This window comes from Falco cherrug, chromosome 3, assembly GCF_023634085.1.
Source record: "Falco cherrug isolate bFalChe1 chromosome 3, bFalChe1.pri, whole genome shotgun sequence".
Lineage (NCBI taxonomy): Eukaryota > Metazoa > Chordata > Aves > Falconiformes > Falconidae > Falco > Falco cherrug.
In genome coordinates, this window is record NC_073699.1 from 18,110,118 (window position 1) to 18,398,475 (window position 288,358).

General features: G+C 41.5%; 5 protein-coding genes and 1 long non-coding RNA gene across 12 annotated transcripts; 3 read left to right on the top strand and 3 right to left on the bottom strand.

The window, feature by feature from the left end:
- Positions 1-21,324: 21,324 nt before the first annotated feature.
- Positions 21,325-24,034, top strand: LOC114015956 (uncharacterized). Its single transcript, XR_003560160.2, has 2 exons — positions 21,325-22,624; positions 23,573-24,034. It is a non-coding gene; the product is annotated as an uncharacterized LOC114015956 (long non-coding RNA).
- A 1,344-nt stretch (positions 24,035-25,378) lies between these two features.
- Positions 25,379-31,280, bottom strand: TRIB1 (tribbles pseudokinase 1). The gene is made up of 3 exons (XM_005439549.3): positions 30,851-31,280; positions 29,657-29,949; positions 25,379-27,630 (listed from the first exon to the last, which is right to left on the bottom strand). Exons 1-3 carry the CDS (start codon positions 31,151-31,153, stop codon positions 27,162-27,164), a joined length of 1,065 nt encoding a protein of 354 aa, XP_005439606.2. The 5' UTR covers positions 31,154-31,280; the 3' UTR covers positions 25,379-27,161.
- Positions 31,281-31,405: 125 nt separating this feature from the next.
- LOC129735525 (uncharacterized) lies at positions 31,406-44,575 on the top strand. Of its 3 annotated transcripts, none has more exons than XR_008731207.1 (6): positions 31,406-32,276; positions 32,933-33,076; positions 36,331-36,432; positions 38,128-38,467; positions 41,794-42,009; positions 42,631-44,575. XR_008731207.1 is itself a non-coding variant. In XM_055703845.1 (6 exons), exons 2-6 carry the CDS (start codon positions 33,033-33,035, stop codon positions 41,894-41,896), a joined length of 423 nt encoding a protein of 140 aa, XP_055559820.1. In that variant the 5' UTR covers positions 31,406-32,276; positions 32,933-33,032; the 3' UTR covers positions 41,897-44,575. The 3 variants fall into 3 exon arrangements, 1 of the variants encoding a protein (XP_055559820.1); XR_008731208.1 differs by having other exon boundaries at positions 38,128-38,228; XM_055703845.1 differs by having other exon boundaries at positions 38,128-38,228; positions 38,395-38,467; positions 41,794-44,575.
- NSMCE2 (NSE2 (MMS21) homolog, SMC5-SMC6 complex SUMO ligase) lies at positions 41,268-177,400 on the bottom strand. 4 transcript variants are annotated; one of them, XM_055703843.1, is made up of 9 exons: positions 177,265-177,363; positions 176,483-176,732; positions 174,113-174,260; positions 163,714-163,764; positions 146,930-147,036; positions 113,491-113,644; positions 45,309-45,409; positions 44,881-44,987; positions 41,268-41,651 (listed from the first exon to the last, which is right to left on the bottom strand). In XM_055703843.1, exons 3-9 carry the CDS (start codon positions 174,243-174,245, stop codon positions 41,492-41,494), a joined length of 813 nt encoding a protein of 270 aa, XP_055559818.1. In that variant the 5' UTR covers positions 174,246-174,260; positions 176,483-176,732; positions 177,265-177,363; the 3' UTR covers positions 41,268-41,491. The 4 variants fall into 4 exon arrangements, with proteins under 4 accessions (XP_055559818.1, XP_055559816.1, XP_027661686.1 ...); XM_055703841.1 differs by lacking the exon at positions 176,483-176,732 and having other exon boundaries at positions 177,265-177,400; XM_027805885.2 differs by lacking the exons at positions 176,483-176,732; positions 177,265-177,363 and adding an exon at positions 176,225-176,435.
- Positions 177,401-177,402: 2 nt separating this feature from the next.
- On the top strand, positions 177,403-206,102 carry WASHC5 (WASH complex subunit 5). The gene is made up of 29 exons (XM_055703840.1): positions 177,403-177,544; positions 178,454-178,751; positions 180,963-181,108; positions 182,195-182,279; positions 182,544-182,644; positions 183,582-183,774; positions 185,725-185,877; positions 188,411-188,524; positions 189,648-189,819; positions 191,022-191,149; positions 192,019-192,148; positions 193,154-193,266; positions 193,917-194,083; positions 194,715-194,790; positions 195,462-195,572; positions 195,686-195,826; positions 197,186-197,266; positions 197,921-198,022; positions 198,885-199,064; positions 199,765-199,889; positions 200,355-200,517; positions 201,263-201,365; positions 201,477-201,556; positions 202,503-202,606; positions 203,078-203,207; positions 203,329-203,425; positions 203,850-204,003; positions 204,289-204,376; positions 205,675-206,102. The coding sequence occupies exons 2-29, from the start codon at positions 178,566-178,568 to the stop codon at positions 205,729-205,731; spliced, it is 3,480 nt and encodes a 1,159-aa protein (XP_055559815.1). The 5' UTR covers positions 177,403-177,544; positions 178,454-178,565; the 3' UTR covers positions 205,732-206,102.
- An 11,954-nt stretch (positions 206,103-218,056) lies between these two features.
- On the bottom strand, positions 218,057-235,670 carry SQLE (squalene epoxidase). Of its 2 annotated transcripts, none has more exons than XM_055705846.1 (12): positions 235,453-235,670; positions 234,584-234,993; positions 232,225-232,477; positions 231,767-231,947; positions 229,169-229,265; positions 225,832-225,945; positions 224,086-224,257; positions 223,707-223,802; positions 222,984-223,126; positions 221,814-221,910; positions 221,193-221,280; positions 218,057-219,900 (listed from the first exon to the last, which is right to left on the bottom strand). In XM_055705846.1, the coding sequence occupies exons 2-12, from the start codon at positions 234,869-234,871 to the stop codon at positions 219,708-219,710; spliced, it is 1,722 nt and encodes a 573-aa protein (XP_055561821.1). In that variant the 5' UTR covers positions 234,872-234,993; positions 235,453-235,670; the 3' UTR covers positions 218,057-219,707. The 2 variants fall into 2 exon arrangements, with proteins under 2 accessions (XP_055561821.1, XP_055561822.1); XM_055705847.1 differs by having other exon boundaries at positions 235,158-235,670.
- Between the last annotated feature and the right edge of the window lie 52,688 nt (positions 235,671-288,358).

Genomic DNA, 288,358 nt, shown 5'->3' on the forward strand with positions numbered 1-288,358 from the left:
AGATAACAGATAGTGAAGTGGGCTGACAACTGGCTAAATTGCCGAGTTTAAAAGGTTGTGGTCACTGACACAAATCCAGCTGGAGGCCAGTCATTTAGTGGTCTACCCCAGGGCTTGATAATGGGGCCAATACTCCAAGATCTTCACTGATGACCTGGATGATGGACTGTCATCAAGAGTTGATCCTACCCCACTGTTCAACCCTAGTGAGACATATCTGGAACATTATGCCCAGTGTTGGGTGCACTAGCCATACTGAAGTGAATCCAGAGACAGGTCATGAGGTTGACTAAGGGATTGGAGCATCTGTCATATGAGGAGAGGCTGAGAGAACTGGGATTGTTCAGCCTGGAGAAGAGAAGGCTCAGGGGCACCTCATCCATGTGAATAACCACCTGATGGGGGAGTTAAGAAGATGGAGCCAAACTTTTCTCAGTGGCACTCAGTGACATAACAGGAGGCAGTGGGCACAAATTAAAATGCAGCAAATTCCATTAAATTAAAAAAATATGAATATGAGGGTGGTCAAACACTGGAGCAGGTTGCACAGAGACATTGTGAAGTCTAAATCCCTGGAGATATTTAAAACATGACTGGACATGGCACTGAGCCACCACCTCTAGTTGCTCCCACTTTGAGCAGTGGGCTGAGCTAGGCCATCTCTAGAGGCGCCCTCCAACCTCAGCTACGATGTGATGCTGTGATACAGCGTTACCTAAAATATGCTGTCCAACTTCTCAAGTAAACTGAAGGGGAAGAATCTCTAATCGTCCTTCTTTTTTCCAAACAAGATCCTTTAATAACAATGAACTATACCTATGTAATTCCTGTTATGTTTGCCTAGCTTGTCCTTCAAGCTCTGCTATTGATTCTAGTTTTTCATTATCTTTGATTATTAAGGTGGTTGGTTTTGGGTTTGTTTTTTTTCCAGTGGCTAATCTGAATCTTCTCTAATGCAATTTAAGCCACTCTTACAGTGCACTATACATTTAAAAAAGATTAAGTACTCTTTTGTACTTGGAGAATGCTGTTGTGTTCTCCTACAGTTTTCTCTAAGCTGACCGCAATTTCTTCTGTCTCACCATGACAAAGTAACTCTTTCCAGAACTCTGATCATTCCTGTTTCCCCCCTCTGGGCTCTCCCCAGTTGACCCACATCTTTACTGAAGTGCCCCAGACTCAACATAATAACCCAGCCAAGGCCTTCCCAATGATAAGTAGAGCAGAAGGATGACTTCATCTGTCTCACAAGCTGCATTCCTCTTACCAGAACCCAATACAATGTCTGTCTTTTTTGCAATCCCATGACACAGCTGATTCATGTTCAGCATGTGATCTACTATAACCCTAGAGTCTTCTCGAAAGAGAACTGCCAGCTAAACAATTGCTCCCTGTCCCAAACTGGTCTAGTTACTCTATTCCTGCTCTCATGTAGCATTTTGCACCTGCACCACTGAACTTTTCCTTTTTCAGCCCATTTCTGCAACTTGACCCTAAATTTTTTAATTCTGACCATGGTTTCTAGCATACATACAGCTTTGTCATCACCCAGGTTGTTACAGAAGAGGGTGACCCAGGGAAGACCCTTACAGAACTCCACCAGCTACAGTTTTCCATACTGATGGTGATTAACTCGTAGTTAAACTAACTGTGCTTTCCAAACACAAGCCATTTTTCTAGCCATTACATAGTGATTTATTCTACAGTGTGTTTGCCTGTCATGTGGGACTACATCAAGATAAACATCAAGATGGAAGACTCTTACCTTGTCCCCATCTGCTAAACCTTTTACCCTACTATAAAAGGAAAGATCTGTTTTATATTACTTGCTTTTAAGAAATCCATGTTGACTGCTGCCCATCTCTTGGGCTTGCAAGCAGTTTGTTTGATACTTTTTCCAGAGTTTTCCAGGATTTGGAGAGTTGCCATCCTTCCACCTCTTCCTTCTCCTCTCCTCTGTTCCCCATTTTATAGCCAATCTTAATATTGGCCTAGGGATGCCTACTTCATGGAAGAGTCTAGAGGGAAATGATGCAGGGGGATGTGTCAGAGCTTCGAACTGGAACCTCAGGACTGGCCAGGCCTGTGAGACTTTCGTCGCAGCTCCAAGTCTCTGATGCACGGGTTGGTTTTCCTGTCTGGCAGAAGACAGGGGACATAGACCTACTAATGCACAGGCAAATTTGACTAACATTTTCAAAATGTTCTACTTAAAGTGTCAGCAATTGGAAAATTATGTCTGACTAGCAGAAATTGACGGCTCCTGTTCCAAAACCTGGCAAGACCAAGAAGTTTAATATGCAGGTATCTTAGACTTCCATTACTGGAGAGTAATTGGTTTCAGTATAATATATCTACATCCTGGCATTTTGTTATGAATCTTTTCCTGATTACCGCTCTGCTTTATGGCTTTCTTGAGATAAACTGGTATATTATATCATGACTTTCATTTATCAGATGTAGTTTTAAAAGTAAATTGTGCATGCTCTTGCAGAACGTGTACTTCCAGGCCAGACTGCCTTGAGCAGTCAAATCAAATCAAACTGCTCCAGGCTTTGTGCTGTAAAGGATCTAATCAGTCACAGAAAAGGGCAAAATGTCCCACTAAACCTTTTCCCTCTCTCACCTTTCCCCTGACTGGCAGGTTTTCCCTCCAGTATTACACTAGCTGGCTCCCTGTCAGGCTTTATTTTCCAGCAGTCCGTCTGTCACCAGTCCTGTTTTCCCAGAGATAACATTTCTGTACATCAATGTTCACTATCTATCCATGGCATATTTAGCTTTAATCCTTTCTTAGACTTTTGTGCGAGGCCTTTGCAGTCAGTACCTGTTGCAATGGAGGTCTTGTAACATTTGCTTGCAAACTTAGTTAGGCAACCTGATTGTGTTTGATGGAAGTATCTTGAGTAAACAGCTTGTTATGTACATGGCCACTTGCTCAAGAGGTTGAACGTTGCATTACTCATTTACACATGGGATGTTTTGAAAATAAAACCCAAAACACTGCCTTCTTATCTGATAGTGTTTGCAAAGGATGATTCTGAAATCCCCTTTCTATAGTTCCTTTCCTCTTATGACTGTTTATAAAAGGTGACCAAGCTTATGACTACCTCAGGGAGGTAGCTGTAATTAATCAAAGCACAAATAAGGTACTTACATCACGCCTATCTGAAATCTCCCTCTAGTTTCAATTGAACAAGGCTTTCCTTTCCACTTCCTAGCCTAAATTGTTGTTCTGGAATGTTAAATATTTGCCACAGATCGTTCCAAAGCTGGCTGTACTTCAGCAGGAGATAAAGTGACCTCTGCGAACTATTTGTGACATTTTCAAGAGGTTCTGAAATCCTACAAGGAGGGAATAAAAGGATCTATGTACAGAATAAAATTCTTTTCCAGGATTAATTAACTAGCATTATATTCACTTTGCAAACAAATAAACTGGATCAGAAAACCCTCAACCTCATCTGCACACCTAAACTAGAGCCAACTGGAACTAAAAATTGTATTCTAACGCTGTGATTCCCAATAGGAGGGCTCAAAGGCCCAACTGGAATGTCTGCATCTACAAGCAGGGTCACGAGTCTGACAGAAACTCACTGTAATCCAGGATTTATCCTAGTCCTGGGATTGTGCTGAATGACCAGCACAGCAGGAAAGAGTTTGAGGAATGCAGTCCCCAAGTAACCAGGCTGATCAAGAGACAACATGTTAAAACACATCAAGTTGCATTTGAAATATTCCTTGCTATTAAACTAATATGAATTAAAGGGCAGTAAGTAATGTAAAAAGCTGTAGAAATATGAAAAATATGTATTTTCATAATAGAAAAACATTCTATTTTGATCCTCAGTGGAAAAGAACTAAGTTTCTAATTAACACTATTTAAATAATCAGTTTAAATCACTTGCTGCCATGATTCTAGTGCTGTGGACCAGCTCTCCAGCAGCCAGAGCTCATGATGCTCCCATAGCCCCAGGCTTCCATTTTTAACTATTCCTGTTCTTTTTCCCTCCTGGACTCTCAAGGATTCCACTTTCTAGCTTGGCAATTTTTTCTCTGAAAAATGTTGAGTAGCCAGTTTTCTTTACTCTCACATCCATCTGGCCAGCCACAATAAGCCACAAATTTCAGAAACTACAATAAAGATAAACCAAACAAACAAAAAGCCCCAACCCAAACTGCCATGGAAATGGCAAACTCAACTCCTTACTCCTATTGAATTCTGCCAGCCTTACACAGACCCCTGGAGCCAGGTTTTCAAGTGTTTATTACACACAATTACTGCTTCTTGGTTTTGTTTTTTTTTTTTTAAAAAAAGGTGCACATTGGGTGCTGAGCACCCATCCTCTTTTAAAGATCTGGCATACAAAATCCAAGCAACAATTGTGCAATCCTAATTACCTGTTTACACACACTTAAATAAGTGGTCACAACCAAAGGCTATGTCTGTACTGGTAAAATAAATGTGCTTGGGACTATTTCTGGCCCTGAGGCCAACTGGCATGGAACAGCATGACCGTACAGTTAAATTCCCTCACCCATCAAAACAGGGTAGCCATATCCAACCTGCTCATTGGCAGCTGAATACCCTGTATTGACTCCCAAACAACAGTGCCTGGGAATTGTTTGGAAGCCTGCTAGTTAACACCAGCCAGCACTGCATAATGGAACGTTTTAACTATTCAATAGCACAGATGATTGTGTATCAGGGCCCAGGAATGCGTGCTGCTTAATATACTAATATGGACATAGCCTGAGAGTCAACTATGACCTGAAAACTTTTTGTTAGAGGGTAACTATTTTTTTTGTTCAGAACAAAAATAAATGTCCCACTGTAAAACCAGTGAAGGCTGTCTATGCCTCTCTATGGACTTCATTCAGTTTTGGCTCAGCTGCTAGAAAATATATATTTATAGTGCATATTGTTAGTATTTACGTTGTAGTATTGCCAAGGAATGCCTGTCAAGGACAGGGACTCTTGCACAAGCTGCAAACACAAAACAAGATGTGTCTACTTCAAAGGTTTTGGGAGATAAGGGTTCTGGCAAATCCAGGATATATTATCAACATCTACAGGACTGACTGCATTGGCTGTTGCAGATAGATAGGAGTTTTCTCTGCCCATGCTAATCCCAGGGTTGGACGAGTGGGAAGCACGGTGCTGAGAGATTCATTCGAGCTGGCCAGGAGCCAGCTCGAGTCCAGATGTAGTCTAGACAAATGAGGCTATAGCTGCCAAGAGCCAGGGCTTGGGAGCTCGTAGGCAGCACTGTGTAAATACAGCCTGGCTTCTCCAACCTGGAGCTAGCCAGACCCTTGCTGTGCTCCAGGGGTGCTCCAGCTGGGTCTCAGCTACTTCAGGCAGCCCCATGCCAAACCTGGTTCATGGTGTAGATGTGCTTTTGTCCCACACCGATCTCCTGGTGCAGCTCCAGGCCACTGCGGTCTGAATATGTCCATGTTAGAGTGACTGGGTCAGTGTGAGACCACCTGCCTTCAGCCTGATCTCGGTGCAGGCTGCAAAACTTGCCTGTGGAGCTCTCCCAGCTATTTCTGTGCTATGGGCAGCACCACCAGACTGACCACAGCGTGGAGGCATGTGTCACTATTGGGGAGAGCCCATAGTTAATGCATGTGTCTGAGGCAGTGAGTGACAAGTTTGCAGCTGCACAAACCTAAATTAATGTTGCCGCTTGGCCATAAGTGAGGTTGAATTGTGCCTGACCCATGAATGAATGAGAATGATATTTTGCCATAAGCATTAGATTTCTTTTAATATTGCAAAATATATATTTTATACAAAAATAGGGAGGGTCTTTGCCCTTTTTCATGCCCTATGAAAATAATTGTTGGGGTCTTTTTCTCTCAGTGATAAACAAAAAAAGCAGCACCAAAAATTACACATCCTGGTCGCAGCAGAAACGGAGCCTCCTGCATTCAGCATCACAGCCTTAAGCTGTTGCTGGCCTACTCACAGCTTCACAGGGCACTGATTACATCCTCAGTATCAATTAATGGATTTCATGGGTGTACTGCTCCTCACAAATGCCTGATCTCATATATCAGCTGTGGAGCCCACATCCACACAAGCCCTATGGCTGCAGCCGGTGGGGCTGCTGTTGGCCCCAGGGCAGCATATCCCACAGCCTCCCCAGCAGCCTCTGCTTCATGGGAAAAAGCCTTTACATCTTAACTCCTCAGCTGAGCTCAGAACTGAGCCTTTTGATGTCCTCCCCTACTGCTGAGGAGTTTTAGGGAGGTCTGAGCCCTGGTGAGGGCTGCCAGTTCTGCCCCACCAGCGCGGCTGCATTTCATCTTTGGGGCTTTGCAGCACCACTGCAGCTGCTGAGTTTTCTGTGCTCAGTAACACCGTCTGATTAACCCAGACTTGCAACACCTCAGAACAAGAGCTTTGGAGTTTTCTCATTATTCCTTCTAATTCCAGTGCTTCTGAAGGAGCTCAGAGTAATTAGTATTATTTACAAATATGTCAGGAGATGTCTTAGCATGCAGCGTACTGGGGTGTCTGTGCACCAGATGGAGACAGGGAAATGCCGCCGCTCCAGGACTCTCCCATGAGTCTTGAAATTTGTGTTGAGCTCTGCCTAGAGGAAAAATATTGGAGTCAGGACCCCCTACCCACTCCCCCAGTGAATTATCTCAATAAGCAGCCAGCCCTCAGACACACATTGATTTTGTTTAAATTTCATTTCAGCTACAGTAACGTGCCAGGGGCTATAGCGCAGTGCTTCCAGGAAAAGGCGATTCCCACTGAAACTCGTACCTGAGAGGAGGGAGGAGGAGTGGCTGTCAGTTTGTGAAGGGCAGTATGTGAGCGCTCATCCGACAGTGACAAAGCCGAGCCCCGAGGAGGTGAAGAGGGGCTTAATTCAACCAAGAGCTATCAGCCCATCCCCTGGAAAAGGAAGAAATCAAGTAGTTTCTGGGAAAACAGGTGAATGCTGCCACGCCTTCTTAGTAGATATCCAGGGGCAGGCAGGCTCTGAAACTACCCCAATCCACCCGGGAGGCAGATGTTCTTTCCAGGGTGCCCCAGGGGTGTAAGAGCCATGGAAGGATGGCAGCCTCTGCACGTCCCCATCAGGAGAGGCAGCGCACATTGGTGATGTCCAGGGCAACTTCTGCAGCTTCATCCTGATGTAAGCAGATAAGGACTGGGGGTCTCCACCTCCACCCTTTAGAAATGAGTCCCAGTAATTTTTTTTCCACTGTGCATCGCTGCTTTTGTCTGCGTCTCATGTCAGACTGGCTGGCATTGCAGGTGATTTTGAGATACTGGGAACAATAAGGCTTTCCTCACCCAAGGGTATGGTGAGTGAACAAACAGGGGTATTAGGACACCTCAGCCAGCACCCTGGTCCCCAACAGACTACCAGCAAGGCCTCCTTGCCCAGCCATCCCACCTCCACAGAAGTGTCTCCGATGACCAGGGGAAGAGTCTCACCATGCTGCAGCTGTGCCCGAGCCCTGAGGCTCCCCCCAGGAGGCTCTCCCAGCCTTGCCACGGCTCTTGTGGTTATTACCAAGACTGTGCTCTCAGCCTTCACTGACAGGATCTGGTCAGGTGCATGTCAGGGTCTCCAGAAAAAGATAGTCATTGCTACGCTGATGAGATGGAGGGGGGTTCAGTCCTGTGTGGGGACTTCAGGAGGTGGCAGCAGGGTGTGCCAGCTGCATACCTGGGTTTTGTTGCACTTGTACCGCTGGAGGGGTTAGAGTTCCTGCTGATTTTCCTGTGTGATTGGCTGTAATTACAGCATGGAGAGTGCCGTTACTGATAAAAACAACTGCCAGGACATATTGTTACAGGGCTGCAGCCAGGCAGGGCTTGCTGGTTGCCCTCTGAGCTCAGCACCCCAGCTGCCACGCAGGCAAATGCTGAGTTTCAGCTCCCCTGCCCTTGGGGACCCCTGCACCCAGAGGGGATTTCTAGCCACGTCTTAACTGCCACTGCTCCTGCCACTGTCCCCAATGCCATCGGTAACTGCCCTGGCCTCAAAGGGACCTGCCTTCCTCAGGGGTGGGAAACGACTTATTCAGGGGGCAGGGGCAGGAGCACCCCTCAGAGCACCCCCAGTATGATGCTTTCTACCCTGTGTTTTGCTTATTAATCATAGAGGGGAGTTGTTGTTTGGGTGGTTTTTTTTCATGAAAGGCCCAAACGGGTCCAGCTGTCGGTTATTCCTGCTCTCTGGGTTGTCAATCCTAGGGGTAGATGTCATAGCTGGCAGCTCTCCTATGTCAAGCAGAGGCACTGCAGAGGAAGTAAAATGAATCTTGCTGGTTTCCAACAGATAATAAAATATTTGCAAGCCAGTTATTTTACCTCATTTCCAACTTCTGGGTTTTTACAGACTATTTCGCCCTTACCTTCAGAGCAGCTATTGCTTCTCTCCCTGCCACGCACAAGCCTGGCAGGGAGCAGCACTTGGAGGGAGGGTGCAGGGCAGCTCTGCTGTAAGCGCCGCATCCCCAGGGGGTTTCCCATTCTCCAGCCTTCCCAGGACAGAACACGGCTCCACTTGCAGCCTCGCTGCCAGCCTCCAGCATTAAACCAGGTACCAGCTGCTGCTGACGGGATACTGGCAAACTTTGAGACACAAGCTCTTCTCTCTTCCAGCTGTGGAAACAAAAAATGAATGCACATACTAAAGTGTACCTTACCTGGCTTCTTCCTACAACCGTGTTTAAGAGTCACGTCAGCCTATGGGGTACCCTGCAAGCTGACATTTCCTGTGAATAGTCAAGTTGTCAGGGGAGACAACAAAGCAAGTGAAGTGATAAATTAGGAACTAATACTTGATGAGCACATCAGTGTACAAGAACTTGTTTCTTTAATCTTCTATCAAACATTTAGTAATGGAGAAGGGCCAGGGTGGGGGTGGGGTGGAGTGGTGGGGTGGTGATGTTTTAAATGAAGTGCTGCTCCAGTTATTTGATGGTGGAAGTTGATGCGTGTGCTGGGAAGAGAGCAAACAGTCAGTGTTGGCCAGCGGGAGAAGATCTTTTGGGCTCTGCTGATGTCAATGCCTGCTCCTTGCATGGAAAAGATGCAACATGTGTAAGATAAGTGAGTCATCTTGGGCCAGGCCCAGAGCCAGCAACTGCTGAGCTCTCTTCCCAACTCTGCTACTGATTTGCTTGATGGCCTTGGTGGGTTGGTCAGGCCAGAAATTTGATGCTGCCTGCCCAAACCGCCCCTTAAGAAAGTAGGTGGTTTCTCGGCATCCACTGTTTCTTACAGCTTCCTAAAATAGCAGCCCATCTCTGTTACCTCCTTGCTTTTCTACCTGGACAATGGAGGTAATTCCTCAGATGTATCATAGTGCTGTGCAAACAGACAAGATCTTGCCAAGACAAATGTGCAACTTTAGTCTCCCTAACCCTTTACTGGAGGATGGAGATGTTTGGTTACCCAGACTGAAGCTACAGAAACACTGAGGTCCTTGCGGTTGACTTTACCCCCTCAACCATCCCTAGCCCATTGCTTCCCCATTAGTTACCCATTAATAATTACTTTTTTAAATCTGTCACTCAGCCAACTTTTAATCCAGGTAGTGTGTGCCCTATTCATCCCATATAATTCGAGCTCGTTAATCAACCTGTCAGGTGGTGGAGCAAGCCAAGAATACTGTGTCAACCAGATCCCTAATCTTGTCTGAAGGAAAAGACAACAGGTTTCTTTGACAAGACTTACCTTCCACAAGACCCTGCTGATTAGCATGGGTTTTATTTTTAGCCTCTAATGCCTTGTTGTCAGAGGCCTGAATTAACTTTTGGTGGTTGTGTCGAGGGATGCTGTCCCACTACCTAGCCTATTGCTTCCCAGAGTGTCCCTTTTATGCCTATTAAGTCCAAGAGCTACCCTGGAAGTCTCCCATGTCTTTGGAATTTCCCCAGATTTGTAAATATATAACTTCACTGAGCGTTTTAGCTGGCTGCTCTAAGACACAAAGATATCCAGGCCAGATGATGTGAAAAATGTTTAATTTTAGCAGCTGCTGCCTCACATCCTCCGTTGTTCCAGATGGTAAATGCTGTACTCCATCCACAACATCATATGGGATGAATATCCCGCTCCTTCCCAAACTCAGAGCAGAAATAGCTATTGAACATTTCTGCCTTTTTTTTCTTTTTTTTTTTCACCACTGTTATGATTTTACCATCTGCATTTAGCAATTGATCTATACTGCCATGGGAATGGGTTTGAGAGAGGGTAACAATGTTCCCGACGATTTTTTAAATGTTTTCTGCAGTTTTTTCACTTTGCTGGCTGTGGTAGCCTATTAATCCTCTGGTTTCCTTTTATCAATCACTTACATTGTTTTAACTTGCAACTTATAATCACCGTCATTCTATTTCCTGCGGGGGTTTGCCTGCTTTATACATCATTTCTTCATGGTACATTGCTCTTTCTACATCCCTTTTTAAACAGGCTGTTTCTTACCCCACATATCTGTTTTCCATCCCCATGATATCATGGATTTTTGAACATCCAGTAGAATAGTCTTGGATAATTTCCAGTTTTCATTAACACTTCACATTTTACATTTACGTTCCCAGTCAACTGTGCCAGCAACTGCTTTTAATATGCGCAGACACACACACACACACACATATAAACACAGCACAACCTTGAAAACTGAGACACAAGGGGACCACAAAAAAAATGGTCCCGTTAGCAATAATTTGTATGAAGTGGGAACACCAAAGAACAGACTTGGCAATGTGTTATAATGACACCGAAGTGAGAGAGTGTGTTTAACCCACCTTGGATATGGTGAACAGGCCTTCAGTCATGTCATTACTAAAAAAAAGTCAGTGATCTTTGTCTCCAGGATGGTGCTCTCTGCTGCTCTGCAGAGATCTCAGTTCCATCAGTCACAGTGAAGTAATGTGATGTACCAGCCTGTGTCTCCAAGAAGTGACGAAGTTTGTCAGTGTGTGCTTGGGCTTCTGACAATGATACATGTTCTTCAGGTCTGCTGACTTCAGCAAGGGCACCAGCAACACTTGGATTTTCTCCTGAAGAGGCTACAGCTAGAAATTTGACCATAAGGTCACAAGGGCTTAACTTGCCCCATGGCTACTAGTGCTTCATTGGCAGAAACCCAATCTTTGTTACAATCTCCTCCAGTCGTACCAGGACATACACCCATTTATGGCTTAACTGTTGTTCCACCACCACCACAAGCTTTGCCAAATCCTCCACCTCCAAGATACCATCTTTATGAACAAGCCCAGATGTCTGAAGCATCAAAAGCCATTGATGAAGTGGAGATTGTCCAGCACTACAGATGTGGAGATCCTCCTCCCCACACAAGGCAGCAATAACCTTCACTTGAGTTTTGGGTTCAACCTTGTGTGTATTTCTGAATATAGAATCATATGGGTGTTTACATTCATAGATGTGCGTGCACACTGCATACGCAGGCTGATAATTAATGCTCTAATCCACTTGCATGAGATAAATCTAATTTGATTGTGATCTGTGGTACGAAAACAGCTTCTAATTTTTAGATTGAGTGATTAGTCCTTCCATTTCCATCAGAAGGAGGCTCTCTTTTGCATTAGCCAGAGCTGTCTGAAGTTTAAGAAATAAACCCCTAATTTTTTAAACTCTGGGGAAGTGCTGTTGGCTGGATGAAGTAACGCAACTAACAGTGCATTAAAATCCTGGTGGGGTTTCTTCCTCTGAGCTGTGAAGAGGTGACTGGAGGACTGAATGCCCTGTTCTCTTGTGCAGTGAGGTGGTCTTTTCACAGCCACCCATCAGTATCTCATTTCCAGTTTTATTAAGTAGAACTTCACTCCATAAATCACATTCACTACTTGCAGTACCAGAAGGCAGACATTTCCTGCTGGTACTGGGCACAAATGCCATGCAGGCTTTTAAAACTTGGCAGCTGTGCAGAGCCCAGTCCTCGTGCAGAAGCACAGAGGTCCTGGGTTTCCCAGGGCATCAGAAGGAGTCTGACCCTGCACGTCTGCATCCGATCTGAATAGAAAGCATGAGTCAGTCCGGATGCTGTTCAATTGACTCAAATCAAGAAGGTAGGGCAAGCTAATACCAGTACGAGAGGAGGACAAGCTTTTCTGACATGCCTCAGCTGTGCACTTGCCCCAGTGCCCAGAACACCTATGTACGGTTTGGGGTTGAGCTGCTGTACACTTTTCAGGTTGAACATTTACCTGTGCTTAGCAACCATGTAACAGTAGCTGCTGCATTCCCCAGTACAGTGTCCCAGGCAGCCCCCTCAACAGTACAGTAAACAGTTGCTTTGTCTTTTGTCTTTATTAGTCCCACAGGAGACAATATTGCCTTTGCTTATGACCCTGTGCTCTCGCTGGTACAGCTGTCTTCCTGCCAGAGCACGTATTAGTTCCTGAGCTCAGGGTGCGTACAATGTGTTTTGTTATGTGTTGACACAGACACACACACACACTGGTTTACCCTAATGACGCGGGTGTCTCTGAAAACTGAGAACTAAGTTCCAGGTGGCCATGGGGGTTATGCAGGATCCAAAATATTACAGGATGTCACCCTACATGTCAGAGCTGAATTTGGAGGGACAGGGAGGCCAGAGCAGGGACAATAAAGGAAAGGGGGGTGTGGGGGTTGGGGGGGGGGGGAGGGAGGGGGGAGATATACAGGCCTAAACAGTCTTCTGGCATTGGTGGTCATGATCGAGCTTTCCCTTCCCAAAGGATGGACTTTGCCTAACGGAGCTGCCCATCCTGAGAGCACGAGGGTATGTGAGCTGCTCTCGGATCCTGCTCCAAATCCCTGGGTCGCGGCAACACGACCCCTGCACTCCGCTAGCTTCAGTTTCGTCATTCCACACATCTCCTGGCGCAGGCAGGCATGGGCAAGCAATTCTTGGCAGCTGCCTCTGGAACCGCATTAGTACTGTAGTATAGGAGCTACTGCCATCGAGATGTCCTCGTCTTCATCTGGCCCTGCCAAAGGGCACTGCTGCCCTTCCTCCAGGGGGAACTGCGGCGCTGGGCGGGCAGCGCAGCAGGTATAGAAAGCGAAGCCTAGTATCCAAAGGGGTGATAGACATCTGCTTCAGCCGGGAAGCCTGGCTGCCTACAAAGCAGCTTAAAAGGTTATCCTAGGTAAAAGAAGGCAAACAAAGCAAACTTGTGGGCTTGTTTCCGTGGATACTTGCCTGGAAGTGGAGGCATCCTTCAGAAGTCTTCATAGCCTCAGTGCCACGGATTGTTATGAATCACTTGGGACAAATACATCCTCAAAGCAACAATGACTTTTTAGTCCATTGTAAGTAGCTCATGTGTTGATGTTTTAGAGAATAACATTGCTTAATGTGTTTATACTTTCTGAAGGGTGACGCAACAACATCTCTTTATAAGGTAACCAGCTCTTGTAGAAAGACCCATATGGCAGGTACAGCACCACCAGTACTATCATCCAGACCATACTGTTGTCATTTGCACAGTTTTTCTTTCGGGTCTTTGGACATACATTTTTCTGCCTGTTACTTTTTTTACTCCAGGAGACACGTGCATGGCACCCGTTTATAGCCCATCGCAATTTGCTTGCCGTAGGGGCAAAACTTTTTTCAGAACCTCCAAAAAAATTTAGTAAACTCCCTTATGTGTATTTATGTAGCCTTTCATCAAAGACTATAGAAAAGAGGCCATGTGGTCTTGTGGCTAGATCAAAGCTAGAAAGCTCCTGAGATCTAATCTGGGCTGAGCCAATGACTCACTGGGTGGTTTTGGCAGGTCACATGATCTCAGTTTGCTTAAGTCTATCCAGCTGAAAAAAGCAGGCGAGAAATACATGCTGAATCCAATCTGAGCTTTCCAGCACAGATGTATTTACAGGAAAGAATCTAAATTGATATACCACACATGCAGGCTTGAGTTAATACTCCGTAACAAAGATGCCAGGCTCTCGGTAATATGTATTGACTTTGAACCTGTGGCTCGCTCTTTGCATTTGCAGCTCTCCAGCAACCTCAACATATGCAGGATTACATGAACAAAAGGCTGTATATATGCATGAATCCCTGGGCTCTTCCTCTGTAGTCATGTTTTTCACTCCACTCTTTAACTCACCTCCAATGGTGGGTATGATATGTTGTTCGTTTTGCTGGCAAAGGAGTGTGTTCAGTTCTTTTTTCCATTATTTTATTGCCATTTTACCAGTCTCTGAGGATGCAGAGTGTGAGTGCACACGCAATTACCATCACGCATGCATGCAACGGCATTTTTGCTTTGCACGGGCCTGCAGCCCGTAACACTGCTCTCAGACTACCTCCGAGTGGGAAAAGCCCAACTCAGCAGCTGCCTGATCCCAATCTCCAGTTAGTATTTATCCAACAATTCCTCCTGGAGACATCCTCCACTGGTAAATAATTTCCCTCACGTGTTTTCCCCTTACACCTGTTTTGAGGCTGAGAATATTAGGAAGGCAATCCTGATCCTAATCTATATTGTAATCCTTTCAGCCAAGCATGGGATGGAGTGAGCAATCCATTTGCCTGACAGTCATAATATCTGGAGGATGATGGTGTGTCTGGAGTTACACAGCCGTGCGGCAACAACATTGAGTCACAGGCAGGGCAGCGGAGGGAAAGTAAAAGGCTAAAAGTAAAAAGTTCCTACACAAATCTGAGATTTTCACTATTACTAAAACCCTCCCATCCTCTGCTCACACTTGCAAGCCCAGCGAGTGAGTCGAAGGGCACTTCTTGGCTTTCAGTAGGCTGGGTGCAACCTTGGAGTCATCTGAACACGTGCCCCACCACTCCCTTTTCTCCCCTCCCCAGCCTGGAGGCTGAGCTGCAGCCTCTTACCGAGGCCAGGGACAGCGGGAACAAAGCAGCCAGTGGCCTGGCATTACCCACACAATTATAAAACACGACCAGCATCCCGTGCAATCCAGCATCACCTGCAAAATTCCTACCCTCAGTTGTTCCAGTCCCCAACCTCTCCTCCACATCCACACTCTTCCTCCCCCTGCCAAAGCACGGGTGGGCTCCTGCAGCATCGCTCCTGCTAACACACACACACACAAACACACACACGGTACGTTTCCAGAGCCAAAATTTCTCACAGTGCTGAGACTGCGTGTCCTCATGCCTCTTAAACTTCTGTGGGCTGGTTTTACTTCCAAAAAACATATTTTTTCTCTTATTTTCACAGTCCTTTGCAAGCGAAGCTGCAGCTGAAAAGCCCAGAGGGATGTCCCATAGCTGGAAGTGTTAAAAATCTGGAGCCAAGCTTTGAAGAGGTTTTTGGGGGCAAAAAGAGCCTCAGACCCTATGTCTAAATCTCAGAAACTGTTCTGAAGCAGTACAGAAATACGCAGATTTATCTGCAGTGAAGGGAAGGGAGTTTTGAACCAAAACTAAGCAAAGCACTTAAACATGGATTAAAACCCGCTCCAATTTAACACCCTGTGACTGGTCATCACACCAATTTTATTCTAAACCTGAAATAAATGATGCATGTATTTGCCCCAGGGGAAATAGAACCAGTTTTCCCTGAAAAGACATTTGGTTTTGCCTAACGGGCACAACAGGGCTGCGAGTGACTTCTAAGTGCTGGGCTTGTCCTTCCCATGGCAGCAGCTGCCACTGCAGCCGGTCACCCATCCCTGGCAGCTGCCTGCCCAGTGCAGGGTTGCAAGTCAGGATCTGAGGTGAAAAAAAATGTCAGCAGGCTCCAATGGTGTTGGCATCCCCTGCGCTCTATTAAGTATATTAACAAGTAGTGGCATAGTAAATTCCAAGATGCAGTGGAGTAATTAAAACAATAAAATCTTTAAGGCTGAAATGATGCCTTTTGTTGTGGGTGGAAGGTGAGCAAAAAATAAACAAAAAAAAAGGAGCTTTATATCTGCATCAGCTCTTTGAAAGAGATTCCTGAAAACAGCCTGGGAAGCAGTACCTTTTCCCTGCCCAGAAACAAGAAGGGACAGAGAGGTTGTGAGTCCCCAAAGTAAAGCGCACCCCTCTGCAAGGGCGTAAACATGTCCTGCTTCTTCCCTTCTTATTATCCCACCCCTCAGTCCCCGCCAAAGCCTCCCCAATAAACCTTCAACACTGGGGCTCAACAAATCTGAGCAATGAGCAGTCCTCGCATTTTGCACGTGGCTGAATATCACTCCAGTGAGTAACAGAAAAAAAAAAAAAAAAAAAAGCCCCAACAGCTGAATTTGGTAAAAGGAACTACCGCGATTTTGTGTCAAATATGGGACGAGTCACAACTTCTGCCCCAGGCTTATGCAGCTCTGCCCTGGATGGAGAGCCCAGAGCAGCGCTTTACTTTGCACAAAGTGCTGACACCAACAAATACCATAATAGTGGAAGTAACTTTAACAAAACACTGCTGGCTAGCACAGCACTTCTGAACCCCAGCCGCTTTTTTTTTTTTTTTTTTAAATGCTGTTTTGAAAGTTAATTGTTGAGCCTCACAAAAAAAAAAAAAAAAAAAAAAAAAAAAAAGTTGGAGTTGGGCAACTATTTATGCCAAGGTTAAATTGGGTCAAATCCTGAAATCTTGACTTCAGGCCAGACTCTACAGTTCCCATTGATTTACACAGGAATGTTGCATGCACTGGAGAATTTCTCCCTGGGTTGCTCCTCAGGCTTCGCTGGGTGAGCACTGAGTTAGGATCTCTAGGTTTGACCCAGCATGCAGCAAGCAGGATGGCAATACAGTGGACTGCTGGGCAGGCCAAGCCTGACTTTGCTCCAGATTACAGTGGTTGCACTATAATTTATGCCAGAGCAAAACTTCTGAGTATATTCTGAATATACTTGCATTAGAGTTCATGTCAGAGCAAAACTTCTGGACATACCCTTATGATCCAGCTGGGGATTTTCTGCATGTGGGATCTGTGGGACCAGATACCCCATGCATGGAAACTGGCTCATCCCTGCAGAAGACACGGTGGTGCTGCCAGGGTTTAATTGCAGCTCTCTGCTTGCTCAGAGGCATCTGGTTTGAGTGAAGCCTTTCTAAGTTGCAGCAATGGGGTAAGACCCACAAGGGCTCACAGCAGACAACTCAGCGACGTGCTGGTCATTCTCATCCTTGGTTGTCTTTGCCTCTGTAACTCTGTAACTGTGGGTTTTGACACTTTGCTAGCAGAAGAAGCACAACTGGGACATGAGATGGCTCCATTGATATCATGCTGTGTGTCCTTGTCACTGGGAGCATCTTCAGCTGGCCCATAAAGGAAGGCTCCAGCTCCCTTAGGCTGCCCAGCATAGCAAGCAGGTATGAGATGAGAAGCTTTTTCTTGCATGTTTTCACAGCATGCATCTTCTATACACACATAGAGTGATTTATTTCCCCTTACTTTGAACTGCAGCAGCAGCCTGCATCATGGCTGCATCCTTATCCACATACTTCTTTTGTTTTGGTTGATTGCTTCCTAAGTCAACTCCTAGTTATTAGGTCTTTAACCGAAGAACTTCTCCCTTTGCTTTTGAGGGCTGCACGCATCCTTTGGCAGTTGCAAACATACCTAAGGCAAGTGCATTATCCAGCACTCTGGTGCTTTACCCTGTTGGATGTTTATGTGATGGTCACTGGAAGAACCTCAGTGCTGAACTGTACTTTGTCTATGTTTGGCATGTGCTGAGAGACTAAATGATCCTGTTTGTTACAAAGTCACTCCTGCTAGTTGTTTCCAAATGAATCAATAACCCTTTTAAAGCCACAGCTGTGAGACCATGATCCATCTACCGCTGGCTTTTGAACTGCCTACAGTCATACCCGGCATTTGTTACTCTATGCAAGTCATCCCATTGACTCCGAGAAGGGCTGTGGATCTTCAGGGATTTAAGTGCCAAACCATGAACACACTTCTACTCACCCGGTGCTGGGAGTCCATCGCAGCTGGAGTGATTTCCAAAATGATTCATCCTGACCTTTCGTTCAGACACGCAACAGCTTCCTAGCAAAGACGAACCCAATTTCTGGAAGAATCACTCTAAGACCATAGTGGAAAATTTCCAGAAATATTAAATGCAATCATTTGCAGGGGTCAAAAGATCTGGACACCTGTTTCCTGGCAAGGCGTCGAGGGGCGGGGGGCAGCTATACTATCGCTCAGCTGTCCCAATGCCTAAGTGAGATTAGCACCTGGGTAAAGAGCAGCTGACAGGAGCTGAAGATAGCAAGACCAAGGTCAAGCCAATGGGAAGGAAGAAAAGAGGCAAAGAATGCATTGCTTTTCCAGAGGCCTCTGCCCAGCATAGAATCAGAGAACGATTTCGGTTGGAAGGGACTTTAAAAATCATCTCATTCCAACCCCCCTGCCATGGGCAGGGACACCTTCCACCAGACCAGGTTGCTCAGAGCCCCATCCAGCCTGGCCTTGAACACTGCCAGGGATGGGGCATCCACAGCTTCTCTGGGCAACCTCTACCAGTGTCTCACCACCCTCACAGTAAAGGCTTTCTTCCTAATATCTACTCTAAGTCTTCCCTCTTTCAGTTTAAAATCGATACCCCTTATCTTATCACTACACTCCCTGATAAAGAGTCCCTCCCCATCTTTCCTGTAAGGCCCCCTTTAGGTCCTGGAAGGCTGCTATGAGGTCTCCCTGGTGCCTTCTATCCTCCAGGCTGAACAACCCCAACTCTCCCAGCCTGTCCTCAGGAAAGGGGCTCCAGCCCCCTGAAGATCTTTGCAGCCCTCCTCTGGACTTGCTCCAACAGGTCCCTGTCCTTCTCATGTTGGGGGCCCCAGAGCTGGTCAAGGTACTCCAGATGTCATGAGAGCAAGTAGAAGGGGATGGATGTGGATCTGCTCAGCCTTGCTGTGCCTTCTCACTGCAGAAGACAGGCAGCAGCCTGGGCTGCAAGTGCTGGGATGCCCCAGCCAACTCCTTCATCTCTAAGGTATGCAGATGCCAAAAGGTAGGCTCTGAGCTGCCTCCACAAATCCATCCCGTAGCATTTGCCTTGAATCTCTGACAAAGTGGTGGGAGACCTCATTAGCTCCAAACCCCCTTCCCCACGCCGCAGGTGCAGGGACCTTGCCAAGGGAGGCTGTCAGCAGTAATAAGCAATGTCCTCCATCAGCACACAGCCTGAGCTCCCTGCGCCGCTCTGCCTGCCGCTGGGTGAGGCCTCTTCCTCTCGGGCTCTGACTCATGCCCACATGCGTGAGCAGGATGTGTATCACGGGCCAGCCCCGGGTCACCAGCTCAGCTCCCCAGCGCTCAGCGGGAGCAGCCCTGCCTGCATCCAGCAGCCAAAGCCCTGCCAGCAACACCGAGCCATACCCAGCACTGGGGACTGAAGCTAGATGTGACCCCAGCACCTTCCCTCCAGCACAGCAAGACGTCCCAGGATGGACCTTCTCCTGGCCATAGCTATTAATGGTGGTGCTTTCTCCAGCAAGCATGACTTGCCCAACAAGCCTGCAGGCAGGGGGATTCCTCATGGCTGGAGTCCAGGTCCCATCCTGATGTGCCAGAAACACTCTCCCTGCAAAACCGCTCTTGCCCCATGGTGGAGAGAGATTTCTCGGGGCTTTCGCTGCAGTTGGGACACACACAAGTGCCTGGGCCACAGCATGGCACAAAAAGGTGCTCCCCCTCCGGCCGAACCACAAATCCTGCTTTTTACCACAAGCAAGAGAAAAAGAAGAGGAGATTGAGAAAAATGTTACCAAGTCAGGAAATAATTCTGGAGGAGGGGGAGTAGTTCCTCTAACCTTGCACATGGGGAAAGAAAACTATTTGCTGACTTTGCCTTACTTTTTAATTTATTGTTTTGCCAGCTGCTTAGATAAAAGGACAAAGCTCTGCCTGCTGTAATGAGGCCGCCAGTCAAGCATGTCTTTGCAGCATGGAGCATCTGGTCGGGACACCAGTGACGAGTGGGGAACAGTCCAAAGAGTTCACAGGACACAACCTTTAAAATCCCTTTTTGCAACAGTGAGGACTGGACACTTGCTTGTTCTTCCTCACATGAAAGCTTGGAATTGCCTGGAGATCATTAACTTCAGCAGACAGGGCACTGACATATTAAGCATCACAAGACCCGTGATAAAAAAAATCTCATGAGTTCGCTGATTAAGCCTTTCTGCCCGCTGGGCTTGAGTCGCCATTGCCCTGGGTGCCACGGCTACCTCCGACGGCTACTGCCCTGCACAGAGCCTGGCTGCTCTACATCTCCTCTGGTCCCCACGAGGAGCAAGGGCAGCACAAAGTCACTCCAAAACTGGGCTAATCAGTCCTCTTCAGCGGTTCCAGTCACATTGTGTTTTGGAGCATATCCCCTTTTCAAGCAAGGTAATTTAATGGAGCAGCACCAAGCTATGCTTTGGAATTCACTGCCATGGGACTTTGAGACCCTCAAACTACACATAGGGTCAAAGGCAGCCAAGCACCTGATTGATGAGAAGATCCTTGGAGAATGGTTAACACGATGGTTAAAGGTGGGCATCAGTGGGCCACAGTGTCATAAAATCATAGAACAGTTTGTGTTGGAAGGGACCTTATAAATCATCTCATTCCAACCCCCCTCAGGGACACCTTCCACCAGACCAGGTTGCTCAGAGCCCCATCCAGCCTGGCCTTGAGCACTGCCAGGGATGGGGCATCCACAGCCTCTCTGGGCAACCTGGTCCTGTGCCTCACCACTCTGAGAGTAAAAACTTTCTTCCTGATATCTACTCCAGAACTACCCTCTTTCAGTTTAAAGCTGAAACCTGTCACCTTACCATGACACTCCCTGGTAAAGAGTCCTTCCCCATCTTTCCTGTGGGCCCCTTTAAGTACTGTGTCCCTGTGCTGCAGTGTTGGGACATCACAGGAGTAGCCCGACTGGCATCTGCCCTGCTCCCATGCACATCTGTAGGCATCTGCTGGTGCTTCTGCTGCGGCTGAGTGGACCTGTTGGCCTGACAGCATCCTGCTTTCTCCCAGATCCAGGCAGCTTGGGCACAGGTATGAGGGTGGGGAGGAGCAAGGTTCACCACCGTGCTTGTCAGCTGACAATTTCACACAAGCGCCGGGGTGGGTTTTACCCTTTCACCTGGGGTTTGAGGGCTGTTGCCCCCCTGCTTTGCAGTAAAGGCTGCTGGCTGAGATTTCTGAGCCTTATTCTGCCACCTTTACTCACCAGGGGAAACACTTACTCACACCAGGCGTCCCACTGCCCATCTGCAAAGCCATTGTCATCGGGCATGAGAGTCTTGCGCAGCCTCCTGCCGCAAATTATGTTGATACTTTGCCCCCGGTTGCTAGCATGGCAAAGAAAACTCGCAGTATTTGAACCTCAGCGAGACTATGAATCTGACAAGTCGGGACTTGACGGGGATGTTATCACAAGGCCCAACAATGGCTTTACACTCAATTACATTTATGGTTTCTCTGATTCATCTGAATGTTTATGGCTTTGTCACTACCTGGAAGCTAAGAAAAGAAAAAATAAAAATTTAAAAGGAAAAAAACCCCACCAAAACGCCCTGTAATGAACAATTTGCTGGTGCAAGATGCTGGGTGACACAGGAGACACTGAGCAACTACTTTAGGTGGTGGGGAAGAGTCATTTTCTGTGGTGACCAGAGCTATATTTGATTTCTTAGGCAATGTCAGCTTTTGCATGCTACATTCTTTGGCTAATCGCCAGCGTGATGTGTAATACTTTAGCCACACTGTTGTTACTTAATCCTTTCCTAATCTGCAATTTGCGCAAGAGGAGTAAAATCTAAGCAAAGCCACTGAGAACATCTCCACTAATAATTTATCAAACTCAACTTTTGTTGTTGGCAGGAGACGGTAGTCAGTGGAGGTGAATGTTTTCCCACAACAGCACTGTGTGATAAACACAGGGCAGCTGATTCATGCCGCACTTATTTTCTGTCATCCACCCTTCGTGTCACCCTGATATTTCTTCGAACGATAAGCCCATGTGTGCGCTCACAACACACCGCCGAGGTCCCAGTTTCATCTCTTTCTGCAAATTACACATTAATTAACCATTAATAACAGTGGGAGTTGCATGCAGAAATCCACGCCCGCCGTGATGAGACCGTGCCCTTGGTGAGCAAGTGCCTTATTAATCACCTGCATTTCAGCGCTGGAGCTGCCTCCGCAGCCCTGCGAGACAAACGTTTGTCCCTGGAGAGGGAAGTGCACGGGCACTCGCCAGCCCTAATCCTGCTGTAAAGAAAAGCGTTACCTCTTGCTCTATGAATTTTATTTATTTTGGTCCTCTGGGCAGTGCTTGCTGTTGTTAGAAACATGATTGCTTCATACAGTTATGTTAATGTTTGCATTTGACAGAATGTAATTGATACTTCGGCTGCTCCGGCTTCAAAGCCAAATTAGGAAATAAAGTGCTGCACATTAGCTTGTTTAGCTGGTTAAATACTGTAAATAAATACATACAGGGCAATGAAAACTAATGAGTTTTCTTTAAGGCATTTTCTAAATAGCTGGCTTCATAAAAAAAAAACAACAACCAAAAACCTATTCCTACTGTGAACTCATATCCTGAAGGATTTGTCATTTTGCTGCAACAAAATTTGATCCTGGCTGAAATCTGAACTCTGGATTTCACTTGGAGAACAGGATTTTGCAAGTTATGGAGGAATCACGGTAAGAACTGTTGCAAATTTCACAGTACTTTTACCAACAATAGTTCAGAGAGATGTTGCATTTAACAAAGCCACTTCTTGCAAGGGTTTAATTCAGACCGTGGTTACACGGCAAGCTATTCTTCTCAGCGCTCGCTAGGAAAACATTACATTTGTAAGAAGCATTTGCATAGGATATTTCTTCCTTTGTGCTGCTAAATCTGTGCAGTGCCATAATGCTAAACATTGGGGTTTTTTTTCCCCTGACAGAATGCAATAGCATGAAAAAAAGGAGAGGGGGGGGGAGGGGAAATCTGCTGTTGTATAAAGAGATAATCTGAAGAGATTTGCTTGACAGAATGCACTCAGCCCTAATAGAAAAAAATGTGTTTTTCAAGTTCTCTCTCAGGCCTACCCCCCGTGCATTAAAGCAGAGATAGAGAAGAGCATTGCACCAGCTTTGCCACCCAGCCAAGTGCAATAAATCTTCATCTTTTACATCTGTATAAAAAATTGTTCTTCCCACACCCCACCCCACCCCCCGTTCTTTCATAAATAATACATTGATGCAGAAGTGCCTTTGACTGACTGGAAGGTGTTCTAAAATCGGGGCACTTTTTAGCATAGGTAGAACTGAACCTCTACCAGTCCTTCTTAATTAACTGCAAATAACCTCAGCAGTATCACCTGCTTGGCAAAGAGATGTTGACCTTAAACTTGAGCTTGCTGAGCTGGCTGTTTTACCTGGCATTTTAAGTGGAAGCTGTTTTATAAATTCTGCTGTGCTACTTTAAAAGAGAATTACTGAACTGATGCCTAAAATGTAGCCAAAGTATCAAGAGGTAATAAAAAAAAATAATATATATATATATAGGATGTAAGATCTATCCTGACTAGGAGGCGGTTTGATGCCATTTTAGGATGGAGCTCAGGATGATGTGAAAAACCTCAAATTTTCTGGTGTTTTCAGCAGCAAACGGACGAGGACTGAAGGCTCCCAGCACTTTTCAGAGAGGCCAGCTATATCTTGCGACTTCAAGATGAAAATGGTGACCAGGTCTGAGAAATACATAAAAGATTCGTACAGTCCTATTCTAAAAGGACCATTTAAAAATAGACAAATTATGACTCTCTCGAAAAGAATTTATGTAAAAGAAATTATGCATTGCATAAATCAAAGTTCTCACACCCACCATCAAAGTTTAATCACTTAATATGCTGGTTCTTTCAACATGCTCTGAAACTTTGTATACAATAATACAAACGATGGGGTAACGAAGCAATAGCAATTTATTCTGCTGTACAAACGGATGTTGCATTATAATCCCTAAAGCAACACAGAGGCTGTTTGCAGATGTTACTACAATTTGACGTTTATTTTAATTGCTCTGCAGAGTAGCTCATGTGAAATAAAGTCATGGGATGACCTACACATTCACCTACTAAGGGTGACTTAACTGCAAGGGTAAAAAAAAAAAAAAAAAAAAAGGTGAAAAAAAAAGGTGTTTTGAAAGTTTTCAAGGTTCCATCAAAACACGTACCTCCTGCAGTTGTTTTAAAAGGATGCATCAGGGCTTCTGTCCAAGCCTGAAAGCACGGTAGGGCAGGGGGTAATTTAATCAGGCAGGCTATGTGGCGCATGTATTTTTACAGGTCTTGCAAGAATAACATCAGTAAAGTAACTTGAGATATTTCGGTGTCTGACATTCACTCAGCAAGTGCTAAGAAAATATGCTTACTGCACAGATTGCTGGTTTCTCAGAGTGGGAGTCAAGGTGCCTAATTAAAGTCAGTGCACTTTGCTTCATCACTGACCAGGTCCCTACTCCCTCCTTTTCTCTTTCCACTCGCCTTCTAAAAGCAAAATCCTGTTTTAAAGTTGCTCCTGCTCGAATAGCTGCCTGGCAGCAGTTGCTCCAGTGAACAGATTTCAAGCAAAAGGACAAAGTTAAACATGAGGCAAAGTATAAATAAAAATCAAGACTCTCTTCCTCCTCCTCTCTACTTGTGAGCGATGATCTCACCGCTCCGGGTGGATTGCAAGGGTGGCTTGATCTCTTTCAGGAAAGCACATTCTCTAACCTTGATACTGCTGCTATTTATACTCCTCTCTCCTCACCACAAAGAAAAGCAGCCCTAATAATCTTTCCCTTCGTTTTCAATGGGAGCACTGGGCGGCCTCTGCGCTGCCTCCGGGCAGCGGGGTCAACCCCTGCCCACTGGCTTCAGCTCCCCGTTTAAGCCAATGCTCTTGACTCCTGCCTCTGCTTCGGGCTTTTCTGGCTGCTCACTTTTAAACGCCTGAGATCTGACTTTCCACTGGCTTGAGCATCACATTGCCACGCACACAGGTGCAGGATGACAGCCTTGCGGTGCCATAGCATGCTCTGCTCACGGGGCGCAGATGGAAATGAATGCACGTGCTGAAAGGCAATAGGGCTTCTAAAGTTCAGAGCCAGAGCTGTAACTCCTCTCCCCCCTTGTTTATGAGATGAATAGGATACCCCATTTCACATGGCTCTGGGGACATCTCAGGCCCTTTCCAGCCTGCAAGAAGCAGGAGCCAGCCCGTCCCCCCTCATCTCCATGGGGACTCAACCCCAGGCAGAGCTGGGGGAGTCAGGGCTCAGACCCCCACGCCTTGGGCATGATGGAGCACGCACAGGGACCATCAACGAGCTGATTCTCTTTGAGGCCAAACCCCATTTTTTCGGATTAAACCAAATATACTCCAGCCGCATTCTCCTTGAGCCGCTTCAAGAAATGGGGACAAACATTATGAAACGAAGTTTATTAAAACTTTCTACAAGTCAGACTTTATCATCCAGGTTTCCACATACATATACATATTTACAAGTTGGACATAGTGTTTTTAGCTTTTCTGGCAGAGTTTTCTACCAATATATACAAAGGTACTGTTTTTCATAGAAGGGTTAAACTGTATCACAGATACAAATGTCAAGCAATCATGAGAGGTTTAGTGCAACGGAGAGCTGTAGCGCCCTGCTCTTAATGCTCATGATTCTGTCAAGTTAGTATTGCCAACAATAATTCACATTAAATTGCTCTTCGACACCTCTTATTAGGACAAAGTACAACAAAAAAAAAAAAACCAACAAACAACCCCGAACAGTAAGGTATGTACAAAGTACACAGTCCATGAGGTATACATGGTATTCTCGCAAAGCGTGGTGGGACTGCAGCTTGCTGGGGGTTAACCCTTAAATTGACTTCACTCGAACTGTGTCATGTCGGGGACACATGTTGCCCACCTCACGGCTGTTTCAGAAGCCGTGTTCTCGCCTGAAGCGAATGGACATCTCTTTGTATAAGCCACTGGACACAAATGTGAAACGAAGCAGAAATTTTAGGCAGGACTAAGCTTTACTTACCCCCCAACCCAGGAAGCTAATGATTTCGATATATCCATTATCCACGCACATTGGAAAGTCTATGAATAATCATGCAAAAGGAAAAAAAAAAATAAGGGGAAAAAAATGTAGCTGGAGGCAAACAACATACCTGAATGATCAACTAAGGGCGTATGGAGATTTTACTCTTAAGACTAATTTTTTAGGGAATGGAGGGGGGAAGAGGAGAAAGGATATGATGTTTTTAAGAGTTGAGCCTGTAGGAAAACACAACTGTGTTTACATGTACTGTACAAGATACCCCTTATCATTTTCCAAGGGAAGGCGCTCCAGCTGATAGTGTTACGGTTTGGTAAACGGATATGTTTTGGCACTCGGAGCTAACGAGACCTGCTACTTGACAAGCTCGCTGAGGGCATAAAGTTATATAGGCTACACCATGGTAACGCGAGGCTTGAGTCTATTTAAAATGCTTTCCTGGTCAGCGAATGGAATCGGAGGGGATCCAGCTGGGAGATCCACCGATTTCTGCTTCAGAAAGAGCCACAGCAGTGATTTGTCTTATGGGTGGATCTAAGAGCTTCGTGCCTCTGAAAGTAAGACCAGCTGGAGGAGCAGCAGCGAGCAGGCAGCTGGCCGTGGCAGGTGAAGACCTCCTTCCCTCATTAAAGTGTGCTTACAGTCAGAAAGCTACTTTGCAAGCCGGCCGGTGCGGCGCGCTGAGTTGATTCCCCTTTTTGCCATTTCTGTCAGATTTGCTCAGTTAGAAGCGTGCGTGGTGCTCCCCACCCACTCCGCATGGCGGCCGGGGCTCCGCACCCCCGTAGCCACCACGGGAAAGCAGAAGGGGCTGCCTCTTCACACCTTGCCAGCCGTAAGACTCTGCAGCCAAGACGCAACCGGTTACACCAGTGGAGGATGCGCAAGGTGGGAGAAAAGCCAGGCGGCTCTCGCAAAGCTGCACAGGTCCTCCAGGGCTGGCGGGATGGACCTGCCAGCAGAGCAAGAGGATGAAACTCTGAGTACGCTCAGGGAGAATAGATCTATGAGTTGGTGTTTACTTTAAAGAAGGTCACTTTTCTGACCATACTGGCACTTTAAGATGCTGTTGAGTTTGCAAACGTGGAAAAATGAAACCCTACGAAGATGCCGGAGGTGAGAACCGCCGAGGTTTTTGAGATTTCGGGGTTAACAGAAGAAGGAACTAATATCATCACTGTCTCCGTGGTATTCTGGAACAATCTGATCCGAAGTTCCCGTCTCCTGGTCTGTATATCCAGGCTCCAAGACCGCCTCGAACCAAGGGTGGAGCAAGATCTCCGGAGCAGTGAGTCTTTCAGAGGGCTCCCGCCGCAGGAGGCTGCGGATGAGGCATCGGGCTTTGGGGGAGACGTGGTCAGGAATGCAGAACTGTCCACGCCGGATTTTGGAAAACAGGGTGCTAGGATCCGAGTCATGGAAGGGATAGCGTCCCACCAGCAAGGTATAAAGCATCACTCCCAAACTCCACACGTCAGCCGATTTTCCAGAGTAAGTTCCAGTCGTGTTTAGGATCTCAGGGCTGACATACGCCGGGCAGCCGTGCTTGTCTGAGAGCGCATCGTCTTCGCCTTTGATGATGTGTGTATCTTCCAGGCTCTCCAGCCGCAGCTGAGTCCTAGGGAGGGCAGGAAAGGAAGCCAGGGTTAGAAATACCAACCCAGGCACAAGCGAGCCCAGCGAGCCCCCGACCATGGCAAACCCCCCTCCCCTTCTCACATCGGCATAAAGAAAAGGAGAGGAAATGCTTTTTAGTTTGCAGCAGACTTTGCCTGGACTCCTGGATCCGTGTAATAGCGGCTCAGCTACGTGCGTTGGGTAGGTGCTCGGCTATGCCTACTGATTTTATTTGCTGGGGATTTTAACACCAGAGAGGGCTCTCGAGGAACACCAGCAAGTCACCTTCGATCTACGCAGGTTGCACTGCTACTGCAGGGGCTTCATCAGCTACAACACATCACACGCACCGCTATTTGCGTCTCAAGGCTTTGAGCAAACAGCCTCCAGCTGCGTGATTTTGCCAAGTCCAGCTCCCTTCCACGCTTGCGGTTATCACCTGCTCTCCTGAGTTTTGTATTTTATTTTGTAATTTTTTTTTTCCTTTTTTGGCCTTTCCAGAGGGCACCACCACACCTGCCACCCTCCCAGTGGAGGTGGTCCACCCCGACATCCCGTTTTGGGGGGAAAGGGGAGCATTGCATCAGCAAGGAAGGCACCGGCTGGCCCTGGAAGGGCTCTGCACTGCCTGGCAGCCTGCTGGGGTGTAGATGCGTTGGCTGCAGCCTGTCCTCAGCGTGACCTCGCCAAATACCCAATGGTTCTGCAAACGGAAAATATGACTCAACGCCAACCGTGGGCCCAGGATTGGCTGCAGGAGCCCTGAAACTGCACCTGTGCTGGAGAGCCCGAGTCCGCCTGCCATTGCTTAACCCTCTTCTTGCCAAATGTGATGCACATGACACTCGCCTGTGCAACGCATTATTTCCAAATGAGCGAGACTGTGTGCAATGTAACATTTCAACAAATGTTTCATCTTCTTATGGGCGGGAAAAGCTGCAATAGTTTCCTTCAAAGGAATTACTTTATTTGTATGTCAACATATGGTTGTTTCTGTTTAAGAGGGGCAGTGCTGGTTAATTTTCTTATCACATTTATAAACAATATCCTGAAGAAACGTTAGCCCAGTTAAAAAAAATAAAAAAATCATGTTTTCTTCTGCTTCAGTAATATCTCCAGTTTCATCAGATTAAGCACAACTCCATTATGGATTTTACTTATTTTATTTTTTTTAGCTTTCTACAGGATAAGCAGCTAGTCGGAGTCAGTTATGCTGATTTAAAATGTATTTCTGGCTCTGCCATGTGCGGTGCAGCACTACAAGGGCAACAAACAATCCAGGGAAATAGTGAATTATTTCCCTAATCTAAATTTAACTACTGGATTCTGGATCTCCTCTCTATAAACCTAGGCTTTAGGCTAAGTTTTACTGAAGCGCTTTTCTTTGATGTAGGCTTCCCAAAGCAATATTTAACCACGTCCCACCTTCCCTGTACATCCACGGGCACAGGGGGCACAGAAAGCACCGCCACCGGTCGCAGAGGAGGGATCAAAGCCTCGAAGGACACAGCCGGTGTTTGGTTGGCAGCACAGCCCTGATCAGCAGGGGATTTCAGCAAGGAGACCCCTCCTGGGGATCGCTGCCCCTGCTCGCACGTCCCGGTCCCCCAACCCGGCCACTTCCCCTCCCCAGCACAACGCCTCAGCCTCCCTCCTCTCCTTCTCTCTGCTTTTATTCATTTTCCACTGAATGAGTGGCACACATGACATCTTCTGGCACTAGCGAGGAGCTGAACTATCATCCCTTTGTCTAACAGCGGGTTTCACTGAACTTCTGCTGAATGAGAGGAAGCTCCCAGCGAGTTTCCTCCCTTTCATCAGTCGAGATCTAACTAAGAGTACGTGTGTACCAGTAAGAGCCGTGACCTACTACACACATGTGACAGGGAGCTACTCGGATCGGTCACAGGTGCTGCCCAGCTGGCACGCCGTGCCAGCTCCCGCTCCCTGGGACGCTGTTTGCATCTCTAGATGTGGCACTCCTCCCTCGCCACTCACCCTAGGGCTGGCCGGTGACAACCACTTACCTCTCTTCATTCGAGAAGACAAATTTCCTGAGCTTGAGGTCACCAAGTACGATGGCCGACTGGTGGCAGTGAGCTACAGCAGAGACGATCTGCTTGAACAGCCGGGCAGCCTCCTCTTCCCTCAGCCTCTTGCAGCTCCTCACGTAGGAGTGCATGTCCCCAAAGTCCTTTTCAAAGAACACATAGGCCTTGGTGTCCCCGAGGATGACTTCAACGACCCCAGTGATGTTTCTGTGTGACGGCAGCTGAATGTAAGGCCGAATCTTGTCCTGGTAGTGTTTGAGGGGGAACACCTGTAAAGAGGAAATCAAAGCAAAATTCATTTTCGAGGGTGTTGAAAGCAGCCGCTCGCGTAGCAACTCTCCCCAAACAATGACGAGGGAGCTGGAGGGGAGCCAGGGCTCGGCAAGAGCGCAGTGCACAGCGCTTACCGAGACCCTTCCTGTCCGTTTGATAGTGAAAGCGGGGAGAAAGGGGGGAGAGGAATAGAACAAACCACCATCCGAGACCCTTCCTGTTCACTTGATATTGAAAGAGGGGAGAAAGGGGGGAGAGGAATAGAACAAACCACCATCCGAGACCCTTCCTGTTCACTTGATATTGAAAGAGGGGAGAAAGGGGGGAGAGGAATAGAACAAATCACCATCCGAGACCCTTCCTCTTCACTTGATATTGAAAGAGGGGAGAAGGGGGGGAGAGGAATAGAACAAATCACCATCCGAGACCCTTCCTGTTCACTTGATATTGAAAGAGGGGAGAAGGGGGGGAGAGGAATAAAACAAATCACCATCAGAGACCCTTCCTGTTCACTTGATATTGAAAGAGGGGAGAAGGGGGGGAGAGGAATAAAACAAATCACCATCCGAGACCCTTCCTGTTCACTTGATATTGAAGCAGGGGAGAAGGGGGGAGGGGGAGAGGAATAAAACAAATCACCATCCAAGACCCTTCCTGTTCACTTGATATTGAAAGAGGGGAGAAAGGGGGGAGAGGCATCCCCAAAGCCTTTTGGGGAAGGTACTCCGAGGCTAAGCCGGAGTTGCGGCTTACTCCCAGCGCGTGTAAAACCCCACCGGCGGCTGAGCGGGGAGCAGCCCGTTTGCCCAGGCTTCCCCCCCGGGTGGTGCGGGTCCACAAGCAGGGAGGGATCCCCCGCCCCGCTCCCCATCCGCGCCCGCGGAGCTCCGCGCTCACCTTGCAGCGCAGCTCCCGTCCGGAGCTGACGCTCAGCGCCCGGGACACCTGCTCCCGCTCGGCCAGCGGCAGCAGCAGGTAGGAGGCGATCAGGCTGGGACCCGCCGCCCCTCCGCCGGCGGGAGAAGCGGGGGAACAAGGAGACCCGGGTGCGCTGAGGCAGTCCGGGGGTCCGCAGTCAGCCAGGCGAGGGCACTTGGCGGCCGGAGCTTCTTCGGAGGGGCCGTCGTGGAGAGGCTGGAGCCGCTTGGCCGGAGCGCTGCGGCAGCGGGCGGCCGGCAGGAGGGACGCGGGGCGGCTCATGGAGGGGAGCGGGAGCGGGCGCGGAGCTAGAGGCGGGCGCTGCGCGCTTGGCGCATCCCTTCGTTCTCCCCGCCGAAACCTCGGGTCGTGTCCACCATCTGCTGCCGACTCCGCGCTAAAGTAGTTGGAGGCTTTTAAAAAAAAAAAAAAAAAAAAAAAAAAGTCGGGGAAAAAAAAAAAAAAAAAAAAAAAAGGGGCAATTCTCCTCCTCCCAGCCCTGACGCACGGGGAAATAGGAGGAGGAAGGTTTGGACACGCCTGCTCCGCTCCTCCCGCGGCTTTCCGCGTCCCCGGCTCCAGCGGGACACGCAGCCAGGCGGGGCGGCGGGGGGCCCGCCGCCCCGCCTGGCTGCGTGTCCCGCTGGAGCCGGGGACGCGCCGTGGACCCCCTCCCGTGGTCCCCCAGCCGGTGTGGAGCAAAGCCATCTCATGCCCAACCCAGCCTCCTGAGGATGGCAGCGCTCGGGGGTCACCCCTCGCTTTGAGGAGTCCCCCGCCCCCCCCCCCCCCCCGCCTTGGCTTTTAGGGTTCCCCCTGCCCGCAAAACCCTCACGCCTCTAGTGTCCCCTGGGTAAGCACAAAGGCTGGCAGCGTTTTCTAGCAAAAACTCGGGAATAAGAAGGTCACCGGCACCAAAGGATGAGCGGTTTCTTCTGCACAGGGCAGCCCTGGAAATGGCAGCAGCGGGTGGATTCACAACCGGCGTGTGCGGCTGGGAAACGGTGCCAGGAATCGCAAAGGCTGCTGGCGAGACGGCATCGCCTCCTGCGATGTCTGAAAAGTTAAGCCAGGCTTATTCTAGGGGGAAAGCGAGACTGTCTCCATCCTCGGGAGCTTCTCCTTTGGCTTCTCCCCAGCCCCACCTCTTGCTTTTCCCTACAGAACCATCCTTCCAAGGTTTGCACCAGGTTCGTGTCAGGCAGCTGCTGGGCGTTGACCACCGTTTGCTCACCACCACAGGCTTAACGTGCACCAGCAGAAATACTTGGCGCTGGGTGTTTCCCATGTCAACAAGTACCTGCTCCCCGAAAGCATCGGGGATAGCATCGGGCGCAAGCCGCAGCCAGCAGCAGCAGCAACCTGCGAGGAGCTGAGCCAGCTGAGTTCCGGAGGGCTCCAAAGTGTGGGTTTAGAGGAATAGTAAATAGATTTCCAGCCGGGGCTGTTAGTAAATGGAAGAAAAATGAGAGAAAACCAGGCAGCAAATGATCCCTGGAAAAAATGCAGATAGCTGTACTTTTGACGAGTGCTTCAGAAGGAAACTCTCCAGCTTTTCATTTACATATATGCAAATTTCCTGCAATTCAGTGCTGAGGCTTCCCTAATAACACAGGGAGCCTGCATTTTTTTATTCTGTAGGATCAGTTCCTATTCCATTTTGGTTTCCCCAACCCTGGTCTGTTTAAGCAGCAGAGAGGGCCCAGGTTGCCCCCCCCCCCCCCCCCAGCTCCGAAGCCTGTGATGCCACATGTGCAGGTATTTGCTCAGATTCCTGGTAGATAACTGCACGGCAAACCCATGCATGCCTTCAGCTACTTCTAGTGTATTTTAAGAAACACATGAAACTGTTGTGCAGGATGACTCATAGCATAGCAGTCCCATTAATGCATTTAAACATAAAATGCATATGCCATAAAGGGATATCCCAGGGCCTGCATTTTCCTTTTCTTCTTTTTTTTTTCTTCCCAGAAATACAGTTCCGTTAATGTCTGCAGATTGTTTCTGAGTGATTCACCACAAGTCTCAAAGCAACACTATTTTATTTCATTCCTCTCATAGGTAAAAGACATGCGGGTATCCATCAGACCTTTGTTTTACTTTTCCTTTCCTGGAAGTTTTATGATTGGGATGCCGCTGCCGGGTGAATTTAGCTGGTAGGATGCTGCATGTGTGGGCTGCTTCCTACATCCAAGATAGCACGAGGTGGGTGTGCGTCAGTGATTTTGGGGACAGGGGAAGGGTGTAGACACATCAAAACAACAATGAACCTCCATAAATGTACTGTATTATTAGTGTATAACAGCATCCCCCATAGCGCTCTCGCTACACTGAGTAGTGAGATGCAGAGTGAAGATGTTGGTGTGAAAACCAAGTGGAGCACCTGGGGTGAGTATGTGCCTTTAGTCCTCACCCTCTCAAAGATCTCCCTCCCTCAGCTTCTGTGCCAGCTCACTGTCCCTGTTGAGGAGAAGTGCCATATCGAGGATCCGTTTGCACTCTTTGTTGGAAGCCGCATCCTTCACCTTCCCAGCCTCCTGCCCATTTAAAGCCTCTTGGAGTCCACAGCTGGTCACCTCATGCTGGCTGTATGCCACCAGGACCAGCACAGGTGCTTGGCTCAGGCTACCAAATGGTAGATGGCACCCACTGGTCCTTCAGAAGGGCAAAAAAAGCCCCTCTTCATCATCCTATCCCCCCAAAAATCTATCTGGGGTGTGAGAAGAGAGCAGAGCACGGAAGTACACACAGCATTGCACCCCATGGTCCTGCCACAGGTTCCTGGTGCCTGGGCAGCCTCTCCTCACAGGGCTTCCCCAGATTTCACGCTCTGTGTGGGCATCCCTGCTAACTGGAGCACAGAAACTGGACGTGCAGTCCCCAGCGGCCAGGAAAAGATAACCCCTGGGCAATTCATCCCAGAATACAGGTGAGTGCCCTCTCCCAGCTGACTGTATAGACCAAACTTCAGTTGTCTGCATGTGGCTGGGATGAACGCAAGCTTAAATCTCCCAGGTGTCGGGTCTTTGCAAAATGGGAGCAGGAAATGACAGCAGGAAACCATCACTGCTTCTTTAAAATGCCTGGCATGCTTTTAGGTACTCAAAGCATTAATGTCATGAATGAATATGTAGTAGCAATTATTAACCAAATTAATAATGCTTACTGCCCTAGTCTCAGTCTTATGTTTTGGGTACAGGTCATAAGAAAAGGTCCACATCTAAACTCTCCATCCCCACTGAATTCATTTCAACATGCAGAGCAGAGAAGCAATTCCCACCTTGGCTTTTCTGTTTTTTCTAATTTTGGCTGATCCCCAAAATGCAAAAAAATCCATGAGGGATGCCAAGGATGGTGTCTGATGACCTGTATGGCACTCAGAGGGTTGAAACTTGTCTTCCTTACCCATCTCCAGCAGTGCTTGCATGCAAGCCTGGTTTGGTTATGAACCTGTGCAGAGAACAGGGGAAACTCCAGGGAGAGGTTTGTGAAGAACAGAACTGCTGCAGCATTTCAGTATTAGAAGATTTTTGCAGAATATGGGGCTACCACTTTTGCCATAGCAGTCTTTTGTTCAGTGTAAGTCACACTAGAGGTTTTTAAGCATCCAGGCAGATCTCCTGCATTAGTCTCCTTCTGAAATCTAAAGCCATTGGGGGTCTTGCTTCTATTTCCTGCACAAGCTTCCATCATTTCATCTCCCCCTCCCCCCCCAAGTTTTTTGGGGGGCTACCTGCTTAGCATACATGAGATGAACACTACAACGGCAATCCTCAGCTGTGCCTGTGCTGAATTTGAGTGAATGGCTTTACAGCCCTTCCAAACGGACAAGGCAGTGTTGCGCATCTCTGGTGGACGGCACTGTAAATCGTGGAGCACAGACCAGTGCAGAATTACTCTTACAGACCTAACTTCAGGGTAACACACTGACTCTGTGGGTGAGTCTTGCAACCCCAGCGGCAGAAAAATGAACCGCTGTCAGCCAGCAAGACTCCAAGGAACCAAACACCCAGCCCTGGATGCTCTGACAGGGGCCCGGTACCAGTGAGGTGGGGCAGGGATGGCCTTTGGGAGTACAGATCAGGAGTCTTTGTGCCTGGCAAAGAACCACAGTGTGCAACAGGCACCTTCCAAATGCTAAGCAAGTCTGAGATGCTCCCAGTCAAAGGACATGACAAAATCATTGCAAAGAGTAGATCCTGCCTTGGAAAAGGATGGTCATAGCAAGCAGGACTGCTTGGTGTTCCCTCTCTTCCAGAGGTCCCAGCTGCTAGGTGAGGACTGAAGCAGAAACAAGACGCTGTGGGATGTGTATCACACATCTGGCGCATCCCACCAGAGGGAAGGGTCTTGCCCAGCACAGATCTGCCTGAGCTGTGACAAGCTGAATGTCGCTCTTCATATATATTTTTTTCTTTTTTTTTTTTTTAAACAGACAAGCAGCACTATTGCATCTGCTAGATGAAGATTTAAGAATCCAGAATGTGTGGTGGTCAGTCATCGACATTCCCTTTTCCTGGCACGTTATTTTATTTAAGGGGATTTTTGCTACGTGGTATTCATGCATCTACCTGTCTCGCCCTCAGCCAGTGCCTACACTCACCTGATCAGCTGCTTTTCCTTAGATGCTCACAAAATTATCTCCGCTGCTCCAGTTCTCTGACCCTTTATCTTTTTAACTGGAACAGCCAGAGGCAATGAGAATTGTGTAACCATCTCCCCACTTCCCAAGTGCTTTGGACACATCTGGTAACTTTGATAATATGTCTCATGGGATACAGAGAGTAAATCTCTATTAGATTAGGCCACTTATAAATAAAGTGGCTGCTTGCTATAGGAAGAAATTAAAAAGTCATTATTTTAGTTATCGGACGAGAGAGGCATAACACAAATACTTCAGCTAACATTAAATTATCAGGCAAATGATGAAAAATCAATATCTTTATTTTGCAAGTTCTCTCAAGCCACGTGGTCAAACTTAAACTACTGCTAGATTGAAAGCCAGCAATTTTAAACCAGCAGGTTGGCCATAATCTACTAGTATACAGAATCACCCTGCACAGACAAGGGCTCAAAGAGTAGTTGTGTGGCGCTTAAAAGTTATGGGTTTTTATAGCAGGAATGGCATCTGTGATAAACCCACAACTGTCCTTAGACAGTGTGAACTCAGCAGCAGATCCACTGTTACTAAACACATGACAAGCATGTAGTGACATCAAAAGAAGTGCAATGTAATGGCCCCTCACATCCGCACAGAAGCTGCTCTGAGGGATGCTATTGCTAGGAACTCTAAATAATTCCCTTTTGATAAGCCAGTTGTTATCAAATCCAAGGAGTCTTATGAGCAGCACCTCCTGACTTTGTTCCTTTGCAGACTAAAGAGCATGAAGGCTTTTTCTGTTGCTTGAAAGACGTGTAGGGGTTCAGGTTTTAAACCTCAAATCCTGTTTCTACTTCAGAAGTGGATTGCACAAGCGGACAGTGAATGAGCGTCTCTCCATTTCCCTTGCGGTCAGAGAAGATCCTATTCATACTGAGCTTACAAGCAAACACTTCCTTTGGTAAGCTTCCCATGCAATTCAATTCATCTGCATGCTTTCAAGCTCTGTCTTCAGGTTTGACTAGCATCGGAATAAGCAAGTGAGGCAGGCTCTCCTCTCAGTCCACCACAGCATTTTCTGCAGCATTTTGAAATGATGAAACGCACTGTGTTTTCTGTACCTTGCTGCAGTCCTGTTAAGTCACTGAGATTACTCATGCATCAACAGGCTAAGCACACACATGGGTATCTACTGTACGATGTACACCCATCCCAGAATTTGACTTGCTTAACAATCAGTCTGATGATTTTACTTCTTATAGTTACTGGCTGGCAGCCTAGAATCTGCTGGCACCTACACGTAGGATTCTCCTCCGAGCATTGCTGTGACCACCTTGTGTGTCTGAAATAACATGTATTAACAGTAAGTACTTTAGGACCACATAATAAATCATTATTTATGAAAGACCCGGAATTTGCAGTCAGTACTAGTCTGTATTTGTAGTGAGGAGCCATCAGCCTAAGGCTTTGGCTGTAGCAAGAGAAAGGAAGACCTGTCGTTGGGATATTTTAACATTTTCCACTCCAGGAACCCCCTTTCCTAGGTGCAACTTCTTCACTGTATAACACAGCACTATCCACTATGAAAATGTTCAGTTAATGGACCACACAGTACCTCAGGGTCCATACGTGGAGATTTTTAGGGAAGGTAGAGATTAACATTCATTTGAAACAGCACTGGGAATTAATCAAGTGGCACAGTGAATTCTAAGCTAGTTTTGGCCAAAATACTAGAGCTATTCTTGAGAAAAACGTCATGAGGTACTTGTAACCACAGGTAGGTAAGACCTTTGTCATCAGCCACTCATGAGGAAACATGAGTATGGCAAAAAGGACATGGTCTAAAATAAGGCAGTGTGTTGGCCTTGGCTGTTGAGTCACTGGTATCACTTCCTGCAGCCCCTGCTCTTGCTTCGGGTATTTCTCAAGGGAGCACTGACTTAGCCTTGTCTTTTTGATTCTTCTAGAATGAATAAGATCACAGCTCCAGAGCAGTAATGATGAATATGTCCTTGATTCAGAGGAATGTGCACTCCTTTTAGCACAAGTGTTCTAAATCTTCCATGAGATGCCTGCCTGATTAGTTTTTATCTTTACAAGTCATGGCTCCACTGATTTGAAAATTTCAGAGTCTCTAGTTGTAAAATCGAGAATTCTGCATTATGGGGAGAATCTGTTCAAGTGAGAGCTGTGTTAATGGCTTGTGCCTCAGGGTACCACTGAAAGCTGCCGCATATGGATCTCTCTTGCCTTTTCTTTATTTTAATGTTTGATTAGACATTTCTTAATCCCTCAAAATACTATGTGGAACTTCAGTTCTCTGGCAGAGACAGATTCCCAGCAGGTTTCAGGGACAGACCCTGATCAGCTACGCCGAGGTTTGCTGCATTTGTGAAGCACACCTTAAGGAAAAGAAAAGAAAAAAAACCTCTTCGGCTCTTTCTTTCCTTAAATCTTGTTGCAAAATTTCTGACGTCAAACAATGAGACACAAATTACCCTGTGAACTGTTAACATATGCCTGTTTACATATGATATCTTATAGCCAAAACAGATTAAGTTTGAAGGTTTAACTGCTGTTGAGTTTCCACTTTGTGAATCATACAGATCAGCTTATGCATCACGGACACTTACTGTTATTCTTTAACTCTTTCCAGCTACCTCTGTCCAGAGCCAAGTTCACGGGGGACATGGGAACAGAGAGCTCACAACTGCATAACAAACCCCAGACTGCAAATGAAAGACCAAGGAGCTGCCGGTAACTACAGCCACCCCAATGAATCAGTAGCAGTTTATAACTCCCATCAGGTCAGCTGACAGGCACAGAACCTTCCCCAGCTGCCAAGGCTAGTCTGTCCTTCCACCTAGTAAAGTGCCAGCTGCAATTCATGCTGATGACCAAGCCTGTGACCTCTCCTTTTCAGAAGGAAAATTACTTGTAAGAACCAACAAGAGAGAACCAGCCATGAAAAATGAACATGATGGCTCAAATTCCAGGTTAGAAAAAAACCAAAAACCCACCACTTTTCATACTAGGATTCCTGCAATGTTATCATATAGTTTAAATTCAGAAATGCCAAACATTTTGGAGACACTGTCATTGATTTCAGTTAATACAGGTAGTTTTCTCTAGCAGGTGAATCTGTGCAGTGCATCACTGATTTTGATGGGACTCAAGTACTCTCATCAGCAATCCTGACATAAGTGCATGAGTATTTGTCTTTTTCTGGATAATATGGCTGTGGCCATAGTTGAAAAGAGGTAACGCTGACGATAAAAGAAAGAAGCCTACCTCTATTTAAATATACATGCCTCTTCACCTCATATGTGATTGTTATTAAAGCTAAGCAGGTAAGTGATGCCAAAAATCAGTCCATTTCTTTCAGCTGGAGACTGGGAAGGATTTCAGAATTTCGGGCTCTCTGAGTCACCGATGCTGCCTGGCTGAGGGTAGCAAAGGAGAGAAGGAAGATCATGTATTCTGAGGCAGGAATATGAAGGTTCAAAAATACCTTTCCACTTACAGTGGCAACAAGTGAGTGCTTGACTATGGGTTCTCTTCATTTAAAGCAGGGGTCCTCAAACTTTTTAACCAGGGGGCCGGCGAGCCGATGCAGTGGCAGGCAGCCATCTGCGGCTGCTTGGTTTCCCCCCCAAACCCCCGGCGCGGGGGGGGTCTGTAAATACCGGGGGCCGGATTGAGGACCCTGGGGGCCGTATCCAGCCCGCAGGCCGTAGTTTGAGGACCCCTGATTTAAAGTGTTGCTTCAGGTTTGTTTTTTCTCCCAGCTGGATCGGCTTAAGCAGGCAGCTCACATTATGACCAGGGGATTAGCTAACCCAGAGGACAGGCTGAGTGCAGCTTCTACTAGGGCCACCAGCACTGCTATGGGTCACTTTAACAAACAAAACCAAGGTGTAACCAAGACAACAATCTCCCTTACAGCACTACTCATCGGAACATGAGGGTTCCTTATCAGCTATCTTAGGCTATACTGGTACAAACACCACAGGTAGCAAACCAAACCTACTGCCACTGGTTTGTCGGTACGAATTAATCAGAGTGTAATTTAGCATTTACAATGTTATGTGCTATTGGAAGGCACACTCAAGCATCCGGACACCTACACGAACTAAGTTTGAGGTGCAACCCTACAGCCATGGAAAATGTATGTAGATCTTTGCATCGGAAAACTTGGGAGACTTTTTACCACCAGGGACTAATTTAGGACAACGTTAATGCACCCCTGTCAGAAACTGCAGAGACTGTTCAACCAACTGAAGTTTCTGTTTCTGAGTGTTCTGCTTGTAAATGGTGCTGGAGTAAATTTAACTACAAACTTAAAGATGAAACAAAAACTATGAACAATTTAGGTCATTCCCCCCAACCCCCCCTTTTTTTTTTCTTTTTTTTTTTGAGAAATGCTGTAGTTAACATCCTCCCTTGTGGTATTCAACTGAAAATCGGTGACCCATCTTAAAGAATGTAGGTTTGAGACCTGAGATGTCTTAAAAGGGATCTGATTTTTACACATAAAAATACAAACAAGTGTATACTGTTCAACCGCCCCCAGTCTCTCGGCTGTTTCAGCTGGGCTTCCACAGACAGAAGCACTCACGGTCACTGCTGAGTTTTAAAAAGATAGACCTTTGGGGTTTGACCACATTATGAAAATTACCCAGGTAATTCCCATGAAGTGTTTTGAACACAAAAGCACAGTGCCAATAATAACGATGCAGTTCCCTTTTTTAGCTATGAAATCAGCTTGCAGACTGATATCCTTCAACTACAAAATAACAATTTCAGTTTGAAGTGGTTTGCATTCCGAAGTGCAACTGGGGTTAATAACGTTCTACGAAAAAGGAAAGCTGTTAGCAAACACTAACCCAGAGTGAAAAGCTTAGCATTTAGGTATTCTAGCTACATTTTATACTAAATGTCAAATTGTAAATTCAGAAAAATTACTTAGGAAAATTCCGTCTAGCTCGCTAAGGATCCCAAAGTTCAAAGAAACCTCTATTTTCTGCTTCATATATGCCAAGAGATAATTGCCATCTGACCACCAAGGCAGCTCCTTTTACGAACGGCTATTTCTAATTCATATATGTATTGCCTTATCTTCTAGATGTGTGCAGATTAATTTAGGTAAGAAATATGGAGTGTCACAAAATTAAGTCCTTTTTTTGGCTCTGTGCCCAAATGCATAGGTATCTGAAGCTTACATAAAATGAGATTAACTGCTTTTCAATATGGTATATGGTTACAATATATTTGTATTATCTAGAAACTAGTTATTAGAAATTTTTCAAATATATTTTTAAATGTTTGTAAATTATTTTAGTCTCCTAACTTACAGTGTTAAGGTAAAGCCTACTGGGACCTTCAAACGCAAAAAGCGTGAAATAAAAGCTTCTGAATCTCAAAAGAAAAGCCTAAGTTAGGGCAGAGTGTTGAAAAATTATAAGAACAAGGCCACGATCCTCAAAGCTGCATGGTAATTTTGTGTGTCCACGCGCAAAGTCTAGATGTGCAGCACTTCCTGCAAATTAATCTGTTAAGGTTTCCTGAGGCTTGTATTAAAACACGGGGTTTTTTAAACCGTGTATTATTGTATTATTGTATTAAAACCCCAAGCAGGGTAAATCCCTGGTCAGAGTGCCCTACTCCAGGTGTTCCCAGTAGTTACAGAGGCAGTAACAGAAATATCGGCAATACTGACCAAAGCAGTCACTACTACATGCCTGCAGAATCTGCATCTCTAATATGCTGAAAAAATTAGCACACTGACAAGGAAGGTTAAATGCTGCAAAACATGTTTTATTTATCAAATGCAAGCTTTTAGAACTTCAGGAAGGTTAAAAAAAGACCAACCAAGTTAAAATGGAATTTCTCATATTTGGCAGTTTAAAAAACGCTTTCAGTTACAGCTGAGACCTTCAACTTTGCCTATAAATGAAACACTTTAAATAACAATCAGTTACACAACCTACTTACAATCAGCAGCTTATCTCACAAGCCCACTAACAACAAATTTCCTTTGTGGCAGCATCATATCCAGCTGACTTCTCCAGTGTTGACCAGCTTTGTTTATTCTGACTGTCAATCGCTCTTTTAAGTGCTTCATCTGGCACAAGATCTGATCCTTTTACATCAGCATGGCTACAGCCAATTTTAGGGCATCTGTTAAAAAGAAAAGAGAGACTCCATTAAATCGGAAGAATTGTATTTGTCAGATATTGGCTTTTACATAACATCTGCTAGTTTATTGTATTTATCTGGGATTCACTCTCCCTGTCAGTTCCTCATTACCTCTCTTCACCAGCTCTCTGTGGGGGGAAAATAAATCCATTTATCTAAACTGGGGGAAATCAACAGCTGAAGGAAAGAAGGAAGGAACACAGCAAGATATGGAACCTCTCACCTGAATATCACTAACTTGCTTCACATACACAAGCTGCCTGCATCAGTAATGACACTGGAATTGCATGGACACCTTTCTGTGCTGATTTCTCTCTTTACAGTCCTCGACAAACTGCAGGTAACTACCTCTTACCTTATTAATCTGCAGTGGAGAAGTATAATCGTAACTGACAGATAAATAGGGAAATTGATTTCTAGGGAAACAGATAGAATAAGACTTGCAAAGGCTGACTGGTGAATCAGTGGTCTATCTAGTCGGTGCAAAAATTTACCTGTCCTTTTACGAACTGAGAAAGCACAGAGAGATGGGGTCAAATTATACAGCCTCTAAATTATAATCAAATACAAAATGTCTTATAACTACTTGAAACAGCCAGATAGTGTCAGCAGGGTGAAAGATATTCAGGGACCAAAGGTCATTTTCCTTTGGCAGCGGCCCAAACCTGCACAGATGCTACCTGTAGTCAGAAATAATACTTTTCCTGATTTTTTTCACTCTATTAGGAATAACTTTTGTCTGAGGCACTGAACTTATTTACACTCAGTACTCATAGCTTTTGCTCCAGATTTGTCCACAGCTTACTTTGTTTGTCATGGATAAATCACTTAATTGCTCTGTGCCTAAGTTTTCCCATTTATCACCTTATTAGAGCAATAGCTTACCAGATTAATGAATAACAAGTGCTCAGAAAGCTTCCCATATTTCCTGTAAGCATAATGCATTAGTATGTCCTTCCAGGCAGTGGAAAACCGTAAGCAAGCTGAGACACGTAGGAGTTGCCTAAAGGAGCCCATGACAAGTCTATCAGCACAAAACTGGTGGCTGCGCGTACATCAGCGGCGGAGCTCACATCCAGCTACTGCGCTGCCAAGCGCACCAAAGGGATCCTGTGGATTCAAACTGGGAAGTACTCGGGATGAAACAGCCACTTCCGTAGCTCCAGAGCAAGCAACAGCTTTGATTTCAGAGTCAGGATGGAGGAGATACCCCTAACAGCAACTCTGCTCTATCAAGACACCTGCTTCCAGTTGAATATTGCTGCCAGGAGCACAGTGGAGCAGCACCACCATGAGAACGGGGTGCTCAAATGGGGAACTTGCTGCATCAGTTGGCCTGCCTTCCCACCACAGCAGACTACGGTTTTTCAAAACTGACTGCATTTTCATGAGAAAGGTTAAAATTACACCAAGTCAGTGAGACAGGAGAGAAAAAAACAAGTAGTCTTTCTTAATTTAATTACAGTACAACTGAGTTATTGCTCTGTGTGTTCTTCTGTAGCATACTGGAATAAATGCTGCAGAAATGGTAAGGTTGCAAGCTAAAAGCTCAAAATTAAGAACTGCCGGTATTCAGACTGCACAAAGAGCTTCAGTCTGGGTATGAGGTAGCTTTTAAAGCTGGGTGTTGTACAGCTCACATGATTTTTTTTCACTCCAGAATTTCTCCAAGTCTTTAATTTCTTAAAAGGTAAAATAAAATTCAATTATGTGATTCTATTAGCTTTTCAGCAGTGCTTAAGCTTTTGATCCACCACAGCAATCTCTATTACCATGACATTTTCCTGATGGATTTAACAGCACAGAGAAATATTTAGATATCAACATCCTAAATTCAGTTCTGTATCACAGAAGGTATTCTTGTTGTGGTTTTGGGCTGTTGAGCACATGCTGCCTAGCCTGTCCCTATCCTCCAGAACACTCACTTTCTTGTCTCCAACTGCGAGCTATTTCCCAACTCCCATTCATTTTTCCAGCCAAGTTTCTGTCCATCAGTGTTGCTGGTTTTGTTGTTATTCCTAGGATATTGCAACCACTCCACTTGCTCTCCCTAGACCTCATAACACAGCCAAGGTACTTCCAGCTTGTTCTTCAAGCTGTCTTGACACTAAGGTAGCGGCTGGACATCCCAACTGATACTTGATTTTATAGCAGTGCTTTCCTGTAGCCAAGAAGGAGCATGGAATAAAATGTTCTGCTCCACCTTTGTATCCCCTGTGGCAGAGTATGTAGAGTCTAACAGAAATGCAAGAGCAACGGACGGAGGAAGTAAGCCGCCTGTGGCATTATCTTTGGGGAAATCAGGTTGCTAGTCTCTGACACACCTTCCTGAGCATGTGCAAACTGCACATTTATTAAAAAGTCCACAACTGGTAAGTTTCCATGAGGTCACCAACCCCAAAGCATACATGGTGTAAAAACAAATGTGAAATTAACGATGAAATGGTATGTCCCCTAAACTTGCTCTAAAAAGTGTTTGAGCCCCTTTTCTTACATGTATATATATTAATCAAAACCATCCTAAATTTGAAACTTACTAGGGAGAATTTAATGTTTAAAAATTCAACTGTTACATCTTTTCATTCAGAAAAACATGTTCTGTGTGGAAAGTGGCGGGCTGCTTTGATGATCTAAAGTAAGAAATATTTAACTGCATTGTAGTAGGAACTGCACAATCTTGTCTGAACATTCTTAAAGCTCTGTCTGATCATTCTTAAACTCTGTAGTACCTAAAAAGTTGTGGTTTAATATTTCTCACTTTAACACTCATTTAGGTGTTTTAATATTTCTCAGTTGTCCTGGAATATAACTGCAAAAGAGGGTGCACAGAGGAGATGTTTATTTTTTTCATTAACTTCAAGACTTGCTAAATAGGCAGAGGGAATAAAATGAGCAACTAAATTTTAGGAAGCTGAAGTTTCTCTTTGTTGTTCATGGCTACATGAAATCTCTTTACTTCTGTTGTGCAGGTAGCACAAGTAGCTGTAACTTCCCCACACGCTTCCTGAATATTTCCTTACACATTGTTTTCATTAAGAAGAAAAGCTCCTTCATGTGCACGGTACTAATGAGGAGACTGTGACTTGGGCAGACACTGAGGTATTACTTCCTGCGTCCTTGCCAATCCAAATACATTTCCTAGAACAAGTGGAGTAAAATTCCACTTAGACAGCAAAGCAAATAGCTTTTCCACACATTCTTGTTAGCTTACCGGACTTTTTTCTTTTGCTGCTTTCGAGTCTGGATAATTTTCAGAATGGCGTCTTCTTCATAAGTATGTCCACAGACTTTGTTTCGAACTGGCCTCTTCATTTCCATCTGTAATCAATAAGGCTTGATTTAAAGGAACTGATAATGCTCATGGAAATGCTTCTTGCAAGATTTTATGTAAAACAGCGGGAAGTGTGTTTGCCATTCATACGAGGCATTCTACCCAAATTACAGGGTCAGGTCCTGCATGTTTACCATGCATTCCTACTTGCATGGGGTATCTTCCCAAGCACTGTTGCTCTTCTCTGATAACGTTTGTAATTTACACTGCCTGATTTTTAACAAGTATTGCAGATTTGTAAGAGACAACCCAATGAAGAATACGAAATAACTATTTCCCAATCGATTACAGTAGCTGTGATAGCATACCTGTGTAATGGGACAAATAAAGTTCATCTGACTCTGAGTCACAACTATATCTTCATCAATTTGTTCAATGGCCTCATTATCATCACCTGATTGATGACGAACTATAATGGGAAACAAGATAATTTTAATTTAATATTTAATATAGATCGCCATACTTAAAATAAGCAAATAGAACCCAGCATTAGCCAAGCATTATCTCACAGTGATATCTAAGATGCCACAACATATTTCTGTACAACTCCCTGAGCAAGATACTGCAAAAAATACTGTGCTACAGTCTCTGTTAAAAAATACGAATATTTAAATGGGAAATACTTCGTGTGTGTGTGTGTCTATTTATAGCCAATGCTAGAAAGGAGGGCTGGGAAGGAAAGCAAGCTGGCCTGAATATATGCAAAGCCTTTGGTATTCTCTGTTCAAGTTCACCAAAAAACAGTAACATGCAGAGGAGTCCCCAGATTCTAACAAAGGATGAGGTGGAGCTTTTGCAGATTTGGCAGTTCTACCCTCAGGATCAGTTTGTGTTTGAATGTCATAAATGGGCTTGCTCTATAGCCTGTATACACAGTATATACTTTAAAAGGAAATTGTACTATTTATCATAACACATGATTTGTGAAGTGATGCTGCTGTATATATAAATAGTGAAAAACAAAAGCCAAGAAAGTGTTGTTTGAGATGGGCAATAGAAACGTTACTGAAGTAACCTTAAGAAGGAGGGGTAGAATGAAATACTGAAATCTCCCAGAAAACACCTGATGGCCCAGTGTCAGGGAATGAGAGCCAGACAAACAAGAAATCCACCTGGAGCTAGAGAAGATGGAGGTCCCCGCCTTTACCAGAAGAAGAGGTAAGTTATAAGCAACTCTGCATACTCATGGCCACACCAGCCCAGGGTTCCATGCAGAAACTAATTGGCAAGAGTCAAAAGCAGAGACACAGGAGCAGCTAAGGCAGATATATATTGCTAAGTATAACCTCAATAAATGTTTATGTTTTATCTTTCCCTAACTTTGTTACTGTGAGTCTAGGCTTTCAGTTGAATAGATTTATCTTTAAATCTTATCCGGCAATAATAGTAAATTTAACACCTGCCATAATTTTCCATTCCTTTGGGGTAGTTCTGCAATGTCTTTGCAGCAGTGCCCTACGGTGTGCTCCTCAAGGTGTCCCAAGCTGAACAGAACATTTTTCTCTCCAGCTACACAACCTAGTTTGCAATGTAGCAACACAGGGTTCAGAGAGGACAAAAGCCTTCAGTGGCCTGCATTGGCTTTGACTGCCATGGGGGCAGTGAGAAACACAAGTGAACACAGAGGGTTTAAAGTTACTTCATGATTTGCCTTCTACAAAGTCTCAGCCTCGGTTCTCTTTGGTGCTATTGCACAGTATCAACCCATCTTTGCATCCCTGGTATTCAGTCTTCCACGTCTGTTAAGGACCAGTGTTTCCTAACTTACGGTCAGTCCTGCATGCCTGTATAACACCATCACCTTCTGGATGATAACAGCAATCACTCTTGGAGCAACCACAATCTCTCACACCCGGTCTAGACCGAGCACACTGCTATGTAAGCCAGCACATCTCTGGTTGAGGTACTCTTGGCATCGGTATTGCAGCCATCACTCCAGCACAGCACCTCTCATTATGCCAGTTTTATTTGCATATTTTTCCTTCCTCCTTAACAAAGCTTGCCCTTCTCTCCATTCCAATATACCAAGAGTTTTCCAAGTATTCAGGAATGTTTCTGACCCAGGTACTCCTGCAAATATTTAGGCAAGCATCAATGGTATTTCTGTTTCTGTTACTAAGGCCTCATTCAATCAGCAGGGTGTGGATGCAGGGGGAAAAGGAGCTCAAATGTCCACTGTCAATAATCTTAAGGCTTTTATCTCCAAGAATATTAACATACCTTTACCAGATACTGACCCCCTAACAAAAGTAAACACTTGCAAATCAGAAGAAAAAAGTGGGTGCAATTTAACTGTAAATATCAAAACTGCAATGGTATAGACATCAGAAAAAGACTTGCATCAGTTACCAGTTTTCAGAAAAGAAAACATGTCACATGTTATTCTTAGACTGCTTATATAGAGGGTTTATTCTGTCATAAACCCATAGTATTTTGAAGAAATCACAACTTTTTTTGTGAAAAAAGTGGTGGTGGTGGGGGGGGTTAATGAAGCTTTTGAAATACAAAGCAATGGGCAAAATCCCACTGAGACAGAAAAAACAATATTGCAGTTTTGGTAGGTGCCAGCTTTGGCATGGGCTGCTTTATTTAAATACCGTACTGATGTTTTTCCTATGAGTAATGCCAACAAAGAACAAGAGATTCATGCTTAAATTCATATATATGCAATTTTTGACAAACTGCAGCTCTAATCTTTCCTGCTGAAAACATCTGGAAACTCACATTTTCCTGTTTTACTTCATTTCAACACATGAACTTGGCATGTAGTTCCAGTGTACCAGCACATGACACCAGTCAATGGGAGTAAAACGCAGCAGTACTAGCAAGATCTAGGGCAGGTGATTGTTTACAAAGGAGGATTATTTTTGTAGTGATATGTAGAGGCCTAGGAAGGTCGGTAAAGTTCTAAAATTTGGGGCTTGTGCCTGTGATTTTACTTTGAATGCTCAGCACTCCAAGTTAGGCACGGAAGTGGCCTCTTCTGGAAAAGTGTTCACCTCACGCAGCACCTTCTGACTTTGTTAGGAGTCACCACTTCACTCATGACTTCTGTGTGTGCTTACTTTGGTACTGACAGAATAATTCAGGAGACTATGTTGAAGCATCCAAGTTTGAAAATAGGCGCTCAAGTTTGGGTACTGGTGCTTGAGTCTCCCCTGAAGGCCTCAGGTCTCTAAATTATGTGATCTAAATCACAGGCTGGGCTTACTTCTTTCTCATACTGGCTCTGGAGGTGTTTTAGATGCCTCATGTTTAATGGCTGAAATTCCACAAGCTGAGACCCACTCCTTGTAGGTGGTATATATCGGTCTTTCTGGATTCAAATCACCTTCTTGTTGCAAGCTTATCTTGAACGCTTCAGGTTGCACTTCATTTGCAATGATTTTGTATACGAGCTGCCAGAGTGGGGCCCTGGTTTCAAGAGGTTATCACTAACAAATGAATAATTATTTAAAATATTTCCTTTTAATAAGCAGCTAATATTTTTAATAATAAATATGCAAGACTGGGATGATGCAAGTGATACCTCAAACATGTCAAGTGCAAATTAGCATAAATCAAATAAACCACCCACAGATTTGTTGTTATAGCTCGATGTTGTAGATTACAAGAGGAGAGAAGAAAATAACCTTTTTCACATACAGTAAATTTTTCAGAGATTACACAAGACATACATACATCCCACACCGGTCAGTAAGATGCTCTAAACCGTAGAACTATACCTGTAAACTCACACTGGAATACTTTTTATTAAGGTCAAAGAGATCTTTTACCAAATGAAATGTATAAATGTTTGGAGGATCTAAATTGCAAGTCTGACTGTTCTATAGAAAGAAGAAATAAAAACTCCGGATCATGCATATTTCAGCTAAGTCGGGTTAGGTTTTTAGAAAATAGAGTTTTCCTTGCAAATGAAAACCAGGTGCAGAAAACACTAAGTTATTGTTCCTGAAATTTGGATGTTGCCTTAAGTAATAGAAGTACGTACACCTATTTTGGTAGTCTAAGAGATTACATTTTAAGAGCTTTAACAGTTTCTCGTTTTCCATTCCAGCCAACTGAAACCTGTTATGAGTATTAGTAACACATTTTCTATCTGGCTATCTCAGCAATGATGTTTACAGCTGATTAGTGCCCACTGTTGTAATAAAACTGTATTCTCATAATGGTATCTATTTTTGGTAACACATCATAATGAAATTTGCAACTGCCAACTGTTTTTTACTTATTTAATTTTAATTAAAAGCTGGTAGTACTTTATATCTCTATCACTTTCATCTCTTGATAAAAATGTGACTAATATGCCTTAGCTCAGTTTTCACCTACTCTGCTGAGACTGAGAACTTTTAAGCCAACTTTTAAAAATAAGAAAACCATAGTGCAGAGACAGTAACTGCTATATTAAGCACTGATAGTATACATACTAAAAAAAACATTAGAGGAAAGATTCTCTCCGTTGTCATTGTCACTCCTGTCTGCTTGCTGCTTCCAGCGCCAACAACGTCCTCTACCCAACGGTTTCTCTAACGTGGCCCTGAGTGAGTACATGTTGCCATGTAAACTTAATTGATTTCTTTCCTTTTATGCTGGGCTGTTCTGCCTTCTCACCTGCCATCAGTCAGACGCTAATCCCAGAAATCAAAGGGTAATGTTAAGCATGCAGGACTGAGTCTTTGTAAGCCTGAGCCACTAGACAGACAAGGTCTTGGCTCCCAAGAGGGTCTATTGTACTGCTGACTCTATAGAAATAACAGCAACTCATCCAGGCTGGGAAAAATCCTATCTGTGAGAGCTCCAAGAAAAACATGAATGTTATGAGGGCAAGTCAAATGCCAAGTGTTCCTGCCAGCAGGACAGAAAATAACGAAAGGTGGGGGTGGTGAAGGACACCGTCACATCCAAGAGTTGTATTCTAAGAGTCAGAAGGAGTCTGGGGCACTGCTAGCATGGCGTGCAGAAGCCCCAAGGACAAGTCTAAAGAACGGAATAAGCCCAGACGCTGTTTTCCATGAAACACACTGCTAAGACCACCATGGGCAATGCTTAAGAGTGGGTCAGCATGCCCATCAGTGCTCTGAATTTGGGTTAGACTTCAGATCCGGAGAAACAGACCAGAACAACTGTCCAGCATCCTGCCCCCAGGACGGATCCAGAGTAAATGCTGTAGGAGGAGTGAAAGAAGAGGGGAAGCAAAGAGTAATACCTTCCTGGAAAACTTGCCCAGTCTCTAGCAATTTGTGGCCAAGGACTTCCTGAGTCAGAGGTAATATCTTTGTACTTAATGAGCCCTGGAGTTTTCCTCCAATGAATTTGTCTAAACTTGGAGAGGGGAATTTGGGCCTCGACTCTTCGGCTTGATTAGAGACAGTTATCTTTGCTAGAAAGGTTAGCAACAGTTTAATTTTCCTTGAAACTTACCGCAGAGGCTGCAGGTTACAGTTTAATTTGATTTTTAAGAGGGAAAATAAGGTGTGCAAGCTACAGCTGCAGTCAAACAGTTCAAAGGCTTTTTGCTTTTGCCAGAGGCATGCGATAGTTTAATTTGCCAACCAAGCCAAACTAGGCTTTGCATTAAAGTACATTACAATTTGATTACTTGCTGGTGTTGCAATACACAAGTTGATCTAAGGAAGGTGGCCTCTAACATGCTGCTCCAGATTGCAATTGCAAATTTACTTGCTCCTGCCCAGGCCAAGCAATTTGCTGGTAATTTACTGGCAAGCCCCTTGCATGTGCTTTACACATACTTTTTATGTGTATTACACATAAATGTGTAATTATATGTTTTACACATACTTTTGTAAGAAGTATATAGACTTGCATTTGGTCAATCCAAAATAAAATTACAAACCTGTCAATATAAGCCATTCTGATTTTCCTGGAGTGTGAAAGAAATTCAATGAACAAATAGCAAATTGTTAGGTCCTTTACATAGTAAGCATAGGGAAGGAAAGGACAGTATTCTGTACAAAGCAGCAACCCTCTAAAAACTCCTTTAATGCCGTTAAATTCCCAGCACTTGCATATTTTACAATATTTTCTCCCACTAGGCTACAGGCCTTTTAAAATACACTATTCCAAATGGAAATACTGTTCCCATTTTATCCTTTCATTACAGCGTAGAGCTGTTCGATGCCAGTTTTCCAGAATGACCTTAAAATGAAGAGAGATTAAGATTTGATGGAAATTTTATGGGACACTCATTACAGAAACGTAAGTGAAGGAGACAGAAAGACACTTGAAGCTAGGTACAATTTGTTGTTTAATGTATTAATAAATAAAATGTGACTACAAATCCCACTTAGAAAAAAACCACACTCCAGAGGTGCCCTGTGAAACCCTCAACTCATATACTACTTGAAGTGAGAAGACATAATCTTTACTTCTAGATTTTGGGAAAGTCAGACTGTTGTGTAGTGGGAGCTGTATTCCTAGAAATGTGAACAGAAAGGGTATCTTTGATTATAAACTGCTCAACTCAAACAGCGTGGTAGGCAAACACACAGAGGCAACTTTCTTGCTCCCTCTGTGATTGCAAACAAACATGAGAAATCCACACTTCAAAGTCCGTGGATGATATTTCAAACAGCAGTTTCCTCATCACTGCAGTCTGGACTCAGCCTGAAGAAGCTCCTGGGGGAGATGAAGATTACCTAAAAAGATGTCATGAAGGCTCATCAGTCAGCTCAGAGGAGCCACTATTTCTAGAAAATCTAAGATCATATTCTTCCATCTTAACTACCATCACAATGGCAAGTAAACTTAATAAGCAAGTTAAACACCAAAGGCTGGCTGAAAATAAACCTAACTCATAAACAGGCTACTTAAATGATCAGGAAACTCCAGGTCTACATGAAAGTGTGCCAGGCATGTGACAATAGAGAAAAAGTGTTAGAGTTGCCACAGTACGAGCAGAGCAAGACAAAAAAAGTATCTTATAAGGAAAAAAACATATCAGGCACAAGCCATTAAATTGCAAATGTATGCAAATAACGTTTTTATTACTTGGGTTTTCTCCTGCTCTTCAGAAGAAAAAAGGCTGAACAATCACTGCTTCATACAGTATACTGTATGAAGGCAACTTCCATGGTTAGAGAGCATCAGTTCATATCAGAAATTAGAAAAGTATCACACACATTTACAAAACGAAGAAATTCACTCCAGACACATGAAAGAAAAAGTTGCAAAAGATGCAACCAGAAAAAAAAAAAAAAAAAAAAAAAGCCTACCAGCCTACCATTTCATTACAAGATGAACCACTTTCCATTACTAACATTGTGGTCAGAGTCTGGAATGTCACTGATGCAATGCTAACCATCAAATGACATGAACATGTAGGCCTTGCCTACACAGGGAAGCTGTTGCAAAATAAGTGAGGGTGTGAATGTAGAATGTATTAGCTACTTGGCATTAAACTCACTGTGTGGATGCTCTTATTCTGCTCTGGAGTGTCTTTTGACTGTTTAGCCTAATCCACTTCCACAGTGGACTTGAGAAAGGCACTGTTAATGCAGGACAGAAGTAGTGAGAGGAAAGATGTGGGTATTGAGAGCAGTTTGGCACTACATCCATTTATGAGTAAGTCTTTAGCGTCTTTGGATGGTCTGTTCTGTAAATTTAATTCAAGTTTTCTCATAACAATCCATGACAAGTATCTTCTACATACTCTCTCACAAGCAGAAACTACGTCTATGTCATCTCTGAACAAAAATTAATGTCATGTATCTTGTAACCTACATGGTTGGAGGTCACTTTGCCCATTTCAGTATGTCATTTGTGCACTCTTGTAGTCATTCACTTCTGAAAAGCTCAACTGGTGACATATCTTCAGGTGGAAACAAGCTTCTGCTAAAAACCACTCCTGGACAGAACTGCTCCAGGGTAACAGAGGGACAGAAAAGAAAAAGAGCAGGATCAGGCAAGCAGACCAGGTACCATAGCATCCTAGCAGTCCATCCAGCAGGCTGCTATGGAACCAGCGAGCAGAAAAGCCCCCAGCTAGCTCAAATGATCACACCCTTAGAAGATTATCGTTCCAATTATTGTTCCAATCTGCTTCTTCATTCTCTCCTCACAAAACTTTTTGACAAAGACCTCACTGTATTTCTATCATAAATAGCTCTGTTGAAAAACACATTTTAAAAGCCACCAAACTAACGCCCCCAGCCCTGGTGTCAGGACAGTGGTGAATACAGACAGACACACGTACTCTGTCATGTGTTGGGGCACAGGCAGGAATATTTCAGAGGTATACGGTGAGAGGGCAGGAAGCTATAATACCTGAACATTAACCTGTTGATTTTGTGATTGGCGAGGATGGCAGCAACTCAGCAGCTGTCTGAAACTGTGGGGAGAGCCCAGGAAAGGGCCATCTGTCACCTTTGGGAATCGGCAAGTTTGTAGTACAGGAACCCGGCTCTGCTGCCTCCTTCACCCGAAGGAAGCTGGAGAGACAGATCTGTCTCTATTTATCAGGAAAAGACAGATGTACTATACCACTTTTGAATAAAGACATGAGTACACAAAAGAAAAAGTGAAACTGAAATGGTGGGGACAAAATAGCCTTTTCTCCACTCCCTAAAGCCCACTGTTGAAATGCTTGAACAAAACTTTTAGGCAAGATACTTTATTCCAAAATTAAAATTAATGAAGAGAGCAACATTTGCAATTCTGTTCTTAGTGATGCATTTCAATCCTTCAGAGCGCTTTCTAAAACTCTTAATTACTTAAAAAATGAATTTACTTAATTTAGAAATATATAACATCAAGTGATTACAATTCAGTGTGCAGTGAAGCACTATATACATCCACATATTATTATGTGTTACATTATTAAGATGTCTAAAGACAGAATTTTGTTCATTTCCCAAGCTTTTGCAACAGAAAATAATTTCTTCTGTATTTTACATATAAATTTTACCACTCCAGTTATTCAGAATTCTGCAGTTTTGCACTGCCTGAAGTGCCTCTGCTGAAATGGCCTCTGGGATGGGCAAGAAGACTCAGCTGTCTGCATGTCATGTTCATTACTCCAGCACCATCTCGGACCTTGTCCCTTCCGCAGTCACTGCTCTGGGCACCTGCTCAGGGCTGCATCTCCTGCTCTGCTCCTGCCTTTGGTCACCAGCCCACGGCCCCAAAAATCTCCTCAGAACAGGAATTTTCCTAAAGCAATGAATCATTTGTGGAAGTAATAATACCCAATTCCTTCTTCTCTTGAATACAAAGCACTATCAAAAAGGTCAGTTTTACTACCATGACCATTTTGCTGGTGGAAAACTGAGGCAGAGGGCAGGAACACATCCAGAGCCACCAGCACATTTTCCGTGCTAGACTGCTGTCTTTCCCATTAGACCACACTGCTTTCCCCCGAGTAACTAAGGCTATGAACAGTTTCCAAATACATTCTTAGTGAATGCATCAGTTCTATGCTAAAAGCAAAAAAATACAATACACAAATCAGTATCTTCTAGTTATTGCACAATATCTGGTTGTTTATTTTGAGAAAACTAACACTTGTACTGAAGATCATTTTCTGGTAAGTCATATTTATAAAATAATGCTTCTTTGCTAAACTACATAAGGAAAAAAAATCAACATTTAATATCACATAAAAAAATTTATAAAGAAATAAAATTCACAGTTGTGTGGGTTTTTTTTAAGAGGAACTTACAGATTTGCCATTGCTCTATTGTAAAGCTGCAAGGTTTTCATTTAGGTTAAGGCAGAGCGACATACTGCATGTACGTATACTAAGACAATCTGCATAAACTACGCTGTGCCCACTGAACAGATCTTCACCGTAATAATCCTTGGTAAACTGCTCCCTACATGAAATAAAAAATGTTGCTAATCCCAATTTATACAGCATCCTCCAAAACAATGTCACAGTGGGCTTATGCAGCTAAACATAACACTATCATCAGTTAGGAACAGCTGAAGAGTTATTTTTCTCAACCTGTCCTGTGATGTAAGATTAGGCTTCTTGAATAGCAGTCAATAGAAAAAATCTATCGCTAAAGCCCTGAGCTATAAATACTCATAGATTATAACTGCAGCAGCCTAGTACTTCTGATGGTAATTAGTAGTTAATTTTAAATATGTTCGGTATTTATTTTAAATCTCTTTCTGCAGATTCTCATTCACCAGGAGTGTAGCTGGCAGAGTGCATCTTCATTAATGCTGCATGCATCAGAAAACCATTACCATTCTATAGGTGTCATTTATATGGCAATACACACATTTCAGACTTCACCTTGACATTTTTACACGGTGCAGATAATAGACAATCTGGAAATGACTGTGCTTTATGGCAAATGTGCTGGCAAGACTGTGAGGAGCTTAACGAAGGCCAAGCATGAGGCAAAGTCTTTTAAACCCTCAAGGTCTCTCTATGTCTACACTTTCCTCTCCAGATCAGGTTTAATCGGGTAGTGAAGTGGGCCAGAGAAAGGACTTGAACACCCTCAGCACAGGTGCACACAGCAGCAGGAACAAGAACAGCTAAGCAGGACAAGCAGAACAAGGGAAGGTAATGTTGCATTGATGGGACAGCAGTTGCAGTGTCACTTGCGCTTCATAATAAGGGTAACGAGCACATAGCTAAATCACATGACATTGTACACAGTCTTCACCTTTCTAGCAAAGCAGTTAACGTTATGCTCGCTATTTCAATCATATAATCATTACCAGAATGGAGTAACATAGTTGTCCTCTTAAAGCACTATTAACTTCCTTTGCACTCTTTGGCTGGCACATCAGCGCTTGCAGAAACACATACAATTCCTACATGTATGCTGAGAAAGATCAAGATTTTATATCTCAAAATAAATAGCTTAATAAAAGTGAAGCAATCGAACTGCACTAATTAAGGAAGGAAAAGAAAACTAACTATAACAGAGCTACACCAAGGAATCACCATTTCAAAACAATGAAGGTAAGGTACAGCTTGTTTTTGTTGAAATCAAGCACAGCCCTGCAATCCAGAATTTAGGTCAGTGTCACTGAGACTCTCCAGTTTGTACAGGTAATTAAGAGTCCTTCTTTTCTACACATTTGGCTATAGTTAGTAAAAAGATGTGAAAATTGGGTTCAGTGACTGGAAGGAGTAGAAAACCTTTAGGGACAGAATCAATATATAAAGTGGGATCATAAGAAAGACAGAGAGAGACTTTTTACCAGCGTCTGCAGTGATAGGACAAGGGGGGGATGGTTTTAAACTGAAAGAAGGTAGATTTAGATTGGGTGTGAGGAAGACATTCTTTACTATGAGGGTGGTGAGACACTGCAACAGTGAAGTTGAGGATGCTCCACCCCTGACAGTGTTCAAGGCCAGGCTGGTCGGGGCTTTGAGCAACCTGGTCTAGTGCAGATGTCCCTGCCCATGGCAGGGGGGTTGGATGAGATGATTTCTAAGGCTCCCTTGAACTCAAACCATTCTATAATATTTCCCTGATTCCAAGCTTTTATTTGCAGATACCAGCACTGGCAGTTGCAGCTCTTAGGGACCAACTACTACCTTGATATGGCATGCACACTAACACTAGAAGATGTAACACAGTTTAGGAAATTTTTAGATCAAGAAGGTGAAAAGCACTTTTAGTGAAGACCATAAAGGGACTCTATCCTTAAAAAAATGGAATAGAAAATGCTAATCACAGCAAATGACACAGTTAAGCTCTCCCCATGACAAAACACGCTCAGCCTTAGCTGAAAAACTACTGCAACCATACACTTCCTACAGGTGTCCTGTTAGTTTTTTTCATTGCAAAGCTGATCATGGTACAGCATTCCATTTCATATAAAGGAAAATGTATAAAATATCAAAAGGACCTTTCAGAGGGCATAATAATAATAAATAACAACAGATAATTCTGTCCAAGTGAATACAGGGGAATCTGGAAAACAGCAGCAAGTTGTTTGTCTATTTTGTAAACATAGGAAATGATCGCTTCAAAACTTTCAGCTGCTTGAGGTGCTGTCCACCCATATATGACAAACCTAACAGGGAAGAGTCACCGTGTTAGTGACACCCACAGGTATGTGGAAAGGGCAGTCATTTAGCAGTAAGCAGAGTTCCTTGGGAAGTGACAGTCTTTGCAATCATGCATTCCTGGGTTACTACATTTAGCCTCTGGCTTGTACAGCCCAGAGCTTGAAACCAGGAGCTCGATTATCACTGACAATGCTGATCTGGAATTTCAGGAATGGGTTGTAGTGGGTCCCGGGAAGCAAACAGCATTTATGAAGCAAAGAAGCACTCTATACCTTTGCCAACAGAGAATGTTATGTTGCTCCGAGATGTTGCAAGAGCATGCAAGCAGTGTGGGAAAAGTGCAAACAGAGCTGGTGCTGTAGGAACTACAAATGGCACCACATTATTTACCACGGGGGGCAGGAAGGTGTATGGAACTCCAGACCACTCAGCATCTGAAAATATCATCCAGTGAATTATTAAACAATTTGACTGTAAGCAGCTAAAGGATAACAAGGTAGTAAGAGGCAGTCAATATGTTTCTTGCCAGACCAAATCATGCCAAACCGATCTAACCTGCTTCTCTGATAGATTAACTGTCCATACTGGATGGCAGAATATAGTTAACACATATATGTTGATTTTAAATACAGCTTTTGATGTTCTGCAGATGACATTCTCCCAAGAAAACTAAAGAAATTAGTATAGATCTTCACCCAAATCTGAGAAACAACACACTAATTCAGCTTTCTTCTGATTACAGTTTCTTTTTTTCTAAAACACATCACTGGTGTAACAACCATTACAGTAATGCCTAAAAACTGTAATAGAGATCAAACAAGATTGTACAAGACACTATACACATTCATGAAAAGACAATTTCTGGCACTGCAGAGCTACAGTCTAACAATCAGGACAGACAAGGAACATATCTTACCAGCACTGTCAGAGTTGGGAAACTGAGGCAGAAAAAGATTAAGAGCCTGATTTTCAAATGAGCTCAGCATATGTATTGCTAAGCTCGCTTGAAATTCTGGCCATAATCAACATCATGGGAATCACTAGATATTGAGCTCCTTTGAAAATCAAACTTCAATATGAAAATTTGGCCCAGAGGTCTTTTGAAAATCTACATCAAGAGGCTTACCCAAGGTCACCCAGGAAGTTGGTGGCAGGGCTGGGAACTGAACTTACATCTTCTGACTCCCACTCTGGTGCATAACTAATGTCATTCTGTGTTCTGTTTTAATTAGCTATGGGGAGATCTCAAACCAGAGAATGCTTTTGAAATGAAAGAAAACCCTCGCAAGTGCTTTCAGTTCCTTTCAGAAGCATCAGCACAATGGGCTACCAGCGACTCACAAGCAGTAGAGATCTCTAGCTTCCTTAACAAGCTTCTGTTTTCCTTGGAGAACACAAATTGTTTGCTGTTTACTTCTCATATATAAAGGGATTCATTGGAGAACTGTTCATTTTTTCTCAAATAGTTTTGTTTTTTGACTTGCACTATGCCTCTGACCCATACAAATATTTTTCCAGTGACAAATGAGGATAGAAAAAGGAAGCCTGCAGAGCGCAAAGGCTCCTGAGGATTAGTAGACAACCTCTGGGGCAAGGAGTGGAGACTTATGCTATTGCTTATTATTACTACATTTTTCCCTAGGTAGAGAGAGTTGTTTGAAGTGGTTTCCTTGCTAATGCAGTAGCAGAGCAAACTATTTACTTTGCATGTATATGTGGTTGCTTCAGTACCTCTCTTGCTGTTCCTGTGGAACACCTAAGATGCACTGTTTTCAGTAGTCCACAAGTTCTTTCTGTAACATCTAGTTTCTCATATCTTCCCTGGCTTTGGCAGCATCCATAGGTCTCTAAGAATCTTCCCTGACAAGTCTTTGTTGGAGAACTACTGCAGCCGTCTCAAGAACAGCATAGAGAAAATTATAACGAAGGTGCAAAACAAGCCAAAGCTAGAGTAGGTGTCTGTAGCAGCTTCTTTTAGTCCAACACACTTTGCTAAATCCTAAATGTGGCATTATTTTGTCAAAGACAGAACAATGGGTTAGTATTTCTATTCATATTTTTGCCATCAAAAGCTTTAGCCTACCTTCTTGTAAAAGACTATGCAGGTTGATATATCGGAAGAGCTCTTCAAAAGGAGGAGCAGGTCATTTCCTCAGCTCTCTGACCCTGACACACTGTCTGTGATCACAGGTGACTTCTGAATTCACTTTGTTGTACACTGGGAATCTCACTGATAAAAGCCGATGAGAATTTTGCCCAGTGTTTCTCAGACAGAAAGCCACTTGGTGGATAGAAATGGAAATTCTGGCTCATGCCGATGGCTGGAGATTTCATAAAAGAGAAGCTGCTGGCTTCGTTATTCCCAGATTTCTGTCAAAAGTAGAAAAATTGCTTTCTTTACTCTTTCCAACTTTCAGTCTTCTTGTATGTCTTTAGTGTTATTTCCAAATCTGCTGCCTACTTTGGGGTATGTTTCTCTCGGGCTCAGAACAGTATCTCACTTTTCTGCCAAAAGCACCTTCCACTTTTCTCCTTCATCATTTTCACTGCTACGAGTCTATGTGTCCAGCTGCAAAGCTGCATAAGTTTAAATACAACTTTCTCTAAAAAAGCCAAGAACTGCTTCACTAAAGACAAAACAACAGGTATGTGAAGCAAACAGATGGTGGAGCGAGAGAGATGGAGTACAACAGCGCATTTGTTTCTGCAGATTAGCTGGGCATACAGTTTCTGCTTACAGAGCGTTTTCAGTTTCTTTTAATAAGTAAAAAGATATCATTAGCTTTAGTTTAGCACTTGTTCAGAGTTTACTAGTGTTTCTACAATGGAAGTCATTAAAAGGGGTGGGGGGTGTTTGAGGGAAGGCGAATTTATTTTAAAGGGCTCCTTTCCTTCTGGAGAGTGTTTCTTGTGTAAGGGCTGGCACAAGAGAAAGCAAAGGGATGCTGAGGGGAAAATAATCGAAGGTGACAATCAAGGTCAGCAGCACTGCTGAAGCAGAGGGGCAGCGGGTGCCTCCAAGTCACACAGTTCACATCCAGGTGTGGCAGGAGTCTGAAGGTCTGCATGGGTAAAGCATTCTCGGAGCCTGCTCCTGCAAGAGACCTATCTGTCTGGTTCTTTTTTTCCATCTTATCTGTCTCTTGTTTCACTCCACACCCTCCTTTTCTTGTATGGCTTTCTCACTGTCTTGTCTCACAGATCCTGGATCACAAGGGAATGCTTCTTTATATAGTAAAGGGGGAGTGCTTTTATGGCACTATACACATAATTAAAAATAATTTGTTCAGTATACAAAGTGAAACTTCTCAGGCAAGCATTAAAAATCAGTTGTCTTCTTAGAAGAGGGGATCTCTTCAGTTAATGAAATACATTACTGAAAAACTTGGGGTTAATTTTAAAGTGTATGCTTAAAACAAACCTCGACCACTGCTAAACACGCAGGTTGCACATGTTCTGGAATGCTGATTGAGCAGGCTTATGCAGGATCATCCAAAACCTTTGCAAGCTGATGAATCTGAATAATTAAGCTCTCCCTCATTACAGGTCTCCAAAGCACATTAATCAGGTCTCCACAAGACTAAAGTTCACTCCAGAGACAAGAATACGTCTTTGACTAACTGGGTGTTTTGATCAGCTGGATTTGGTAAACTGAGGCTGCATTTGAGATATCAGGATTGACAATATACAGAATTATATGCTGCCATGGAAGTTATGCATTCTGCTGTCTGCAGACTGACCCAGCAACAGATCTTACAATGTACATTATACTCCATCTCTTTTCATTTTTGACAAGAGTGAATATCTAAGGACTTTACAAAATACCTTCTTCTCTTCCAATAAAAAAACCCCCACAAATACAGTGGGTTTGTTTTGGTTTGTTTTTTTAACTAGAGAATTTGACTCTATATTATGATCCTGACCATGAAATACGCTCCACAAAGGCAGTACCAGCAGTCTTGTTAATTGTGTATAACAGTCATCTTGTCGTTCTTAAACTCCCTGATGGATGGAAATCCCCCTTTACATATGCTGCTGTGATGGCTAACATCCTGAGAAGAATTTTGTCTAGTCTGTTGATCACAGAAAATTTAGAATTTAAGTAACAATTTGACAAAGCATATCCATGCATGAAAAATCAAATACAATTACAAATATCAAATAATACAAAAATGCTTTTGAAGATGCAGGGCAAATTTTCTTTGGCAGAACGTAATTAGAATCCTGCTCACAATGATCTAACACCCTGAAAAAGGTACAGAAAACAGGCAGTGCTAACATACTAAAACTGGTATAAACCAGAAGTGTTAACACCACCCCACTACACTCTTGCTTTAATTCTGCAAACTTGTCTGGCACAGGTAGCCTCAGGCATCTTTTCTAATATACAACATCGTAAAGATCTAGTTATTGGGTGCTTGAACATTTGAAGTGGGTTGAGCATTATAATACTGTAAAAACAAGTTTCTAACTGAAATCTTGGTTAGCAGTACAACATCACACATTTCTTTCCAAAAGAAATTGAGATAATGCACAGCTCTAATGCTATATGTAAATTTTTTTTGAGATTAAGAACTTAGTATTAGCAGCTTACACTCAAATATGATATGAAATGATGAAAACTTCCTTATCAGAGGCCAACATCACATTTAATCTGTTGAGCAATACTTGTGATCAGTACACAAATAGATGGGTGGAAATGTGGAGAGTTATTAACATTTGTGAAATTAGGAAGCCTTATAAGCAAAAGATTACTTTACAAATTTATTTAAATACACAAGAGGAATATGTTTAGGCAGCTCTTCTATTGCAGACATTTTATTTCCCTTTGAAACTTAAAAAAAGAAGAACCAAAAGAAGACGACAGACATGTCAATGGCTGAATGGGTGGGTGGGTCTTTCCGTGAAATGAATCATACTTTTCATTCAGTTTTATGAAAGTCTTGCTTCAAGCATGCCTATAATTACTATTTGTTGCGATGGCACACCAGTCTGCCATGCAGCACAGTTTACAAGGTTTTGCTAGTTTTCTGAGGGTGTCAATTTATCTGGGGGACATAGATGACAATGTGGGTCCCTTCTTCAGCAGGCACACATGGGCTGGGGGAGCTGGTAAAGACATTTTGGTATAGGACGTTCAGGAAGGTTCCATGTTACAATAGGCCAAATCGCTAACTGAAGATGTATAGTAATCATCAGTATAGACTGAGATAACTACTTAAATCCTGTGGCCAAAGTTAGCTCTGCCTCAGATGCTGTTACTACCGGGACACACAAACCAACCCAGATTATGGCTCATCTTTGTCAGTCTTGATGTTTTATATAACTTTCTAATAATGCCTTGCTTGGGTACCTACTATGTAAAATTACAAGTGATTCTTTTACGAGTGATTCCTCCACTGTGTTGGCACCAAGTTAAGTGCTGAAGAGTCTTACATAGCACTTCAGGGAAGTCAGATAACTAGCAAAGGGATCTGCAACTACCACTGACCTTGAAACTGCTAAAGATGTCACACAGCATGTGCTGATGACAGCACTTCAGACCTCTCATATGTGGGAGTCTGGTGCTTTATTCTGCAAAAGCCGTCTACCACCAGAGACTTAAGTGTTCTAAGGATTTTCTGGATTTCCAAGTTCTTTCTTTCAAAACAACAGGAGACAATATTGTTTCTTTCAAAATGTCAAGGAGAGAAAGAAATAGCACCATTCTTTACCTTTCTTTCAATAACTAAGACAATAGGAAAAAGTTCAGTTATTCTTGGGTAGCTTGCAGCCCTACTAAGGAAAAAGTAGGGGCCCACTCTGACATCTTCTGCTGAAGCTGGACCCCTATGCAGGTGGAGCAACAGGTTGAAAACAAGAGCCAAGAATCCAGAGCGTGATTTTGCAGCTCCAGGAGCCTTAGGGCATTCAGCTGGGAGGGAGAAAGTTTTGAGCTTCTCCCTTAGTTCCATGGGTTATTTCTAGTATCTGCGCACATGCTGCCTGATGTAAAATGCAGTCCTCAGTATTTTGAGAGCAGTACCAGTGCCAACACCTAGATGTATGCCCCAACCACTAAAAAGGAAAACCTCTACTTTTTGTTTGGTCTCCTCCTGCCACCCCTGCTCTCCTTGAAGAGAAGAGGAAGACAGGGGTCTACACCCAAATAAAGATATGCAGCGTCTCAGTTCAGGCTTTTGGATTGCTCACTGGAGACGTGGAAGTGTCTCTCATGGGAAGAGTACACAGCACAACATCCTAGCTGCATCCCTGAACAAGGTACCTGTGTCTAAAGGACAGACACTGCTTCATCGCCATGTCCAGATCACCTAGGTGTTCTAAGTAAGTATTCTGCTGCTGAAACTTATTAAGTGTTGTAAATCATGTCCTTAAAGATCTGTTTCCTCGTACAGAACATGTAGGCACCTAACTCAGCATTAGGCATTCTGCTACATGACTTGGTCTTCTGATGCTGTTAAGAAACATGTATTTAAATATACAAGTGTCTCCCCAACTACTTTTTCTTTTTAGTCTGACTCTTTCAGGATCTAAATCCTTAATTGACTTCATGGAGTCTACCTCATATCTCTCTTTTAGCAGAGAATTGTGTATTCTATAGCAATCTCATTTGAAGTGCAGATTTCCAGTGCTCATTACAATGAAAAAACAGAATGAGGGGGAAAATAATAACAAAAACCCCCTTCCCATTCAAAACTATACTTGCTTAGAAAGTAGTTGTGGGAAATGCCCAACAGCTGAGCTATAGTGAACATTTTTTACTGTGTTGACCAATTCATTCAATTAGTTTTTTTCCCTTCTGCAACAACAAATACTGGAACATACTTATTAAAGAAGATGTTACCCTTTTCCAGGTTATCTGTTTTCCATATATTCAAAATATATAAGCCATTTAATGTAAAACTTTAATCACTGTCTCCTTTTAGGCTGCTTCACTAGTATGCACAAATGATAGACCCTTTAGAGGTAGCCTGAAAAAAAAACCCTAAACCTTTCATACACTGTATTTACAGAATTCTGCTAATTTAACATTTCTGTGTCATAGACACAATTCACATCCTTTATTTTGTCACTACACTTTTATTAGTGAATGACCTCAACCACTCACATAGCTTCAGCTACTATCTGCAGTTCATACATCTGTCTTTTCTAACCTCCCTTTTTTCTTTTGGTCCTGTATTTGGTATTTCAACCCATAGGAGCTGGGCAGACAACGGATTGACAGTAAACCTGAAGAGAAAGACTTGTGGGTGTTGGTGAATGAGAAGCTCAGCATGGCCAAGCAATGCGCACTTGCAGCCCAGAAAGCCAACCATAGCCTGGGCTGCAGCAAAACCAGCGTGGCCAGCAGGTCAAGGGACGTGATTCTGCCCCTCTGCTCCGGTCTGGTGAGACCCCACCTGGAGCACTGCGACCAGCTATGGGGTCCCCAACATAAGAAGGCCATGGATCTATTGGAACAAGTCCAGAGGAGGGCTGCAAAGATCTTCAGGGGGCTGGAGCACCTCTCCTATGAGGACATGCTGAGAGAGCTGGGGTTATTCAGCCTGGAGGACAGAAGGCTCCAGGGACACCTTATAGCAGCCTCCTAGGACCTAAAGAAGGCTTACAAGCAAGCTGGAGAGGGACTTTTTACAAGGGCATGTAATGACAGGACAAGAGGGAATGGCTTTAAGCTGAAAGGATAGATTTAGATTAAATGTTAGGAAGAAAGCCTTTACTGTGAGGGTGGGGAGACACTGGTAGAGGTTGCCCAGAGAAGTTGTGGATGCCCCAACCCTGGCAGTGTTCAAGGCCAGGCTGGATGGGGCTCTGAGCAACCTGGTCTGGTGGAAGGTGTCCCTGCCCATGGCAGGGGGGTTGGAATGGGATGATTTTTAAGGTTCATTCCAACCTAAACCATTCCACGATTCTTTCCCTTTCACATACCTCTGTCTGATCAGAGATCACTGAACTGTGAGGTCAACATAGAAAGGGCTGAAATACAATTTTTAGGCCAGAATCTACTGTTCAGACAGATGTGCACAATAGCCTATGAAATAAGGAATAAGAAAGTAAAAAATATCTAGGTTCTTGGGAGTTCAACAGCAAACGCAAATTACAGAAACCACCTTGTCTGTCTCATCTTGAAGAGGGCCACAGTGACAGTGATACCAAGGGGTTATTCTGGAGCCTGGTGATGACAAGAAGACAGGGGTGCCTTTCCAGTGATGGCCCCTTACTTCTAAGAAAGTCACAGATGCAAATGTTACACTCCTTAGAACTGGGAGTCTAGTGTGTGAATACTGGTTTTACACCACTAGAGAGAGAGATCATCCCTCGCATTTTCCTCTCAGATCCCTGTACTTCTTCCACTACTTGCCCCTAGTCACATCTACATTAGTGTTGACTTTGACAGCTGTTTTTCCATGGGCATATTAGCCTGAGCTGGGCTAAAAATTCTGTTACCAGTATTTGCACTACCCAGTTTAACAACCTGCTTCTGCCCCTTTTGTGATCACAGCATACACATACTTGCTCCCAAAAAGCCAGCATCTGCCTTTTTCAACTTTTTCTCTCAGCTGATGACAAAACTAATAGGAAAAGGGAAATCAAAGATGAGAGATACTATTCAACAAGCAATTATAGAACATAAACTCATTAAAGTCAGAAGATAAAGAAAAGCATATAAATAGAAAATCTGTAAGAAAAAGAAAAGCATCTGTATAAATAGAAAACCTATGGAAGAAAGACCAACACCTTGAAATTTGTCTAACACTTTATTTGCAAACTGATTTTTAGGCACCTGAACAAAAATTTCCTGATTCTTGAGGTGCTCATTATGTATAATTTCTTTCACTTGGACCTCAGTGTTTCCAAGAAATCAGGACACCTATTCACTTGTCTAAACACTGGGTCAGTTTATGCCAGTAAATGCCACAACAGTGAATCGACATCTATTCTAAGAAATGGTTTTGCTAGTTACTTTTGCACTGAATTAAACCTTATGTTAAAACTGGCCTTCAGATTAGAACACTAGTTATGTACAAGCTCAGAACTATCTACCCATACATTACTTTCCTGTCTTTACAGAAAATGTTCCAACAAAAGTAATTCTTTATCCACATATGAATGCAATTATTTGCACAGCTCCCTTCTGCAGGCTTCTGTTACTGAGAATAAAACAAAATCTTTAAAAGCAAACAGTTACAGTTACCTAAGTATTTTTGCAGGGCAAGAGCACATTAACAGAAACTACTGATCTCAGAGGGCTTAAAGTCATTCCTAAAGTTAAAGGGAAAACGGCAAAGTTAAGTATTCCTGGCATATTTCCAAAAGCACAGTTAAAAATGTTTGAACTTCTTCCTAGCTTTTAAATATTTTTGTTCACAACACAAAAATGAACTTTTCTCAGAGGATCTGCTCTCTGCATCCTGCCAATCGTTGCCAGTGGAGCTCTGCAAGGCCATAGAACAATCTTTCTTTGCCATGTGTGGAGGTCAGAAAAAGCCAAACAGGAGTTAAAGACAGTCTCAGTTTCCATACAGCATCCTGATCGGCTCCTTTGCCCAGTTACCACCATAAATTATATGAGAGAATTATGCTCTGGGGTGGACAATGTGAGAGAATGGGAGGAGGGAAGATTCACTATGTATTTTACCTGGTAGATACATAACGAAAGATTTTAAGTGCAGGAATAAAAGTGAATTAATTTGTCCTGCTTAGATTGTGAAAGGCCACTTTTCTATCATTCCAGCAAATACAAAGACCCTCTAAAACTCTCTGCCCGTCTAAACTCTCTGCCCTTCTAAAACTATTCAAGTAATATATGAATTTTTAAGGATTCCTGGACCTCCCTTAGACCACAATAACTTTCATGAATGATGCTTCATCTGAATTAATTAAACCTCACGTGATCACTGTAAATCAGCTACCTTTCTTCCTAATTTATGTTTTCAAAATTTCATACCTTTAATCCTTCACATCACTTCCCAGCAGACTCATAATGTGAATTTACTAACAGAAATTATGGGCAGAATTATGGCAATTTTCAGCAGATATAATCCTGTTACACTGTAAGGGTTCAAACAGAAATTTTCCAAGCCAGCTGCCCGACTCTGGCTGAGAAGTATGTTTTGATACCAAATCCAGCAAACAAGTGTGTTCTGAGATTAAATTAGACCAAGACACACAGGAAGAATTGCGAAGATTAGCAAAACTGTGTTGTAAATGATGACTTCCAAGAATCTCCAGTATCAGATATTTATCAATGAAAGACACACCATCATGCCATGGATTGGACGCTTGGCATCCCCACAAAAGTGGGATGTTAAAAGCTTGAGGAAAAAAAAATAATGAGCATATCTTACTATATTATTACTTTGGAAGTTGAAGTTTTCAAGGATTTCCTCACATGCTGGAGCTAAGGTGTAGAAGGTTCCACTTCAGAGATCATTAAAGAAATTCTGTTTCTGCAGGACTAAAGGAAGATGCTTTTACATACTGAAAGTTGGAGAAGAGTCAGCAGTAGGATCAGTGATCCCTTCTAGGGATCCCTGCTGGAATGAATTTTATTCAACGTTTTTGCTAATGACCCAGATAAATGAGAAGGTGGTAAAATCTCCAAGTGTGAGGATGCTATTAAACTCTTTCAGGTTGTCAAGTGCTGCTTTGATAATGAGGAACTACACTAAGACTCTACAGAAGTGGTCAAAAAGGTGACAGAAAATCTTAAATGTCGTCAAACGTAAGGTGATTGATTAATCTAGGGAAAATAAACTAAACCATATCTGCACAGTGTTGAACCCAAACCTTGTAGTTACAAATCATGGAAGAGATCTTGGAGTTGCCGCTGCCAATCCCAAAGCAGCTCAATGTGCAGGACAAGTCAAGGACACCAAGAAGCTGCTGGGCATCACCAGGAATGGCATTAAGAACATGACATGGAGTGCCCTCCTGCCGGTACACGAAACACTGGTGCACACATGTTTAGAGTACTATGTGCAGTTCTGGCTTTTTGCAACTCAAGGGCAGAGTGGAGTTACAAAAGGTATGGACAGGGGTAACCAGAATGATTAAGGAGAGCGACAAACTGCTTTACATGGAGAGACTAAAAATGCTGAAACTCTTCTGTAGCTGAATCTGAGTCTGCAGACTACTAATGAAAACAGATAACTAGGAACAGAAGAAGGAAGGGGAAGGGAGGCAGATTTGGGTAACAAGTAAGGTAAGTGGCAGGAATGCACAATGCGGATGAATTGGGCAAGAATTAGGATGGTAAGATGAAAAATATAGTAGCAGCTGCATTGCAGAAGAAGAGGAGGGAGTGACAGGCACAAGCAGGGGATGGGCTGAAGAATATCAGGAAAATCTGGAAAGGGCAGCAGGGAGACATTATCCAAGGCTGCAGTAAGGGTTTCTACAAATACAACGTTTTTCCCTTGAGTCTGAAAGTAAACTTGAAATTCCATAACCTCAGCACTGGGAAAATCTCTTACTAGTGGCTGGTCAGAAAACAGAACTATAAGCTGCTGCTCCTGCTGGTATTCCTTTGCCTTAGTGGCAGGGGATACCACATACCCACCCCAATGTTCCAAATCAGCTGATAACATGCAGCTCAATACAATTTTATCTTTTCATCTTTTCTGTATGGTTCCATGTGAACTAAATGGCCTGTAGTAACACAGTGAAAGGGCATTTCTTTGACAGTTCTTGATCCCCTCCCCAGCAGGTTTGGGTGCCATCTGCACCATTCTACATTATTGCTTATAATGGAATACAATTATTCAAACATTTCTGGCATTTCAGTTCATCCCCCCACCCCCGTGAAAATAAATCAAATTTGCTCGTTTTCATTCTGAGTCAGAATAAAATTTGGAGTTTTTTGCTCAATCAATTCTAATGTTAATATATCTGACATGAGATTAAAACCAACACACACACACAAAACCCCAACCAAAACCCCCAAACAATAAAAGCAAAAAAAGACCCAATTGAAAAACAAGGCTAGCTCTTGTATTTCCTAAGTTTAAGTGCTAAAATTTTCATCTTGCAAGTCTTGTAAGAGTTTTGTCATTTTCTGGCATGACAATACATATGAAGTGGGGTAGTGGGCTAGCAGAAGGTTGGTAGGTGGAAAAGAAGGGAAGAGTAAGGCATAACAATGAGACATATTTCTGAAGTTTTATAAGGCTATTTCTGTGACATTTCAATGAATCATTTTCCAGCATCAATAAAACTTACAAAATACTCAAGCCTGTTTATAAGCTGTTGCAATAATGGATAATAAACTAACAAGGGATTCCTTACATCCCTAAGAGGGAGTTGTCTAACTCCACATATGCTACTCAGTATAGTGTCTTCATGGAAACACAATAGCTTTTGTTTCATTTAAAAAAATTCAAATATTAAGATTAAAAAAAAAAAAAGAACCAAACCAAAAACCAAACCAAAATTCAAACAACTCTTTTTGGAAGTATCTCCTTTTTCCAGTTGAAATACTAGTACCATTTGTGGTAAGCACTCCTTAACCCCCGTAAAAAGTGGGAAGCTCTGTATAATTCTGATAAGATCAGTTTTACAGAAAAGTATGTCTAAACACTGCTTACATGAAAGATTTCAGTTTACAGGAAAGAAAGGGAAATCCCCGCTGAAGGAATTGCACAAGATATACCCATTACAAGGTATAACGTTATGACATAAGGATATGTTTTTGTTTTGGTTTCTGATGACCATATGAACCACAAAGACAAGACCTCAACAGGTTGCACTCTGCACATGCAACTGGTGTCAGGAGGCAATAAACTCACTACAGCCACCTTATACAGACAGGTATATTTAGCATTGGTATGAAAAATAATGGGTATTGAAAAAGAGGAGGAACACTAGTAAATATAAAATACAAACTACCAGACATATAATTACAGAATTGATCGCTTCTTTTCTCATCAGAAAAAAAGATGAAAACTGTGACAAATCTAGTTCTATGAGCTGCTCATGTACTCTTTAATAAAAAATATTCCTAAACAGAAAATAACACTTTTTCTATAACATATAGCTGAGAATTTCACTGAAAGCAAAATCAAAAAGGCATAGAAATTAAAAATGTTGAGCTATGTAAATATATTTGTGGTTTCTCTATGTATTTAGAATTTACCCTTTTGACTTGATGTCTAAGTAAATAAATGTCTTTATTCAACATATTATCAAACTAAAAATCTCCTAAGATGATTAGCCACATCCAAATATAATTCCATTCATATTTCTTCATATCTATAGTTTTGACTTGAACAATAAAATATTTCATAACAGCAAGTGTGATTAAATACTTCCATACTGAAGTGCTGGCATTGTGCAATATTCTTCTGAAACATCTTGCTAGAATACTCCTTGACGCCACTTGTGTCTTGTCCTTCACTTTAAATTGCAATTAAAGAATTATTCATATACAACTTCTTCGAGTCCTAAGTGCCTCTTATGTTCACGTAGAAAGACATTATCCACCCCAAGCAGCCAACATAAACTCCTTTCTGTATATATGTCTTGCAACATTATGATTCATTATACTGCCTATCTTTACATTGTGTTACATTTTTGTAAGTCTTGGAATCCAAGGAAGAAAGTAGGAGATATCATAGCAAGAACATCTGTCAACAGGATAACTGTCTAAAGTACCTCATTTCTTTGTTAACAGGGTTTCTACATATCATAAAACTCTCAGGCAGCAAGAGAAATCTATTCTGATGCTACAAAGAGAACTATAAACTCAATTAACTTTTTCTTCCTGTACTTTTAATGACTACTCATCTAAAATTCAGTGATGTAACTCATCAAATACATCTTAATAATAGCTGCACTGTATTCACTACATGAGAGTCCTCCAGTCCTCTGTTCCCATTACCGTCCAAATATTTCACAATCATTTTGAATACATGAATGGGAAGAGCTATCTAACTTTGACAAAGCTATCATCTCCTACCAGAATAGCTTAAGATCTCTTTAATAGTTTTGATGTCCTAAATGCCTTAGACATAACTTCATGCATCAGTTGTTTCACAACTATCCTCCCAGGTTTTGTTTTGGTTTGGCTTTTTCATATTAAAAGCTTCTATGTAAGCTTGTATTTTTTCTTAGTAAGTCAGTAATTTAACTTTTAGCCTCATTTTCTGCCTTATTTTAGCTTATTCCACTTATTTTAACCTTATTTTACATTTCTTATTTATATTTTCAGAAAAAAACTATTTGGGTTGTTCTTCCTGTAGTGCATATTTTTTCTCTTTCCTGCAGTGAGTTTTTTTGTAAAAATAAAGCACAACATTAGACTATTTCAACATGATAAAAAAAAGAAACTCATTTATTTATTTGCCGAATCTAAATTTGGGAGACTAGTACTCCTCCACAAATTCTCCAAGAAGTTATAAAAAGAAAGCTAAAGAATCTCTAATAGACATAATTTATGGTTTTGCTTTTAAAAATTAAGTGCATTTGACCTTTGAACTTGAAGCTAAATGATTTTTTAATATTTGTTCTACAAATTTTGAATTGGTTTACTTGCATCTTCTGAAGGATCACAGTGGAGCACATCAAGAGTTACACATCCATTTTTCTAAAGTATTTCAAAAACACCACTCTTCCCTGAAGATAAGCTGTCACATGCATTACAAAACAGTCCTTTAATTATATAGTTTCATACTTAAAAAAACCCAAATACATGAGGTCTGTGTTATTGACAGCACAAGATAGCTGCAGAGCAATAAATAGATCAGTCTTTAACATTTCATTCTATCATCGTGACTCAGTGTGTGGTTCAATGTCTCATTCACTAGAGGCATCAAAACCAGAAATATAGAAAGATCCATTTCTTCCTAGGCTTTTCCACACCATTCCCCTGTATTCCTGACGCTGCACTGATTTCTGAAGGGTGACCTTCAGAAAACCACTTTCCCTTTCAGTGTCTGAATTTCCTCATTTGAGATGCTTTTGTTGGTAAAACACATCAAGACTAGTGATTAAAAACAAGGTATATGTGCAGTAGTAATTAAGTAAAAGGCCATTATCTTGGACTTGCAGTGCACGGGCCTGTAAAGTCATCAGCACACCCACCAGTCTTGACAAAATGGTAGCCATGATAATGACTATTGTTATTGTTAATACATGAATATCAAAGAAACTATTTGCAGTATAGATGCTGACGAAGACTAGATTAGAGTGAGGAAATTCAACATCAGGTAAAGGAGGATACTAAAAGCAATGGACTTCTGCAGGGTCACTCATCATCTGTTATGTGCTCTCAGTGCATCTGCTGCCAAGGAAATAATTTTGCTCATTTTCGTCCAGTTTCCCGCCTTTTAAAGTAACTCCCAAATGTAATCAAATATACTTAATGAAGTTGTATGTACAATGAAAAGAAAAAAACCCACTAACAGTAGCAGTGAAAGAAAATAACCAAGTAATGGGGTTTATTGCTAGTTCTCCTGAAAAGCCCATCAGTGCATGGAATCTCATAGAGGCAATAGTGATGGATAAAGGTGCAAGACAGAATAGAAGAGCAGTAACTTGCCCTGTTGCCACCCAGGAAAGATTTTACAGATGCCATCCATTACACACCTATAAAAAATGATCTTTTTGCATTAAAATATGTTCTGTAATGCTAATACTTTCTGTACTGTAAATGACAAAATTGCTGCTAGAAAAAGGGACCGCTGGATACTTATGCATATCAAAGAGAGTTTATATTACAAAAGACTCAGGCTGTGAAACCTTACTTCCAAGTACTTACGAAATAAAGTACGCTTAATGAAACTTCTGCTGAAAATGAGTAAATAGCATGATTATGCTTTGCTTCTCTATTTTAATATAAACTGTGACCCGTAGTGTTCTGCCTTACAGTTTCTTACAGGGTACTTTTGCTTAGTTAATTTAGATTTGGACCTTCCATTCACCTTTGTCTACCTTGTTTTCAGAATATTACTTCCAAATAGGACTCAAAGTGTGTAATACTAACTACTTACAAAACCAAACAAATCCCCTTTTCATTGCCCTCTTCTCCACCAATCATTACAAAGTAATAATAATGAAGGAAAAAAAAAAACCCAATACCAAAACAAACAAAAAAAATATTAGTAGAGGCCGTCAATAATTCTCTCAAGAAACATCCCAAAGCAGGAGTCAGTCTTATTGCAAAGCAATAGCTCAGAACTCTGATCTACACATTATCACATTTAATCTCTGGGATTTTGCTTTTCAGAAATGAGGAATAGTACTGAATTTCTCACTGTCTCTCGTGCATCTAGACTATAATCTCTTCAGAGGAGGGATTATTTCTTATTATGCGTATGTGCAGCACCCAGTCTGATGGGATCCACATCTTAATTGAGATGAATAGAATTTATTCCTGTGAAAATTGTGTGTGCATACATAAATATGAACAGTACAGCTCTGGGAACAGATTGGTGGGTGGGGAGGAACTTGAAAATAGACGCAATAGGAACAACAAAGCAATCACTTGAGAAAATCCTCTAAACAATACTCAAGATTTGCCTAATAGCTATGCAGACTGCAAAACACAGGTAGGTGGCCTTAGCTTCCACAAAGTGGAAATACAAATACGCACGTGAAGTGCAGTACACAGTGCTACTGACATTGCTCGCAGTACTTCTACAGCACAAATGTATGCACTATTTGCAGATTTCACAGTAGAAATCAAGATATTGAATTATTTTCCCTTGGGTTTAATTTGTTACATCCAGTTTTTCAAAAGTACAGTGTTGGTTTTTTCTCTTTGTAACCCTCCAACGGCTCTTATTGCAGCAAACACCTACAAATGTCAGTTAAAAGGTTCACTTATTTCCTTGCTGATTTCCTGTAAAACTTGTGACTCAGCATGACATCGGAGCCTGTTACTCTGTGTACTGAGAGGACATCGAACACTTTTGCAACCACGCTCCAGCCACACACTTGCTACCTCCCTTTCTGTGAGCAATGCAGAAGTCATCACTGAACTTGGGGTGATCATTACCCTGATACTAACTTCAGCCCTGCATACACAAATGCGTGCACACACACCTTGCTAACTGTGCCGGGACTATTGGTCATCTTTATTGATGTGCAGATGAAAATACTCTTTTCTCTATCCATTACAGAAGAATACTTTTATTTATCTCAGTAGTTCTGATGTTAACTAGTTTTGAGTAATTCCCTTGCATCGCTGTCCTCCGGTAATTCTTTCTGAATGAGATCTACTGATAAAAATGTAGCTATTTTTCAAACTCAACCCAGAATCATTTATGTGTTCATTTTTAAGTATTTACTAGAAATATTTGTAAGACGCTCCTTTTCACATATTTATGATTAAGTCTTTCAGTCTGAATAGCTGGCTATTTAGCATCATAGACTTAGGACTAAAATCATTACGCCCTTAAAAAAAAACCCTTCTCACATGACTTCTCTCTAACTGGTCTTTGAATTTCTGTAAAGGTTTGGCTTCTGGATTTTCAGAATATCATTTGCTTCCTAATGTAACTACACCAGCTTCTGGAAGCTGCTTACAAAGGGTTTTTTTGGTTTTATTTGAGGAGGTATTCAAAATACATACTTTAATTATTTTTAAAAAAAGATTTAATTACTCTAAGCTTCTGCATTTAAAATGAAGAGTGCTTCGCTCTGCAGGTTTAAACAGAACCTACTTGAATAGCGTAAAGCGTATCTCTATCTGAAATAAGGAGTAAATTGTACTCTCTAATTTGTTTTCTTGGCATGAATCATCACTTTTTGGGCCTCTCTTCTGTCATTTCATTTCCAGTCTAGATTTCTTCATACAAGAAAGTTTTTTTTTGTGCCTCTAATAGTTTTTCCTGCCTCTCTCTGAACTTTACCTTAACTGCCTTCTCTTTGAAGATAAGATCCCTGCAGATGAATACAGCATTCACGGTGAGGATACATAATTTGTATACAATCTCTCAGCTTTCTCTGTTCATTTTTAATATGATCCTTTTCCTCTTGCTGTACTGTGATGGGCTGGTTTTGGGCACTCAGCAAAGAAAGCACACATTGTTTTGGGCCCTTCTTGTTGATTTGTTAGTAACAAAACAAGACAGCATCTAGCTGGAGAGGTTTAAGATGAAATTACTTCTGCTTTTAAAGAGCTTGGGAGGAAAAGCCTGTGATCAAGAAGGCTTTATACAAGGAAAATAGTGTGTGCTGGCATTAGTTCTTGGGAAAGTCAAAGCTCTCCTCCACAAAATTATTTTAGAATACACAAGTACAGAACAACAAAGTCATCTGACTGTAACATCTACTTGACCTCATGAGCTGAGTTTGTGTTTTGAAGTGTATTTTATACTGACTTAAATAAGAAAATCTCTTACAGAAAAGTACTTAATTTCTCCTTCTGAAATGCCTTGCTTTTCTGTATCAGGTCCTTTGGAAGAGAAGATTGCTGGCTGTCAAGCAGAAACACCTCATTCCACTCCTTGTGCTTGTGCCAAGCCGTGGGACCCGGGCTGACACTTCCCAGCTGTCCTTCGGGCAGACAGAAGGTTGTGAATCTAATCACACACATGCAGACTTGAAGTTCTCTTTTTCTTAGGCACTGTCCCTAAACTTATCTGTGCTAGCTTGAATTAATCCAAGGTAATGCTTACTACAGTTCACACAGTTTTTCTGGTCTGGTCTAAGTTAATTTTTTATTTTAAATTTACTCAATAACGTAAGTTATTGTATTACAATATTTTTTTTTCTGAATGGACCCCTAATGCACCTCAGATTGACTCTCCTTCATGACAAAATGTGCTACTTATTCCTGTTCTTTTATTTTATCCTCTGCTGGTCCATATTTAATTGCTTTTTGAAATAAAAGGCTTCTCGTATGCCATAGAAAGGGACTTAATTTTTCCAAATCTGATAAAGACTTTATTATCCACAACAATTTCAGATTTTGTGCCATGGGTCAGGAGACCAGACTAATACCATAGTTCAATAGTACTCTATTGAAATTATCCTCATGCTTAGAAAATTCAACAATGTTAACTTGTTCACCACCTGAACAGAAATACTTTAAAGGCTTTCTGAAAGCTTTATGGGTACTGGCATTCTAATTCTGAAAATTATGTCTTAGGGATAAGTTTAATTTGCACAGCTTTACTTTTCACAAGCAGGCATTTTGCTAGGGCTCCCTGTGGCTCAAGATACCATGCAGCAAGTACTCTCCAGGTATATGTTCTGCTTTAAGGTGTGTAACAGAGAGAGACTGACAGGGAAAATAGGAAAGATATGGTTGAGAAAGGAAGATCTGGAAGAAAAAGTATCAGTCTGTGACAGAAGTGGATTCAATACTCTGTTCTGATATACTTTCTGAAAGCTGCTGTACAAATCACTTCAACCCAGACCCACAAAGAGAACGACACACCTAACTTCCACTGAAACCTCAGAGAGTTAAAACCCCAAAAATATTTTTGTGGAAGTCAGTCTTGTTTTTCTGGGTCTCCAGTATCCATTCACAAAATAGGTATTACTGCAAAACAGCAGTAATTCCGAAAACAGCTTATATAGTCCCCATAAGTATCCACAGTATAGATGGATTTAGAGACAGTACTGGCTGTGTGGGATATTGCAGAAATAGACAGGAGAAAGAGAGACATAAAAAAATACATCTCAGTCCCAAAGCTGTACTCATCTTTCAAACAAACAGTCCCAGTGTCTCAGAGTCACAGTTTCTCTGACAGAAGTTGCTACACTAGGAAGATTCCAGAAAAGCAAAAACTTCAGTGGCTCTACTAGTATGGGGAAAAGAAAGATAAATCAGCATGGGTATAGCAACCTACCCTTCCTTTCAAAAATTAATAGAAAGAGGAAACATTTCTACATTTGAAACAGAATCAAAGATTATCTGCCAAAATATTGTTGTCATTAAGTTTCACGCATTTGATTTATTGCCATTTCCTGCTGTTCCTATTTAAACTCTCCTTTCCAGCAGGCATGTAATCAAAATCACATTAAGTGTTCCAACAGCTTGCTTGCAGTGTCTATTTATAGTAAATAATTACTGATAGATACTTTAAGAGAAAAATAAAGTCCTACACATGACAATTATTTGGAAAATACTGATCAAATCCAGTTGGGTAACACTTCACCATAGGATCTGAGGTTCAAGGTATAATTAAATTGAGTCACATTTTGCTTATTTTTAGCACCTATTTCATATTGCCTCACTATGAATCTACAGTGCAGTTGCATTCTAGCATGTCACACAGATGTGAAGCTAAGAGATATATTTTTGCTACATCGAGTTATTTCATTAGGTATGAAAAGTTTTGTCAGTATTCTCTCTCACATTGGTGAGAGCAATTGTCATTTGCTCAACTTATTTACGATCTATTATAATAAACAGTGTAGAATGGGTCTTGAGTTCAATCACAGCAAAAGGTTTTGAAAAACCATACTTTGGAGTTTGGAGAGTTTGGAAATTGTATGTCCTGCTAGAAAATAAAATATGTGTGTGTGTGTGTGTGTGTGTGGCTGCAGGACTGTAAATTAAAGAGCACCCAAGTAATTTTTCAAAGAAACACATTAATACAGCAAGATTGTGTCAGTGCCAAAGTCCCTTATTTTAGCGCTTTTCAGGACTTAACGCTTCACATTTCATGATTAAATTGTCAATTGAATTTATTTCATGATAACTGTCTCAATACACCAAAGTTGTGATCAAGCTGATGATTTAAGAAGGCACCACAACAGACTGCCTCCACAGATGAAGCTAACGAAGGTTTCATGTATTAGATAAACTAACGTGAGGGTAACAGATACCAGTACAAAGAGCTCAAAAGAAACAAATAATCTGCCAGAACCTGCTTCGTTAAAAAGAAACGGTACAACTTTGCAATTAATCTGTTACTCTGGTAACAGTTAGTATAGAGAATCCAATAACAAGTCATACATGTAAAGGTGCATGCAAACTGGTGAGCAGCTGTGTTGGTGAATCAACAGAAAAGCCCATCTGTGAGCATGATGCATACAGTATATGCTGCTATTCTGATAACAAATACAAGCAAAATAAACCACAGAAAGCACAAACTGGGTATTGAGAAAAAATACATCCTAACAATGCAACACAGAAGATTTTCTGTGAAAAGGGCATGGTCCTAAGAGACTTGTGAGATCTTTAGCTTGGCTTTGTTACTTGTGAACACATAGCCTGGATAAACAGGGAGACAAAGGTAGAATAAACCTCCTTATATCAATGACCTTTACTCAGCAGCAGCACTTGAGTTTTTTCAGGCTTTAACACAGCCAGCTGGCAATATCATCCAAGCATTACTTCACGAGAGATGCTGAACTTTCAAGTTCTTCTGAGTAGAGAGAGACACATCTGTATTTCACCAGCATACTGATGAGTCTCCTTGCTAAATTCTGAAGTGGTGCTCTACAAGACATCGTATTAAACTACCTGGGAGGCAGAATATGGCCTTAAGGGCTGCTGCATTTCAAAAGAGTTGATGATGACATACAGTTGTCTGCCAGTACCTGTTAAGCCCTTTCTCAGAAGTGCAGTGAACAGCAAGAAGAATAGCCTCCAACGTATCAGCAATGTCCCTCATTCACCAAAGCAATAAAACCACAATCAAACATTCTCTTAGACATTCAGCAAAAATGTGATGCTGAGGCAGTCTAGGTCTGAGTGAAGAAATTAACGCACAACCAACACACCTAGTACAAAACACAGTGGAAAGCCAAACTGGGTCCAGAACCTTTCCAAATGCCACTGACAGGCAAATGCAAACTGTTCGCTATGCTTTTTTTCCAAATGGATGAAACCTTGGGTGTTACTGAAGTCAAAAGCAAAACTTTCAGTTTAACAGTGCTGGTAATTCATCTGCAGGAAATTAACTGTCAGGCTTTTGAGCTTTTTTCCTCTTGGGTAATACCTGAAGCATTCATCAACTGTGTAGTAGGATCCCAGCATCTCTGTGTAGTTTTTCTCTTGGTAGATAAAGATTGCAGCAGTTTCCATGTTGCTGCATATCTACATTTTTAATAACAGAATAATAATCCTTCTACTTCGCCTATCAGAATGGCCTTTTTGCAGTCTGAGCCCTTCACATTTCCTCTTCTGCAGCTGTTAGTAAGGGAGAAGCCGCTTTGGACCGTTTGAGTGTTCTACCACTTTCTGCTTAAGAGATGTGATTCTAGGAACAGACAGGTCAGTTGTCAAAAGGATATTTCACAGATGCACTTGGCATCATGTGAAGCCATTTTCAGCTGGCAATAGCTTGAATAAACATGATTCCACCACTGAAAAAAGCAGGCTTAGGAAAAAGCAATGATGAAATCAAGAGTAAGCAACATGTGCTGCTGCTGAACTGTTCTTTGATGTTCAGCACATTCTTCCAGAACTCAACGCGTATCTCACTTCAGTTTAGCCCTACAAGTCTGCACTCCCTTTCATGGGGCACCAAGCACAAAGGCAAAAGGAGACTGAACAGATCAAGGCAGGGAATTACATAAGGGTATCAACAAGTGTGCAAGTGGCACAGTGAGCTATGTAGGTTTAGTGCCACGTATCACCTATCAAACTCCATGTTTTATAGTGCAATAAAAATATTTCCTTGATTACACCACAGATGGACATTCAGTTTTGCTGCTTACATCAGGAATATGCTTACACTCTGATTTCTGTTGTGTTAACAACTACCAGACTCACAAGCCTAGTAAATGTAGAGAACACAGACTATTTGATGTTGAACTGTCTATTATCCTGCCAACCACCGTCTACACTAAGATCAAGTTGAATTACAGACCGGTAACATTTCTCACAAGTATGTTTTATGCGCTGAAATATTTTCTGATCACTCTGTGTAGCTGGATGACAACAAGCAAGTTTATTATTTGTTACTTTCCAGGTTTAATTTTATTCAGGTAGCACCCAAACTGTGCAAGGTGTTTTCCCTGAAATTTTTCCTTCCATTCTCCCAAAGGAAACTCAATAGAAGAAAGATTCAGCTTACAGAAAATAGAAAATGCAATTAAGCAGTTTTGCTGCAAAGAAGGGGCTTATTCACAGTGCTGTAAGAAAAGACTGAAAATGCACACAACACTGTGGATACCGAATCCATAGCTAATCCTATATAAATGCACCAAAAAGAATATTCCAGAATTAACAAACAATGTGCATTTTCACTTGCAATCACATTCCATAAAGTATTTCTACTGTAAGATGCTTGGAGCATAGACCTGTCACTGTTAATTAGTCCATAAGAACTATGTACATTAGAGACCACACTTAAGATTTTTAATTATTTTCAAAGTTCCAATGAAATTGGAGGCTAAGGAAATGAAAGCAAAATCCCATTTATATAACTGCTGATTACCTGAGGTTTATTTTGATTATTAGGGGTTTTATTTGTTCATGACATACATTAATGTAAATGATAAGTCAGTAGGTTTTGGTGCTTGGGTTTAATTTTTAAACAGGTATGAACACCAAAAAACTCCAGCTTCCTCCAGCTAGACTACCTGCATAATACCTGGAAGAAACTCTGAGAATCACATGTTCAGAACACATCCTGAGCTGTATCTTACATTCACAATTTCCACAGTCATTAAGGGGTAAAACATCTCTTAGATAAAAAGACTTCATTAAATCAAATACTTGGTTGGGGACTACAGAAACAATAATTACTGGAAGTCCACATTCTGGTGAACTTTGGGCTATATATATTTTTTCCTTAGAAAGAGAAGACAATGTAAGTGCAAACTTCCTTAAAAGTTAGGAAGAGGAAGTTCAAATCTTCCAGATGCCCAGATTTATACCAACTTGAAAAATGATCGTTGAGAACAAATATAACAGTCATTAAAACATCAACAAAATCTTTTATGCCTTTATTGTCCCTCCCATACTGCTGACCACACTGACTTTTTCATTCTGCAACTCTGAAGGAGCCAATCCAAAAGGAAAATATTTCTGAAATGCACTTCAAAAAAAAAAAAAAAAAAAAAAGAGGAACCAGACAGGGCACACGTTTCAAAAAATCTGACCTTGCGTATAAGTTTTTGAACCAAAATCTGTTGTTCAATAGGTTTCACATTAGTTACTTCCATATCCAGAGTAGAAAACCCAACCAAAATGATCAAACTACAATGTGCTTCCCCCAGATATTTTCTTCTGAGATTGCTAAGAGGATAAATCAGCATGTACCAAATGCAGAGTTCACTGATGTATAGGTAAATCCATGTTTGCTTCTCTTATGAAATTAGACTCTCATGTAAATGTAAGTCTCTGTATGGACATAGTTACAGCAAATCAGACTGTTCTAATTTATGCAAAGAAAGTGTTCCCACTTCTGCAGCTTTAACCACACTCCCTTTACACTTTCCAATCCATTCCTTCTCAAGCAATTCCAGCAGTCATCTCTCCCCTCATACCATTTGTTTGCCAGAATTGCAGCATTTAAGATTCAAACCCAAACACTCCCCAAGAGACCTAAATACCCTTAATTCCTATGCATATATATAGTTATGAAACCTTTATCCAAAAGGTTTTGGGACAATACTATCATGAGCAAAGGCATTTTTTAAGAATGAGCTCAATTTGAGTGTTAAGCTAGAGTGTCGCTAAAGCTATTGCAAAAGCAAATATTTTGAACAATAGGTGTCTGTACGCTGGGAAGCTGACAACCAGACCTCAGGCAATTAGTAAGTACGGAATGTAACTTTCCTTTAAAAATCTCAAACTACTAATTTGGATATTTAATCTTAAATATAATGGTCTTTTTTTTTCTATTTCTCTGGTTATGCTGTGTAAAGCACTTGTGAATTTTAAAATTCTGAATGTTCCCTCTGTGGTTTAGTACCATTTATAATACAGGTCCTGAAAAGCCACTAACTATTGAGGTACTTTGTGCATCCACGCAATTTAAAAATATTTGAAAAATTACCACTTCTGCCTTGAAGGATTTGCAAGGTAAGGCTCCAGTCATTAATGAGCTTTAGGTCAACAGTTTTCTGTCTGTAGTCTGTGAGACTGTAGGGTTTAAGAGAAGCAAATTAATCTTCATAGGACTTAGGCTTGTCTTCTAAGAACCAACACTTTCATTGTGTGAAGTCAGCATTTGAAATTGGGAACTACTGCATTAGCAAGAGACAAATCACACTGAAGTAAGTAGGACCAGGATCTATAGACCAGCCCTCCCACTAACAGGAAACTGCTTATGAGATTCCAAGTGTCCTGGATTTCCCCTAATACTTTCTTCATTATTTAGTCCATACAATCTACTGGATTTGCCAAGTCATCACGTTGTCTTTGGGGATGGGTCTAGACTTCTGCTTGTCAAAAAATTTGACTACCTTCTCTTGTTCTGCTTCCAAAAATGGGAAAAGATCTCTGTTCTTACAGCTATCAGTCATCACTCTGAATTTGCCTTAAACCTATGTGTGCTGTCTTTTCATTTTGGCTTTGGTTAGAAAAGTGGACAACCACTTTTCTAGTAAATTTTGTTAATCTCATTATCTTTTTCATCCAGCACAAACAAAACCCGTGATAGCAATTCAGCCCACAAAATCAGAAGCTATGAATTGCTACACAGTAAGCCTGTTTACAGTACTGTCAGATCAACAAGCCATTTGTTACAGATGAAATTTGCTTTCTTTCTGGTCTCGCCAGACCTGATGCCCAAGAAGAACGTAATTTCTGCCACTTAGAATATATTCTGTTAAGATATGAGGGCATCACACAGAATCCCCCAGTATTTCTGCTGACCTGCCAATATTGTCAGTGCTAATATCTGGATGGAATAATTGCACAGATGAGCAAATTGAGATGGGACTAAATATAACATTCTTTACTATTACAATACAGATAAACTCTGACCTGTAATCTTTCCAAAATTTGCTGCTAGACTCTTGCAAGTGCTACAAGGGGACCAACCCTACAACACACCATCACAGATGATAACCATATTCTGTATCAGCCCCAAGACTTTGGCTTTCCTGTGGATACTCAGATTTTTCTGCCACTTTTCTGTTGCATGTGTGAAGAAGAAGCTAGAACAGTCTGAGGTATATAGTGCAATAACATAGCAGCAATTTAATCGAAGATTAATTACTAAAGAGAGAGCTACACTGTTCTTTCATATCCCAATGTAAAGCCATCTGACCAAGCTAGTATCGAATAAGTGAAATCAATGATACTTTGTTCTCAAACTTAAAACAAACACATCACGTTCAGCAGTTTTATTAGAAAGAGTAGTGTTAGTAATACAGCAATATAGGGCTTGTAATTTTGCTAAACAGTACCCACTTAGACTAAACCTGACTGAATTTCAGTCAAAAAAGTGCACCCAGAGCACCAAAATCACAAAGCTAAGTAAAATTATGCAGTTTTACCTCCGTGATTCCGACAATTTATTCTTTGGACAGCTCCAAAGTCCCTTTGTCGTGAAGCAGAGACCTGAAGTTAAGCTCATGTCTGTGTTGGAAATTTTGTTTTTGCCTTTTCCTATAAGAATCTCACCATTTTGCCCCACACTCACTTTCTGAGAAGTTGAAATCTGCACATCGTCTTCTGAGCTTCTGGGCTCAGAAATCTTGAGATTTCATCTAGACTGGGCACGAACCAGAAAGAAGAAAGGAAGATGATCATTCCCATGCCTAAAGTAAGGGGACTAACTGGGGGAAGTGGCTTTCTGATCAAAACAGGGTAAGACACAAGTCTTGGGGAGTTAAGAGGACAATTGGGGGTGTGTCGGAGGAGCAGTGTGTGTGTGTGTGGTACAGAACAAATAGAAGATTGGTAGGGAAAGGTAAAGGGAAGCTAGGAAGGGACTTTCCAATTTTAGCAAAGGAGTGATTTGAGATGACCTATGAAATCTGATGTAAAGCTGCAGTTGGCTTTGCAAAAATGCTGAAGTCAGTGGGAACTGTGTGCCATGTAACAACTCTGATAAACTAAGCCTTAGGCTTCTCAAAAGCTACCAAAAACATTTATGTTAATCTCTCTGAATTTCAGTTTCCCATCTGTCAAATGGGAATAATAATAATCCTCTCATATGGGTAATGTAAAAACAAATTCATTATTGCTTGCAGATACCGTAGTAATGAGTATCATAAAAAAAAGCACAGCAGAAATACTAACTCTGCATTAAGAACAGGGTTTCATTAGTCTGCAGTAAACAATGAATGGCCCTTTTGTTCTCTATGTTTACACCTTAACAGAATCAAGTCTTGCTATTTAATAACTCACGGTCTTTAAGCAATAGCTGGAACAGCAGTAAGAAAAAGGCACTGACCATATAGCCAGCACGGTAGAAAATAAAAAATACTAAATCAGAATTGAGAGGAAAAAGTAAACTGTGACTGTGTAACTTAAAGGCCATCCGACTGCTTATGTGTGGGGGAAGGAGGAGGGGATAAAATAATAATTTTAATTCAGGCACATAAGTTTGTAAGGTTGCCTTTGCAACCTTCATAATTTCCCTTTAATTCCACATGATATGTATGTGTACATATTGATGTTCATGAAGGCACTCAAAAATCTTCCACGCTGATGCTGCGTGTACACCCATATCTATATATTAATTTTCAGTTAAACCAATAAAGTACATCTAGAAGTAATACGTTAGTGTTACTGCATAACAATATTAATACATTCACTTATAGCATCAATTATTCAGGTACAATAGCAGCTTGAAAATACATTTTTCAATCCTTTTGAACTTAGACTAATCTTAAAACAACAAATGATGAAAGTTCAAACAAAAGCTAATTTTGTTTAATGAACTAACCAAGGAGGTATTGTGAAAGTATTGTGCAACCAAATGCTAAGCTAATTATTGTGAGATCAAATAACTGTTGCCATAGTTACTGGACAGTGTTTTCCATAACCACTTTTATCTCTTCAATAAATCTTTGTGACGCAACAAATATAAAAAGTTGACTGTAAAATGACTGTTATGTTTTGAACAGCATTTAGTTATGACTGATCTGTCATTGTGCCTGTGTTCCCATGTTTGTCAGAGGATAATAAAAGACAAGTATCAGCTCAAGTTAACAGAGAAACAGTTATAGCCATACCTTGGCTTGGGGACTGCAGTTCAGGTTGTTGATTTTAGCATAAAACATTTTCTTTTGTGTATCAATCAAACACATTTGTGTTAATTTATTTGTCTTTAGGCTGTAAAGTATCAAGAAGGCCTGCCTGTCTTCACTTTTTCTTCCCTTAGTATATTATTCTTTTATGTTAGTTCCCATGAGATGATGCAGTGAACCCTACAGTAACTGAAAGCTAAAACCAAAATTGTAACTGAAAGCTAAAACCAAAATTCGGGTTATAAACTATGGAATATGAAAGTCAACATCAAAAGCATATACCACCACATAATGAAACAAAACCTGCTGCTCTGATTGAATGCCCCTGTAAGGAAGACTAGTCTGTATCGTGTCATAGACTCAACAGCTGGCTTCTACAAAAAATTTCCTAAACAATTAAATATTTTACATTATCTACATTTTTATGTATATCATTATACCAGGGGACTCAGGACTAAATCCAATGCTTGGAATGATTCTAAATTTGAAAGGTCTTGAGAAAATACTGGTTTTAACTGGTGAACTCCAGAAAATAAAGACAAAGATGGATACTGAAGAATAGGCTATCTCAGCCTCTCAGTGGAATTTTCTAAATTCAGCATTTGAGTACAGATGTTGAAATGAAATCCCCAGCAGCAGAAATGAAATGTCTTCTAGACATTTGTATTCAATGACAGTTCTCTGCTTCTCTGATACCCTGCAATTTCATGGAACTCCTGCCAGCTTACACAGGATGCTGCAGAACGTTCCACAAACCAGATGTGGCTCCAAATATGCTTCTGTCTTAAAATTCATGAGCAACTGATTATCAACTAAAGCCAGCCACAAATTCTACAATGAAAAACACAAAAACGACCAAATTCACATGTTCCAAGAAAACATTGTGGATTTATACACCTTTTTTCCTGTTTTGGATTTTCTGATGAGTTCCTGAGGGAAAAGGAGCATGTCCAAACACAAACCAGTCCCATTGTATTAGATGTCCAAAATTTCCTGCCACAGACTCCAGAAAAAAAGGCCATTGCAAAGCCCACAAGATCCTACTCTTGCCAGAATTTGCAGTAGTAAGAGGCAAGGAAGCCCAAAAACCTGATTCAAAGCCATGTGGTACAGGAGAGGCTCTACTGCCCTCATAGTTCTCTGACTGTCCCAACAAGGGATTGTAGGTGCTCAAGACTTGGAACATGGCAGGCCAGAGAAGCAGGAGGCAGGTCTTGCAAGGAGAGGTTGTGTTAGAGCACTCTTAGCGTTCCTGAATCTGGAAGTGCCATTCCTGCCAGTTACACAAACAAGAACACCACAGTTGAAGTCAACACTGGGATATTCCATATCATTTCAGAGCAACAACTTGTGCATTTTTCCCCAGAAAGCATTTTCACACTTTTCAATACATAGGAAATTTTCTGTTTTAATGAGTTCAGGAAATAAAAATCCTATTTTCAGCTATTTTCAATGTATCTGTCAAGCACAAAGACAAGAGAAATTAGATGGAATTTATCACCCAAAGAAATGCCAGTTCTAAAACAAGCTCTAAAGAAAAAAAGTTGCACAGGTTTCTATCAAGCTTAGATCCGTGCAGTCTCCAAAATGTTTTTTAAACTTTGCTGCTCAGCTATTAAAGCTCAAAACACCACCATTCCTCTCTGAGGCACTTCCATGGCTCACAGAGGAGACTCATGTGGCATGGGCCATCTATGCAGTCCAGTGATTTTTGCTGTTCCTATGCCCCCCCAACAGCCTCACGGCATAGGGGCAATTTAGACCTGAGCCTAGAACTGGGAATCAAACCCCTGTGCCATTTATCTTCCTGCTTCTCAGCTGAATCACAATCTAATGCATTGTGTTAAACAAGAAAACAGATGCATAATAAAGCATCTGATCTGATGGTTAAGAGAGGAATCAGGTATTCAAGAAGGCACAGCATAGAAAATAATAGCTTACAAAATAAGATTTGAAAACAGCAAAGAACAAAGAGGAAATCAGTTCTACAGAACTACAGCAGAGATTTTCATAACGCTGCAAGGGACTCCAATGCTGCGTTTTGGATCACAAGCCAACGATTCATGCATTGCTAAGTATTTTTTTCCTCCTTTCTCATTTTCCTAGCTCAGTAATAAGCTTCATTATTAATTTACCTAAGTTTGAATGCTCAATTTAAACTAACCTTTAGCATGCTTTTAAATGTTTCTGTAACAAAGGTGCCATCTCAGTATCACATGCCTGCAACATAAACTGTCACTTACTAAAAGGCTTTTTCAGGTAGAAAATAAAATGCTACATCTTTTCCAAGGATAACTGTTTAAAGAAAGAGACATACTGGTTAGTTACATTCATGTCACCTTAAAATGATGAAATTTTAGAAAGTTAAAAAGCCTTGAACAAATAAACAGAAATACACCCTGTCAGTAGCCTAAATTCCCACAGTTCTTACTCAGGTAAACTGTATGTTTTATTAGAGAAAGGATAAAGTTGCAATATTTATATTCATAGGAATTACAGTATCAGCTAATTTTACAGCAATTCTATATAGTGGTTGAGAACATTCATATTGGTAAGTCAAGGTATGCTGGAGATGGAGATACTTATTGTAACCCCAAAAAATTTTTTTTTAAAAAAAGTATTCTTCAAATGTTCATTTGACTAGAAGACTGTGCAGATCTTGTGCTTGTGTTACGGATTTTTGATTTGCTGAAATTAAACTGCAAAATATTCAGTGTCTTACACAGAAATTTCACAAGGTGAAAAAATTTAGTTTGCAATCCCTTGTTCATGGAAGCGCATTTTGCATTGTGAGCTGTGCTGTAATTTTGAAGATATTTCTGTGCTTTTTGCTTCTTACAACACTCAAAAGCACAAAGTTACACAGACTTACACAGCACATCTCAGAGACAGCACCTCTTTCTCTGTACATCACAAAGACCTTGATTAAACTGTGATCACCAGCTTATACTGCATTTTGGAACTTATTTCTCCAACAACTTCACAGAACAAACCCCTTATGAAACCAAATGATAAGACTGTATATCTCTGAGAATACAAGTCAATCCATGATGCCAAACAGCCCTAGAAAGCAGACAGCCTGTTTCAGAGAGCAAAAGAGGTGAACTGAGGAAGAAAAGTTGAATAGTAGTTGAAAGAAGGAATTCAGACTTCAGTGGTTGGGGAGATTACTACATTTAGGTCAACAGCCCCACTGCAGTGACTCCTAAGCATTTCTTTTATAACCTCACTTCTAGGATGACAACCCTATTTTCACTGCAACTTTCTGTAGTGTCCATGCTTGTGAATCACTTTGCCTAATAGTAATTTTGAAGGTTTTATAAAAATGCATTAAGTTATTCCAAAGCATTGGACACAAGAGAAAGAAAATACACAACTCCTAACTGCACACACTTGCATCACTTGCATAGTGGAGTTTCCCTTGAATTCTAGCAGTGTAAATGAAGAGAGGGACAAGGTTCTGCATCTGTTACAAAAAAAAAAAACCAACATTTTTTTCTATCACTACATAAAACTCATTTTGAAAAAAGCTTTTTCTAAAGCTTTTATACTATTTTACTTATTTCCTTGCCTGATTAGCTTTTAACCAAATGTAGATGTTTTCCCTGACCTATTTTCAAAGCTAACTAATCCCTAAATCCCCCAGTTATGCAATCTTGAAGGATTAAACGTTTGTCATGAAAGAGTCTGGATTTGTTTAGACTGAATAAATTTCAGTGGTTTAAATACAGTTCATTGATTAAATTACATTCATAGAATGCTGGCTGTTGTCACAGGGAGTCTGCCAAAGTAGCTCTATTTAAATGTATATGATATAAGCTTTTGCTCATAGTTAAGCCCACAAAGTATTTGCATTTGGTGCATCTTGGAAGAGATAGAGGCTCTTTTTATATAAAACACTTGTTCCACCTCTGCAGAAGTATTACAATTATATAATATCTATACTGCAGTAACACCTCAATGCCAGTCTGGTAGAGCAGCATTATACTAGGTAAAATGAGAATCTCTGCTCCAAAGCATGCAGCCTAGAAGGCAAGACAAACCAGGTGGAGGAGACAAACAAGTGGGTTGGTCTGGGGGTGGTAGCAAAGACAGAGTAGCAAATAATAGGATGCGCAGGATTTGCAGCCAATGAGGAAGAACAATCACAACACGCCATCTGCCCACCCATAATTAAAGTTCTCTTTACACAGTTTTGAAGAGACACTTGGAGGAGGACAGGGCTTTGTCTTGGAGCTTCTTCTACGCTTAGTAAAGTGTCATGAGAGAAATGATACAGATGCTCAAGGAGAAGTGGAAGACTGAGACCAGCAACAAAGGCAGGTGTCAAGGACGTAGCAAGATAACAGGTCACAGACAGAAAGGGCTAAATGGTCAGAAAGGTATATTCTGTTCATTTCAATTTTGCTCACACAGTCAGAACATTCTTTAGAAGTCACCTTCATGGTGGTTTAAGCTAACTGGTTTTACTTCTCATTTACAATGGACTGGAAACTGCTATTTCCAGTTACACTATCTTAGTTGAAAGGTTATAACCTCAACTTGTTGGTGTTGAACGGTTGCTTTGGACTTCTTAGAATGGACTGAGATTATTTGCAGAGAAATGAAGACATCTTTATTGGAAGTGAGAACACCAAGAGAGTGATTTAAAAGAACTGAAAACTTATTTCTTCAGGGTTATACATGAACGTCTCTAAATGAGGAAGTAAAAAATATTTTTTTTTTCCTTAGACATGATGATCCCTGCTTGGGTTTCTGTCCTTTCTTCCAAAGCAGTATGTCTATCTCTCTCAGGACTGGAAACCAGAATACATGACTTGCTTTCAAGAACTGCTGCTTTCACCTACTCTAGCAATTGCCGTTTCAAACAGTTGAAATAACATGGTCATACACAATACACCTTCAAACCTTATAAATCTGTAGATGCAACACGGTCATGCACAATTCACCTTCAAACCTTATAAATCTGTAGATGCAGAACTTACTCCATGTATCTAGATTTATGCCCTTCAGTTCTGAAGAACGTAGGATTTCATTTTCAATTCATTCTGATAAATGACTCCATTATGTGAACAGGGACAAAATAATAGTCATGAAATTCAGGTTTGGCAAAAACAGTTATTATAGCATTGCAACATATCTACTGACTATAAAGATGCAAAAATAACACCTTCTATGTTTCATGACATTTTCTGTAAATACAGTCTTTCACACAATTACATGATCCCTTCTTTCTGGAAATGTAAGTAATTTTCAGTTTCTACTAGGACAGGAAAAACAGCTCACTGAACTTGAGGCCTCAGTATTGCAAAATTCTGTACGGATAAGCCAGTTCCTAAAAAGAAAGTCAGACTACTTGCTCACGTTATGGGTGGATACCCTCAGTGGCTGAAAATACGACTGCAACCATTACCCTGTAGCAAGAAACAGATAACCACAGCTTTCCAATAGGTACTGACAGCAGCAGATTTGCTGTATTTAAAACAAAACCTGGGGAAAATTCACAGCTGTCACAGCTGTTCATCTGTGTTTGTAGCATCCCTAAACAAAAGTACTGATCAAGGATGAAAAATAACTGAGTAAAACTGAAAGTACAAAAATAAGACTACTCTTGAAAATAATGGAAATTAAGGAAAACTTAAGTTGCAGCGAAGCACAGGCAAGGACATCTAAGGCCTTGAGAAATAAAAGGAACTATGCTAGTACGTATGCCTCATGCTGGGCAGCCTAACCAATCTCTGAACAGCTAATACTCATCACAATATGGCTTAATCTAAACAAGTTAAAAAAAAAATCAGAAGTGGTGGTGAGCAAGAAATTTAATACAAAATCTATTTCCAGGAAAATTAGTTCACAGAAGAAAATCAAGACCACAAGGTTAATAAAAATAGCAGCAAAGCCTTTTTTTTTCCTCTCTGTTTTATTTTCCTAACTTTTAAAGTGGGTTTTTTTCCCAAACTGGTGCAGTCACAATACATTGTCAAAGCAGTTTGATTTATTTACTACTACACAAGCTAGACTGCATAATAAACAGCTTTTACTGTAGGCTTCATACAGAAGAGTTAAAAACTCTTGCTGGATTATCAGCTGAATTAGCAGAAATCACCCGGAGCGCACCTCCTGTTATTCTTTCTTCAACAGCTGATGGGGTTTAAGAGCAAGGTTATGGGACCTGTCTTTAGAGATCTCTCAACGTAACTCAACGCTGATCCGTATGACCCTCCACGTACCCTGTGACACACCACGAGGGCAGTAGACATCTAGATCCTCAGTGAGGACAAACCAGATTGAACATCTAGAGAGGGCTCTGGTTTCTCATGGAAAGGACCTTCTAGGAAGATCTGCTCAAGTTCAGATCTGGCTAGATGGTACTGTCACTGTGAGAGCAAAACTGACAAACACATCCATCAGCCACTGAACAGGAAAGGAAAGGCCACAGGGTTGTAAAGCAGAGATCTGAGATACAGGCACTGCAAGGAAGGAGTGTGATAGGGCTCAAACCAGTGGAACCCCCACGGCTGGCACCATGCTCAACAGCAGTAGGTAGCAGGCACAGTTATAGAAGAAAATGTACACACTGCATGGAACATATACACGGTATCTTAAAAACATTAGTAAAAGGGGAAAATTCCTGTTTAAATTAATCACGCTGATAACTATAATAGACCATTAAACACAAGTTTTAAGAATAATGGTGCTGGGTCAAGTCCCGCAGTGACCAAGGGTACAGGCTTAGTTCATACATTCTCTTCAGTGTTTCTGCACAGACTTTAAATTAGTTGCTAGTATGTTCAACCTTATTACACGCATTTCCAACAGTGCTTCAAGTACGTCAATATTTCCTTTGTTGTGTTCTTAAAATACTTATTTCTGAACATAAAATTCATACTTCTCACCCAGGAACAGCCAGCCATTTGTATATTTACTCTCAAACCTCAGCAGAATACTGTCCTTTTGCTAGATTTTGGACAAAGAGCAGTCAAATAGCTTTTGAGTTCAGCCCTTGAAGAAAAGCTAACTGAGAAGCAAAAAGACTGTCAATGTCAATGGTTACAACAGGATCTGGGGAAACGACATTGTCAATGGTTGCAAAAGGATCCCTGCGTGCAACGCCTGACCAGTTCGAAGATGCAATTTCTCAATAAAAAAAAAAAAAAAAGGTAAAAAAAAAGTGCCCTAACTTCTCTTTGCCATGCTTTCAGTCAGCAGATGTCACTTAGATATTAATTTTCACCTGAAATAATGTTGAAACCAAACATTAAACCAAATGTGTATGGAACTTTTGGGAAAAGTTCACCGTAGAGTAGGGATGACATTTGTCTCAATGCAGATGACCTGTATAAAATCTAGGCAAATTTTATGATGGTGTGAAGTGCTTGCTGTGGCACGTATTTCCTGTAGTGTCTCCTAAGCCTTAGTCCATGCAATATGCAAATTTTTCCAGATTAAACTCTAGTGCTTCATATATGAAACATCCCTTATTATTTAATTATTGTTTATAAATTAATTTCTATAAGGGAATTACACATTGGTGTTACAACACTACATCAACTTAAAGAGAACTGCCTAGAAAAAGGACAGAATCAAAAGCATTATTTCAAGGTAGATCTTTTGTTCAAGTCTTTGGTTGCTTATTTTAAAGAAAGTATCTTAAAATAATTTTTTTGCCTAAAGACTGCTTTTCTATTTTAAGTCTGAAACAATCTGTTCCATGAACCACCTGGAAAAAATGTGTTGAAAAATAGCTGAAAAACATCCTTTCATTATAATTCCTGGAAAAACTGTGACAGTCATTATCTATGAAGAGAATTTTGTATTTACAAAGAGTTAATTTAGACCTCATGTTGATCTCTCCTTCCCCCTTCAAGCAATACTGAACAATCAGAATTCATTGTTGCCTATTATAGATCAAATGCCATTATTTCTTGTTATAATGAAGACAATATAAAAACCACACCGGAGTAGAAAATACCACTTGGTAAAACTGAAATGACATTGTACATAAAAAACCTCTTTTCTATTCTCAGACTTAGATCAGACCTGCACTACAGAGTACTGGATAAATAATGCACCGCAGTTTTCATGATCCATTCTCCAAGGTTGACTGATCCAAAGAGATAGTATCAGGGGTTATATTACTCAGCCACACATCCTAATGAGAAACTTTCCCATTCCTGTACCCGCAACCACTGAGAGTCTGGCTCACAGACACACCTTTCTATGCATCATCCAGGCAGGTCAATGGATTGTACAGATGGTCTGAGAATACCAATGTAGAGAAGCCAGGGAATGCTGCAGTGCCTTACATTACAACATGGACATGTTCTGTGCTTTTATGCAACTGCTTCTAAGGAGGTTAAGGAGCTGTAATTAGCATACATCACCTCTATGTCAGCGGAGCTAATCAGGCTGAAAAACCCCAAGCGTCTCCACTCCCGAGCAGTCCTGCTTCTTTCGATGGAATTTTCAGACTCTTCTTGCTAATTGCTTACATTGCTTTCAGACTCACTGGCACCACAGAAAGCTTCCTTCTGGTGTAAGAATTGGCAGGAGACTTTTGCTATGGAAGTGACCTTTTCTCTCTGTTAGGAACCTCATTAAAGCCACAGACTCTTCTGAAGACATCTATTGATACTAACACAACAGACCATTTTGAAGCTAGCGTTATACATTTAATTCAATTCTCACTGAATTTCTGTCTACACTGTAATGTCAACAGCTGTTTGAAAGTATTCTAGGTGTCACAGCTGGTACCATGCTGCCAGCACAGCTACAGCTCAGGCTCAAAGCATCCAAATTACGATTACAAACAGCAGAGGTTATATGATCTGCTGGTGAGTTGTGGTTGTCAAGTGCTCAAATCTACTTGCACCTGATCAGATCAGACCACATGATTGACAGCTTGGGGTCAGGCTGGCAGCCTCAAGCTTTCCTCACTGAGAACATCTCCCAGAGTCAGACTTCAGTCTGCACCCAAGCACACACCCAACATATGCAATGGGGATGATGGGCAAGTCTATAGCTGAGAATAAGCTTAATAGTTCCTATTCACTCATCTTGAATAGCCATTTACTCAAATTTCAGAATTTATATGCTATACCCTTAATGCCTGCTCAGGTCTAAATCTGATGTTCACCCATCACAGACATGGATAATCTAAGACACAGCTGTTGTAAAAAACTATCTCACCAGCTGCTCTTTCCTGGTTATGCCTAGTGCCTGCTGGGCTTCTCTCTACTTTTTGTCCCCAAGACCAACAGTAAAATATTTTTCATTGCAGGTCTGGCCTTTTCAGCTTGTTCTCTTAGGTTGTTGGATACTGTCTTCATTTTTCAGCTTCAGAGTAATTTTTCTCTGAAGTTATTTTGAAAATTACATAACTCACACTGTGAAGTAAGAGCGTACTTGTAGCAGAATGCTTCATATTTTTAAAGTTCAAACTCCAAAATAAGTCACTATGTAGGGAATATCATAAGCACAAAATAAATTGTAGCAGCCAAGAACTAAATAATATTTAGATGACTTTTTATATCCTTCTTATATCATGTTAACATGATTTTGGTTTTGCTTTGTAGCTATTTTTTCATCCAAATAATTTTTAGAAATCAGGGCTTCATGAGTTCACCTTAAAAAAACCCCCACATATAAACTAAACAATAAATAATTTTGTGGTGTTGATATGACAGAAGGATGATATATAAGCTATATATACACCAGGAAAACATACTTTCAATGTCACTCTCTCAATATCAGAAATATTTTTTTACAGTTAACCACATTGCCAACATAAATGCAAACCTTAAGTTGATGTACACATTGTAAGATTAATAAAAAGCTAGAAAACAGAAAAGCTTCTGAATATTTTACTAGAGGACATAGTTTATAAATGTCAAGGACAAAACTTGCGGTGTAGAAGTAGGGCACTGCACTATATCCTCATTCAATTTTTAAGTTAAAAAAAAAAAAAACACCAAAAAAACAAACCAGCAATCTCCCTTCTTCATTGAAAGGTCACTGTAATGCAATAGGACACAGTAAGCAGTTGTGAAATTAAGCCCTCCAGAACCTGGTTGCAGCTTTGGAATGTGACCATTGTTGTGCAATGGAGTTTGTCACTATCATATGAAAAACCCATTGGGAAATAAATCTTCTGTTTACCTGCCTGTCACAGATAACCATCAACTGATTCACATTCTGTAGTATTTTACTAAGGCCTAAAACAATACCTGAACTGCAAGCACTATCTTTTTCTTTAAACAATTCTATTCAAGCAATTTTGGAATAAGCTTCATAGATCCTACACATAGAATGTTTTCTTTTTTTTTTGTTTCTCTTTAAAGAGAAGGTATGTCAATAGGTTCACTTCTCAGTTCTTGCTACCTATTTTTGCCTGCTTAAAAAAATACAATAATGATGCTGTGCTAGATATCCAGTGTAATATAATCACGCTGATGTCTCCAGCAGAGGCTTGACCTCTGCTCAGGAGGAACAAGCAGTAAAAGCAAATTAACCCACATGTAGAGACATCTGTAAAAGCAGAAGTATGAGCACATTGTTCTAATTACAATCTTCTTTCCCCGGAATTTTGGAGAATCTGAAGGCACATCTACATAGGTAGGTGTAAACAGATCTCCTTTGCCCATTCCCTTGGGTGAACTGATGGAGACTAGTGCTGATTCAGAATCTGTATAGCCACATTTGCATGGCGCTGAACTGGCTAGATGTAAAGACAACGCAGGCAGAGGAACTCAATATGTCTGCACATGTCTGTAGAGACTCACCCTGAGCTGCAGACTTTCCCCGATATACAGAGGGCAACATAATACAGACAATAATCAAAGTTCTCAATCAGGGAGCTAAAGAGATCCTCCAAGTTTATATACAAACTAAAAATATGGCTCCAGATTTAGATTCCCAAATGTGGATTTAAGAAATTAACTTTGTAACGTGCAGTGTTGATGCAAAAAGTTAACTTTCTGTATCTTAAGTTTCTCAGCTGGCACAGCTGATCTGAAATACACATGCTAGTCATGCCTTTAAAGTAGGAGTTTCTAACTTGCTTAGTGAAAAGCATGTCTCTTCACTCCCGTTGTCTTTGGTGACTTGACTTCCCCAAGACTAAGGATTCTCATGATTTGGAAGATCTTTCCAATTGCAAACATTTGTTTGCAGTTTTTGGTCTGTAGTTAATTTTGGGGCAAATTCATCTACTAATATTTCACAAATACACCTGCCACCATAAGTCTAAAAGGCTTGCCGTAGATTTTAAGTGTGGAAAAACCAAAAAACAGAAGCAATAAAATCTGCTAGACTAATGGTTTTTGGAAAAAATAAAAATAATAATAAAAAAATAATTTGGCAGCTGTTTAAAAATAAGCAACTTAAGATTCAGTCTCTTCTTCTCAATAGGTGACAGTGATTAACAGTCAGTTCAGTGATGCTACTGGATCTTTTATGACTATCTTTATGAATCAATCTCAGACAAACTGCAGCAAAAAGGGCTATTTTTAAGATTAAAAGCTCACAGGACAAACTTAGTAAGGTTGGTTCTTTAAGGGCACAGCCAGATAAAAAAATAGTGCAACAGACAAAGAACAGCTTCTTCTGCCCATCTGTAGTTCATGCTATGCAACTACTACATTTAATGGCAAATTTGCTTAGTAATAATTATATTATTCATGACTCATGGGGAATAAGGAATTACATCCCAAGCATTCCATCCATTATATATGCAAAAGAGTTCCTCAGGATAGATGTACCTGATAAAATCAGTTTGAAGGGAGGGGAAAAAAAGCACCATTCTGCAGCTGAAAGCAATTGCTGATGCTGAATATATCCATAGAACATGATTAGTCCAAAATTCCTATCACTTTTCTATTGAAAACTCAGAGACATACTGGTTCCTATACTGTACCTCAAACACACTTCAAGACCCATGAGAGGAATGCAACAAGATGGATATCCTCACAGCCTGTAGTGGTTAAGCGGACATGAATTCTTTCAGCACTGTGCATGTGTTCTGTTTGTTCTATCAGATGAAAATATTAAAAAAAAAATCATCTTGGATTCATAACTGGAACAGAAAGTTATTTGAGAACTGAGAGTTTCCATCATGTCATTTTAGGATGCACATGTAACAGGATGTTGGTTTCGGTTCAGCAGAGTATTTCTTATGTATTTATGGAAAACAGTTAATACTTTGTACAGTGCTAGACCGTCATGCTCCTGTGTGCTTAATCTAGAGCTCTGCACATGGTCTTCTGATACGCCCTAAAGAGAAAGACTCCACATCCCTGCCCTACCCATACTCTCAGTGTCAATACGTGTGAATGTGTACACAGAAACACACGCATATGTGAGGGGAATAATTTGCTCTAGCTTAACAGAGGCATTACTTACACGACATGTATAGAGATGCCCAAGAGATATCATGCCTTAGGCAGCTCCGATCTTTCTGATGATCCTCAGAGCAGAAAAACCTCCTACACAGAGCTGTCTTTTAAAAGGTGCAGTCTTACTCCTAACATAAATTCTCATGTCTATATTCTGCATAACATGTCTGGAGGTGTGGCTGAGGTACAGCCTATTCAGTAGCTATGAAGACATTGCTAAAGAGCATATACCATGAGTAACTACTGAAACCATTTTAATAACAGTGATTTGGGGGTCACTGTCAAAGAGACAACACAAAACCCTGTCCCACTTTATACTATTTGATATAACACAATCACTTTTTTATTCTAGGTTTAGGAAAATAACATTTTATCATTAGTATGATTGTTAGTCAGGAAAACAAAACTAACCTTATTTGAGTTATGTTTACTGAACAATTTCAAGTTTTAAACAGAAGTCTCTTCAGTGCAGTTATATCTGTAGTTTTATTCACATATCCATGTTGAAATAAGGTAGAATAGTGCACATCAGGGCAATGCATAGGATGCCACTGTTAAGCTTAATTAATCATTCTTATTTTTCTCTTGAGTCATCATAATGAGTTTTTTTATAGTCAAACCACTTCAAGAGATTTTTTTTAAGCTGGTGTTCTAACAGATTACATAGAGAAAATGCTTTAGCTTACAAAGATCCCGCAACAGCACATATTACTAAATGTACAGATGAACATAGTCCATCATCTGTAGCTAAAGGAAGAGATATACAGTGAGCTTTTAAACCAGGTATGTGGGATCTCACTTATGCAGATGTTTTGAACTTACACTGTTAGTATTTTAACTTGATTTATGATACCTCCTTTAAACACATGCAGAAGGTTGTATGCTAATAGCTTAAGATCTTTCTTCAATTATCATGATTTTTTTTTAAGTAGAAAAGATTGTGGAAAACATTAAAGAATTTTGTTATCTATTATTCTAAGAAGTAGCTTTTAGTTAGAAATGACATTTTGGTGGAACCAAAATTTTAGCATACCGAGGAGCGCTATTGGGCCCCACCAATGTATTTCAGGGTATCATCACATGGTTACCTCAGCAAGTTGCTTTTGGTTTCAGCCCTCTCTCATTACCCCTTCCCATCTGACTGAAATCAGCTGATCTTTTATAGGCATTCCCACAGTCAGCCAACAAGCTCCTCGCTGTCAGATACCAAGCACCATATTTAGGGTGTGCCTTTTAAATACTGAGGCCAATAGCACTACACTTGTCTCGTTTTGTCTGCCCCTCAAGAGCTGACTGCCTTCCCATCACGAAACCTTTGCCAACCAAAGGGAAAACATTCCCAACCTACAGGCTTAGCTGTCTGATTCTATGTATGCCTTTGCCGAAAATGCAAATAAATAAATTAAAAAAGTTTTACAATGTTTAAAATATATCTTACATAATCTGGCTAAAATGTAATTAACTTTTAACATCCATGCAATCATTTTGTTATTGCAACTAAAAAATAATTCTCAGAATCCAGCTCTTCCAGAATCTCCAAGAAAAATACTCTTTGTTTCACCATTTTCTGATTCATTCGACTTTGGAAGCAAAATAAACACATTGCTGTGTTTAATATTGTTGCACAAGAGAATTCACAAGAATGAAATGTGTTCAAAGTTCCTAGAAAAAAATGTAGCAATGCAGGCTGCCAACTTGTTCAATGTCAAGCTCTAGGCAGTATAGCAGGACTAGCAGTAAATGACTCATAGTGAGTCACGCTTTAGCTATTTTTGCTTTTAAAGTAATGCCAGGCACTGTGTTAATATTCAACCCAGAGTAAATTTAGCAATGCAAGAAAACAAGTGTTTCCATGGTTGCTCCTTCACAATGTTTATGGTATATACACAGCCATTAGGCACAGGAATTAAGGCAAATTAAGAATATGGAAATGTTCCTCTTTCATTTACAACTGAATTTTGCTACATTGGGTTTCATGACTCACTCAGCTACTAGTTTTTCCAACTCTAACAAAAATGTAAAGCCATAGCTAGCACACCACCAACTGTACTGTTAGAGGTCAATAGCCACCACTTTCCTCTAAATTATGGCTTGTGCTGTGTACACAACTGAGCTGGAAGCACGCTGACGTATCAGTAACTGCAGTCAACAGCAAGCGTAAATGAACCAAACAGTTTATCATGATAATGAAGTTACGCGTATTTTTTCCAGGACAAAACAAGACTGACATGAAGGCCCCGCTAGTGAAATGGAGTACATTGGTCATGGGTAAATGTTCTGTGACATTTCTGAGGAGGAGCTGGCAGGGAGGAAAGCCAAAAAGGAGCACTGAAGGGAGGAAGGGGGTTGTGGCATCATGTGAAAAGGGAAAGCAGCTGCAGAAAAGGAAGGATGCTGATTCAGGCTGGGGAGCAGTTGGGTAAAATGAGAGAAGTAGTAAAGACAACGCGACAGAACTGGAAAATATCTTTCCATGACATAACTCTGATGTGACAAAATCCATAGCACGTGCAATTGCAATGGAGCTATCTACACAGCCGTGTTTTCTTAGGTGAGCAGTTATTTGTGGAATTGTGGAATATGAGCCCAATTAACGTAGACACCTGACATGGCATAACAAAACTGTTGGAGAACAGGAAGGGAGAATTTAATCTGGGTTGTAGGGAAAAAAGAAAAACACCAAAAAGCCCAAAGCAATGGCTGCTGCAGCAAAAGTTAGGTGAATGGCTTGCTTTGCCCACTCTAATAACAGAGCTGCCAAATGACTACATATGATTGCCTGTTAAACTTTTTTGTTCACATTTTAATACAGCAATTTATTCATTAGTGTTAAATTGTGGTAATTACTATTTTTACTCTAGAGGCTGATAAAGCAATCAGGAAGCTTTTACATTTTTTCCCCTCAAAGAAAACTCTTCAGCTTTTCCTTCAGTCTTCCTTCAGTCTTTTTCCTATCTGATTACAAACTAGCCACTTAGTTTATACTGGAAGTTTATAGATAGATCCTGATGAGCTGCCTTCCTGGAAAGACTTCTTTTGATTTCATTAAGTCTTGGATTGACCCATAAACTTTCAAACAGGGAGTGAGGGACAATACTTACGTCTGGGCCATATCCAAAGAACTGAAACAAACTAGAGACACTAAAGTCAAAATAACAAAAAATCCTGTTCAGTGGCCTCCTAACCCCTAAGGCATCTAACTCTGGTAAGTCCCTCCCAGGTTCTCCAAGGATCTGACCTTCTGACTTCTATGCTTGCCCAGAGTTGCCCCAGCCTGAGTAACAAGGAATATGTTTGTCCTGTGACCTCTTTGGCTCTTGAAAGTAGGCACAGCTCCATCCAAGTGGAAGAAGAGAAGGTGGTGATGGAGATGTAGAGAACCCAGTTTCCCATTCCTTGCTGAGTGAGTTAACTACTGGAGTACACAGTCATGCACCCTCTCCACATCCTTCCTAGCCCGCAGATTCTGCTCCAACTGAAGGGCTGAAGAGTGCCCTCTACGGACTAGCCTACAGCTGAGGCGCTGTTTAAAAACCTACGACCAACTGTACAATGTCAGAGGTAAGGTCCATCCCATCCAGCAGTCTCACTCTGATGATGAATAATAGCAAATACCTACAGAGGGCACGAGGCAGGGAAAGCAGATGTTTTCCTGGTATTCTTGTCCAGCCTCTAGTAATCTGGTCAGGTGCATCTGGAGGATCCAGCGAGGAGCCAGAAGTGGCATCTCCCCCATAATGAATTTTTCATAGGTGCTTATTTATGAGTTTATTTGCATCACTTCCTGGGCAACTGCTGTAGAGAGAATGCTATGATGTAAAACATAAGCACTCTCACCATCACTCCACTAACTGCTTCTCTCCCTCATGAAGTACTTCTGGTGCCTGCTGGAACACCTCTTAAGCAACCAGCCTTTAATCCTGAAATCATTCAGTGCAAGTCTGGTAACACAACAAATCTACATCCATATTTCAGATGATAAGACGTGATAAACCTATCCCTACCTGTAAAGTCAGATGCTGTCTCTCAAATGAGAGCTAGTAACAGCTGAAAGATGACAACTTAAAACTACTCCTCAGTTCTGGCAGAACATCTGAATGCTCCAAGCCTGTTTTAGAGTAAGTGTAAATGCCAATAAAGGTGTTTGACTTCTTTGACCTTGTATTAACGGTGACCAAAAGCAACATATCTTAGGTTACCCCTGAGAGACAGTACACACAATTACCACTTCAGCTCCCTGATAACATCAGTAATTGTCTGAGTGCCTAAAATTCCCAAATCCACAGATCAGAGCCATGGTCCATTTCCTCTCCAGCTACATAATAGCAGCATGCCTGCTCAGCCTCACAGTAAAAGACCCGATTCATTCCCTTCACGTTACTTTCTAGTTGGCACACTTTTAGTCATCTTACGCAATACTGTGATTGACGTACCAATGTAAAGCACACTATACTGACAGAACAGACTTGCCACTGAACAAAGTTGTTCATGCAGATGTGCCATAACCTTCCTTGTGGGAGCCAAAGCACTTAACTCTGGCTTCTGGCATCAGGTCTGAGGTCCACAAACCTAAAAGATGGGTGTTTCAGTCCTTCAGTGCTTCTCCAGCTTTCTTCCTCCATTTCAGCCCAACTTATTTAACAGGTTTGGGGTAGTGTAAAGAAGATCTCCAGTACATTTAATGGCATAAAATTCAAGTTGGAAAGAAATCATGCTTTACTGTGAGGTCACTGCTGCCTGCGGCTTTCAAGAGGGAAATGAAACAATATGGATTTAAAAAATTTCAGTAAGCAGCCAATGCACGTGAACTTCTGATAAGGAATTAGAGGATGTTTATTAATCTTGCTGTACATTATTACTTTGCACATTACTGTATGTTGCAAGTATAGATTAGGGAAATTACATTGATTTCAGAAGCTACATTGACGCTTACCAAAGCAAGACCTAGCTCAGCCTGCAGCTCTACTGAAGGACACACCAAAGAGCTATATGACAGATAGTTTCAGGCACCATGAAAACACCAAGTGTTTTCCTTTCTCTGAACTGGAGTACTCTGAAGTTACCATGAAGTATGATAAGCAATAATGGATTATTATTTAGTCAGCATTATCTCAGATCTACTTCCCTGTTCTTCTTCAAATGCTTTCTTGCTGGCAGTCAGTCCAAATGCACTACTTGCAGTACAGCTCTACTTGAAGTAGTATTTCCTTTGATCCCTGTGCATACTGGTGGCACAAAGTCCCACATATAAATGATGAAAGTAAAAATATAGGAAGGGTAAAAAAAACTACTGTCCCTCCATAAGTAAGATACTCAAGTAACAGAAAATGAGTAAATAAAACAAAGCTCCCTAAGTTTAAAGCTCCACTGAGCTTTATTTTCCTCCTTGATATCCTAACTTCAAAATGAAAACATCTCAATTAAAAAACACTGAGATGCTCTCCCTTTCCTCTTTATTTGCCACCTTCTCCTTGGACTGTTCTTCACCTGTTTCCCTGTGATCGCACTTGAAGTTTAAGCTGTAAGCTCATGGCACAAGAATGCAATTCCTCCACCCTCTACCTTTTGAATTTGTCTGAATAGCATGCAAAAGACATAATGGCAATTAAGATTGTACTGAGCTCGCAGAGGCAGTCCTTGCATTTTTACTGCTCAGATTTTTACAAGCAAAATAGTATGCTTTATTACAACATCAAAGAAGTGAGGGAAAACTCTTAGTGAAATTGCTTATGTTTTAATACCAAAAAACCCCAAATTTTCCATAGGGTATAGTCCGTCTGTTTAGGTTTTCAGAATTTCAGATACAGGCAAGATTTAGCATCTCTCTCTATGCTTCTCACTCATCTGAAACATATAAAACATTCCTGATGAGCTCAAATATGGTCACAAGACACGAGATTTTATAAGTTTCCACATTGCACAACAGGATTAGCGTAGAGTCAAGAAATACAGGAACTGACTGAATTGAACTAAATGCCATTGAGGGAGAATATCTAGAAAAGATAGGGTGTATTGCTGGCACAAAAACAAATGAGCAAAAACTTGGTCACAGACCGGGTTTGCCTGAAAATTTCTCACTGTCTGAGCAAGGTTCTAAGGTTTTTCATCACTCTTTCAACAGAAGCAAAGGGGGGGAAATGAATATATTTTAAGATGGCATTTTATTAGATAACGTGATTGAAAGCAACATCAAGGGAATGGAATCAGCATCCAGAAGCTCGCTTCCTGACCTATATGTTCTTACAAACAGTAAAAATGCCATGCTGGTAGCCATCAGTGTGCTCACTTAAGAGAGAATTATCCCATGACAGTAAAAATAAATTACCCAGAGTATTACCCCTAAGTGTATAATAATAATAAAAAATTATTTCTATGCAACACCCCATTTCCTTTCTAGATTTGATCTACTCAGTGCTGATCTGAAAGCCAGGCTGATATAAAAGCAAGAATTATAGGTTGCAAAGACTTCTGCACAGGAATAAAATGTAGATCTTTTAAAAATATATTTATACATCAGATGACAGACACAGAAAGAGATAAGACGAGTTTACCCTCAAGTATTCACTGATTGGAAGGGCAGATATTTATAACAGGAGAGACCTACATCTGATGCTCTTTCTGATTTAGATAACTCCCTCAGCTGAGTGCCTTCACCATAGGGCTAAAGGGTCAGTGTCTCTCAGTATTTCCTTCCGCAGGTGTTTTTCATTTTTGTGTATAGTTCAATACACACTGCACAGAGTGAGGGAGACTGATTCCAGAGCTACAGGTTAATCCCCTAATAGGCCAAGAATATGTCAAGTTCTGATTTTAAATCTCTGAGACCGAAACCCCAGTCACCTATACTGCAGGTTACTCACAGTGGAGAAGGGCTGTTTGAGGGGGTGGGTTGATTACTCTTTCAGTTTAACTACGAATTCCGTGTCAGAGTTCTAAATGACAAAGCAAGAAACTTTGTATTTTGATCAATCATATTAGAAAGGCAATCATTTCCTCAAAGAAACCCTCACAAGATCCTTTGGCTGCTATTGTTAATGCAAGCCTCTGCCTGCTATCCTATCAACATAGCTAATTTTTGACCCAGAAAAATTGTCCCAGATTACAAAAGAAAAATTCTGATGTTTTCATTCATTCTAAAGTCAGTCCTTCTTTGCAAACTAGCAAGGACACTAGTTGTGATGGCAATTTTGCACTACTGTATAGCTCCCATTGCCATCATATTTGAGTATCCCCTTGTTTGTTTCTCTACCTTGTTTCTCTTTCCAATAATTCTGTGAAACAGAGGGTTTGTACGTCAGGCACAATCACCATCACTTTAACTCATTCTTTTTCATTCCCAGACCCTGAACTCCTAATCCTTCAAACTACAAGTGGACTAGCTCACTGCTGAGCAAGCCAACCAGTTCCTTCCAGAAAATATACAGTCAGGACAGTCCCAAAAGTACAAAACCATGCCAAGTTTCTCTCTCAGGGCAGTTGTTTAACCCTACCCAAAAGTCAGATCTCATTCATACAAATGCCTTTAAACATATTTATGTCACTCCTCAGGGGCTGCAATTTGCTCCCTCAGCATTATGCCATGAAAACATTACTCTGGCAGACTAAAACACAGTTATGTTATTATTTCCAGCTCTTTGAACTGAAAACATCACAAAAAAATAGTAATGATGTTTTAATGCCACAAGAGAAGCAAGGCAATTGAGTGTTTTGCACTCCAAACTGGACACAGCTACTTTGCTCCATAGGGTACCAGCCCAGAGCAGCACGGATGTGAGCCTATCCACTTTCATTAGTGTCTCCTTGCACAGTCCACAAACACAGACCCACAAAGATTTTAGGCACCTAACTCCCAGTGATCTGTTTTGAACCTAAATGACTTGATCTAATACAAGAAGGCTGTAACAAAGCAAAGAACTAAACCGAGGTCTCGGTCTCCTCCACTTCAAGTGACTTTCCTAAATGCTATTATCATCTTTCATTTCTTTACTAGTCAAAGAGCTGTCTATAAGGAAATTCACATAAATGAAAAGTGCATATCCCACACACACCACTGAACTATCATAACACCAATCCCACTTCCAGTTACAAATTTTCAATTTTTGTGCTGAATTTGTTTCCCCCTAATTAGTTTGTAACGGGACTTAAAATTAGTATTCTAAATTAAAAATACAATGAAAATCACATTAATGTAATTTTTCAGCTGATCCTCTGCCAACACAGGTAAGTATAAAGATGAAAACAGATCAGCTAAGAAGTCGGGTACAACTGAAGAGAAATCCAGATCTGCAAATCAGTTATGTGACTCCACACAGGTTAACTTCAGCCTCTTACTCAAGTTTCACCTCTGTTATATGGTGAGGAATAAAATTAACTTGCCTACTTCAGTGTGATGTTGTGAGGACTAATTGGATGAAACTTATCAAGCATTTTACTACACAGTGTCTTGTTGCAGCCTGTTTTCTTATCCTACTAAAAGCAAAGACTTCAGTCTTTCCTAGAATCTCCAGATAGACTGTTTTATGAATTTAAAGATAATTCCTTTCACAGTGTCATTTTTCTCTACCCCATACTGCATCTAAAATAATAGCTTTTTGCATCATTATTTCTCAGCATATGCATGGCTTAAAATACATGTATCAAAAGGGTATAATGGCATGTACTTGAACATTAGATATTAAATTTAAAATCTTCTCCTTTCAAAACATTTGCTTATTTATAATGACTATAAATGTGTCCCAGCAAAATATTAAATCATGATACATACTTTTATCCTTTCAAAACCTTGGAGATTTTTTTTCTTCAGTGGAGAGAGGGCAAAGAAGAGCTTTACAACTGCACTGCTGCTGCTACTTTCCAAAATACATTACAATGACTGGTTTCCTATGACGAAAAGTTGCCTAAACTAGTATTGCATCTCCAAATTATTTGTTCACCATCAAAAAAACCCTATCTTTCCTACATCCGCTAGATTTACCTCTTAAATTTTTTGGCATAACCAGCAATATTGTCATTCACTCAAATCTCAGCACTTTCTATAAAATGACTACCAAAGTGTGCATCTGTTGGGTGTTCGTACAGACTGCAGTTATCAAGAATTCCAAAGTGCATGTTATCAGCTGCTATAAAAGGGCTATGAAACCTGTCATCCTTTGTGCACTGAATGTGAAACTAAATAACTTTCAGCAAATAGAGCAGCGGCAGTTAGGGTCACAGGAGTTGAGATTACACTTTCTGATTAGCTCTTTTTCACAGAGTATCAGAAATTTAAACTGATACATAGAGATTAAAGACAGATCTTACTTTCATTTTGTGAAGGCAAAATTCTCATACTCCGTGCCAAAGATGCCTTTGATATATATATATATACACACTGGCATAAAATAAAAAGACTTGGTAATACAACTTTAAACATAAGGTGGAATTTTAAATTTACACAAGATACAAAATGCAAAATTACAATTCCTGCAGTAATCATGACTTAGTTCCTATGGGCTCAGTCCTGCAAGGTTCTGTACTGTGATTACACTCCAACAAGGAAGTTAAACATGACAGCAATCTCACTCATTTCAAAGGATCTACTCATGCAATTTAATTTAAGCAACTTGTTTAAGCATTTCACTTAATGAAAAGGAGATCACTAAGCACTCTGAAGATTCAGGACCCTTATGCATAAGGACAGCATCAGTCATGTAGGGTTACGGTCACAAAAAATTTTCCTTACAATCCACACATGCAATTGTTTAGAACTTCCTATTCTATTATTTCTATTATTTCATTCACTAAATCTGGTATTACCAGATTTAGTGAATATCCCTCCAAGTGCTCAATTACTTAGAAAAGATAATGTAGCCATTTTGGGTTACAAGAATTACAAGAATAAAAATCTGGGTTAGATTTCAGGTTAAAAAATAATAATAATTAAAAAAAATTAATCAACACTTCTTATATAGTGCTTTGTGCTGGTTTATCTCAACCCATGAGTTTCCTCACTTTTACCCTTCTGATTCTCACCCCAGTCCCACCACAGGGGAAGTGAGCAAGTGGCTGTGTAGTGCTTAGTTGCTGGCTGGGGTTAAACCATGACAGTCTTTTATGGTGCCCAACGCGGGGCTTGAAGGGTTCAGGATAACAACAGATATTACTGGAATGTGCTAGATCAAATTTATAGCTATTGCTGTTTAGCTAGTAATTGACAGGCTCCTGTGCTTGCCATGGGGCTTGCTTGCCTTACTGTATAGTACAGTCTAGTGCTCGTTAGTGGCTGCTTTTTGCTTTTGTTGCTTGCTGTACTGCTGTCCTGCCTACCATCTCATTGTGCCGTGCCTGGGAACATTCTGATAACAGCAATGGCAACACACTGGGGCTGGCAGACGGCCGGGGCATCGCTGCTGCTGCTGCAGTGCTGCTGTACTGGACAGGCTGGAACTCCAGTGTGAACTCGAGTCAAAGGGACTGTGACTGTGGCTGAGTCCTTGTAGGAGCAAGACACCCTGAAGCATCTGTGGCCATGGATAAGTCCACACCAAAGCAGTCTTAAAGCTTCTGTAGCCGTGGTTATGTCTGTGCCGCAGCAGTTATGCCTCTGAAGGGACTGTGGCCAAAGGGTAAGTCCACACTGGAGAAGGTACTGCAGCAGGTACACCTTGAAGCATCAGTGGCTGTGCATGAGGTCATGCTAGGTAACCTCAAAACATGTGGCCATGGATAAACCCATGAAAGAGCAGGTACACCCCGGAAGGGTCTGCAGCCACAAGTAAGGCCGTTTTGGAGCAGGTGTACTTCTGACAGGATGTTGCTGTGGGTAAGGCCACGCTGGAGCAGGTCTATCTCTGAAGGCATTGTGGCCCGTGGATAAGGCCACGTTGGAACAGGTGCACCTCGAAGTGACTGTGGCTGTGGGTAAGTTGATGCCGCAGCAGGTGCAGCCCTGGAGAGACTGTGGCTCATAGATAAGTCTCCACTCGGAGCACGTACAACCCCTATGAACTGCAGTCTGTGGGTAAATTCAAGCCAGAGCAGGGGCAAAGGTAGGAATTAATTGCAGTGTTAAACCATACGATGTGGTCCAAAGGGACCAGAAGTGGAGACTGTAATGGAAATACCTTTAAATTGTTGTAACCCACGACCTTGATTTGCATGTCATAGGAATTCCTATAGCAGGAACCACCTGAATCAGTGTAGGGCAAGCCACACAAGAAGTAACACAAGTGCAGCAGTAACCTGACCTTGAGCTGGCTTTGGTGCCCAATAATTCCATGCCACACACCACCTCTCCTTGTCCTGAGCAACCACCACAACAGATGGAGCCCAAAGTCATGGACTAAATGAACTCAGTGGACATTTTGTGGTAATTTCTGGAAATTTTAAAGACATTTCATACGGGTGGTCCATAGGCTAAGGGAACAATATTTGCTCATTATACCAAAGGATGGGAATGGGGGTGGTGGTTAATGACATATTGCATATTGTGGGACCTGAGCATGATATAAATGGTATGGAATAAGGGGTGAAAATGTGCTGGGTTTGGCTGGGATAGAGGTGATGTTCTCCATAGTAGCTAGTACAGGGCTACTATGTGCTGGAAATTTTTTATGTGCCAGATCTGTGCTGGAAACAGTATTGATGATAACACAGGGATGTTCTGGTTATTGCTGAGCAGCGCTTACACAGCGCCAAGGGCCTTTCTGCTTCTCACCCCACCCCACCCTACCAGTGGGTAGCTGGGGGGGCACAAGAAGCTGGGAGGGGACACAGCCAGGACAGCTGACCCCAACTGACCAAAAGGATATTCTATACCACAGACCATCAAGCTCAGCATATAAAGATGGGGGAAGAAGGAGGCAGGGAGGGCATTCAGAGTGATGGCTTTTGTCTTCCCAAGTAACCATTATGCATGATGGAGCCCTGCTTCCCTGGGGATGGCTGAACACCTGCCTGCCTGTGGGAAGTGGTGAATTAATTCCTTGCTTTGCTTTGCTTTGCTTGTGCACATGGCTTTTTGCTTTACCTATTAAACTGTCTTTATCTCAACCCATGAGTTTTCTCACTTTTACCTTTCTGATTCTCTCCCCCATCCCACTGTGAGGGGAGTGAGTGAACACCTGTGTGGGGCTTAGTTGCCAGCTGGGGTTAAACCATGACATGCTTACATTCTAAGCAGGTTTAAGTAGAAAAATGAAAACATTTTTCATTAAAAATAAGAAGTGGGAATTCAGGAATGTAAGATAGTTCTGAAAACAGACTTCAGAAAAATCACTTGCTGTTCACATAAAACCTGTCTGACAGTGTTTTGACACATATCATCAGAGGTGGAGATTTTGCATCATTTTGCACAAATTCCAGCTAAAGTATCTGCATAATAAAGGCTCACAGATTGAGGGAAAATGCCTGCAAACTGTCTGAAAAATGAGAACAGAAACTGCTCTAAGGTATGATATCATCCTTACTGCCACAGAGATGCACTTTCCCAGTTTCATTTCTGCACCTTACCTACTGCTAAAGTTCAAAGCTATGGAGGTCTCCTTCCTGCGGAATTGCCTAGAGAAGAGGACAATCTGAAGGTGATACAGCACCATTCTCCACCCTGAGTATTAGAGATACCTGCTGTATTGCATGTCACCTATTAGGTGTCAGGGAACAACCATGCAGCTCCCTTTCATCACTGTGGCAGCAAATATCAAGAGAGAAAATGTATTAGCTTTCTTAATTTTCTGTTAAAATAAGGTTATATTTAACTACTTCACACTCTGCACCACTCCTAAAAAGTGTGTCGAGAAAGTTTTTCTCCTTCAAATCCTAGTGAATTTCTAAGTAGCAAGACAATGTGAGAATATAACATTTTCTTTTTCAGCTTTTCTAGAACACAAATGTCAAACTCTGCATAAAAGATATGTAATAATGGTAACTCATCATGGAAGGCAAATAATTGTAGCACGTATCTCATCTGCTCCTTTGAGATAGAAAAGGCTGGCACAAAAGAGAACTCCAGGAAAGCCCCTCTGAGAAAACTTGGCTGGAATTTTTATATTTTATCTGATTTAGGAATAAAACCAAATCCCAGGAAAGAGCTAAAAATTGGAACTCACTGTATATGTGTGCTTGAAACCGGTCAGGAGTTATGCACCAGGTTGTGCCCAAACCTGGCAAGACTAATAGTTCAAACCAAAAAACTAACTAGGTAACGGTTGATGAAGTTATTGATACATGTAACTGACATCAAGTAGTTTTAAACTGTGTCCCAAAATTGCAATGTTATATAATCTGCTGTGTTCTGGGGGCAGTATCGTAGGACTCATGCTTCACAACTCATACAGGAGAAGCTTAAGAACACAGAGATGTCTTGCCTTAAGCATGGCTATTGAATATTTAACAGGGTGACCCTAATGTTCTTCTTACAAAAGAAAAAAAAATATACATATGGTGTGCTATAGGGTAAATCATCCTTGTTTATCAAAACAAGTAGATGTCTTTTTCAGATTTTATGAATCTTCAGCTCAGGTGGTAATGCAACCCAGAAATTCCTGCCTTTGAGCCCACTCTTTCTCTACAGCAACACTACTTTCTATATGGCATATGTGGTGTTTCAGATAATATTGACAGTGCTCAATTATACATCTCAGCACTGTAATTTACTACGTAGAACCCAACAATGAGAAGAGGCTTTTCATACCAGATGGAGTACACTGTCAGTTTAGCCTCTCACAAAGATGTTACGACCAGAGGCCCTGATCCTATAAGAATGTGTGTGTCTGTCATTTTTAAGCTTGTGGATAAATTGATGTTAATCAATTCCATGGGTCTTTTTTAAGGCTAGGTATGAGTGACAAAAACACACAAAAGGATAGAGGGAGGATAAGGGTAATGGCAAGAAGATCATATAACTACAATAAATAGAGAAACTGGACAGTCTTACTAGTTCCAGGTCACTGTATCATACAGAAGCAAATTTACATATGTGAACATAAACGGACTCCACTGATCTTCATTCACCTATTATTAAGAATTTCTGTGAGCCTTCCTGGTAAAAGAGCCTTTTAAAGAGGAAAGTAAAGTTGGAAAGTGACTTTCTGCTGGAACAACAGATTATTCAGGCAGAAAGCACAACACTGATGCAAGTTTAAGGCAGCAGAATTGTGCTTGCTTTGAAAACTTTCAGTTTTCTAGCTGTAGCTTGAGGTGGCATTTAGTTATCCATTTCAAAAGAAGGTGCGCAGCACCAGACTGTGTATTTGAATACACGTTCATTATATTTCATCCAAGACTGTTTGTGAAAGCTAACAAACAATTTTCCATTCAACCTTTTAAACTGCATTAAATGCTTCAATAGGGAAAAACGTGATGGATTTACCTCATCAAAAACAGGATTAATTCTACAAAATCCAAGCTGAGCCAGCTGATCAATAGTCCCTGTACTGAACATAGCAGTTCATACAACATCATCATGTATTTTGGTTTGGGCACAATCTGACCACTGTGTGCAACCAAAAGAGAAGTCCAAGTGGCTAAAAAGACAAATCTGGATTTCAGGCAGTAGTGGCAGAATGATGTCCTAGGTTTTTTTTATTTTTTTTTTTAAAGAAAAACTATAACTGTGCTTATTTTACTTGGTTTTGTTTTTTTTTTTCAGCAGGTCTGCCATCTAGAACTCAATCCCATAGCCTGAGCTGAATATATTACTAGGGCATACACCCCTTCCTCAGGCAATTACAGGGTGGAAAGTAAATCCAAAGTCAGTTATCAAGATTTTATCTTCTCAGTTACTAACACCTGGAAATTAGGAATTACAACATAATGGTGGGGCAGTAATAATTTTATGGTTATGTAGGGAGTGAAAATTACAGTTTTGTGGTCTGCAGCCTGGTATGTTCATTCTTAAAATAGTGCCAAGAGCTCTATTAAACTCAGAGATCAGTGTTAATACTCAAATCCAAAATCTTAAAAACCATAAAGATGGGAAACATATATTAAGCCCTCAAGCTCTAATCCTAGGGAGCCTTGAGATATCAGATCTGAAATTTGCCTTGTCAAGCATGTCCTCACACTTCATAAATCTCTATAGGGAAGTAATCCAAAGTCCAGTGAAGTCAGCAGGAAAATTCTTTCTGCTAGTTTCCGTGGGTTTTGGACAGAGCTCCATAAAAACAAAACTCAAGGAAATCTACAGGATAACATCCAGAATATCATTTTCAGAGGGTATAAATCATTAATCTATGACTCCTGAAGTTCCTGAGATACCAGTTTATGTTGAAATCAAAATGTAGGGTGGGAGGAAATAGGTACAGGGGTCAAGGGACAGCAAGCAGAATAATATCATTTCAAAACGTAATCAAGACTGAGGAAGAACACCACAAATAGTGTTAGAGCCCACGAACTTTCCCAGCAACAGTAATCAGAGTGATTTTAATGGCTGCTATAGGTGCAGGGCAATAAAAGCATACAATTTTGTTCTGTTGCATAAATACTAGAACTGTTCACTCTCTAAGTTTTCTGGTAATTTAAGCACAAATAAACTTCTAACACTTGATAAATCACGTGAATTAAGAAAAACAGATTTTAATAAGTTGCAGTGTTACATGGTGCGTGCATAGAAGCTGTAAACCTGAGAACAGACAGAGTAAGCGTTTTCCAACAATATAGTTCTACGATTAAAGCAAAGGTCTTCTTAGAGTTGCAACATATCCTAAGTTGTGAAACAGGAGCAATTTGTTTAAGTGACAAACGAAAACAGCTTACCTAATCCTTTTAGAAGATCCTATCAATTAAGGGAAAAAAAAGAAAAAAATCTCCAAATGAAAAAGCCCACCTTAGGAAAAAAAGATGTGAAGCTAGTTTCATGGTATTTGTATTCAAACACAGCAGGAACTGTGGGAGTCTAAATAAAATTACCAAGGTAATTACATTAGCTTTTTTCTATACAGATATCAATTTGAACAAAACCACTCACCTCAGTTTGAGCCATAGCTGGCAGTTCTATATCTTAGAGCAGTTAGTCACATCTTAACACTTGGCATTCAAAGAATCTATTTTTTAAAAAATAATACTTACATTGTTTTCTCATCTCTTTAAGTTGATCCTGAAAATACAAATATTTTTCATTCCTTTGCAAATCTGAGTCACTGTTCTTGCTTTCCAGTGCAGTAAATTTTTCTTTTACTAAATATTTTAAATCTGGCATATTTTCCGGTTTTTCTCGTTTTATCTGTAAGGAACAAGAAATAGAATGTTATTTATTATGACACATTTTAATACAAAGCAAATATGTCAAGCAGAAATTCATGAACGTAATCTCGAGTTTCTTTTGACTATAGTTAGGTTTCCTGCTCTGAAACCATAACCTCCACGCAACTATTTATTTCAACAACAGTAACTATGAAATGCAGAGATTAACTTCTTAGTACCATTTAACTCAGTTGCTGTATACTGTGTATTTCTCACAGTAACAGGGAAAACTGATCAAATTTACTTCCATGAGTCATAAAGGTCAACATGTTAACAAGAACCAGTATAACACTGAATGTGAATGAAACCAAAGAATACGACTCTGTCCAAAAAGTGGGAAGATGACTGAAAAACAGAAATAACTTTTTAAAGTTATGTTCCACTCTCTCACCATCTTTGAATGAGCTTTACAGAAGCTTATAATCTACATGCGTGATTAGTGTGATAATACCAGCAAAAGCAGTACAGACAGCTAATGTAAAAGGAAACCAATTTATTTGTGCTGTCTGGACAAGCAGCATTATGCCATATAGACAGGCAAAAACAGTTTCTTCAAAAGCACTTGCTTACAGTAACTTCATCTGGAATGATCTGAAGAATAAATGACTAGAAACAAAAGGGAAGTCATCACATAGGCATATTAAGATATTCCAAGAATGCAAAAAGCACTTTGGGAACCCCCATAACCCAATAATTTATAGAGTTTTCCCTTCTGTTTCTCTAGCCAACATTAAATTCTAGGGAACTGTACCTTTGACAGATCTTCATAAGAACTAGTTTACAGGTGGTGGGAACTGTGCTATGATGAGCAACAGCACAAACTCTGAAAGAAGGTGGACATCTGTCAAATCCTTAATGCTAAGCATTTTCTGAACCAGACAAAGGCTATTTCTATCTCAAACATATGGCAAAACATGCCAGTCTGAAAAAAAAAAAAAAAGAGGTAAGCACCATTTCTGCTGAGCTGCTCTCCCCCTACCAGACACATTAAATTCCGCCCCTCACCAGACCACAGTACTATTCATTGGGAAAGACAGGAAAAGAGCCTACTGAGAAAAAAAAATCACTTCATCAAATTGTTTACAGGTTCCAGAGTTTACAGAGACCCTGGAAATCCTATGGAATATGTTTTATTTCAGGAGCCAAAAAAATAATAAATGTTCACATAAAAATGAGCTTTGCAGGTATATAAAATGCTACATAGCCAAGAAAACTTCACTTTGTTTTTAATCAAAGCAAAGCAATCCATAGAACTATTATTTCTTCCAAAAGTAAAGCCAGTTTGGCACACTTACTTTCGGCAGATGCAAGTTGTGGCAAAAAGAAAAATAAGAAAAAAACAGGCACTGCCAGGCGATAGCATGCAGTTTTTAAAGGCACCTGGAGATAAAAGATCACCTACTACAACATCTAACTGTGGACGGGAAAGACTCAGGAATACCTTGGTACCAAAGGCGCACCGTGACTATGAAAGACCAACAGCATGTCACCACAGATGCACAGGCTGCTGCATAAACCCAAGCAGCAGAGTGCAGTCCATATCATATGAAACTTATCAAAAGGAGCAAAGTAAAACAGAACATTCTGCTCCCAGGGCAATGGAGGGCAATCATAGCACTAAAATGATTTGCCTGTGTCAGCATCACAGCAAACTGCTGCAAAAGAAGGCCTATCACAACCAAAACAACCGTTCTTCACCATTCAGCTGAAGAAGGAACTCGGCCATCAAGTGCATGCAAGCACAAGAAAGCAATTACTAAATCAAAATACATCTAAAACACAACATATTATAAAATAATTATTTGATTTAGACAACATGTAGTGCAAACATACTCCTTTCTGCAAAAACTCAGGCTGTTTTTACAGACATTCTCTTGTTAACAGAAACAAATGTACAAATACAGGACCACACTCACAAGCATAGTCCAAATAACAACCTGTCACTAAGACCTGCCTTCATCATGAACAAGAGCACTAAGGATAGATACCACAGAATAGATCCAGTCGTGTATACTAAAAAAACCACCAAAGTGCTTCTAACTTGCTGATACTCACACAAAGAGTAAAATAAATGATGTGGATGTTCATCACAGACATCCATCTGCAGCAAAAACAATGTCAATAATCTTTTCCTCTCCACAAGGACTATGTTCAACACTGATATAGTTACATCAGGCTCTTTTTAAGCTTTCTCTTGACTCATGGAAGATTTGAGCACAGAAATTCACCCTCAGTGCGAGAGGTGAAGAGAAGGGCACAGTCAGTGTTAGTTCAAACAGTCATTCTCTCAGCCCCAACTTCCAGAATTAAAGGACTTTACCCATATGAGCAGAAAAAGAGCAGGAACTGTAACCTACACTGTTATGTTAGCAAAAAGGCAGATGTTTGAGAAGCTGCATTATATGCACATGAATAAGTTTTGTCCCTGCTACTGTGGAGCTACTAAAATTTGCATGTAGACATCTGTACTAACCTCAAGAGAACAATTACACAAACCCCTCCTTGGCTACGTAACTATAATCCCACAGCTTGCTGCCATATATCCAACAAAGTAAGAGATAGCATGCTATTTGCTAAAGGCAACATGAACAATTCCACCAGTTATCAATAAAAAAAAAAGGCTTTCACGCCAGCTATATTTCCAGTAGCAATACATTACGTTGTGAGGATAGTCCAGCAATGCAGCACATATGACATAGGCTCACACAATCATCTACAATGGAAACTTAAAGAGTCAGATGACAGAGTTGCTCAAAGAATGCTCTTTCCTGTACTTTAACATCTTTCACGTTTATAATTTGAATTCAGTTTCTGTTTACCTCCAGACGATTGCATTAAAATGATGAGTAGACACATCATTCCTGACCACACTCAATACTGTACCATCACGTACGCTATTACTGAAATGCCAGGTAGACCTTCTGGAAGGTCAACGCATCACAGGTGAATAATAAGGCCTGTCCACCCACTATAATAACAAATAAATACGTTTGCTGTGCTCAAGCAATTTCTCTTTGGTGCTGCATATCCTATCCCAAGAAAAGAGTTGAGAACATAAACTCAACAACATAAATGAAAACAAATGAAAGAAACTGTGACATCAGTCCCAGTTCCTCACAGTGGGACAGAATTGCAACATCTTATACACTGCATCAGCACAACACCCTTACAGGTACATTAGAGTTTTCTTTAGTTCTCACCACCCACTCCTATTCTACACATTCATGATGGAAGTAATGATGATGAGATCAGCGTAACAAAATGTATAAGGACAATACATACATAGGGCATGGCTAAGGAACAGGGCAAAATTATCAATATTCAGGACAAGTTGGGGTCATACACCTTGTTGGTCTCAGCAGCATGTCAGATAAATGCTTACCAGCAAAACTGAAGCCATCGGCATGTTCAATTTCTCTGTGAAAGTTACTTCAGGTGGGAACCATGACAGACACCTTAAGCAAACAACTGTTCATTTAGTAGCACTGTCAGCCAAAACCAGCATGCTAAGTAACACCTTGCAGTCATTAGTCAATCCATTGAGAGTTACAATGATTTTGAAATGGGGTGGAGGCATACACACCCTGCAAAGCATCCTGGAAATGACATGTAACCATGAACTGGGAGTGTTCAGGACATATGGTGAAAAGAAGTATCAGTCACAACAGCTTGTTTACAGCAACAGAAAAAACAGCTGCTGTGACAGTCCCATAGCAGCAAAGAACCACATGGGTATTTGCATGGGGCTCAGCAGTAAGAGGGAGAACAGACATGTTATACATGATAATTAATGATACTCCATACATGATCTACCAGCAGTGCTGATAGGAAAACACATTTAGAAACACTGAAAAAGTAATTGTTTAGAAAAACATAGCTGTGGTTTACCTATCCAAAGATTCATTTGCTCATGGCAACACACCATACCACCTGGTCACAGCTAGTATGTACAAAGAGGTTACTGCGTTTGATGGGAAATGCTTATGAAGTGAGCCAGGTCTTTGACTTCTGCCAATATCTACCTGTAAGGATGAGCCTTGCTTTTTCAGATTCTTTCACTGGTAGTGTGTCTATTCCATGCATAAGCTGTTAGACTATGCCTCCGAATATCAGACTTTTTGAAAGGCTAGCTTGCACAGCTTCAGACAACGGTAAACACAAGGTATTCCAAGGAGCAGTCTGGGGAATTTTTATTTCATCAATTACCATAACCACCCAATGAGAAATGAATTATTCTGTTCCAGACCGGTCCCAGAACCAGTGAGGTTAAAAGTACAATAGAGTAAAATTGGACCAGCTTGCAGCATTAGTTACATACAGTAAGGGACCAGTGTCCAAAACCCCACCAATTAGCATAATTCTGCATGGAACATTGCAGCATTTAGTGATTTGTCCTTCCCAGTATTATGTCCCAAAACACTTTACAAACATTAAAGAATTTAGCCTCAACCAACCACGGTGACATATGTACCACCAACTGTATTTTACAAACGGGGAGACTGTGGCATGAAGAGATGAATAACTTGCCCTAAGGCTGCACAAGGAGACTGTGGCAGAACCAAGAATAACTAAATCCTGGTTCTGTGCTTTGAGCACAAAGCCATCCTTTTACCTTCTTTAGCTGAGGGAAAGTTCAAAGTAACATGAGCATTTCGTTCACTCTTTACAAGGAGGCCCGAAACATCTTGTGGCTGCTTGGCAAACTGTGATAGAAGCGTGGCATTCTGCACACTGCAAAAATGCTCCACTGGACTTTGCATTGCAGTGGTTCAGCATGTGACACTCCACAGTTAATCTTTCAGCCTTTTCTTTCTTCTCTCTCTAGTACAGAATTCCTTTAGCTGCATATTTTTAATCCTGTCACTGTTCCTAGGTACCTTTTTTCAGCTATTGTTTATGCCCCTTGGTTTTTGGGACTTTGCCAGTACCATCCATTTTATTTCTCAGAAATTTCTTGCCATACCTGAACTATGCTGAGGTTTCCTCAAACCAATGATGCAATCTGCAAAAGAATGATCTTTCCGACGAATTCAGAATTCTCACCTTAATCTTTCAAACCACACACTATCTGTTCCCTGTAATTTAATCTCTACAAAATACAGACTTACAAAGTTTAATTTACAGATATTATTGACATTTGGTATTTGTGAGGTAAAGAAACATTCCTGCTTGCTAATGACCTTTTTAATGACCAAGTCAGCTGACGTGGCAGAACTTCTTCATTTTCCAGATTCTTTGTTGTTTCATTTATGAAAGGGAGAGTGATTAGTCACTTAGTGCTGAGAAGCTCAGAGGTATGTAGTTACCTAAATACTTCTATCATTTTGGGACACTCTGAAAAAGGATACACTGATGTCTCCAGCTAACTCCAAACTCACGAGTTTTAGATTGCATTTACACTACAGCCATGTGCCTGTGTGTATGCTTATGGAACACTGAGAGCAGCTGCATCTTTTGAAGAAAAACTTAGTATGTTATAGCTCCTGTTGGGACAATTTCTCACCTCTGTGAATTTGATGTTGTAAAGGAACTCAGTCAAGATTTTTCAGACAACTTCAGTTACTTCAGGACTTGGGGTGACTAGCCTAAGACATCCTACAAAGACCCAGTTTTCAGAACCTAGGTATCTCATGCTTTCTGAATTGGCTTGACTTTAAAATATCTGACCCAGACAACAGACATATCTAAAACTACCTGTTTCAGAGAACAAATACCAAGAATTGGCTGGCTATAACAGTAAGTACAGACACCGTCAAAACAGCCTCTCTGAGCATGTCCATCAGATAAAAATAACTTTTCTTCCTTTATTTACATCTGCTATGCAGCAACATCAGCCAAAAATGCATGTCACCTTTCTTTAACAATTCCTACGTCCTATTATTTCATCCTTACCTCACTAAATAATTTATTATTACAAATACGCAGCCTTTCAACACACACATTTATTTTACCTCAGGGTAAGTCAAAGTTTGCTGTGATTATTTATTATAACTAATTTTTTTCACTGAGAGGGAAAATAACATGGGAGCTAAGTAAATTTGTGGGTTGAGTCACCCAATACGCTTTGTGAATCATGTGAGAACCAACTCTAAGTGAGTCACCACTGTAACTGAATCAGGCTGCAAAATTTCAACTCAACCTAAACAGTCATTTATTATTCTTCAATGGCTGGATTCAAAACCTTAGCAAATATCAGATCATTTGTTGATGCACAAATAAAACCCAGCTCTTGGAAACATCTGCAAGGGCAGTCAAAAAGGATATCATCATTCGGCAGTAGGAGCTGCGCTAGTTTGAACACAGTTCTGCTGCAGTCAGAACTGCCTAAGGGCCCATGTCTGATTCAGGAGATTCAACACCTCTATACATCATGGCTGCAGGGCTGGGACTCTGGTTGAGCAACACCTTCGCAGACAATTGTGAAATGCCAAGAGAGGCATATTTATAAGGGCTGACCCATACTTATGACACATACTGCCTATTAAACCCGGCCAGCACAACAGAAAATGACTGTCAGCACGTTTTAAAATATCGCAAAACCTTGCCAGAGTAACAGTCTAAAGGTGAGGCAGGGTTGCCATGGTTCAAAAGCAGCACGTCAATACGGTGGCTGTAGCTAAGGCGTCCCCCATAATGAAATTGCTACCACCTTCCAGTTTCTTTTCCCTACTTCCAACACAGCTGAAGATGTTTTACCTTTATCAAGAAAGTAAGCACAGAGGGGCACACACTGCTTCCATGTATCCTGGGGGTATATCCAAACAACCTCCCCCTCCCCGGCAAGTCACAGCACGTGTGAGTCAGTTTGGTAAGGCTAGAAATTTGAGTTTGGCCCACCCTGTTTGCTTTCTTTCTCCTGTTTAGAAAGGAACTGTATATACAGAGTGAGATTAAAGTAAATTAGCACCAGGTGAGGAAACAAATCACCTGGGTGCAAATGCAAAGTTTACAGCTTGAAAGCATTTCTTGGTGTTTCTATCTGTTAGAAGTGCCACCTTAAGCAAAATGCTTTACTCTGCACGTGTTTTAACAGAAAAAAAAATAAATGTTTTTTGTATTTTCCCCAGTTGCCCACTACGGTAGAGACAAGAGTGTGAAAATCTTCTTGTTTCTCTCCAAGACCCCTTGCACACTGCCTTGCAAAGTGCAAAGGGGTAAAAAGAAGCAATGAAGGAAGATCTTATTGAAATACCAGTATTGAAACTACTTGCTTCCAATAGTGTAAAACTGGCTCATACAGACAGCAATAAATATGAGCATTAGAGATGATGTTTTCCCAACAAACCAAAGTGAAGACAGTTAATGGATATTTAGCACCTTAATCCCTTCAGCATTTCTGAAAGCCCAACTGCCTGTGGTTTGCCATGAGGGCTGGACTGCATTTTCTTAATGATCTCAACAAAACAGAAGTCTCTTCATCTTGTTTCTCTGTAGTTTTTCAATATATGAAGTATGAATACAACAAAGCAAAAAATCATACAGTATTTGGGAGACATTTATGAAAACACCTAAAAAATACGGTTTAAGACACAGTAGAGGAGCAAGTACATAAATTTACTAATCCTTTCTTTATGTATTTTAAAGTTCTGCCACAAACAGATTTTATGCAAGCTAATTTTGGTACACTAGAGATATACTGCATTTTGTTCTGAGTAGTTTTGCCTGAGCACAGATTAAGGCTTATAAGAGCAAAAATAACTATTCTTATAAAAATGTTGCTTTGTTTTAACAGCATGTTAGAAACTGTGAGGCAGATGGTGCATCTGTTTTAGCAAGGTTGATTCAGCAAATGCATTAGGCTGTTGAACCAGTTTACCAAGCTGCTGATTAATTCACATATTTAGAAAATACATTAACATGGATATTAGAGCTTGCTTTTTTTTTTTTTCTTTAATATTCCACTCAAACTGATGGAAATTTATACATTGATTTCAGTGGGAGCAGAAGGCCCTAAGGTGATTTCAGATTAACAACCTGTTTACTCTTGTATGGCTCTGCTTGGTTGACTGAGATCGCTAAATCTCATGTTTTCCATAGTGTGGAAAATAAAGGGCTAAATCCTAAAACAAGTACAATTCAGTGTTATCTCCAGCAGCTCCTACAAAACGCTGTTGACTTATGCCAGCTGTGAAGCTGATCCCAGTTTAAACACAAAGTGTGACTTATTCTTTCAAGACCTGCATACAGCATGTATTGTTAAAATCAGCTGTTTTTCCAGAGGGATGTTTTCCATATTCCTTGGATATACCCTCCAGCAAAAATTAAGCAGACTTCTTCAATTTTTACTCCTCTGTGGTTTTTTTTTTTATTCATCTGATGAAATTCTTGTCCTTAAAAAGTTCTTCAGCACTGACAGCATTTCTTCTTCATATTCTCCAAAACAGCAATGTGAGTCATATTGTCATTTTTCATTAAGACTAAAGGCAACCTTTACACTTTTGAGGAAGAGCAATAAGATTCCTTAAGTATAGACTCATGCTTTATTTGAATTGACATTAGTTGAAAAACATATATTCTGGCTGACACTTTGAGCCTAGGCTCATCAAGTTAATATATCTGTATTAATATATGGATCAAGATGGAAATACTTCCATCAGGGTCAGCTCCACCTTTAACACAGAACAGTGAATTCAGTGATGGTGCCAAGCTACACCAAGCAGAAAAAAAAAAAAAAAAAAAAAAAAGTGCAACTGCAGTGTGGGCCCAGAATTTTCTTATAAACTGGGAGCACCTGCCTTCCTTACACCGCAGTAGGTACCAAAGACCTCACCTGTATGGCAGTCCCAGTCTGCGTCCTGTGGCAGAACTGCCTTTTATTTTGCACTTTCCTGCAAATGCCTTAGAGACAAGTCTCTCCCTTGAGCCTCTCCACGTATCACAGTCTTCAATCACTATTAGTGATGTTTTCTTATCCAGCTTCCTATTGGGACAGCCCTCAATAGAGTTATTAGCCACTAAATGCCAGGTCTTCCTTCCTTCCATTCTTATCCTTCTTGATTTACCAGTTCTGGCTGACAGCTTGCACCTCTTCCCTTGTCTTGGCAAACACTACGTGCTTTCCTAGTACTTGCACAAGTAATTCTTTCCTGCTGCATGGGACACTCTGGAATGCTAACATACCCTTTTTGCTGTATAGGTGTACCAGGGTATCTCAATTCCCTAGATTTTATAGGCTCCCTGCAGGCAGTATATTGTCTGACAGAGAAGGATATTTTCAACTGCGATTCTTTTCCTCTTCTTTGCCTATAGGTCCCATCTTTGTTATTAATGCAGTTTCAGCAAAGCCTCAGAAACAGAACTGTATCACAAAAAAAAGCATTCAAAAGGCCTTTGCTCCTAGTATGCTAGATTAGCTACTTATATGTTCCTCTATAGCCACCAGTTTTTACAAAGACTCCATGTGTAACAGGCTAGATTAATCCTGTCTACATTACCACCCAACACATCCTTTCCACCAACTTTCCAAAATCCTTGGAGTCTATCCACACCTTTTCTGTTACCTATCACAGCATCAAGAAGCTGGTTCTTGCCAGCAGGTAACCGACGATGCCAGTTCCTGCCACTCTACCTGTTTGATTTTCGAAACAAATGGCATTTGCACTGTCTGTCTCTTGGTCCTCCTGCTGTGGGAAAAGTCATAAACATTTGTGAATACATCTTTAAATCCTTCTTCAAAATGCTCGTTTAAAGCTATCTTTCTTTATTACGATGCCCACAAACCTCTTCACAACTGACTGTTTCTGGCTATGACAGTTGTCTGTCCTGTGTGACTGAGCCCAGCCTCCTGATTCCAGAGCATCCCTTTTTATACAGAGCCTCGCAAAACTGGGTCCCGAGAAATTTGATGGAACCTGAACAGCTTTCTTATTATGGGTCATTACATTAACTTCCACATCTTAACTCAAAACCAGCTTGCTTCATACTTTCCACATTAAAGGAAACCCGGAAAACTGTGAACAATATAATAAGCTGTAATTAAACACAATACTAGTAATAGTGATACCTAACTGTAAGGTGGATACCGGATGCAATCTGATAGATGACTGTATAATAGAAAGCACACAAGAAGAGTTTTTAAAAATTCAGAGACATTTGTTTTGCAACTCTCTTGCAATTTATATGTAAAGCCTTTTTATAAAATCTGAATGTAAATTACCAATCCAGGTTTAAAATTATGACTAAAAATGAAATCATATTCCAACTCTCCAGCCCATATAGACTCCCCCATTATACATAAGCCCTTGATTTTTACATGCTGTTGGAAGTAATTAAAATCAAACTTTAATTTAAAAAGGTTTTTAAATAGTTCACAGTTAAAATAACAATTTCTGTAACCGAGACTAGTGTGCGACAGCAGTATTAGTTTGCTCATGCCTGCAAAATGTGACAGCAGGGTGAGAAGAAACAGGAAAAACTGAGTCTTCAACTGCATTTATAACACTGAAGGAGATGGTCCTACCTGAGAGTTTGTCTGCATGGCAGACATGAAAAAAAGGAGCACGAAACAGGATTCCTAAATAGAATACTCTTCACATATACTGCTGAAATACCATTTGTAAAAGCAAAATAAAAAGCTTAGCCTCAAATTTAAATACACTTTTCTTAATATTGCCTCAGCTGACAAAAAACGGTTATGGAGTAGAAATTTTGTTTTTCTCCATAAGAACTTACTCACCCAGGAAGGCAAACCAGTATGAGTTTGGCCACTTTAAGGTTGCTGAAAAAAACCTCAGTACTTTTTTGACTATAAAAACCATTCCCATTATGCAGGCTGACAATCCCAGAAATTTGATGTCATCCATGACTACAAACTGTCACTTACCACTAAGATTTAAAAGCACAAAAAAGAATTCATCATCTTCTAAACTTATAACTCTATGCATGCAAGTATCTCCTTTCTGTTATTTTCAGACTCAATAGATACTTTTTTTTTTTCTTGTTCCTCAGTTTCCGCAATGCTATGAAATCTGTCTCCCCAAATTCTTTCAGGCTTCTAGCATAAACCCTATGCCAGCCAACTCTCTTGATCACACCTCCCCTGCCACTTAAACTTCTCCCTACATCTTTCTGAATTCACAGACCTAGCTCTTATATTTAGTACTGGTTTTGAACTTGTCCTTCCTCTTTCTCATATTACTTTGCTTTCCCTTTTTTAGCTTCTTTCGAAGCTCATCTCATCATTCATCGCAATTTTTCAGTACTGCACATTCCTTCTTATAACTCTATCAAACTCGCTTTTCCATCATTTCTCTGACTCATTCACTGTATATCATGTGCTAGACTGATTCCTCTCTTATTACTAGCCCTAATTATGGGATGCCTCCATTATTCCTTTATATATTACAGTCTCACCAAACACCAGCTCCTGAGTCACTTGGAAAGGATGGAGGGAGCAGACAGAGGGAGTGACTGCCGACCCTCCACGCACGGGTCAGCAGACTGAGGAACAGCAAGTTATGCTGACCTCTTATGGGTTATGGTAGTACATGCTTTCAGAAGTGCACCCACTGGTACCTAGGAATATTTTGTCCTGAGAGTGCTGCTGCGGCACACCTTCCTCTACTGTCGCTGACCTCCTTAAGTCACCTCATTATAAAGTGAAAATACACCTTCCAAAGTGGAACACTGAAACTCACCGTAAGTAACTAAACCTCGTAACTGCATCTCACGCTTCAGCACGGATCTTCTGAGTACGTCACAGCAAAGTATTTAAATTTGACTTGACACTACTCTGTAGTTATTCAAAATCAGATGAAATTTCAGCTGTTTCTCAGCCAATCACTTGCTACTTTGGCCAGTTCTGTAGATTGACTGTTATCAATCCCTATCATGATTGTTCCCCTTTGTTTTTGTCTTCTGCCATGCAATATATATTCACATGATAATATTTCTTGCTTCCTGAGTTTCTCTTCTCCACCAGCCTTCACCAGCATATTCTCTTGTCCAAGGGACTTAAGTTTTGACAGCAGACACAGCTCATGTCTACAAAATATAGGACAGTTGATATCTGTCCTTGTTTCTCAAGTTCATGACAGACTCCTATTCTGAGTGATGAGGAATCTCATCTTGTTATATAAAATACTAGACAGAAAAGAACCCAAGAACAGGACAAAAAACTTTCTAAAGACGTTATGGATTACAATCAGTAAACACATGGATCGATAGCTGGTCAGCCATTTCACTGTTCGCATGACAGAATGAGACATGCCTACAGCAAAGCTGGGTAACAGAACTGAAAAAAAAAGAACACCCAAATCACTGGCAGAAGAAAAAACCTCTTTTGCAGAGTCACTAATTCAAAATGGAATAATTAAAATTCCCACTTCAGAAGCTGTTGCTTTGAAGTGGAACTGCAGATCTTGGTTTGCATATTAGGAATGCTTGTGTCAATTTCCATGCTCCATCTGGGCAAGAGATTGCAGATGAGGATGACAAGGCTCTGAATTAGGACAAATCAAATGGACATGGATTCATGAAATCCTGTAGAGATAATTCTGAGTCTCTCAAGATGATGTAATTAGTATATTAGCATGGTTTCCTCCTGTAACAGTAAATGTATTTTAACAATAGGTAATGTCTTTATATCTGCTATTCAATGTGACAGCCTTGTTAAAAGTCCTTTGCACCTTCTGTTTTGTCTGTCAGCACCACTGTAAGTCCCTACTTTGTAGCAAAGAACTGGATGCACAAGAAGACTACCAAGTTGTAGCAAAGATGCAAACTGTAGCACTTCAAAGATCCTATTACCTAATGCAATCCCCTGACTGAATTAGCCAGTCAAGGCTTTTTATAAAATGGATGGAGAAACCCAATATCAAAAAACAGGAATCAGAAAAACCAGCTATCTAAGCAAGGATTGTCTAACAGACAGGGAGCACTGTTCCTCTAATGGCAATGGGTGCCTCCACCACAAACCCTTTCCTTGAGTCAGTTGCTTAAGCCAGGCAAATCCTTCCTCATAAGCAATGATGAGAGAAATCCACATACTATCAGATTTAATATCTCAGCGGTTAAAATAGTCATCAGTAAGGTGAGTGACCTGTTCTCAGATCTCTGCTCATCCCATATTAGTTGCCCTAGCCCATAGGCTATTGGGTATTCAGGGGTAAGGCATCTCGATCTCTCCCGTTTGAAGTTGTTCCACTTTGTATAACTAATTAAGAGATAATTGGAGCAAGTACTTGAACTTGACTCTCCCACATCCCAGGTTATTGCCTAACCATTCAGCTATGGATTGTCTTTCATTTTGTTTCTGCAAGGTTCTTACATCATGTAGGTGCTTTTGAAAATCCCCTTCCCTGTATTTAACATACAAATATTCACAGAACAGAAAGGCACATTCATTTCAGAATTACCACTACAAATATCTCCCGTTCTTCTCATATATAGTATGAGCTCTATCGCTCAATGGTGAAAGCTAGGTGTTTGTTTGTTTGTTTGTTTGTTGGGGATGTGCGTGTGTCTTTTTCAAACCCTTTGTCACAATACAACCCATTTGTGCAAGTACTAACCCAAGATTTTTTTGTGGTTCCTAATTTAGATTCCTTGCTTGAAGAAGGCACGAGAAGCCTCCAACAGTATTCATAGATAGCAGAGTAAAGGGATATTGGTCTTTCACGATGACTGATGATCATTCTTTGGATTCTAAAAATATGGTATGGGCTTCAGAAAGCACATGATGTGATGAACAGCTCTCTGCACTAAAAAGCTCACAAAGTAAATGACGAACCTGGCACACAAGCAAAGACGCAATATAAACCACACATTGGGAGAAACACAGATTACAAATCCAGGATAATGAAGCACAAGTGAAAGCTTGCAAGGTATTTCAAAATAAGGACAGCCTGGTACAACAGGCATTTGTTCGAGGTCTATAAGGGTATCGTGAGCTGATAAAAGGTAGGTAGCAGACTAGGGAAAAAATAGTTCAAGAAGTAGTACACATGACAAAGTAATTTAAGGAAGGCTGTTGGACTGGTCTAAACAAGCAATAAATGTTTACATTATTTTACAGTTATCCTGGTATAAAACTTGCAGATGCTTTTATTTCATTTCATCTTACGTATCCTACATGAGTTTAACAAAATAAAACAAAATAAAAGAAAGCCCCACCAAAAAAAACCACAAGTAAGAATGTAAGTAACACCAATATAACTATTTTAGTTCTGTCACTAGCAAAACCTTCCCCATAAACAAAGCCTTAGTTTCAAAATGTGAAGTAACTATAGTCTGAGAAGAGATGGGGGGAAAATTTAGAAATGTTGGTGAACAGTGGCTTAGGAAAAATTAGGAGTCCAACAACAGTATTGTGAAATGTTAAATGCAACAACATTACACAGCAAGCAGAAGATCTGATTTGAAAAACCAAAATTTTGGCTGTGCATAAACACACTGGCTCATTTGTGGTTTCCAGAAATGTCTTTGCGATGCAGCATTCTCTGAGTCTTCAGCTTACAGGAGTTTTTCCCCATAGCAGAGGCTTGTGGTGATATAACAGAGGCACAAACCAACCACCAGAACAAAAGGTTAAAGTCTTTTACAAGGTTTAATTTCTGTAGAGATTTAAACATTTAAATATGTCATTACAAAATGAAATGACTCAGTATAGATGTAATTCAGATGTACCAAAATGCATTAGTCATTCAATAAAACAGGCACTGAAGACTTACTAAAAATACTTCACAGAAAAAAATAACAACATATATTTACTTTACTGAATGGTTGTCGTGGAAAGCACATAAAACCAAATCCTGTATAAATCACTCTAATTTGCCTATCCTGAAACTAGGACGGCTATTCCTTATCCTAAAGCAGCGTGTCTAACTCACATCCACTTTCCAGCCCTTGTTTTGAACAGCAGTGCAAGGGGAAGCAATGCGTGATGTGATCACAAGGCAAGCAAACTGGGCAGAGAACCAACTAACTGGCAGCATGAGGACCTCCCTGCCAGGTGGGAGTCTCACTAGGGGTGGAGTTAACTTGCATCAGCTTCCTACTCATCTAGAGATGAGATGGTGTTCCTCAGGGAACACCAGCAACATGAAGCCCTGCCATCAGGACACACAACCAGAAGCAAGGCGGTTAATACGGCAGCTGGATTGCAGGGAGCGTAAAGAAATCCAACAGAAGCTGCTCCCAAATGGAGATAACGCAGCACAGGTCACCAGTGCAGCCTTCCTGGTACTTTGGCATTCTCAGCCTCCATGGAAGTGCTGAGGATACATTCTGCCATCCAGGGCTTGGATACTTAGATGCCCAGTGCTGGGGCATGGAGCTGGGGACGTGCATTCTGATCAAGTCACTGCTATGCTCAGTGAGGAGCTGCTAAGAGAGGTCAGCAAGCTTCACCACATCAGGGGTTCTGCACAGGAGATCAGTAAGATCTTTGAAGAAATTTCTCCAAGACAAAATCTTGAGCCCCATGGGGGTAAGAATTACCAGATGTCTGCTGGAAATACAATACAACAGAGAGGAAATAGTCCAGCAGGATCCTAGAGTGCATGGAAGCTACCTTCCTGACACAGCTGCTGATGGAGCCAGCTGGGGAAGGCTCCCATTGGACCTGTTGTTTGTGAACAGAGAAGGATTTGTGGGTGATGTGATGGCTACAGGCAGTCTTGGGCACAGTGATCTCAAAATGATAAAGAGTTTTTGATTCTTGGAGAAGTGGGGGGGGGGGGGGGTGGGGGTGTCAGCAGAACTGCCACCTTGGACTTCCAGAGGGCAGGCTTTGGCCTATTTAAGAGACTGGTTGACAGAGTCCCTGGGGACACAGTCCTGAAGGGCCAAGGAGTCCAGCAGGGCTGGACATTCTTAAAGAAGGAAACTTTAAAGACACAGGAGCAGGTCATCCCCATGTGCTGAAAGATGAGTCAGTAGGGAAGAAGATTGGCCTGGCTAAAGAGAGAACTTTGGCCAGAACTCAGGGAAAGAGAGAGCGTTTACGGCCTTTGGAAGAAGGGGCAGGCAACTCAGGAGGACTACAAGGATCTCACGAGGTTATGCAGGGTGAAAACTAGGTGGCCAAAGCCCACCTAGAACTCCAATTGGTTTTGCCATAAAAGACAATAAAAACCATTTCTATAACTATATTAGAAACAAAAGGAGAGCTAAGGAGAATCTCCACCCTTTTTTGGATGCGGGGGGAAATACAGCTACAAAGGATGAGGAAAAGGCTGAGGTACTTAATCCCGTCTTTGCCTCAGTCTTTAATAGCAAGACCAGTTACCTTCAGAGTACTCAGTCCCCTGAGCTGGATGACAGGGACAAGGAGCAGAATGAAGACCCATAATTCAAGGGAAATGGTTAGTGACCTGCCACACCACTTAAGACACACACAAAACCATGAGGCCATATAGGATCCACCCACGGGTACTAAGGGAGCTGGCAGAGGTGCACGCCAAACCACTTCCAATGGGAGGTCCCAGTTGACTGGAGGTCAGCCAATGTGATGTCCATCTGCAAGAAGGGCAGGAAGGAGGACGCAGGGAACTACAGGCCTGTCAGCCTGACCTCGGTGCCAGGGAAGGTTATCGAGCAGAGCATCTTGAGCACCATCACACGGTATGTGCAGGTATGATCAGGCCCAGCCAGCATGGGGTTATGAAAGGCAAGTCCTGCTTGACGAACCTGATCTCCTCCTATGATAAGATGACCCGCCTAGTGAGTGAAGGAAAGGCTGTGGATTTTGTCTACCTGGACCTTAGTAAAGCCTTTGACACCATCTCCCACAGCATTCTCCTGGAGAAACTCATAGTTTGGACGGGTATGCTCTATGCTGAAGCCCAAAGAGCGGTAGTGAATGGAGTTACATCCAGCTGGCAGCTGGTCACAAGTGACGTTCCCTGGGGCTCAGTACTAGGGCCAGTCCTCTTTAGTATCTTTATCAACAATCTGGGCAAGGGAACTGAGTGCACCCTCAGCAACTTTGCAGATGACACCAAGCCCGGGGGGAGTGTTGATCAGCTGGAGGACAGGAAGGCTCCAACAGAGGGACCTGGACAGGCTGGATCAATGAGCCAAGGCCAATTGTGTGAAGTTCAACAAGGAGAAGTGCCAGGTCCCACACTTGGGTCACACCAGCCCCACACAGCGCTACAGGCTGGGGCAGAGCGGCTGGGAAGCTGCCTGGGGGAAAAGGACCTGGGGGTGTTGGTCGACAGCCGGCTGGGCATGAGCCAGCTGTGTGCCCCAGTGGGCAAGGGGGACAACAGCATCCTGGCTTGTATTAGAATCAGTGTGGCCAGCAGGACAAGGGCAGCAATCATCCCCCTGTACTTGGCACTGGTGAGGCCACACCTCCAATACTATCTTTGGGTTTGGGCCCCTCACTTCATGAGGGAAGTAGAGCACGTTCAGAGAAGGGTCTAGCGAACCAGCCTCATGAGACACAGCTGAAGGAACTGGGTTTGTTTAGCCTGGAGAAAGGAGGCTGAGGAACCTTATTGCTCTCTACAACTACCTGAAAGGAGGTTGTAGCAAGGTGGTTCCCAAGTAGCAAGTAATAGGACAAGAAGAAATGGCCTCAAGTTGCTCCAGGGAAGGTTTAGGTTAGATAGTAGGAAAAATCTATTTACCAAAAGTATGGTCAAGCATTGGAATAGGCTGCCCAGGGAAGTGGTTGAGTCATCATCCCTGGAGGTATTTAAAAGACATGTAGATGTGGCACCTAGGGACATGGCTTAGTGGTGGGCTTAGCAAGGTAAGGTTTACAGTTGGACCCAATGATCTTAAAGGTCTTTTCCATATTCTATAATTCTAAGAAGAACAGCTACAACCAAAAGACCAGCAAGAGGGTACAAACTTGCAGAGGGTAGAAGCTGCTAGCTTGTGACTTCAGGTAACAAGAATAAAACTCTTTTTCCTCCTCCAGCTGTGCCAAGCTACGATTTTCAGGAACAGTAGTGGGTGTTTGAGAAAATTCTGAGTGCATATCTCAAGTCTTTGGATTAGCACCAGTACTAAAGAAAACATCGGTATTAGTCCCTGATGATGCTCCCCTGTTTGAAACAGAATAATCCACCCCTATTATCCAGGTGAGTCTGTTGCTTGCCCAGAACCAGCTCACTGATGTTACAGAGAAATTGCCAGCACTCACCCAGCCTTCCAAATTCTACCTCTTGCCCCTAACCTTTGTGGGACAGAAGTAACACAGTCAAGTGAAACCCCGAGTAGCTCAAATGGAACAGAGAACTCGGAGCAAACATGAGAAGACAGAAGTGCCAGCAATGCTCTTTTCTAGTCCTTCCAGTCAATGGAGTGGCCTGGCTAGCAGATGTAACCAGCAGACTGATGCCTGGCTGTACAGCTGCTGTCACCAGCAAGACTTGGGTCTCTTTGATTGCAATGCCACATTCAATAAAGATGGGCAGCTACGAAGACACGGAAGCCACCTGCCAAAAACATCTCTGTGAAGAGACTCACTGTTCTGGTGAGGATGGCTTTAAACCACATTCACTGAGGAATGGGTACTTGGCCCAGTGGTAAGAGAAGGGAAGGGAGGAGAAAGTATGTGTGAGAAAAGGCCACAAGTTACACATTTCGACTTGGAGGGAGGGCATGCAGAGGCTTACCTCAGGCGTCTGGATACTAATGCACAGAGCTTGGCCAACAAACAAGAAGAACGGGAAGTCTACGCACAGTCAGAGAGTTCTGATGTGATCAGGATCACGAAGATTAAATGTGATAGCATCCATGACGGGAACAGTGTCATGGAGGCTCTTCAAGGAGAACAAGCAATGAACAAACAACAAGAAGGGCAGTTGCACTTCATTACAAAGCACCTCCTTGTCTATGCAGAGGTCCAGTGTGAATCCAGAGATGTAACTGACAGGAATCTTCTAGTGAAAAGCAAAGGCAAAAGCAACATTGGCCATACAGCAGTGGGAGCCTGTTACATACCACCTGCCCAAGGGGATGAAGTGGATAAGACTGTCTACAAACAACTACTTAAAGCAACATGACTACCAGCCTTCGTCTTTATTAGAGATTTCCACCACGTGGGCAACATGGCATTGCACAAGCAATCGAGGATATTTCTAGACTGCGTTGGTGATAACTTTCTAATGTAAATGCTAGAGAGACCAAACAAAGGTAATACTCTGTGTGACCTCTGTGCATGAACAAGGAAGGAGTAGTGGCAAATGTGGTCAGATAGTAGCTTGGGAGCAGTGACCACAAGGTGATTGCATTCAGGATGCAGAAGAAGATTGGGAAGATAAGCAGAAGAATTAGGACTCATGATTTTATGCAGGTGGACTTCGGGTTATTCAGGATATGGCTCAGCAGAATCGCCTGGGAAGCTGACACGAAAGGTGCCTAGGATAGCTAGTAAATTTTTTGTAGAAAACTTACTGAGAGCTCGGGAACAAATAATCCTGTTGTACAAGAAGACTGGAAATTTCAGTAGGAGTCACTTTGACTAAGCAAGGAGCTTCTTAGTGAACTGTAATGCAAAAAGACAGCATACAACAAACAAGAAATAGCAAGAAAAAAATGAGCACAAAAGCACTACTTTGGCTTTGGCTTTAGCACTAGTTAGGAACAAAATTGGGAAACCCAAACCACAGTTAGAATTGAAACAAGTAAGGGATAGAAAGAACGACGAGAGGGAATTGTGTAAGTTCAGAGGAAATGTGGGGATGTTACTGAATGGGGGAGACAACCTAGTAGCGGCTGTGCAAATGGAAAAGGCTGAAGTACTCAATACATTTGTGCCTCAGTCCTCACAGGCAAAGATTACTCCTAGATTTCCAGGTGTACCAGGATGGTTTGGGAAGGAACAGGTCAGGGACAACAAGTCAGGAATGAGTGAGAGCAGCTCCATGTATTCAAATCTATGAGGACAGACAAGATTAATCTGAAAGTGCTGAAAGAGTTGGCTGATGTGACTCCAAGAGTCCTGCCTGTCATCTCCAAAAAAAGCATGATCATTGTGGGAGGCCCCTGAAAACTGGAAAAAGGCTAGCACTATGCCTGTCTTTAAAAAGGGCACGAGAGAAAGAACTCGGGCAACTACAGGCTGGTTAGCCTCACCTCAGCCCCTGGAAAGATTGCAAACCACATCCTTTTGGAATCCACCTCCAAACATGCAGAGAACAAAAAGGTAATCAGCAACAATCAACATGGACTTACAAAGGGCAGTCCATGCTTGATCCAACTGATTGCCTTATGTGATGAACTGACCTGAAAAGCAGATGTGGGGAGAGTGGTGGATGTAATTAAATGGTCTGGAAGGTAGTTTGAAAATTACCAGAACAGCTGGGCTCCAAGGGTAGCACTCACAGTAAACATTAGTTTGATATCCAATTGGTAGCAAGTACCAAGCAGAGTATTATAGTGGTGAACAGTAGGGCTGAAAATGTTCAAGAACCTCACCAACAACCTGGATGATGAAACCAAATGCACCCTCAGCAATCTTCTAGACCATACTAACCTAGTGGCTTTTGACACATCAAGCAGTAGAGCTTTAATCAAGAAGGACCTTGAGGAAATTCAGGACTGGAAATGCTAAGTTCAACAACAAAAGTTCTGCAGCTTTTCTAGGGGCAGGGTAACCTCACACATCAGTGCATGCTAGGAACCGCCTGGCTTTGCAGCAGCTCTGCTGAAAAGGACAGACAACACCAAGTGAAATGTGAGGAAACATTCTCACTGCTAATAAGGCTACATTAGGGGCAGCGTGGCCACCAGGACAAAGGAATTAACTTTCCCCTCTTATGAAGTATTCATTAGGCAATAGATTAAAAATTGCATCCAGTCTCATACCCCCCAGTTCAAGAGGTATGTGGAGAAACTGGAGTCTGGGGAGGGGCCATGGGCTCACAACTGATAGAAGTTGAAGCAGCTGGGGTTTTTTTAATCTGATACACAGGAGGCTAAGAGAGGCACAAACTACTTGAAGAGTTACAAAAATGGTGGAGCCAAGCTTTCCTCAAGTAATGAAAGTGCATATAAAATCACAATTATTTTCTGACAGTGCTATCAACTTAATGTGTTCTTTTTTAAAAAATAAGACATGCTTTGTTGTCTCTTATTCAGTATCTCCTGTAATAAGAAACCTATAGTCACAACTTAGTTGACCATATGTATGATCCCAGTTGTACCACCCTTCTAGTTTATAACCCTGCTGATGGGGATAGAAAAGGCATTTTTGTGTTCACCCACCCAGGAATCACAAGGACTGATATTAAAACTTTCAGATTCTGATCTATTAAAATAAATAAAAAACCTAGATCATATGGTACCTAACAATGCAGGAAAACATTTCATCCCATTTGATGTGGCTGAAATCAGAGCAGGTACTTAAGATGGAATTTCATCAAATTTATAAGGGGTCCCAGCAGATACTCACCCAGAGCTATAGTCTACCTCCTTCCGTCAATATTACAAGCAAGACGTGTTGTTTAGAACAAGTAATTAAGTTTTTCTTGGGTATTAAGGGTGAAAACTGGCTACAAGACAAGGATCTAGCTGAAGATTCCTCCCTTTGGTCCAAGTGGGTGTAGCTGTGCTAACTTCAAGCTGGATTTTATCGGCTAGTACCTAATTATTAAATGGTTTGTGTGGTTTTATATTATATAGATTTGAAGTTAGCTTTGAGATTAAGAATTTTTCAATTATGTAATAATGCCCAGAGCAGGAGCTGTTCATTTACTTATTTTTTTTAAATCATCAAATATATGAGTAAGAATACAAAGATAAATTATTAGATACCCTGAAGACTTTCCAAATATTAAAATTATGGAGGCGAAAGGTAATTTTAGATAGAACTATGTTCCAAAATAGGTTTGAATCACAGTATAAATGTTATTCATCTAAAGCTACATAGCCAGTCAACATAAATTTCAGGATGCAGTACTGGTTGTAGACTCTGTATTTTCTATGTAGTTTGTTTTCTGCTAAAGATGTGAGTACTGTATCAGACCAACTGATCCATCCAGTGCACTCTCTTGTCCCTGACAGTGGCAGACGCAAAAAGCTGGATCAGTAGTATAACAAAGGAGCTGAATAGAAAGACCTTCCCCTGTTTCCTACCATATACTTTCCCTACTTCTAGCAACTTGCAGTTTAGAGATTTCCCAAGACAGTGATTGTATTTGAATCTTTACATCTAATAGCTGTCAATGAGTTTTTCTTCCATGAATTTGTCTAGTAGCCTCTTGAACTCGTTAATGCTTCTGGTCTCCATAACATCCTGTGGCAATTAATTCCACAATGTAATTATTCACTGTATAAAAAGTTACCTCCTTTTGTTGGTTTAAAACCTGCTGCTGGACAATTCCATTAAATGGCTCTTTGTTTTTATGTGACACATTGTGAACAAGCACTTCTGTTCCCTCCATGCTTGTACACACTGCTATTATAGTCACCTCTTATCTGAATTACCTGACAGTTTCTCCTTGACCAGAAGTAAAGCCACATCTGTGATCCTCTGTGGGTGCTTTTCGGTTTAGCTGGATTTTCTCCTTACCATAAAACACTGTCCTATTAAAAATTTAACAGACAAATAAGTACTGCAAAGGGGGGACTAATATAAGGAGTTTGGGGTTGAGTTTTGTGGGGTTTTGAAATGGCTGAGTGTAAACTCACTTTGAGCTGTAATACATGTTACAGCTATAGTTATCTATGCTTTGCATATAAACCTGCTTGAAGGGATTTGTCTGATACATGTTTGTAAGCCTGACTGATGGAGGAGGCCAGGCATATGCAAACCTAACTGGTAGATTAGGGAGGATGACTAGCTATACTAAGGTCTAATTAGCTCATGGAGCATTAGTACAGACATAGGTCATTATAACTGATAGGGCAGCTCTGTGCAAATCTGACTAATGGGCCAGATTCTCTTAAGCCATTGTTCAACAGGATCTTCACTGTTCTGTTCAGATTTTGTCTGCCGAGCGATACAATGCACTGCTGTGGGTGGGAGAAAAGTCAATGCTTCTGTAAGTCGTTTCCCAGTGCATGCCACCAACTAACTACAGCCAACTCTGGTTTTGGTCAAAAAAATACAAGAAAGGGACTCTGAAGCCTACGTAGGTGGCAATAGGGGAAGCAAGGGAGGAGGCAGAGGAGCTACCCACCAAACTGAACATAATCAACCTGACTCTGGGGAGAAGAGGTGCTAATGAGGGTCAGGGCTCCAGTAGTTAGTGGAATTTAACAGAGAACAGCGGGATGAGGTGGGGCTATTCTGCACTCTGTGGAGTAAGGGGTTGTTAACAGGCAAGCCCAGAAACTCCCTGTTTCAATAGACTGTTCTACTGAACTAGACCAAACTGCTTTAAGTGCAGTCCAGCCTTTACCTCTATCCCTTGATCGCCTCCAACTAAGAAGAAAAAAATCCATGGAGAAACATTTCATCTACAGCCCACACTTCATCATTACAGTTATCAAACACTACAAAACCACAGTCCCTAAGTTTTGCCTACTAGAGTTGTCATCTTCCCAGCAAGCCTTTTAAACTCAACATTGCACCCAAGCCCTTACTATCCTATCCTGTCCCCACACAACAGACTGCTGGGGAAAAAGTAGCATAACAACAGCTTGGAACAGAGGATGAGTACCTAGTTGAATAAACACTGTGAATTGTTAACACAGGAGCAGTGGCAATGCAGTAAGGCACCAACACTTCAAGAGTCAGAAGAGTTAACATCAGCAACATTACTGAGCTTTTAATTTCTCTGGTTTTGTGGAATTTATCAGGTGTAGTATGTGTGAGTATATTTTAACATGGGAACTTTACATTTAACAAGGAAGTTTTGAGTTTATCTGGTGTACACAGGGTTTTCTTCAGTATTTTAAAATACTTTTCATGCACTGTCAGTGTCAACACACAAGTCTAAGGATAAAAAAAAATACCTGAGCTGGTTAAATCAGCTTACTCAGGCTATGCACTTAGCTCAGTTAAATAAGATGAGAGCCCAGAAATTAGCCCAACTTGCTAACCCTTATTATCAAGCACAGTGTTTGTTACTCACAGTAGGTTATCAACAATGGGGCCACATTTGGGAGATACCGTGACATCTGGTATTGATTTCTGGCAGGATTTAGGTATTTTTTGAAACCTTTACCTCAAGTTGGAAAGATAATAAAATGTATACATACTATTAAGCAGATTTTTTTATTATTATTTTAGTAGGCATTAAAAAACAGGCATAGCTATATACTGCCGCAAATCACAAACACAAAGAAGTCATGCTGCTTCTTTTAAATCAAAGCACTACCTCCTATCAACAGGAACAATGTGAAAGGTGAGAAAGACAGACAATTCAACATTTGCAGAACAGGTTGAGTGCATGTGTTAAGAAAACATGAGAAAACCATTATATTATTTAATGAAATAAAGGTCAAAAAGCTGCATTTAACTCCAAATATCAAGAAATGAAAAAAAGATATGCTCCACAAACCTTCCGTTCTTTCCATTTTAACAAAGGCCCTAAACATGCAGTCCTGTAAAAGTTAAAATATTCAAAACAATTCATACTATGAAGTTGCAAGGATTTGGTACACTCTAAACTACATGGAACATGTGGCAAGCACACTCCTGCTTACGCCCAGTATTGGACAGCTCAATGAAAAAAAGTCCAAAATAATGCAATTTATGAGGAAGCTAGGAATGAGAGTATTGACTTCTACCAACTCCTTCTTAACTAAAATGCTTTAAAAAACACAAATTCATGGTAGTAGCAGCCACAAAAAAATGTAATCTAATTAATGCTGTAAGCAACATTTTATACGCAATTCATTATAAAGCTGCTAAGAATTCTGCAGAGGGAAAATCTGTGTAGCTGAATGTTTTTATTGATAAGGTCAGTTAAAAAACATACTAGCAGAAAGAGTAAATGTTTTTAAACGAGTGACCTAACATTTAAAGTTTTGAGGGAAGACTATTAAAATACCCAACATACACACACAATTTCTTGGAACAATTACAGTAATTAAAACAACACTGAACATTTGGAGAGAGACATTTTATGGAAGGCATTCCAAAACTGCCTCCCCGAAGACACTGATCAACTTGGGTGTGTTCAATTAACAGGATAAATTAATTTCAAGTCAAAAACCCCTGCTGCCGAGAATCATTCAGCTTTCAGCATTCACCCCCTACCACAGCCCCCTCATTTAAATCCTCGGACTGTCAGCAGGAGCTGATGAGATGGTTAATTTGAAAGACTATTTTCACTACTGATCAACTGAAACTACAACTCCAGTGTTTCCAGTAATAAGTTTCATTAAAAAAAAACAAAACAAAAAAAAAAAAAAAAACCAAAACCCACCAAACACCAAAAATAACAACCACCATGATTTGAGATTAAGATGGCCTTTTAATTTGCACTGGCTATCTACCTCAACACCTACTAATTTCCTTACATTTCATAATTTTATCTTCCTTCTCTAGGCTAGGCTAAGCCAGACAGAGTTAATTCATGCTGACTCTAAAATGGAGACGCTACCTAGAAAAGCAGGGATCCAAACCACAGAGACTTTCAGTTACTCTCTGTTGTGACCTTCTGGAATTGCAGAAACAGTTAAGACTGCCTATTACAATCCTTAATATCAAAATAAAATCACTACACAACTGAATTAAAATTGCTTTGAAATCTTCAGGTAGGAAAAAATCTCTTTATGGACAGAGATACGGGATGCTACCCACATGACTGAGATCGTGGTTGAACTAGATAGTAAATTCAGTTTCAGTATGTCTAGTACGACATCAAAACCACCACAGCTGCATGACGCACTGATTAAGTGCAAACCACTCTGCCAATTCTAATTTTGCACAGTTATGCTCCATCAGGTAGCGTCTGTCCTTCTGCAACCGGCATACAGCCAGCATCAACATGGTATCATGTGATCTGGCTTATTTGACGAGAATATGCTACCAGGTGATTTGGTACTGCACAGAAGTGGTATTAATGAACACGGGACCACAGCCCAAGGCACAGAGTGAAACAATTTGTCAAGGTCAACCACGCTGGCTGCCAGTAGACCCGAAAACAGTATCCAGTCCTCCTTAATCCCAGGCTAGTTTGCTACCTACTGGGCAGCACTGCTGTCCAACATAACAAACACAGTTTTGAAATTACAATGGGGTTCTGAGGATTTCTTTGGCATATTTGTTCTAAATACTATCCCTTGCTGTCACCCTGTCTACAGAGCTCCCAGTTCCATGTGATGGTCCTAGGTCCAGAACATTTCTTTTCACCCAAAGCTCTGCTAACCAGCTGTGGCCCCTGCTGCCCCACTCCTACCCACACAAGCCAATGGCCATTTCAGCAACTCCAGTGTTTACACTGCAAATATTTAGGAAAATGTTTAGCTTGACAAATGTAAGTAACCACAGTGAAGTCAAATAAACCTATGTTCGTGTGCAAAGGTTTCCAGGGTTTAGTCTTCAAAAAGCACAACACATTTTTATGCTTGCTAGAAGACACACAGACAGATTACTGAGGATGTGCTATATAACCCACATAAAATAAAACACTACTCCTACTTCTTTATATACTGCTCACTAAAAAAATATTTTTAATGCAGCTCATCAAATGTGGACTCTAAGATATTATTGTAGTGAACTATACACATAGCTTACTAATTCTGGGAAAGTAAAAAAGCAGTTTCCATCAAATGCTTAGCCCAACATATACAGAGACAGACACAAAAAAGTAAAGTAAACATTATAAAGTAAGTATTAGAAATGTATCCTTGTCCCAGTTTCTGCAGGAAACTGAGTACATGCCTACCCCAGTGCAATATTGTTTGAATTACTGTTTGGAGATGGCAGGACAGAACAAGCATTACACTATTGATTATGAATTATATCAAAGAAATTGCACTGAAGAAACTGTAATATGTTAAAGAACTCCATAGCTAGTAAATGCCAGACTTAACTTTGCCTGTAAAAGTTCTAATAAGCCCTTTGGCATTACATACACACAGAGGCATAACTACAGGGTCACATATTATTTTCCTCTACTAATCCTGCCCAAGTCAGGATAAAGATTTCATCCAATGTCCGTATTTTGCTTATTCTGTAAGATGAATTACTAGTCTGAAGTGTCTTCATTAATATATAGCAAGTAAACAAGAAATAAAGTTGGCAGTGAAGATACCAAAATAATGCCCAAGGAGACATCCATTGTTAACAAAAACTTTCAAGGTGAAGCAAGCTCTCCAGAAACCTATTTACTATTTGATGGGAGGGAAGACACTGCACAGGTACAATGTCTTTCACCAGGGGACTGACTTGCTGCTGCTGGTTCACTTCAGTAAACTGTAAGTGAACTTCAAGATAGATTAACTAGCTTCTACAACTATAGAGTCAGAATAAATGCAGTGAAAGACTGAAAGAGCTCTTTTATGTTTCCCACCAGCCCAAGAAAATACATATAATTTCACTAAACCCATTTTCATGGTAGCAGACTTCATAAACATCTTCCTGAGCCATTTCTGTATAGCAGAGGACTTTTTTTGATGAAAAGAAGGTATCAGAATTTTCAGGGCTAACATACAGGATTTCAGAACCAAGAAACACTGATGCACTGCACGTATCAGAGAAAATGCTCTGAACTCAGCTGGAACAGTAAAGGTCACAGTTGCAGATATGGATATCATCAGTGGATTTTGCCCCAAAACATGCTGTCATGACAGTGCTGCAAGAAGAAAAAGAGCAAAGTGCTCATTAGGAAAGCATCAGCACTAAACAAGGCTTTTTGTTCCATGAAACTAGCAATTTCCATGTCAAAAATTATTTCACTGACAACACTGTAATGGCTATCACAGTGCCAGTCACTGGCAGTGAGTTCTGAATCAACTAAAACACATGAGTCCCATAGGATTCATAGTCTTGCTGTTATCAGCTCAACAGAAAACCAAGTGACAATCTGATTTTGAAGCACAGCCCTGTCTCTTAAGAGGCAGCAGCGGTCATCGATGACACTGTCAGTGCCTGCCGCACAGAGTGGACTTGGGCATCACGTTAGTTCTGTTGCCACAGCTGTGCCAAGGAGAATGGGAACTGGATGGAACCACACCCCCTGGTTGACCTTGCTAGTCCTCCAAAACCCACACTACAGGTGGAGCTACCACTACAGAAAATGTTTTTCTGGTTCGGTTTGCTTTGTCAAAAATGACTTGGATATATTGGCAGAACCTTCTCCAATAGGAACCGCGGCCAACACACCTATGCTGGCCAAGCCCAGGTAACAAAGATGTTATCTTTAAGTCCTTTTCATTTTCTGAGGCCAAGGAAGACTGTCCATGACACTACAGCACTATATTATAAGTTTTAAGTGAAGAAACCAGAATTCTTCTAAATAGTTTGCAAGTCAAACCTAGCCCATGGACGTTCTTGTTTTAACTAGGATTCTTCCCTTTTCCACAGACCCTCCTTAGATCACTCACAGGCTGCGCACTTGGAATGACTATGACCTACATCACTGAAGGGAATTACTCCTCTGTGGGATTAAAACCTACACATTTGGCCATGAAGATAACAGATCCCAATACTAAGTAAGCTGCTCTAAATTAATGACAAAGTGAACAAACACCTCCTCCTATCCCATGCCCAATGAACTTACTAGTCTAAGGCGAACTATTATCGAAAATACAAAACAAAAGTAACGATAGTTCCTGTACATTCTGTAGAGACAAAACAGCCCTTGTATAAGGAACATGGTGCACTCCTCACCTTTGCCAAAGGAAGAATGAACACTTGACAAGGTGTGAAGCCACATAGGCATGAATGACCGACATATCCAGACTTCAAGCCTATCAAGACACACACCTACATCAGTTGTATGTAGTTTTAGAGATAAAAACAAAAAAAAGAACATGTTTAATTTCACTTCCTGTGTTCAAACTGTAATTATCTTTGATCTGATTTACAGTTATAATTGCTCAAATCAGTTTCCATGCAGAACAATAAGAAAACAAAGATGTCAGCAGCCACTGACATGATAATAGAAATGACTCACCCAGAGCAACATGGGGAAGCTGGAGCAGAAGCTGGGATAAAATCCAAGCACAAACGCAACTTCCAATATTTCTATATTTTTCTTCCAGCTCAACACGATCTCCTTCCTAGCACTCGTTCAAACAGTCTCTTCCCTACCTGTCTATATGACCTCATGACTTCCCAGGCCCACGTCCTTTACCTTTCTGTCTGTCTCTTCCCACTCTCAGTGTCCTTCCTTAACATGGTTCTTAAATTTTTTCCGAAACACATCTCCTATGGTTTTTTTCCACCTCACTCAGGTTCAGATTTTATCCTCCTTCACAGTGCTCAGGCTTAGCAAAAGGTAGGCACAATTCAAGCAAGATAAATTGATGTTTGGCAGAGCAGTAACTTATAAGAGGAAGTACTAAGCAATCTTTGTCAGAGATGCCACTACCACATTCGCCCTCATCTGCAAAAGAAACAAAACAGCCCAGGTTCTCTTTCCCTGCAGGAGAAGAAAAGAGAAGTGGGAATAATGCAGCGTTAGGAAGTCAGTTATGTCTTTCTTGTTCTCTAGATCGATCTGCAATACATTGTGATTCATTTTATTTAAAGAAGTGTGGGGACTTCAGAAAATTTACCCCAGCTTTTACCGTCCCAAACAAGCCACATGCTTGAAAAGCTGAGATAGCAGAGTCCACCACCAACACCCCTGCTAATCTAGAGAGCAGAGTGGGAGTGAGAGCAGGCACAATATGGTGGTACTCTGGCCACTTGAGAGCCCTCCTAGAGTAGGGATAGCTGAACTGGCTAACTCAGCCTGGGTCCCAATCACTTGGATCCACTTCAAGAGTATAAAGAAGTCTGGAAGAGGTACTTCAGCTCTGTTAGTTTTTTGTTATACTTAAAATAAGAGTGCTGTCCAGACTTTGCATGGAAAGAACCCGAATATTGGCTAATTTATTTTAAGAATACCCATTAAAAATGAAAAAAGAAGCAGCAGCAGGAGTCCAGTCATTACACAGGTACAAGAAAATCCAGCAGCACAGGGAGTTTCCACAGACAAAGGATTTCCCACAGCCTATTGTTGGAAACACTGTGATTGAATTGCTCATTTCTTGCTCAACAGGCTGCTGATTCAAGCAGAAGAGGATGCTGGTTATGTTTCACCTTCTGCATTCCACCTACTGCAGCTTAAATCAACAAAAAACATGGCTTTTAAAAACATGTGACTATATCTCATGCTAGTTCCTTATTATTTACATCACATACTTTTATTGTACAATATCAACTTTTTGTCAATGTCATTTAAAGGTACACATAATGAAATAATTAATCAGGAATTTTAACTGCTGCTGTCTCCTTATCTTGCTAACTTCCAGTTGGACATTTCACTACATGCAGGTGGTTAGAAGGTGAAACAGAATATAACACATTCAGATTCACTGCTGTATGAAGAAACCACAGCCCAGAAGATGACAACATACAAACTCACAAAATAATCAGCTAAAATGTGTTTTGCAGCTTGAGACAAATACTTTTAACACTGTGTATGAAAAACAGTTTGCTTGTGAAAACAAATGACCTGGTGCAATTCCCCAGAGAAAGCCCTTAGGTAAGGAATTCAGATGGAACCGGGGAGCAAGCCAGTGGAGGATATTTTAAACCTGAGCCTTTCTAATAGCTACCTCCAGATGCAGTCCTAAATCCAGTAACAGTATCTGTTTCCCAGAAGCTGAGTTTAAGCTGTCTCTGACAGGTAACTGGAGATATGCTGTGCAATTCTAGAAGCATGGCACGTAGCTATCCTCCAAAACAAAGCATTAGCTGTAATTTTTTAGAGAACAGACGGTATCTCTGATCCACTGCAGAGGCTTATATACGTTTCTTTCTCAGAAAGGTTTGCTCAGGATGCTGGCAGTGCAAAGTACAGAAAATTCCCTAGAGCGAGGTAGGAAACAGAGATAGAAGTGTGGCTAGAGGCTAACAGATCAGCCATTACTGACTTCATAATCCATGTAGACTCTTAATGTGTTAAATGTCTTGGAGCTGCGTTTTTAAAATCTTAGGAATGAAACAGGGAAGGAGCTTGTTTTAGCAAAGCAAGAAGGAGTTTCTGACACAACATAAAAGAGCTACACTAGAGGAAAAAAAGGGGAAAAAATGAAAACCAACCCTTCCAGGACTTTCTATTTTTTGCACATAAGCATAGATATGCACACAACAGATGTTGCTGAATCCAATCCTAAAAATCATGAATTTATCATCGCCCTACCTAAACCCACAAAATATTTTCACTTCAGCCAAGCATTGAATCCTGAGCTTCAAAGATCAGGAGTGAATGCATCTGAAGTAAACAGGATTTGAGTGCTTTGCTGGTAAAGGCGTAGGCTTACTCTTTATATTCCTAAGGATGAAGAAAGCGTTTTGCTGATACACAGGAATAACGAAAGAAATTACATTGTTGAAAATTACTTGAAATTGCTATTATAACAATAACAGATCAATCAGTTAATAGCTTACCATCAAAATATAAACCTACTATGTTTCACTCAAGTCTGGATATACATCATTAATCTCTAATGAGGAGAGATGCCTGTGAGGGCTATGTTATGTTTTACTAGGAAAGCTTTAAAAATCATGACTATTCCAAATAAAGGAAAAACTTCTGATCCTTCCAGTTTCTGACAAATATAAACTAGAAGGTCTGCAATTATGGTGACATCTGAGTTGAAATGTATATTTAAAGACCGCACGGGGAACAGTGACTGTATTTAATGCTGTCCAACATTTGCTGGCGTAGACATAGTTTTAAACTCATTTTAAACATGTAATATTTAATTATTTGAACGAAGATTTTTTCAGTTAAGCATCTCACTCAAGATGACTTTAAAAATTCATTAAAGGAAAACATTTCTACAAAATAAAAACCATGCGGGCGTTTCTCCAAATAGAATTGGTGGAAAATGCATCGCTTTGCTCTCCTGCTTTTGTTTTAAAAATAGCAAAAAACAACAGCAAGATAACAGCTAGACATGTTTAAAGGAAAAGCTCCACTACCTTCATGCTTTGAAACACAGATTTCACAACTTGAAGGGAAATCAGGGATGTGCTCTTGCCTCTTCTAGAGAAATCTGTACAAAACTGACACCAAAAAGTCTATTTGCAGACACTAAAATAGGTTACTTCAGAAGCTGAGTTCTGCAAGCATGATGTGGCCCAAAAATGAAGTGGTCGGGTACAGGGTGCCCCGAAATGGGCTGTTTCAGTGCCCGCCTCAGCCGTGGAGCCCCCGCTCCCAACACCTGGCTTGGGATGGTCAGACAGGACGAGGGACCTGTCCTGAGAGCGGCCAGGGACAGCCCGCAGCGCTGGAATCGGGGTAACGAGGTCACCGAGCTGAGGGGATTACGCAGAGTCCAAGAGCCAGGGACAGAGAATCACAGCGGGCTGACGGGCCGATAACCGTGAGGAAATACGAGATAATGGCGGAGCGGCCCGGGCAGGCGCGGGCGGGCGGCGGGGAACGCAACCGCGGCGCCCCCTGGCGGCCAGCGCCGCCGCCGCGCCCGGCCCCGCCCGGTGCCGGCCGTTCCCCCCCGCCCCGCCTCGGGGGGCCGCAGGGACCGACAAGGGATTGTGTCGCAGGCCGGCGACAAGCAGAGAGGGAGAAGCCCTCTGCAAGCTGGCGCTCAGCCGCCGCGCCCGGCTGGCTAGTGCAAAGGGGCTTACGCAGCCCGTGCTGTGGGCGGTTCACCCCGACAGCCCGACACCTGCCCGTGCTACCGCAGCGGCAGCCGGCGCCCAGCTGGGACCCCCGCCCCGGCCTCTCGCAAAGATGCGCGGTCAGGCAACGAACGAGACCCCACTTAATGGGCCAAACAATTAACAAGCTCGCCCCTTATGAAGCACGAGCAAATTCATGTGGCAGGAAGGCACTGGGAACCCCGCTCCATCAGTTCCCCGCTGCCACAACCATTCGTTTATTCCTGCCTCATTCATTATGCGTCTTCCATCTTCCGCAAAACGCCAAGCAGGTATCATCTGGGACTACGGTATCTTAACCACACAGTCCTCAGTCATTCCCAAAGCAGTATTCATCCCATATTCCAACCGGCACAAGGGTTTAGTGGGGAGGAATTGGAGTAAGACGCTGCATGCCAGCCAGGAAAGAAAAACAATAGTTGTACTGGCAACTGCAGTATTTTATACCCATCAAAGGCCTATCTTTCCAACTATGTACTGTTTTAATATAACATTTGTATCTATTAAAAGGTAATCTTTAAATAAGGATATGTTTTCATAACTTCAATAGAAGTGGCTGTTTACCTGATTTACTGTTTCTTCAATTGCTTCCACATAATGATTAAGTTCTCTGTCCATTGCAGCATACTCTAACATGACATTTTCAATGCTCTTAACATCCTCTGCATCATCTGAAAAACAAAATATTTTTGTACACAGGTGATCAGTTGTATTATTTTCAGTTTGCATTTCTTCTTTACAAGTATAAAGACAAGTATTAATGTTAGAATATCTAAAGCCTCTGTAAGGCACAGCAGGTGTTTTCAAGTTCCTCAAATAGAAGACTTTTTTCCAATTTTGCAACTGTAAACCTTGACATTTCTTGGGTAACTTGAACAAACAGCTTACTCAGGAAGACACTTCCCTTGTTTCATGTGAACGGGAGAGTGTGTGTAATTTCGTCTACCAACACCTAGTCATTAGACAATCAGGGTATTTTCTGCAAAAGTTGTATTTCATGACTCATCACATTGCCTCAGAAATAGTCAGAAAAAACTTAAATGCCCTCTCAGTACAAATGGTTCACAGCTATAATTAGACCCCTTAACCCCAATAAACATAGCTACCAAAAAATGAAAACAGAGCTAGCATTTTATAACCCAGGAAATAATGGAAAACCGAATAGCATTAGTGAAACAAGCAGTAAAACTTCAATTACCAGTGAAAATCAATGGATACAGGACATGTGCTTGGAAATTCACACCCCTTTTTACTCTCTTCTGCATTCCCCCTAATTTCACTCCTTTCATCTCTTACTACACTGCTGTTTTCCTGTCCTAACGTTGTCATGCATCTGCTTAGCTGGAGAAGGACCCTTTGTAGATGCTACAGGCATAACAGCCATGGCTGCATCTCCTGACACAGGTGCATATACCATACCAAATACTGCCAGCTGTGGGAGGACAGCCAGCTACCAGCTCCTAACCCATTTAGGAAATTAATAAATTAGGAAACATAAGTTTCCACTTTTCCTACTCCCATTTTTTCCTACCCTGCACTTTCCCAGTATAAAGAAAACAGCTGGAAGCGGTGGAAGAGCCCCGTCTGCTGTGCAGCATTAGGGGTTGTTATTTGATGGAGTATTCTTTACAAGCAGTTTAAGTAGCTAATCTGTGCTGGTGCTGTTATTTTTAGGAAGAAAATTGTGGTACAGCTTTTGAAATTACTTTTATTTTGAAGAAAGGAAAATGTCTTCTGATCTGGCAAGCTAGTGCCCTTCCTAAATTGCTAACTGTACTAGTACGTTAAGAGCACAAAAAATCTTTCTCGGCAGAAAACTAACATAAAGCATTTTATATGGCCATCTTAGCTTGAGAGCAGAATCTGAAACTGCTGCTGAAACACATCACTCTGAGATAGGAGCTTCATACCATATGAAACAGTGACAGATCCAGGAGACAGAGGGAAAAGCACTAAGATATATTTACACAAAAAAGTTACATAATAAGCCATACTATTTTGTGAACATGGCAATTACAGTCATGATGTTTCCCTTAATTATATACAGGCTTGGTATGTATCCATTTTTCATTAAGTAGATGAATGGATAATGCAGACAGAATCTTGGCATTCCTGCAACTTTCTTCTGAATAATCAGCATTTCCCTCTCCCCTTTCCCTTCCCTCCCACCCTATTTCCATATCCTATCTGGTAACTATGATCATGCTCTTTTTCCTTCCTGCTAGGAAGCATATGAAGTGTCTCCTTCAAGGCTGACACAAATGGCACTCCATGAATCACAGGAAAGGTTTGTGTAGCAAGTAACTGTCATTCTCCTCCCCTGGCCAAAATGAATCATATCCATGACATAAAGAAACTACAGTGGCCTAAATCTTTTTTTTTTTTTTTTTTTTTTTTTTAGGGGAAAAGAAGTGCATTGTTAAACACCAAGACAGCTCTATTAACACCATCTTTCGTAAAAGTTAAAAAGCTTTAGGTAAAGAATAATAATGTTGCAACTTGAGAGATGCACTAAAATACTAAAATAGAAGATCAGAAGATCAAAGAGGTAGAACACAGCTCAGGCAAGAGGGACATGTATCTGTAACTACATCCTGCCGTACATTCTTCACGTATTGACCGTTCCACCCATCCACCAGCATGTCTTAAATCTCAGTGATGTTCACCATTTTCCTTGTTGCTGTTTTTTCATGTACATGAAGTATGTTATATATACTGGGAATCTGCTGAATGCGTCACTAACACATGATTTTAGCTTGCCCCTGAAGGCACTATGGACATAAAGACAGATCTGAAGGACTATATGCAGGTCAGTTGTTGTCCATCCCCCATTTCTGCTGTTTGACAGATACTAGAGTCCATCTTCTATCTGCAATTCCATCCATAGTCCAAGGTACTGAAAGCTAAGAGGAAATCTCCCATGTTGTTCCCAGCCATTCATCTCCCCATCTCTTACACAAGATTTATAAGAAAACTTACATTACAGGCTATTTGATTTGCCATCTTGCCATCCCACAAAAAAACCTCTCCCTTCCCCTGATGAGCAGAGAACACTTCTGCCCTTCCCTGGTAAGGGGCAGATGCAGAGCAGAGCTTTGGTGCACATGATGAGAAGCTGTGGGTGACTATATGGGGATGTAAAGTTTTACAGCTCACCAAGGCAGGGATCCCAGCACCTTCAATGTTTCCTTACACCAGACTCCGCCACAGACTAATCAGAACACACCAGTTGACCTCATCTTACTAGGGAACAAGAAATTAGAAAAGACTTTTCTCTCCTCACCACCATCCCACAACTCACTCTCCCAAATCCCACCAACCCATTAATTTAACAGCATTATATCACAAAGAACCAAAATTTAATAATCATATCCAACTTTTGAAAGATGCAAAAGGCACTGTCCATTATCCACTCTGCAAGCCCTGCTGCTACTCTTATTTCAGTTGCGAGGAAGGCAGTGGGGATTCATGGTAAAGAGACTCAGGGCACTTTCTCTCTTCCAGCAGGCTGTGACCACATTATCTGCTGAACACCCTCCAGCCAGACTCCCGCTACAAAGCCAGCTAACTCTCCAAAGTACTCAAACCTTGCACTCTGCAGGCTAACAACCTAGCTCAACACCAAAATCAAACGCTTTGCAAGTGCTGGATCAGTGCCTTTCTGTTATCTAATCAAAAATTATCCTAATCTTGTTCCTAATTCATATCTAAGGAATGCATTCCAAACTCTCTGCATATGCTTTTAGCTATTGCCACAAAATACCATTGAAGTTGCATACTGTAGTTAAGTCTCCTTGTTATCTAAACTAAATATGTTGAGTTTAGTAAGCATTTCTCCACAAGTCCTTACCCTCACCACCCAGAGATTATACATTTTGCAATATTACATCTTTTACTCACAGAAAGCCCAGTTCAAGGCCATAATTTTCATTTTCAAAGCCCCATGTGCATCGTTAAAATTAGCTGGCTGAATATGCATACTTCATGACTGTGAATTCCAGCTTGCGTGACTTTATGATCTCTTTTTGTAATGGAAATGTGGATACTATTCTGAAGTCTCCCTAAATATTTACAGAACAAAGTCACATAAAGACACTAGCAGGAGTTCAATTTCTCATTTCTATTAAGAAACCAAACTGATCATGCACGTGGTCCTTACTGCTGATTCAAACTGTAATCAATCGGGACTGGGTTACGTATCACAAACCCCACAGCATTAAAACAGAAGTTGCAATAACAGGATAAAGTCAGCACTGGTTTAATACTTCCTATATTAACACTCATCCAAAATGCCACCCACTTATCTAAAACTTGCATTTCCTTCTAACATCTGAGTTCACATCTACTTTAGTTCCCCGTATACATCCACAAGTTAGCAAAATATCTAAAGATTTTACACAACTACCTCTTTTTCTGTGCAAAAGTTACAACATCAGTACTTGCTTATTTAGGCTGTTCTGCAGCCAATATGCAGCAATTAAAAAAAAGCATTCACTTCCACTGAGGACTGTCTCAAACACAGAACATTCTGGAATCCCATGAAATCACAGGAAGGCTCTAAGCCTACAAATATAACAGTACTTAAAATGAATGCTTAAGCACAGACAACACGTATTAACATAGAGATATATATACTTTTATATCTTTATAATATTGGCTAACAGAAGTCAAACTTTCAATTTAAAGAAAACGGGATATTGTCAGTTCTACCTCTTGCAGTATATGTTGAGTTGCTTTGAATTTCAAGGCTATGCACTGTTGCTTCTATCAGGCTCTTCCATCATTTAAGGCAGAAGAGGAATTGTCAGTTCTACCTCTTGCAGTATATGTTGAGTTGCTTTGAATTTCAAGGCTATGCACTGTTGCTTCTATCAGGCTCTTCCATCATTTAAGGCAGAAGAGGAATGGTATACCATTGCCCACAAATTTTGACAGTAGATTTCAGACTTTTAAAACACACGTAACACAAACATCTGTCACTTGAGCCAATAGCAACAGCAGTAGTAGGCAGTTGTCTTCATATGCACCAGCAGCAGATAAAATACACACTTTGCCAGCAGGTTTCAAGTTACTGCTGACAGCAGAGGAACACAGGCTCCCCGACTCCTTGATTTAGTTCCATCTTGTGGAGAAGAACATACATTCTCAATTCAGGATACAGCTAAGCATTTTTGTTGTTGTTTTTAGCAAGTACTTAATTTACAAAACCAAAAGTGCTAGCTAAGACACACTCCTCTGTGCCCCCAGTTCTGGTCTACTCAAAACTGTTGGTATTTCAAGTTGGACAATAAATCTTGAAAAAAACTATCAATTGACACACACTTTTAAAGAATAGATTCACAAAACACTTGGAGAAGACAGTAACAAGACGTCCCTCTACTGTCTAGATGTTCAGTTGTGAGAGGATACAGACATATTTAGGAGACGCTGTCTTATTTTCCTCCTCTGTCTAGATATAGCTGGACCCTGCCATGATACCCCAGACTATACAGACCAAGAGGAACTAAAACAGGAGACTGGCTGCCTCTGCAGCACTGAGGGTTCATCTTCACTTTTTCTCCAGCAGGTACGTGGACAGCTCCTCAGAAAACTCTCACCGAAGGAGAATTCTTTCAAAATATCATCTCGCTGACCTGTAGCATATTTTATCTATTAGGCTGCAAAAAAAGCAGAAAGCCAGTACAGAAAATTCTGAACTAAAAGAAATTAGTAGCAATACAAAGGACCAGCAGAAGAATGGAGAAAACCAGTTTCATCTCCTGAATGCAGGTGTCCTCATATTAAAACCAGAAAAATGGTTAAAAGTAAAATACCCCAAAATCTCCATCGAGCCCTTTGGATGGGGAACTAACCTTTGCAACTCATAAGAGAAGAAAAACTATAGCTCATTAGAGGGCCATCAACCATGCTGGGAATGGCAATTGGTGGAGTAAAGGGGAACTCAGGGCAGTAATTGCAAAATTTCCCTCCATGCAATAGTCAGAAGCTACTTACTGCTGAGGCTAGTCCTAAAGAAACGTCCAGCTTCTCAGGAAATGCCTTAACTGGGCTGTTTCCAGCCATTTCAAGCTGGATTACCCTCACTGTCCTGTAACAAAGCCATTCTGCTTGCATAGAAAGTTTTCATATACGCAGTTAGAGACTGAGCATGAGTGACTTTACAGGCCAACACCTTCACCTAGATGCTAGCACTCCAGTGAAAAGTGGGTATATCTTACCAAATGACATTATATCCATGAGAGAAACAGAAATCTACTCTCGGTGACCCTGCCTGAGCAGGGGGGTTGGACAAGTTGACCTCCAGAGGTCCCTTCCAATCTCAATCATTCTGTGATTCTGATACTCCTCAATATCCAACAACCTCTTCTCTAAACCATTCTTCTGGAAGATGGTTGAAAGTAAATTAATGTTCAAGTCCTCTCAAGCGATGAAGGAAGCTGAAGCTGAGTTTCCTATATTCTACCAAAGAAAAAAATCTAAACAGAAGGAATAAAAGTGAGAGGAGTGTTGGAGACAGGACTAATAGAACTCATAAAGCAAAGACCAGCACAGAAGAACACCATAAGCTGTGCCCTCAGTTGCACGAGAACTATTGCTTGTGAATGATTTCTGAAGTTTCACCTTATTTTCTATTCAGCTTCTGTTAAGAAATTGCAAATCAAACTACAACACTTGGATTCAGGTCAAGCATTTTGCTGTACCTGAGTGAAGTCTTCTGAGGTTTTATTTTGGAAAGGGCAGTGCTTTTCAGTCTGGATTTAAACATTTGTTTTATTCAGCAAATAACTGAAAAAAAAAATCTCCATTTCTCCCTGCTTCATTTTTTTTTTTTTTAAGTAGGGTGAGCCAAGAGTGTCTGTTAGATTACAGACTACTCCTGGCAAAAAAACCCCTCATCTTGTGTTACCAGCCATTTCCCTGTAGGCTATGACAGTCTGAAATGGGAAGAGATAAGACTCAGTGACCTGGGAAGCTCCTGCCAAGCCCACGAAAGTGAAACGCAAGTGCATGATATTGTAGAAAGAATCAGAATTTCAACAGAAACAGACCGTGCAGGGTCTGAATGCCCAGTTTGAAACATCTCAGTTGCTGAATGCCCAGTTTGAAACATCTCAAGGGGCCAGCATTTCCAGTGAGTGGGTGTTGCGCACTTTCTGAAAACAGTCATCTCAGAGTGGGCACAGAGAAGCTGAAGCACCCAGTATTACTAACCACTTTTGAAAATAACTTACTATATTATTCTATAATAATCATGAAACTTTTGCTCAACCTGAAACTCCCTTAAACTCCCTTGCCAGCAGAACTAGGCCAACAGTGCTTCTAAAAGCAACTTCCTTACAGTTGGGTTTTTTTTTTTTTTTTCCTTCAAGACCACCAGGGGAAGGCTAAAAAGTCATAACGATCCCAGCTTAGACTTGAGAGGAGTAACAAAGATCTATCTTACCAGATATTTCTGCCACAGTATCCATAGACCGCAAACTAAAGGAGGATAATACCTCCAAACACCTATTGACACTGTAGTAACACCTAATGAAATAAACAGGGTTCTCACAGACAGTTTGATTTAGCAAAACACTCCAACATGTGCTGACGTGCTTTGCTGTACAAAATCCAAAGTAAAATATTATTCAACACTAATAGAGATTTTTTAATTTAGGCTGAGGCACACAATAAAAAGACATCAACTAATCTCTTATACAAGTAAAGAGAGTTTGCTTATGGAACACAAAGGGAAAATTTTTTTTATATCATATCTACATATTTTTTGCTACTGTAACCTCTGTATTTGATGCCACATATACAACACCAAGACATGAAGACAGGTAGTATGTACGCAGTTCCCCAAATAAAAATGGATGTTTGCTTGACTAAATATTAAGGCCTGTACAATTTGCGGGCTGCTTCCCTCCTTTCAGATGAGAGACCAGCACATGACCAGCACCTTTTTTCTCCTTACTAAATTCCAAGGTTGCAGTGAGGTTAATCTTTATTTCACCAATTAACACCTACTTAATTTTGCAGAAAGACCAATTTAAAGTTAACAAAGACACTGTAACTAGTAAGCAGAAGCATGAAAGATGGATAAAGCATTTACAAGATGCAACAGTTTTAAGAAGCAGCTCAAGCTCTCCTCTGTCATAATTCTGTATCAGTTTCCTGGCATTACGGTAGTATCGATGTAGAACTACCATGCTCTGTTCAGCAAATGAGTAAAACAGCATTCCTTAACACTATCTATATCCACGAGCCCAAGAAGAACAAAACCACAAGTTATGTTGACAGACAAGCAGCAAGAAAACACCAAGGCTGAGGTTCGTGTACCTTTTCTTTGGTAGCAAAAGGAGTTTCACAGGTCATTTCCCCAGACTCTCTGCTGCCCCTCAGCTAGGATAATATGACTTTTCACAGGGTCATATTATAAATTTGAAACAATCCAAGCTAAAAATAGCATTCCATCCTCCAAAACCAAACCAAACAACCCCAAAACCATGGTATTCCAGCAATTGAATCTGAAGTACAGATATACACACAGTTGTACCAGTACAATTGAGGGGGTGGCAAACTGTAGCAGGGTGGAGTTGGGGGGAAATAACTACCTCAGCCAGCTTGTTTGCCAAGAAAAAGTTAGAGGAACCACACCTGTTTTCTAAGTACAAGGCATATGCTATCTTCACAGAGAAATCTGACCAATCTCTTGCAAAAAAAACCCCACCTCTATTCTCCTAAAAGCATGCATATATATATATATATAATATATATATATATAATATATATATATATATCTCCCTCTTTTCTCAGTGGATTTCAACATACGGTGAAATTAAGGCTGAAAACAACATTCACGAATAATTTTAATGGGAAAGGATTTTCCTATGACTAACAAGTTTCTTGCCTGTGGAGGCGTGGGCATGTCTACACCACACAATAGAGCATGGTTCAGAGCCCCAAGCTGCTGCTGACCTTGCCTTCCTCAGAACAAGAGATGGGAGGTCTGGGAATATTTAAAAGCAAGGGGTCTGCTGCTGTCCTCCTACCTATTTTCTCCTCTCAGAACTTGATATGATAACATTAGAACTCAGGCAAAAATTTTCCTGACATATTTTCCCTCACAAGGAACAGTGAAATATTTGTTAAGGTCTTGTAATTGCTACTCTTTTATCCCTCAGAACACTTTCTAAAACTGCTGTTTCACATGAAGTATTTTATTTCAAGACTGTTAATTAGCATTTACAATTTCCATAAAAGGTTCATAGGCTGCTTTATCTATGATTTCCACTGGAAAGGAATCCCATCAAAATCATATTTTTATGATTTTTTTATGAATCCAACAAGTTCATTTCCAACTTGTCAGATTTTTTCTAAAGCAGCACAATTTCTGCTCTATTACACAAGATCTCTACTTGCATATTATGAATTCTACAGAGATAATCCACCCCTTTTTTGTTTACAAGTCAACTGTGTTAATGCTTTCTCTTGTCAATAACTAATTCTTATCTTATTTTAAATTGCATTGACAGGTGGGAAATAAATATTTTAGTGTGAAGTTCAATTCTTTCTCTAATAAAAGGCATGATTGTTATTATCCAGCAGTAAACAATACCATGAGGTTTGCCCAAAAAAACCCTTTGCTTGTGTTAATGAACCTATTATATTTCTCATCTCAGAGAAGCTCATTCAAAGTGCCCCTTCATTGAACTAAATGCAGTGGTTACTTAGATTTTCCTGTTTGAGGGAAGCAGAAAATGGATTGGGAAGACATTTCATTGAAAAAAAACCCAACAAAACCCAATGGTAAAGATAGGCAAATAAACTCTTTTTGCACAAGACCATCAAAATTCTCAGAAACATTACTTCGCTGTCCAGAACTGGAGACAGCCTAACACAGACACCTGGCTAACAAGCTCTCATCAGAGCTTACTTAATCAGCTATAATGTTTTAGTAAATGCAACTATCTTGGTTCTGGGCTCAAGCTACCATAATACCCGAGTCTGGTGCAGATATATCCAACTCAAAACCTAATTGCGCAGACTAGAGATGCTGCATGTGGCACCACAAGAAATAGGAGGCACATGGTGGGTGCATCATCAGTGGCCTGGGCCACAGAAAACAGGGCCATGAGGCAGGACAGAAGCATGGGAGAATCGCCTCGCTAAGTGAATGAGTGTGCAGTTTCAGTATGGAGACAGTCTCACTCTCTCCCTCACTGCAGACTCCCTTCGTACTTCACAGGTGTCAGTATTAGTGCTTCTGCCTGAGCTGCTCAACAAACTGGTCCAACTAAAACTTGAGCAAGCTGTTCTTCTTAATGCAAACAAAGCCCCATTGGCAGACTGCAGTGTGAGGCACACAACAGGGCCAGTTCGGTTCAACATCTGTATCGATGATCTGGGCAAGGGGACTGAGTACACCCTCAGAAAGTTTGCAAGTCGACACCAAGTTGGATGGGAGTGTTGATCTGCTTGAGTGCAGGAAGGCTCTGCAGTGGGATCTGGGCAGGATGGATCGATGGGCCAAGGCCAATTGCATGAGGCTCAACAAGGCTCAGTGCTGGGTCCCACACTTGGGTCACACCAAACCCCAGGCAGTGCTACAGGCTGGGGCAGAGCAGCTGGGAAGCTGCCTGGGGGAAAAGGACCTGGGGGTGCTGGTTGACAGCCGGCTGGGCATGAGCCAGCTGTGTGCCCAGGTGGCCAAGGCAGCCAATAGCATCCCAGCTTGTATCCAAAACTGTGACCAGCAGGACCAGGCCAGTGACCGTCCCCCTGTACTCATCCCCCTGCACTGGGCACTGGTGAGGCGGCACCTGGAACCTTGTGTTCGGTTCTGGGCCCCTCACTGCAGGGGGGACACGGAGGGGCTGGAGCGTGTCCAGAGACGGGCAACGGGGCTGGGGAAGGGGCTGGGGCACAAGTCTGATGGGGAGCGGCTGAGGGAGCTGGGGGTGTTCAGCCTGGAGAAAAGGAGGCTGAGGGGGGACCTTGTCGCTCTCTGCAGCTCCCTGACAGGGGGCTGTAGGCAGGGGGGGGTCGGTCTCTTCTCCCAGGGAACAAGCGACAGGACAAGAGGAAACGGCCTCAAGTTGCACCAGGGGACGTTTAGACTGGATATTGGGAAAAAATTCTTCACTGCAAGGGTGGTCAAGCATTGGAACAGGCTGCCCATGGAGTCACCATCCCTGGAGGTGTTTAAAAAACATGTAGATGTGGCGCTTAGGGACATGGTTTAGTGGTGGACTTGGCAGTCCTGAGTTAATGGCTGGACTTGATGATCTTAAAGATCTTTTCCAACCTAAATGATTCTATGAGCTCTAATACAAGTTAAAGCAGTAGAACAAGTATCAAACAGGAAGGTAAAACCAAGATAATCCTTCACTTCAAGACAGTCCAACACAACTTATTTCAGCTCTGTTCAGTGTTCCCACACAAAAAAACCGCACAGAATCTAAACTAAGTTTCCACAACCAACACCAACAGATTCGTGAAGACACAAATGAATACTCTTCCAGATCACAAATTTTAACATTATTGACCTAAAATTAAACAGCTGGGGGAGGAAACATGCCAAAAAATTCTGGGTTTTAATCGTCAAATATTTTGATTAGAAACTTCCAAACATAACTTCGTTGGTTTTTTGTTGGGTTGTTTTGTTTTTTTTTAACCCACAGTCTCCCATTTCGTTTTTATATTTCTCCTTCTACAACCTTTGGCACTACTGAGTTCAGAATTTAGAGAAGCTGATCAGTAGTCCCAGACAGAGCAAGGCTAGACTTCAGCTAACTAGCCGGGGCACTGGCTGTACTGCAACTGAAGCAGCAAGCATCTCAGGGTGGGAAAACAATCCAGTTGTATATTCAGCCTTTTAGACAAATCTGGCTGGCAGGCAACTCCCAATTCTACAGCACTGTGAACAGAGCAGTGACATGTCTTACAACAGAGCTGACACTGGTACACATGCATAAAGGAATAAACAAAAGATAAATCAGATTCGTAATACACAGCTAACAATGGAAAGTTTGGGGGTTTAAAATCAGAAACACTGATTTGTTAGATTATCAGAAATGGGAATGTTAGTAGAATAGATATGAGTATCACCTTGAAAGTTAATTGTTAAAAATGAAGATATTTCCATATGCTTTGGAAATTTTCCAGTTTCTGTTGAAGAGAGCTAACAGACAGAACACAAGCAAGGTTAAACTACAGGAGTCTAGAAAACCAATCTCCCATGCAAGCAAAGGTCAAGTGATGTTCCCCACACAAAGCATCCAATTCAGCATGAATCACGTATTGATATAGTACTTGAAGTGCTAACCATGCAGCAATACTAAAGCTAGGACTTTCAGAGCCCATAATTTCTCAATATGACAAAAAAAACCCAAAACAAAAAACCCCAACTAACCCAAAAAAACCAACCCACAACCTAATCTTCTTACACAGACAAGGCAAAGGCAAAGACTGCACACAAACTGCAAGCATAATGAAAACCAGCAATTCATTCTGCCTCCAGCAGGCCTCCTTTGCATAAAACCTCTTCTGTGAATTGGCAGATCTCCCCTTTTTGGCATGAATTGCTGGTATGTGGCATTCATTCTGTTGCTTGCATACTGGTAAGTGACGGAGCTAAATCTTTCCATTGCTGGAATTTCATTTCCCGCAAACTTCATACAAAAATTACTCCTACTATGAGGAGCTGCTACTTTGTTGCCATGTGGAAAATGCACATTGCTGTGCAAAAAAGGGCAATGCAATTCTGTATAGCCTGGATCTCTCACATGTGCACAAATATTTATGATTTTGAGGGGAAACAGGAATTTGTTTGATGGCTTACAGTACACCACAGATGATGGTCTCTCAGACTGTTTTTTAGATAACACTGTTATCTTTGTCCACAGTAGAAAAGAAGTAGCTTTGTGGGGGCCTCGTGGCATTTAAAGGGGCAGTTTTGAGAAAACAGGAATGTCAATTGAAACCTAGTGTGGAAATGTTCTGTAACTAGATAGGAAGAAGTAGAAGGCTCCCTCTGTTCAGTACTTAAACAGAACTGGTAAACGATCACATAGCTCTTGGACATTGTTTTATTAAAATAAATTCAGAACCATATGACTATGCTTGAGATTTGTGTAGTTGAGATATATTAGTTGAGAGAATTTTCTACCCTTTATAATGATATGCCTTTGAATTTTGTTCCATCTAAAATCTGGTTTTCTATAAAAGTGACTGGGCCAAATCTGTGCACTAAAGTATGTTCAGTGGAGGAGAACTCTTGATTACCTTGAGATTACCTTGACATACCAGGACAGACTACACACCTCCAACAAGGCATGGTTAAAAGATTAATCTAAAAATACTGAAGAAATACAGAATTTGAATGAGTTATGGCATACCTAATTTACTCAAAAAACATCTGTGAATTAGATCCACACCCACAAGTAATAAACTTTAAAAAAAAAAAAAAAGTCTTGTGAAAATGTCACATTAATCTGTCCGTACAGTAAAAAGTCTACTCACCCACTGCTTACTAAGATGATTAGTAAGGAAATCACAAGTTAAACTTTATTCATCTGCTTAAGAAAAATAGGAAAGAGTTTGCAAGGTTGATTTAACTCAGAAGATATTATTGTCACTTGACATTTACATGCAATGTATAATTCCATTCCCACTTGCAGTCTGGGGAAAGCCTGTTAAAATACTTCCTTAATGTGTGAACACTTCTTGGAATTGTGCTCTTTTCATCTGCCACCTTCTCCTTAAGCCAGCTGGCTCCTTTTGTTAAGTCTTTTTTAATAAGAAAGTTCATTATATGTTCATTATAAAGCTGTTTGAGATTGTCACCTTCTATCGAGTGCTAATGCACATGCTTATTTCAGAGCACTCTATAGCATTTGTTGATAATGTCAAAAAAGCAGGTTCACACACACATACATCCTGAGTAATTCTAGTGTGAGACTAATCAGAAAGACCTCATCTCTCTTCTCACTTTCAGCCACATGAACCAGTCCTCCTTTGATTTATATGCCAGACTACTCTTCCCATTTGCAAAAGCTAACACCTTTATGGAAACTATGGAAGTTGCTTACATGGGAAACATCATTAGGAAGGCATTTAAATATCTTTTGTGATCCAGAGCATAATCAGTGTACTGTCCTGCTTAATCTTTTTGCTGTGGCTTTCGTATTTCTTACCTCTCCTCCTTCATTACATATGATTCTTTACCACTTGCTTCTCTCCCCTTCTCTTCCTCCTCAACCAGTTCCCCCATTCCTGCTCTTTTTTTCTGAGCACTTGCTAACCTGCTTTTTGATTCTTTCTCTATAAGCAAGTGATATTTTCCCAGTGATCACAGTCTCTTAACTTTCTCCCATCCTTTTATATAATTGCAGCTCTAACAGACTCATGGCTGTTGACTTTCTTTTATTGGCATAAAGGTCCATTAACACACACACAAAAAAAACCCCCACACTGAAGCAACAATAACAAAAAATACATAAACTCACCAGTCATTAATAGTAACTGCTATGTAGTGCACCATTTGGTAACTAACCTAATTGCGAACAATGCCTGAAAGGGTGACTGAGGCAGCAATACGAGCGATGGCAGGTTATCTGGCTAGTACATGTACGTCCTACACAGAAGGTTGTGCTGTATAATGCTCGTGATGAATGCCAGACTCTTGCTCCGTGTTCAGAGAGGGGTACAGGGATTGTTTGGGTTTTTTTATTAAAAAAAGAGGCTGATTGTATGCTGACAATTTTTCAGATGTATCTCTATCTTTATATGGCACATAGTGCATAATTTGAGCAAAAGCTCTTTCTAGACCAACAAGCATGAGACTAAATCTTGCTAACTGCATTTTCTTTCAGTAAGATCTTTCAGTATTTCAAAGAAAAAGCAACATAAATCACTCAATGCCTGGAAAGTGTAACTTACATCAAGACTCGCTAAAGCAACTCAACTTGCAAAGTTTAAGTAGGAGATGCTAAAGGTCACTTCCTCATGATCTACCACTACCATCCTGAAGATTTCTGAACATATTGGGCTCTTTGATTATCAGACAGAAACATAAGACCCAGTGTCTGAAAACTGGAATAAAGAAAACACAAGGTTGAACTTTTTATTCAGAGATGGGATAGATTCTCTGTCACTTCAGTTGACCTTTCACTGGACTGTGAGTTTCACTGTAAATTTTCTTTCCCTAAACAGTTTTAGAAGCACATTTTTTGAATCAGTGTAATATTTTCTCTCTTCACATAGTATTATATATTGACCCATTACTAAACATCAGACCACCCTCCTGTAGACGTGGCTGCAGGATCCACTCATAAATTTCATTTAAGTGCAAATCTTCACTTAGTGCCTTGTATATATTTTAGTAGTTTGAATCATTTCATACCACCTATAATAGTTCTTAGAGATGAGATATTTCTTATTTGTTAATTCACAAAAGATAAAGATGATATCTTTGCTAGGCTGTTTTTTTCTGCTGCCTTTTATTTCCCCTGCACACATATTTCTCCTGACTACCTATCTCCTACCTTTTCCAGTCACTTACTGCCACTACAGACAACTCACATTATTTCTAAACTCTTGCAATGTAATTTCCACAAGCATAGAAGATGCAAGGAACAACAGAAGTTGAGTATCCGCACAGGAGTTTTGAGATCTTTAGATGTTCCTGACATCTCTTTTTATAGAAGGGAAACTGATGTCTAGTGAACTTCAACGACTTGCCCAAGGCCACATGGTGCAATGCCAGTTTGAAAGCACAGTTATTCCTAGCCTTAAGGCCTCAGCAAAATCAGACTTGGAGCATCTCAGTTCTTTTCTCTCTTTCATATAATGCTATTATGAGTTCCTTGTTCTTTTTGAGAGAAAATGGGAAAGAAAATGAGAAGGGAAGAAAAAAAATCTATTAAAATTATAATAAAAAATAGTCTAGATGTACAATTCCGACACCCAACCTCTGCCTGTACTCCAAAGGATGACATTTTTCATAGGTGTCAGTGTCAGTAATCATAAGGAACACAGAAGTCTTACATGTGATTCTGACCGATAAAGCAAATATTCCTACTTAAATTCTTGGAATTTAATCAGTGCATATTAAAATCTTCATTCTTCACTAGAGCGTCAGTGTGCTATATAATACTGGTGTAAATGGAAACATATAAAACCTGGATTTGGGTCAGATGCATTGTAAATTTTCTTCTTTAAATTATTTTTATCTGAAAGTACTAAAAACCTCTTAGAATTCATTCTATGTGCACTGACAGGAAGTTAATTGAGTATCAAAAAAAAAAAAGAGAAATAAAAACACAGTTGCAAGTTCTTGAATTCTTGAAGAGAAGAACAAAGAAGAGATAGAAAAAGACAGGAAAAAAAGAAAAAAATATATGAGTGCCCTGCATCTATTGGTAGGGGATCAGGATGAAGTTTTCAGAATGATAATGTCTGCATAAAGGCTTCTTTCATGTTTTGACCAAACACTGAGAACATGTCAGCACAATGCTTACTTTTAACCGAGATAAATCTTCCCCTAACAGAAAGAATTAAGAAAAGAAATACAATTGCTTTATATTCTTAATCTTTCTGAATGCTGCCAATTTTTTTTACTTTTGTGGGTTCCTCCTCCCTCCCTAGTTATTCAGGCACACAATTAGATCACTGAAAGCTAAATACTGATCTACTTAATTTGATAAAAATTAAAGCCTTCACAGTGGGTTCTTCAAAGCCCACACTACTTTCTATATATATTGTATGCCTCTACGTTTAAACAGGAGTTAGCAGTATTTTCTTATATTGCCAGATTTCTGTGGCAGAAATACGACGATAAGAAAATGACAGATTAATATACTACAGAGAATATTTTCATACAGTAAATTACTCAGATAAAATATTCCTCTCTGGCTTTTGTTCAAAGAGGTTGATTTATCTTTGTGCTAAAGAGCCCACACAAGACCTCTGCAGTACTTCATAGTATTTTGAAGCTGGAACAGACCATTAGGATCATCTATTCTGATCTCATGCATGGTAGAGGCCAAAGAACCTCACCCAGCAATTTCAAGCTTATAACTTACAGCTGTAAGCTCACTCATTCTCTCAAGGTTAACATCACTAGTGTGCAGAGGGTCTGCAAAAAGGTCTACATAGCATTTAAATCGCACTTATGATCTATTTTGAAGACTGCTGAGAATTTATGAGGTCTAGGGCACAGAGAAATTTATAGTGACTATGGGTACATGAGGTAACCCACCAGGTGACTGTAAGCCTCCCTAACTCATAATGACCTTTGGGGGAGAAAATTACCTGCTGCTTAGGAAAATACATAAGAAAACAGTATAAATATGCACACGTACCTATGTATGTCTTTGAAATTAAGACATCACATGAATACCACATACCGAAACCTGAGAAATAAAAATTGTGCAGTTTTCATCTGAGTACTCACAAGAGTTCTGACAAAAACCAAGACAGTCCGGAGTATGACCTTCTGTTCAGCTGCAAGCTGTCCGTACATTTCCATGAGAATGCACTAAAGACAGTTATTCAGCAAGCTAGCTTGAAATCAAGACTGGATTTCACTCTGAATGATACTCTCTAGATCAACCACAACATACCAGCTTCACGCAAAAATAACTGTATGAAATGCAATGATCTGTATTATGCAGGAAGTCGAACTAGCAGATCATGCTGGTCCCAAACAGCCTTGAAAATCTGTGATCTGATAACACGCATTCTCTTTCTCCACTATTATTCTTATCCTCCATTTATACTTTAGTGTTACTAAATGCAAGAGTATGGTGAATCCGCACCAACACCGCTAAAGCTGTTCTAGGAGTGAGTTGCTGTAGTGCCCCGGCAGCGCGGGCACACACTGCAGGAAAGCCTGTGCTGCCAGCCCATGGGTTTCTCTTCCCTTCGAGAACTGCGACAGCTGAGAACAAAGACACTTCAATGCACTTAGCTTGCCGAGTACCCACAAGGAAAAAAAAAGCCAGCAGAACAAAAGCATGCTGCTTAATATAGCTCCCTTCCCCTTGCTGCACAAAATTCCAGCTAGGAAATAATAACCACCCCACATATTTGTTTCTTCCCACTTTGTGAGATTACAGACTATGGCCAGGGTGGGTTTTGGATAAATATAAAAGAACACAAATCCTTCATTACAAGTCATATTTTTTCCAGATTTTGAAACAAGGCACATTTCCAAATTCTCCTTTTCCAGACAGCTTCTTTGAAGAACAGCCTTCAGAACCAACCAGCGTATTCCAGCAATGGGGTCATCAGTGCTAACTCTAAATGTTACAAGTAATTTTTACACTGTAATTACTGAAGCACAGAGGTAGGACAAAAAATCAATCCAGCCCTCTTCTCAAAATTTGGGTGTTGACTGAAGAGCATAATGCACAAAATGTAGTTTTTTTGTCTTCAGAAAAGCATTCCACAAGAACTCAACTGGTCCTTTTTGTTTCAAAAAATAAAACTACTTGAAGAAGAAATACTTGAAGTGTGACACCATTTACTTACCTACCTACTTCAAAAAACCATACATATCCTCCTCACTGTTAGTTGAAAGGTTAAATACCTATAAAGTAATCCAATGTAATAGAGGACAAGCGTAAGTTCAGATAAAAAAAGAACATCTTTCCTAAAAGGATGAATTGTATGCAAGGGATTTGAAGGAAAGCAAAATCAGTACTTTTGAGAAAGAAAAATCTGAAACATTTTCTCTCACATACCCCAAAACATACATTTACTTTAAACAACAGGAAAAGAATCTTCCCAAGAAGAAAGATGTAATTTTGGTGCCTTCACTGAGTTTGTGCATGGCACCAATTAGTACCACAGACACTGGTGTAGCAACAAAGCAGACCAGTTAACAAACAGCTTCTAGCAGATAAATGCCTGGGGTTAGAAAGAAACTTCCTTTGTGACAGCTTGGTATCATCAGGGAATTCTTGCAGCTTCACAGGAAGCATCTGGTAGAGGCTAACACAGAAGGGTTACTGAACTTCACGGATCACTGGTCTCTCTTCATTTTCTAAAGTAACTTCTCTCATAGCTAGAAAATATTTTTGTACACCAAGTGTCAGTGAAAAGCCGTTTATCTCCAAGATGGACTTTGACATTCTACACATACTCTTCAACAAGAAAAAAGAAAAGTAATCCTGCAGCCCCTGCTTGGAATTTACTCTAACCTAAAGACTAGGTAAATTCTGAGGGACTAAGGCACACTCTTAGGGATTTTCAAATCCAGGTAAGATTGTTCCCTCGTGTCCATGAAGAAGTAATGGATTGCACAATTCTAATGCTGTTCCTGCTATATAAAACTGTTCACTGTTTGCTTCCCATGAGCACCTTCACAGATTTGTGGGCTTGCAACGGGAAAACAAAGTCTTAATTCCTCATGCAGGGTCCCTACAACACAGATCACAGCTTTGTTCTTTATGAGGCCACTATGAGGTAGAGAGCGACCTAACAAAACCACAATTGGATTGTGGAGGAAGGTAGGACGTGCAAGAAAACATCTTGACACAGTTTATCTTCCCTGGACAAGAACAGGATAGCAAGTCAAACCTTAGTCCTGCTCATTTCCTCAGTCAGCAGACCTTCACGCTACCTCTTACTCAAGCAGGTTGTGAAGTGCCGTTCTAGCCTATATATTATCTCCTGTTCTCAGGTCAAATACCTTACATCTTGGTTAATTTTATGAAGCACAATAATTTCAAACACTATGGAAACTTTGAACAGAGCTTGAGAATTTTAGAAGCACAGATGTCAGCAGGTTTACCTCTGGATCCCTAAACAGTCACATCATGGTCATTTCATGCACAAGAACTTTGCCAATGTTAAGATTCGTGTTACATTATGGTACTGCCATTTTGAATTTTCAATAAAAAGTAACAAGAAAAAAAACTTACAAAGGAAAAAAAATTAACCAAACCATTTCATATTCAAACACAGCTAGAGAGTCCATCCCTATACTGGAGTTTGCACCATTCCAACTAGGAGAAGTTTTAGGTCAATGACAGAGAAACTTCCATGGAAAGGTCCCCTGCTCTCAGTGATGAACAGACTTCAGATGTTCAAGTCTGACTGTTGGTCATAGGTTGCTGTGATGCATTTAGAATGCCACTCCATGTAGGAATAGTGGATATTCCACAGAAACTCATGAACCAACTGTCTATTAAAAAGCTGCCAATAACTTCTTAAAACTAAGCTAACTGACATGTCTATACTCGTTATGCTCCTTCCTATGTCAACAAGGGTCAGCAACATTTAGAGTGATTCCTGTTTAACACTACCTTAAGAGAGCAGTGAGGGAAATCAAAGTGATGTAGGTAATCTCAAAGAGCTAAATACACATTGAAAAAAAATCCTACCTTACTAACTACTGTTTAGCTAGCATTTAACAGGCATCATGACGCAAGTGGATCCCAAGCAATCTGGAGAACAGAAAACGGTCAGTAAAGGGAAGACACTGCACGTGTGAGATGCAGTGCAGCACACATGAAGGGAAGTGCAGACACAGCTCTGGGGCAAGGGGAACAGACAAATGGGATAAGCAGCCGGAATTGAGGTAAGCTCTGCTGGCAGAGAGAGCAGGTTATGCAATGGGAAACGAGCAGACAAGCAGGAAAAGCCAGAGCTGTAAAGGGCTAAGTAAACCTGGGGCACATGCCAAGGAACTGTATCACTAACATTCTGTAGGACCCATGGCCTGCCCTGTACCTACTGGTAAGCAAAAAAATCCTTCAAAGCGTGGAGAGATAGAGGAGGAACTCTCACACAGACCCCGATACTGCTATGGGAAGATCACTGCTATGTAATACAGATGACAAGCAGCCATGGCTAACAGCTGACCATGACATTTTAGGGCTAGTTTTTCAAGAAAAAGAAAAGCAGCTCATTTTTCCCCCCTAAATAAGATTATAGAGTTCAGGTGCAGTCACTGCTTCCCACCCAGCTATTCTACATGCCAGGGCATCTACATTTCACAGTGGGAATGTGATGTGTGGTTTGAAAAAAGCCCCAGACATCCAGAAAGCATCTTGCTCTCTACTAGAAAACCTGTGCAGCTAATTAGACAATACCCTATCTCCTAATGCTTTAAAATTTTTTTCAGAAGTTTTATGCTAAGAAATTCTTATCATCTTGTCTGTAGTTAGCATACTTTCCAGCCCTTCCAATTATTTCCCATTTGTACTGGATATTCCCCCCAGTCCCACCTAGCTTTGGGTCTAGCCCAAACAAAAGCAATGACCCCTCTAAAAAGCAATCTGCTGGGCTGGAAGCCTGGAGATGACCATGAGTTAATTCTTCTTTCTGGTATCTACAGCTCTCCATACTTCACAGTCGCATGTTCTTGAAAAAGTTCTGCTGCTTTTTCCTGAGGAGTCAGATAAAACTGCCATTCTTAGCAAGCAGAGAGAAGTCACATCTGAAAACTCTGAGCAGAGCTGGGGGAAAGGATGCCTGTCTTGGATATGGCAAACCTATACTGGGCCAGCATATCATTATCAGCACATCAGTCAACACACATAGCAGGTTACACTAATTCCAAACCGGAATACCCTTCAAGTATTTCACATGGATGTCCAGCAGAACACTTTAAGAATACAGAACTACTTTAAGTAGTTTAAGTAAAAACAGCTCAGCAACTAAGGGAAGTTAAATTAGTAGTGCGAACAGCCGTTTCTTAGTGTGCAGAGGTGGCAATATGGGGCTTAAAGTTCAATACGAAGAGCATCGCAACTGAGAGACATTGACAAACAAGTACTGACTTAGTGAATTCTTTTTTCAATCACACTACTAAAGCTTAAAAACAGATTGAGGCTAAATTCAGTAAGATGCAAATTATAGTAGAATTTAGACGATTTACTTGCTTTATAACTGATTGCAAACAGCGTCACCATCAAATTCACCTATCAATTAGGACTCAAATTCAGCAAAGGATAGAAGCATGTCCTTAAGCTTTAAAAAATACAGACCACTCTGAAAGTTGGTGGATGGCTCAAGAATTTCAATGTGTCATTTCCCTCAGTGTTGTGCTAGGCTGGGCCACAGAACATCCAAGACTGTTTTGAGCACAGGGAGGAATACTGAAACCAACTGTGCGCAGCCTGTTTTTCTGCTTACGTGTTTTTTATATAGTAACATTTTAAGATGTTTCTATACCACAGTAGTATTCTTGAAAGAACAAAAAAGTACGACCTCTAGACAATGTCAGTATCTAAAGATAATCAGCAGAAAAACTGAGCTGGACATAAAACTTACCTTTCTTTTTAACTCATTAAGTAAAATGAGCTTTTAAATTGGCCATTTCCCTTTGACATTCAGTGTGTTGAAACTAGTTTTTGCCATTAGATACTGATTCTTAATCCCTTACAGGATCTTTTAAAATTTTGGCTCTTTGCCAGCACATGCTCACAACACAACGCCATAAAGATGCTCAGTGCTGTAAATCTGTAGATTGTCAATAGACAGGGAGGTCTTAAATGACAATTTAATTTCATGGACATCAACAAAGTTACCTGAAAAATAAAAGCTTTTCAGGATCAGATGCATTAAAATTATTCTTCACCTAAATTAACAGTTGTTAACAGAAACTGCCTTATTTTGCTAGAAATCATATCTGAGCATTGCCTGACCTGAGTATTTAACACTAGTAATTTATTTTCATAAATCTATACAGGACTAGAACAAAATGGACATAAATGTATTAGTAGACTAAGCAATAGAATCACTGTTGAAATTAAGACTCGGTTAAGTGCAATTTTTGCAATGAACCTTACAGTATCTCATCCTCACGGCACACTGTGAACAGTGGATTCCTTAGAGGAAAGAGACTTGGGAATCACTGTGGTTAGAGCTAACTTAAGATTTATCTCCAGAGTGCAGCAGCAGTGAACAAGATGCTAGAAGGCACAAAAGAAAGGGGAGGTAGTACAAAGCTGGCAACAGATTCTGAGTCTTTATATCATTAAAGGCCTCACAGACATTTCAGAATGTTATAATTCTACTGTGAAATATTTTCCTTTTGACTTCTTCATGTGAGGTCTGTTGTTATTTACAATTTCATATAAAAAAATCTATACCTCCATATTATCTCTCACTAGGATTCCCAAAATATCTCACAGCATTAAATAAAGCTTAAATGGACAGGAATAATTTTAAATTTACTGTTGAGGACTGCAAACAGATATCATGAGAACTGTATGCGTAAGTAGAGATGAATGGGAGTCTGCCTAGAAATATTGGGTATTAACTCTTTTCATTATTCATTTGAAATAGGGAAGCATTGTTTTTATTAGTATTATTATTTTGCAGAAAGTAGTAAAATGAACTCATTCAAGGTCATGGGGAATTAAATTAACTGGTACATTCTGTCCTACATTTCACAATGCAGGACCATGTGATGAGAAGCTATAAATCTTTAGATCTTCAAAGTCATCTGAATCGCGATTTATATTCCCAAAACTCATTCCCCCACTTTTCTAGATTTCTCTGAACACTATTTATTGCAGACCTACAATGTTTAATTATTTAATTGAACCCTTCTTTCCCTGTCAATTTCTCTAACAGTTGTTTATACTCCTCAGAATAGCTGTGTCCAGTGAGATTACTTTATCTTTCCAGAATAGAAAGTCAAAAGCTATAGGGAAAAATACCAAGTTAATGGGAAGTTCTGAGCACAATTAATGTGTAGGAGAAAAAAAAAAACATCCCCCAAACCTGACAACAGTATTCAAACTAAAAGTCTCTGCCATTATTGCCAGAAAGCAATGGCCTCATGTAAGTTAACTATGAAAAACAAGTGTTCATTTTCCCAAATATAATGAATAGATGCACACAGGGCTCTTAAAACAGAATAAATTTAACTACAGCAGTACAGCAATGAACAGTAGGCACAGTAATCAATGATAGAATCAGTATGTGCACTGGCTTGCAGCCATGCTGCCTTTACCCAGAAACAGATAAATTCTACTTAGGCAGGACTGAAGCAAGCCAGTAGGTAGATGGTAGCTTCCTAAAAGGAGTTAAGCTGTGGAGAGAAAGGATAGTCTCCATTCAATAGGCGGCATTCTCCATATGAAATTACAGTTGAAATATAAACCCAGTGTTTGACTTAGTCTGAAACTTTCAAGCATAATATCAAAATAAAGGCATGAAAGATCTATTGTTGTATTTATTCATGAGTAAGCAATTTAATCTGTTGTTCCTGCCATTGAACTCAAAAACCTCTATCCATCTTCTCTAATGAAGTTTTCTCAGTTGTTTCAGTCAGTTGGAAGAAATTTTATTTTTCTGTTTTGGATTATGAGCAGTTACCATACTTCTATATGGCAACTATTATTACTTAAAAGAGTTTCATTCCAGTGGTAGTGAAGTACGTAATCCCTGTAACTATTATTTACCTCCCAGAGAGTTGAGGGGCTTAGCCAGTGTTCGCAAAGCATCTGAGATACCTGAAGAAAAGTAACTATAGGTTATGAGGTTCCTATAGATCATGGAATATCCTGATCCAATACCTGCCCACAAGTCTGGCACATCTTCCTATCGGCAGCCCTCTGGTTTCACAACCAGCCAAGTAATTTTATTCCCTCTTCCACATACCACTACCACCATCTGTTTACAAAGCTTAAATTCAAAATCATTCTGAGAGGATCTTATAGCTTCTATATAACCGGCGTAAGAGTTCTTTGTTCTCCGTATGGTGTACCTGGGGAGGACTTTAGGCTACTCAGGGATCATGGCCAGATCAACCGACAGGTAAAGAGGCCAGTTTCCAGAACGTCAATGCTTTTTGTAACTGAAGTGGCAGCCCTGCTTGCTTCCTATCTTCTTCTGCCCCCTAGTGAGCTTTGATTTTCACTTCACCCGAACAATCCTGCGGCTGTTCCGTAACTGACGTGAATACAAAAAGCGCTGAAAACACCAAACCGTTTTCTTTTTACATCCTTTAGAAGCGTTCTTCATATCGTTCTCCACATCTGAAAGCGAAAAGCGTGTTCTAGCCCTAAAGGACTAATTATGCAGGCAGTGATTTTCACTGAACCAAGAAACACCCACACAATTGGCTTACCGTAACAACCCTTTACACGTGTCAAAAAAACCTTAAATGTATGAATTCGTATTTCTCTGCTTTACTAGAGCTCTGAAGTGATAAAAATCACACACAAGTTCTTTCACAAATCGCTGTTTAATTGTTAAAAAAAACCAAACAACCAAACACAAAAACCACACAACAAAAACACACTGGCATGCCTAAGAAAGTAGGGAAAAGTGATCCCAATAGATCTTTTGGTCTAACTTACTATCAGATATGTTTACAGGAAGTCCCTCCATGATACTGCATTAAACAGTACCCAGTCCAGCAACCACTGCTCTGTACTATTTGATAAACATGATTATCAGTAAATGTTTTCAGGATTGGGCTTGTGGAGAACAGCAATTAAGAGAAGAAACAGACATTGCTTACTGCCCTAACTTTGCCTGTGATTTCCGTTACTTATCTTCAGATGTAAACGTAACTTTTCTTGTGCACTTACTATGAAAATTTTTGGTACTACTTCCCAAAACCAGCACTGTCCAAAAAGAAAGCCCAAAGGAACAAACACCTTCACAGAAAGAGTGCTTGTAAAATAACAGCCACAATAGAATTCTTTCTTCTACGAAGCCTGGCAATGAAACCTACCAGAAGCTGGACAGTTAAGTTTTGTAAAGGAAATTTAAACAAATTGCAAATGGGACAGGAACAAGAATGCAGAAACACATTATCTAACAGTGGCTCAAAATTAAATTGATATTTTGCTTCGGAACATGAAGGCAAAGTAGGACAGATGAGTAACAATTCTAGAAATAGAAATTGCCGCGTATGAATTGGAGGCAAGAGCTGAACAATCAAGTATGGCAGATCAGATAATGCTAATTCTAAAACACCAAAAGTATTTGTTTACCAGAAGTATGTCATGCCACAGAAACCCTGTATCTTTCCCAATGGCATTGTGTAAGGAACATTAGAACCTGAAGTGTAGTAGTCAGGGGAGTGAAAACAAAACCCTGTAAAAGTGAGGAACTTCACTCATTTGTTTGTTCCATGTACAGATGTACATACCTCTGCAAGGAAAAATGTAGGAGCAAAGACGACAACTATTATAAGTAAAAAGGTAACACTGTAGTATCAGATGCAAAAGGTATAAACTACAAATGCAAGTCTGGAATACCTTTTCCATAGAGCAATGAGATGGACTATGTTAAAAGGCTGTCCTTGATAATTCTACGACTCTACAGGAAAGCTGCCCCTGCTAAACTAAAATGAGTGTTATGGTCTAGGAGCTCTTTCCCAGCCACATGACATAACTTGACTGTAACAACGACCATGGGTATCCCATGAAGAATACCCTCCTCATCTCAGAACAGAATGCTAAATATGGTCCTTCGGTTACTGAAGGGAATGGACAAAAAAACTTCAAGGTTGCAATTAAAGATTAATGTGTCAGAAGCAGGTAAGCAAGTAGGATAACAACATTTACTAGGAGTTGCACAGACTCACAGATGCAGACCTGCACAGTGGAGCTTAAGTTGCCTTTCACCTCTCCAAATGGGAATGCAGCAGGGGCTTCTACTGAAAGGTGAAATTAATCAAAGCTTTCAACTTTTGTACAAATAACTAATTTCTGTGGATCATTCTGCAATCTTGGGACTGAAAGAATTCAGTACATTCAGTGTATTTCCATGTATTACTTATAGCAAAGTAGGAGAGATGATGAGTGCAAAAGCAGAGGAAACAGAACTGGTTATACCACTTTACCTCAAACAGAATCCCCAGTTGACCGTTCAGACAAGCTTTCCATTTCCTCTGCCCTGCTAGAAATGACATGTCAATTGTGTCTGATGGCAGTATGGAAAAAGGGTCAAAGGACAGAAAATCATCACAATAGACAGAGAAAAGCATTAATCTTGATTGTACATAAGCCCTTGGCTTAGTTGAGTACAAGATTTATAATGAACAGTAAAACTTGTTTCAGAGGATTCTCATTCTCCACTCATGAAAACTACCAGGGTTTTGGAGCTTTGAAGTTTTTCTTTTTTCCTAGTGAAAAAATTATCACAGATCTAAGATCACAGAAATGGGATGCCTCATGTTTGTCTTTGAAAAGCAGCTTTGCAGTGCACCTGTTTGTGAAATAACAATGACAAAACTGTTAGAAGCAATTACAGATTTAAGGTAAACCATTTTGCAAACGTCCAAACTGAAGGACCGTAGAAGGGCCTGATTTTCAGCAGAGAAGAGGCAGCATTTAAAAAAACTGCATCCCCTAACAGGCAGCTCAAGCTTTGTACTCAAAATCATTAGCATTATTTCAATATATCTTGCCCTAACCATCAAATAAAGCACACACAAAGAAGCAGTATTAGAATGAAAAATCATTTTATTCACCCACTTAAGAGGCCTTCTCCATCTCACTCAGCAACCTTAAAAGTTTTCACAAAGCTGTAGGGTAACAACCACTGGAATGCAATTAGTCTTGAGTGTTACAAAAGCCAGGACAATGTTCACCTGGTATTCACATTTTCACTGAATTTATCATTTAAGACAATGAAGTGACTGGAGTAAAAACACCTTGGTCTAGCCAGAAGAGCTACAGTTCCTACAATGAAGATAGATATTGCCAGTAACTAAGTCAAAATAGGTAGGCCTAGGACTCATCTGTCAAATTCAAGATGTAATAGAAGAGAGAATATACTTACTGAAATTTTCCACAAGGTCAAGGGCAACATGAGTAGCAATATCCATTCCAGTATTTATGTAAGACTGGCAGTTTTTCAAAGATGAAAGAGAGGAATCCATAAAGTTCAATGAGATTCTTGCACCACCTGGCATCTTGAAATCGTTGCTCTAGAAGTAACAGACACAACATTCTGAATGCAGTTTACACACAAAGAATTTGGGAGAGAAAACAGAAGTATAGGTAGCTAACCACTAGTCAACAGAACCACTGAAACACCAGAAAGCAAAGATGAAATCTTAGCTCCCAGGATGTCAGTCATTTCAGTTGAACTGCAATTCACCAGAGGTTTTCAATTCACCTCTTACTCAATATTAAGCAAAACTGCAGCACAAAAAGCAACTTGCAGCTTTCATCTGCTTATTCTTATTGCTAAACCACAATGAGGTTCAAATTCAATGATTATGTTCGCTTGAAAATTACTGCTCTATTTGAGATCTAAAGAAGTCCACATGCGCAAAAACTTGTCTGTGTTTTCTAGGCGTATTACCAATTAGGCTAGAAAGAAATGTGACTTCTCGCATCCAATTCAGCCTCACCAGCTACAACCCTGTCTCAACAGCGGGCCCTTGGGAAAAAAAATAATCTAATCTAACAAAGGGCCACTCTTCTACGAATGTCCTTAACAGTATAACATCTAGAACCACTTTTAAACAAAAGCCCACCTTACAAATGCTGCCTACTTCCCCCAAAGATGCTACAGACTTTTAGTACCAATGCTCCATTAGTAGAACAAGAGTGGCACAGGCATCACATTGTTCTTTACCACCATCTTCCTTTCCGCTACAGACCCACAACCTACAGCCTTGCAGGGATTAACTGCTTCTCCTTTGTCATTAATACAACCTTCAAGTGAGTTTGCTTATGCTGTGCCTATCCACACTGTTCACATCAGCTGGTTCCTTCTCAGAAATTCAAACTTCTGCTCTTCCTTCTTCATGCTTTACCACAATTCACTCGGACAACGTGTAGCTATTATAACAAACACGAACTTCATACAGAATTTTTAACTTCAAGTTGCAGAAGATAAGAAGAATTCCACTCTGCTTTAGATACACAGTTGTTCACACACAAAAAAATCCTAACAAAAGTCTTGGATAAACAAAAATACTGCATTAGTCCATGTAAAGAATAACTGGTATGTTCAAGGACTATACTGAGATCATTTTGGGGGAGGTAGAGAATGGAATCCCCAACCAAATGTGGAGTATACCAGTTTTATCTGAATCATACAGAAAATAACAAGGAGATGACTTCTATCAACAACAGCCTCTGACAAGCTATAATCCCACAGAAGTCTGGAAAATATCTAAATAGAAAGGATAAAGCTTTGCCCAAGCTTTGCATACTTAAGGCTGTATCTCCCTCTACTACTTTTCCGGGGATTCCAGAACTACATCTTGTGTGCACCCAAACCTGATCATTGCCACATTCCTCATGAATATTGTGCAGGCTATAAGACATGAATGTCTGCTGTCACACTCTCTTCTGTTCTAATGTTTTATTTTGTTATCTTTTTTTTTTTCCATCCAAAAAATGTGCTTGGCCTCTCAAGACCAACTTTTATGACACCATTCCAACATTTTAACAACAGCTCAAGTTCACTGCAATTTGAACTTCTGAATTACATACAAACTGCCTTCCTCTCTATCCCCTTCTAAAGGTGCGTCTTGCCACAGAGGCGGCAGTGGCCTTCAAAAACGGTCCAGTTATGTCAGCTCGTGCTCTCCCTGCCAAAAGAAGTGTTTCTATCTTGAAAGATCTTTAGAGGCTGTCAGACTGACAACAGAAGACAAGGAAAAAGCTCCTTACAAAACTCCCTGAAAGGAAAAGGATGCTCTTGAAGATTTAGTAACAAATGCTGTCACCTGTTACACTATTTAACTTTTTTTTTAAAGCACCTGTTTGCCATCTTAGCAAGACTGTTTGTATAGAACCTCTTTGATCCAGATGTACCCTATTAAATATCCACATAAAATTATTTTAGCAGCTCTATCTTTCTGGGCCCATTTAATGTATCAGAGTTTACACGGAGAACCTAATTCCCTTCTTGAACACGGCAAATCTCACTCACTGAGAAAGCCTGCTGTTCTTTTGGAAATTTCACAGATACACACTGTGAAAGGCAGGAATCTGAAAAAAATAGAGAAAAGTTAAAAAGGCTTCTTCGTTCTCTTGACGTTTATGGAAGCAGTGAGCAAACTATACAGGAACAGAAGTTACTGTTTACAATAGTAAATCATACTATCATGTTGGTAGTTTAATCTCAATCTGTCTTTTGAAAAGTAATTTAAGTACTTTGGGATAAATATTTAAAAAAAAAAACCAAAACCACCAAAAGATTATTTTTTCTTTAGAAACTGTTTATGATCCCAAGCAAAGATTTCACTCTTGTATTTTCCAACTGAATTCTTCAACTTCATCTAGCAGCTGTCCATTCTGCCTTAAGAGGAAAAGCAACATTCCTCACTGGAACTGGTTTTACAGCAGTGGTTTTAAGGTGCGATTTCTTGTGAGGAAGGTCTCCAATGGGTGCATCAATGAAGGACTTCACATTTTTGCAACTCCCACCCCCCTCACGTCTGGAAAATACAACCAGCAAAATCAGAGTTGAAAAGAAGAGCAAGCGTGACTGCCAAGACAGGGGTTTTTCTTACAATCCAAGTGATCGAGTAGTCCAGGCAGGTTTGCTAACCAGCAAATGCAAATCAGTTTGTATTCTGCCGCTCGTTTTAAAGATTTGAGCAACTGACGCGATTTCTCTATGCTTCAACACCCCAAACTATGAGACAAGTAACTTTTTTCAGTTCCTTTGTAACTTGTAACACAAGACCCACAGGTGACAAGCGCCCACTGAGTGCCAGGATTAGTGCCCACCCTCTAGATACACTCGGTGACCACCTATGACGGGGAGATGCCCCTTCCCTGCTCCAAAGCTTGGGGGCAGAGCCCCCCACGCTGCAAGTGCCGCTCTCCCAGCCCCCCACCTTACCCCCCACCGCGCCCCCGCTCAGCCACGCACGGAGGGCAACGGCCTCGCACCCCTCCCTCCGCTCCCTCGGCCGGGAGAGCGCTGCCCTCACCCCGCCGGCAGGGAAGGGGACAGCCGCTCACCTAGTGCCAGCCACCGCGGCCCGGAGGCGGCCCCACGCCGGCGGCCTCGGCAGCAGGAGCGGGCTGGGCGCGGGGCGGGCGGAACGGCCTCATCAGCCGGCGCCGCGCCACGTGACGCCGCTGTCACGTGACGGGAGGGCTCGGCCTCCCTCCCGGCCTCCCGCCGCCTGCGCCTCGCCTGCCGCCGCGGCTCGCTGCGGCCGCCCGCCCCGCCCGCCGGCGCTTGGCGGGAGCCGACCACCCCCTCGCCGCCCCCACCGCGCTCCGTGGCGGGGCAGAGGTGAGCGCGGCCGAGCGGGGGTGGCGGAGAGGCCGCTGGCCGGGGGGAGCGGGGCGGCGGGCGCCCCGAGGCGGCGCTGGGAGCGGGAGGGAGGGCGGGCGCTGGCGGGGAGCGGGGCGGCAGCGTCCGCACGGCCCGGTGGCTGGCGGGGGTGGGACGCGGTTCAGAGTCCGCTGCGGGTGCCCGCTGGGCCCTGCGGGGGACAGCCTGTCGCCCCGCACCTCGCCTGGCGGCCGGGCCGGGCTCCCGGCCCCGTCAGGGGGCAGCTTTCCTCCTGAATTTACCTCAGTGGTTTGGAAGGGGATTTGGTGAAAAGTCGAGCCAGCTCATAACTTTCCATAAGTGGTTTCTAAACGTCAGAGCTTATTTTTCGCGGTGCTGCCCTCCGAACCTTGCAGGAAACGCGTCCATAAATGCAACTATGACCAGGAAATGCAGCCACAAGCCACAGCACAAAAGCAAACCCTTCAGCAATAAAGAAAGGAACAGAGCTCTATCATTTCCCCTTGCCACAAAGATTTTCCTTGTAGCTAAAACCTGTTACAATCACTTTGTATTTTTAAAGACGCTATTATAAACACATCTTGTAACATGTTTTTGCTTTCTTTGCTGCCATGTCTTTGTATGGGTTCAATTGCTTCCGTATTTGTGATAATTCCATTCTTCAGTAGTTCTGAATTTTTCTGGTGCAAAAGGTCATGCTTTCCTTGCCTGGTCACACAGGTGACCGAGTTAAACCCAGTGTATGTGCTGGAGATTAATTCAGTGCATTTTTTAATTTTACAAAGCTGTACATAATTTAGATTTCATAAACTGAAACATGTGAGAACGTGCTTAAAGACACACATAGGTTACACTATCAAAAATGTGAATATGTAGCACTCAATGTGTGTGGTTTTGTTTTTACAGGTTATTAATGGCACAGCTAGTTTTCTCATCAGAGTTTCTTCTTCAAATAACCTAAAGACTGATGATCAGAATCTGACGGCAGGTCTGCTGCTCTGTCACATCCAGCTCCACAATGGTGGATTTTCTAGCTGAAAACAATCTCTGTGGTCAGGCAATTCTTCGGATTGTCTCCTGTGGAAATGCCATCATTGCAGAACTTTTGAGACTTTCTGAATTTATTCCTGGTGTTTTCAGGCTAAAGGACAAGGCTGATCAACAGAAGTACGGGGATATTATATTTGATTTCAGTTATTTTAAGGTAAATAGTTCTGTTGTTAAACTTCTCCTTAAAGGCTTGCTGTGCTGCATGAGGATGCTTCAGGTTATGAAACAGCCATTCCTGAGTATTGTGCTTATTACTACCATTCGTCAGAATTGACTTCCATGACTTCTTACTTGTTTAGTGTTTACCAGAAATTCACCAAACTAAGCTAGCAATTGAGATACACTTGCATGCTAACGTTCTGCTTCTGGGCTGTCTCGTGTTTTATATGCTACTGATGATCATACTCAGCCTCACCTTACTCATTTCAGTGAGCCTGAGCAGAAACAGTGTAGGGAACATCCTGTGCTTCAACCCCTAGGCAGAAGTATAAACAGTACCTGCGCTGAGGGTATCAGGGCAAGAAGGGGGTGGCAGTTCTAAGTGCGTTCAAGAGCGATCTGGGCTACATCTTTCAAAATGTTTGATGAGTCATCTGGCCTGTGAACTTTGATGGATACTGATTATATAAAACTTGAGTATTGGATTCTGTGGGCCGTTGTTTATTATTATTACTACTACTATAATTTCCTGCAGGAACATTAAATTATACTTTCACCAGCAAGTTCTGAGCCTGTGCAGCTGGTTGTTTTCCATTGGAGCAGTACTGTGGGCAGTATGCCCATCTTCCTTTGGTTATCTGTAGCTTATTCTTTGCAGCCATGAAAACTGCTTTCTGCTTTCCTGTTTGACAGTACTGTCATTGTTCATTCACTGGGCTTGTCATGTGCTGAATAAACAATTAAAGAATAGTGCCCTTATTTCCCTTACAAAATTAAGCTTCTTGCAGTACCTATTTCCCTCTCTCATTCTTTAGCATGATTAAGAAGGAACTACAGAGACTACCTAATCTGACTTTATCTGGATTGTACAATACAAGAAGTGTTAATAGTAAAGCAGGGGACGGGGAGTGGGGGGTGTAGTAAGAGTTGTAAATTTCAAGCAGCAGCTGTGAGCCTTGGACACTGAAAACCCTAAGCACAAATGATTTCCCAGATACATTGAGATCTAAGTGCTTGTTAGAAGTCCTTTTCTACACAGATTACTTGAAAACTTAAAATTTAAAAGCAAGCAAATAGGTATAATTGGTGAGAAATACAATTATCCTTAAAACTGTAAGATTTTGGAATGTTAAGCATCACAGTGTTGCTGCTTTCCAGAGTAATCACCCCAAAACCCATAAAAGACATACTTATAAAGCAGAGATTAGTGAATTTACAGTTATTTTCACTGCGAATGCAGCATTTCTGTATTTATGATTCTTACTGAATGAGAAGAGATTTGAGCTTTTGAAAATTCAGGCTCTTTATGCATTTAAACTTCATAGGCACTTTGGTGATGGATGAAGCAGCCTGCTTTCATCCTTTGTTTTATGTAGGTATTTTGTACAAAGAGAAGCAGAAGAGCATTTTCAAAACCACACAAAACTAGCTTAATATTTTATTTTAACTTTAAGCTATTTTTATCTTAACTAAATCTATTTAAGCCATGATCTCATGCTGTCATAAGTGATCTGTGGAATGACGCTAACAGTGTTTTCAATTAAACATTAACGGCTTTTTCATTTAGATGGTGATGGTAAGACTAAATTATGAGTTATGAGAAATGTTGACAGTGGAAAATGGTTAGAAATGTTTAACTTTGCTTTAAAGGAATTTGAGCTCTTTATCCCAACCTTTTTTCCCTTATGGTTGAGGGAAATGACATAGTTTCTGCATTAATTTGGGGGACTAGTGCTGAGCTAGATCCAGAGTCTAAACAAAACCAGGTCTAATACTTTCAAGTAGTTTAAATGTATGAGAGAGTACTAAGCTTTCTGAGGCCTCAATGTTATGATTTCTGTCTCAGAAATCAATCAGATCAAATGTGTAAAGGAAAAAATTCCAGCAGGGAGACAGCACTACAAAAAGCACACAGTGGCTTCAGGTGCATTGGGGCTTTACTGAAAGCATTAACTAATATTTTCCATTGGTTACATAGGATAAATCATATTTAAAATCATTGCAGATTCTAACAAAGTCTAAAACTCATCTTTAGGTAATGAGTGTTCATCATAAAGTAGACTGGAAAACTACAGATCCTTGTTTTAGTAAGAAATGTTAATTCTGGTGTTGTGCGCATGGTGGGGGTTGTACATGTTCTGTGTCCTACTGATGTCCTAGACATCAAAGTCAAATACTGTCTCTAAAGATGAAATTCTTTTCTTAGGGGCCTGAGACATGTGAAGGCAAACTGGAAGCCAAACCTGAGTTACTGGATTTAGATGAAGAATTTCGTGAAAACAACATTGAAATTTTGACGAGATTTTATCTAGCTTTTCAGAGTGTACACAAATATATTGTAGATTTAAACAGGTATGGTATCTTAAATACATGTGGATTTTCTTAAAGAGTGGGTTACTGTTTAGTCTTAACAATGAGAAGCTTTTTTCTTAGAGGCCCAATACACTTGCTATTGAAGCATATTCATGTGCACTTGGAAACTTGGATTGCTGGAGTGAACACTTTTACGCCTACTGTTGCTTACCAGCTTAGTATGTGACTTGAAAACATTTAACCTCTCAATTTCATTTCCTCAATTGCAAGCTAGAGCCAGTTTTCCTTCTTCATCTTGGAGATTGTCTCAAAGATTATTTTTTTTTAATAAAAGGAGGCTCCATGTTATTAAACAAAGTTTTTTGTGGTCTTGCAAAACAGAATATCAGGTAGGGTTTTTTTTCTTTAACTTTGATGGGCATTGTTTTCCTGAACTTGATTTTTCAGTGGAGTTGCCATATTCTCAAGTTTGCTACTCTTACCTGTAAAAAACAATTAAAAGGTTCATAAAATACTCTTAAGAAAAAGTTCCAGAGAATCTTGAGCATAAGAATTGGTTTTGTTATTGATCTTATATGAACAGATTAATGAAAAAAAATACGTTTAACATTACTTATTAAGAAGCAGTGTTACCGGAAAATACTTTAATAGGAAGAAATTGTCTGTTAATCAAGATAAACACTGTTTCTAGCTCTGCCTTCCAAATTGCAGTAGACATCAATTTATGGTACTTCCAGTAGATGTTTTTGAGGTAATTTGAAAATATGACAGTTTTACTAAATTCTGGAGTGGAAGCCTTCTCGGTACTCTCAGGCTGTTATCCATCCATAAGAAGATTAAGAGCGTGTTAGCTGTAAGTTACAAAGTATCTTCTAGTTGCTTTTGCAAAGGCCATCAAGATATGGAAGAAGGCTTTTGCCAGCTGGTTGGCTTTAGCTAGGATTTCCAGCCTCGGGTTTCATAGTAGAGCATCTCTTCTTTGTCTGAAAAGCTCCATGCTACTTGTACTAGGGAAGTGTTCTAATGTTTCTGTTGACTTTCAGAGAAAATTGACGAATTGAGTTCTGAGGACAGATGATTAGAGAGCAAAATAGTCAGTGACCAACTCTTTGTTATGATTCCTAGATACTTAGATGACCTCAATGAAGGAATTTACATTCAGCAAACGTTAGAAACGGTCCTCCTTAATGAAGATGGAAAACAGCTTCTAGTAAGTATTGAAAAGTTTTGTAACAGAAAATGAACCAACTAGTTTAGTGCCAAACTAGACAAAGATTTAAGTTTACCAAATGCATGGAAATGCTATGACTCGCTTGCAGGAGGACAAAGACCAGGATTCTACAGCCTGGCACGTTTCATATTGTATTGACTATACAGTTGATATTGGATTAGTTTGCCAACACATTTGTCTTTAAATGTTACTACAAAGTTGTGTTTATGTCATTTCCTTCCTTCATTCTTTCTTTCCAAACAGTGTGAAGCACTCTATTTATATGGAGTCATGCTATTGGTCATTGACCAAAAGATTGAAGGAGAAGTCAGAGAAAGAATGTTGGTTTCCTACTACAGATATAGGTAATGTATATTGATATGCAGAAGCACTCAAGGCTGAAAGGATGTAACAGGCAGTTTATTCAGTTAACTAGGTTATTGAATTAAGGTAAAAGACAATATTGACACCTTTTTGATCAACTGACTATATACGGATAGACGCATTTCAGCAGAGCTCTCAATATCAGTAGAACTCCTTGCTTTAGCTGTGTTTGCAGGTCTAGCTGAAAAACTGAAGCAATAGATTTCTCATGCTGTCACAACAGAAATTTGAAGTCCGCTGGCAAGCTTTCAGCTAAAGCTTTAATCGTGCAAAGCCAGCTATGAGACTATCACAGGTTTCCCAATGTGCAAGCAAGGTCCTGAGTATCTAGATGACAAATACGTTGCAAGTTAGACCTCTAGTAGTTACACTGCTTGATTAGTCAAATCAATAGTGAGTTTTCCAGGGTAGGTTAACAGCATCATTGTATGACAGTTGGAGTCTTAAAGGGTATCAGTGCAAATCCTTTCACACATATAAAAAAGGAGGGTATCTGGTTCCTGTGCTGCTTTGGCTATGTTTATGCCTCTCAGTGTATAACGAGAGAGGATTCCTTAACTCTGGAATGCAGAAGTGGATCAACAAAAGGAATTCAGAATGGAGAGGAAAAAAAACAACAACCCAGAACAAAACTCCCCCTCTGAATATAGTCATTTTTTTCTGTTTCTCTTCCTGAGTGAAGTTCATTTTTCTGTTTGTGCTTTGTGTGCTTATCTGGGATTCCAGTATGGACACTTATCCATGTCCTCCTGTAATATGGTGAACATTATATTCATGGAGTAAACAACAAAAAAATCTTCCAGACATTAGTATCTGATCATTTTCCTGGAAGAAAGGCATGGTTACAAGGGCAAGGAGAAGAGGAAATGGTTAGGTCATACAGTTCAATGGTGTGTTTTCCTGTCTTTTGTAAAACAGTGCAGCCCGGTCCTCTGCTGATTCCAATTTAGATGATATCTGTAAATTGCTTCGAAGCACTGGATACTCGAGCCAACCTGGAGCTAAAAGACCTCCAAACTACCCTGAGAGTTACTTCAGCAGGGTACCCATAAGTGAAACATTCATTAGCATGGTTATTGGCCGTTTACGGTCTGATGACATTTATAACCAGGTAAGTTACTGTGAGATAAAAGGGGGACCTAAATGTGAATGTGAAATGGTTTCACAGCTTAGTTATTCAACCATGCAGTCCAGAAAAAAATAAATCACAAAATCAGAGGTTGGAAAGGACTTCTTGAGACACCTACCCACAGCCCAACCCTCTGGCTCAGGCAGAGGCAGCTGGAGCAGGTTGCCCAGGACTGAGTCCAGCTGAGTTTTGAGTATCTCCAGAGGTGCAGACTGCAGAACCTCTCTGGGCAACCTGCTCCAGTGTTTGGCCAACCTTGCATTAAAAAAAAAAAATGTTTGATGTCTTTAAATCATTAATGATTGGCCACTTGTAATAACTTAATTTCTTCGGAGTTTCCCATTCTTTTAGTTACAGCGAAGAGTTTTATCATCGCTTGGTAGACAATGTGTTTGAAAAGGAACACTAATATCACAGCTATTAACTATGAGAATTGTGTTAATAAAGGAAAAGAAAAATGGAAGCAAAGTATGAGTTATGGCTACTATATTTACAGTCTCTTCTAATATGACTGCTTTGAGAGATCTTTAACAAAGCATTTGCTTTTGAGCAGGTTTCCATCTTTAGCATGGACAAGCAATCATTTCTGTAATTACTGGCGCTCTTTCAGTAAGTCCTGGCTAACTGAAACAATTTATAGATGCAGGAAACCAGAATTCCACATTTAATGAATGATAATATGAAATAAAGGCTTAAATTCTTTAGGCAGGAGTAGTACTTTAAAGACTAGGGACCTTACAAAAAACACTTTCATATTATGGACAGACATAATGACTTTCAAGAGGGAAAATAAGCCTTCTCAGGTACTTTACTGTAGGAATTTTTTTAAGCTGTGTAAAATTCTAGACACTGACAAAAGATAACTTAGTAAGTTATGAAGGGAACCCATTTTATGACATAATTTGTCTCTCATAGGAAATGGAAGTGTTTGTGAGACTGCTCTTGTGAAATACTTAATCTAGAAATCTTACTAAAATCAGCTGATACTTTGTATCAAAATTACTTGTCCTCTTTTATACATTGGTTTATTGCCTTTGCATTAAAATAATATTGCAAATTTAGTCTCTATTTTGTAGTAATCATTTGATAATGAAAAGCATTAATGTTTCTATACAAAGCATGTTTGTAACCAATGTACTTTCTCCAAATGTAGTACGAAAAGTAGGGTAGAAATTTTTAGCTCAACCCAAACTGAATACAGCTTGTTTTACTAAATCATGTCATATCTGAGGTGTTATCTCCTTTGATAATTGCAGCTTATTCGTCATGGTAGCGGGCAGAAACCTGAATTTTCATACTAGTCTGAAAATTTAACCTAATAAAATAACCAATCAAAATTAAAGAAAAATAGGATGTTACTAAATAAAAAGAGAACTGTTTTCCTTTAGCAATGTTGAGATTGTATGATACCAATGTATGATTTTGATGCCAGTGTTTTTGTTAGTATGGAGGTCTTTTAATACATTATCATGTATTTTTAAAATGAAAATTCAGTTGATAATTTAAATTTTTTTTATCTTTCTGGTACATGGAATTGGTGAATAATTATCTGCATCCTAATTCCCTTTTACTTTGATTAAATTAATCCTTGTTTCTATCGGAGATGAACTAAACATACCTAGTCCTTATAAAATACTTATTTAGCTCTTCTCCTTTGAGCTCATCTGAAGCTCTTTGGTTCATTCTTCCTTTGACTATTTACAGCAGAGTAAAATCTTACTATAGCCTGTTAAAGTTTTAGCAGACATCTACATGGTCAACTTTATATTCCAGGAAGTGTGTCTGGTAAATATGCTGCATGTGTAAGCATGTCCAGCTTATCTAAATATACTCCTTGCCTCCTGGTTTCTATATTCTGTACTTTCTGTAATATTTTCAGGTGGGTTATGTTGCATTATATTATGTTCAGTTTTGGTTTTTCCCTTTTTCTAGGTTTCAGCATATCCATTACCAGAACACCGCAGCACTGCCCTGGCTACTCAGGCTGCTATGCTCTATGTGATACTGTATTTTGACCCTTCTATTCTTCACACTCAGCAAGCAAAAATGAGAGAGATAGTGGATAAATACTTTCCAGACAATTGGGTAAAAATTAATTCTGTTTTAAAACTGTTCCCTGGATTTAATGTTACAGGAACAATTTAGCTTATTTTTACAGTATGCATTATGTCTTAAAACTAGAATAGATTCTTCTCTGTGGAAATTTTTATTTGTTCAGAGTGAAGCAAACCTTCTGGATAAGCATGGAAGACTATCCTTTGAAAGTATCAATTATCATCTTAAATGTTTAAATCAACTACACTCTAATACCGTCATGGTAAAGTGACTCATAGGAGAATGTAGGCTGGAAGGTATTACAGGCATCTTCTAGTCCAGCCTTCTCCTCAAAGCAGGGCCAACTTCAAAGTTCAATCAGGCTGCTCAGGCCTTGTCCAGTTACTTTTTAAAGTATTTAAAATGAAGAATCTACAGTCTCTGTGGACACCGGTGTCTGTGCTTAATCATTCTGATGGTGAAGAATTTCTTTCTTCTATACAACCAGAATTTTCCTTGTAGCTTGTGACTGTTGCCTCTTGTCTTTTCCCTGTGCACCTCTGAGATGGGTTGGCTCTGTCTTATTCATAACTTCCTTTTAGGTAGCAGAAGACCACAGTCAGATCCCTTAGTCATCTTTCTTCCAGCTTAAGTAAACCCAGCTGTCAGAGCCTCTGCTTCCATAGTGAGTCCCCATAAGTGTCTTAGTGACTATTAGATTCATTCCAGTTTGTCTGTGTCTGTCTCCTACTGAGAAGCCTAAATCTGGACACATTACTCATAAGACCTCATGAGGGCTGACTAGATGGAAGTAATCACTTTCCTCAGTCTGCTGGTGACAATCTGGCTGGCATAGCCCACTGGATGGTTACTCTTTGTTGTTATAAGGCTGCATGTCTGGTTCCTGTTCAGTTTGTCCACTGGGACACTTAGGTCCCTTTCTGGAGAATTGTTACACAGGCAGTGAGATTGTGCTATTCCAAGGGTTTGGTTTTGTTCCGCATAAAGGACTTGTATTTATCATTCTTGAACTTCATGTGATTTCTGCTGGTGAATTCTAACAGCTGGTCGGGAATGCTCTGGATGACAGTCTTGCTCTCCAGCAAATCCTCCCCCGTTGTTTGGAAACTTGTTTAAGGATTCATTCTATGCCATTGTCCAAGTAACTTAGAAGCAAAACCTATCACTGTGCAATTCTACAGACCTTTTCAGATGCAGTGATCAAAATGGAATTACTACATGTCTCAGTACTGAGATTTAGGATTTCCTTCCAGAAGTCGTAGTATTCAAAAAAAATGCTACAGAAATAGGCTGTCATGTAACAATACAGTTCCCAGCTAGGCTATACCAAAGGGAAACAAACTTAACAAAGAAACTATAAATTAATTCATGTATCTCTCTTGGTTTCAAATTGTATTCTTCTGTACCATAAGTGGAACAGTGAAGAAGGGAGGGAAGAGACTGTAACAGCTGGCTATTTTAATAGATACTAGAACCCTTCAGTTTCTGAAAAACTGCAAGCTTATTTTAGAAATGAGAACTTGGCATTGTGATTTTTTTTTTATTATTTATGCTAGCATTTTTATTCATTTGACTTTGTAGTACAAACTGATATTTTAAGACAATACCTGTCGTCTTGTGATCAGGTATGGATGAGTTAGCTGCATTATACAGAATACTTGACCCTTAGGCTGGTTTCAAATGATTGTTAGCAGTTGAAGCATAGCCTTTGAGGAACTGACATAATGAGCTTCACTTCAACAATATGAGGGGGATCCTAATATCAGCAGACCGGTGTCCCATTCGCCTTTACTGGCTTCCTTTTTGAGACTGTCAGAAGAGCTCAAAGGCTGACAGTGTTCTTTTAGATGTGATCACTCCTCGATGGAGGAATATTGGGTTAATAGTGATGAAGCTCATAATACCACAGCTCTGTATATCCTTCAACTGTCAGTAACCCAAGGCTTCCATTTTTAATAAAGTGTCTTTAAAACACCAGTAAGTCAACCGCAATTCTGTATTTTTAATCACACTTAAACTTGGCTAAGAGTCTGAAGTCAGTTTCTCTTTGGTCCTTAAAAATCGCAGCTTGGAATCATAATTTTCTTCTGTGTTCACCACAGAAGATGGATGACATTTTAGTTTGGTCCTTTGGGCATTCTTGGGAGTAGGATTTATTAAAATAATTTCCTCCTTCCCCCGCCCCGCCTCCCCCAGTCATTTCCCAAGTTGCTTTTTTGTCCATGTTCTGCATAGCATCATGGAAATGAAAAAGAAGTCTTGCGTTCATGAGGAAAAAAAATAGAGGCCAAGGACATAGTGACTGAAAGAACTGTCAGCTGGTTTTCAGAACTAAGCCTCTGATTAACTGTGTGGCTTTTATTTCAAAGTCGTCTTACACCTTGATTTCCAAAGATGGTGGAGTAAGAAGTACAGCTACAAAAAAAGTTTTGTTACCTCATATTTATACCCTATATATCTCATCTACATAGAAAGCATATCACTTTGTACTCCTATTGCTAAGTATGTCTTTTTCTTAAGAGAAATATAAATGCAACTTCTTGTTTTCTGTTTCCAATCCTAGGTTATTAGCATTTACATGGGTATCACTGTAAATCTAGCAGAAGCATGGGAACCCTACAAAGCTGCTAAAACTGCCCTGAACTACACACTGGATCTTTCAAATGTCAAAGAGCAGGTACATAAGCCAGAGTTAAGTATTTTTAGCAAGATTCAGCTGTGTGGGCATCTCAAGTGTATTCTATGACATCAGTAATACAAGGGTCTGTTTTCTCCTGCATACAATTATTTGCATTCTATTCAAGTACAATACTTTTGAGTACATAACTTTGTACACAACTTTGAGTTAATGATACTTCCAAGTTTCAGAATCTGGTTTTCGCAGCACTGCTTGTTTCACTTCCTCTTATGGTGTTTGTTTCCCCTAAAGGTTTCAGAGTTGTGACTTTACTGGGTAAATGCTAGCACTCTTCATCATGTTGTGCGGTACTGGCATGTCTTAGGCTGACTGTAGTGTTTGTCTTTCATAGATAACAATTTTAGAAGTTACACGTTTATGCCGACAGTGTGGCACTCAGTTTTAAATGAAGCCTCCCAAATTATATAAACAATAATCTGGAAACAGTATCTGATTTAAAAGACTGATACCAGAATGTTGTATGAGGCAATGCAGTTAGTTCATTTTATGTGAAATAATTTTTTTCCATGCCTGAAAAACAGTGAGTAATATCAGGTTGTTGATTGTTTGCCCAATCAACAAATCCGTTGACTGATGATCTCTGAATGCCTCCTTAGAATCTGACCCTTGTGCTCAGGAAAGGACACACAGAAGGGTCTGATTAGGAGACCTGTACTATGTATTGTCTAGTAAACTTGGGGAATATGAGCAGAAATCTTTTCCTTAGTCTTTAGGGAAGAAGTTTGCTAGGTAGAACTGACATCTGATTCATAAGAAGTATTTCCATTCTGGAATAGATTTCTGTTGTTCTCTCTCATTAGGCAATAACATATTAGTACTATTTTAAAGAATAATTTCTAGAGAGTACATAGGTGAATATAGGAAGTTTACAAGTCTGCATTTTTGGAATTGTTTTAAAATTTAAAAACATTTTAAAATTTAGCCTTCATCCTTTGTCATGCAGTTGTAGTGTATGATATTGCCTAATAATAATAATGATAATTTTTATAGCACTTCTTTGATCTGTGTGCCCTTTAAGTTCTCAGGAAGCCACAGTCACATTGTAATGATGTATTCCATTTGAGGCAAGGATTATATTGATGCGAGCTTTGTATATTCTAAGGCAAGCAGGTATGCTGCAGTCACTGAGCGAGTGCACACTCAGGTGCAGCAGTTTCTCAAAGAGGGCTGTCTAAGGGAAGAGTTGGTGCTGGACAATATTCCCAAGCTGCTGAACTGCCTACGAGACTGCAATGTAGCAATCCGCTGGCTGATGCTTCATACTGCTGACACAGGTAAGATTTCATGCTAGATTTCTTTTACAGAGTGTCAATCCTGCTGTACTGGTGCTTCATGTTAGGACCCAAGGGAAGTTCACTGTGGGCTGCTGTTGAAGTCAGCAGAGTTTCATCTCCTGTTTTCAATAGATTGTTGAGCTGTCACTTTGCTAACAGTCTCCTGAAGTCTTTGGCTGAAACAGCACATGTGCTTTTCCTTAACTTTCACAAGCTAGACACAGGTATAAAAAATAGTAGGAGAAGTCATGATCCTGTTGAATAATGCTCTGCAGAAAAAGTCTGGGTACTTTACATTTTTCTGCCTTAGCACTTAAAGTATCATTCTGAAAGTTTTACTGTTGCTGCACTCTCCAAACTATCAGCTGCAACAAGGTCTTTTACCATCACATACCAACATACTCTTCATGCCAGTCCCTCTGCTGCCTTCTCCTTGTCTCTCCTCATCCAGAGCGCAAGCTCACTCGCTTGCTCTCTCTCTCTCTCTCTCTCTGCTTCTTCCTCCTCTCTCTTCCTCAGCTGCCCAGCCACTTAACAGAACCAGCCACACCTGCACCTTGTCTACATGAGCCAACCCGCCAACCCACCGCCCCTGAAGCCAGCCCACAGCTGTGTTATCAATGTTAATTAACCCAGCTTCATTCCTCTACATTTTACCTAGTGCCAAAAGGAAAGCAGTAGCCAACTTCTTAATATCTTAGTAATCAACAATTTAAGCCCAAGTGTTTTGTTCTCTTGAACTGAAATTTAACCAGCACTGTTGAATGATGTCTCTGACATGAGTTTGGGTCTGTAAATTTACCTATTTAGACATTCTCTTAGGTTGAATGCTTGTTCTGCCTTTGAGGCTTCTTGATAGTGAGAAAGCTTCTGTTACACCTCCATGCATTTTCTGTAATGGTTTTACAAACTTCAGTCTTTGGGCTTCTCAGTCATGTGAACTAAATTCACATTTAGTTTGCAGAAGCTCACAAAAGAGTTTGAAGAAGGCTGAAGCACCACAGAAGCCTTAATTTTTATATTGCGAGGAAGGGTTTTAGAAGGGTTTGGAGACCCATATAAATGGAGAGCAAGGGGGGACTTATCAGAGCAAAATGTTTTTGCTTTCAAGCTATTAAAAAAAAGAAAAAGTCTATTTAAAAGGATTGAAAAGCTTGGTCAAATTCTGTAACAGTGGAGAAATGTTGTCTTTCCATTTTCAGCTTGTGATCCAAATAACAAACGTCTCCGCCAGATAAAGGATCAAATTCTAGCAGACTCAAGGTACAAACCCAGGATCCTTTTCCAGCTCCTTCTGGATACAGCTCAATTTGAATTCATTTTGAAAGAGGTAATATGCTGCTGCTTTCTTCAGTGTTTTCCCCTGAATGGCAGAACAGAGCTGAAGACTTTAGTAGTAGTATGTTTACCACACAGTCCACTTAAATCAAAATAATCATTCTTTATGTGTTATTTATGAGTTTTCTGTCAAAGATTACAAAATACTGTTGCTTGGAGGTGACTTTTGCAGCCTTCTCGATAATTGGCCTTTTAAAATTTAATTTAATTCTTAACACAATGTGTTTATATTTACTCAGAATTTTGCATGAACATCCTGGTAACAAGCATAATAAAATCTGTTGAGGAAGCTGTGTAACTTTTTAGCCTGCCATACTTCTCTTTTTCAGGCTTTCTTTTAAACAGAGACAAAAGCCTATGTATCTTGAGTATAAGCTCCTAAGAAAACTCTTATACCTATGTGCGTTCTGCCGTTTCTAAAAGATTGCCCATTAAAGCTCTGGTACTAACCTAGTAGAATATTTCTAATTATGCTTAACTTCACGTACATGCTTTTTTTAAATTGGGTTTCTTTGTATAGGCTGAGATGACTGTGTGAAGTATAAGTCAACATTAGCCCAGGGTCTTCTAGCAACTATAAGCTAAAAAAGTTACTGGATATTTTTATAAGTGACTAAAAATCAACAGTATCTGCATCATACTGGTTTTTTTAAAATTCAGTTAATTTCTATCACTGTATGTCTATCACACTGGCGCTGTATTTCTTAATGTTTTTAATTTTGTATTTAATATTTTGGCAAGATCTTGAAGTTATATAGCAATCGCTGTAAGTCAGTTCCATCTGCTTTCAGTATTTTATTTAATCCATTGTAGTATGTCTTCTTGCCAGTTTTGTAAACCAAATGCTTCGTTTTTCAATAGATGTTCAAGCAGATGCTGTCAGAAAAACAAACAAAATGGGAAAACTATAAAAAAGAAGGATCTGAAAGGATGACTGAGCTTGCTGATGTCTTCTCAGGAGTTAAACCTCTTACTAGAGTGGAGAAAAATGGTAATTATTAAAAACTGATCTGCGGGGAAAAAAGTAATTTTGCTTTTTATTTCTAAGCTAATACCAAAAGAAAATACATTAGGCTAATACTGGTAATAATAAAAATTTTCATGTCCCTCAGCTGCCACAGAGGTCTCTTACATGCTGTCCTGTTTACAAATGTTGCATATATTCCATATGTAAGCCATATTTAGACAACCATATTTTAAAAAATATTTTTTATCACTTTATTTAGATATGCCAGCTAAGACTATGAAATGTCCATTCGCTTTTCTATGTACAACGCAGTTCACATCACTGTGTTTTATGTACACAGGAGTGCAAAGATCATGCCCATTAAATATGGGGATGGTTTAACCTCCCCTCATTCTTTCCCAAGTTGTAGTCTGGATTTCTGTTGTATCAGCATTTTTTCAAAACTTCTTTTACTACTTGTCTGCACTGAGGGGTATTCTCCCCCTTGAACTGGTGTAAGAATAAGAGTTGTAAATCACTCTCAGGAATACTGCAAAAACTGTCAATGTAAGGGCAGTGTTTGTGATCAATCCAAAGCAACAAAATTTAGAATACAGGAAATTTTCTCGCTCGCTTCCATTTAAAAGCAGAATTACCTTACTGAAGTATTTCCTTTTATCTTTTAGATGTCAACAAACTTGTAGCTAAAACATAGAAATTGCAACTGAGAAGGCAATTAACATCATAAACCAGTTCATAAAACACAAATTTATGATTTGAAGGGCTTTATCATCTTAGTATAGATTTTATAATGCCCATTTGTGCTGTTAGTTGGGGTTTTTTAATATTGTATGTGAAACTTACCTGAGCATTTGCCACTTCTCAGGTCTACATGTTGGAAGACTAGAAATGTAAGAGAAAAATGAAAATTTTTTAAATCATCTCCTATGTGTATAGCTTGTTTGTTTGTTTTGACTAGCAAGTTCCCTGTGTTTTTGTTGCTTATGATACATGCAAAGATTTGACTAAATTTTTCATGTTCTTACACAGAAAATCTTCAGGCTTGGTTCAGAGAAATCTCCAAGCAAATAATGTCTCTAAACTACGATGATTCCACTGCAGCTGGCAGAAAAACTGTGCAGCTAATACAGGCATTGGAGGAGGTATGGCAAAGAAATTTTGAGATAAATGAGCTCATCCTTTTGAAATATATCATTTAATACACATGCACTGACTTCCAATAGATGAGTTACAAAGCAGATCTGCATTTTAACACTTGTTGTAAGTCTTTAGATCTTTGCAGTTTTACATATAAGCATGACTTGCTTATAGACATCATGATTGTGAAATAAGGGATAGAGCATGAAAAACCATGCCACCTGAAGCTGAGGGTTAGTAGGATGTTTCAAAGAAATTAATTCAGTATTAAACATTAGTTGGTAAATCACTCATTTTATTAGACATTCTGAAAATAAATTCATTTGAAGCTGGAGAGAGCAATTTGAAAGGTAAAATAAAAATAACCATGTTTGTTTTGTACGTATTTCTTCTACTCCCAGGGTATGAAAGAGAATTCAGTGTGGTGTGGTGTTTCACAGTACACCTCCTCAAGTAACTTTGTGAAATTTATTATTTAACACACTCTGAAATAGGCCAGGATTTGTTAACTGTCTTACTGTAGTAGCATCCTGAAGAAATGTGTCAGTTTACTGATTCTATTTGTATTGCTGTCCTTAAAGATGAACAGAAAAAAAAAAAAAATGGGGGTGTTGTTTCATGGGGTTGGTTTGGTTTTTTTGTTTCTTAAATACAGGTCCAAGAGTTTCACCAGCTGGAAACTAACCTGCAAGTTTGCCAGTTTTTGGCTGACACCCGCAAATTCCTCCATCAGATGATCCGAACTATCAACATCAAAGAAGAGGTCTTGATCTCCATGCAGATAGTTGGTGATCTTTCTTATGCTTGGCAATTAATTGACAGGTATCTTAGCAGGAACTTCTTCCAAGTCAGTTGTTATTTTCAAAACTTGTGGGAAATAGCATGCATAAATATTATTAATGCTATAAACTTTCCAATTTAAAAAGAGTTTTGAGGCCTTGTTCTGTAAGTTGTTGACTGTATTTAACTCTCATCAACTTGAATAAGAATTAACAGCCATCCTTGTCATGTTGGTAGCTGCAGGTTAAGTGATACTGTAACTTTTTACTGTCTATCCTGTTCTACCTGTAACAATTTTAAGCTTTTATGTCAAGCCTTTAGTCTAGTTAAGTGTTCTTCAAAGTACTGGAGTTCCTATTTCAGCCAAAAACAAACAAGGAAAGACAAACGTTAGAGAACTCCTCTTCTGATGAGTGTTTTTTCTGAGCTGCTACTTCACTACTTTGGCTGTTAATGCTCCCCGATGCCCTCTTTTGCCTTGCCTACCCCTTTATCATACAGATTTTTTCTAATCAATATGCATTCAGACCAGAATCCTCCTTCAGTGAAGTTCTCTAGTGATCTCCTGTGTCATTTCTAGATTACACTGGTGCTGATGACATATGATTTAACAGTTGAAAGTAAAGAGTTTCAGGGGAAGAAGCTAATTTTTTTTGTTTGTCTCCTACCCCAGCTTTACATCTATTATGCAGGAAAGCATAAGAGTCAGTCCATCTATGGTAACAAAACTCAGAGCCACTTTCTTAAAGGTAAGTATAAACAACAGTGGATGTACTTGAACACTGCAGGTCAACCAAAGCGTTTGTTAAATAGGCTTAACAGGTCAAAGGCTGTGAAGTCACCAGAGTCAAAACTTTACCAAAATTTTAGCTTTAAAGAATATAAAACCAAATTATGCATGTTTTTTTAATGCAACCAGTTATATTGCTGCTGTTAGGCAAGTAAGTCTCATAACCCAGCCTCTACTCATTACAGTTATTTGCTGAAGACATTGGTGCATAGATGGGGTCCTCTGCACGTGTATCAGAGGAGACTGAAGGAATTACAAAAGTTATGTTGGCTATGCCCTTTGTGTGTCACGATGAAGATCTGGCATCAGATGAAAATACTTTCCATAGAAGTAAGAATAGGAAATAGTATGAGGGAGAATGTAGAATTACAACGGAAAAATATCTCGTGCAACTGTTAAGATTTAAAAAAAAATTAGTAAGGGGAATGTAGCCTTATAGACTGTTGGACTTTTTGGTCTTTTAACAATTTTTTTTTTTCTATTGGCAAACCTGATGTTCTAATACCGGTCTTCAGGGAAGAATCTAGTGCTTTGAGTTGTATGGTCAAGAGTCTGAGCAAGAGAATTCAAGCACGTAATTTGTAATAGAAAAACAGACATCTGAAGTTAAAATATTAATTTTATTTCCAGCTTGCTTCTGCTCTTGACTTGCCACTTCTCCGCATCAATCAAGCAAACAGTCCTGATCTTCTCAGTGTATCACAGTATTATTCTGGCGAGTTGGTTTCCTATGTAAGAAAGGTAGGCATTTGAAGAGGCGTAATTGTCTTGTTCTCTTACGATTTTTTCTGAAGAATTATTTCATTTTAATGAGAATATGCTGACTGCATTTCTTTATTCTCTCATTTACAAAGGTTCTACAGATAATTCCAGAAAGCATGTTTACATCTCTCTTAAAAATTATAAAGCTTCAGACTCATGATATTATTGAAGTGCCTACTCGCCTTGATAAGGACAAGCTACGGGATTATGCTCAGCTTGGACCACGATACGAGGTGCAGTTAAAACAGGGTATTCTGAAAACCCATACCTTATAGGTGGCCAACTTCAACCTGAGTTTAAATCGGTACAGTTCCACGGAGTTATACTTTAACAGTGAAGTAAGAATTGAGTAAGAATTGAAATTGACTAGTGTTATTGTGAGTATACCTTAGCTTTCCTGAGGACAGATGAATAACTTTCACTCTCCTATTTGTAAAAGTGTAAACTTTTGATCTCATTAAAAAAAAAAAAAAAGGGAGAGAGAAAAACTAAATATGTTTATAAATGAACATTAAGATTTTGGGGTTTTTTTTTTTGAGGCGGGGGAACCCTAAAAACCCAAGTCTGAAATGAAGCCCTCCACATTTGAAATGTTTGTTCCAAGAGAAATTTGAAGACTGAATAAGCCATCAGGGTAAGCTTTTTGCTGCCCTCGAATGTGAAGACAGGATGGAGAGACACTGATTTGATTAGATGAAGCTGCTATTGCTCATTGGCTTTCTGTCTAGGGGTTTTTTCCTGCACTGTTATCAATCTGGAAGAGTGAGCAAACATTAAACTTACTTGGTTTTGTTTTTAGTAGAGGAAGATGAGGAACAAAAACGTAACCAGACCAGTCACTCTTTCCCTCAGACAGCATATCTCCAATCATCAGTTAAGATGCCAGCTTTTTCCAGCAGGTTTAGACTCCCCCATTAAACTTGATGGAGTCAGTTTATTTTGTGTGGAGTAAGAAACAGATACGGAGGCAGCATTCAGTAATATTCCTTTTATTTGGGGGAGGTAAAAGGGAAACATCTTACACAAAAGTTTTTCATGTTTGATTTGCGTACAATTGTAAGTCTAAACTGTTGTCTCAAATGTGTATCATAAATGTCTTGAAGGCAAAAGACTGGCTTGTCTGAATTCTGAGCATAAGGATACTCAACTAATAATTTAAAACTTAAGAGAATGTGCTAGTGTATTAAACCAGTGGAAATACTGAAGTGGACTCGTTGACAGCAGGCTTTATTATGGAATAACTACTTCAGGCTATGTTCCTAGCCTGCTCAAAGGTATCAGCTTAGTTTTGTCCATGATGTTTTGTACACGCATGATACAGCTGGCTAGGTCTTTCCTCCAATAATCTCTGTGAAGGCTCTGACACGTACCTGTTCTTTCCTCCTGGTAACACACCCATATTTATCTAATTTAAAAAAAGACAATTATTTTACTATAAGTAAGCCTAGAACAAGCTGTAAAATTGGAAGTATATCAGTGCAAATGAATCTAAAATAGGAAGCTACCACTGGGAAATATGTATATCTTTTTAGACTAATTATTTGAATCTGTTGAATCACTTCAATAAATTGTATTTTCTCTTTCTATTAAAGGTTGCCAAGCTAACTCACGCAATTTCAATCTTCACTGAAGGTATCCTCATGATGAAAACTACTTTAGTTGGTATCATCAAGGTAATGTTCTATTTTTTCAGTAGGAAAAACTAAATTGGTAGCAATTTGCACTTTAGCACAGATATTTCAGCACATTAAGCAAGACCTTGAGGAAAGATAAAGACAACAAAAAATAAGTTTACATATAATTTTCAAACAGTGGTTCCTAACTTGGCATCCAGGTAAGAACTGAATTATTTAAGGTTGTGAAGAACCCACAGTTCTCATTGTAAATAGATTAATCAACCTTAATTAATGATCTTTGGGGCTCTTCACTGCTGATAAGCTTTTCTGAAGAGTTGTTTCTTCCATTGGCAAAGACTGCTATTTCTACATTAAAATACCTCTTTCAGCGCCAGGAGCAAGTATTGAAGAAATACACACTTCTTAATGCCTACTGGCTGCTTATAATTGTACAACATTCTTAATGGATCATGAACAAATGTTGAATATGGGAACTACAAACCTTTGCCATTCATCTTAAATAACGTATTATCTAGTAGAAATATTTCGGTATTTGTTCTTTGGACAAGCACTTTTGAGAAAGTACATCTGTTAGCAGTGGTTTCCAGTTTATCATAAGTACTTGATATCTGTCTTGGTACAAAATAAATCTTTCATATTTTTTTTTCTACCTTTCTGACTTGAAAAAACCACAATCTTTCTTCTACTTAGGTGGACCCAAAACAGCTACTAGAGGATGGAATAAGGAAGGAGCTGGTAAAACGGGTTGCCCTAGCTCTTCACAGGGGGCTCATCTTTAATCCTAGAGCCAAGGTGTGTAACAACTTGATTTTATTTTAATTTTTTATGTATTTTGGATTTGCTGGGACCTCTTTTTATTATATTACCTTCCAGAAAATAGTTCATACTTTTCTGTGCAGATTTCCTTCTTGTAAAACACTACACTTTTTGAGCTTCTTAAAGGTTATTTGGAATGCCTTATTTGATGTTAAAATGAGTTTATAAACTGCTAAGAGTATATAGAATTCAAAACCATATTTTTATTCTATTGCCAAGTGTCCTGTCAATTCTGAGTTCACAGTTCTTTGTCTGTGATGATTGATGACAGCACACACATGATACGTATAAGCCGGGTAAACACAGAAAAGCAATGATAGACTAAGGAGTATGACTTATTGTTTTGATCCTGCCCAAATTCTTGAATCTCCCAGATCAATCAATAGTACCAATGAAGCCTAAAAGAAACTTTAAAAGCAGGAGGAAAAAATATTTAGTGGTAATTATTTCAGATAGCATACAACCTTTGGTAACTTTCTCGGCGCTTTTCAGTTCTACCTGGAGCATAGTGAAATCCTCTAGAACAGGGGTCCTCAAACTACGGCCCATGGGCCGGATATGGCCCCCCAAGGTCCTCAATCCGGCCCCCGGTATTTACAGACCCCCACGCACACACACCCCCGCTGGGGGCTGGGGGGGAAACCAAGCAGCCGCAGATGACTGCCTGCCCCTGCATCTGCGCACCGGCCCCCTGGTTAAAAAGTTTGAGGACCCTTGCTCTAGAGGTTGCTGTGTAAAGGCATTTAGAAGCCCTTTACATTTGTTTTTTTGTATTCGACATGTTCAAAGTTTTGGGTTTATCTTTTTTTTTTTTTTTTTTTTTTTTTCTCATCTGTAGCCAAGCGAGCTGATGCCCAAACTGAAAGAAATGGCAGCTACAATGGATGGGTTCCATCGATCCTTCGAATATATCCAGGATTATGTCAACATATATGGTTTAAAAATTTGGCAAGAGGAAGTGTCTCGTATTATTAACTACAATGTGGAACAGGAGTGCAATAACTTCTTAAGAACAAAGGTGCTAGTCAAAAGCAAGTAAAAAGTTGATAAAAGTCTTGATTATTGGATGTTAAAGCTTGTGACTGATGTAGCATGTGAACCCTGTTGCACACAGTCCATACTGTTGTGACTTCAACTAAATGCGACAACTACTGTATAAAACAACTGCCCCCAACTTTTTCTGAATTATTTCAGTATCACCACTGTATTAGTTGTACATAAGAGCAAAATACCCCCAAAACAGTATTTTAGTATCTCTTGCCAGTGAAGAATATCCTTTCTCTTTCTCAAAGAAAACAGAAAATAATTACTGAATCACAGGAGTCCTCTCTGTATCTGTTGTTAGCCACGAGAATGCAGGCTTAGCAAGACTGCAGTACTTAGAGTTTGTTGATATTTCAGAAGTGGTGGAGTGAAAAGATCTGAAGTTTAGTTAACAAAATGGTGGCTAGTCTTACTGCAGAAAGGAGTAGATGGATTTCTCACCAGGAGTACTGGTAGTTCTCTCAACCTCCACACTTACATTCTGCTTGTATTTGTTTTAAGATTCATTCTTCCCTTTGCTTTATTTTGTTTTTCTATAGTGTTCTGCTGTGTGTATTTACAATATTGTTTTACAGTGTACTAGTTTTACCTTAAACAAAAGGAATAAAATTTCTATAGTGAATTAAAAACATGCAGTTGTAACACTGCAGATTACTCTAAAACTTATTTTTCAGGTTCAAGACTGGCAAAGCATATACCAATCTACTCATATTCCTATACCAAAATTCACACCTGTGGATGAATCTGTAACATTTATCGGTCGGCTTTGTAGAGAAATCCTGAGGATCACAGACCCAAAGTAAGTATAGTAAGTTACTGTAAGTAAGTACTGTACTGTACATGTATTACATATATACATGTAAAATGTGGTATTACATACTGTTGTATGTAATAAAACAAGCTTGTATTACAGCACCATGCATTGGATTGTTCCAGTTCCCAACATATACAACAAATAGTTTTCCCTCCGCTGTCATGTCACCCTCTTTAAAACCAGATTTACCCAGTCCATCCTGTACAATTTAATGTTAGTCTAGAAAAGCTGTGGGTTTAGTCTAAGAAGGAACACTGTATGTTACACACATAGAAGAGAGATAAAAGCGAAGGGTGACAGAACCCTTGAGGAGAGAGAAGTGACTAAACACCTGAGATACTCAGAGAGTCTTTCTAATTTCTGCATCATTAAGGTAACTCATTGCTCACGTTATCACAGGAACTGTCTGCAGCTTATTCTGAAGTGGTTGTTTATTTAATTTTTCCTCAGAATCACATGTTACATTGACCAAATGAACACCTGGTATGATGTCAAAACTCATCAGGAAGTAACCAATAGTCGTCTCTTCTCAGAGATCCAAGATACTTTAGGTACCTTTGGTCTCAATGGTTTAGACAGGCTGCTGTGTTTCATGATTGTGAAGGAGCTGCAGGTAATTTTTGAATTTCAGTTTCCCGAGATCATAATGCTTTTATTGTTTAATAACTTCTAGAGAAATTAAAAAAAAAACTGTTAATGTTTGAAATGGTAAATTGAAATCAAAAGCATTTGAAAAATGTGTGTTCAAACCCAAAAGTAAGAATTTCAGTTATGGATATAATTATGAAAGTTGGTACTCTTGAATAAATGGTGCTGTGTAACACCAAATTATGTGTTAGATTAAACAGTGGTTTGCAAAGAATGCCTTTTGAAGGTAAGCATTGTGTATGCTTAAAAGTTGATCCCAGGTCAACTTCTATTTTTCTGTCTAGACATGAACAAATTAGATTGTTTGGGTCTACCACGATATAAATAAGGTATCAGTTCTATGAAATTACTTTTTCCCTAATACCTCCAAGTGAAACCACATTTTTTTGTTTTCTGAGAAGAATCCAGTCCTAGCCTGGTTAAAGATTTAAGGAAAATAAGTATTGATGAAGACAGTTCTTCCTCAAAAATCAAACTAATAGTTGTCTACAGTGGGTATTACATATTGATGAGGGGGATCTGCTAATTGTCCTTACGCTGATTAACATAACTCGGAAAAGCACGAAGTCTAATTTAGAGGATCCTTCAACTCTTCATCTGTAGAAATATTCTTTCACTGCTGTTAAAAAATGTGGCTCTTGTTACCACCAAGATTAAGCACGGACTACATATATGAGGATTTTACTTACTTATTTCTTTCTTTTATTTAGAATTTCCTCAGTATGTTTCAGAAAAATATACTGCGTGACAGGACGGTACAGGATACTTTAAAAGCACTTATGAATGCTGTCAGTCCTCTCAAAGGAATTATAAGTAAGTGCTTACTGGTTAAGATGGAAGAAAGCCGTTGTCTTTGTACACTTGCATTTATTTCTCTTCTTACTTTTTCTGGGTTTTAATGCCTCACCCTTTTTGTTTTCTCAGCAAATTCAAATAAGGTTTATTCTGCAGCAATTGCAAAAACTCAGAAGATCTGGACAGCATATTTAGACTCCATAATGAAGGTAGGTTTATGTGACTTAGCGATACACAGAATTCACTCTTAGGCTCTTTGGTTATGTACTTGAATCTGCTTATTTTACGATGTTGTATTATGTTGACCTGGAATTCTGTAACGTCACAAGTGAAGCAGGCATGGATTTGCAAGAGCTCCAGAGCTTTGTCTGTATGGACAGCTCACACTCCACAAAGTACTTAGCACCAAGATTCATATGTAATAGTTTGCCAAAAATGGAATCTGGCACTGGAGATCTGATCTGGGAAGACCGAGTTGTTGCTCAGTATCAGGAGCTCTGAGACTCCCCACAGCGCCTTGGGAACGTAGTGTACCTAAGGCTGAAGGCCGGAGCCGGAGCCGTGCTGAAAGCTTAAACAAGCTGTCCCATTAACATGTCTCTTTATCTTGTCTCTGTAATGGTAATTTGTGACCAGTGGTTTTCAGAGTGCTGTGAAGAGGAAAGGTCGGGGAAGGAAGGAGGAGGGTGGCTGCAACAAGCCCCCTCTGATGGTTTTTATGCCCACCATTGCTGACCCTAAGGTCTAGGGAGAGGTGGGCAAAAGAGTTAGAAGCATTTCCACTTACCGGTGAAAAACAAGCAAGCAACTGGGATTTTATACCTGTTACCTATTCAGTGCCCTTTTCACACTGCCTGTATTTGCTACCAGAAACTACTCCTCTCTTTTGACTGCACTGCACAGTTTGAGTCCGTCAGTTCTGGCTGCAGGCAGTCTGAATCAGTGCCCTCCTAACCAAAATGAGGAAGTAGCTCCAAACCACTATGTACGTCCCTGCTTTGAGCAGCCCTACAAAGGCTGTTAGGTGAAGTGAGGACTTTGTGCAATCTATTTCACTGTAAACTGATACTCATGAAGCTTTTCCTTAGTTTGACTTTTCCTTCTTTGCATTCAGTATAACACCCCGTCCATTTTTTTGTCCGTTTGTTTCAACAGGTTGGTCAGATGCAGATTTTAAGACGACAGATGACCAATGAATTAAATTTTTCCTGCAGGTTTGACTCCAAGCATTTGGCTGCTGCTTTGGAAAATCTCAATAAGTAAGAAGCAAAATGTGCTGAAGAGCTGCATGTATCACTGATGTAATTGTTATTGACTCATCAATCCTTAAAATCTAAATTACGGTAAAATATGGAGTCTGATTGTATTCAGGTTTTTATTGATGAGTATTTGAATCCAAACAAAAACCTTAAATATAAATAACTTGGCAAGTAATTTGTATGAACATCCTAGTGGACAGCGCAGCTTCTAATTGCATGTGGGTATACTTGGATTTGAGCTTATATTTGGATGAGAAGAAAGAACAGTGAAAATGTGTGGTGCTGATTTTGAAGCAGACATGTTGTTTGTAAAAAGATATTCAAAAAAAGGTGGTTTACTCTTGCTTGTAACTATTTAATGTAAAAAATCCAAAGACACAAAACCTGTAATGTGACATGTAGTATCGTGTAAGGTTTACTTGGGGATGATTTAAATATTTATTTAATATAATCAATTTATTTTCCTTTTAGAGCAATACTAGCTGACATTGAAGCACATTATCAGAACCCATCACTACCTTATCCCAAAGAAGACAACACACTTTTATATGAAATCACAGCTTATCTGGAAGCAGCTGGCATTCACAATCCATTAAATAAGGTCAGGTTTACATTCCAGTGCCTGGTACAGTTTGCTTTTTCTAACGTATCGATTATTAACTGAGAAAAAAAAATCAGTATGTGGAAGAACTGTGTTCCTTTTTTTCTTTTTTTTCACACAGATCTACATAACGACAAAACGCCTGCCATATTTTCCCACTGTCAACTTCCTATTTCTCATTTCCCAGTTTCCGAAACTTCAGTACAACAGAAATTTAGGTATTGTATAAGTTGTTGTTATATATCTATATATATTAGTGTGTAAATCTAATTAAAACCTATGTGAAATTATCTGTAGAGAAAACAGTCTAATGATTTGCATAGAAAATACTCAGTTTCTGACTTTAGTCCATCATGGCCCAGCAGGTTCGTTGTACTACTGAAGCCAAATACAACACGGTAGGAAAGAGAATCCGAACTCCTGACTTTCTTGTTCTATCCTATGCCTTAGTTAATATCATTAAACCATTTGCTATGGAAGAAAGGCAGTTCTTTTTCTAGTTTTTAATTTTTATGTGTGGGCGAGCGGAAGGGGAGGCACCACAAAAAAACTCATGAGAGTATATTATATAAATTTGCCTCTGCTATGAAGAATATGTTCTGTTTTATAAACGTGTTGTTTTGTGGGTTTTTTGCTGTGCAGGAGTGGTGTGCAAGCGGCCAGCTGATCAAATTGACTGGCTTCCGTTAGTTCTGGGACTCCTTACCCTGTTGAAGCAGTTTCACTCAAGATACACAGAACAATTTCTGGCTCTGATTGGTCAGTTTATTCGTTCAATGATGGAACAGTGCACCAGGTATCCACGTTTTGCTTTTTCCCTGAGTACCACCTCTGTGAAGAGGGCTTCAGTAGAAGTATCACTGCTGTTTCAGTATGTGTTTCTAGTAGAGTATATTTTGACATAATAATAACAAAAATATATTTGACTGAATATAAAATTAAAATACTGTTTCTTTCTTTAATGGAACCACATGGTATCTAGTGGAAACTGTGTCATTTGAAGGCAGGCGTTTTCATGTAATTTTATCTAAATAACTGATGGGCTAGTAAGAGTATGATCTTCATGGTGGTTTAATTTTAGCCAAAAGATACCAGAAATGCCTGCTGATGTCGTGGGTGCCCTCATGTTCCTGGAAGATTACATTCGCTACACAAAGTTACCAAGAAAGGTAAGAAAGAATTCCATGTCTCCTGTATGTAGTACTGAGCAGGAGTCCTGTGTAGATGAGCTAAATCTTGGTTTATGCTGTGGTTATGTACTAGCAGTCTGATCACACGTACCTGCTCTGGAACATGGCAGCATCTGTAAACAAATATCCCAAATAATGGACTCGTTAACCTTGTCCAAAAAGCAGTATTAACCCTCTTCAGATGTTCTGTTGAAGACTGCGAAAAAGAAATACAGATGAAAAATCTGTTACCTGATAGGAATGAATGAACACTGTTAAGAGGTCATAAGGAATTTTTACCCTGTACAAACTACAAATCGTGTTATTTGTGTAGTTTGTGTAATTATTCCTATATTAGTCATAATATCCTTACGGAAAAAAATATTTTCCAGAAAATACAGAGAGGAATATGAAATACAGAAAGGATTTCAACTTTGGGCAGATTCAAGAAGAATCTGTTCCATTTAATCTTCAAAGAATGTCTATGTTGCTGGGGGGCTTTGGGAAGGGAAGAAATAAAATAGAAGTTCTGAGATGTTGCAGAATTAAGTAACAATAAACTTAGCAGTGTTCTAAATGCAAGGCAAAAAGTTGATTAGCAAGCCTAAATTTTAGTGAAACACCATCTCCAGTCCTTGACATCCTTCCCTTTCTGCCAAAGCATGGCTTCCCAGGCAGCTGCTTTATTTCCTATGCAAGGGAAATTCTGAAAGTCTGGGCATGGAGAGAGACTTTATTTTAGGGTTAAATGCCACTACCTGCATTTGAAGATGATATATTATTCATATGTGGTATTATTAATAAGTCATAATCCCACTTGCTATAGGCTGTACCTCAATAATTCTTGAATAAGTCATTTCCCAGCTAATACTCACAACAGAGAGAGAGAGCGAGATTCTTCTAGTTTCTTTTTCGCGGCCCACAGTGCGATGTAGTAGCAAGTCCAGGTGTCAGTCTTGCAGCTGATACACCTGGTCCCTGTGCCAGCTTCCAGGTCAGCCCGGCGCTGTGTGGAGAGACAGCAGAGAGGGCCTCAGCGTTCCTCCAGTCTCACACAGTACCTGTGGGCCCAGCGATTCCTCCCAGCCCCGGGCTTGCCTGAGCTGCCTGGCATGGTGTTCCTTCCTTGCTTGGCGCACCAAGCGAGAGCACGTCCGGGAGCACATCCTGAAGGCGGGGTGGCTCAGGACATTAGCGCCGTGTGCTTGATTCGTAGGTCAGACGTGCTTGTTGATGGATGAATAGAGCATGCGAATGAACAATGAAAATCCCTAACCGCGCCTTCCTGTTTACTTCAGGTTGTTGAAGCACACGTGCCTAGCTTCATTTTTGATGAATTCAGAACTGTTCTATGAATATGGAGAAGGACCAAGTCTTTCCCCCAAACCTGAGAGGAGGAGTGGGGGACTGGGGATGAGACGAGTACAGCTTTTCAGAACTGTATCTTTTCTGTGCTTTAAGGCAGTACCTACAACTGCCGCTATGAAACGTAACCATCAGCGCTAGTCTACATAATTAACACTTGTTGAAATCTTGGCATGATACGCAATCTGTATCTCATCCGAACACTGTACATTTTGTACTGCACATTATAAATGCTGTATGTAATTGTTTATGTATAAATCATGTAGGTTTTTGTTCTGAAGAACTATTTGTGGAAGTTTGACTTTTGTATCGCAGATGAACGAAGAAACTGGAAATAAAGGTGTTGGATAGTTTGCCAGGACTGATGATTCCAAAGTGTCAATTTTCCTGTTAAAAGAACACTTTGTGAGGATATATGTACAGTGAAAGAAGGTTTGATGTCTGCCTCTGTACTACACAAAGTTAATTTTCCTCTGTAGAGGACAGAAAAATAATTAAATAGCCACAGTTGAAAAGTTCTGTCATGGTATTCAAAGGCAAAATATTTCTTCCAGTGCAACTGTAACATGATTAATGGTGGGGGCAAGGTGTTTATTCGTACAACTCTCAGTCCTGGTACGGAACCTTTTACACCTGGCATAATTTTCTTCCTAGGGGCTGCTGTGGGAAAGTCAGTAGGGGATGTTATTGTGTCACTGGTGGTATAATCAGCTTGGTGATTATCAGACTGGAAAAGAGGAAGCAAATGCAGCAGCAGAAGGAAGGTTTACTCCGAAAGAGGCATTTATAGCGCAGCTAAGGCAGGCTGGAGGGGCTAGGCAGCAAATTGACTCCTTGTTTAAGAAAGGAAGAACAAAGGAGGAGGGACAAAGGGAAGTGCAAAGCCTCAGGAACGCTGGTCCCATCTGTGTTACCCCTCTCTGCAGTGAAGATACATCTTCTTCACCCGCCCCTAAGGACCCCAACCTTTTTCCCTGGCAGCAAGAACAGGGGAGGTGCAGTCCCACTCCACTACAGCTGATGAAGGGGTCTGGCCAGGGAGATGGCTGTCCATGGCTTCCATTTGTACCACCCTGGAGCCAGCATAATAAATAACAGGTCAGGGCCCCACTGGTTACCGGTACAGAAGCAGCCCTAGTTCACAGAAATCGAGCCTATTACTACGAGAATAAATAGATGAATATTAATTAATTTGGGAGGGGAGGTGACTTGGATCAAGAAAACTTTGTAGTCTTACAACTAACAGGGTACCCACAGTTTTGGGATCAAGCAAATGAAGTCCAGTTTTTAGGCATCATCTGGCAAGGAGCCTGCAGGATTATGGAAACAAACAAAACTTCATACAGCTGAGCCCCAAAATCAAGGTTCATGTGCAATGCTGTGTACGATTACTGGGGTACTGCTGCCGGTTTGTCCCTACACTAAGCACAGGTTTTTAAGGTTGAATACAGCAAGAAAGAGGGACCGGTTTGTATGGGGAAAGATGAAAAAAGAGCTTTCGCACAAGCCCAGCACACTGCCTGCCCTGCGGCTGTGCTGGGACCTAGGCAGCCTTGCAAACCTTTTGAGCTGGGCATCCTCGTTTCTGGAGATGACCTTGCACATCAGAGTTTTGGGCTAAAAGGTGAAGGAAGGCTGCAACCCCCTGCCCTACCCACACACACGTACCCAGCCACCTCCCCACAGCAAAGTACGTCAGGGGACGAGGCGGTGGCTGACAGGTGCTGCCTGTGGTCCTGCCGAGCGAAGCCTGCTCAGCAAGGTGGGGTAGAAGCCAGTATGCGGAATTAAGAGCCATGCTCTTGCTATTAGAAGAGACCCCCACCACCACTCCCGAGTTACACGCTGCCTGCCGGGTGGTACGTTATCCATTAACTGCCCAGGTTAGTAGCAAGTGGACAGCTGGACAATACACAGGAAACCAAGGTGTGGGGCCAGGATTTATGGAAGCCCTTAACCCAGAAATACCTGGATTTACACCTGTGAGTTTGATGTGCTGATGCTTGTGTTGCCCGGGGTGTTGGGGAAGTGAGGAGCACAATGACGCCACAGCTGATCGATCAGGTCAAATTTGTAAATTAAATTCTAGAATAATATGAGCAGACTGGCACAGCCAACACTCCTCCTATTTCTCAGCGCTTTAAGGTGAGAGATTGAAAGCCTCGGGAGAAAAGCTGCTAGAAAAAGGAAGAGGACTGAACTCTCTGATGGTTCCTGTTCACCTGATCCCTGCCTACTCTTCACAGCACTGGGCTGCTCCCTTCTCGTCTCCGCTGGTTTGTAATTAGTTCAGAAGCTCACTGTCAGGACTGTCCAGCACACCCTCCTGCTCAGAGCGGGGCAGCTGGTGCTGGGGGCCACGGCCAGTTGGGTTTTGAGTATCCCCAGGAGGGAGATGCCACAGCTTCTCTGGGTGACCTGCTCAGTTGTTTGACCACATGAACAGTGAAAAAAAGTTTTTTCTTAGAGTTAAATGGAGTTTCCTGTGTCTCAGTTTGTGCCTGTGGCCTCTTGTCCTGTCACTGGGCTCCATCTTCATTACTCCCTCCATCCACTGCATATTTATCTACATGAATAAGACCCCCCTGAACCTTCTCCAGGCTGACCAGTCCCAGCTGTCTCAGCCTCTCCTTGCCTGGCACATGCTCTGAACTCTCAGTCCTCATCATGGCCCTTCAGTACATCCCTGTCTCTCTTGTACTGAGGAGCCCAGGACCGGACACAGCACCCAGACATGTCTCACCGGGGCTGAGCAGAGGGCAGCATCACCTCCCACAGCCCGCTGGCAACGCTTGCCTGGTGCAGCCCAGGAGGCTGGTGGCCACCACTGCAGGAGTGGACTGATGTTCCCCAAGAGCCCAGGGCTTTTTCTGCCAGGTTGTTCTCTAGCAGTTGTCCCCGTGCCTGGGGTCATCCCTCCCCAGGTGCTGGACTTCACGCTTCCCTTTGCTGTTCATGAACTTTCTGTCAGCCCTTTTCTCCCGCCTGTCCAAGTCTCCCTCCGCTGCGTCTAGCCACTCCTCGTGGTTTTGTATCACCTGCAAACAGGCTCAGGGTCCACTGCCCAGGTCATTAATGAAGACATTAAACAGTGCTTGCCCATGGGGTGCACCACTAGTGACGGGCCTCCAGCCGGACGCTGTGCTGCTGAGCACAGCCGTTTAGCCAGCTGGTTAAGTTGGTTTTTCCCTTTGTAAATCAATGCTGTCTGCTCCAAGTCACCTTCTTGCCCTTTGTATGTTTGGCAATGGTTTCTAGGCCTACTTGCTCCATCCCCTCACCAGGGATCACGGTGAGGCTGGCCGTCCTGCAGCTTCCCTGCTCCTCCTTGCTGTTCCTGAAGACAGGAGCGGTTGGCTGCCATCCAGGCCCCAGGATCACCACCACTGCTCACAGGGCATTGACAGCAGCCTCACGCTGACACCTGCCAGCTCTCCTTGCACCCAGGGGTACATCCCACCAACTCCCACAGACTTCTGTATATCCACAATGTTTAAATACGTTCCCCAACCTGGTCCTCCTCTGCCAAAAGATCAAGTACCGATCTGTGGGGTTCAGCGCCGCTGCAGGTGTGTTTCACCTGACCCCAGTTCACTCTTTGCGAAAGCAGAACCTGTGTCCCAGTAACTTGGCTTGCAGGGGGAAGGGTTTTAACGTGCCAGCAACCAGCTCCGTTCAGGAGTGCAGCCCTTCCCTCCCCAGCAGGCAGAGGCTTGCCCAGCGCCCGCCTCCCTGCCCATGCAAGGGCTTTGGCATGTCCCTGCCTGCGGCAAATGAAGAGACGGGACGCAGCTTGATGCAAGCAAATGTCAATTTATTGTACAGAAGCACGCGTTTTTATACACTTTCAGAAGCTGCGCATTTTAAACTAATTGGTTCTTGAAGCTAAGCATTGCATACTAGGCAATCCCTGATTGGTGGTTAACTACCATCAATTAACCGCAAGGTGTTGCCTTTCCTTGGCGCCAACCTTGGCGCCATCCGTCCCCCACTCCCCTGTGCTCTGTAAACATGCCCCATCATGTTAATTGTTGTCTAGACAAGCTCGAGCACATTCCCCTCAGCTAACTGATTGCCATGCGTGGTCCTAGTTTCCAGACCGCTCCTGCACCTGCCGGCCAAGACACAGGTGGGCTTCCCTGCCACAGCCTGTCCGGCCCCCACATCGCCCTCCAGGTGGGCACCACCAAGGAGAAGGCCTAGCTGAGGTCAGCCCCATGGTGTAAACCTCAAGAACCGCGCTGGGCTCCATCTTCTCAGCAGCTAAGGAGTCCAGGCCACACGTTACCAGGGGCTCAGGGTATCAGCCCCAGCAGAGACCAGATGTAGTGCAAACTGCTACAGCTGCACTCCTGCACCTATGGCAAAGAGAGTTTGGCTTGGAGCTGATCACTTTATGCTATAAAAAGCTGTAGCCCCCCCGCCTCAAACCCACCAAGCACAGCAATGATCTCCCCCTTGAGCGGGGACCCCTCTCCAGGTTACTCCTCGAGGCTGAGGGACCCCTTACCCTGTATCTGATATCTATAACAAGGTAAGGACATTTTACATTAGGTCTACAGGTATATTGTATACTAGCAACATTTATACAGCCAGCTTTTATTACAAGTGTAGTAAATAGTAGGCAATAGTAAAGAGATTACTGCCTAACCACCATCTAAATCATCATTTAAGCCATTGTCAAATCACTCTTTAACTACCATTCAATTACCGTATAATCACCACTTGATTACATGTGATTTTCATTCTGTCATCAGTTAATTACCATTTGATCATCATCCCATCATTAATAAAACCATTTTAGTTAACGCCGTAACACGGACTTCTCTTAATAATTCACCTGTGAGACCAGACAAGCAAAGGGAGATATACAGCAGCAGGAAGGGGGAACGCAATGGTAAGATCGCAGGGAAAAAAAAAGAGGTAGGGGGAAACAGGGGAGGAGGGGAGCGGGCATCACCCAGTATTAACCTCCCACCCATGCTAGGAACACGTACTCTTACTTTAACAGGTAGGAAAGCAAAGAGCAACAGAGGAAGAACACAAACGGGTGTCAAACTATTTTTTCCCTATTTGAATTTATTTTTAAGCTTTTACTTTAGAAAACTTTAAACTTTCCCCAAAGCAAATACAAATATCCTGTCCCCACCACAGAAGTACAGCTTCCTGAAAATGGTTACGATAAGTTAAACCACACAGTTTACACATTAAGCTAATGCATTAGGGCTTTTGTTATTAATGCAATTATTTATGACTACACTTCAAATTTTAGCTCCTCTGAGTCACGCTGAGCCCTGTTGTGAAAGCAGATTACGAGGGGCTGTTCCATAGCAGTGTAAATTACTGCTGTGACTCAGCAAGCAGAAAAATCAATAATGATACTATTAAGGAAAACGAGGGTTCCCAGGCAGACTAGAAAAAAGCTCTGGAATATTTGTAATTAGTTTCTGCAGTTGAAGTAGCTTGTGAACATCGGCAGGCATCTTTCCTGTGCTCTATTTCATCACAGTATTCCTCAGCAGGGAATGTATCCCTGCATTTCTTCTTTAAAACATGATACGACACTAAAATTCTCAATAATGCTTTATGAAAACCTGACTCTGAACTAATCTGCTTTGGGATATAGCCACGATGCCAGAGTGAACCAGCATTCCTCCCTGGAAATTACCCTCTCACGCTTTATTTGGGTAGAGCCCACCAGTGCAGGCATTCCCTTTCACTTCAAGCAGGAACAAACCAACCAGTACGTAGCATGCCACAGGAGTCAAAATGCAATTTATGCCATTTTTAATTAAGATGCTTAACTTTAACTCCTGTGGCTCTTCAGGTAAAACCAGGAAAAAATTATATTCAGAATAATGATAGAGGTATGACACTTTCTCATCCTTCCATAACCAAAATAACTAGAAATCCACAGAAAGCAAGGCTTCCAGCTTTCACATTTTGTATTTTTTAAAAAGTAACAATAAATAAGGCAATGAAAATCCAGTTATATACAAATGAAGTAACATCACACAACACTCTCCATCTTAAAATCCTCCAGCTATAAAATTTTTGTCGTGCAAGAATTAAGTATCAGACATGAATTAAAAAGCTAAGTCCTTGTCTCGCAAGAAACCTTGCTGAGGCTGGGGCTCGAGAACAAGCTGGCCATGTTGTGTCGCTGAAGCTGCTGCAATCGCCACTGCGAACCCTGTTCCCACCCGGCAGCAGCAGCGGGATTCTGCCTCCCGATAGGGGGTCACATCCCACCACTGCCCACAAACCAGAGCTGCCACGGCTGTAGCTCACCCTGCAGCCAGTTCCACCGCAACCTGTTTGGTTCCCACTAGCATCGGTGGGAATTAAGTTAGTAGTAGTACATTGGAAACAGAATTCTCGCTTCACGTTCTAGTGCGAAACAAAAGACCCAATCTATTGCACTTACTCAAGTTTGGCAGCTGCTGACAGTGCTGCCTCCCAGCACCATTATCCATTGCGTAATTGGTTAACCAGACCCAGGAAAGCTCATTAGCTGGCTTGAGACAAGCTTGACTACAAGACTCGCACCCAGATACACCCAGGGGATGCTCGCATTTACTCAGCCTGCACCTTAAGAGGGCATTTGTAACGCCTTCCCGGGGAGTGGAGCCATCTATCACTTGCACCTCCACCCAGGACAAGAATTTCCATCAGGACTTTTCTAGCATTAAAAAAGAACCGTGCCCTGGTGCAGGACTCCCTCCCGGCCATGCTCCCCAGCGCTGCAATGGCTGTACAAGGACAAGATTGTGAAGCCTCAAGCATCTTACTGGCTGAATCACACAGGGCTTTTGAAACTGCTCTTATACACCAGGCTAACACGGATACAATCTCATTTCTGCATGCTTGTGTCTTTTAAACCTTTGAATGCTGTGTTCCTCCTTATTTTGAAAATAAGCGCTTTCATTTACTTGCCCAAATATAACCAAATAAAATCAAGATGATCCTTTCTACAGGCATGTCGGTCCTTAAAAGCAGGTTTGAAGGATATTTTTAATGTGTGCAGCTCCCCAGAATATTGTACCAGAGTATCAAAAGAATCATCTTGGCAGCATCGGGCAGTGGATGACTGGCAGTGCAGACATCTGAGAGGAGAAAGGCCTTACTGTTACACGCTTTAATTTATCTGATTATAAAGATGGTATGTGATAGGTACCTGTGTAGGCACTATATGGAGCAAGCAGAATGACGCTGGGTCATGGTGATGCGATCAGGCACATGAAAACAAGAGACCTCCGATTTAAATGCCCCCAAGCATTTAATGCCCCAATAACATCTATATGCACTATCTGTTTCCAGATGTCATCAGCAGGAGAAATTAGCTCTGGCAAGATAAAAATGCAGACACCAAATACATTATTGAGAGACAGAGCGGCTCCACGTATGCTCTATAGCAATTAGCAAGGGCACTCTGGGTACAAAGGAAACCATGGTAAGTCAGCATCCAGCTTCTACCACCATGTAATTACCTGTGGTTACCAAGTTACCGTATGGCGAAACCTGAGCCACAGCAGTGTTGCTGTGCAACTCACAGTTGGCAGAGATAAAGGCAACTGGAGTAGAAAACACGGGTACTCGATCTGATTCCTGCCTGGTGATGGCAGGAGAGATAGAGACTGTGAAGAAAACTGCAGTGTAGGCAGCAATCATTAGTCAGCAAAGCTCTCTGGCATGGGGCAAGGTTGCAGGGAGCACAAGTGACCCCCAGTGTCCCACGGCAGCCTGTGGCAGAAGCTTCTCCCACCTCCTGTTGATTCTCAGTTGGAAGAGGAAACTCGCCTAGAAAAAGCAGTATAAGGCTCAAGGTTAACAGAATCGCCTGTGACCACTCCAGGTGGTAATAAGGACTCAAGAGAAGATGAAGGCAGGGACACCTGAGAAGGTTTCCTCCACTTGATGGTGTATCTGAAATGCTTATGGGGTTTATGTGCCTGCAACAGGATGTGCGTCAGAATGTGATCATTGTCAACAAAATGCATTTCAATCCACCATCTCAACCCACATTTCCAAAAGCAAAGCAAAAATTAGCCAAGGTCAAAGCACATCCACCACATTCTCAAAATAGCAACCCATTCCTTGCTACCAGTGTCCTCTTCCACAAGTTTCCTCCGGAAGACACAAGGACAAAGCACTTGATAAAATGACCGCTGTCCTAGGATGGAAAACTGAGGCAGAAAATATATCTGGTTGTAGGGAAGGTGGTAACGCTTCATAACATAAAACCTAAATAGTAGGGTTTTATTTATGCTGAAATATAGGTGAGGGACACGTTTATGCTGTACTTTCCACACAAAAAGTATACGAAGCAGTTGTTGCTGGGCTCAGCCCTGTGCCCAGGAAGCCCCATGCAGATACCTGGGTCCAGGATCTCAGCATTCACTCCACAACTTCATAAAACATGTCAGGACCCACCCTGTGGTGCAGGAACCACCTGGCACAAGCACGGCTCACACCTCAAACACGACAACCTGATCCACACAGGGCTGGCAACGATCCCTACTCCATGCTAATCCCCTTCCCCTCCAAATGACACCCAGGAGGTGCCTGGGAGGTCACAAGGTGGCCTGTGCCAAGAGCATTATGGACAGAGCGCTACCAGTGAAGAGGGACAGCCAGCTGTGGTCCTGCTGTGCCCCCCAGTAGAGATGAAGCCTCCGTGCCCACAACCCACAGCTGGGACCATGGTCCTGCACCCCTCTCCAAGCCCCCCCTTCCTCTCCTGCCATTAGAGAATCCAGTCTTGTAGCCTAGAAGAACCCATAACGTCAAACCCATACCTACGGTACTGCTGTAAGTACGGAGACAGCAGTTAGGAGAAGTTGATATCTGTACATACACTTCTGTATACTTTTACTGGACAATACAAATTTTCAGGACCATATAGATATCAGCCTCTACGTTAGGGCTGTCAAACAGCCATACCTGGGAAGACAGCGTTAGGATGCCCGTTGCCTGAAAAATGTGCATCTCCTCCGAAGGAAGCTAGCTGCATCACAGAAACCTGCAAAGTAATCGTGTACGAGTGACCTACGGGTAAACAGGGTGCGGAGCTAAAGAAACCCCAAATGTTCCCATGGAAAAAAAAAAATAGCCACTGCAATAGCATAGGTGGAACCGCTTAAAATCCCGTATGAGAAATGCAACGCACCCCACTAAATTGTCTGGGTGCATCCCCAGAAGCGGTCGCTACACAAGTACCTATTGCCTGTGCCAGTATTCCAGTATTGGACCTACGGTTCTGCTGTTTCTGTTTGGCTGGCCTGGTAACCCCTGCTTGAAGACCAGCTCTAAAACCTGGCTGTGGCACCAGAAGCCCCTTCTTCCATGGCTCCTCACTAGCTCTGCCTTCAGAAAACACCACTGGCAAAGGCTCAGCGCTCCACCGCGCAGCTCCTCTCGCCTCCGCCCGAGGCACGACTAGCTCCTGCTCTGCCACACCTCAGCCGGTGCAAAGGCTCATTTCCTGCAGAATTGTGGCGGGTTTCTTGCTGTAGCCCTTCGCTGACAATTCCCAACATGCTCTTTGACTGCAAACTGCGTGCAAGCTTGGAGAGGACCAGTCACGGTGCTTCCAGGACACTCACCGTTGGGTTCTGCTATCACGATGATTTTTCTTATTTATGCTGCTTTGCTTATATTAACATTGGATTTCAGTTACTATTTAAAATTCCCTGTCAACTTTTATTTTCAGTACCCCAAATAACTGTATCTCAGCAAACTCTGCCGTGCTGCTGTTCACTATGCACAGCACAGGAGGTTGCCCAGCTCTTTGGAGCTCCACAGGGACTCCAGGAGCTCAGGAACTGCTGACGCTATTTTCCATGTAGTACTGTCATGCTGAGCAAGCCAGAATTTCAGGACGCATAATTTATCAGCTGCCTCTATTTATTCTGAATTGAACGGATTTTGCTTTTGTCCAGAACACACTAGCTGGTTCCAGAGAACAATACGCAAAAGCCCCATGAGCCCACCATAAATTACTGCCCTACTGACACAAAACCACCAGCGTGTATCAACGGCATGACAGTAAATACCAACAAGTAGGTTTTTGGAGATGAGACCGGCCTTTGAAGGAGCACAGGTCACAGCTTCCACATGGGAAACCACTATGGGCAACATGCTCCACCTGCCTTACCTTACCTAACCTTTCTGCAGCGCAGCAACCACGTCCTGGATTGCTGCACACTTCTGGCTGCAAACATGGAGCAAGGACCAGAAGACCGAGTGGGAGGAAGCAGAGACCAGGCGTACAACACGGGCACGAGGCAAAAAGACAACACAGAAACTGGCATTATGAAGGAGGGAGCAATATATTTTAATCATCCCCTTTTTTCAGATTTCCACAGACATTTGGAAACCCTGGTAACAGCGCTGCTGTTGCATGTACTTTGGAACAGCTTGATTACAACCAAACTCGTGTGGCTCTTCGGAACCAAATCATTGTTCAACTGAAACAAAGCTTGGGCAATACAGGTGAGGAATAGCACATCTTCCTTGTTACCGGTCGTCGTTTTTCCCTGAGCGTACTCCAGACATCAGCGAGGTTTTAAGCGTAAAGTCTTCCAAGTGCTATTCAGACATCACCAACTAACCGTTTACACCTGCGGAAAAGGATGTGCTCCTCTTCAGCTGCAGAACAGACTACTTAAGCCTCCATTCAGACGCTTCCCCAGAGGAGCACTGTAATTATGCTGGAGATCTGTAACATCACGCTACACTACTGCTGTTGTCTCAGAAGCACAATCAAATAATACATTACAAAATACAGGCAGCTGATTCCAGGACTGCTCAAGTGCTTTCTCTTTGTTCCAGGTGATTAGAGTGAAGGTGGGAGGAAAACTACCGCTGCTACTCTGCCTTTCACTTGCTTGTAGTGGAGCAGTGGAGCTAGAGGCACAGGACACAGGCACAGCCCAAATGGGTACCACTCATCAAAAATCCAATATTGCATGCCTGCGCTAGCAGGCATTTTAAAGCTGTAATAAAAACCCTTCTCATTGCCCCATATATTTTCCAGTAAAGGGTTTGTTCAAAACAAGGCAAACCCCCAAAACCAGAAGACCAAGAACACTTTGCCTACACGACACAAATTTCTCAAGCAAGCTTCAAATGTGATATTTGCATGCATGAATTAACTCCCCACCTATGAACAAGCCTCTAGACCACTTACCAGCACAGAAGGCAGCTACTGTTCCCTCTTTCCTTCTCACCACTAGCAAGTTTTCATACTCCTGAACCATGTCACCAGCTACAACCTCACCACTACACACCTGCTTCTCTTGCTCCTTCTGCTGCGTTAGCTGCAGCTGCACCAGTCCTGGAACACAGGGATAACCACACGTGCACAACGCACATCTCATGTGCCCACTCTTCCCTAGGTGCCCTGCTAAGGGCACGGGATGGTATTAAATTTTGCAGCCTACAAATCCTTAGAACTAACCTCTTTCCAGTTTGCACATAGACAACTCACAAGTTGCAACAAATACGTGTGCATTGTGTTCCTCTCCAATTCTGAGTCACACCTGTGACGCATCTTTCCTGGCATATCACTTCACTTTGCTGCATATAGGTGTAGAAAACGAAACCCAGGATTCTTAAAGACTTGTCTGCTGCGTACGATGGCTAGCATTAGCTCAGACAGCCGGATTCCATTTTTGGCCATTTTACCTATGGACATTGCCCGCTCACTGCCAGCTTTACCTTTCTTACTCTCATTTGGCTCAAGTACTGCTTCTTTCACGACTTCTCTCCCACCCTTCAGCCTCCCTCTGCGTCCCCGAGAAAGCCACTGCAGCCAGAGACTACAGGACGTGGCTTGAAATTCTGCCCCAGGACTTTTCATCGTGAGGGCAAAGCACTGCTGCGTGCCACTGCCCGGCTGGGACAGGAGCCCAGCCAAGGCTGTCAAACCCTACCGGAGACCAGCTCATCAGGAACTTCAGTTAGAAGCCCACACCCTGTGCTGCCCTGTGTCCAGATGGTCCCGGGTTGTTCGATACTTCAAAGTCCTTCATCGTGTCCTGAGGACAAGGCACGTAACCATTTCACGAGTCACATGTTCAGGCTACTCTTCCTTACACATACATGCAACATTTTTCTCTCCCCCACGGTAATTTCAAACAAGCGATCATTGTCCCAATCATCAAGACACTTAACCAGGCACTGACTTCAAGAAAAGAAAAGAAGTGCTTAAACACGTATGTAAATTTAAGCACACTGGTATTTCCAGATAAATCAGGACCTAACAAAACTCACTAACCAGAGATACACATCAACAGAAAAAAAAAATATATCTACAGATATGGTAACTTTTTATTTAAGCTGAACATGTGTATTTGGCTCAGGACTTTTTATCTTTGATTTTAAAGAGACTGACTGCAAATAATATAAAAAAATAGAAAATGTAAAATTAATCAATATTTTCAAAATTGTGACAAATTTTGAAAACACTTGTATAAATTCTGCAAACTTTGTGTACCCTTAAAGGGGCATCATTTAGTCACCATATATAATGATATTTGAAAATATTAGTACTCTACCCTAAAGTTTAAACATAGAGATATTCATGATGCGTGTAATTTCAAGAGGGTATCAAAAGTGATAATGGTTAGAAAAATATACATACTTTTGCTTCTGGAAAAGAACAGCTCATTTGAAATATCCATCAAACAAAATATTAAAAAAGCCTCTCCACAGATTTTTTTTTCCCCACAGTCCAACATAAAATGTATGGTTATATACAACTTATGCAATCTGTCATTTTCAAGATATAGTCAAAGTTTCACCAGCACAGAAAAACATAATTTCTTACTGCTCTCTGAACTGTTGGTTGCACTGATGCGGGATTTCCTTTTCAGGCAATCCAAAATAGTAGAGCCATGCAGCGACAACATAAAGAAATCATAAGAAAGGTAAAGAAAAATTAAAATACACAAGAACAAAGGAAAGCATACTGATAAAGAGATATCGAGAAGGAATAGTGACCAACAGCAAGAGATGTGAACTCTTTAGTAGCATGCAGTAATTTCTATAGGAACAAAACCAAACCATGCTCCAAGTATTAAAAGGACACTCCTGCGGTACTTCTCATGAGTTTTTAGCAGTGATATCAAAGATTACTTTACTGTCTACTGGAAATAGCCTGGACTGATTTTTTTTCAGTGGATTCCGTTTTGTTGCTGTGCTTCAGTTCGTGGCAGTGTTAAACTTCAGCTGCACACACACCAAGCAAAAGAAAAAAAAACCAAAACCCTAAGGGTTTAAAAGGAAGTGAGATAGGAAGAAAATTTCAAAACCATGTGCTTTCAGTACCCAAGTGCAATGCAGTAGCCAACTTAACTATGGCTTGATTATTATTTGTTATCTCAGAAGAGCAACATGGCACTTGCAACAGTGACTAAAGTGACGCTTCAATATCGGAAACCCTTTACAGTGTCCTTTTAAGTGTCAGTAAACTAGTGTCTTAGCTGCAACTGAAAAAGAACAGGCAAATCCTAATGAAACAACCCAAATCAAGAACGTTACAATACTTCACAGTAATCAAGAAACAGTCTATGGAACTACCGAACAGAAAAAAGCATGAAGGATAATAGCAGCTTATGGTTTACAGTTTTCACTTTTCAGTTTATTAATATTAGTGGTGCACTCGGCAATGGATAAAGCAAGGATGAAATTCTGACAAAACTGGCAATTATCTACCACATGTCAACACTTATTTATGGTCCTTGTAAACAGCTAACTCCTTTTTGAACTTTAATTGCAAAGAAAAGAGTATTTACATATAATATATATGTATATAACCACAAAACCAAAGTTAAATCCTTATCAAGGAAAACACATTTTGAAGAGAAGAAAAGATAATACAATATTAAATAGTACATATCCAAAGATTTTGAAGGCATTGTGATTTTCATGTTTTCTTCCTCCAGTCACTTCCCCCTGGATTTTAATAGACTAAATACTTCATTTCAGAGTAAATAAGTGGAAATATTATAGAGCAACTCCGGTAAAGAATAACCCCACTACTGACAAATGCTCGAGGAATGGTGATCCAGGACTCTGACTTAAAGCAAAAATAAACAGCGTATAACGCCACAGCAAAGAAGTGGCCAATCAGTACCATTGGTTTAGGAGATAACCTGTATTAAAAATAAATAGATAAAACACGTAAATAAACAGAATCAGAATAACAATTTTTTATTTTATCATTAGAGATCCCCACTCGAGACTACACACACCCCCTTCTGATTTAGGCAGCTCTAGTCTTGCTGTCTCAACTAAATAAACAAACTTTGGTGTCTTCAAGCTACTATACAGTCTGCGTTCCCTTCTACAGCACAGCCAGCATATACGGCTGCTTTCTCTTAATTTCCAGTAGTCTGTGTCTGCCTTTATCAACTCCCAGGGGATTATTCTCAACAGGCTCTATCAGTTTCAGCTCTTACTCCAAAACGGGAGAAATATAAATGCACACATTCTCACATGTCAGTACTGCATTGATCACAGGTGTTCACACACAGGCTCTTAACTATGTAGGAAATACCAGTTTTCCTTCTTTACCTCTTTGTCAAGAATATCAGCTATACAGGTAGATTTTTTCAACTGTGTTTTGCATTCCACAAAATGCTGTACTCCGATCAGTAAACTCAGCAACATTTAGTTCGATCTAACCCTTCTTTGTCTGCATAAGGTGAGTAGGACCTGCAACTTCAGTATACTCTTTTTTTTTTTTTTTTTTTTTTAAGAAGATGCACATACAACCCTAGCTTGGCATGCAGCTGTACTCAGTACCCTGTCAGTATTCATACATCTGAGCTAAGACAAAACCAAATGTTTTTAGAAAAAAGTACTGAGGTTTAAGAAAAGGTAGGTTTGTTTGCCTTTAATGGAGTTGGACCTGATGATCCTTACGGGTCCCTTCCAACTCAAGATATTCTCTGATGCTATGACTCTGTTCAAAGTAGTGTGATTTATTGTGCATTCACTAGTTTCTGTGGTGTCACTCAAAACACCCTGATAGTTACCAGTAACCCTGTTCCTTGTGTTCTTTTTGGGGAGACCTCATCCTTCGCTACTCTCACTCTCAGCTTGTCAGGCATGAAAGGCCTCCACCAGCTCCTCTGCTAGTCTGGACCCCTCTACCTCATTCAAACTGCCGTGACACCTGCATTAACTTCTCTCTAGATTTTAGTGGCATTTTTTACAAAGAAAGAAAAAAAAAAAAAAAAAAGGAAAAAAAAAAAAAAGAGCCAGCATTTAAAGGCATAGCTTCTAAAAGAGCTCCGAATTTTAGTATAACCCTAAAAGTATAGGTTCATATGGACCATTCTCCCTGTGCAGAGCTGACCGATTGGGAGCAAAGCAGATCTTGACAGAGGCTCACACTGCTCAACCCCGTTCACATTAACTATTACCAGCATGGTGAACTTACACAGATAGCAATCCAACAGGACCCGAGACACATTCTCCACCAAGTCTGAAGTAATGGAAACAGGCTTTCTTTAGCTGATGCAAGGAATCTACAAAATTAATTAAAATGACTCAACAAATATATTCAACACACATAAAAAACTTTTCCAATAATACACAACAGTGATATTAACTCCAGGACTTTGGTAGCTGTCGTTCTGTTAAATTCAGCTGGATTCTGAGCTAGTTTTATTTAAATAAAGCATAGTCTTATAGAATACCTACATATTCTTGAATTAGCTGGCACAAGAACAAGTGTCTTCTGTTTTGTTCTTTGTGTTGGTTTTTTTCCCCAATGGTTTTGTGTTTTTTTTAAAAACAAACTCCAGACTTGTCTTCACATCACTAAAGCTCAGTTTACATAACGCTAGAACTAAACAACTAGGCAGAGAATGCAAGCTAACTCATTAAAATCCTTTGATTGCTATATTTTAATATATATCAATATACATACACACACACACAAACAGATGGACGTATGCTCATACACATACACATGTCTGTCCCCGTCCCCATCCCCCCCCCCAGACGTATTTATTTACTAAGTTGTAATTAGTCAGAGTTATCTTTAAAATACATTTACCATCTGTGGCAGCAAAGAGTTCATAAAGTGCCTGGGCAAGAATATTCACTACAAAAGAGTGAGATTTTTTTCTTGACCAGTAAAACGTTCTTTTTGCCTGAAAAAGGGGAAAAAAAAAAAAAAGTACTCCTGTAAGTAAATACACAAGAACAATCACAAGATTCCCAAAGAGATGGTAAGAGTCATACTCATGAAAATGTAGAGCGAATTTAGTGATACGCTAGATCAGTTCCAAGCTAAGTCATTAAGGAATTTTGGAAACTTGTTGAACCAGTTATCAAGCCTCCTCTTACAATAAATACAGGAAAAAAACCCAAACAACAAAAGTAGTTCCAGGGTGCGCTTCATCTCATCCTATAGTAGGTGGCTGGGGTAGGTCAGAAATTTGAAGGATAACACCTAGTTCTCTCTGTTGACTAAGTAGGAAATAACTGAAAGTCTGAGGTGACTAGCTGAGATCTAAGCATCTGCATTTGGTCAGGTATGTCCTGTATTCTCCTGACACTCAGGGTCCCTCTAAGTGCTTCTCAATTTTCAAATACACTTTTTGAGTCATCTACTTACAGTCTATAATTACTCTGGCTATAATTTATCCAAGACAACATGCCTAACTCACTTAAAAGAAGTAAACAAATAAGTAAGAAATTTTATTATCTACTCATCAAAATTTTGGATCTAAATCTCACTGAAAAAAATAATGCATCAACACTGATGATGCCAATTCCTGGGAAAGAAGGACATATGTTCTGACTTACTACTGTGAGGTTAATGCAGCAGTCAACAGGCCAGCTGTTATTCTCTGAGTAGCGCTCACACATGTGTAATGGTCAAACCCCACCGCATTTAAGATCAATTTACATTACAAATACACCACTAATATGGGACTATCAGGTTATGCTAGCAAAGCAGGCTGTCTAGACACAGCACTCCAGTCTTCTCAAGCAAAACACAACAGGTCAGCAAGCAGAGTTTTGAATATGCCTTTTGCTATAGCACACATGGCAGCCTCGCTTACTGGTGAATGCCTAATGCATGATTTATCTACCCAAAGCTTTGAAAACCCCTGTGCCTCACTAATAACTTACATGTCTCTGGGTTGCATAAAACTGAAAAGCGTGTCACTACATTGCCGCAAAAGCTGCCTAAAATAAGCCCAAAATAAAGCTTTACCTTGAGAATGTCAGAATCTTCATAAAGGTCTGGAATATCCTGGAGTAAACTTCTCCATATTTTAACATCATTTAAAATGACACTCATTCCTCCACCAGTTAGAGGGTGTCTTATATTATATGCATCTCCTAAAAGAAGAACACCTAGGTAGAAGACAAAAATTAATGGGATACTGCATGACCACTACATAATCTTAGAATTCAAACCCTCTATTTTTTAAAAACGAAACTTACTAAGAATTCATTCCCACCAGAAAATGAGTAACAACTACAAAATTTAAAAAAAAAAAAAAAAAAAAAAAAAAAAAGGAAAAAGGGTGGTGGGGGGTGTGGGTGTTTTTAAATTAACAAGCTTAAAAAGGCTTTAAGATGATCAAGGTCAAAATATTTTTTCCCTATAGGTATGAACATGTCTGTGTCAAAGAACACAAATACAAACACTTTTTAAGGTAATTTCTTTCCTTTTTTAAATCAAGTTTTCCTTAAAAAGACCACACTTGTATAAGCTTGAGCAACCGAGTGATTTAAACTTAAAAAAGCAGGCACTGATATCAAGTGTGGTGTTAATATAAACATTCCCATTAAACTACGCCCAAGGTACACATTTTCAAAATATTATTTTTCATAGAAGAATTATGAGACAGTTGTATTGAACAACAAAGGCCTAAGCCCTAGGAGAAGTTTATAATGCCTTTTCCCCTCCTTTTAATTTCATAATACACACCTTTTTTGTTTACAGCTGAAGGAGGCAAGAAGCTGGCTGGCATAGTCCTTAAACGATCATTCTGAACCGCTATTAAGAATGGTTCCTTTAAGTGGTCTGCAATAACCAAAATATTTCAGTTACACTACTTGGAGTCTAGAATAATTTGCATACAACCCATTTTAACCTCTTCTTAGAGATGTAATCCTTCTGAATTGCTAACCTCACAGATGTGAGCTGAACGAACTGCTATGTGATGTAGAATTGAAGGGTGAATCGTTACTGAAAGAGTAACTGTGCACATGGAAAAAGCCCACATAGTTCAATGGATTCAATGAAATGTGCCTTTTTTAGCACATTTAATTGAGATGATTACGAATGGAAATCTTTCTAGACTTACCAGGTAGTTGTGGATGAATGGTCTCAATCATATATTCTTTTAAATTTTTTGGCATTTCCCCTCGAATATCAACAAGGACCCGAGTCTCAGTTGAAGAAATCCGATAGATTAGCACTGGGCTAGTTTTAGCTAAAACAAGTTCAGCATAATTAGCTTTAAACTGTGACGCATCCTTCAAAAGAAAAGAAGGGGGAGAAAGATTGAGACTAATCAATGAAAGGATATTAAAGTTCAGATTAAAAAAAAATAATAATTTTCTGAAATACTTTGAAATAAAATCCCATATCACACTAAGTTTCTATTCTTTTTCTCTTTAAATGAACAAGAGAAGTGTTTTCAAAAAGCAAGTTCTGAATTTCAGAATTGTAGTTACAATTCTTCTGGCAATACATTTTTATATTTAGTAGAATAAGTAATACATTTCGTGTGAATAACTCACAAATATTTAATACATGCTATTGAAAACCTGTAATGTAATCAATGTAATAGTTTTTGATAAGATAATTTTGTTTTCTTATCATAAAGAAAGTGGTGGGAGGGAAAGAAATACACTAATCTGTATACAACTACATGGAGACACCAACTGAGGAAGAATCATAGGGTCCTATCTAACTAGGTGTTAACCAAGTTTCCAAAAGCACAGAAACAGGAGGAGTTAGAGAGACAAAAAGTGCTGAAGCTCCTCCAAGTCAGTGTTCCCAGCCCAGGGAAAGTTCTCTAGTTTTGGTTCCTTTTCCCTCAATTATTTTTGCTGTTAATGCAATAGTTAACGCAGCAGCCACAAGGGACAAGACCCAGCCAGGATTTCTACATGGGTTCTCCAACCACCCAGCTACCAACCTTGATTCCTACCTTCTCTCTTGAAGTTTATAGGTCTTGAAGGTATACATGTACCTGGTTACAAGGTACCCCACCTTCAGGCAGCAGCACAGTTTGAGTATTCTTCCAGAGCATATAACACAGCACAGCTGCTAGGATGATCTAAAAATCAAGACTTCTACTCCCTGCACCGTAAGTATTGTGGAAAAAATCCATGTCACCATCTTAGCTACCAGTATCTTAACACAAACCAGTCAAAGCACCTATATCCACAGTAGTAATTTTACAAATTGGATTCCAGCTTTACAATGGTGCCTACTTTTAATGCAGAGATTAGAGCTATGTAAGATACAGCACTAATAGCGCACGTAGCACTACCTTATATGAGATGCTGAAACTTTTTTTTCTTAAAAGTATTTTCTATGAACTGGTGTGGTGAGTCCAGTGCTCAGTTTAAATTAGCTATGTTGAATGCTAATCCATTTTTTTTAAACCCTCCCTTGTTGAACTATGTGCTTAAAATTAACACTATACTCCACTCTTAAAACCAGAAATCTTAACTTTTAACAATATCCACTTTAAAAAAAAGAGGAAAGAAACCCACCCCAAACTGGCTCACAGTTACTAAAAAGTGTTCTAAGAGTTGAAAACCTGACCTGTTAACTGTACTGAGTATGTTAAGTCTGACGTAGAAAGTTCAGCTATCCTAGAGCTGGGATGGAGTATGAATCAGTAAAACACTGACCAAAATACCCAAACACTCCTCAAAGGGACACAGAAACTGACAGAACGGCTGGATAAATATCTAAAAGCATAGTCCTAATTGATACTGTTGGAAAGATAATGAACAACATATTCAGTGAAATTCAGACCCACATTAAGAAGCAGCAGCACACTGTCTTACATAGCGTTATACAGAAAAGTTACCTTCAAAATGCAACCAACAAAATGGGATGAAACTGTAACTTTGCTGGAGACCAAGTTTTTTCTAAACTTGGAGAAAAGTCCATCAGCCACAACAGTTAGGGGTGCATGAAGTTCCTGCAGCATGAAGAAAAAAATAAAGACATTTTCAATTTTCCTTCAGAACAGTGGAAAACTTCTCCCAGGCTCTCACTTTCAATTGTACATTAGATGTTCCACAAAACAATAAACATATAAGATGATCACGGACCATATTTATAAGATATACAGTGGTTTTTGCCTTCCTCATTCACACTTCATTTCCTCTAAAAATTGATCTAACAGTATACTCCAGCTTTTACAGACATGCATTCAGATAACATAGTTATAGGGACCATGTAGAAACTTGTATATAAAAAACCCAAAAAAAGTGAAGCAATTGCTCCCTTCAGCCTGTAATGCTCTTCAGGGAAAAAAAAAAAAAAAGCAAGCAAAGAAGAAATTTTATATTAAAGAAACATGCATAAGCAACTAAACAAAACCAAACTGAAGTCTAACAAACTGAAATGCAGTAAGCATACAAGGTCTGCTTTAAAAGACCAAGCAGTGAACTCTGAGCAGCTCCTAGTATACTTAGGAAGTATAAGAACACATAATGCATATAGACAAAATACAAAACAAGATCTGAGTAAACTGATCAGGTTCAGCCTGAATGTATGCATAAATTTCTAATTTTTAACACTTATATTCTTCTCTAACATAAGCAAATTACTCCAGTTACTAAAATATACTTTTAAGCATTTCACTGTTATGGCAATATGACAACATTATTATACTAAAAAGCATTTTGAGGGAGATGTTACCTTCTACCTATAGCTTTCTCAATATATCTCAGAACATTCAGTGATTTCACTGCACACGACTATAGATTTATATTGAGCATTAGTCCTTGGCCTTCCAATAATCTCATACACTTGGCACAAGCGAAAAAAAAAAAGTTTTTCTTTTAAGCTTTCAGGATGTACTAACAAGGCAAAAAAAGCAGGCTGTGTTTCATTAGTACTCCTGAAAAATGTAATACTACTGGATGGAAGCGTCTGGGGAGCCAGTATGTGAATGGGTTCCTCCATGAGCAGTTCTCTCCTGCACAGGAATGGACTCGGTCACTTGTCTCACACAATCCTGACATCCTTTGCCATGTGATGGGAAATCAGGAAAAATCAGATGACAGTAGAGCTGAGTAACATAATACACGTTCATGGTGTCTGAGCTTGTGGAAGTGAGCTCATGAAAACTCTTTCCTACAGATTATGGTCTCAGATGATTGCAAACTCTAATTACTCCTGCAATTAGAGCAAAGCCACCTGCCCATATGGGTTCCCTTGTGTCTAATGATCCGAGCATTCATGCTACAATTTTTCCACAGTCAACATACTAAGACCGTTACTCTATTCAGTTGCTTGGTTTTGATAAATTTTCTACATTGACTTTTAGCATACTGGGTAATTTGAACCTCATTTAAGACAATAAAAATCTCAACGGTAACGTGGTGGACAACAGGGATGGAGAGAACAGAAAAACAGAGACACAACATTGATCAGCCTCCTTTCTTTATCAAAGCAGGCTAAGAAATGTAAACAGGCTTTGCTTTGGTTTTGGTTTGGGTTTTTTTCCCCCCTAAGTAGCTTCCCAGCAGCTAAAAGTCACAGATAGCAAAACACAGTTCAGAAGAAATTTTTACTGGAAATTTCTTACGCTAGATTTCTAAAATCAAAGGAGACCTAAGCTAGCAAATGAAACAGCTCTTTCCAGCTACAGAACTTCAGCATTCAGAGCAAAACATGACGTTGTTTATCACCTTTATACAGATAGGAAACTCAAAGCCTTAAGAACAACATCCACGCTCTTAGGAAAGATGCAGGCTAAAACACTTGTCACACTACTGCTGGTCAAGTCAGTCACACTTAAAATTACAACAACAACATCCATAAATGTGTAAAGCCTAAAAACAAATCTCAAAGCAGAGTAAGTACTATCCCCCACCACCCTCCAAACAAAACAACCAGCCGTCTACATTGCTGGATGGTAAAGCAAATTACATTCAGGGGGAAAAAAAAAAGACCACAGATCACATCCCTCACCCCCAGACTTCCTCCTCTCCAAATTCCCTGTCTTTCCATCACCCACGTGTGATTCAATGGCTTGTTCTACTAGAGTGGATTTCCTGATATAGTTTTATTCATTTTACATGATACATGAGGCAGACCAAGAAACAGGACTTGGAACTCCCTCTTCTTCCAGCTACCTGAAGAAGGATCAAGGATGTTGTTTCCACTCAGCTCTCCTAGAGCTTCCTACTTAACAGCACTTTGCCATCACGTGGGCTGAAGTGCCATTTGCCTGAAGAGCTACAACCAGCTAGTTCTCCTACTTCTTGGGCAAGTACTTTTTAAAAGGCTCTCTTACTTATGGTTTTATACCGCCATTCCCATTTCTAAATGACCTAAAGATGAGAGATTTTGTTAGTAATGCTCAGAAAAGGATCTTCTAACCACTTGGGAACTTCCTCAGTCTTTTATGGAAGGCAGCAGAGCATAGGCGGAAGATTCCCATCTTCCCCATCAGAGCACATCTGAGCACACTGGCTACATAACTTTAGGCAGCAAAAAAAATTTAAAGTAACAAAGGAGATTACAAATTTGGCTTTTCTAGAGAATAGGCAGTACATCCAGAACTTCAGCACATTGGTTCTACTGAGACTGGTCTTCCCCAAACTTTTTACTGTAAGTTCACACAGTTCCATAGCATTTAGCCAGCAGTTTATCACTAGCTGAGGCCAGGAACACGAATCAAATCAGTCACACATTTAGAACAGGCCAGAACTGTCTTTCTGTGATCCAAGAAATGACTGGACAGAGCTACCTCTATAAATAGGCACCTATTTTCTTATGTTCAGACACCTCAGTTAATGGTGGAAGTATACGTGGAAATGTAGACCATTACATGCAGGCAAAGCACAAAATACATTGGTTTTTTCCATCAGTAACTCTCAAAAGATTTTACACTCCAGACATATGAACATTAAAATAAGCAATGAACTCCATTCTCCAGAAACACTGAAAGCAGAAGCTGAACCAGAAATTACAATAAGAATCCCCATATGCTAGGACTGTATCCACTAGAATGCAGTCTCCTTTCATTAAAGCTTTCACTTTCTTGGTAACTGCACTATTTCTGTACCAGTGAACTGGAACAGACATTTAAAAAGATTATTTATATGTATATATATATATATATATGTATGAACCAACCCTTGATTTTCTCAATAGTTAGCAAAGATTGTAACAGAAAACTGTCCTACCTTAGTGTCTCCAGTTTCTTTGTCCTTGTACTGAACACCCACAACACAGTCATCTTCCTCAAGCAATTGTAACACGGTCCCCTCTATGAATTTTGCACTGAAATAAAATTGAGGGGTTAGAACAGAATGGAAGATGATTAATGATACCAACATTTCAAGGCACTTGACACAGAAGGAAAACCAGATTTTCACTAATTTTGTCTCTGCTGACACTGTTTGTTTAGATTTTACAAAGATGTGCTCTGGACCACTTTCAGAAGCCACATTAAACATCAAAAAGTGCTCATCACGAATTTCAGTTCAGCACTGCCATTTGGTGTGATACCTGAGAATATTCTAAAACTGTAGCGCTTATCCTAAACACCCTACCACTTTGCAGAATCCCCAGTTATGCTTCAGGTGCTCCACGGCCACATGAGAGATGCAAAGAGCAGTTTGACATGGTCAGAAATAAGCGGCTGACCGAGTCATCCCTGCTAAATGGTGGCAAATGCTGACAGTGCAGTTGAGACCTAACTCCAAGCAGAACTCAGGAGCAAGATCTGAAGCAGCACTTCAACATGTACACTAGATAAAAGTGAGGTACCCAACTCTCCGAATAGTCCAGAATAATCTAACCTGATTAGGACACAGATATTCAGCTTTTGACCTCAGGACACACTTTTTCTTTTTGGGGGTTCACAAATTAAATCCCTGTAATCTTATATCCTTTATTGGATCTGAGCTGTTAGACCTCATCCCAGCATTTCAGACTTAGCAGCTTGAAACGGACACTCTCTCTCCCTCACACATACTTCTGTATCCAGATGGAATTCCACAGCTTGGGAGAAATGAGTCCATTTGAGAGTACAACAGCTTGGTATTTTAGGTTCTCAGAGGGAACATGAGCAATCGATTTCATGTCTTTTCTACATGTCAGTGAGCACAGAAATTTCAGAGCAGATTGTGACTGGCTTAATTTGCCAGGCAATAGGCAGGTTGGCTGTATCAAAGTATCTATGGTTTTTATGTGTGAACACATGGACGGAAACTTCAACAGCAAGGGAGTGCAGCAGCATGTCAGGTTAACAGCAGGTGAACCAGAGTTCGAATAGGATCCAGAGCTTTAAACTTCTTTTATAGCTGTCATTTCAGCTACATAAGTGCTCATTTCTTTTTCTGGTTTCACCCACCGTAAGAATAATTAACTAGTATACCCTACCTGTTTTCTCTGCAAAATTACTTTTCTGAAATAAGTTCATATTGCCTAGTAGTTATAAAGAGGATATCTTAACCAGTAGTAATTATCCCCTATATTTTCACGAGCTCTGAGATAAAAAACAAAGCCTCATGGTACTGTTAAAGAGTTCTTGACCTCTCCCGCACCTTAATTTAACATGTTTTCAATGCTAAAATTAAAATGGAAAGCAAGCACACACAAAATGAAACTGTGTGGATACAAAGGGAAAGAACTGAACTCAAGTCACATGAACATTAGCTTTTGTAAGTTTCTGCTTCAAAGACTGTGTACAGCTGCTGGAGTTTTCCCTGAAAGTTGAGCAAACAGGTGCCCAAGTTTCACCGAGCTTGAAACCTCAACAAGACTGCTTTAGCTTTTATAGCTAGTAAACACAGTGGCTATTAATTTTAACTGTAGTACAAAGCTGCTATCTTTCAGTGCTACTTTTAGTAATTCATATGATATAACAGATATGATAGGAGAAAGAAATTTCAGAATAAAGACACGTAAGGTAGAAAGATGATAGCATCAAGTTTCCTTTGTAAGCATTATTTAGGGGGGGGAAAAAAAGACAACACAAAAAACACCTCACAGAAAACAGCACCTAGAATCTATTCTGTTTCAATAAAAGTTTTTATCTCATATCTTGTATAAAAGAAAGAAATCAGTTAAAGAGAAAATACGAACTAATATTTATTTCATCAGAAGAGAAGGCATCTTCCAAGATTCTGAAAAACAGATGTTAGTAACTGGAAAGAGGTACTTCCATTCAGTGCTCCCTTCTAGTTATTTGGCTTGACTTCTTGTCATCAGAAAAAGCAGAATATGCAAATGTAAAAGCAGCCTGATTTCTGGCATCACATATAACATCAGTGGAAGAAATACACATCCCTGCTCATCACAGGAGGCTTTGACTAGATGACTTTTAAAGGTCCCTTCCAACCCAAACCATTCTACAATTCTAAGAAATGATACCAGATCTGTCACTTGTTTCTTGACCAAAGAAGTTCTACACATTGCTCACTGAGAAGAGGTCTCTTCTTCTGGTAAAGTACAAAACCCAAGAATCAGCAGAAGAGAATCACCCCTTAACCCCTGAACTGTTCTCTCACATGGATGAACCAGTACCTTGCCTAATATTTGAAGCCTATATTCCCAAAGTTTAAAGATTAATTTTCCCAAAGGGTAACATTTGATGTACATGCAAGTCATTAATAGAAAACAGAACGTGTAACTACAGCTGTTACTTTCTCTCAGTCTTGTTTATTGCAGCCCTCTTGTGTTGGGAAAGAGTGAAATAGTTAAGGGATCTCACAGATGCTGGGAACAGTGCTTCTGAGCCTCTGGATCCCAGCTGCATTGCTCACAAGGTGACTCACTTGGGCTCTGCCATAGCTGCCCTTCGGAGACCCATGATGAACTGGCCATGATGAAAAGATCTTCCACTGGCCACGTGGCCATCTTCAGATGTTGGATAAGGAATTTCAACCTCCGACTTGCTCTCTAGGTCATGAATTATGTAACCATTTACTATTTGTGAATCAATACCTTCTACTGTATCTGCAAAATATAAGCCAATAGATGAGTTTTTAAAAGTCTTTAAGAAAGCTTAGTTAAGTATTCTTTTACACAGAGTCCAGTTTTCTTAATCAAAACACACATGTTGAAGGATATTTTCAAAATGGCAGACTAGACATACACAAGCAGTTTTCGTTCAAATATTAAGCACAGACAATGTCTTTCTTCGTTTTCCCTGTAGGCATGCATTGTATAAAAACATAACTGAGCGTACTAACTGTTGTGTTATAGATTTATTGACAATTTGAAATGCACTCACCTTCAAGACCCAAGTCTCCAAGGGCTTTAAAACCTCCAGGCTGCAACAATTCTCCAACTATCCTGTCAGGTTCTTTCAGATCCCTCTCTATTACAGTCACCTTTCTTCCATCCCTTGAGAGCACCGTGGCCAAAGAAGAACCAAGGACACCTGATCCCACAATGATAATTTCTGGATCGTATTGGTGTGATAATATTGTATTTGGAGCTGTCTCTGTCAGATATACATCTGAGAAGTTTACTTCTCTTTTACCCTTCAGAAAACAAAGCAAACAAAGTTACATGTGCTGATGTATCTGTACCATAACCCTGTCAGAGCACTGACTTTGGACTAGTTCTACTTTGACCCAGGGGACTGAGCGCGTATCAGTAGCTGGAGAGTGTTTTCCCGTTTAGTTTTGTCCAAAATTGAATCAGTCGTACTCTACAATGCAAGAAAACCACAAAGAACAAAGAAAAATCAACATCCCCCCAAAATAAAAACAAGATACTTGCTTTTTTTTGCCCTGCTGATCAAAGACAAACCACTAACATAGTCTCAGAGAGACTGAAAGTAAAGTTCCTATAAAATGCAGTAAGCCAAGGCTGTCCCATATTCTTGGTCTAGAAAGTAACAAAACAATGCCTTCATGCCAGTGAGCCACTACTACCCGAAGGCTTTAGCAGTTTGCAATGAAAAAGTTATCAGATTCACTGGAAAATGTATTTCTCTTTAATTTTACTGTAAGGGAACCTACCTACCGAAATAGCATCTTATGATAATACTCAGCATGAAAAAGTGTCAACAGAAGCTGCTACCTGGGAAACGTTTTAAAGAAGTGTCCTGAAATTAAAACTCATCAGACAGTCAAAAGTATAGGTAAAATTACCATTCGCCTACATTTAAAACTGTTAAGAATTGACATACATCAGATTACGTATCAGTTAACATATAAACTGGTACCTGAAGACTAGTTGTGTTACAGTACCTTCCCAACAGCATCTAATCACATACACCTGAAAAAAACGTTGTAAGGCCAATTCCAGTGCAAACCTTGAAGTCATTTCTCTAGCTGGTAGAATAGAGTCCAATTTACTCTTTCACAAATGCCTCAGTGCTGACGGGGGTAAAAACACGATTACATCAGTGAAACAAATGCCCAGAACAACACTGGCACCAGAATTTCTAGTGGCATTGTGTCATGCTTGTATCTACAACACAGCAAGGGAGTGCAAAACTATCTGAATTCAGATATTACAAGAAATGGGGGTAAAGGCAGACTTTACCAGGAAAAACAAAATAAAAATCCAGAGCCTTTGACCTGCAGCCAAAAAGTTTGAAGTTCTTTTGCACAAGGGGTCAGCGCTCAGCTGAAAATGCTCAGAACTACACAAGAAAGTAGCCAGACAGTACCAGCCCACAGATGTACTGAATATGCATTTCTATTTGTAGTCTTAGATGGCAGGATGCCAGCTCAGCTCTAGCCACGAACTACAGCTCTCCTCTCTCACAGCAAGTCTCACACTGAGCTCAGCGGAACAGACTATCTGAGCTCTGGTCCTGTAGCTATTGTACAAGCAATAGTTTAGCAATAATTTCCAAATAACTGTACCTGCCGTTGTCTAGACAAATGTGTTTTCTCCACAAGTATTAGGAAGCTGATCACAGAGCCACAGAACGGCAGAGGCTGGGAAGGACCTTTGGAGGTCACCTGGTCCAAAGCCCCCTGTTCAAGCAGGGCCACAGCAGATTGGCCTGGACCATGTCCAGCTGGGTTTTGAATACCTGCAAGGATGGAGGCCCTACCACCTCTCTGGGCAACGTATTTCAGTGCTCAGCCACCCTCAGTAAAAAAAAATGTTTCCTGATGTTCAGAGCAAACCTCCTGTGTTTCAGACTGTGCCCACTGCCTCTTGTCATGTCACTGGACATTACTGAGAACCTGACTCCATCCTCTTTGCAACTTCCCTTCAGGTATTTATATACATTGATGAGACCCTCCTGAGCCTTCTCCTCTCCAGGCTGAACAGTCACAGCTCTCTCAGCCTTTCCTCATAGGAGAGATGCTCCAGTCCTTCACCTCTACAACAGGCTGGCAACTGAAGGTATTTTCCTGCTAGTATAATAATCCTTCACCGAAAATGTTTCTTCACTTATATTTGATTTGACTCTACAAAACACCTGGTCTATCACTTAAGTAAGTTTCACTGTTTCTTTTGCCATCCAAAACTAACACAATGACAAATCAGACATCCAGCATCTAAAAACAAATTCTCTCCAACCCCTTCTTAGCTGCTTTCCCGAAGCTGGACAGAGGGTCAGTGGCCTGAGGGCACAGCAGGACACTGCACCCTATGTGCCACGTCTGAATTGAACCTACCTTTCTGGATTTGGGCTGTTCAACTTGTTGAGATCCTGGGGTGGGTTTGGCCCAGAAGAAGCCAACAAGCGGTAAAGCTGAGAGAACATCAGAGAGCATCCCCAGGTGGGCTTTGCGCTGCTGCTGCTGCTGCTTGGGCCCCCTGAAGTGGTACCTGTAGGACAGCAGCAAGCCGAGGGAGAAGAACACTAACGCAGAGAGCAGCACCTCCTTATTGGCGTAAGTCATCAGGTCTCCGCACTTTTTATACACGTAGATGAAGGAGGCGATACCCAGAAAGGTCCACATCGTGAGGGGACTGGTCACTGGTCCCGGCTGCTTCCTCCAAAACTGTCCCGTCGACAAGCGCTGCCCAAAATGCGGTTTTGTGCGGGGTGTGAGAAATGTCCGTATAGGAATGCAAAGCCTTCCTGTGCGATGGGAGGGAGGGAGATCCCGATGAAAAAACAAGATGCTCCACAGAACCCCGTAGAGGACCGAGCCCCACCTCGCTGGGCTGCCACAGGAGCCCAGAGAGCAGTTCCAAAACCACCCCCCAAAAAATAAAATCAATATAAAACGTCTTAAAAATCACCAGCTCCGCACAGCGCCTTACGGAGACGCGCGACGACTCCCACCACACGCGACGGCTGCGGAGCCGGCGCCCGTCCCCGCCGCGGGCGGGAGTCTCCTTCCCCACCGCCTCCCGAGCTCACTCCTCCGCCGTGCCCAGCCCCGTCTCGGCTGCCGGGACGGATGGATGCGGCCGAGCCTCCACGCCGGGGGAGTGAGGCGGCGGCGCTGCGAGGGGGCCGCCCCAGCCGCCCGTGACGCACCCGGGCGGGCGGCTCAAGGCTCACGCCCCGGGGGGGGCGCGGCTGATGCGCTACCTGTCGTGTCAGGGCCCCTCGCAGCCGCCTCACGGAGGAAGGGAGGACGCGACGCTGCTGCTAATGCTGCTGCTGCCGCCGCTGTCTCCTCCTCTTCTTCTCCCTCTAACCCCTCAGCCCGGTTTCCCGCCTGGCTGCCAGGTATACCCGTGCCCGGTGCCTCCCGGCGAGCACACCCCGACCGCACGGAGGCGGGCGTGCGGGCCGGCCGCCGGGCAGGCGGGACTATGCTAATGAGAAACTGCCTCCGCCTCCTTGTAGGTACCGCGCGCCCCGTGCCTCAGCGGCTTCTGGCCAATCGGCGGTGCTATGCCGAGATGGCGCTATGGCCAGACAACCAATCCGAGCGGGAGGTAGGAGGGGCTAGCGTCCGCCGGGCTCCTAGGGCGATGTGACGACGCGTGGATGGGCGGGGCGGGAGCGCCGGGGTTGCCATGGTTACGGGATGAGGGGCTGCTGCTGTGCTGCCGCTGCCGCTGCTGTGCTGCTGCTGCCGCCGCGGCGGACCCGGCCCCGCCGCTCCCCCGTTCCCGCGCGGCTGCCGAGCGGGGCCTACGCATGCGCGTGGCGAGGCGCGGGCGGGGGACGGCCGGCACCCGGCGGGGTGGCAGCGGCGGGCACCGCCGTCTCCCGCGCTCGGTTCGGCACCTGGCCGGCAGCGGGGGACGGGGAACTAAGGGCGAACAGCTCAAAGGACGCGGGGGCGGCAGCGTTGGTTCCCGCGCTGCTCAGTCCTGAGGGACCGCACCGTCCTGCAGCCTGAAGAGATTTTGAAACGTTTTCTAAGAGAAAAGGTGTCAGGGTGCGGCTGCGGAGGGGCAGGGGCTGGCTGGCAGCCCCTCAGCCGCAAACCGGGCCCAGAAATGCAAAATCCGTGGGAGAAGTGGGGGTAAGGTGAAAGATAAGAAAGACCCCCTGTGCCCCAGCTTTGTGAGCGGGAAGGGGAATTTGGAGATTTGCTCCTGGGGTTATTTGTGTGGCTGGACAGAACAAAAATAAGCTTTATCTTTCACATTGAGCTTCTCAGGGGCACACACCAGTGGTCCTCCCTTTTCTCTGTGAGAGGGACCTTTCCTGGGCTACGTACTTGCACAGCACAACAACATTGAACATGTCTCTCTATCGCAGTATAACAATCCTTAAAAATAGTGAAGCCATGAAAATGTCAGGACCCCACTCCAGGCAGTAAAAAAACCTAGTAAAAGAATGAGCAAAACCTGTCACATGCAAATGGAGTGAAAGGAGACAAGATCCATGCAGTGGTAAAATAGCGCCTTTTGAAGAGGAGAGAAAATGTTTAGTAGTTTCTCATGCAGTAAAAAGACTGCAAACAATTTGGTAGACTCGAATACAGGCAAAAACAGGAACTAGTAAGAAAAGGGGCTTTGGTTCATTCATCAGGTCAATCAGTTCAGGCAGAAACGAAAGATCCTGTGAGCTGAAAGATCAAGCACAGGTTTTTCTATATGGTGAAGACACAGGTCTCATCAACAATAATGATTATCCCCTCAACAACGAAATGAGTGCAGCAGAGGCATGCGTAATCATAGGAATCTACCTGTAAAAACGTGTTCACAAGAAGGAGCTCCTTTTCCACAGTTTAAATGAGGGTTATTACACCTGTCAGCAAGTTTTATATTTAAACCACCTGACAGCGAAGCTCTTAAATACATCTGCACTTGATTTCCTATGTTCCATTTACTAATGTTCCTTGTGTTTACTAAAAATGCCCTTTTTTATGGACTGATCTCCACAGAATCACTCAGTGCATTGTAAGACCAAATTAAAGCATGTGTAACTCTTCTGGGCAGTTGTGCTAGAGACCAAACACAAGAAGAACCATAGCCTTTAAGTTACTGGAACCAACACAGACCTTCTAAAGACTAAGAAACGTCAGTTGGCATACGTGAACCAACAGCTACTGAAAATAATACCAGTGTAATGCAAGTGCACAGTCAGAACTGTGTCAAGGTCCAAAACAACCTGAAGTGACTAACAGAAGAATGGTGTTTGAGAAAGCAGACTGAAGGAGATTTATGTTAATGAAGATAATAGTATGAGGATTTTAAGATTAGAGTAGAATTTTATCTTCCGTTTTACTGCAAACTGGCCCAAAGCCCTCTTCATCCCCTGTGGATTGTTCTTTATGCAGCTGTAAGGTTACTTGTGTAGACTCGGTGACAATATGTAAATGTAACCCACCACAGAACATCAGCTTTCTTGCTTGTCCAGGTCACCCCGTAGCCCCTGCACCTCAGCCAGAGGAGAGGGCAGTAATACAGAGCTGTCACACGAAGGAGTGTGGGTGTCCCTTTGGCTACAGGCTGTAATTAGATTTTATGAGGTGACCAACAAAACTGCAGGCTTGTTCTTCCACCCGAAGAAATCATCCAATGTTCATGAATCACTCATGTAAAATGTATTTCAGGATTATGTAATTCGTGACTCATTTTTCTTGATACTTAAATTTGGAGTGGTTAGAGAATTGCAGAATTCTGGTTCTGAATGCAACACTCACAGATGCATCTGTTTGAGGCTCAGATGTTATCAAAACATTTCCATACTGGCAGCCAAGAGATCAATAGCGGGTGGCTTCCCACTGCCTCTCATTCACTCTCACGTCCTGGCTATGGTGAAGAGTTTGACACACTAGCATTTCTTTGTTCACTGTAAGAGCTATATTTTGTGGCTTACATTACTGTAAATAAGAAGATATTTCTCAAGATTGGTAGAGCTACTGATTTTTTGTTATGGCCTTATTGTCCTACTTCACAAAATAACCAATTTTTTTCGGGTTTGTATTTATGTGCATTCTTGAATTTTGTTAAGAATTTTGTTTCTACGTTAAGAAACTTCCTGCTTCACTTGTGAAGCACTGTCAAGATGATTACTATGAAACATCTTTTAACAATTTAAATATCACAGTGGCAAATATGAACAGGCTCAAACAAGAATTTCTAAAATTCCATAACAACTTCACAACCAGGATAAAGGCATCCAAGAAGAGGTTGGAGCTGAGCAGACTTTTCTCTCAGCCCTTCTCCAGAAGCAGCAGCACTTAGCGAAATGCTGTTTTCGGACTTGGACAGCCAGCAGTCAGCAGGGCAGCAGAGTGATGGTGGAATAACCAGAAATGGTTGGCTGAACTCCAGGGTATAAAAAATAAATCACTTGATGAGGACTTTGCTGGTTGTGCAGAAGCAGTCATCATGTGTATGCCATCTTAAGATGCAGACTAATAAAATGCAAGGCATGCCTCTAGTTCTGGTTACAACTACCCTGGCAGCGCACGCATCAGGACCAATATCTGAAGTATCAGAACTATTGCTTATATGTCACATAATTGACCAGCATGTGCTGCATGGACTGACCCTTGCTGTCCACAGACATGCTACACGTGGTGTAGAGCCTGGTCTCGCTGCACATCCAATTAATGGTCATCAACCTGCACTGGTAAGTGGATGTAGAAAGTCTGGTGTATGGACAAAAATATGAAAGAAAAATATCTATCCTTATGTTTCAATAATTATGAGAAGAAGCAGAGCCTGGTAAATGTTTACAAGAGGAAGGTGGTAGGGCTCCTCAAAAAATGAGAACGATGATTATATGAAACTGCAATTATTAAGAGTTAGAGCTTTGAAGCAAGAGGCCACTTGCATAAAAAGCTGTAATTGTTGCGTGTGTATCGGTGGGTGTGTGGAGGAATACAAAGCTGTTACCATGTGAAACTGCATGTATATCCTTCATGTGGAACTACTTCCCTTCTGAAAAACAACAGGCCTGTCAGCCTGACCTCAGTGCCAGGGAAGGTTATGGAGCAGAGCATCCTGAGCACACTCATGCAGCACATGCAAGACAATCGGGGGATCAGGCCCAGCCAGCATAGGTATGAAAGGCAGGTCCTGCTGGATGAACCTGATCTCCTCCTACGACAAAATGACCTGCCTAGTGGATGAGGGAAAAGCTGTGGATGGTGCCTGCCTGGACCTTAGTAACGCCTTTGACACCGTCTCCCACAGCATTCTCCTGGAGAAACTGGCTGCTCATGGCTCAGACGCGTGTGCTCTGTGCTGGGGAAAAAGCTGGCTGGATGGCCGAGCCCAAAGAGCGGTGGTGAGGCTGAACATGAGCCAGCTGTGTGCCCAGGTGGCCCAGAAGGCCAACAGCATCCTGGCCCGTATCCAAAACAGTGTGACCAGCAGGACCAGGCCAGTGACCGTCCCCCTGTACTCGGCACTGGTGAGGCGGCACCTGGAACCCTGTGTTCAGTGTTGGGCCCCTCACTGCAGGGGGGACACGGAGGGGCTGGAGCGTGTCCAGAGACGGGCAACGGGGCTGGGGACGGGGCTGGGGCACAAGTCTGATGGGGAGCGGCTGAGGGAGCTGGGGGTGTTCAGCCTGGAGAAAAGGAGGCTGAGGGGGCACCTTGTCGCTCTCTGCAGCTCCCTGACAGGGGGCTGTAGGCAGGGGGGGGTCGTTCTCTTCTCCCAGGGAACAAGCGACAGGACAAGAGGAGACGGCCTCAAGTTGCACCAGGGGACGTTTAGACTGGATATTGGGAAAAAATTCTTCACTGCAAGGGTGGTCAAGCAATGGAACAGGCTGCCCAAGGAGGTGGTGGAATAACCATTCCTGGAGGTGTTTAAAAAATGCATAGATGTGGTGCTTAGGGACATGGTTTAGTGATGGACTTGGCAGTCCTGGGTTAACAGTTGGACTTGATGATCTTGAAGATCTTTTCCAACCTTAAATGATTCTGTGATTCTGTATGGGAATATTATTGTATTGAGAAGTTGGGTGGTTTAATTAATTTTTCTAACAACGTAGTTCAGTGCAGTTGGATATTTTCAAAACTGATCACAATGAAGAACTCTGCACGTTTTCAGTATGTTTTTAATAAATGTCAAAAAAAACCAGCTTAATGTCTGAGCAACAGCAGAAACATTATCAAATATATATGTAATGCATGAATTGGAATTCCACTAAAGTATTACACAGCACATCTTGAAAGTTAATCCTGATGACATACTGTATTTATACCGTGTTCAAAGGGATGTTTGGCAATATTTCCTCTCTATCCCAGCAGGAAGACCGTAAAATAATTTGTCTCTTATTAATGCATAATTAGGGAATTAAAGCCAGCAGCTATTATGATATTTGCAGTCTGATAGCACAGAATGTTTAAGAGGGCACCTCTTTAGGGGGTAAAGCTTTAATGCCTGGGGAGTCCAGGCTGTGATTTAAAGTTATTTGGGCTTGAGGAATACAGGCAACATACAGGCTGTGGTATAGCCAGTGGCCACGTGCCCTGTGTCAGCCCCAACAGCTTCGTCTATAAGCACTTGCCCCCTTCTTGGTTCTGTTTTCCCTGTAAGGTTGGAATTACTGTGCGCTTTTTTCTATAATTTTTCTCTGAGATTGCACATTGTGATTTTTTAATGTATTATCAATATGTTTACCTCTTTTTTTACTATATAGAGTGGGTGAATGTTTGGTCAATGATATCCATAATCACAAGTCAGCTGACTGAGACGGAAGCAAGGAAAGGGAAAGGCTAACTTATTTTAAAAGTTACAGTCCTTACACCAGAAATGACAGAGTTTTGTGTTTTTCTCTGATTTTGAAGATCCGTTCTGTAGACATTTCCTAGTCATGTCTTGCTGAAGACAGCAAAATGTTTTCACAAAGCGCTACAGGCATACACAGTCCTGATTGCAGACAGGCTACAGATACTGAGAAGGGAAGAAAAGACTGAAGAATCAGAAGGCAGAGGTAGGGTAGAGAGGTGTATCAATGTTGCAGTGGCATGCATTAAAAAAGTCTTTCCTTTTGTGCAATTACGCAGCATTGATCAGGAATGCAGCCTCTGTATTGTCTCATTGAACAGAAATACAGCCTCTGTAGTGTCTATCTTCACATGCAACCCAAACAGTTCCTTCTCTTTATGGCAGACCTGTCATGGATCCCAGAGGCCAGTTCCCTCCGTTGTTTGCTCAGTGAACAGTTTGTTTCTACATAGCTGAAGTGCACATTCACCCAGATGATGATCAAGTCTTCAAGTTCAGTATGGAGCAATGCTGAAGCAAGAGGTGCACCAGCTCTATAAACAGGAAAGCAGCTCATATTTGTGCATTCCTGTGAGGTGGAGTTCAAAATTGCACATCAACAATAATCCATCCATGCACTAGCATTTCAGAACAGGTGAGCTCGCGAGGGGAGATAGAAAGGGCAAGCCAGACAACCAGGAGGGAACAGCAGAGAGAGCTTAGCAAATACAACAACAAAATCTTACGAGACAGGAATTAATTCACATCTGCTTTGCTGTGCATGAACTTTTCCTGCTGCTGAACAAACTTGCTTCCCAAGAGGGTTAATTGCCACATATTAAATTCCACATGACTTCATAACAAATAATATTGTTTGCCAATAAAAGTGTTTTACATATAAATAATTTGACATCTATGAATGTCAGGGATGGGTAAAGTTTATGACTGAAAATTATGGGTTGGAAATGTCAGTAAAAATGGAGACAGCCTGTGATTACAGGCTCTGGAGGGTCACATTACAGGAAGATGCCTGACCTACAAAACTTGGAGAGAATCCACATAGCTGGCAAATTCAATTTAGCAGGTTTTTTGGTTGGTTACTTGCTTGCTTTGTAACCCAAAGATTGCCTCTTCAGACTGTAAGAACATGTGATAAAAATTTCAGAAAATTCAACTTCTCAAGGTGCAGACAAGTTCTTCTACTGAGTTCTGTATGTTTTCCCTGCCATCTTTCCTGTTTCTTTTCAGTCTTTTCTGCATCTACTCTAATTTTTATTAGGAAGTGGCATTGCTTCCCAATCTTTAAAAGCTGGAAAAAGTACTCCTAGAAAAAATACTGTTTCGGATCAGAGAACTGAATATTTTCCTCTGAAGTCCAAGCTTAATTTAATGGCACTTCTCATCTCTTATTTCACTTCCTTGAGGATACCAATCTTTATAGTGATTCACTCTGACTAGATGAGGGTATCAGAGGCCACTTTGTTCAGGTATCTTTTACTGTCTAAGCAAAAGCTCTTCAGGCAGGATAAATACAATTGAAGAGCAAAATGAAAAAATTTGCTGGCCAGAATACAGAACAAATCCAGAGCTAGAACTAATGAGCTACTGAGCTAAGCATATGATCACTGCCCTAGGTAAAATGCCCTGTGGCTCTTTGCTTTTCAGAACATCAGTCACGTGGCAAGAGGCTGACCTCCATTGCTTTGTGGAGCAGAGACATCCTCAGTGTTTCTGGGTTGCTGTCGTCTGATGTCCTGTTTTGTTTTCCAGAATTTTATACCTTTCATATCAGAATTCTCCTCTAATCCTTATGCTGCTGACTGTTACAATTTCAACAGCTTCCCTTCTGGTTTTTTTTTTATTTTTCTTGTCTGGTGAGGCTTTAGTTCATGTATTTTTTCACATCTTAACAATTTTCTCACTAAAAGTGACTGAAATTCACTCAGCTGTGCTACGTCAAACTTGGTCTTGGATGAGAGACGTAGGAACCCCTAGACAAAAGGTTGCACTGCCTTCTACCTTACTGCTCCTCCACAAGAAGGGTGTTACCTGTACCTCAGAGGAAGCTCACTAAGTAGTCCCTCTATGATGGGACTATTCGGGTACCCACAACCATGCCTCAAGCCTGCTTCACTGCTACAATTATAAATGGACAGCTGCTGAAACTGCTGCTGACACTGCTGGCTATTTCCACCCTTCTTGGTCTGCCTCACCATCTCTAAATGGTGACTGCTGAATGTCCTGCTGTAGCTCTACCTCTCCTCTAGCTTCTTCCACATGTCTTTGTCAATGCCAGGTCCATGTCCCATGGATTCTATCTCCCTTAGCTTAGGGCAGGTCCCTGGCTCCCACATTTGTTCTACATATAAGACCAGGCTGGTTTTCAAGAGCGCCAGACTCTTTCAGCTTAGTCAAGGCTGATGAGCAGAATCAGGCTCACTGATACTCCTTCCTGGCCTGTTTCTTCCTCCAGAGAGATGTTGGGTCCCTCAGAAATGATATGTGGGGCAGGTGATGGACATCCTCCATGTAGCCACTGAGGAGGTCAGGCTTTGTAGAGCTGCTGTCCATATCCTAGTTGCCCACTACAGCCAGCCACAAACACAGGTACTGGGGACTGGTGGAAGGCCAAGAGGACTCACAGTCTAGTTGGGTAACCTCCCTTCCCTGACTCACTCACTGAGAGTGAGGAGAAAAACATGGTACGCAGCAAGGACTCATGGGATAAGCAGTGTTTCCAAGGGTGCTCTACTCATGGTAGAGTGTGGTCACTCTCTAGATGCTCTAGAGCCCCACTGTCAAAGTGTGGATGAATATTCCTGCATGAAAACCTGTGGGAAGCACTTTAACAGAATTTATGGCCGCCTACAAGACTCTCTTCTTGCATGTAATGAGCTGATAGTCACCTCTACTGGGACAAGAGCCCATCCTTCAGCAGGGGTTTAGGCTATAGTTACTGCCTTTCCCACTGCAATCTCTTGTAATAGGTCCAAGTTACAACAGCTGCCAGTTGGCTTATTCTCCAGGACAACAACAGAGGTAACCAACAATTATCTACCTCTCAAAAGGAGAAAGGAGTGCTTGGGGGTCAAGGTAATCACAAGCACAAATACAGGTTGGGCGGAGAAGGGATTGAGAGCAGCCCTGCGGAGAAAGACTTGCAGGTGCTGGTGAGTGAGAAGCTCAGCATGGCCCAGCAATGCACACTTGCAGCCCAGAAAGCCAACCATAGCCTGGGCTGCAGCAAAACCAGTGTGGCCAGCAGGTCAAGGGAGGTGATTCTGCCCCTCTGCTCCGGTCTGGTGAGACCCCACCTGGAGCACTGCGACCAGCTATGGGGTCCCCAACATAAGAAGGCCATGGATCTATTGGAACAAGTCCAGAGGAGGGCTGCAAAGATCTTCAGGGGGCTGGAGCACTTCTCCTGTGAAGACAGGCTGAGAAAGTTGGGGTTATTCAGCCTGGAGGACAGAAGGCACCAGGGACACCTTGTAGCAGCCTCCCAGGACCTAAAGGGGGCTTACAAACAAGCTGGAGGAGGGACTTTTCACAAGGGTGTGTAGCGATAGGACAAGGGGGAATGGCTTTAAGCTGAAAGAGGGTAGATTTAGATGGGATATTAGGAAGAAAGCCTTTACTGTGAGGGTGGCGAGGCACTGGACCAGGTTGCCCGGAGAAGTTGTGGATGCCCCATCCCTGGCAGTGTTCAAGGCCAGGCTGGATGGGGCTCTGAGCAACCTGGTCTGGTGGAAGGTTCCCTGCTTGTGGCTGGGGGTTTGGAACGACGTTATCTTTAAGGTCCCTTCCAGCCCAAACCATTCTATAATTCTATGATTCTGTAATGAGTACACAGGGGAAATATAAACATCAAGAAACAAACACACTGAATTTACCTGAAATTGCACACGTTTCCCTAAAGGTACAATCTCCAGTTTGTTTTTCCTAGTTAAAACTGGTATGATTTTCAAGAACACCGGTTGCTTTCAGCTTTCATCAGTGCTGGAGAAATTGGTACATGCTGGATTGTTCAAGAATGATCCCAAGGTTGACCCAAAGGTTGAGCTTTTTATTCTGCAGATACACAGCTGTCAGTGTCCTGATTACAGAAGTACTTCTTTACTAAGCGTTCAGCATTGAGAAAAAGAGAAGGGATCTGCGCTGAAAATCAACGTGTGAAATAGATTTCACAAGACTCAAGCTTTAGACTTTCTTGTTTCAAACTCTTGGGTTTGGAAAAAAACCCACAAAATATCTAAAGCTAAAAGGTTAGAAAAGGGGTTAAATACGGATTTAAGTACTGCTCTGTATGGTGCAGTCATAGATGAACAGTGCTGGCTTAAGTGAGATCTGTAGTTTTGACTCAGTAATGTTCCCTGTAAAAATGGGATATCTTATTTTTTCCTTTCTTAATAAAGGCAATGGGAACAAATTTGACTGTTAGGTGCTGCTGTATTTCTCTTTAGGGTCAGATTTAGTTTCCAATTGTCTCAAAAGCTGAAGTGACCAACAGGGTATTTTCAATCCACGTTTACTTCAATACTTGTAATTATCAACTATTTTTATATAGCAAGTATTTTTCAGCTACTTTAGAATCCTAAAAACAGCTGAGGTAGGGCTGTCTAAGCAGCAGCCACAGTGGGGCTGGATCTCCCGTCTCCATCTCCAAAGAGCCCCCAGAAGCGCTGCCAGGTCGAGTTAAGCCTCGCTGCAGAACCGTCTGCAGCCCAGCCCAGTTAGATCCCGTTGACATTCCCCGAGCAGACTTTGCCGGTGGCTAGTACCCCCCTCTTGTGGACTTCTGCTAAATCACATGCCACAAGTCCCATATTTTGTCTCCCAAGAGTCCGATTCACAGCCACGCTGCTGCCTTTATCTGCTGCTTTGCAATATAAATGGGACAAAGCTCGACGGGAGGTGATTTCAGTAGAGAAATTTTACTTATTTCCAATTTAATCACTGGTTTCTGTTTATTGGGACTTCTCTGTGTCTTTAGCTTTTCCTGCTTCTTAGTTTTAACTGCTTGGTGCAGATTTTTTTAAAAAAACTAATGAGTACTTATGTGCTTTATGTATTTTTAGAGCCACGGGTCTTTGGAGCATTCTTAACACTTCAGTCAATATCTGATGAGGGACTGTGTCATGGAAAGAAGCAACTGTGAAAATCACTAAACATGCATATCCATGGCAGTGCTGTAGCAAGAGGTATTAAAGTCATAATCTTTGGATGTATAAATGAGCAGGATAAGTAGGAAAAGTGAGATGATTTTACTGTGGTATATGGCATTGCTGACAATAACACCAGAATGGCCTCGGGGAATTTGTGTTCCGAAGAGCAAAAATCAACCTTAAAAACTGAAAAAAATGGCAAAAGAGCACCACACCTGACTTTTTAGACTGGAGAAAATGCATTTCACTAGGATATTTAAGAAATTCATTGTATTGAGTTTGTCAAGTACACATGCGAGAAGTAACTGGGTTATAGCAGAGAAACACCTTTGAGTAAGAAATATCCCGTGCGCCAATGGGTTCGTTAATCAAGCAGCAGTGACTCAAAAGCAGTGGCTGCCAACTGATCCAGAGTCATTGAAATGAGGAATAAAGGCCCAAATGTTCAATGCGGAGTGTGATTAATGCCTGGCACCAACTCTCAGGAGAGATGATAAAGCCATCACTTTATGTCTGTAAATCAGGTGTCACATTGTACATATTTTAGCCTACCACAAGCTGTGCTTTTATTCAACATAAGTAATTGGGTTAAATGCAGAGGTAAGTGGTCGACACAAGATGGTTTGTATTACGTGTGACAGTTTAAATGACCGTGTCCCCTCCTGGAACTTAATTCTATGAATTTGTATTCTTTCATGGTTTCAAAACAGGCTGTTTACCAGTATGAGAGGGAAGTAGAGTTAATGAAGGAATGGGTTCTCCTCATGCTCCTGAGATACCCTGTGAGCATCTATAAAATGCTTACATTTTATAGATGTTACTATAAATAACTAAGGGTTACTAATTAAGTGAAATATTAGGAAAAATCCAAAATACAAAACCTAAGTACTTGACTGTAGCAGAGACATCTGTAATTGTCATATTTGATGGTACAAGCAGAGTAGCAGGTGAGTGTTAAAACACCGTATTTGAAAATTCTAGCTGGCAACCTTAAAGCAAAATGCAGCTTTGCCTCTCAGAAGGAAAAATGAGTTTGTTACTTCTCGAAAGATGACATAAAAAAATGAATCTGAGTATGACTCTACCAGTGGAATGACTGGGAAAAGGGAGGGACTGCTTCCTCCCTGAGCAAGTAGCTGAGCTGAGCCTGTAAAGAGAGCTCCCAAACGTACAGTAACTGCAGGAAGATGAGGAAAACCAAGGCAAGTCTGAAGCAAATGCATCAGAGGGACAAAGAAGAGCCGAGAAAAAGGGGACCTCTTTCATTATTGTCTACAGCAGTTGCCTTTTACTAACATCCCTTTTCCATCTACTCTCTGTTCTTACAGGTTGGGCTTGGATGTGAAGAATCATAGAGTCATAGAATGATTTGGGTTGGAAGGGACCTCTAAAGATCTAGTCCATAGGCAGGGGCATTGGACTAGATGACCTTTAAAGGTCCCTTCCACCCAAATCCCTGACATAGGCAGGGACATCTTTCACTGGATCAGGTTGATCAAAGCCCCATCCATCCTGACTTTGATGGTGCATCCACAACTTCTCTGTTCCAGTGTCTCACCATCCTCATTATAAAAAATGTCTTCCTTATGTCTAATCTAAATTTACCCTCTCTTAGTATAAAACCATTGCCCCTTGTCCTGTCACTAAAGCTCTAGTAAAAAGCCTTTCTCCATCTTTCTTATAAGCCCACTTTAAGACTGCAGCAAGGCCTCCCAGAGCCTTCTCCAGGCTGAACAACCCTAACTCTCTCAGCCTGTCCTCATAGCAGAGGTGTTCCATCCCTCCGACCATTTTTGTGTCCCTCCTCTGGACCCACTTCAACAGGTCCATGTCTTTGCTGTGCTGATGACTGCAGAGCTAGTTGCAGTACTCCAGGTGGGGTCTCACCAGGGTGGAGTAGAGGGAGACAATCACCTCCCTCAATCTGCTGGCCATGCTTTTTTTGATGCAGTCCAGGATGTGATTGGCTTTCTGGACTACAAGTGCACATTGCCAACTCACGTTCAAATTTTCATCTACCAGTGTCCCTAAGTCCTTCTCTGCAGGGCTTCTCTCAATCCTTTCGTCCTCCAGTCTGTGTTGATGTTGGGGGTTGCCCCAGCCTGAGTGCAGGACCTTGCACTTGGCCTTGCTGAACTTCATGAGGTTTGCATGGGCCCACTGCTCAAGCCTGCCAAAGTTAAGCTGCTACTCAGACTCATTCGGACTAGGTGATCGTTGTAGGTCCTTTCCAACTGATTTATTATTTACTTTTTTTCAGTATTTTGTTATCCACACCGCCTCTGGTCTTGTTGGCTGGAATGTTTCAGGAGCGAAAGCAAGTGATGTGTTGCTGGACAGCAGCTTCTGTGCCAAAGCTGAAGTGCTTCTACTGAAAGTAGGTATCAGTGACATGAGCCTCATCCTTGGCTGTTTACCAAAGGGCCAAACACAGGCATCACGAGGGACTGAGAGAGGGGCTCAGGGTGCTCTGACAGGAGACCCAGCGATAGTAAGAGTGGAGAAGTAGGGATCATGGAGCATGCCCCTCGGGGAAACGGATGCAGGATGCTCCCTGCCGCCCAAGCAGCCCATCTTCCTATGCAGAGTCCCTACTGTGCTGCTGACTAAGCTTTCCCTGTGGTCTTGGTTGTTGCTCAGTCTTGCCAGGCTTTGCTAAGCTGATTTACTCACAGCCTGAACACAGACCATGTTCTGGCATTTGAGGAATCCTGGTCTATAATTACCTAATGGGCTGTAGCAATGCAAATATTCTTGGGAGATCTGGTCTGAGAAAACAGTGCTGGGACTTTACTGAGAGAGTAGGAAAGACAAAACATGGTCATTAGAGTCAAGTCAAGTGAGGTCTGCCCATTAACTTCTCCTGTGTGGGACACCAGCAGGCATTCTTGTTATTTGGAGCCAGAGCCAAAGACAAGGTCCTGGAGAAGTCCTGATTTCACATTAAAAACCATGCAAGGGGTTGTCATGACAAGCAGACTGTGCGGGGAGTGTCTGAATCAGCGGGCAGTTCTGCTGTGAAAGAAGTCATTAGCTGAGGTCAAAATGGTTTTGGCCACATTCAAGTCACTGTGCTATAAAGAAAGTGTCAGCTACATTAATAAGGGTATTTCTTAGCTCCTTTACATCTTGTTCCCAAATAAAGGTGATGGGCTAAATATTTAAATATTAATCAATACCTTTTACGGAACTGATCTCACCCACAAACTGCTGCTTCTCTGGCTCATGTTTTCAGTATGTTTTTCCTCACAGATCAGACTGAACATTTCTTTTCAAGTTTGTATTGTCCAATGACATTTCTTGGCTGAAGTTTCCTCTTCTCTGGCAGCAGCAGAACTATACTTAATGCTTGAACACAATGTGATGTCAGATTAAAATTGATGGCAGATTCCCTGCTGTGGGATAAGTAAATGGCAAGTGAAGCAGCTTTTGAACCACCATGGTTTTAAGGCTGCCGCGGTAAGGGAAGTTGTGTTTAGGGTTAGTTTGCTTTTGGATTTTAGATTTAAAATACTGTGGCGTTAGCTCTGCCTTAAAGGTTTGGCAGACAGCCAGACACAGAAAAATTACAGCCAACCAGATTTAATATGTCACTGTGTATGTGTTAGAGACCTAAAGGTGAATCAGCAGCTGCACAAGTGTCAAGTATTTGTAAATGTCAAGAATTCAGAAATTTGTTTTCCTAAAATTTTCTTTTGCATTTCCAATTAGCTCTGTAGAAGTTCCCATTACATAAAGTCCTACCTTTGCTGTAGCAGTACCAAATGTGTCTGAGAGTTCTAGTCCATTTTGAGACTTCCTGCTGATTCTTATTGATTTCTTTCCCAAACCTTTTCATTTTCTTTGCCTGTCTGCTTTGTCCAGATTTGCCTGCTTTGAAGATCGGTTTGAGCAATTCTCCTTTCAGTCTTGTATTACTGTGCATAATCACACACATTGTTCTTCAGTATTTGAGAGAAACCAGAAATGTAATTTGGTGTTTTAGTGTGCTTTGTGACCGTCACAGAGCAAAATGCTAAGTAAAAGTCAATTCTCCAAAGCATTTAAAGGTCTACTGAAGAGTTTTGCATTTGGGATGTTGTTGGCTAGTGTTGCACTTTTTGTTCAAATGGATCATCAAACTGCAAGGCCTTGCAAGGATTTTTTTTCCTACTTGAGTAAAAATGGCTGATGCAAATTAGATATGTTCTTAATATAATCTTGTTTATTTGCAAAAAATGTGCATAAATTCTGTTTCTGTTTAGGCAGAAGCAGCAAACATTGGTAGGAAGTTTCATTGCCCATAGAAATATGTGTGTGTGACTCCAGGACTTGGATCCAGAAAGACTTCCTCTCAAGGTACACGCATAAATATTTCCTCTGGCTTTCTGTTGTTAATGTTCATAGCTTACAGGCCATACCCCATACTTTTTTTTCTTTTTTTTTCAGCCACTAAAACCTTTCTGAATTTATCTTCCTTAGCTCTGGCTATGCACATTCCTGCTCAATTGAAAACAGATCTGGACTGGGGGGCTGTTCAAGCTGATCTTCTCAGGAAGGTAGTCTGGAACTGCTGATGCTTTAAATTCAAAACAGCATGGAAAAGACACTATTTGAGATTAATTTTGTAATTTTATAATCATAAATTAATATTATTCAGAATCTTCCCTTTGTACCCACAGTAGTCTTAATAAAATTCGTGTTGATGAGGTCACATTACAAAAATTCTCATTGTATGTTTTGGTAAACATTTCAGAAAGGACAAAAAAACCAGTTTCTGCTTCTTAAGTAAATCCAAAAGCTACCGCTGGGAAGAGAAAACCTTTTAATAAGCATTTTACATGCTTTTCTGACTGGCAGTCTTTTTAATCCTTCATTGCAAAATTGAAGCAAGTATTACGGCACTTCATGAGACAATAGAATATCTGGCAGATCCCAAAAATTTCATCACCAATACATCAGACCTGAATAATGAAACATGCACAGTCGGTAACACTGTGCTGGCATGGGTAGTTCAAAACAGAGGCCAAACAATGGGGAGAAAAATAAGAAGCAAATCTAAGGCATTCATAAAATCTCAAATAAGTTAGTAAGTTTCATGACCTTTTAATTTTGGGGCTTTCAAAAAATTGTAGACGATACAAAGAAAAAATCCAAGTTGTTCCATAAAAATCCTTATCTTTTTTTTTTTTTTTTTCCAGCTGTCAAATGATCCTAGTCTCAGTTGCAAAAATGGCAGCATTAGTGTGGAAATAGTAGAAATCAAAATCCAACTTTTAAAGTTCCTGGAACATATAGAGTACCTTTTTTGCATCATAACAACCAAGTCAGTCAGCCTTTTCTTGCTGTATAGAGGCAATTTGAAAATTGTCTGAAGATGGCAGAGCTCTGCTGGAAAAGGTCAGCTCCCACAAAAACCTCACCTGCCTTTGATTCTCACTCAACGCGAGTCAGATAAACAGCAGTGGTGGGCAGAGCTATAACAAGGTTGAATGCATCCTTGATAAAAACCTCAGGGTGGTGACCCTTCCCAGGAGTGGGAATAAACTAACATCTCTGACTGTAATATACGTGATGGAGAGCAGCGTAAGTATGCACCAAGAGGTGTGCATGTGAGCAGGAAGTGCTGCACTTCGTTAAGCGGTGATGTTTGTGCATGCAGGGCTGCTGCTCATCACACATCAGGTCTCAGGAAGACACTGGTAGAGCTCGGGCACTCTCCCTACACATCTGTGCTGTGAAGCTCTCTTCTCATCACTGGAGACCTGAGGCAGGTGTCTCCTGCGAGCCACTGCTGCAGTGGTCCTTCAGTAGGTGATGCAGAGTTTTTGGGGATGCTGAGTATTCAGTTAAATTATTAGATAAGGCCCAGCTGCTACTTAGTACATTCATGGCTGTCCTGAATCACTGTTGGTTTTCTAGGAAGTCTGAGGTTTATTTTAGCAAAAACTGGGAGACCTTCCCTTACAATCAGGATTAAAGCACTCAGATAAGGTTTCAGCCTTTTATCTTGCCCACTTTTAACACTTCCTGGCCAAACAGGTTTTTGATAACTTCAAAAAACATTTTTCCCTGGATGAAACTCCAAAGAACCACCCTTAACTATGCCCCTCACACCTAATTATACCTTCCTTTGCTCAAGCAGTTCCCGTTTCATGGTTTGTTAACACTGCAGTGCCCCCTGCAGGCCCTGAGGAATATAACTTTGAGTTTGGTCCAGCTTTGACGGGGGAGTTGGACCAACCTACCTCCAGAGGTCCTTCCAAACTAAATTATCATATGACTCTCTGATTCTTACCTGCTGAAAAATCACTTCGTTCCATTTGTATCACTTTTACCTCAGCAGTTATTATCTCACCACTGTGATTATCCTCTTATTCCATCTTAACCTTGTACTTGCTCATTGACACAAATTTTAGTCAACAAGGTGAACTCCGGAAAAATATCATGTCAGTGTTTTCTTTGCTAATCAGCAAATAAGATCACTATGACTTTCCCAGATAATTGGGTCCCTTATGAATATTAATATATGTTCAATAATTAATTTATGTCAAGCAGTCCTCTCAGACTGAAACGTTCCAGCTTGTATTTCTGCAAAGCTTTTAAAGCACCATGAGAAATACTCTCCAGTTGAGCAACAGAAGCAACAACACAGTTCCCACTAAACTGAACAGGCTTTGGATTATATTATGAACAAAAACTGTGTAAGAAGAAGAAGCAAGACAGAACAAGTCATAGGTAACTTCACAGCTAAATACTATTCTTGAGCTGTTGCTGGAGGAATCAATGAATTTTTATATCTGCCAAATTTACTACATAAAATTAACGTAACTTGCGTTTTTAAGTATCCCCTGTGAAAGTTTTTGCTGGATAGTTCTAAGGAGCTCAAAGGAGCAGGTGTTCTCTGCAGCTTAATAATAAGGTTTTCATGAACAAAAAAGGACTAGGAGGCAAGAAAAAAGGGAGCCCTTTTTTACAGTCATTCGTAAAAGATGAATTATCTAGTTACAAGACTTTATCAATAAAAGCTTTACTCTACCTCCTGCTTTCTAACCATTTGCACTTGGGGTTCTGATTCTGCACACACTGAGGTGTAAATTCTCCTCTTGGGAAAAACTCCTTTGAGACAGAATGAAGGTCATCAGCCCTTTCAAAGGATAACCAGGAACTGACCATTTACCTAAGTGCTCAGGGTAATTATCTAGCTGCCCAGGTAAGGCACCCAGGATGTGGGACATCAAAGTCCAGGTGCCATTATTCTGGAGAAGGTTTAAATCCAGAGCTCCCTCCTCTTTGCTGTCACTATACTCATCTGCTGCAGGATATTCTGGTCCCCTGTGCAAGTTCTGCTTTGTGTGGCATACCTGAATATTCAGCAGGACAAGGAAAGCAAATGGGTATGATAAGACAATATGGTCATTAGAGCATTCAAGAAGTGAGTGTTGTGCCCAACTCTTATTAGTATTTAAGCATTTTATGGAAAACAGAGTTTAGAATTTTTCCCTGAATAGCTGGGTGATTATAGCCCTTATGCAGCCCCTTCCAGTGTCCTGGAATAAAAACTAGGTCTAGGTGAATGCCTCAGTTCTAAGATATTACGGAAAAAAGGCAGACTCTTTCAGCCATGACCGTATGGTATTGCATGTCAGCATATACATTATATCAAATCCTGCAGGTGAAATAGGAGGGGCAAAAAATGTGTCCCCTGAAACTCAGTGGGGTTTCTGTCTAAATTCAAAGTATCTAGGTGCTGTAATGGCATAGATGTTGTTAACAAGGCATGATAAACATCTTCAAATTTTGGCAACATCTAAGTAACTGTCACTAATTTTCTCTGTTTTAAAATATCATTTATTTATTCCAACGAATAGCACCTATATTTTGGTCAAAACCACCTAAAATTACATAGAATCACTTGAATCCTGGTTGTGTAACTTTAGCATTCTGTAATGCTTAAACATTTATAGAATTGAGTCCTAATAAACCAAGAGTAATAATTTCTCAGACCCTCAATTTCTCAAAAAAGAAATTAGGAACCTCAATGAAGAAGAATTCATAAGCTAAGAAATACATGAAGGTAATACTTGCGCAACTCTGAAGTCTTGAAGTTTCCTACACCCCACCCCGCCTCCCAAAAACAACTGAAAGAATCTTACTGAGCCTAGCTGTCAGGTAACAGGTTTTTTTCTCTTCTTAAATGAAGACATTCAACATGTGAAAAGCTTTAGTCTAATCTGCACTACCTTGCACAACTAGCGTCGAGTCTGAGACCTAGAAGTACAGCATCCTCAGGCAGATAATCCATCTGCCTCTGATACCACATTTCAGCATTGCAGCTGTATAGTCATACTGTTGTGTTACTGAAATACTTTTTTTCTTCCTTGTGATTCTATGAAAGAACATCACAAAGACACATTATGAACAATTGAAGACAGTCCTTGGCTAGAAGGAAAGATTTGATACAGCATACAAACATATAAAGAGCAGAAAGAAGAGAGTGAAAACCAAGAAAATCATCCCTTTAGCCAATTAGGATAGCACTGATAGTTTGCTCATCCCTATATTTTTTAATTCACAGAACTGAATTCCTGGGAAGGTTTGAGTGTAGCAAAGAGATGCCTGGTGAATAGCTTTGGGAATAATATTGTAGGTACATCTTCTGCCAAATGGTATCAGCCGTAAGAGAGAGCTAAATTTAAATATCAAAGACATTAAAATTGACACACACACTGGCTGCTGGCCAGAGAGCTAGGGAAAGCTGTGTTGTTGGGTTTTTTTAATGAATTCCTTTTTAGGATCTCAGTGGGCAGGGTAGCAAGCTGTCTGTCAGGATGTAGCACTAGGGAGGCAGTGAGATATGAAACTGATGTGCAGAGATCAGCAGTAGATAAGTATTTTAAAGGTAGTTGGCATAGAGGTAATAATTACAGCCCCATCAGCAAGAAGAGGTCACCCAAGGACAGAGAAATGAGAGTGGGGGGGAAAAGACACCAGGAAGTTTTGAGGGGGCTACACTTTCAGGTGGGAGGAAAAGCTCTGGGGAGAGATGCTTGAGAGAAAGTCTAGACTGAGAGAAAAAGAGCAAAGAAAAGTTACGATGTCCAATGTGACAAGGTATCAAAGGACAAGCATTCAGTAGTAGTGTCAAGGGCAACAGATATATCAGAGAGTATGAGGATGATGTGCAGGCTTGAATCTTGGTTTGGAAGTAGACTTTCAGTGATATTACTAGCAGGGTAACTGCAGAGGAGAGCTGGAAGGAAGAGACTGAAACTGGTCTGAGACTTCAGATCACAGCCATCTTTTAAATTTCCTTATTGTCACCACAGCCATTGTGTTCATCCACTTCTTTTCTGTAAGTCTTAAAGAGACCTCTAGGACAAGGTGTTCTAGTATTATTCATTTGGATAGCATCAGAAGCCAGAGAATGAAGGGATGCGTAATGGGCCAGGAAAATGATTTTTTCCTAAGAAAAATTAAATCCATGGTGCAACTGAAGGGTTAATGCACTGAGCAGGGGGATAGGGAAGAAACAGCACAGTCAGCAACACAGGAAGGAAAAAAACAAAAGATGTTGATTATCATTAAATTGAGGTTAGTAGGCCCAATTAACATTTGTTACCTTTGCTGGGTTTGTTTATGAAACCTGTAACATTACTACAGAAAGCTGCATGTTAATTTAAAAGAAATCAAGAAGCACAGATAATATCTTTTATTGCTAAAATCAAAGCAGAAACTTACTGGCTTATCTTGATAAGGCCTTGCTGAAGCAGGATGGCATCTTATCCACAGACAGCAAGCTGAAGAAACCTCTCAAGAACCACTCCCTTAAGCATGCTTTCCTATGCCTTATTTTATTTAGTTTGCATATCATTTTCTAAGCACTTCTTAATTGATTAACATCTTTTAAAATACATTAGGATATAGCTAATACAGTTGATGCAAATTCATTTAATCAAAGTACAACCCACAGCTCATATACAATACATTGAATTTATGTCAGGTAAAGGCCTGCCTTTCCCTGCTTGTACTCTGGCAAAGCTAAATTCAGCAGTAGGGAAGGACAGAGGGTGAAATGATTTCTAGGGACTCCTCATACACTTCCTAACAGGGTGCAGCACACCTTATCTCCCAGCCACTACTTCCTCCAGGTCAGCATCTCAAGAAACACCAGCAAGTATCAAACTGTGTAGGCAAGAATGGTCAGACAAGAGCCCATACCAATAATGCTGCTGAGAGACCTTGAATCTTCATCTGACTTCTCAGTACTCTCTGCTGTGAAATGAGCATAATTATACTAATCTGCTTTGCAAAACTGCAATGTTTTCATTACCTAATATACACTAAGTGACTGGAAGTAACCCTCAGCTCACATGAAAGAAGGAGGGAATGCAGATAAAAAGAACACAAAAGCAACAAAGATCTCAAAAGATCTGGTCAAAAAGAGAAGTTGCTCTCAAATTACACAGGTGAGGTTTGTTTAAAAAGGCATTGGTGGTACAAAAGATTGACAACCAATCTTCTCATTGTGCCTTGCAGGAGCTAGTGCAGAAACCTTTGGGATGCAGGAACAAGCCAGGAGGTGGCTATAGATGCCAGCAGCTGCCCCGGAACTGTCAGGCTGCCAGGATGCCTTCCACCTTGCCAGAGGAAACCTGGAGTAGACTCACAGAGGTGATGAACACAAGGTATCTTTACAAGCAGCCTTATGGCAGAGTCCAGTCCTTAATTATCCATGCCTCAGATAGGCTGAGGCAAAACAAATTTCCCTTGTTCCCACTCCATGCAGCATTTTGAAATCCAATCCACTCACACCAGGGAATTTCTGCTTCAGAAGTGCCTGCTACCAAGTAAATGGTTGCTTTGTACCAGCTGAAAGGCTGTGGCAAATCATACATGCGGTTATGAAATCCATTCCCAACTCAACAAGCTGGTGTACGTAAATTCCTAGCTAACCTGAACTCATTCACTTACACCACCCTTGAATACTCTAATCTTGGCAGGCTCTGAATCAGAAACCTGGATCCTGCAGTCAGCCAGCCACACTCCCCTTGTTACGGTGAGTGTGATTTCAAGGAGAAGGGAAGTGGCTTGCAAAGCATTTTCTCCAGCCTCGATGAGTGGGTATCAAAAGGCAGGAATCGCACAGATTTTTCTTAGAAAGTGATTGGGCAAGATTTTGCATCGGTCTTACTCCCGTGCACTGGGATTTCACAACAAAGTAGTGCTTTTGGGGGTCTGTCTGCTGGGACACTCCCACATCAAGGGATGAAGAAAGCACCAGGACCAGCAGAAGCATTAGAGAAGGGAACAGACTGGAGCCTTTCATAGCTGCACAAACCAACAGTAAACCAAGAGAATTACACAAGCATTGCACAAGGGAGGCTTCACTGGAAGTGTTGCCTCTGGCTCACATTCCATTTAAGCTGTTATAAAACTTTAAATATAATTAATAAATAACCAAGCCTCTCAAGCAGAGATGAGTCCAAAGCTCTGCCCCCTGCATGAACCGAGTTTGTTATTTCACCTCTTGATATGAAAGTACAGCATATCACCGTGAGCTACAATGAGCCTCTCAGCTGCAGGCTTGCCAATTGGTCAGCCAGACTGGCCAGTCTGCATTACTGCTGCAGAGGAAACATAAACGGGGGCGGCTTCAGTAGGTAGGGTAGGCTAAATCAGAGACTTAATTCGAAGGCAGGATGAAGGTCTCTCCTGCAACCTGCTGTTTGGATCCAAGGTGAAGGCGGCTATTTCTTCCCTGACACTGGGGTGCTTTCCTCCTCCTCCCCTCCCTTCCCCTTGCAACATCAGCAGTGGCTGATAGCTCCATGCTCACAGGCTGGGGCATCAGTGTGGTACCTGCAGCCTTCATCTTGGTGTCCTGCAGGGTGGCAGGAAAGGCCAAGGAGTCACTTCAGTGAAGGAAGAAACCTCCACCTCCTACCTGCCTGACAGGGAGTCTTCACCTCTCCCATCATGTCCTCCAGGCAATTATCTAGGGGAAAACTCTTTGACAAGAGTCTTCCCCCTCTTTCTTTTGTTTATCACTCATTACAAAGCTATTGGCTGGCTCTAGGATTAAAACATTCTCAAATTCTTTTTTCGAGCCATGTTAAAGTTTGGTATTTTTATCCACTCAAATTCATTCCTAAACTGTTAGACATCTGTTCACTGAGACACCGTTTGCAATTCGTTTGTTGGTATGACCTGGATTATGGTGGCCCGTTGGCCGCTGCTGTGAAATAACTCATCTCAGGTTTAAGAACCGCTTTTCTAATGTAAGAGGCTGTCTAATGGGAGCATCTGGGCCAAACTGGTCCTGGTAAAAGAAGTATGACTACACACAAATACATGAGAGTCAATACAGACTATTGTTTCTATTTGCTAATTAGGAATGCTAATAATTACTCTTCATTGATTTCAGTTGGGAATTTATTGGGGTTTTTATGTTTCTAAAAATCAGATCACTTTAAGGGTGCAGCTTCTGACAGCTTTGAACTATAGTTGCTGGTCTGTAGCTGGGACAGCATGGACACAATAACTCTCACAGCTGGGAAAATCTCTGTGTCAAATACCACACAGAATATTAAAGAATGAATATAATAACTGCATGCTTTATATTGTAGTATTTTTCCTAGTAAGTACAGACTAACAAATTCAAAGTATGAGACAAAAAAAGTACCAAGTACCAAATACTCAGCAGCCAGACACTTACAGGTAGAGATGAAGAACAGGAATATTACTATAGCTTTATAAAATATTTGGCTGCTACGAAGTAATCATTAAAATCAGGTCTTGTTCAGACTTGAAATTAATGATGCATGCCAAATTGCAGCTCAAAATTGAATGGAGTGCATTAAAATTAACTGTAAAACATTTCCCAGGATTACCACAGAAGATAAAGCCCACAGAGTACATTAGATGGCTAATTTGTGACCTCTGGTTGGTGATCCGTGATTTCAAGACCAACTCCTTTAGCAATATTTTCTTATAGTTAATTTAATATTTTATCATGTGTAAAAAGGTGAAAAGCACCTTATAATCTCCTAAGAACCTACTTTCAAACTTTGGCTTTGAACTTGGAAATATGAATACACTAAAAGAATCCATTAAATTTCAGATTTTACCTAAGAATAAGACACCTAAGTAAAAGTCAGGAAGGCTAGATAAAGAAGAGTCAGGAACAGTAAGCGTGATTTATACCAAAGATGATGGTGTAGTTAGTCAGCAAATGCATTTACGTATCATGAGACAATAGACTTACTGGTTGTTGCAGATTTTCCTTGTCTTCAGCACAGATAGGATATAAGTGTCATTGTTGGCTCATATCCTGGGGCACCTAAGAAGAACTGAGATGGAGGCTGTAATAGGAACAAAGAGAGGATGCTGGTTTAGGAGCTTCATGTACTTCTTAAAACAAAACTCTTTTAAAATCTGTCTATATCTGTAGCATCCAATATAGAACACTTTTCAAAAAAACATTGTGCTGTGTAGCTATGTCCTATGGATGATATGAAATTGCCTTCTCTGCTCTTCTCTCTGTTTAATAAGAAGCTCTGTGAAGCCTGGATAACCACAGAGGAAATTTCAGAAACACTCTATGCAGGTGCTGTAACACTGCTGATAAATCCCTATTGTGTCCAGGAAGGATGAGAAAAATTCAAATAGAGATATTGTCCTGCTCTTTCTAAAAAGGAAGAAAGAAATGACTGCTTTTGCAACCAAGCTTAAAAAAAAAAAAAAAAAAAAAAAGGGGAAAAAAAAAGGAAAAAAGAAGAGACCCTTAAGGCCATATACAGCAATTCTTTATCAACAATATTCTTTGTGGGAATATGCCAATGTGCTTCTGAGGAGACACAAAAAGGTTGCCCTTTCTTCTTCTTCTTGTCTGTTAGCAACCCCTGGCTGTCCTTCCCTGAGATAAGCTCTGGAAGGTTTCCAAACAAAAGTGGCAGTTTTCATAGGAGGAAAAGGATGTTATAGGTGTTCATTAAGTGGGCACAGCAATGGGTTCAGGACCTTCAGATGATATACATAGCTGGATGACCTGACTGTAGAGCTTGACTGGTGTTTCTGAGCAGGCCCAGAAGCAGAATTATAAGTTGCTGGGAAAATTTATGAGTGAAAGTTTAGATGTCTACAGACTTCATGTGTCCGCAGTACTAAGTGAAATTTTTAAGATTTGCATATTTTGAAGTTAGTACCTAAACACTGCCTAAGTCTAACTTCAGGCATTCAAAGCCCTTCACAGAAAAACCCCAATGGGCTCAAACAGAGGGTTTTAGGGGGAAGATCATATACCAGGTAAACATCAATACCTGTAATACAGATATTGTATATGTAAAAAATGTTTGAGAAGCTCAATCTTTCCAATTCTAGATCAGTTAACCTCACATCTTCACAACAGATTTTATTGTGGCCTGTCTGCAAAGGGCAGGAGACTGAATACATTTCTATGGGCTTTTTAACATTTTCATCCATTAGACTGTCAGCTCCTGATTAAATGATCCATTACAGAGAGAGGAGGAGGCGGCAGTAAACCATTACGTTCAGTTTCACAGAAGGCCGAAAAGTAAATGAAAACACAGCAGCAATGTTTTTCCAGCATTTCTTAACAATGACTTGTATAGAAGAAGACAATATATATTTTACACTTCTCCAAAATACCAGAACATACTCCTGATAATTCTTCCTGAAGGTGGTTATGTGCTAGAGTTGCTGTAAAAACATTTACAGTATACATTTTCTTTCAGATATTATTTGAACATCATAAAACATTGTTCTCCTGTGTGTTCCTGGAAGTCTGAACTGGTGATGTGGAGGATGTTGGGTTTCAGTGGACAAACTCCCATTATAGTATTGTAATGATTTGAAAGGACAGTTGTGCAGGTTTTGGCTGGGGTAGAGTTAATTTTCTCCATAGTAGCAACTGCGGGGCTGTGTTTTGGATTTGTGCTGGAAACAGGGATGATGATAACACAGGGATGTTTTGGTTATTGCTGAGCAGAGCCAAGGCCTTTTCTGCTTCTCACCCCATCCCACCAGCAAGCAGGATGGGGAGCTCAAGCAGTTGAGAAGGGACACAACTGGGACAGCTGGCCCCAGCTGACCAAAGGATATCCCATACCATAGGACATCATGCTCAGCAATAAAGCTGAGGGAAAAAGAAGGAAGGGGGGACATTTGGAGTGATGACATTTGTCTGCCCAAGTAATCATTATGCATGATGGAGCCCTGCTTCCCTGGGGATGGCTGAACACCTGCCTGCCCATGGAAAGTAGTGAATTAATTCCTTGTTTTGCTTTGCTTGTGCACATGGCTTTTGCTTTACTTATTAAACTGTTGGTTTCTCAACCCATGACTTTTCTCATTTTTACTGTTACCATTCTCACCCCCTTCCCACAGTGAGGGGAGAGAATAAGCAGCTGTGTGGGACTCAGTTACTGGCTGGGGTTAAACACAACAATGGTCTACAAGGATTACTTTTTTCTTGGTGTTTTTGCACTAATCTCTATAATGTTATTTCTTTAAAAAAAAAAACCAACATTAAACAACAGCAGTCTGCAGGGAATCAGCAGGGGGTCAGCAGAACAGCCACCTCGACTTCCAGAGGGCAGGCTTTGGCCTGTTTAGGATCCTGACTGACAGAGAGTTCCCTGGGAAGCAGCCCTGAAGGGCCAAGGAGTCCAGGAGGGCTGGACATTCTTCAAGAAGGAAATATTAAAGGTGCAGGACCAGGACGTCCCCATGTGCTGAAAGATGACCCAGCAGGGAAGAAGACCAGCCTGGCTGAAGAGAGAACTTTGGCTGGAACTTGGGGGAAAAGTAGAGTTTACCGCCTTGGAAGGAAGGGGCAGGCAGCACGGGAGGACTACAAGGATGTCACGAGGCTGTGCAGGGGCAAAATTAGAGAGGTGAAAGCCCAGCTAGAGCTCAGGCTGGCCACTGCCGTAAAAGATAACAAAAAATGTTTTTACAAATGCATTAGAAACAAAAGGAGGGCCAAGGACAATCTGCATCCTTTATTGGATGTGGCAGTGAACATTGCCACGGAGGATGAGGTGCTTAGTGCCACCTTTGCTTCAGTCTTTAACAGGAAGACCAGTGACCCTCAGGGTACACAGCCCCCGAGCTGGATGACAGGGACAAGGAGCAGAATGAAGCCCCCACAGTCCAGGAGGAAACGGTCAGTGACCTGCTGCTCCACTTAGACACGCACAAGTCTATGGGGCTGGATGGGACCCACCCGAGGGCACTGAGGGAGCTGGGGGAGGGGCTCGCCAAGCTGCTCTCCATCATTTATCAGCAGCCCTGGCTAACGGGGGGTCCCAGAAGACAGTAGGTCAGCCAGCGTGACACCCATCTGCAAGAAGGGCCGGAAGGAGGATGCAGGGAACTACAGGCCTGTCAGCCTGACCTCGGTGCCAGGGAAGGTTCTGGAGCAGAGCATCCTGAGCGCCATCACGGCATGTGCAGGACAGCTGGGAGATCAGGCCCAGCCAGCATGGGGTTATGAAAGGCAGGTCCTGCTGGACGAACCTGATCTCCTCCTGTGACAAGATGACCTGCCTAGTGGGTGAGGGAAAAGCTGTGGATGGTGCCTGCCTGGACCTTAGTAACGCCTTTGACACCGTCTCCCACAGCATTCTCCTGGAGAAACTGGCTGCTCGTGGCTCAGACGGGTGTGCTCTATGCTGGGGAAAAAGCTGGCTGGATGGCTGAGCCCAAAGAGCGGTGGTGAACAGAGATACATCCCACTGGCAGCTGGTCACAAGTGGTGTTCCCCAGGGCTCAGTGCTGGGGCCAGTCCTGTTCAGTATCTTTAATGATGATTGGGATGAGGGGACTGAGGGCACCCTCAGAAAGTTTGCAGATGACACCAAACTGGGGGGGTTAATCGCCTTGAGTGCAGGAAGGCTCTGCAGTGGGATCTGGGCAGGCTGGATCGATGGGCCGAGGCCAATTGCATGAGGTTCGACCAGGCTCAGCGCCGGGTCCCGCACTTGGGTCACACCAGCCCCACACAGCGCTACAGGCTGGGGCAGAGCGGCTGGAAGCTGCCTGGGGGAAAAGGACCCGGGGCAGGTGGTTGACGGCCGGCTGGGCATGAGCCAGCTGTGTGCCCAGGTGGCCCAGAAGGCCAACAGCATCCTGGCTTGTATCAGCAGTCGTGTGGCCAGCAGGGCAAGGGCAGTGACCGTCCCCCTGCACTGGGCACTGGTGAGGCGGCACCTGGAACCCTGTGTTCAGTGTTGGGCCCCTCACTGCAGGGGGGACACGGAGGGGCTGGAGCGTGTCCAGAGACGGGCAACGGGGCTGGGGACGGGGCTGGGGCACAAGTCTGATGGGGAGCGGCTGAGGGAGCTGGGGGTGTTCAGCCTGGAGAAAAGGAGGCTGAGGGGGGACCTTGTCGCTCTCTGCAGCTCCCTGACAGGGGGCTGTAGGCGGGGGGGGGTCGGTCTGTTCTCCCAGGGAACAAGCGACAGGACAAGAGGAGACGGCCTCAAGTTGCACCAGGGGATGTTTAGACTGGATATTGGGAAAAAATTCTTCACTGCAAGGGTGGTCAAGCAATGGAACAGGCTGCCCAGGGGGGTGGTGGAATAACCATTCCTGGAAGCTTTTAAAAAACACATAGATGCAGTCAGTGCATAGGGATGTGGTTTAACAGTGGACTTGGAAGTCATGGGTTAACGGTTGGACTTGATGATCTTAAAGGTCTTTTCCAACCTTAAATGATTCTATGAATTGAGTCTCATAAGGAAATTGAAGCACAAGGATTTTCTTCCTACTAACGTCTTAGCTGGCAGAGTATTTCCTTCGCTTCTCTGTCTACCAGCTTCCCGTTGTTTTACCATAGTATTGATTTCCACTGAAGCGTGGTTTATGATCTCAGTTTAACAGTGAAAAACACTTCATAAGAGCAAGATCTTATCACTTGACAACTTGTGATATCATTCATGTGTTTTAACTTTAGTCTGTATCAAAGCAGGTGTTACATCTTACGAACAACATTTGTTATTAGAATTAATTCACTATTTGTACATCACTAGTAACAAAAAGCCCCCTTTCCTACTTAATAATTAGTTACTTTTCAGTACGGAAGAAGTATTCTTCTTGATACTGCTACTAAATCAACAAAGGCTTTTTTTTTTTTTTTCTTTTAAATCATCACGAACATTGAAACTGAGTTCTACTACAGATATTCTGGCTGCTTAGACGTAGAAATGTATTGAATGACAAGACTTCCCTCCTCAATTTACAAAGAAGAAATGATATAATAAAACAGGAGGAGAAAAAGTTTATCTATCTTATGTGATATGTGGTATCAAAAAAGCAGATGATGTAACCTCAGGCATTTTCACTCACACCTCAGCTGTTGATCACTATGAAACACAGAAAACTGACTTTGATACAGCAAGAAGCTGAGCCAACACTGCAGTCTTTTGCGAGAGCACCTAATCTCACTGGCTAATTAGAGACACTTGAAATTGATTCTGTCGGAAGGCCAGCAACAGCTGGTATATTCAAACCTGCTTGAAGCAGCCCTTGCATACATAATTGTCACAACTGAGAGCTGATAAACTCCCTAGAAAAATGAATCTGTAAGATATCAATGCTTTTTGAGCTGAGGCAGTAATGTGCTGTCTTAGTAGAGTCTCTTATTTTTACTGGGAATAATGAAAAATATTCATGCAGGTAAAAAGCATGGCTACTGTGATGGGATAGATGAGTGTGTTTCTCTCTGTAGCTACTCAGCACAGCTATTTCTCTTCTGTGTTACCTTGCACCTTTTAGGTTGGGGTAAATTGCCAGCCTGCTCTTGATATAAGAATGTATTCAAGAAGAGAGAAAACTTTTTTTTGTTTTTTCTTCTCCAGCCTTCTTCTGCGTCTGTAAAGCCTGTACTGTGTTACCCACTACTAGTTATTCAGGTAATGTAGATATTTGCAGTTTGTCATTACAGAGGTGTGAGATTAGATATTGTAAAGACCTAACTTTTCTTACACTGATTTGTAGCAGCCTTATTATTTTCCACTGCTGTTTAGCCTTTGATGCGATCTGGTGGTAGTGTTAGTTTACATAACCTACTTGAACCCTCTTGCTTTTGATTTGAGATTTGTCTGTGTTGTTGAAAGCAGAATTAAGCCTGTTTTTTATTAGTTCTCTAAGTACAGTGTAACTTCTCATGTCTTAGAACTGAAAGAAGCAGCACAAGAAGATGCGAGATCTCTAAATCATTACAATTTGCTCAAAGGCAAATAAATCCCTTTTAATTTTGGCTTGGGTTACTACTAGCTCTTTTTGTCTGTATCAGCCCAAAACACTGACTACTCCTGTGATACCACATCTCTGTAAATGAAAAGGCTAAAAATTCAGCACTGTAACTGCTTGTAGTTAAGGGCATGTGTAAAATTATTTATCTCAAAATATCTTTAGCCACTTTTTCATTTACATCTGTCTTAGAATGTAGTTGTTGTAACTATTAAGATGCATGTATGAGTTCATAGTGAAGAATTGTGTGAAGAGTATAATTATCTGTTCATCATTAACCCAGATCTTAACTCTATGGAAAAAAGATTCCTTATATAAGAAATAGAGGAACAAAAAAGACTATTTGGTCTATTCTATTAAAGCTCAATCCATTCAGAAAACATTTCCCTGCAGTCAGAATCTAATTGCTTTCTGAATAACCATTATGTATTCGCCTTTGCCCACTGGGCCATTCCAAACGTGACATTCCTTAGAGGGGAAAAAATGACATCCAGCTGTCTGGTTTGAATTTCTTTTTTGCTAGTGTATACTAATATTTCATCCAAGAAGTATAGTAGAAGAAAATTGAGTTACAAATGTAGTAACTCTGAACATAAGTGTAAGAATTAACATCTGTCATGTTACCTTAGTTCATACCTATTCTATGTGTCACAATACAGGTTTTCATTGCATGACTACATGCTATATTTTCTGTATGATGCTTGCTTTATTCAGTGCAAAAAAGGGATGATGTCTGCTGAATGATCAGCTCTAACATTTTCACTGTGCTGCTTCAGACCACGTTCCAGTGAGTTCTGTTTAATACTACACTGAAGTCACAAATGTTACATTTCCTCACAGGCTCCCCTGTGGTTCTCGGAACTATCGTTAATATGAATGAATTCATTTTCATACCTTTCTAGAGATGAGTATAATTCCTTGTTTTACTAAGGCAGAGCTGAAGCCCAGATAAGTAAAAATCAAAAATATCCAGTTGTTTTAGATTTCCATTTTGAGGCCACAAGAAGACTAAGTTTTTTCGGATTACTTTACGTGTGCTGTAGATAAGAACATATTACCATGGAGAGAAACTGGAGATGAGCTGAAAAGTGGTAAATTGTCTTTCCAATATGGCCTCATCACAACTTCTTTTTTTAACATAGTCCCATTCTGTCTGAACCCTTCCATCTGCTGGTCCTAGTCACCTAAACACTTTTCCTTGACTGTCAAGGTCAAGTTGCCCCACTGCTGTTCTGGTCTTCATTCTGCTCTGTCTCCTCCAATTCAACATCACAGGATATGCCCGCAGTAATCGCCAGGAAAAGCCGTGCTGCTAACAGTATGGGGAAGGGAAGTATCCCAGTATCAGGACTGCAGTTGTGGCGGTCTTCAAAAACACTGATTTTTTGATGGTAGCTGGTATTGTTTGTATGGGAGGCATGAAAGGGACATGAATCACCAGCAGATACAGAGTGAAGAGGTGACAGCTGGAGGAGTCACACCAGGAGTGGTGCTGGAAGAAAGCAAGAACTGTAGTGTTTGGGTTTGGTTTTGTACTAGCAGTCTAGGGCTTAATGAAATAGCAGCAATAGAGGAAGCAGGTAGGCAGGTGATAACAGCAGCAATCTCCATGGTGAGCAGGTATAGCTAAGACAGCAGCAACTGTGTTGCAACCCTTGAACCACAAGTAGTTTTCCAGAAGTTTCTGTGTAACTCCTGTTAGGCAGTGTCTGGGGCCAGCACGGCCTTGCTGCTGATCGTAGACCTCTTCTGCGGGAGGAAGCAAGTCTTCAGCTTCTGAGGTTAGTATCATCAGATCATCCAGAAGCCAGCTGGGTACCTGAGGCAGGTGTGTCCAGCAAGGAAGGGGTGAGGTCCTTGGAACCACTGTTTTGTTTTCCAGGCAAAATCTACTAGAGTTCCCCATCCTTTATCTCTCTGTAGCATCTTCATATTGCCAATGGAGACAATTTCTCAACAGATACCTGAGTAAGGTTGAGAAATTGGGTTCCCTGGAACTGGAAGACAGACAGTGGTGGAGGCAGCTGGAGTTCTCTTAGAGAACTAATCTGTGTGTCAAGCTCAACTGTTGTCTTCCAACAAATCCTGCAATCTGAGGTGGAACACACTCGTGAGATGAAGGGCTGTGTTTTGGCATTTTTACTCCTGAATTTCTAACCGTTGTATCCATTCTGATAGCCGCAGGGATCCTTTGGTTTTCATCTCAATGTATCTTCTAAGGCTGTGGTTCCCCACTGGCAAGTAGAAGCTGTGTCCTGTTGGATGAGACTTGTGCGCAGGCTATGAGCATACTTCTGTTCAACTCACAAAGGCTCTCAAGATGAGGTTTGTGCTGGTTTTGGCCAGCTACAGGAGAACAGATAGCATGCAATTCAGCATACTGGTTACCCTTGCTGCATTAACCTAAAAAAAAATCTTTTTGATAAGAGAGAACTAGCAAATTGAGAGAGATTTATTGAAATAGTGCTTGTCACGTGTGCATGATGTTTGAGATAAGGTGCTAGGACCTTGAACACAGACTTCAGCATCTCATCAAATTGTAGTCTGCGTGGTACTAAAGCAGTTGCGCTGAGCTTAGCCTGAGAAGTACAGGCAAATAAGTCTGCCATTTTATGATAGAATTTAGCGACCTCTTTTTCCTTCTCTTGAAACAGATGATATGTTTCTTTATAACGTACAAATTTTTCATCTGAAATGTAAGCAGCTACAAAAATAAGGTATGTAAAAATGTCAGCAGGGGATCGACCTTTTTGAAGCTTCTAAATAAGTATTCTAACTTTAAATCTATTTTTTCTGAAAATATAGGTCTAAGTTTAAATGTTGGCTCCAGGCAAACTGTTTGAATTGTTCAACTATCTAAAAATATACTTAAAAGCTGCATATGAGGAGACAAGAAGCTGATGTAGAAGCAAAGGAAGAGACAGAATGTCAGGGCCTTCGGGAAGCTGTAGGACAAAGACTTCACAGATGTTCCTTTCAAAGACTCCCTCATCTCCCTGTTCTTAATGCAGATATTCGTGTGGAAGGAGCATGCCAAATTCTTCTGTGGAAGTTACATAAAGAGAAGTAAGCTAAAAATAAAACTTTATGACCAGGAGACCTGGAGGCAATGAAGACCAGAAAGATACAAAATATTAGAATTAGAGAAGGTATTTTTTGCTTCAGACATTCTTTCTAGTAAGCAACTAGGGGCAAAAAAACCCCAGTGCTGTTTGACATAGCCCCTAAACACAGAAGACCTTGCAAGCTCCTTAGATTTCCCCTTGCAAACATGAGATAGCAGACAGTAGCAAGACTTGTTTTCTTGGGTGCTGGGTCTGCCAGGTCAGGAACTGAGGAAGATAAAAGCAGAAGATTGCAGCAGTGACCGAAGGGGCAAGGCTGATGAAATGGGCTCTTGGATTTTGTTCTCCGAGGCGAAGAAGATTTTGCAGGGCAGATCACCTGATTCCTTGCTCCATGCAATCTCTTTTCATTCAGTCACCGATGGATGGAGATAGTTTGTTTCTTTATAAATGGCTTTGAAAGATTTCTGATCTGCCTTTAATTGGGTTACCATCCTGTCTTTCCCTGCTGTTCTGAGTGAAACGTTGCTTTGTGACATACATTTCCTCTTCCTTTCTGTACAAAAGCAAAAGATGAAGATCAAGTTATTTCTGAATAACAATGTCTAGACTCTATCACTGGACTCCATCCAAAAATGTTTAAACAGGTCATAGCTTAAGCTGGTGTGAACTGGCACAGCTGCGCTGGCTTTGTTCTAGTTATTCTGACTGAGGCAGGTGAGGATGTAGCACATGTTAACCGGTGCCTTTCTCTGCCCTGTGCTCTGACAAAGACTTTTCTGAGGTTTACTCAGACTTACTCATTTTGGGGTAGACCAAGTGATGGTCTAATGGGAGAAATTATGGGCTTTAATGTGCATGACCCAATGTCTAGAATATTGCTTGCACTTAACTTGCTGCCTTCCATGTAGGTATTGCTTTTGTACTTTTTTAAAAAAATGTTTTACTCCTGTTCCTACCTGTGTGCTGAACTGCATCCTCATTTGTACGTGCAGCTTAAGGAGTGCATGTAGGGGTGGCTCAGGATTGCAGAGATTGCTGCCAGTGCACCGTATTAGTACTTGATGCCTTCTCTTTTCTTCCTTCTTCCTCCTCTCACCACCCTCAACAACCTTTGGTTTGGAGACAATGGCATCAACATGGAGTTATGAATCATCCAATCTGGGAAGAAATACTTCAGTTACTTTTCATAATCACCTGTTCTGTCATTAACTACAGAAGAAACAAAATACTGTCAGGATTTAGCTCCACACTCTTGTAAATAATCTGGTCTTGCTGTTTGTCTGCTGTTGAAATAAAGAGGTACACATCAGGTTGTAGAGAGATGGGCCCAACCCCTTTGCCCAAAGTTTTACGGTGACTCCTCTCATCTTAATATGTGTTCATTGCTGGCATCATACAGGTCTCGGCATGCAGTGCTTTGTCACAACCTGGCTAACTCCACTTCAATCAGAGGAAGAAATCCTTTCCTTGTTAGCTTTGGAAAGATTTGGGTTCTGTTTGAATGCATTTCATATTAAAAAAAAAAAAAAAAAAAGAAGGGGGTGAGACAAAATTGTTGCTGACACAGAGCTGAAAATGAATGTATTACTTCAAGATACCTGAAGGCACTTTATTCAGAAATACACAAAACGCAGATTTCTTAATCTCGATTGTGATCCAGATGATGGCCTGGGTTAAGCAATTGAGTATATTTTGGCTCTGTAAACTTCTGAAAATGCAGACAATAAAGAGAAAAACTGACGTGGGCCAGCAGTTGCCTTGTTGCGTGGGGTGTAAAGAGGGAAGGAAGGACCCACCTGTGGCCTTACTGCTTGGGATCTAACAGCGTAATGCTGCAGGGGGGCACATGCAGGGTGGTACGTACAGGCTGTGCGGGGGCGGCAGGAGTGGGCTGTGCTGCCTGTTTGGTGGGGGTGCACCGCTGCTGGGCAGCACAGACAGGAGGCAGTGAAAGAGATGACCTGGGTACCATTGCCTGTGCAGTTTTGGTTACGCAGATTTATCTTTTTTTTTTTTTTTTTAATGTCTAAATTGGCAAAACAGCTTTTGAGGCACCCCCAGAAAAGCTTGCCTCTATATTAGTGGATTTAGGAGTGTTGCCATTTGGCTACCTAACTCCTTTAACAGAAGGAGAGGTGTTGTTTGGGAGTCAATGATCATTTAGTTTGAGTTAATACTTCTGATCACAGAGGAGCCTTGTGCAGGCAGGGAAACAATAGGTCCCCCTCTCTGTGCTTACTTATAGCCTAATAGATAATGTGATGGCATTTGAGGGTGATTATTTTTTTTTTTAAATGTCTATGAATGATGGAAATATGAATCTGGTACACGGTCTGTAATTTAACTGATATTTTCATGGCAAGGTATAAAAAAAAGATTTTGAGCCCACTTTGTTCCACATCAACCACCCCATTGCCAGATCAGCTCCTCCTTGTCAAAGCACTAACTTTTAGAAGGTATTTGCTCACAGGCCATGTTCCTGACTTGGATTTTCTCTCTCGGCTGTGTCTTGGGAGGCTTTATGCTTTCCTGGTGCCACCATGCAGTGTGTACGGGAGGCCAGAACCTGCACCTTGCTGTGCGTCACCCTGCTTGAACTTCATACCCTTGCTGCAGCTGGGCTTGCCCAGTCTTGCTGCTGGCAGCCTACTCTCCTTGCCTTTGTCCCAGTCCTCTCCACCCCCACCTCTGAGCTGCCTTCTCCTGTCACGCATACACCTACTCGGGTGTGCTGCCTGCCTCGGTCTGTATTTTATAGTCAGGAGGTTGCGGCTTCAGTTTCTTCAAGGCTTTCCTGTCTCACAAAGGGGACAGGGAAAAAGATTGCATGGGACTTCCCAGTGATGTGGGAGAAGCAGGAAGAAGTGCCCGGAGTTTCTCCAGAAGGCTCTGCATCCTGGCTTTCAGGGGAGGGCAACTCGTGTGGCTCCAGTTCAGTGGATGCTGCATGTTCCTTTGAGCCCATCAGCCTAGAGCTGGACAGGAAAAAAAAGCCAAAAACCTTTAAATTGCTCTGTTTGCTCCTGAAGGCTTTTTTTCATGACAGTACAGCTCAACTCTATCGACAGAGCACCCCCTTGTCTTCTGGTATTAAAGGGAGTGTTTTGCTCTAGCTGGGAAAAAAATCAAGCATTTGAGGGCATCTGTGGCATAATTCAAGCAAAGGCTTCTGTCAAACTTTTTACAGAGTAACTTTATTACTCGTTAAGTTGTTCATGAATAGATTACATTTTTCTGCATTTTTTTGTTTGGGTTTTTTTTACATTTTTATTAAATGTTTTCTATCAATTCTCTCCTTGATGTTTGCGAAGAATTGATTACAAGCATTTGGCTATCAGCATTTGAGCTGCTGCTGTTGAATAAGTAGAGCTACACTAGACTTAAATTCCACCTCATCATGACTTGAGACACTTAATTTGAGTCTTTATTCAGGCTCTTCATGCGCCCTCAAAAGTTAAGTGAACCTTAAAATTGATTGATGCTTGAAAACGGAGGCATTAAGTTGCCTGGGAGCCGAGGTCAGTGCTCCTGTTCATTCCCAGAGGTATTGACAGGAAATCAAATATGCTCAAATCTACATCTAATGTACCTGGGCAGCAGTGTGATTTGGGGGAGAAGAGGAAGATCCTCTCCTTTAGCCTAATGGAAACCTCAGAGGGTACGAGCCCAGAGCTCCCACTTTCTTGAAGAGTATATACGCTGAGAACACTGTTTTCCAGGTGTTTGCTTTGGCAGGATGCTGGGTTTCGATTTTGTAGCGCTCTGCAATATGTACAGAAAACTCTCTGTGGATGTTCCCAACAACAACAATAAAAAAAGTAAATCCATGTGCAAGAATATCCTTAGCCAGCAAAAACATCTGGTGAGGGGACTGGGTGTTCAAAATGTGTTCAGAAATGCCAGCATTTATACTGAAATGGTTTTAAATAAGCTTATATACGGTCTATAGATAGGTCAAGCAATGAGCTTCAAAGTGGTGTAATGAGCTATTGGACCATGTTTGTAATTGAAGATCAGCTGCTGGATTTATTTTGGAAAAACAGCTCTTTCTCCTGTGTTTTTAGTATTTGTCTATTACCTATGCAGGCATTCCTTCACAGTATTTTGTGGTAATTTAAGGATGTTTGTAAGCAGGAATTAGCATGAATGCTTTAACTGGTCACACGTTTAAAGACTGAGGAGGATGCTTGATTTGCATGTATGGTAGCTGTTTGTGCTTACACTGGCTTTTGGAAATATGCTTACCTTTGAAAAACTCTCTTTAGAGAAGGGCAGCTACCAGTGGCAGTCGGTATCATGGAGAAAGGATGTGAAGCAAGTCCCTCCACTGCTTTTTTTTTTTTCTCCCTATCTCCTTCCAGGACTGGAAAGAGGTCACTTTCAACCTAACTGCAAAGCAATCATAAAAGCACCATGTGCTCTGACTCCCTCCCTTCAAGGGCCCTCCCGGGTTGCTCTCCAGTTCATTCTACTCTGTGCAGCTCCTGGCGTAATGGTGTGTGGGGCTGTAGTCAATGCTCCAGGTCAGTATGACACTACGTGTGTAGCAAAGATGTATCTTCCCATCATCCTGTAGCAGGAATAGCAGCTTGTTTCTGCACTGACACACTGTGTGTGTGTTAAAGAAACAGAGAGCTGGGTCTGGGAAATAGAATTCTGTTGGGTGTTAGATGAAATTGTAAAGTCTATAAAGTATAGGAAAAAAAACAAAAACATCTAGTTGCCTGACCACTGTATTGTCAGGATTTTTATATGTTTTATATAGAATTCTACACAGTGGGTTCAAAGTATAATTCTTTTCACTTCAGTTTCTCAAGCTTCATTTCTCCCTGTACTTTCTCAGAAAAGTAATTCCTCAACCCTCTTACACCCACCCACCCACACCCCCCCCCAGAAAATGTGGTTTTATAGGCACTGTCCATTGCTAGCTAAAAGCCAGGGTGTGAGAGTGGTGCTTACTGGGATTTTTGAAAGGTGACTAACACCTAATTGCCACGAAAATCAATGGGATTTAAACAATTGAAAAAATCTCTCCCCACGATCTATCTACCTTTGCAGTGAGCTCAATGCTTCCTAAAGCCTGTCCCCTCACCTCTGTGCAGTGGCATCATATTCTTCCATAAGGGTATTTCATGGTGCAATGAGGGTTTCTGGCCTCATCAGAAGAGCACCGCAGTAAGAGGGAGATGTCCTATAACATGTGCACTGGATTGTGTTATTTCCAAGCTTCCAGTTGGGAGACACGGGCAGGATAAAAGGCACCGAAACCTCTCCCTGGTGCTTACTCCCTGGTTGCCATGATAAGGTTTCAGATTGTGAGGGAAGCAGGATGGTTTCTCAGGGGGAAATTGCAGTATTTAAGATGCCTCCCACCCCTCTGCTCTCTGCAAGTTTGGGACTTCCTACAATAGGAAGAGGATGATCACATTCCCTCCAAGATAAGCCATCACGGTGGGCAGCACGTGGGAGTAGGAGGTGCAGGTGGAGGTGCAGTTTTGCCTGGTGTCTTTTAGCAAGCCCCTCTAGGAGACCACCCACTGCAGCAGGCAAAGGCTGGAAACAACTCATTAGCCCCTTGCTTGTGTTTCCACTCCTGCTGGAGCGCAAATTCCTTCTGCCCTGACCCAGGATAAACACACCTGCATTGTCTTCGTGCCTTAGCCTTTCATTTTGCCCCAGTGAATAACAGCAAAACAGAAGAGAGAGCTTTGCGGTGCAGGAAGCTGACAGTTATTAAAAGTAAATTTTACAAGGCGGCAAGACAGAGGAAGGGGAATTCTGATGAATCCCTGATATGTATGGAATGTTTTTTTATATGGGAATAAAGCAGAGTTCAGTGTTTCTTTAATTATAGTTTACGAGTTTTGTTATTTGAAAATAATTGTTTGTAGTTGCTTTATTTTTCCTGAGCCAGGGCACTTTTGATTGATGTAACTGGAACAAACAGGATTGCATAAATCTGCAGAGGTTTCCTGATATGCTGGCCAGCTACAGGCTTTGTACTGATTTTTATCGTAACCGTGAAATTCTCACCTGACATCTGTACTAGCACATTGTGTCATTTGCAGTAATGCTAACATGAGGCATGCACACAGAATGATCTCCAGCACATCGCTGTGGAAGGGCAGCATGCAGCTACCATGAGCTTCTGCTGGCAAATGGATGTGGCAACAAGAAAAACACCGCCTCTGATTTAGCAAAAAAACCCACAAAGGCCAGGTCAGCCTCAGGTCTACAGATGAAATTTCTTTTATAACACTTTCGAAATTAATTCTACAGTCTTTTATATGGAAGCAGTGTGGGCAGTTGTGAGTGAATGAAAATAACAGCTTCATGGGTTTTCTCCTAGTTTTGTTGTTGGTTGTATTTATAACTAAGTAAAAAACCCTTCTGTTCTTATTTTCACTGCTTTTGGATTACTTTGGGGTTTCATATCAGAACTCTTTGGAGGAGAAAACACAGAATTCTACTGGAGACAAGTTTAATACTTGAAATGTTTGTATGTGAGAGAAAGCTTTTCTCCAAACCAGGTTTATAGAAGCACATGATAAATTTACATCCTGAACGTTGGCAGTACGAATAGAAAGGACGTCTGTGCTTAAGATGTCCTGTGACTGTTACAGCAATAATACATTACAAATGATTTAGAGCTGCAGAATATCTTCTAAGGAGGACCATTCACGGTGACACAAATCTCCTGACATTGACTCTGGAGTGGTCCCCTTGCAGGTAATATAAAAGCCTTTTGGGACACCAACTTGCATTTACAAGACAGATTTACAAGAGCCTAGAAGGCTGTTTTTCAGCCTCCATCTGGCATTCGAATGATATCTAATGCTGGTCACATAGTAATGGGGAAGGGAGAGACCGCACAGTTTTGCAGGACTGCCTCTGTGTGACGTTACTTCATACAAATTCCTAGCAAAGCGCCCTTCTGACCTGCTGGAAGAATCTAGCCACCATGTGTGTCGATATCAAGATAATTTGCAAGGTGTAACTGACAGCAGATCCTCTTCAAGAATGGTTGGGCTTCTGGACAGGTGGACAAGTAGCTATAGATTTGGGGTAAACTTTTCAAAACCAACAGACAGACACAAAAAAATGTTCTTATCTGTGTAATTACAAGGGGTGCTTTGGCCCTACTGATGTGTTTCACAATGCCGTATTAAGACAGCTAAGTACGCTTAAAAAAAAAAATAAAATAGCACTTTGGAGTCCTTGTTCCATCTCTTATTGGTGAAACTCAAGCTCTTGGCCCAAATTTTCAAAAGTAATTGGGCATGTTGGATCCTATGGATCCCTGTGATCAGGTAACTCGGCTGCAGCATTGTTGGAGACTTGAGCTCAAGGGCTTCATGTCACTTTTGAAAAAGATTGGTGCTTTTAAGATTTTTACCTGTGATTTATGGAAACAAAGAACCCTTTCAAGAAAGGAGCTTCTAATTCCTCAGCATGGGGCCAGCTGTGCCATCATTCCCTGGGGTGAGGGCTGCTCCTGCTGTGCTGGGAGCAGCTCTGAGCTCTGCTCAGCAGGACACTGATGAAAAGCACTCCTTCCACGACCAACCTGCAGCAATCCCAAATTGGGGTCGGACTTTGGCACTAGAGTAGATGTGTTGGAGGAGATGATACCTGCCTGAGGTAAACAACTGATGTTTTTGTTCCTCATTCCTGCTCATTTAGAAAGCAGGCAAATGGTGATAAGCTTTAAAACAATTCCAAGAAGTTCGTATTCACAAACAGGCTTGGGAACTCTGATTTAAATCCAATTTTCTTTTCACAGAACATATGGCTGTTTACACAAGGAAACTAATAAACATATTGTCAACAACAGCCAGCAGAATAATTCTTCAGGATTTGAAGGGCAGTTTGTAACTTTAGCCAGGGACTGGATTCATTCCCTCTTCCTCTTGTGTAAATCTGAGAGATGAGGGGCTCTGAAACAGCTGGTGGGAGCCGTTCGGAGCTTTGGAGTCTTAGGTGGGGGGTATTTTGTTCTTCTCTATAAGCTTGGTATAAGCATGTCACCGGCCTTCAGTAAAGAACAAACAAATGGTAATAGCTTGTGTGGTGCTGTGTTCTGCTCTGGGGCCCCCAACATAAGAAGGACATGGAAGTGCTGGAGTGAGTCCGGAGCCAGGGGGGACAAATATGATCAGAGGGCTGGAGCACTTCTCCTGTGAAGACAGGCTGAGAAAGTTGGGGTTATTCAGCCTGGAGGACAGAAGGCACCAGGGACACCTTGTAGCAGCCTCCCAGGACCTAAAGGGGGCTTACAAGAAAGTTGGAGGAGGGACTTTTCACAAGGGTGTGTAGTGATAGGACAAGGGGGAATGGCTTTAAGCTGAAAGAGGGTAGATTTAGATGGGATATTAGGAAGAAATTCTTTACTGTGAGGGTGGCGAGGCACAGGACGAAGTTGCCCAGAGAAGCTGTGGATGCCCCATCCCTGGCAGTGTTCAAGGCCAGGCTGTACGGGGCTCTGAGCAACCTGGTCTAGTGGAAGGTGTCCCCGCTCGTGGCTGGGGGGTTGGAACTATGTGATCTTTAAGGTCCCTTCCAGCCCAAACCATTCTATGAAAACTATAAAAATGATTGGTATTAGTGGGAGCTTCCAGTGCTCATAGTTAGAAATGGGAGCCCCACATGTGTATGACCCTATGAATGATATTCATAATCTCTGATAGTACAAAATCCTGAAGTATATACCTTATTTGTAAGGAGCTGTAGCTCAGTTAAATTTTTTATGGAAAGTACAGGCAATAATAGGACTGGATAAAAACTTTATGATCTGAACTCCTGCTTTGTAAGGAACACCTCACATTTTTTCTTCAGTTCCCTTGGGATGTCCTGTGATGTAGCTGTTCCTTTCTCCTAAGAATGACATTCAGATTTTTTCTATTTTAGAAAGTCCAAATCCTCACAACGCTTCTATAAAAGACACAGAACTGCTTTGTACACAGTAGAAATAACGTAGTCTGACTTTCCCCTTTATTTGGGTCCCCATTTATTTGGGTCTTATAACTGGATTTCCAGTGTCTAAGAGGGGTTGAGTAGCTCCTGCATCCCACTGTCCTATCGTGGGTCCGTCCATCCACCCCTCTCCCCAGCTATGCAGATATGTTTCCATGAAAGACGTAATAGGAACTTCACATGCTTGAGATAGATATTTCTTTGAAATCGACTAGAAGATTCGGAAGTTGTGAGGGTGTGAGAGCTTCTTGTGAAAGAGGAGTGGGAGTGCATGTAGTTTTGTCTAGGGAGAGGAGATGAGCCAGCTGGGAGCTTATGGGTCAGGATTAAAGGGCAGACCAATGTGAGCAATGGTGGTGGGTGTCTGCTACGGATCACCTGATTGGGAAGAAGCAGAGGACAACTGGAAGAAGCCTTATGTTTGCAAGTCCTGGTTCTTGAACCACCCTGATATCTGCTGGGTGGACAACAGAGCAGGGCACAAGCAATCAAGGCTGTTTCTGGTGTGCATCGATGATAAGCCGCTTCCTGATGCAGGTGATGGAGGAGCCAGCAAAGGGAAGCGTTCTTCTCTATCTGACACTTACCAACAAGGAAGAACCAGTCAGCAGTGTGAAGGTCGGGGGTAGCCTTTGTTGCAGTGATGATGAGACAAAAATAGGGCTGCGAAACTGGTAACAAAGGACACAGAAAAGTTCAGAGTACTCGTTGCCTTCTTCCCCCCCTTTTTTTTTTTTTTTTTTGTTGCGCTTTTTTTGCTACAGGAATCCCAGGTTGCTGAAACCAGTGGGAAAATCTGGAGCAAGGAAAGGAAGACTTTCCCTTGATGGATGGGGATTAATTTAAGGAACATTTAGCCAGACTAGACATATACAGATCCATGGAACCTGATGGTATGCACCCAAGAGTGCTGAGGGAGCTGGCCAATGTCTTTGTGAGGGTTGTGGTAACTTGGCAAAATTCCTGAGGCCTGGTAGAAAGTTAATGCTACTCCTGTGTTCCACATGGGCTAGAAGGAGAATCTGAGGAATTACAGGGTGGTCAGCCTCACCATGATCCCCAGGAAAGTGAGGGAGCCAATAATCCCAAGTGATTGGGAGTAGTCAGCATGAATTCACAAGAGTCTAATCACACTTGACCAACCCAATAGCTTTCCACAATGGGGTGACTGGTTCAGTGGATGAGAGGAGAGCAGTGGCTGTTGTTTATCTTGACTTTAGCAAGGCTGTAGGCATCGTCTCTCATAACATCCTCAACACGGAATGCTGAAGTACAGACCGGGTAAGCGGACAGTGAGGAGTGAAAACTGGCTGAATTGCTGAGCTCACAGGGCTGTCACTAGCTCAAAGTCCAGCTGGAAGCCAGTCACCACTGAGGTACCCTGGGGGCTGATAGCAGGGCCAGTACTGTTTAACCTCTTCACTAGTGACCAAAATAACGGGGCTAAACGCACCCTTAGCATGTTTGCAGATGATGAAAGACTGGGAGGAGTGACACATGAGCCAGCAATGTGCCCTTGTGAGAAAGGTGACCAACAGCCTCCGGGGATGCATTAGGCAGAGCTTTGCCATCAGGTCAAGGGAGGTGTTCCTTCCCCTCTGCTCAGCCCTTCCGAGACAGATCTGGAGTGCCGTGTCCAGATCTGGGCTCCCCAGTACAAGAGAGACATGGCATACTGGAATGAGTCCAGCAAAAGGCCACAAGGATGATTAAGGGTCACACAAGCAGAGGCTGGGAGCTGGGGTTATTCAGCCTGGAGGAAAGAAGGCTGCAGGGGACCTTATCAATGTGTATAAATACCTGACTGGAGGGGAGGGGGGGAGTAAGGAAGATAAGCCAGATGCTTCTCAGTGGTGGTGCCCAGTGACACCACCAGAGAAGCAATGGGCATAAATAGAAATACAGGAAACACTGTGTGAACATAAGAACTTCTTCATTCTTTAGCGGTCAAACACTGGAACAGGTTATCCAGAGAGGTCGTGGAGTCTCCATCCTTGGATATATTTTAAACCTGGCTGAATGCAGCCCTGAGCAAGTGCTTCTAATTGCACCTGCTTTGACCAGGGGTTGGACCAGATGGTCCCCAAAGACACCTTCCAGGCTCAACTGTTCTGTGAGTCTTTGGAATTGGCACATATGCACATATATACATGTGTGAACACACAGATAGTTTGACTGCATAAACTCTTCAGAAAATCAGGCTTACAGAGATAACAGAAATTCTGTGATGCTTGTTTCAGGGGGGAGTTAAAAAGTTTGGTGCTCGTATGCAGAGCATTTTTTTTTAAATCAGGCTATGTTTAGGTTTGAGTCTTCTGTGTAATACAGGCCACAGACCTCTTAGCCTATAATATCTAGAAGTGTGTTCAATGTATATTGGTGCAAATCCTTCAAAACTAGTAGAATTAAATGCACCACCTTGTATGTCAGATAAACCAGTCAGAGCTGGTTTTGGTTGCCTTACGGTGTCCCCCACAAGCTGTGGTGTTCTAGCTCTGTGGGATCTTGGGCCACCCAATCTGCCTAGGCTGTGTTTATTCAGTGTAAGGAACCGTGCTTCCATTTGAGACCACTCAAAACTGGCAGAGAAATACTGGAAAGAACCTTCCTGCTTAACGTCTATCCAGTGCTGTAATTTTATTTTGTTTTTTTTAAAAAACAGCAACTTCCATTTTTTGTTCCTTCCTCTGGTAACTGTGCGTGACCATCTGGCTTGCTTCCATTGCTGCTTCTCTCCGCTGACAGTTTTAAGCCCTTTTGAACAGCAGCCCACGGAAGGGGATGGGTGGACAGATTGTCTACTGAAACAGATAAGTCATTTATTGTGCAGTAAATAATTCAGCACAAATCATAAAGTCTAGCTAGTCTGTTACTTTGAATGTCTTCGAATCTACACATTCTATACCTTATTTTTCAATCAGATGTGAAGATGATGCACAAAGGCTGCATATTATTTCATCGTGTAAATCGGTAATGGAGATACAAAGGAAAACAAATTATCTTCTTCAGTCTGTCATGTCATGTTATGTCAGGTAGAGTAAATGAAGACTCCTCCCTGTTGCTAAGTAAAAGATTTAATAGGAAACCCTTGAGCTGAACACAAGGCAGAACTGGCCCTGGGATTGCCCGTTCTAGCAAGTGCTCTTGCTTTCCATCACCTGCCAGGGTCTGCAGGAGGAGCTTGGATCTTGAATCCAGTCTTGTTTTGGGACAGTCAGTGCAGCTGAGTCACATAAGCTTGGGCAGTCAGGAGAAACATGGATATTATAATTGTTTTCTTGAGGAGTTCCTATGACTCAGTTTTTATCATCTGTATTACGCTGGTTAGGGTCTGAGTCAAGGAAACATTTGACCCTGAGCTTTGTTCACTCCTATTCGGAAAGACATTTTACAACTTTGTGCACTTAAGCATTTTCTTGGAGCGTGGTGGTTTTCAGAGGTACTGTCTGTAGCCATCCCACTGGAGATAATGGAGAAAGATCCTGTTGACTCTTGGAGGCTTGGATTCAATTTTCTTTCTCTTTAGTCATGTTGATAATGCTGAAAAAATACCAGGGATCCTCTAACAAGCACCACCCATAGTATGCAGCCCTGGAAGGGGACAGGGTGAATTAAGCCACCCTGTTATTTTCACTTGGACTGTCCTGGAGCTGCAAAGATTGAAATCATTTGAATATTTTGGAGGAAGAACAGTGAAGAATCAGTGACAGTTCAGGCAGCTGTGAAGGAGGTAAAAATTTATTTCTCTCTGCTTTCTAGCTGCGAGCAAGCCAACATTACAGTAGACTGGGTGACTTTATGTGATGGTGGAGCCTAAAAAGATGAGACTGGAAGAGATGAGATCCAGAGCAAGTTGTTTCTTCACGCCCTTCTATTTCCCTCTACCTCACAACCTGCCAGAGCATAACAGAGCAAGCACTTTGCTGGTGAAAGGGAAGGCACCCTGAGCTGCAAGAAGAGGACCACTGCCATGGTACGGAGCCCACACAGGTAGCATTGTCACAGCTCTGGGCAGGAGCACACTGGGGAGAGAGGCTCAGCAAGGCCAGCCAACACAGACCTGCATCTAGAGCTGCAGCATTACCAGTAGAGCTTCCCACCAGCTCCTGGTGTCACTTCTGCAGTCCTAGGACCTACCTAAGGGGTGACAGTGCCAGCCACCAGGCTCTTTGCAGGAACAGTGTCCCTGCCACCAAGACATCCTGTTTGTCAGAAAGCAGTTTTATAGAAGGTCCACAGCTGTCTTGCCCTAGCTAGGAACAAGACTCTAAATCCCCCACAACACCATGCTGGCCTTTCTACACCTTGTGAAGTTGTGTAACGAGTTCACCTTCTTGCCTGCGAGTGTATTTGCGCTCCAACCAAGAAACCCAGTCAGTAACACAGTGCCAGGACCAGCCGTGGTAACAGCGGATGTACAGTGACCTACTTTTAACACAGCTTATGTAGCCTTTCTTGCTGCTTTATGCTTGAATGGCAGAATTTGCAACAAAAGGTCAATTTATGGCAGCCTTTTATAGGACAGTTCTTTTGCTATAGTCCAGAGTTATAATGACAAAATGCTCCACTGAGTACAATAAGGACTGCAAAAATCAGCCCCACTTTTTATGTAAGGCTTTAAACTTCATCTGTTTTAAACAGATTTTGGTGCTAAGCTAATTTTTTGTTTGTTTGCTTGCTTGCTTATGAAGAGAGCTTTATTACTTGCAGGGAGAGCAATAGAGGAACACGTCTGAATACAAATAGAAGGGTTCGGCAATGGGGGCTTTAAGTAAAACCAGAGAAAATACTTCTGAAGCTCAGCAAACCCCCCCCCTGCATGGAGGGAGAAGAGTCTAAACTACAGTAGCCCAGAAAAGTGAAATCTGCTTAGCAAAAATGCAACGGGAACCTGTTCCCTGCTAAGGGAAGGCACAAAGTAAATCTGATGTGACCCAGCAACACAGGGTCATAAACAAGCCAAGATAAATGCAGGAGGAAGGACACTGTGACAATAGTTAGCCCAGAGGGCTGAGACACATGGCTGAGTTCTTACATGTCAGCTGTGCTGCAATAGCTGACTGATTCATATACTTTGCCGACGGCAGCCATGAGGTAAAACACATTATGTTAAGCCTCGGTGGAAGAGGGTTAGATGAATGCGCTTTCCTTGCTACTTGCAAAGGTGTGAGAACGTGTACATGAACAGTTACCACGGCTCAGCTAACGTGTGGGCATCCACCACTTCTCTGAGCATCCGCTGGGCTCATTCTGAAATGACCCCAACCGCTTTCTAACGAGGGTTAGCCTGTTGCAGATAGGAGCTGTGGAGTGCGTTAGTGTAAACCGTTTTTGCTGCCAGCTCAGGGTAAGCATATGACGAAGCAGAGGGTCCCCGATGCCATGCGGTGCCTCCTTAGGCTTTAGCAGCTCCCGTGCCTGCCTGAACCTTTAACGGGGCTGTGCCATTGGAAAATGTGCGTGGGGAGATGCCCTAAGCCTGTACAGAGCCTTGTTGAGCTGTAAAGGGTGGCCTGACATGAATCTTGGGTGATGGCAGCCTGTGTCAAGCTCTCCTAGCAGGATGCCAAGGACCATGCCCCCAGTATGGGCAGAGCCTTGTTTTCCTTTCTACTCAGCTTTCTTCCAGATAGCAAAAGCAGCCTTGCCAAGGTTGCTCTGCAGCTTCTACAGCTGCCAGTAATCTGGGTAATCTCTTATCTCACCTTATTTCGCTGTTTATAGCCATGACGGCCAAACCCTAGACAATGTGTAATGGGTGAGTTATGTTAGGTGTCGTCGAGCCAATAACAATCTGGAGCAAGGGCATTGCTAGCTGTCTACTTGAGTGCAAAGCACCAGGGGTCAAAATCAGCAATGGCAAGTGATTTGAGAAATCGCTGTGTCCCAGCTTCGGTTTACTCATTCACGGCACTGTCTGTCTTTGGGACTGATGGAGGGTTTTGCCTAGAGGCAGTTGAGTATTACTGGTTATGAGACAGCCACAATTTCAAGTGAAAAGCTTGTTAGTCATCTTTACTTTTATCTCATGTATCAACATGGCTAATAAACATCTTGCAGCTGTCTTCCATGATGCTGGGAAGTTAGACTCTTTTCTGTTTGAGCCTCCTGTATCTCTGTGTGTTCCCAGTGCCTTGTCTGGGTTTGTGCTGGTTAGGGCCCTGGCTGAAGCAGACCTCCAACAGCAGTTGGAAAAGATACAAAGAAATTATATCTTTCTTAGTTGGATTGACTCCTGAGTTTTGGCAGGACTAAGGAACTCTTCAGCCAGAATTGAGGCTGCTAATATAATCAGTTACTCCATGCAGAGCATCATCTTTTGCATGCAAGCATATTTGTACAGTCCCTTTCTGAGGCTTAATTACTGGGTCTAAAGATAAAGGCGATTAAAAAAATTCATCACTCAAGAACTGACATTATTTGCATCAAGGAAGTAGGTCCACATTTCTGTAACATCATGAAATCTTAACAGAAGCCATCAGTGTAAAACTGGCAATGCTGATCATATTTTTAAAAATAAATAGGGGGACAAAGATTCCTTTAAAGACCTGATCTTAATTTGGGCTGAACATCTCACAAGTCCTTTCCTGGAAAGTGCTCGGTACATTTCTGAATCAGCTGGTTGAAAGAACGATGAACTGCAAAGACAAATGCCTACATGTATGAGTTAGTTTTCTCAGATATAGTCATAACCACATCCTGAGTTAGGGCACCGTGTTTGCCATTTGTCTTATCAAACAGGGATCGCTGTTACCAGCCTAGTAGTGACAACAAGGCATGAGTGTTGAAAGAGAGAGAAGGGAAAGGAAAAATTCTTTGAGTGGCCAGTTGGAAAGACGGGTGATGTGGCCCTGCAGTTGGGTGTCCTCTCCGGTATAGCAGGGTGCCACCAATATAAGATGCCATAATAACTACATGGTCTTCATCAGGAACTGTCTGGGGGGAATTTGTACCTTTTTCCTGCTCATTGAGAGCACGCTTTGATCAGGGTGGGTGTTGCATGCCAGCTGGTTGTTAATCTTTGTGTATTGGTGGGTCACCTCATTGAAAGCTACCACCAAGGGAAAGGGAAAGTGTGGGTATGGGTCTCACCCTGGTGGCAATTGCTCCCTTTGAGAACCTGTTTGCAGGCTCAGGGCCATGAGAATAACAGCATGGGAACAACAGTGTGAGAACAACTCGGGAAAACAACTGATAACAGGAAAACAACTGCCCCAGAAGCTCTTGAAAACGCTCCTGTGGCAGCTTGGGAGAAAGGGTAAAAAGCTGCAAGTGAAAGACAGGCTACAGAATGGCAGCTGGAAGGCCCTTAGCATTACATGAGCTAAGGCACCTATGGCACTGACACGATGAAGAGAGCTGGCATCCCAGAACGGGGCCCGTGACATGGAGGGTGCTGAGCAGGACATTGCTAAGACAGTCTGAAACGTGTCTGAAATGTGAAGAAGAAGTCAATCTTGAAAGTTCCACCTTTCTCTTGGACTTAGGTATTTACCTGAAAGCCCAAATCTGGTGTCAGCTTGTACCTTGGGTCTGCCTCGCTGCAGAATACTGAAGATCCACAATTCACTTTTTAGTCCTCCCTACAATCAAGCCAGGACCTCACTGGGATGGGTCATGACTTCCGGCCTGTGCACCCGCATCTTCTTCCTGTGGAAGCTGGAGAGTGGAAGATTACTGCACACCTTGGCATCCCCTGGCCACACAGTCAGAAAGTGGCAAGGGCAATCATCCAGACTGGGGATCTGCAGAACACTCCCATACATAACTATAATCCTCCCCTTGGGAAGAGATTACCAGCTAGCTTTTTTTCTTCCTGAACATAACTGGAACAGATAATTCATTCTTTTTGTATAAAAACCTGCTAGTTCAAGCACTAGCCTAGAAATGGTGAGATTTGGCTCTCACACCCTCAGCTCAAGAGATTTCAAAACCACTGCTTCTCTTTCCACGTGAGCATCTTCACAGGTTTGCTGGAGGTTCGTGAGAGAAGGAAATGCTCTCCACCCTTCACATCCCTAATTGCAGTTGGGCTGTTGTGCAAAAAAAGAGGCTTTGCATCTGCAACAGAAGGCAAGCAAAAGAGATCCTGCCTCTGTGGTATGTTTGGGCTCTTCTGGGGTGGGGAATGAGGAGTGATGATTGATCCTTGCACCATGGACTTCTCTGGTCCTGCTTCATGGTATGAAATTTATAAATAGCACTAGGAGTGAGGAACAGAGCTCTGGGCTTGCTTCTCCAAGGGGGGGTGCCAGTGGCTACTTACCAGTGAGAAACCTTTTCCTTGGTCTTTCTTCATCTAGGGTTCAGCTTCAACAGAAAGGGTAAAGAAGAGTCCACCTTGTCATCAGCCTGTAGTTAGGTCACACCTGACCAAACACAGTTGGTAGCTGTGGACTTTCTATTCTAGTCTTCTCTCTTGAGCTCTAAACTTTTCTAGACAAAGCTTAGATTTTTGTGATGTGTCTACACACCAGCCAGAATAACACTGCCAAGCACCTTGCTATTATCTTGCTACTGTCATTAATTACTTAATTAAAGCTGGTCATGATATGTTAATGATAAACCTTAGCCTGATTTCTGAGAAGAACAGAAAATTGGCTTAGTTTTCCTAGCTCTGGTCTCATTAAAGCATCATGTCATTCTCATTATAATGTGCTTTTCATGACTTAATCGATTATTTACTGCAGGGGAAATCTGAAATGCACAGAATATATTTACACTGTGAAAAGGCTAGTGGATACTAGTCTTTGAACCAATGTTTTTTTATAGGGAATTGCTTCCCAAGTCCGTCTCATGGCTACTTTTAAAAATAATACTATTTAAAATAGATGCTTAAGGGATGAGTAACAAGTCCTGGTTTTGCAAATGCAGACATTAGATCACGGTGACCCTCTGCCTCCTGGGGACAACAACTTCCCTCTCATTTCCAAGCCATCAGATAATGTGTGCTGAGTAAAGTGAACTTAGGTCAGAGAGCTGTTCACATACACTGCTAATTGGTGAACTCCTCATTTAGTGTTTTAAGGGATCTGACAGCAGTTGATGTTTCAGTCTTACTCCCCACAGGGCTTCTTGATCCAGCAGAGCTCTTTCTTTTATTGTTTTTTATTTTAAAACAGCAATGTTTTCTCCCCAAAAGTTCTAATATCTGTGAATCCAAGGCGCATTTTTCTGTTTTGTTCAAAACATAGCACCTTGCTAAGCACTGTTTCCTCATCCATGGTGCAGCAGTGACTCAGAGTGAGACATGCTGAACAGTCAGCACCGCTCCCTGTGGTGTCTGGCCATTTAGAGTACTCCCTCACCACCCATACGTCTTTGTGGTTTGAGAGGTCTGACAAGATTGCCATCAAAAGTGGAAAATTCAGTAAAGCCTAACTCTATTTCAACATCGGCTGTTGGTTTAAAATGTCAAAGCACAGAGAAAGCAAAGCCATAACGATAAGGGAACTGCAACGCAACTGTTGTCAAGGTAAATGCAAACAACGTGGGGTTCGTGAGCTGATGCTACAATTAGAAATATCTCAGTTTTTCCTTCCAGTTCATCAGGACCTATATTCATGAAGACACCGGAGGAGAAATGGCACAAGAGTTGCCTTCATCGTGTGTACTCAGTGGATGGTCCACAAAGAGCTACCTCTCACTCAGGAGGAGGTGAGTCTATCATGCCCAAGAGAGATGGAAGATGAAGGAAGAAGGTCAGCCTCTCCATGAAGCGGGTCCTCAGGGGGTAGATGAGCAGGCTCAAAGGCTTTCAACAATGTCAATGAACATGCTTCTTCACAGCCATTATACTCTCCCACTACTTGGTATAAATGCATGGATGGTTGATATGCTCAGCACTGAACAGGAAGAGTTAGACAATCTCATTTCTCTAAAGAAACGAAAAAGTCCTTTGTCTTCAAGGCATCACATATTTTCAAGTGTCTCCACACTTGAATATCCACCTGGAAGCCTTTTGGGGTCAGGTGCTTAGCGCCCCTGAAATTCACAGCTGTAAATGGTGCTATGAAGCACCACGGCTATTCAGTGTTTTGGAAGGAGCAGATGCCTGGAGTTGAAGCATGCCATGTGAAGCAGCCCTTTGAAACACACCGGACAGGCAGTCAGCTGTTGTCCTTAAATAAAAGGAATAGGAGAGAGCAGACTAAATCATATCTGGTCTTTGCCTTCAAAGCCAGTCATTCGTGATGTGGCCTTTTTACTCAAAATGCAGCATGCCTTGAGATTTTGCCACCTGCTCTCTTTCCTCCAAGGAAAACTCTGCTTTTTTTTTACCTCCATTGCAAAAATTAACATCATAAGGCGGAAAGCACTTTGCTGTACTGGTTTGCAGTACACCATGAAGCAAAATGACCCACAAGTCAATGTCCTTGGCCAAATCTGCCAATGTCTTGGGATGTATGTATTTATAGCCTCTAAAAGGTATCCACACCAAGTGATATGTGAGCTGGAGCAGCAGTGCTGGAAAGCCACCTCTCTGTGCTAAAGGGTTGTCTCTCCAGAGGGAGTAGGCACCATAGGCTTTTAGTGTGGAAACATTAATAACTGCATGTTGTTATATCTCCAGTCATTGCCTGTTTGCCTGTTGGTTTAGCTTTCTGAAGGAGATGAGTGTTTGTAAGGCTGGCCAGCACCAGCATGGGCACTGCTATTCCACCCACCGAGCTCCCTCTGCTACTGCAGCAGAAGATGCTCTTTGTGAGCTCTGTTAACCTGTTCCCCTGCTGAAGAAAAGCCTCTGTGATCATGGGCCCACCTGTCTTAGCAATCCACAGCATTCACTACCCGTAAAGGCTGTTACTCCAGAGAAAAGTTCCTCCTCCCTCTGAGCAGATGTGGGAGACGATGCTTGCATTGGGTATTCCAAAACTGCTGCCTCTCTGGAAGAAGA

Bases quoted from the DNA above. Each gene is read 5' to 3' on its own strand.
- TRIB1 (XM_005439549.3), bottom strand. From the start codon at position 31,153: ATGAGCCGCCCCGCGTCCCTCCTGCCGGCCGCCCGCTGCCGCAGCGCT. The intron at 29,950-30,850 runs GTGAGCGCGGAG...TCCTCTTTACAG, and splicing joins GACGGGAGCTGCGCTGCAAG to GTGTTCCCCCTCAAACACTA. The intron at 27,631-29,656 runs GTAAGTGGTTGT...TGCCCTCCCTAG, and splicing joins GTCTTCTCGAATGAAGAGAG to GACTCAGCTGCGGCTGGAGA.
- LOC129735525 (XM_055703845.1), top strand. From the start codon at position 33,033: ATGCTGCATGTGTGGGCTGCTTCCTACATCCAAGATAGCACGAG. The intron at 33,077-36,330 runs GTGGGTGTGCGT...TTTCTACTTCAG, and splicing joins TACATCCAAGATAGCACGAG to AAGTGGATTGCACAAGCGGA. The intron at 38,229-38,394 runs GTAACTACAGCC...TCTCCTTTTCAG, and splicing joins GAAAGACCAAGGAGCTGCCG to AAGGAAAATTACTTGTAAGA.
- NSMCE2 (XM_055703841.1), bottom strand. From the start codon at position 174,245: ATGCCAGGTGGTGCAAGAATCTCATTGAACTTTATGGATTCCTCTCTT. The intron at 147,037-163,713 runs GTACGTGTGCAT...TTTGTTTTTCAG, and splicing joins AATTTCAAAGACATACATAG to ATGATGCAGAGGATGTTAAG. The intron at 41,652-44,880 runs GTAAGCTAACAA...TCTTTTTAACAG, and splicing joins CAGCAAAAGAAAAAAGTCCG to ATGCCCTAAAATTGGCTGTA.
- WASHC5 (XM_055703840.1), top strand. From the start codon at position 178,566: ATGGTGGATTTTCTAGCTGAAAACAATCTCTGTGGTCAGGCAATTCTT. The intron at 182,280-182,543 runs GTAAGTATTGAA...CTTTCCAAACAG, and splicing joins AAGATGGAAAACAGCTTCTA to TGTGAAGCACTCTATTTATA. The intron at 202,607-203,077 runs GTAAGAAGCAAA...TTTTCCTTTTAG, and splicing joins GCTTTGGAAAATCTCAATAA to AGCAATACTAGCTGACATTG.
- SQLE (XM_055705846.1), bottom strand. From the start codon at position 234,871: ATGTGGACCTTTCTGGGTATCGCCTCCTTCATCTACGTGTATAAAAAG. The intron at 232,478-234,583 runs GTAGGTTCAATT...TGTTTTCTGAAG, and splicing joins AACAGCCCAAATCCAGAAAG to GGTAAAAGAGAAGTAAACTT. The intron at 219,901-221,192 runs GTAAGTTCACCA...TTTTTAATACAG, and splicing joins CCTGTTGGATTGCTATCTGT to GTTATCTCCTAAACCAATGG.